Below are 288,358 nucleotides of genomic sequence, written 5' to 3'. Positions count from 1 at the left end.
TTGCAACAATAGTAGTTGAAGAAATCAAAAATTTAAAAGGAGGTGGTAGAAGGACATAAAGGTAATTGAAGTGGGAGAGTAAGGGATAGAAATATTATAATACCAGACTATATATGTGTGTGTGTGTATAAGTGTGTATATATATATATATATATATATATATATATACACTTATCATAAAGAAAATCCCAACATTGAATAAATGTGGGTTGAGTACTACCACTATGTTGTCAGTAATATCTTGCCATGTCTTCAGGCTGCTGATTTTGAGGAATACTGTGTACCTGATCCACTGCCACTTAAACTCAGTGGGAACTTGGGTGTTTAATATGGATTCTTCTGATACCATGCAAAAAAAGTATACTCTGACTTGCTCAGCATGTGATGGTGATACTGTCTCTCAGAGATGCAGTGAGGGAGACTGGAGAATGGGTCATCTTGATATCACATCTGGCACTTGAGATTGAAAAATTGAAAATAAATTTCCACACAATTAAGCCTTTTAGAGGAGGACTTTTGCAGACACCAGGCAACACTGACTACAATCAGGTGAACACAGTTCAAATGTTGCCTTCCTTTCCTGTAAGCCAGAGAAGCAATCCCAGGAACTGTGTAAGGATTCTCATGTTTGTTCTGTGTCATGTGGGAGTCTGACTTTAGCACAGGGTTTGACCTGATTATGAAGTCCTCAGGGCAGTAGGTTGTGCTCTGGGCATATGCAAATCAACAATGGGTAGGTTCACTCATTGGCTGGATCAAGTCCATGACTATAAATGCCTCTGTTTCAATTACATGTCAGATCCAAGAGGTAATACAGGTTTATTTGTAGGACATTCATTCTGCTTTGGAAAACAAAGAACACCATTTCTATGAGTTGACTCTTATTTTGATTTCTCTCATATTTCATGTTATTTTCCCTCCTTGATAAGGTGTGAGACATGGTACATTCTAGAGTATACATAACTGTTTACAGATCCTTCCATAGGTAAATGATACTGGTGATACTGATAAACTGTAAATGTTATTGATGCCATGCAGCTTGTTGTGTTTTATTCTTACTTGTAATTTCTGAGACTGAATTATAATTAAAACATTTCACCCTTCCGTTTTCCTCCTTCCAAATTCTCTCATATAATCCTTTCCTATCTTGAAGAGAAAATGGGAAGTACCCTACAACATATGGGCTCAGGAGATCGCTTCCTATGTATAACCCCAGCAGCACAGACATTAAGGGCAACATTGAATAAATGGGACCTCCTGAAACTGAGAAGCTTCTGTAAAGCAAAGGACACTGTCATTAAGACAAAAAGGCAGCCTACTGACTGGGAGAAGATCTTCACCAACCCCGCAACAGACAAAGGTCTGATCTCCAAAATATATAAAGAACTCAAGAAACTAGACTTTAAAAGGATAATTAACCCAATTAAAAAATGGGGCACTGAACTGAACAGAGAATTCTCAACAGAAGAAGTTCAAATGGCCAAAAGATACTTAAGGTCATGCTCAACCTCCTTAGCGATCAGAGAAATGCAAATCAAAACAACTTTGAGATATCATCTTACACCTGTCAGAATGGCTAAAATCAAAAACACCAAGGATAGCCTTTGCTGGAGAGGTTGTGGAGAAAGGGGTACCCTCATCCATTGCTGGTGGGACTGCAAACTTGTGCAACCACTTTGGAAATCAGTGTGGCGGTTTCTCAGAAAAATTGGGATCAACCTACCCCTGGACCCAGCAATAGCACTCTTGGGAATATACCCAAGAGATGCCCTAGCATATGACAAAAGCATTTGTCCAACTATGTTCATAGCAGCATTATTTGTAATAGCCAGAACCTGGAAGCAACCTAGATGCCCTTCAATGGAAGAGTGGATGAAGAAAGTGTGGAATATATACACATTAGAGTACTACTCTGCGGTAAAAAACAATGACTTCTCGAATTTTGCATGCAAATGGATGGAAATAGAAAATATGATCCTGAGTGAGGTAACCCAGACCCAAAAAGAAGAACATGGGATGTACTCACTCATAATTGGTTTCTAGCCATGGATAGGGGCCACTGAGTCTATAATTTGTGATCCTAAAGAAGCTAAACAAGAGGGTAAACCCAAGGAAAAACATATAGATATCCTCCCAGCTATGGGAAATAGACATGATTGATGGGCAAAAAATTGGAATCTTGGGGGTGGGGTGGGATGGGGATGAGGGGTGATGGGGAGAGAAAAGTGTGAAGGAGAAGATGAGGGGAACTGGGGGAATCGGGGTGATTGGGGATAAAGGAAGGTTGGATAGGGGAGCAGGGAAACTCATTCCTTAGGTAAGGGAGCCACCTAAGGGTTGGCAAGAGACTTGAACTTGGAAAGGCTACCAGATGCCCAGGGCAATGTCCCCAGTTAGTTCATTGGGGCACCTGAGGATAGAGAACCTGAAATGAACCTATCCTATAATCATACTGATGAATATCTTGCATATCGCCATAGAACCTTCATCTAGCGATGGATGGAGATAGAGCCAGAGACCCACACTGGAGCACCGGACTGAGCTCCCAAGGTTATAAAGAGGAGCAGAAGGAGAGAGAACATGAACAAGGAGGTCAGGACCATGAGGGGTGCACCCAACCACTGAGACAGTGGGGCCGATCTATTGGGAGCTCACCAAGTCCAGCTGGACTGCTACTGAAAAAACATGGGATAAAACCGGACTCTCTGAATGTGGCGGACAATGAGAGCTGACGAGAGGCCAAGGAGAATGGCACAGGAACTTTCATCTGGCGATAGATCGAGAGAGAGACAGAGACCCAATTTGGATCAACCGTCTGAGCTCTTAAGGTCCAAATGAGGAGCAGAAGGAGGGAGAACATGAGCAAGGAAATCAGGACCACGAGGCGTGCACCCACCCACTGTGACAGTGGAACTGATCTATTGGGAGGTCTCCAAGGCCAGCTGGACTGGGACTGAATAAGCATGGGTTGAAACTGGACTCTCTGAACATGGCGAACAATGAAGGCTGATGAGAAGCCAAGGACAATGGCACTAGGTTTCCATCCTAATACATGAACTGGCTTTGTGGGAGCTTAGCCTGTTTGGATGCTCACCTTCCTGGGCCTGGATGGAAGTGGGAGGACCTTGGTCTTCCTGTAGGGCAGGGAATTTGGACTGCTCTTCAGTATCGAGAGGGAGGGGGAATGGACTGGGGGGAGGAGAAGAGGAGTGGGGATGGGGGAGGGGAGTGGGGGGAGGGGGCAATATGTGGGAGGAGGGGGAGGGAAATGGGAAACGAGGAGCAGTTGGAAATTTTAATTAAAAAGAATAAAAAAAAACAAAAAAAAACAAAAAACAAACAAAAAAAAATAATCCTTTCCTATCTTTTAAATTCATGGTTATTTTTTACATTGACTGTTATTTTATACAAGTATATATTTTATACACATATATCTTCCGAAATATAAATTGTCAAGAACATATAATGTTACCTGTATGTATGTTCTTAGCATTGGCTATTTGACTATGAACAACCAATCATATGTGATTGCCATGAGGAGGAGCACCTCTCCTGCACACAGCTTTACTCAGGTGTTTGTAGATTTTCTGTAGAATTGAAACTTCATGGACTTTCACCAATCCACTTTATCATTATTTTTGAATACTATTTCTTTAGCTCACATATTGCCTGTAATGTTGATGAGACTTTACAGATATCATAAAGAAACAGAATCTCAAAGCAAATTCCTTGATCTAATGACCCTCGCATTTTTTTAAAAAATATTCTCTTAGCCTGGGAGTATGGAACTTTTTTGTAGATTTATTTATGTAATTTTACATGACAATTCACCATGGATTTCAGCAGGAATCATTCTTGCTAACATTGATTTACAGAATAGGAAGAGAGTAACACTCAACAATAGGACTTGTAAAGAACTTCAGGATCTCATGTAATTAAACTGAAGATGGAAGTTATAAAATAACCCCACGCTAGCTCAGAATTGAATATAATTCAATTCTCCAGGAGAGAGAGTGAGTGTAAGCTTTATGATGACATTTATAGTATAAGAGGCCATGATCAGGTGGTCTGTTATCTTAAAAATTACTGGCTGACAGAGTTCTTAGTGGTCTAAATAATCATTTCAGGTAAACAATCTTGTTTTATTTTATTTTCCACAGCTCAGTTAGCCAAGAACTACTTCCATCAAGACCAGTCATGGTCATGGGTGTTTTTTTTTTTCTTCCCATCTATGCATATGGGCTCTCTTTTTAGATTTGGCTAGGATTAATCTATTTTTACTTTTCCAATGAGGTTTCAGATTATTGTATTTGAATTCAATCTTTTCTTAACACAAGATACTGTCTTTAAGAAATATGAGTTTTCTTCCAGAAAAAAATATTCATATTTTTTGAATGAGAAACTGTTCATAAACTTGAATTAGATATGACACTGTAACTTTTCCAGATTCTAAGAAAACATGCTTCTAAGTTTAGATACAGGACAGAGGGATTCAAGCTGTGTGGTAAGAGAATCAAGTAAAAAAGTGAAGTTAGAAACTGTACTTGGGGATTCCTAACCACAAAGGCATCCAGAGTGTTTATGCCGATTTGAACTAATAATTTGATGGGCTTAATGTGAATTTCCACGTGGGGTTGAATGGAAAAGCAAACATTCTGTAGGAGCTAGCTACCAGGGAGATTAATGTAGTGGTATGAGAGGCAGGGCTGCGTCCCCGGCATCCGGCCGCCCTTATGGCTAGCTTATGCCCCGAAATAATTACACGGAAACTGTATTTTTTTAAACACTGTTTGGCCCATTAGTTTTAACCTCTTATTGGCTAGTTCTTACATATTGATCTAACCCATTTTTAATATTTTGTGTAGCACCATGAGCTGGCTTACCAGGAAAGATCTTAACTTGCGTCTGTCTGGAGTGGGAGAATCATGGCGACTGCCTAATTCAGCTTCTTTTTCCCAGCATTTTGTTTTGTTTACTCCACCCACCTAAGGGTTGACCTATCAAATGGGCCAAGGCAGTTTCTTTATTAATTAACCAGTGAAAGCAGCAGATTAGATATAAGACCCACCTCCATCATGAGCTGGCTTACCAGGAAAGATCTTAACCTGTGTCTGTCTGGAGTGGGAGAATCATGACGACTGCCTGACTCGGCTTCTTTCTCCCAGTATTTTGTTCTATCTACTCCCGCCTATCCTAATTTTTGTCCTATTAGGGCCAAGCAGTTTTCTTTATTAACCAATGAAAGCAACAGATAAGATACAAGACCCACCTCCATCATTTCCCCTTTTTCTGTTTAAACAAAAAAGAAGGCTTTTATTTTAACATAGTACAATTGCATATAGTTATAAAGTAAGAATTATAGTTATAATATTTATATTTATTTTATCTTTTATCATAATTGAGAAAAACTATAATTATCTATTTATTTTTTAATTTTATCAAAGACTCTAGAAGGATATAATATGCCTAAGTAAACAAGAAGTCCAAAATTTTAGAAATGACAGAGACATCTTGTTTTCTGGACAGTCATCCAAAGTTTTTCTGAACCGTTGGGGCATCCATCTTTGGCCTACAGGCCCATAGTATCCAGTAAACTTTTCCATGAAGCAGGAAATTTTAAAGACAGTTTAGTCATTATCTGCTGTGTCCTGTAGAATGTCTCACAGACTCTTTTATGAGTCAGGAACCCCGAAAGACCATCTCACCTTTAGGCAAGTTTAGCAGTTTTTCTCTGTGGGTTCTTTGTGTACAGTTTATGTAACAGTCCAGGCAAGAGCAGTTTCTTGTCCAAATGGCTATCAAATTCCATATGGAGCCTCTTTGATGTCCATCTTCCTCTTGAAGTAGATTGGTGCTGCCAGGAGCAGACGTGTCTCATTGTCATGAAAAATCCTAAATTATTAAAACATTAAATGTCATATTTTGTAGTCTTTGAAAGATATAAAGAATGTCTATCTAATTGAAATGTATCTCTATATGTTTAGAAAATCTAATTAACATGACTACAAGCTTTATTATTATTATTGATGATTATCCATTAGTAACCTATATTTTTTAATTATATATTACAATTTTAAAGTGAAATACATAATCATAATACCTTAATCAAGATTAGAAATATGTATATACATATAACAAAACTGACCTTAAAGAAGCCGAGTTAGGCAGTCGCCATGATTTTTCCATTTTAGACAGACACAGGCTAAGAACTTTTCTGGTAAGCCAGCTCATGGTGCTGTATAAAATATTAAAAATGGGTTAGATTAATATGTAAGAACTAGCCAATAAGAGACTAAAACTCATGGGCCAAGCAGTGTGATGGAGGTGGTTCTTGTATTTTATCTGTTGCTTTCATTGGTTAACTAATAAAGAAAACTGCCTTAGCCCATTTATAGGCCAGCCCTTAGGTGGGTGGAGTAAACAGACAGGATGCTGGGAGAAAGAAGCCGAGTAAGGAGTCGCCATGATTCTCCCACTCCAGACAGACACAGGTTAAGATCTTTCCTGGTAAGCCAGCTCGTGGTACTACACAGAATATTAGAAATGGGTTAGATCAATATGTAGGAGCTAGCCAATAAGAGGCTGTAGCTAATGGGCCAGGCAGTGATTAAAAGAATACAGTTTCCGTGTAATTATTTCGGGGCATAAGCTAGCCATGCGGGCGGCCGGGTGCCGGGGACGCAGCTCCGCCGCACATATTACAACAGCAGTGTTTAAAAAAATACAGTTTTCATATAATTATTTCAGGCATAAGCTAGCCATGCGGACAACCGGGCGGCGGGACACAGCCCGCCGCTCCTATTTCAACAGATTAAGAATGATGCTCACTCAGGAAATAAAAATTATGGTAGATATGGAATATGTGTCAGAGAGAATATGTAGGTAGATATGTTCAGAAACTGATTGACTTGAAAAATCAATGACAAGGGTGACTCTGAAATACGTGGTCAATTTTTACACTAATATATAAAAAATTTGTAAAAGAGAAAAATTATACCCTGCTCTCTTGTTTCCATTAACACAAATATCTTTCATGTACTAAAAATATATAATATTATATGTTAAAACTGAGCAATAATATTCACAAACAGGGTTTATCAAAATGGTAATTTATTTCTGAGTTGACAGCAACTTCCATGAAAAATAGAGGTGATATGCAAATACAATGGATGAAAGAAAGTGTATTTAACCAATGGTGCTGGCATAACTGGATGTCAACCTGTAGAAGAATGAAAATAGATCCATGTCTATCATCATGCACAAAACTCAAGTCCAAATGGATCAAAGACCTCAATATAAATCTGACCACACTGAACCTGATAGAAGAGAATGTGGGAAGTAGACTGCAACACATGAGCACAGGAGATCACTTCCTATGTATAACCCCAGTAGCACAAACAACAAGAGCAACAGTGAATAATGGGACCTCCTAAAACTGAGAAACTTCTGTAAAGCAAAGGACATTATCATTAGACAAAAAGACATCCTACTGAATGGGAGAAGATGTTCACCAAACCTGCATCAGACAAAGGTCTGATCTCCAAAATATATAAAGAACTCAAGAAACTGGACATAAAAGTTCTAATAAACCCAATTAAAAAACAAGGTACTGAACTGAAAAGAGAATTCTCATCAGATGAAGTTCAAATGGCCAAAAGACACTTAAGGTCCGGTTCAACCTCCTTAGCAATCAGGGAAATGCAAATCAAAACAATTTTGAGATACCATCGTACACCTGTCAGAATGGCTAAAATCAAAAACACCAATGATAGCCTATTCTGGAGAGGATGTGGAGTAACGGGAACACTCATCCTTTGCTGGTGGGAATGCAAACTTGTATTTTCTTTCAGACTCATAAACTGGCATGGTTTTGTTTTTCCTATGCTCTTTGTTTTTCAACTTTGTAAATTATTTGGGATGCTAACCAGCAATCTACATTCAGGTTATGAGGTTATTCAATCTTGCAGCTTTATCAGCTCTGTATTGGATCACAATGAGTGCCAATAGAAAAGGAAACAAGAGACTCTGAAGTTTGGCAGCCTGAGGATTGACTCTTCAGTCTGATCAATGGTAGAGGTAGAGGAGTCCTGTAAATGTAATGAGTGGAAGAACACCAACCCCTCTCCCACTCCACGAATTATCAGTCTGATGGAATCCTGCCAGAGCTGTAACCATGACCCTGACCTAAGCCAGCGACCACTGCTGGAGCAGGCCTGAGACAGTGACCTCCACAGGATCATGCACAAGGGAGTGACTGCTGAAGGAGCAAGCCTAAGCCAGAGACCTCTGTGGAACGAAGCATGAGTCAGGGACCCTAGAGGGACCAGGCCCAAGCCAGAGACCCCTGTAGGATAGGGCCCAACCCAGGATCCTACTCAGAAGCAGACCCAAGACAAGGACATCTGTGGCAACAGGCTTGAGCCAGTGACCTCTGCCAGAGCAAGCTTGAGCCAGTGACTTCTACTGGAGCAGACCTGAGGCAATCACCTTTACAGAAGCAGGTGCAAAAGAGTCCCTTCTGAGGTAGGATGCCTGACCTCTGTGGTACTGAGCATGATTCAGCAACCTCTGAGTGAGTAGGCCTGAGCCAGCCACCTCTGCCAGAGCAGGCCCAAGGCAGCAACCACAGCAAGAGCAGCCCCAAGCAAGCAACCTCTGTCAAAGCAGGTCTGAATGACACCCAGAATTTAAGAGCAACTTCCTGGATTGCTGAGAGACCTTGGCGAACACCAGGTGACTTCTGGGAATTTTGGAACCATGGCCTTGACTGCAGCATCAGAAGCAACCATCTGAGTCTCTTTTGGTACAATAGTTTTGTTCCTGGGCATTAACAATAATTAGGTACCAAACTGTAGTTGCAATCACAGAATTTTAAGAATGTTGGTGTTTGAGGACATATTTATATTATTCATGTGCAACCTTTGCAATATACTGAGCAAGCTTCAGATCAGTAAAAAGAAACTTCCTAGAATCTAAGAGCAGATTTAAAATGAACGATTGTATTAACTAAGTAAGAATCAATTGGAAAGTTAAAATAGATTGCCAATAGAAAAATAACGTTATAATTCTCTTTTCTTCTAATAGAGGAATGCCTCACTGTGACCTTTGTTTTAACAATAAATCAACAATTTTATTCAGAATTAAAGTGAATTGCAAGACAGATACAATGCAATATAACAGAAATCCCTGCATGTAATTTCCTCAATAGATAATTCTAGGAGCATCTGTTCATCATCCACAAGGAGGACATATTGGTTGCTGAGGGGTACAATATGTATGATTTTCTGTTTTTGATTCGATTTTTTGAATGCACATATCCTTTTCTAGTGATGTATCTGTTTGTTTTTATATGCATGATAGACAATGCATATACATAAGATAAGAAACAAAAAAATCCATAAAGTGTTATTTTAAAAACACTGTTTGCTGCACAAAGTCAGTTTTAGGCTGAATTATTTGATGACCCATACTTAGTTATATATCTTTGTGTGGATTTGACCATGCTAGAGTCTGTCGTGAAATCATAGATTGGAATGACCTTATTGTGTTTTGGAGACTGGTATGTATGCAGCTTGGTGGCATTGTTGTAATGTTCCCAGTTAGGTCTCTCTGACTCTGCCTTGCGTGTTCAGACAGAAAGATAGGCTCTTAGCTACTGCTCCAAGGCCATGTCAGTATGCCTGTTGCAGTCTTCCTTCTTCCAACAATGTTGGTTATGGACCAAACTTCTGGGAAATTAAGCCCACAAATTAAATGCTTGATGTAGAATGTCCTTTTATATTTTTTCATTTTATTGGATAATACATAAAGATGTTTTGGCCAATGGCTTAGCAGAGTAAAACCAGGCAAAAACTGTGAACAGATATATATAGAGAAAGTCAGCAGAGTCAAAGAGATGCCATGTAGCTGCTGAAGGAGACATACCAGAACATTGCCCGGTAAGCCACAGCCTTATGGCAACACACAGATGAATAGAAATGGATTAATTGAAGATATAAGGGCTAGGTAGGAATATGCCTAAGTAATGAACAGTGTTGTAATTTATATTGTTTCTGTTTGATTATTTGGGTCTGGGCTTCTGGGAAATGAAAGAACAGTCTCCATTTACAAAGTGGCACGAATGTGGGGTAACTACATTCATATATAACCTGAGAGAGCTTGGGAAGGAATTCTAGAGACAAAAAAACAGAGTTAAATATGGCTTCATGGTAGTAGCATTTTTTTTCGGGTGGCCTATGTTTGCTAGAGGTAAGCAGAGGCATGGCTCCTTTAAGAGGCCTCCTGACTAAGCATTAGCATTCCTGATTTGTGATGCCAGGACAGACTCTGCCTCTTTTGAGAGTTCCTGCTACAGAGAACTTAAATAGGGTTTGTGAGCAGAGTGATACAAATTGCTTAATGGCCAAATAGACCCACTGTATCCCTGGAGTAAGGGTGGTAAGCACAGCTCACAGAGGTGGTGAACATACAACCACCATTTTGGATGATGTGGAGAAAACAGGGAGGGCTGCTGAGTTGGACCTTGATATGCCAGCTTAGCATTTTTTTAAAGGTGCAGCCAGAGACAAGCTTCCTGCATGTAGGTTGCGCCAAGACTCCCATTCCATCTATTGGACTCTGTAAACTACAAGTTCCACTCTGCCCCCAAATCTTCTAATTCCTCCATAAGCACAGGCTACAACTGTACAGAGCAGAACAAGAGGTAAGTGATTACCCACCAAGCACTATAGGCCCTCGGTTCTGGGGCAAAATCACAGGCTCTTCCCCCATCTGCCTCAACTTCTCTAGCCAGCAAGCAAGCAAGTTTCCTACAGACAGGCTGCTCCAACATCCCCACCCCGTTTGTAAATTTCAAGTCTCACTCCACCCTCAAATGCTCCTGTACACTACGACCTCAGAGAAACTCTGAAGCACAGGATGTGACTGCACAGAGGAAACCAAGAGGTAAGTGATCAGCTACTCAGCTAGACACCCCACTCTCTATGCCCTTGTTTCCAGGGCAAAGTCCTGGGAATGTCCTCCACCTGCCTCAGATTCTCTAGCCAGACAGCAGGTAAGCTTCCTGCAAGTAGGCAGCTCCAACAACCCATCCCATGGATCAAACCTTGTAAGTTACAATTCACACCCTGCCCCCAAGCCCATCTATTCTCTGTGACCTCAGAGGATCTCTGAAGCTCAGGCTATGATTGCACAGAGCAGACCAAGAGAATGGACCAAGACAGCAGGCCAAGTGTGATCTTAGTAGCTCCCTGAGGCACAGAAAATGACAGTACAGAGCAGACAAAGAACAGCTTACTAAGATACAGAGAGCAACTGTAAGGATTAGACTAAGAAGCAAAGACACTGCTAGCACCAATTGGAGGAAGAGATGGGTAGGCACCAATGCAAGAATTTTTTCAATAACCTAAACAGCAATATGATAACACCAGAACCCATGGTCAAATAACAGACTTGATCATCCTAGCCAAGAAGCAGAAGAAAACAATATTAAATGTGACTTTAGAATAATGATAGAAATCTTTAAAAAGAAAATTAAAAATTCACTTAAGAAATGGAGGAAGAAGCAAACAAAAAGTGGAAATAAATCCATAAATCTCTTAAAGAAACACATTATAACCAAGAAAAAACAGTCAAACCGGTGAAACAAACAGGACAAACAATTCAAGACTTGAAAACTGAAATAGAGGAAATAAAACAGTAACTGAAGATCTGGGTAAATGAATGGAAACTACAAATGCAAGCATAACCAACAAAATAAAAGAGATGGAAGAGAGAACCTCAGGTGTTGAAGATACTATAGAGGAAATAGATTCATTCATCAAAGAAAATGTAAGTTCATTCAAATTCTTAGCACAAAATATCCAGGAAATCTGCGACCACATGAAAACACCAAGCCTAAGACTAATAGGGATAGAAGAAGGAGAAGAACTCCAGCTCAAAGGAACAAAAAATATATCCAACAATATCATAAAAGAAAACTTTCCTGTTGTAAAGAAGGATATCACTATAAAGGTACAAGAAGCTTACTGAAGACCAAATAGACTGGATTAAAAAAAAAAAGTCCCCTTGTCATATAATAATCAAAACACAAAACATACATAATAAAGAAAGAATATTAAGAGCTGCAAAAAATGTCTATGTAACATATAAGGATTGACCTATCAGAATTATACCCAACTTCTCAATGAAAAGCATGGAAGTCAGAAATTCTGGACAGATGTGCTCCATACACTAAGAGCCCATGGATATCCGTACAGAAACTCTACCCAGCAAAGCTTTCAATCAACATCATAGGGAAAACAAGATATTCCATGACAAAACCAGATTTCAAAAATACCTGTCCACAAATCCAGCTCTACAGAAAGTACTAGTAAGAAAATTCCAACCCAAGGAAGCTAACTGCATCCACAAAAACATAACCAACTGATAATTTCTCACCAACAAACCCCAAAGATGGGAACACAAAAACACTACCACTGAAAAATGGCAGGAATTAAAAATCACAGGTCATTCTCTTAGTATCAATGGATTCAATTCACCTATAAAAAGACAGAGGCTAACAGAATGAATACAAAAACAGGATCTAATCTGCTGGATAAATGAAACACACCTCAACTTCACAGGCAGACATTACCTCAGAGTAAGGAGCCGAAAAAAGATTTTCCAACCAAATGGACCTAAGAAACAAGCAGATGTAGTCATCCTAATATCTAACAAAATAGACTTGAAACTAAAATTATTCAGAGGAGATGAAGAACATTTTATCCTCATCATAGAAAAAAATCCATCAAGATGAAGTCTCAATTTTAAACATCTGTGCCCCAATACAAGAGCACCCACATATGTAAAACTAGCATTACTAAAGTGTAAATCAAACATCAAGCCACACTCACTAATACTAGGAGACTTTAACACCAAACTCTCCCCAATGGACAGGTCAACCAGACAGAAGCTTAAGAGAGAAATAAGAAAGCTAACAGACATCATGATTCAAATAGACTTAACAAATATTTATAGAACAATTTACCCAAACACAAAATAATATACCTTCTTCTCAGCACCTCTTGGAATCTTTTCTAAAATTGACCACATACTCAGAAACAAAGCAAACCTAAGAAAGAAAGAAAGAAAGAAAGAAAGAAAGAAAGAAAGAAAGAAAGAAAGAAAGAAAGAAAGAAAGAAAGAAAGAAAGAAAGAGGGAGGGAGGGAGGGAGGGAGGGAGGGAGGGAGGGAGGGAGGAAGGAAGGAAGGAAGGAAGGAAGGAAGGAAGGAAGGAAGGAAGGAAGGAAGGAAGGAAGGAAGGAAGGAAGGGGAAAAGGAAGAAAGGAAGAAATTAACAACTTCCAAGAATTCGAAAAACATGAAGGCGCAGCATACCCAAACCTATGATACACTATGAAATCAGTGCTAAGAGGAAAGATCTTATCACTAAGTGACAATATAAAGAAAGTGGAGAAATCTCACACTAGTGTTTTATCAGCACATGTGATAGCTCTAGAACAAAAAAAAGCAGAATCACCCAGGAGTAGATGATAAAATAATTAAATTGAGGGCTGAAATCAATATAATAGAAACAAACAAATTAATAAAAAGAATCAGTGAAAGAAAGAGCTAGTTTTATGAGAAAATCCACAAGATTGACAAACCCTTAGGGAATGAGCTCCAAAGAGCCAGTTCATGCACTAGGGATAAAATACAGGTTCCATTGCTAGTGATTCCAAAAACTGTCCATACCACACAGCTGTCATTCACAATCAGAGAACCTAGTTCAGTCTTATGCTGGCTCCCTAGCTGTCAGCCCAGGGTCAGTAATTTCCCATTAGTCCAAGTCAGCTATTTCTGTGTGTATCCCAACCATGGTCTTGACCCCTTTGCTCATAGTCTTGCTTCTCCCTCTCTCTGACTGGACTCCAGGAGTTTGGCTCAGTGCTTAACTGTGGATCTCTGCATCTGCTTCCAATGGTTACTGGATGAAGTTTCTATGATGGAAAGTAAGGTAGTTATCAATCTGTTTACAGGAGAAGATCAATTTAGGTACTCTCCCCATTATTGCTTAGATTCTTACCTGGATTAATGCATGGCATTTCGTGAGAGTTTCCCTAGTTCCCACAGAGGCTCCCTCTATCCAGTTATCTCTTTCCTTGCTTCCTCTCTCTGTCCTTTACCCAACTCGATCTTCCTGATCTCTCCTATTCTCCTCTCTTTATTACTTCTCCCCACCCTATTCTCTTACCACCCTCCTCACCCCCCATGCTGCCATTTTACTAAGGAAATCTTGTCTAGTTCCCCTTCCTGGGGAAATCCATGTATGTATCTCTTAGAGCTCTCTTTGTTTTCTGTCTTCTCTGGGGTTGTGGACTGTAGGCTAGTTTGCATTGCTTTATATCTAATATCCACTTATGAGTGAGTACTTACTGTGTTTATCTTTCTGTGTCTGGGTTTCTTCACTCAGGATGGGTTTTTAGAGTTCCATCCATTTGCATGCAAAAACCAACATGTCATTTTTGCCACTGAAAAGTACTTCATTGTGTAAATGTATCACATTTTATCTTTTCTTCAGTTGAGGGGCTTATTGGTTTCTTCCAGATTCTGGCTATTACAAATAATGCTGCTAAGAACATAATCAAGCAAATGTTCTTATGTTATCATACAAGAGTACTTGTAGTTACAGACCGCCAGTTATACAAAAGGCAGTATTTTTCATGGACCATGCCTAAATGAATTTAACCTCCATCTGAAGTATAAATTTTGTTAGGTTGACTTTGTTAGGAGTAGTACCATACGAGTGATTGTTTTGGTACTTAGTGAAATCATGATGAAGGTAAGAACACCCCTCATCTGCCATATGGTGTCAAGGGTGGGAAAGTAATGTCTTCCCTCCTTAGCCCCTGTACCTGAGGAGGGAGGGAGAGCTGACTCTCAAGTCGTAAGAACTGTAGAGCTAGTCCAGCCCCTCACCCACTACAGCACTTGGGAGAACAGTCCCTTCACCTTGCCTGGCAGCACAATAGAGCAACCCTGTTGCAGGAATTGAGGATGATCCAGTCCCCAAATTCTGAGTGTAGGAGAGCTGTCCCCACTACTAATCTGTCATGTAAAGGCATGGGTAGGGGAGGGATACCCTCCTTATCCTTCATCCCTCACCAACAATGACAGACAAGAGAGTAGACCCTCCCCAATTAGAAGCTTCAATATTCAGGAGACCAATCCCTGCTGCTTGACTGGGCAGCATAATAGAAATGACCCAGCTGGTGGAAATGAGGGTGAGCTGGCCCTGGTGATGTTTATGTGGGACAATTGGCCCCACCACACTCATCTGCCTTATGGTGGTAAGAGCAACGTAAAGATACCCTCCTCTACTTGTACCTACCACATGTGTTGGGCCAAGGATCAGACCCTCCCCCTTACCAGCTATAGCAATTGGGAAAGTGGCTCCTTCACCTTGTCTGGGCAGCATAGTGGAGCTGATCATATTGACATGGGTGCAGGTGAACCAGCCCCAAAATCTTGACCTTGGACAATGTATTTCCTCCCCTCATCTGCCATATGGTGATGTGAGCAGGGGAGAGATGCTTTCCCCCTACCTGTTTCCCCCTGCAGCAGGTGGTACATCTGACCCTGAGGTGCTAAGTGTAAGAAAGTTATGCCAGCCCCTCAGCAGCTGGAACACATTGAAGAGCAGACACCAGAAGAAGCAAATGGGCCAGGCTGGTCTTTCACTTCTGCTTCCCTTGATGGTTTCTATAATGACATCAATCATTGTGGGAGGTGTATTATCACCCTGATGACAGTAGTAAGTTGCAGCATCTTCAGATTGCAGGCTCCCTATCTTAAAAGAATACTGTGAGCCAGATCTACTTCCACTGAACCTTGGTGAGACCCCATCTGCCAAGCTGCTTGTACCATAGATCAGGAGCTTAGGACACTCCCCTGGTTTCTGCTGATACCATGCTAAATGCCCAAAAATGTCCTGACTTGCCAAGCATGTGATGGTGACACTTTCTCCCAAAGATGCAGACAAGGTGGATGGAGACTGGGTCATCTGAATGTCACATCTGGCACCTGAGTTTGAAAAATTGGAAAATAATTGTACATATTTAATACTGTTAGATGAGGACTTTCCTTGAGACCAATCAACAGTGACCACACTCAACTGAATAATTTTACCATGTTGTCTCCTTACCTGTAAGCCAGAACAACAGCAACCCCAGAAGCTGAGTGGGGATTGTCATGTCTGTGCTGTTACCTGTGTGGAGCTGACTCCAGCACTGGATGTGACCTGACTATGAAGAAGATATCAAGGCAGTGAGTTGTAGTTTGGGCATATGCAAATCATCAATCACCAGATACCACAATAGGAGTGGCAAGAGAGTAATTCATTACTGGTTTGTGGTTGTCCTCCAACATCTCAGATCAGAGAGACCATATAGTTTTATTTGTAGGGAATGTGCTGCTCTTTGGAAACCAAAGAATAGCACCAGTCTATGAGTTGCACCTTATTTTGATTTCTGTCAAGTTTCATGTAAAAATCCCTTGTTATGTTTCCCTCCATGGCAGTAGTTGTCAGGTATGGTACAGTTATAGACAGTACATAAATGCTTACCATGTATTTTCATGGGTAGGTTATTGTAGATGTTATTGAGGTCATGTACATTCTTTTGTTTTTTCATGTTTCCGAGGTTGAATTTTAATTATAAAATTTCTTGTTTGTCATTCCTCCTCCCAAATTCTCCCAAATACAGGTACCCGCTCCTTCTCAAATTCATGGCTTCTTTTGTCATTCATTGTTTTTGTATGTAGTTGTGTATTTCTTTACACATACCTATTCCTAAATATTACCTATTGTGTTCATATAATGTTGCTTGTATGTATGCTTTCAGCGCTGATCATTTGACACTTGACAAGCAATTATGTGCTCTTCCCTACTCTCAGGTTTACCAGTCATCTCTAGTTCTTTTATAGAATTGAAGCCTCATGGGCTTTTCTCTATCCACTTTGCTGTGATTTTTAGTATCCTTCTTGTTTAGTTTAAAATTGAGTGAAGCTTTGTAGTTATAGATTCTGTTGTTACCAGAAAAAATAAATTTAAGAGCAAACTTCCTGATCCTCTAACTCTGTCAGTCTTTCTGCCTCATTCCTAAAAGTTCCCTGAGCCTCTTGTAGATGTATCCTTTGCTGGAAGCTCCCCAACTCGCCATGCAGCTTCTTGTTCAAATACTCCCCAGAAAAACAATATAATAATACTGAAAGGCCTAACTTGGAAGGAAGGGCAAGACCTTATATAACTAGCATATCTTTTCAGACAAACAATCTTTTTTTATTATTTTTTATTTATTTATTTTTTTTGGTTTCTTTTTTCAGACAAACAATCTTGCTTTGCTCTATTTGTCACAATTTGGCTACTCAGGAACTACTACCTCCTGTGTCAGAAAAGGCCATAGGATTTTTCCTCCTTCCATTTGTGTATATGACAACACTTCCTAAATTATCCTAGGTTTATATCCATGTTCAATTTTCTTGTGAGTCTTCATATAAAGGTACCAGACTTTAATCTCTTCTTACCATATTATTGTCTTTAAGGAATATGTTTTTCTCTCAGAAGTAGTCACTCATTGTCCTTAATGTACAACAGTTTCTGAACTTATATATGTTCCAGACATCATCTCTCTTCCAGATACTAAGAGGACATGCCTCGCAGCTTGATTTTAAGGCAGAGGGATACATACTGTGTGGTGGGAGAAGCGTGTAAACAAGGGAAGTTAGAAACTACATATAGGGTGCTATAGCCATAGTGCTGTCCAAGTTTAGTGTGGGATTCCATGGGGTATTGAATGGGAAGACTATTACATGTGCAGAGAGCCATTCTATAAGAGAAAGATATTGCTCAGGGTTAGAAGGACACCCATTCAGGGCCTGAAAATGATGATGAACACAGGAGAAGTGTCAGAAACTAGAGGGAGGTGGGTGCAATCAGAAAATGATTGACCTGAAAATCAATGACAACAGTGACTCTGAGGCAAATGGTCATAGTGCTTGCATTCAAGAAGTCTGCAATAGAGATACAAAGTATGAACCCACCTTTATTTTTTTATTTAATATTTTAAGATTATTTAACATTTTTTAAAATTATTTTTATTCTTTTTTAATTAAAATTTCCACCTGTCCCCGTTCCCCATTTCCCTCCCCCTCCTCCCAAATATTGCCCCTCCCCCCACTCCCCTTTCCCTATCCCCACTCCTCTTCTCCTCCCCCCACTCCATTCCCCCTTCCTCTCGATACTGAAGAGCAGTACAAATTCCCTGCCCTGCGGGAAGACCAAGGTCCTCCCACTTCTATCTAGGTCCAGGAAGGTGAGCATCCAAACAGGCTAAGCTCCCACAAAGCCAGTTCATGTATTAGGATCGAAACCTAGTGCCATTGTCCTTGGCTTCTCATCAGCCTTCATTGTCCGCCATGTTCAGAGAGTCCAGTTTCAACCCATGCTTATTCAGTTCCAGTCCAGCTGGCCTTGGTGGGCTCCCAATAAATCAGTTCCACTGTCACAGTGGGTGGGTGCACCCCTCGTGGTCCTGACTTCCTTGCTCATGTTCTCCCTCCTTCTGCTCCTCCTTTGGACCTTAAGAGCTCAGACCGTTGCTCCAAATTGAGTCTCTGTCTCTATCTCGATCCATCGCCAGATGAAGGTTCTAAGGTGATATGTAAGATATTCATCAGTATAGGATAGGATCATTTCAGGTTCCCTCTCCTCAGTTGCCCAAGGTACCAGCTGGGGACATCTCCCTGGACACCTGCAAGCCCCTCTAGAGTCAAGTCTCTTGCCAACCCTAAGATGGCTCCCTTAGTTAGGATATATACTTCGCTGCTCCCGTATCCATCCTTCCTATATCCTAACCATCCCAATCCCTCAAGCTCCTCCCATCCTCCCCTTCTCACGTTTCTCATCCCATTTCCCCTTAGCCCCAAGCCACCTCACCCGCTAGTTCCCAGTTTTTGCCTGGCAATCTTGTCTACTTCCCCTTTCCAGGCAGATGACTATACGATTTTCTTTGGGTTCACTTTCTTATTTAGCTTCTCTAGAATCACAAATTATATGCTCAATGTCCTTTATTTATGGCTAGAAACCGATTATGAGTGAGTACATCCCAAGTTCCTCTCTTTGGGTCTGGGATACCTCACTCAGGATAGTATTTTCTATTTCCATCCATTTGCATGCAAAATTCGAGAAGTCATTGTTTTTTACCGCTGAGTAGTACTCTAATATGTATATATTCCACACTTTCTTCATCCATTCCTCCATTGAAGGGCATCTAGGTTGTTTCCAGGTTCTGGCTATTAAAAACAATGCTGCTATGAACATAGTTGAACAGATACTTTTGTCATATGATGGGGCATCTCTTGGGTATATTCCCAAGAGTGGTATTACTGGATCTTGGGGCAGGTTGATCCCAAATTTCCTGAGAAATCGCCACACTGATTTCCAAAGTATGAACCCACCTTTAATTTTATCCATTAATATGAGTATATCTCATGTAATAACACCAAAATATATGTATGTTTTGATTAAGCAATAAAATTGTGTTAATGATAATAGTCAATAAAAATAACATTTTATTCCACAATTTCATAGAAGTGTGGCACAGAACACTTACACACAGTAGTTATATGGAGTGTAATTGTTTTCTAAAGACAGGCAGAAATGAATTCATTGTTACCCAGGTCCCATGGTCAGGAATGCTCCTGATGGAGGACAGTGTCTGTGTGAACAGCATTTGCCGCACACTTGAGGGAGTCTACATAGAAACCCAACATTTGTTTATTTGGGGGAATAAATGCTTCAAAGGCAACACATCTGTTTTACAGTTGGATTGACAGTGTCTAGGAACTTTTCAGCTAGTTACTTCTATGTTTACCTCCTTCATGAAGTTGCATTCTCAGAACAATCTACATTAATTATTAGAAACAAGACATGATACATGGTGATAAATGGATATAAGTGGGTCAGTTCCTGTCTGCCCTACAGCAATCCTTTTTCACACTCCTCTGGAAAACAATTTTCCAGCACACTACATTGTCTTAGAGCAAATAACAATAGAGTTTATCTAAAATCTAATTCTTGAACTTCTAGCTAAACCTCCATGGCATCCATAATATATTTTTGTTAGATGTGTGTGACATTTTGGGATTACTCATAGGAAAGGCACATTATCATTAAAAGGGCTTCACTAAGTCTAATGTTGTGGGGTAGATCTCTGGAGTTTGGTCTGTTTATTGATTACTGAAGGGCAGTGGAAAACCACACAATAAGGTGTTGTTTGTCTGGAGAAAGTAAAAACCCTTGGATCCTTTACACAACAGTGATAAGAGCCTTTGGGACTCACATCAGCTCACAGTCAGTTTCTTCATGGCACTGTATATAGGAGAGTTGTGGTCTACATTTTCATTTTTAAAAAGCTGTGGAGAGTTTCCCAAAGAGGAAAAAAAGAAAAACACACAGGGAGAAAGAATTTATTTGCATAGATTCATAGCATTAGCAATATTGGAGACAGAAAAAAATGTACAAAAAATGATTTCTCAATAGCAGATGAAGTGACATACCTTGCTAAACTTTTCACTTCCAACTATAATCCTTCAAGATCAGGCTGGAGATATTGGATGCCAGATTTAATATGTCTTATGTTTTCTCTCATAATAATTTATTAGAATCTTCCTATGCACTTTATACTCTCAACTTTGAAAGGCCTTTAGGATGTTTGCAAGCACCCTCTATTAGGATTACAAGGATATACAAACCAACACTACATCAGCTCTGAACAGGACTGCAATGGGTGAATAGAAAAGGAAGCAGCAGTGATCCTGATACTGGTAACCAAGAAATTCATTATTCAGGGGCAGAGTCATACCAGCTTTACTCTATCTGCCACAAAAGGAGTTGTCAGGATCTCCATTCTTCACGAAATAACTGTGAATGTGATATGTGCCCTGACCACTCTCACAGAAATATGCAAGGACTAGAAGAAAACCCTGAACGCCAAGTGATATGGAAACTAAAAACTACTCTTGTCCCTAGTGAGTGGCTGTCTAAAGACTTGAAATGTTGAATTGGTAGACATGTACTATTGCCTCCCCCTGCTGGAGAGATTGTTAAAATGGAGACTGGGTTGCTTCTTTGTCCAATTGGGGTGTGATAGAGGGAACAATAATTGATGCCAAATTATAATGTATTCAGCAAACTTAATGAACCACACATCGAACTGTTTTTTCCTGTGAACCAGCAGCAGCGTTAAGAATATTGTACAACATATCACACATAACTTATTATTTTTCTTTTTTATTATTATTTTTATTAGATGTTTTTTAAAAAAAAGCAAATCCAAATTCCTACTCCCTCTCCTCCTCCCATTCCTTCCACACACCCTGCTACCCCACCCCCTCCAATTCTAAGAGAGGGCAAGGCACCCTGCCCTGTAGAAGATCCAAGGCACTCCCCACTATAACCAGAATGAGCAAGGTATACATCCAAAGAGAATAAGATCCCCAAAGCCAGTACATGCATCAGAGATAAATCCCAGTGCCACTGCCAGCATCCCCTTAGTCTGCCCCAGCCACACAACTGTCAACCACATTCAGAGGTATTATCTTGGTACTATGCTTGTTCCTTCCCAGTTCTGCTGAAGTTGGTGAGCTCCCATTAGTTCAGGCAAACTGTTTCAGTGGATGTACCCTTCATGGTCTTGACATCTTAGCTAATATTCTCATTCCTTACACTTTTCAACTGAATCTTGGGAGCTCAGTCGAGTGCTTCCATGTGGGACTCAGCCTCTGTTTCCTTGTGTTGCTAGACAAAGATTCTATGGTGATATTCCAGATAATCATCAATCTGAATACAAGGCAATTCCAGTTTGGGCACCCTCTCCACTATTGTGTAGGGTCTTAGCTGGGGCCATACCTGTGGACTCCTGGGAAACTCTACAGAGCCACCCTTCCTACCATCCCCACAATGGCTCCCGAAATCAAGATATTTCTTTCTCCACTATCATATCTGTCCTCCCATATCAACCATCCCATACCCCCAAGATCTCCAACAACCTTCCACTTCTGACCTCCTCCTCCCCTCCCTCTACAACCCCCCCACTTTCATGCTCCCAATCCTGTCAGGCGACCCTGTCTTTCTCCAACCCTCATGTGGTTCCATATATGGTTTTTTTTTGGGGGGGGGGGTTCACCTTCTTAATTAGCTTCTCTAGGATTATGAACTATAGTCTCAATGTCCTTTGTTTATAGTTAGTATCCACTTATGAGTGAGTACATACCATATTCATCTTTTGGGGTCTAGGTTACTTCACTCAGCATAGTGTGTTCTAATTCCATTCATTTGCATGCAAAATTTAAGATGTCATTGCTTTTTGTTTTTTGTTTTTAACCACTGAGTAGTACCCTAATAGGTAAATGTGCCACACTTTCTTCATCCATTCTTCAGTTGAGGGGCATATAGGTTGTATCCAGGTTCTGACTATTGAAAATAATGCTTCAGTGAACATAGTTGAACAAATGTGTTTATAGTATGATTGGGTATCTCTTGGGTATATTCCCAAGAGTGGTATTGCTGGATCTTGAGGTAGGTTGACTCCCAATTTTCTGAGAAACCACCATACTGATTTCCAAAGTGGTTGTACCAGTTTGCATTCCTACAGGCAGTGGATGAGTGTTCCCCTTACTCCAAATCCTCTCCAACATAAACTATCATTAGTGTTTTGATCTTAGCCATTCTGACAGGTGTAAGATTGATATCTCAGAGTTGTTTTGATTTGTATCTTCCTGATAACTAAGGAAGTTAAACATTTCCTTAAGTATCTTTTGGCCATTTGAAATTCTTCTGTTGGAAATTCTCTGTTTAGTTCAGTACTCCATTTTTAATTGGGTAATTTAGAATTTTACTGTCTAATTTCTTGTATTTTTTATATATTTTGAACATCAGTCCTTTGTCTTATGTGCAGGTGGTGAAGATCTTCTCCCATTCAGTAGGCTGCTTTTTTGTCTTATTGACTGTGTCCTTTGCTTTACAGAAGCTTCTCAGTTTCAGGAGGTCCCATTTATTCATTGTTGCTCTTATTGTCTGCTACTGAGGTTATATGTAGGAAGTAGTCTCCCATGCCTATGCATTGAAGACTACTTCCCACCTTCTCATCTATCAGCTTCACTCTAGTTGGATTTATATTGAGTTTTTTAATCCATTTGGACTTGAGTTTTGTCCATGGAGATAGATATGGATCTATTTTCATTCTTCTACATGTTGACATCCCGTTATGCCAGCATCATTTGTTGAAAATGCTTTCTTTTTTCCATTGTATAATTTTAGCTTCTTTGTCAAAATATCAGGTGGTCATAGGTGTGTGGATTAATATCTGGGTCTTCAATTTAATTCCAGGTCAACATCTCTGTTTTTATGTCAATAGCAAGCTGATTTTATTACTGTAGCTCAGTAATAGAGCTTGATGTCAGGGATGGTAATGCCTCTGGAAGTTCCTTTATTGTACATGATTGTTTTGGCTATACTGTGGTTTTTGTTTTTTTTCATATGAACTTGATTGCTGTTCTTTCAATGTCTGTGAAAAAAAATGTGTTGCGGTTTTGATGGGAATTGTGATTAATCTATAGATTGCTTTTGGTAGAATTACCATTTTTAATATGTTGATCCTTCCCATTTGAGACTATGGGAGGTCTTTAATTTTCTGGTATCTTTTTCAATTTCTTTCTTCAAAGACTTACAGTTCTTGTGAAATAGGTCTTTCACTTCCATGGTTAGTGTTACTTCCAGATATTTTGTGTTATTGGTGGCAATTGTGAAATGTGATGTTTCTCTGATTTCCTTCTCAGCTTCTTTATCCTTTGTGTATAGGAGGGCTACTGACTTTTTAAGGTGATCTTCCATCCTGCTACATCACTGAAGGTATTTATCTGCTTTAGGAATTCTCTGGTAGAGTTTTTGTAGTCACTTATGTATACTGTCATATCATCTGCAAATAACGAAAGCTTGACTTCTTCCTATCCAGTTTGAATCCCCTTAATCTCCTTTTGTTGTCTTATTGCTATTGCTAAAATTTCAAGAACTATGTTGAAGAGATATGGAGAGAGTGGACAGCCTTGTCTTTTTCCTGATTTTAGTGGAATCACTTTGAGTTTCTCTTTATTTAATTTGATGATAGCTGTCAGCTTGCTGTATATTGCTTTTATTATATTTAGATATGATGTTAGTATCCCTGATATCTCAAATCCCTTTATCATGAAAGGGTGTTGGATTTTCTCAAATGCTTTTTCAGTATCTAATGAAATTATCATATAGTTTTTTTCCTTTCAGTTTATTTATTTATGTGATGGATTAAACTGATAGATTTTTATATGTTGAACCAGCCCTGCATCTCTGTGATGAAACCTACTTGATCATGATGGATGAATTGTATGATGTGTTCTTGGATTCTGTTTGCCAGTATTTTATTGAGAATTTTTGCATCCATGTTCATGAGTGACATCTGTCTGTAATTCGCTTTCTTGGTTGAGCTACACCTGCCTGTTTCTTATGTCCATTTGTTTGGAAAATTACTTCCCAACCTTTTACTCTGAGGTAGTGTCTGTCTTTGAGGTTGATGTGTGTTTCTTGTAAACAGCAGAATAATGGATCCTGTCTTCATATGCATTCTCTTAACCTGTGTCTTTTTATAGGTGAATTAAGACCATTGATATTAAGCGATATTAATTACCAGTGGTTGTTAACTCTGGTTATTTTTCAGTAGTAGTGTTTTTTGTGTTTCCCTTCATTGGGTTATGCTGGTTGGGGGTTATCAGAAGTCTTTGGTTTTTGTGAGTGTAGTTATCTTCCTTGGGTTTGGGTTTTTCTTCTAGTACTTTCTGTAAAAGTGGGTTTGTGAATACATATTGTTTAAATCTGTTTTTGTCATCAAATATCTTGTTTCTCCATCAATAGTGAATGAAAGCTTTGCTGGATATAGTAGTCTGGGCCTGCATCTATGGTCTCTTAGTGTCTGTAGCACATCTATCCAGGATGTTCTGGTTTTCATGGCTTCCATTGAGAAGTCAGGTGTAATTCTGATAGCTTTACCTTTATACGTTACTTGACCTTTTTCCTTTGCAGCTCTTAATATTTTTTTCTTTATTTTGAAACTTTTGTGTTTTGATTATTATATAATGAGGAGATGTTATATTCTTCTAGTGTAGTTGGTGTTCTGTTAGATTCTTGTACCTTCAAAGTGATATCCTTCTTTAGGTTTAGAAAGTTTTCTTATATAATTTTGCTGAATATATTTTCTGTGTCTTTGAGTTAGAATTCTTCTCCTTCTTCTACTCTTATTATTCTTAGGTTTGGTCTTTTCATAGTATCCCAGATTTCCTGAATTTTTTGTGTTAAGAATTTGTTGGAGGGCGGGACTACGCACGTGGCGGAGACAGACCGGCGGGCCTATGCACGCGGCGGAGACAGATCGGCGCGCAGACGCGGCGGAGACTGGCGGATGTGGGATACTCCAAGCATGAAACAGTGAGGCCCACACTGAGCAGATTGTCCCACTACAATTAAAACAAGTAGGTTTCTTGGGGCCTAACCTGCAGATTGGGAGGCCTTTTATTGGCGAGATCCACTGGCCTGTCCCTGAAGACACTCCTGGGTGGGGAGAGTGTACTTAGCCCACGGCGGGCCACTGGAAGTGGAGCGGGGGCATTCCCAGACATCCTTGACCCCTCGGTTAGTCTGAGGGCTGGTCCCCTCTGCTGGCGCTGCACCTCCTCTGCTGCTACCTCTCTCTTCCTGGCCCATCCCAGCTTGCGCCCAGGGGGCCCCCTTCACTCTCCATCCCTTGCGCAGGGCTGTGGGATCACCCAGTTTGGCCTGTTTGGGCTCTGGGTCGGGAGCTCAGGACAGAGGGCAGCGGGAGTTTCTCTGTTTTGGTGGCTGGCCCACAGAGTGGTGGGTCTTTTGTTGGCGGGATCCCTGGCGAACTGGGAGCCTGGCCCTGTTCCTGGAGACCCTTCTGAGTGGTGAGAAGGATCTTGGCCAATGGTGGGAGACAGGAAACGGAGCGAGGGCATCTTGTAAGGGAGGCCCCTGGCCCAGCAGGGAAACCTGATCCTGCTTTAAAAGACCCATTAGATAGCATCGATAAGAGGAGATGGGCAGGCGCCAAGGCAGGAATTCACCTAACAATCTGAAAAACAACATGAAAACACCAGAACCCAATGATCTTACATCAGAAGGACTTGAACACCCTAACACAGAAGAAGTGGAAAAAATTGGCTTTATGAAAGCAATAGAGTCCCTTAAACAACATGTAAAAAACGCCCTTATTGAAATGGATGAGAAGTATAACAAAAAGTTTGAAGAAATGAGTAAATATGTGAATGATACCCTGGGAAACCAAGAAAAAACGATCAAACAAGTAATGGAAACAGTTCAAGAATTGAAAACTGAAATGGAAGCAAGGAAGAAAACACAAACTGAGGACCAGCTGGATATGGAAAATCTAGGTCAACGAGCAGAGACTACAGAATCAAGCATAATCAATAGAATACAAGAGATAGAAGAAAGAATCTGAGATTCTGAGGACACCATAGAGAAAATAAATGCACTGAGCAAAGAAAACAGCAAAGTCAACAAATTCTCATCACAAAACATTCAGGAATTATGGGACACAATAAAAAGACCAAACCTAAAAATAATAGGGATACAAGAAGGAGAAGAGTCACAACTCAAAGGCACAGAAAATATTTTTAACAAAATTATGGAAGAAAACTTTCCCAACCTAAAGAATGAAATTCCTTTGAATATTCAAGAAGCATACAGAACACCAAACAGACTGGACCAAAGAAAAACATCCCCTCGCCATATAATAATCAAAACACAAAATATACAGATTAAAGAAAGAATATTAAGAACTGCAAAGGAAAAAGGGCACGTAACTTATAAAGGTAAACCAATCAGACTTACACCTGACTTCTCTATGGAAACCGTGAAAGCCAGAAGGTCTTGGATAGAGGTACTGCAGAAACTAAGAGACCACGGATGCAAACCCAAACTACTATACCCAGCCAAGCTATCGTTCACTATCAATGGAGAAAACAAGACATTCCAGGATAAGAACAAATTTAAACAATACGTAGCCACAAATCCAGCCCTGCAGAAAGTAATAGAAGGAAAATCACAACCCAAGGAATCCAACATGGCTAACACTGCCTACAATGACTCAGGCATCTAGCGACCCCTCATTAGCACAACTCAAAGAAGGGAGTCACACAAACTCTACTACCAAAAACAATAAGAATAACTGGAGCAAACAACCACTGGTCATTAAGATCACTTAATATTAATGGTCTCAATTCACCTATAAAAAGGCACAGGCTAAGAGATTGGATGCGAAAACAGGATCCAACATTTTGCTGTTTGCAAGAAACACATCTCAACCACAAAGACAGGCATCTACTTAGAGTAAAGGGTTGGGAAAAGGTTTTTCAAGCAAATGGTCCTAAAAAAAAACAAAGCAGGTGTGGCCATACTAATTTCTAACAAAACGGACTTCAAACTAAAATCAATCAGAAGAGATCGAGATGGACACTTTATACTCATAACAGGAACAATTCATCACGATGAAGTCTCAATCCTGAATATCTACGCTCCTAATATAAAAGCACCCACATATGTAAAAGAAATATTACTAGAACTTAAGGCAGACATTAAACCACACACACTAGTAGTAGGAGACTTCAACACACCTCTCTCACCAATGGACAGGTCAATCAGACAGAAACCTAATAGAGAATTAAGAGAATTGTTGGAGGCAATGAAACAAATGGACTTAACAGACATCTATAGAACACTCCACCCAAATAGGAAAGAATATACCTTCTTCTCTGCAGCTCATGGAACCTTCTCGAAAATTGACCACATACTTGGAAACAAAGGAAACCTCCACAGATACAGAAAAAAATCAGTGTCCACCTGTGTCTTATCAGATCACCACGGATTAAAGTTAGAAGGCAACAACAATGCTACCCCCAGAAAGCCAACAAACTCATGGAAACTGAACAGTCACCTACTGAACCACACCTGGGTCAAGGAAGAAATTAAGAAAGAAATTAAAGTCTTCCTGGAATTTAATGAAAATAAAGAGACAACATACTCAAACCTATGGGACACGATGAAAGCAGTGCTAAGAGGAAAGTTCATAGCACTAAGTGCCAACTTAAAGAAAACGGAGAAAGCATACATTGGGGACTTAACAGCACACCTGAAAGCTCTAGAAAAAAAAAGAAGCAGACGTGCCCAGGAGGAGTAAAAGACTGGAAATAATCAAACTGAGGGCAGAAATCAACAAAATAGAAACACAGAAAACAGTCCAAAGAATCAATGAAACAAAAAATCAACAAGATCGACAAACCCTTATCCAAACTAATTAAACGACAGAGAGAGAACACGCAAATAAATAAGATTAGAAATGAAAAGGGGGACATAACCACAGACACAGAGGAAATTCAGAGAATCATTAGATCTTACTACAAAAGCCTGTATGCCACAAAACTGGAAAATGCAAACGAAATGGACATTTTTTTAGATAAGTACCATATACCAAAGCTAAACCAAGAACAGGTGAATGATCTAAATAGACCGGTTAGTCGCAAAGAATTAGAAACGGTTATCAAAAATCTGCCTTCCAAAAAAAGCCCAGGACCAGATGGTTTCAATGCATAATTCTACCAGACCTTCCAAGAAGAGCTAATACCTACACTTCTTAATGTATTTCACAATATAGAAACAGAGGAGTCATTACCAAATTCCTTTTATGAAGCTACAATTACCCTGATACCAAAACCACACAAAGACCCAACCAAGAAAGAGAATTACAGGCCTATCTCACTCATGAACAATGATGCAAAAATCCTCAATAAAATACTGGCAAACCGAATCCAAGAACACATCAGAAAAATTATCCATTATAATCAAGTAGGCTTCATCCCAGAGATGCAGGGCTGGTTCAACATACGCAAATCTATCAATGTAATCCACCATATAAATAAACTGAAAGAAAACAACCATATGATCATTTCATTAGATGCTGAAAAAGCATTTGACAAAACTCAACACCCCTTTATGATGAAGGTCTTGGAGAGATTAGGGATAAAAGGATCATACCTAAATATAATAAAAGCTATCTACAGCAAGCCGACAGCCAACATTAAATTAAACGGAGAAAAACTCAAAACCATCCCACTAAAATCAGGAACACGACAAGGATGTCCACTCTCGCTATACCTATTCAATATAGTGTTTGAAGTTCTAGCAATAGCAATAAGACACCATAAGGGGATCAAGGGGATTCGTATTGGAAAGGAAGAAGTTAAGCTTTCGTTATTTGCAGATGATATGATAGTATACATAAGCGACCCAAAAAACTCTACCAAAGAACTCCTACAGCTGATAAACACCTTTGGGAATGTGGCAGGATAGAAGATCAACTTCAAAAAATCAGTTGCCTTCCTATACACAAAGGATAAGGAAGTAGAGAGGGAAATCAGAGAAGCATCACCTTTCACGATAACCACAAATAGCATAAAATATCTTGGGGTAACTCTAACCAAGGAAGTGAAAGATCTATTTTACAAGAACTTTAAGTCTTTGAAGAAAGAAATCGATGAGGACACCAGAAAATGGAAGGATCTCCCTTGCTCTTGGATTGGGAGGATCAACATAGTAAAAATGGCAATTCTACCAAAAGCAATCTATAGATTCAACGCAATCCCCATCAAAATCCCATCAAAATTCTTCACAGATCTGGAAAAGACAATAATCAACTTTATATGGAAAAACAAAAAACCCAGGATAGCCAAAACAATCTTATACAATAAAGGATTGTCGGGAGGCATTACCATCCCTGACTTCAAACTCTATTACAGAGCTACAGTATTGAAAACAGCTTGGTATTGGCATAGAAACAGAGAAGTCGACCAATGGAATCGAATAGAAGACCCTAGCTTTAACCTATAAACCTATGAACACCTGATTTTTAATAAAGGAGCTAAAAGAGAGCATCTTTAACAAATGGTGCTGGCAAAACTGGATGTCAGCCTGTAGATGAATGAAAATAGATCCATATCTATCACCATGCTCAAAACTCAAGTCTAAATGGATTAAAGACCTCAATATCAGTCTGAACACACTGAACCTGATAGAAGAGAAAGTAGGAAGTACTCTACAACACCTGGGCACAGGAGAACACTTCCTACATACAACCCCAGCAGCACAGACATTAAAGGCATCATTGAATAAATGGGATCTCCTGAAACTGAGAAGCTTCTGTAAAGCAAAGGACACTGTCACTAAGACAAAAAGGCAACCCACTGACTGGGAGAAGATCTTCACCAACCCCGCAACTGACAAAGGTCTGATCTCCAAAATATATAGAGAACTCAAGAAAGTAGACCGTAAAGGGCTAATCAACCCAATTAAAAAATGGGGCACTGAGCTGAACAGAGAATTCTCAACAGAAGAAGTGCGAATGTCCAAAAGACATTTAAGGACATGCTCAACTTCCTTGGCGATCAGGGAAATGCAAATCAAGACAACTTTAAGATACCATCTTACACCTGTCAGAATGGCTAAAATAAAAAACACCAATGATAGCCTTTGCTGGAGAGGTTGTGGAGAAAGGGGTACACTCATCCATTGCTGGTGGGAATGCAAACTTGTGCAACCACTTTGCAAAACAGTATGGCAGTTTCTCAGGAATTTCGGGATCCACCTACCCCTGGACCCAGCAATACCACTCTTGGGAATATACCCAAGAAATGCCCTATCATACAACAAAAGTATATGCTCAACTATGTTCATAGCAGCATTGTTTGTAATAGCCAGAACCTGGAAACAACCTAGATGCCCTTCAATGGAAGAATGGATGAAGAAAGTATGGAATATATACATATTAGAGTATTACTCAGCAGTAAAAAACAATGACTTCCTGAATTTTGCAGGCAAATTGACGGAAATAGAAAACACTATACTGAGTGAGGTGAGCCAGACCCAAAAAGAGGAACATGGGATGTACTCACTCATATTTGGTTTCTAGCCATGAATAGGGGACGTTGAGCCTATTATGCGTGATCCTAGAGAAGCTAATTAAGAAGGTAAACCCTAAGAAAAACATTTAGGCGATGAAAGGAGACAGAGACAAAGACCCACATTGGAGCACCGGACTGAAATCTCAAGGTCCAAATCAAGAGCAGGAGACAGAGCACGAGCAAGGAACTCAGGACCACGAGGGGTGCACCCACACATTGAGACAATGGGGATGTTCTATCAGGAACTCACCAAGGCCAGCTGGACTGGGTCTGAAAAAGCATGGGATAAAACCGGACTTGCTGAACATAATGGACAATGAGGACTACTGAGAACTCAAGAACAATGGCAATTGGTTTTTGATCCTACTGCGCATACTGGCTTTGTGGGAGCCTAAGCAGTTTGGATGCTCACTTTACTAGACCTGGATGGAGGTGGGTGGTCCTTGGACTTCCCACAGGGCAGGGAACCCGGATTATTCTTAGGGATGATGAGGGAGGGGAACTTGATGGGGGAGGGGGAGGGAAATGGGAGGTGGTGGCATGGAGAAGGCAGAAATCTTTAATAAATTAATTAATTAATTAAAAAAAAGAATTTGTTGGATTTAATGTTTTCTTTTTTTTTTCTTGCTGATTTTTTTTATTAATTAATTAATTTAATTATTAAAGATTTCTGCCTCTTCCCCGCCACCACCTCCCATTCCCTCCCCCTCCCCCAATCAAGTCTTCCTTCCTCCTCAGCCCAAAGAGCAAGCAGGTTTCTCTGCCCTGTGGGAGGTCCAAGGACCACCCACCTCCATCCAGGTCTATTAAGGTGAGCATCCAAACTACCTGGGCTCCCACAAAGCCATTACATGCAATAGGATCAAGAACCCATTGCCATTGTTCTTCAGTTCTCAGTAGTCCTCATTGTCCATTATGTTCAGCGAGACTGGTTTTGTCCCATGCTTTTTCAGTCCCCGGCCAGCTGGCCTTGGTGAGTTCCCGATAGATCATCCCCATTGCCTCAGTGTGTGGGTGCACCCCTCGCCGTCCTGAGTTCCTTTTGAGACTATAATTCGTGACTCTAGAGAAGCTAAATAAGAAGGTGAACCCAAAGAAAAACATATAAGCATCCCCCTGAATATTAACCTTCATCAGGCGATGAAAGAAGACAGAGACAGAGACCAACATTGGAGCACTGGACTGAAGTCTCACGATCCAAAGGAGGAGCAGAAGGAGAGTGAGCACGAGCAAGGAACTCAGGACGGCGAGGGGTGCACCCACACACTGGATTTAATGTTTTCTTTGACCAATGAGTTTACTTTCTCTATAGTATCTTCAGTGCATGAGATTCTTTCTTCTATCTCGTGTACTCTGTTGGTTATACTTGTTTCTGTAGTTCTTGTTTGTTTACCCAGATTTTCTATATCCATATTTCCTCAGTTTGTGTTTTCTTTATTCCTTCTATTTCATTCTTCAAGTCTTAAACTGTTTCTTTCACCTGTTTGTTTTTTTTTTTCTTGGTTTTCCTGGGCTTCTTTAAGGGATTTATCAATTTCTTCCAATTCTTTGTTTGTCTTCTTTTACATTTCCTAAAGGGAGTTTTTCACTTCCTCTTTAAAGGTATCCATCATTTTCATAAAGTTATGTTTAAAGTTGTTTTTTTCTATTTCTTCTGGTTTAGGAAGATCAAGTCTTTCTGATCTGTGACCACTGGGTTCTTGTGTTACCATGTTGCTCTTTAGTTTGTTGGAGGAATTTTTTTATTGGTGCCTATCCATTCCTTCCTCCAAATGAAGATGGCAGGGTCTTTGTGTTTTGGTCGAATCCTTGCTGTGGCTGTCTGAGTATTTGGGAGTGTTTCTTGATCTGCTCTGTACTGTCAATTTCTGTTTCTGAAAGCCTCTGAAGTCTCTATACAGCTGTTCTCTTGGTCTTCTCTCCTGCTTTGCTTTCTTGGTGCTCTCTCTTAATCACCTCAGTGTTGTAACATGCTCTTGGTCCCCTCAATATTATAGCCAGCTCTCAGCACTTAGTGTGGTTAGTAGCTTGGGGGCTCCAGGGGATAGGTTTGGGTGGAGCCAACCTGCAGGAAGCTCTCTACTGACTGGCTAGAAAAGTCAAGGGAGTTAGGGAAGGGGCCTGGTGTTTTGTCCTGCTGAGGAGGTCCTAGAGAGTGGGGTGTTCCACCATGTGGCTGTTCACTCACTTCTTAGGTCCCCTCAGTATTGGTGCAAGCTGTGTTTCAAAGTTCCACTGATATTGCAGGTGAATAGGCATGTTTGGGGGCAGGGTGTAGTTAGTAATTTGGATAGGGACTGGATAGGTTGGGGGAAAGCCTAGTAGCAGGAAACTCCCAGCTGGATGACTAGAAAAGCCTAGAGTGTTGGAGAAGGGACCTGTGCTTTTGTTCTGCTGAGGAGGTCCTAGAGAGTGGGACATCCCACCCTGTGGATATTCACTCACCTCTTAGTTCCCCCACAGTATTGGAGTGCATAACTTATATAAGAACATAAGAAAATAAGCCAGGCGGTGGTGTCGCACGCCTTTAATCCCAGCACTCGGGAGGCAGAGGCAGGCGGATCTCTGTGAGTTCGAGGCCAGTCTGGTCTACAAGAGCTAGTTCCAGGATAGGAACCAAAAGCTACAGAGAAACCCTGTCTCGAAAAATCAAAAAAAAAAAAAAAAAAAAAAAAGAAAGAAAATATTGGTCTGGTATGTAGCTTAATTGATACAATGAAAACATAACCCTGGATCATATCACCAGTACTGCATGCACTGGGCCTGATTGTATGTACACTCCTATAGTCTGTTCCTTAGAAATAGGAATCAGAGATGCCAGCTGTTCAATGTCATCTTTAGCTAAATGTTTCAGTACAGCTTGGGCTTTATGAACCTGGGACTTTTTAAGGACAATATTTAATTTTGAAGCCGATTAGGAAATGTTGATGCCAAATGTATTAAACATAGTTGCAAAAGTTAATGTAGTGAAGAATTTATTACTTTCTACGTGCACATACAATCTACAAATGAGTCACATCAGAGAGAACCATGTAGATTGGAAATAATACTAGCCAAGAATATAGTTTATATAGAATTTTTTAGATCACCTTAACCATAGATATGGTTAGAACTTGTATTTGATCATATTGTGGCATGGCCATTCAATATAAAGTCAGGATCTAATTCTAAAATGAACTATAGACAAGAAAATATGTTACATTCGAGGATAATGGTAAATGATCAGTGGTCACCTGGCTGCTTGGGAGTTGTTACTTCTGAAGCAATTCAGGGTTAAACAAAAGCACTGGCATCTAAACCACAAGGCAGGAAAGGGTGACCATTTAAAATATGAAGGAAAGATTTTATTGCAAATATAATGCTTTGGAATAATTTTTATTTAAGTCATTTGAACCATTGTATATAGAAACATGGTGATATTTGTATGTGAATATAGGTATGCATGTGTATACCTCTAGGCTCTAAAATTTTAACAGTAGATTATACAATGTCTCAATCTACACTTTACTTAGTGGAATGAAGACAATTTCTTATATTTGACAACTTTTTCACATTAGTGGTTGTTTGTTTGGTACAACTATTTCCACAGTGCTGCACATTCTACAAAAATACAGCAAGATGCTCTCATCAATATTCCCCATCCAAAGAAAAAGCAATAGAGACGTCTTCTTTTAATGTTTACTTCTTACTCCCAGAGACATATTCTCTAATAAAATGCTTCTCTGGGCCAGAGCTGTTTTTCCTGCTAAATTGGAAACAGTTGTGAAAATATACATCCTGCTGGATGGTAGTAGTGCATGCCTTTAATCCCAGTGCTCAAGAGGCAAAGGCAGGTAGATCTCTGCGAGTTCATGGTCAGCCTGGTCTATAAGAGCAAGTTCCAGGACAGGCTCCAAAACTACTAAGAAATCTCATCTTGAAAAACCAAAAATAACAACAACAAAAAAAAAACCAAATAAAGAAAAGATAATATAAATCCTAAAGCCCTGCATTTATTTTCAAAATCCCGATGACATTCCCACAGAATCAGATATTTCAGTTCAGGAAATATAAATCACAGTTTTCAAACACTCCCCTGCACAGAAATTCCAAAAAGAAGATGGAAACGTTGGTTATTTTACCCTACTATTTCCATTTACACAATTTCTGTTTGTCTTTGCAAGAAGTGGCTGCTTAAGGCCCTTGACTGAAATTCAGTCCTGCTTCCATGGAAGATATATTGGGAGATTCTGTCATATATCCTTCAAACTTTTGACTGTATTTCATCTTCTAAGAGAACATTTACTCTGTCCTGACAAGGTTAAAGTGTTTTTCTGTGCTTTGTAGAATAATGGGACACAGCTCTTCTGCTGTGTTATAAGTGTTATAAGTTATAAATGGCAGCATCTTCAGCCTAAATGCTGTTGATTGTGAGAGATAAGACATTCCAGACCCACTACCACTGAAGTGGAGTTGAACTCCAGAAGCCAGGTTTATGTACCATGAACCAGGAGCTTAGGAGAGACTCCTGGTTTCTACTGATACCAGTAAAAGATACCAAGGATGCCACTTGAACTGGACCTAAAGGTGACAATGACTCTTTCTCCCTGAGAAACATCCAAGAAATTGGGAGACTGGGTGAGAACAGTTTCTCCATTTGATACTATGGTTGGAAAGATGAAAAGAGATATGTTAGTAGGAAATGGGACTCCAGAATATTTTCGTGTTACATACTTTGCAAAGAAGTAATAAATGATGACAAAGAGGTATAGGAGGAGAACAAGGAAAGGAAGGAAGGATAGTTGCTACTTTAAAAGTAAAACTTCTGTATGGAAACATTCTGAGTGTCAGCTTTGGGCCTCTCCTCTTTCTAACCTAAGACACTGAATAACAGCAATTTATAATTTTGCACCAGCAAACAAATTATGATGTCTGACTGCAAATATTTCTTTTCAAAGTTATTCTCTTAAAAGAAAGTCTGAACTGTGGTTGCTCAAGAGTAAATAAACAAAATCGGAGAGTACGCTTAGATACCCTTGGCTCATAAATAAATGTGTCTGTTCACTAACTTGTAGTCTTTAAGTTGATATTTAAAAAAAAGTAAAATCTCTGAGTGTTGTTTTAATTTTTCTCTACAGTATTTCTTGCTACTTGCCCAGAGTATTCTCCATATAGACTTTTATAACCAGTCTTAATTTGACCTACATGGATGACTGGTTCTGCTCTTCAGTATGTAGGGTTTATTTTTTTCCTTTCTAAAGTTCAGCTAAGTATGACTCTTTGTACTATACATTGAACATTCTCAGTCCCCAAATTTTTCTCCTCATTAAGAGGGAGCTCCTCAGTTAAGCTTTTCTCATTCATCCCAGTCTAATCAACTGGCTCAAAACCCATAATTCTCTGAGAAATCCAGTGTGCTGGTGTGTATTCTACTACTCAGGTATTTTCAAGGGTATTTCCACAGAAGTCTTATCCTATAAAATCCTCATTTCTGAAAAAGAAGGAAACATGAATATTGATTTTGTAGCATGTATCATAAACCCACCATTTGCCTCACAGTGGTTTTAAGAGGAGCTTAGACATTTGATCCTCCTGAGCCAAGACTGTTGTTATAAACAGGAGTGAACATCAGGGAGACCTTCTTCCTCTCTGGAAACAGTGAATTTTCAGAATTGCCAGATTCCAGAGGCTGTGTCAGTGGGGTCAGAGCAGTCTTAGAGAAGTGGTTGGAACCATTGTGGATGCCTAATTCGATCAAGAGCCCAGCAACCTCTTTCTCTTATTCATAGTGTTAAAGTGGTTTCAGCACTAAGTATATTATAAACAAACATGTGTTAATATTGCCCTCTGCTGGAATAATAGGTAATAGACCTAGTTGGAGCCAAGAGGAAAACTGCACTACAAATTCTACAGCACTAGGAAAAAGAAAAAAAAAACTTACAAAAACTCAAAGCCTAGAGAGTTCTTCACTCTGCCTAATAAGAGAAAAAAGTAATAATGTCAGATACACATGTGTAAAAACAGAACACACACTCCACTTCTTGCTATCAAGACATAAGGAAACATCAATAAGAAGCCATTAAATACAGATGCAAAAGTACATAGTGTGATAATTCCTACAGATATACTCTGTCCCTATTCATAGATATTATATCTGATACTAAGAATACATCAATTAAGATCATATAGATCAGATATATTATAAGTTGAAAGTTCATTTGACAAACATATCTCACCAAACAATCAGTCTGTGTTAAAAACTGCTTAATGGTTTCATAGACCCACTGTGACCCTGGATCTGGGGCAAAGAAAATGGCTCTCAGTGGCAGTGAACATGTTTCTGCCACTTTGGACTGTGCAAGAAGGCTGGACCATGGAGTTGGTCCTAACCATGCCTGCTTAGAATTAAAAAAAAAAATAAAGTTCTCCTGATCAGAAAATAATTCCAGATTCACAATAAAGACAGATTCAGATAAAACAGATCCCTAAATGGATCACAGTGCTAGATAAATATATGTAGGCTTGGGAGGGAGAAGAAAAATAATATAGACAGTTAAAAGGGAAGCAAATGGCTGTTAAAATAAAGTTTATAAAGAGACATAGTACAGACACTCATAGATTAAAGGAGTAAAGAAAAATAACTTTTGTAAAGAGGGAATATATACAGAGAGTTTGGAATATGTATGTTATTGCATTTTTACTGAATTTTTTTTTTTACTATGAGAGATATTTGATTCTGGGGACTGCTAATCTAAGTCAACATTTTTTAAGTGTATCTTGACTTCAAAATTTGGGTCTAAGAATATGTTGCTTTGAAAAAGAGGTGCTGCTTTTCTTTCCACAGAGGATGAGAACCTGTGTATTCCTTCCAGGCTAATGTGATTTTATGGAACAAGACCCCCTGTAAGGTCTTCTTAAACCCCTAAAATTACTTCACCCAACAAAAAGCAAAATGAAGTTTGCAGAGAACTATGCCAAAATTCCCAATTATTGTTTATAAATGTTTCTTTACATTTAACATGGTATATGATATAAAGGTGAATACTTTGCATTTGTATTGATCTTGGATTATTGATATAAATTTAAGGTCAAATTTGCTATATGTATAGTACTGCTCTTGATTAAAGTACTGTGTTTACACAGTTCATATAAAAATATAATGTATAATTAAGAAATATAGGTTAATAGATAGTCATTTATAATATTCAAGCTTGTAGTCATATTAGTTAGGTTTTCTAGATATATAAAGATGTATTTCAGATAGATAGAGAATCTTCAAACCTTTCAAAGACCTATTAAATATGACATTTTAAACATATTAACAGCTTAGAACTTTTCATGACAAAGAGTCTCATCTGCTTCTGACAGCACCAATCTACTTCAAGAGGATGATGAACATCAAAGAGGCTCTTTATGGAGTTTGTTAGCCATTTGGGCAAGAAAATGTCCTTGCCTAGACCTCATTATGGTATGCTATATGAACTGGATAGTCAGGGCACACAGAAAAATGACTCCTGTACTTGCCTAAATGTGTGATGGTCCTTTGGGTCCCTGCTTTGTGAAAGAGTCTGCCAGACATTCTGCAGGGCACAGAAGATAGTTATTGACAAACTGCCAATATACGCAAAACAGTCTTTCAAATTTCCTAGTTCATAGAAATGTCTGCTGGATACTTTGGGACAGTAGGCCAAAGATTCTATGCCAAAATGTTACAGAACTTTTGGTGACTGTCCAGGCAGTGAAATGTCTCTGTCAATTTTAGAGTTTTAGAAGTTGCTAATAGGCTAACAGTGCTGTAATTAATATAGTTTCTGAGTGATTATTTGGATCTGGGCAGCTGGGAAATGAACAAGCAATATATGCCAACAAGAATGGCTTCCAAAAAGCCAGTATAAGCAGTAGGGATAAATACTGGTCCTATTGCCAGTGGCCCTAGAGTTTGCCCCAGCTTTTCAACTGTCATGCACATTCAGAGGGCTTAGTTTGATCCTAGGTTGGATCTTTCCCTATTTAACCAGAGTTGGTGAACTGCCATTAACTCAGGTAATCTGTTTCAGTCTGTATCCACATCAAAGTTTTGTCTCTTTGCTCATGTTCTCACTCATCCCACTATTCACTCGGACTTTGATAGCTTAGTTCAGTACTCTGTGTGGATCTCTACCTGTTTTCTATGGTGACATTTAAGATAGTCTGACTACAGGCCAAGGCCAGTTTAGGCACTCTCCCCACTATTGCTTAGGGTCTTAAGTGGGATCATCTTTGCAGATTCTTTGGAATTTCTCTAGGTCCAGGTTTCTTGCTAACCCCATTATGGCTCCCTCAATCAAGGTATTTCTTTTCTTGCTCTCTATCCCTGTTATTCACCTATTTCAATCACCCTATTCCCTCAACTTTTCTTCCCTCCCCCATTTCTCCCCACCTTTATTTCTACCATCTTTCTCCCTCAACCCCTAAGAACCATGAGACTGCAACTACACAGAATGGACCAAGAGAATAACTCTGAATTACAGACTACAACTGCACAGAACAGACCAAAAGAGAAGATCAATGGAGCAGAATAAGAGAGTGGATTAAGAGAGCAGGCCAAGAGAGACCTGAGTGGCTCCGAGAGACAAAGACAGTGACAGTATAGAACAGACTAAGAACATTTACCGGGGGTGGGGGGAGAAGAGTGAGGAAAGGGGGAGGGAAATGGGAGGCGAGGAGGAGGCGGAAATTTTTCAATAAAAAAATAAAAATAAATAAAAATATTTTAAAAAATGCAATATACACAGAGAGTCTAGATTAAATATACTACAGTTTTCTTGAACAACAACAAAAAAAAAAAAAAACAGTTACCAAAGCTGTGGTCAGCAACTACAAGTATTGGATGAAGAGCAAAAGACAACTCCTGCACCAGTAGAAAGAAAAAATGGTTAGGCAACAATCCAAGAATTTATTCAGCAACCTAAAAAGCAGCATGTTGTTTTAGAACAAAGTGGTCATACAACAGAAAGACCTGATCATCCTAATTCAGATGAAGCAGAAGATAATATTTTTTAATGTAACTTTATGAGGATAATGGAGACCTTTAAAGAAGAAATGAAAGATTCCCTGAAAGAAATGGAAGAAAATATTAAAAATGGGAAAAAAATTAATAAATCACTTTAAAAAAGCAAAAATACCCTATCAAACAGGTGAAGCAGACAGTTAAAACAATTCAAGACGTAAAAACTGAAATAGAGGCAATAAAGAAAACACAAACTGAGAGAATTCTAGAAAGGGAAAATCTGAGTAAGTGAATAGAAACTACAGATGCAGGCATAAGCAACAGAATACAAAGAATGAAAGAGAGAATCTCAGGTGTTAAAGATATTATAGAGGAAATAGGTCAAAGAATATGATTAATCCAAAATACTCTTAATACAAAACATTCAGGAAATCTGGGATGCCATGAAAGAAACAAACATAAGAATAATAGAGATAGAAGAAGAAAAAGAACTCCAGCTCAAAAGCACAAAAAATATATTCACCAAAATCATAGAAAAAACTTTTCCAACCTAAAGAAGGATATCCCTATGAAGGTACAAGAAGCTAACATGCATCTTGTTTTAAACTTATCTATGCCCAATTATACATTGTCAGCATATGTTAGATAGGGAATTCTCCATAAGGACATATTTATTATTGTGTACAAACTTCAAGTGATGTAGTGTGGATTCATATATTGTCCTGTCTTAAAGCATGCTTTCAAGAATGAGGTTGATTAGAAATAAAATTCTATGACGGAGATCCTGAGGAAATAAATATATTCCTATTCCTTACATCAGTTATAATATTCACCTGAGTGTTCTAGGCTGTTAAAGTATTCTAAAGTACATTATTAACAGGGAGGTTTATGTGCGCCAATTTGTGTATACATAGCCCAAGACATGTGTAGTCCTAGGATTTGAACATATTCCCAATGCTTACCTGCTTTGTGATCATAACCATCAGGTTATATATCACCTTGAGAATGTTTACCTAAGAAGAACTTAGCTGTTAGGTTTTTTTCATGTAGTAAAATGCTTGTTTCTTATCAACATGATACCAAATAATAAGACAATGCAGTGTTTTCTAAGAACAGAGAATAACTATCATTTCAGGAAGTAAAAATCCTCTATTGTAAAATTTATAATATATAGATTGGAAAATCTATGTGTTAAAGGGATTATTTGATTTTACATCCCAGGAACAATGATTTCTCCTTAATTATAAATAATAATATATATTTTATGAAAATCATCCGAATAGAACTATGGTAAACATTACATATTGCCTTTAGAGTTTCACCTCAAAGAAAATGTATCCTGTAATGAAAAATTGTAAGTTTTACAAGATATCAATAAGAAAAATAGTGAGAATTTATACTAAACATACACATAAAACATAAGATCTGTTATATTACTTTTAGTCCTTGATATAAGATTTTCTTTGAAATCGTCATAATGAGAAGTTCTAAAACTCATGGATGCCAATTAACAAAGTAAATAGAAATTAAAAGTGGATTTAAAGTCCCCTTAGTCTGTACACTTCCAAAGAGGATGACTATAATTCCGTTTAACATGCTTCTGTGTTATTTTAGCTGAGTGAAATAAGTCAGTGTGCATTCACCTGAAACCTAGTCTGCAATAAAGCAATAAAAGAGGACATGTAACAATAAAATTGTACAGATGTTCTGGGCCCAAGAAAATCGTCATTGATTTTCATCCATATACTTCAACACCAATCTGATCATTAGTGGTTTAGCATCAAAGAGACTCTGGAATCATAGCCTTCCTAATTTACTTCTTTTTTTTTTTTTTTTTTTTTTTTTTTTTTCCAAAAATACAATATATTTTAATAAACTACAGCAGAAGAAAGTGTTCCTAGAGGTTTATAGACTACAAGTTATTATTAAAACAGTTCTTAAATAATATATTGTTTAAATATATATTTGCTAGAAAATCATATACACATGATGCTTTCATAAGGAATTCATAGTGGAATATTTTGGTAATCAATCAAATGATTCATAGCATTAAATTAAAAGAATGAATTGATTCCAGCAACATATAGTAAAAAACATGAATATAGATATCACCAATAAAAACATAAAATCTAGAAAAAGTAACCTTCAGTAACTACCACAATACAAAAGCCAGAGAGATAAGTCAAAACAGCTGATATGGCCTATAATTTTCAGTAATCTTACTAACACACTTAGGTCAAGCCAAAGTCACTGTTTTGAAGTAGCTGAGGTACATTTTTTAATGACATCCTTCAGGGCTTCTTTGACTTGTTTGTTTCTTAAGGTATATATGAAAGGATTTAGTACTGGTGCAAGTGAAATAGTGAGTAACATCAGCCTCCTTGTTCATCTTCAGAAGATTTCCGGTTCATGGTAAGCTAATTCCATGTATGGGAAATATGTGGGATCTGGATAAAATGAGGAATTCAAATTGAATCCATTAATTCTTACACATATGCTTTGTTTCTTGGTATCCTAGTCAGGCTCAACATTAATGGATTCAATTTGAATTCCTCATTTTATCCAGATCCCACATATTTCCCATACATGGAATTAGCTTACCATGAACCGGAAATCTTCTGAAGATGAACAAGGAGGCTGATGTTTAGACTTTCATATTGTTATCTCACATTAAGTGTGGAGAATACATTCAAGAATATGCATTGACCATCAGCCACACACCTATAGCATAGAATTGTGTAGAACTGGCTTAACCCAGAGCCCTCCACCTAATAGCTCCAGGCTATTCCAACTCATGCTCAGGAACATGTTAGCAGAATATGTAGATTAGAGCAGACCACATGCATTTACCCTCCTTTCTTCTTTGTAAGAAGAGTTCCTAGATAGTCTAGGTAGATTCAGATTCAGTGTTGGTACACAATCAAAGTAATGATATATAGGTAACTGTAAGAGAAGCTCAAGAAAAAAGGCAAAAGGCCTTTTATATCCACTGCCTTCAATTTCATGGATTGTTCTTTGACATAATTTAATGGCTTCTGTGACAAACATTTGCATTCAACTTATAAGACAGTGGGGCCAATAATCAGATCAGTGTATACAGCAGCTATTTGTTGCCAAGTCTGAGAGCTTGGTTTCAATCCTTGGAACTGACATGGTAGAATAGAATAAATTTTCCACAAGTTGTTTTCCAGCTATCACATATGTAATATGACACATCCTTCTCCTGAAAATCAATAGAGAAATTGTGATAAAATTTTTAATAAAAAGAAACAATGATTTTGCCTGTCTTGATGGAAAAATGATTTTGGCAATATTGGAGGTAGAATTTTAACTGACATTTACTTTCATGAATTGATACTATTTCACAATGACAGAAATGTTTTGCTGCAGAGGCAGAGAAGGATTTACAAAGGTGAAGAGATATCATGGGTGAGTCTATTAAAATCTAAAAATGTTCTTTAAAGCCTGGGTGAATCTGAAAAAAAATACTAAAAAGAGATAAAAGTATATAGGATTTGCTAGACACTCCAACTTCCAGCTTCTTTAGAGTTTTTTGTTATGACTTGTATCATCATGTAAAGAAGCTCATCACACTGCTGACAGAAATAAGCTGCAAGAACTTCAGTGTCCAGGCTACTGTTGCTGACACTGATACCTATCTCATATCCACTGCCACTTTACTTCCGTGGGACCTCAACTTCCAAGTTGGAGGCAATATAGTTCAGGCATTTTGATCCGCTGCTTTCTGCTGGGACCAGTTTAAATAACCACTAATGCCTCTAGAAGCTTGACTGTTGATGGTGACTCTGTCTCCCAGTGATGCAGACAGAGGTGATGGGGTTTGAGTAAGCTCTATGGCTCCTTAGTTGCATAAATGTGGGAATATACCACCAATATGTTCTGTAAATCATGCTAAGGGAGAACTTACCTGAAGAATTAGACAGCAGTGGAAACTCTGTGCTGGTGTAGGAGGTTCTTCTGTTCATGTGTTGCTTTCATTGGTTAATGAATATAGAAACTGCTTTGGGACTGATAGGGCAGAACTTAGGTAGGGGGAGAAGACAGAATTGAATGCTGGGAAGAAGGGCAGAGTGAGAGGTGCCATGAATATTCTGCCTGAGACAGATGCTGGTTAGAAACTTGCCGGTAAGCCACAGTCTCATGGCAATACACAGAATAATTGAAGTGGGTTAAATTAAGATGTAAAAATTAGCCAATAAGAAACTAAAGCTAATAGGCCAAACAGTGATTATTTCAGGTGTAAGCTAACCGGGAGACTGCGATAAAAAAAGGACCCTCTAATGTTACCACACTGCCATCCTTCTTTATCTGGGAGAAAAACAGGAACCTCAGAAGTAGCCATCCGAGATGAGCAGGAGCCATAATGCCTTACTTTTGTTTCTCTGTGACACTGGCACCTGCTATGGTTTTGAGAAGCTTACTAAGAAGTTTTCAGATCAATGGGTGCTACTCTGGCACTTGGCTGTCCCCAAGGATTTGGCTAAACTGGACAAAACTGCCAGGCTGTTATATGACAAGAAGTCAGCAAAGGCCTAGATCCCCAAGTGTCCTATGCCAAATGAAGAATGTGTAAGTTTTCCTATAAGGAATCTGTTGGGTCAAATAGACAGTAGTATTACTACCCTGTGAAAATGGGCTATTGTAATGTGATTAGATGCAGATATACTGAATTTTTTCTATGCTACAGTTTCATGTATGATTTGAATTGTTCACAAAGTATAATGCCAGAAGCAAAAAAATCTTACAGAGACGTGGGCAATCTTTGGAGCCACTAGAAGTGGGACCAGGAAATCCTGGTGCTTGAACTGGCATATTGAAGCACATTTTCCTTGGAGGAATAACTTTCTCAGCCCAGATATTGCAAGAAGGTTCTTGGTCCTGCATCAAAGCGATGTGTCAGACCTTGTTGATTTGCAATGGGAATCCTTTCCCTTTCTGAAAAGTTGGATGAGTGGTGAGGTGGGGGTAAGTCCCAGGTGGGAAGCAGGGAGGGAGAAGGAATGGGGATAGCTATGTAAAATGAGAAAATATTATATAAAAATAAATAAATAAGTAGGTCTCACAGAATCCTTGTGTTCTTTTATTTTGCTGTATGGACTGTTGATGACAAAATGTTTTTCTTTTACTCAATTTCCAAGACATACTGGTAGTCAGAAGCATGATATTAACCAAAATAACTAAAAGACAACAGCTATAATTTACACAAAGTAAGAGGCTCTGCCATCACTAAATCTTCATCACTGTGATCTTCAGCTAAGCAATATGCTTTATTCTAACTATGCCTTCACCATTTTCTTTCTTTCATCATGAGCAGTCAGAGTAAGGATTTCCCCATATTGCTCTGTAGGGAAACTGGGCCTCCATCTTTCTCTGCTTAAAAGTGAGTGCATCTCTGCCTAGTATACCTAGATGACACAGATTACTGCTGCTGTTCTCCATGTAGAGGTAATACAAGCCATTGTCTACAGATGTGGATGCCCTCTAACATCTGCTCATTCGTATATTTGAATCTACTATTTCCTATAAACACACATATTTTATCATGCTCTTATTGCTTATGTATACTAGAAAACATGGTTCTCAATGGGTCTGGTTAGGACAGTAAGCTGTAATGAGTGCACATAAAAAAACATGAAATATCTCTGTATATCTCTGTTTGCCTTTGTATATTAGTTACTTTAAAACTGCTTGAGGCATGTCACAGACAGATAACAATATAAAGCATCTATGTGTATGGATTTGAAGATGTTTGCAAAAGAGGTGTAGATGATGACAAATAGTGATTGAGTTGAATACATATTGATCAAATAAAAAGATGAAGGAATGGAAATAATAGCATTGATATTTTATATTAGGAAAGCAGGATAAAGAAGATAGCTAAACCTGGTGGTGGTGGTGATGCACACCTTTATTCCCAGAAGTTGGCAGGGACAGACAGGTGGATCTGTGTGAGTTTGCGACCAGTGTGGTCTACAAGAGCTATTTCCAGGACAGGCTCCAAAGCTACAGAGAAACCCTGTCTAGAAAAACCAAAAATAAATAAATAAATGAATTAAAAGAGATATCTAAATAAGTATGACTTTTTAAAATAGCATTAGAAATATTTAACATTCAACCCTCTTCTTTTTTGCTAGAAATACAAATATATGCCTCTGTGTAGATTGTTGTTGATCGAATCACATAGATAAACAACTTTCCTTAGTATAGAAGGAGTGACTTATTTAGTCACCCAAAACCACAAAAATTCTAAATTCCATAAATTGAAAAGGAAAAACTCATGGATTGGCATCAATTTTTGCATCTAGAATTTTCAGCTAAGAAATTCTTTTTTTTTTTTATTGAAAAAAAATTTTCTGCCTCCTCCCCGCCTCCCATTTCCCTCCCCCTCCTCCCGCCCCTCTCCCCCTCCCCCCACTCCTCTTCTCCTCCCTCTCCAGTCCCAGGAGCAGTCAGGGTTCCCTGCCCTGTGGAAAGTCCAAGGTCCTCCCCCCTCCATCCAGGTCTAGGAAGCCTCCTAAGGGAAGGTATAAATTGATCAAATTAAAGACTTTTAAAATCAGTATCTTTGAATTAGAGTAATAGTTTAAGTAGTAATAGAATCTTAGTGAGGTATTAAAGACTGTAAAGTAAATCTTCCTTACTATAAAGGAAAACAGAAACTGTACAGCAGAAAATACGGCAGACATTGTCTTAATCAACTATCAAAGTGAACATCTCAATAGGAATTGATCATCCAAAATTGTGAGCCTTCTATTGAGGATAAATGCACTAGTATTTCAGAATGTGACTGTGTGTGTGTGTGTGTATGTTTTTTAAAAACATAATTCAGTTTGGGTCATTTTGGTGATCTGTAACATAATATAAGTGGTTCCCTTAAAAGAAGAGAAAATTAGTGACCAGATTCATAGCAGGAAAAATGATTGAAGATAAAGGAAGGTGTTATTTAAGACAAGGTGAGGGCCACAGAGGACAATAATGCAGTTATATATTGATCTCTTATTTGGACTTCACCAATATTGAGGACAGTAATGCCTGGTGGTACTTTTATGTCTTCCTGGAGACATTCTCTGAAGAAATACACAGAAATGTCTATTCGTCCCATATAGAACAGCAACTGAGAAAAGAAGTAGTACTATCCATATCTGGATGAACAAATGAGTTTATAGGAACGTTTTAAAGGTTCCTATCTTGGAAATTGGTTACAGGAGGATGGGTGACTCATTAAAAAGACACAACTCACTTTGTCTCATGATTCTCAACACCTGCATTACCAGAATCTTCATTCTAGTCAATGTTCTATTTAATGTACCATTGGCATGTGTCAATTGCAGGGAATTATGCAGTTTTGTAAGGTAGAAATGGCTGGTATTTCTGGTGAAAGTTAAGGATTCACCATTTTCTTTCGTCTAGGTGAAATTTTAATAGGCTCAATATTTTGGAGTGTCCTGTGTGGTTAATCAAAGATGCTCTAATTGGAAAATGGAGGTGGCCACCTGTACCTCAAGGGCCTCAAGGCTGCTCCAAGGATACTGAGACCTGCAGAGGATTTGAAGGGAAATGCGACAGCCTGTAGAGAATGGTGTATCTCCAAAAAAAATTAAAGAAAAGGCAGATTACAGTGGATGATTCTTTTAAAAATGGTTTTCATGATTTGGAAAAAAATACCATGGTGGAATAAAGGAGAAGTATAGAACTCACAATGGAAGTTATAGAAGTCCAGCTTCTGCAACAAAGGATCATGTCTGCAGAGAACCTGAGAGTTGACTCAAGACACCACAAGACCAAGTTCTCAGCACAAAGAAGATTTATATACCCCACAGGGACGAAGGGCAAAGAATAATAACAATAAAAACAGAACATAGAGGTCGAGAGAGAAAGGGAGAGAACATGCAGAGGGAGGTGTAGGTGTCCCAGAGGGATAAAGGACTGCCTCTGGTTAGAGCAGAGATAGACATGGCCCATAGATAAATAGCAATGGTGGTTTATAAAAGTAAAGGGCGAAACCCTGTGTTAGGATAACATGTTTTGTTTTAATTAGGCATGTTTTTTTATGTGAGTCAAAGCAGAATTTAGATTCCAGGACTTCAATACTTTAATAACTGATGTTGGTAGCCTCAGGAGAAAGAAGTGACTAAATAAGGGAAGTGACCTTGGTGGCAATCTTTAGGAAAACAAATATTTTCTGTTTTTGGTCTTTTTGTGAGGCAGAGGAAATGGGGGGGGGGCAAAAGCAAAGCCTGAGAAATCCATGTTTGCCATGCTTGAGCTAGTTAGATTTACTTGTATCCTTGCTGAAATGGGCAGATTCTTGAGATGCCAGGAGGCTTGCGCCCAAATCAGACTCTACCCTCAGCATGTAACCCCACTGTTGCTGCTCCTAACACTGCTCAACCTGCTATGGTGAGGAAAGAAAGCCAGAAGAACTACCTAAGAGCTGCAAACAGAGTGCCAGCATGGTGGCTGATGGTACTATGTAGTACACAGAAGTATGGGGCTCTCTCAGGTATTGCTCAGAAACAGGAATTGCCTAAGCATATGATTCCCTGACTCTGAGCAGCAACCGAACCCGATGAGGAACATTCATGTTCTATACTAAATCTTCGCGAAAGACCTTGGTGTTCCATGCTGCTCCTGGATACCATGTTAATGTCGTTGGTTAGCACTGCATCCAGAAACCATTTGGATGTCCATAGTCTGTGCTGCTTCCAATTGCTATGTGCAAGGAAGCTTCCTGCACAGTGTTATTGATTATTGCAGACTTATAACTGATAATAAAAGATATTTAAGGCTTCTGTGACAGCCAGTAATACTCCCCCCAAAGAAACATTTCTATCTTAACAAATAATTATTTTTCTTAATTACAAATATTTAATAATCTTTTCTATTTCCATTAAAGTGTATTGTGCAACAGTATTATTGATTCCCATCATGTTGCAAATTGAATCTCAGCATTTTCTGATTACAAATAACAGAGTATTATGTCAAATTGATTCTAGTCTGTGCCAAACATAAATGGCACCTATGTTTATCCAGTTTTCCCCCTAGTTATGATAATTTCATATTTATTAATTATGTAGCATATTTACCATTGAAATTGTAAAATTAATTTAGTATGTTATACACATGTCCCTGTTATATGAACATAATTCAACAATTTTTAAGTCACTAGGTTGGGGGCAGTGGAGATAACTCAGGGAATAAAGTACTTACCACATAAATGTGAAAATGGGAGTTTGGATTTCTACCACTCATATGAATGTTTTGTGGCTCAGGAACCTGTAGTTCCAGCATCAGAATAGGTAAGAAATAAGCACACCAGCACAAACTGGCTAAAAACAGGCTATATCAACTAGTTCTGACTTTCATTGAGAGTCTCTCTCCTTCATGAATAAATTAAAAAATGATGGACAGTTCTTAACATCAAACTTGGGCCTACATATGCACTAGCACACATAGACCAATCATGTAGGTTAACACCATACACACATTTTTTTCTTCTCCTACACACATACAAAACTGAAAAAATAACAGAAACAGTTAACTGTTTAATATGTGATTTATTTGGTACAAATCAAAGGCAAATTCTTTAGCCATATTTTGTGTGGGCCAGTCATCTTTGCCTCTACTCAAATAACTACATCTTAATGAAAATTTCCTCTTAAATTTATATCGCATGTTAGTTGCACCATATTGAAGACTATGATAGTTTGAATGTAACTGGAATACATGGTGTCATAGGGATAGATACCCTTAAGGAGTGTGGCTTTGTAGGAGTGGGTATGACCTGTTGGTCAAAGATGTCACTCACTATGGAGACTAGTTTTGATGATTTCTTTGCTCAGGATACTGACCAGTGTCTTAGCTGACTTCCCATTGCCTACAAGATGCATCACTGTGAGCTCCAGGCACCATTCTCCCTGAAATGATGATCATAGACTGAACTCTGAAGCTATAGACAAGTCACCACAATTAAATGTTTTCCTCTATAAGAATAGCAGTGGTCATGGTGTCTCTTCCTAGCAATAAAATCTCTAACTAATGCAGGTACTAAAATTCTAAAACATCAACCTAATTGGTCAAACCCCACCTGAACTGAAACAGTAGATAAGAATAGTTTTCCAGCTGGGCGGTGGTGGCGCACGCCTTAATCCCAGCACTTGGGAGGCAGAGACAGGTGGGTCTTTGTGAGTTCGATTCCAGCCTGGTCTACAAGAGCTAGTTCCAGGACAGGCTCTGTAGCTACAGAGAAACCCTGTCTCGAAAAACCAAAAAAAAAAAAAAAAAAAAAAAAAAAAGAATAGTTTGCCAATGTAAATATTAACTATTAACTTTCACTATGCTTTTACTTTTTTTTTTTTTTTTGGTTTTTCGAGACAGGGTTTCTCTGTGGCTTTGGAGCCTGTCCTGGAACTAGCTCTGTAGACCAGGCTGGTCTCGAACTCACAGAGATCCGCCTGCCTCTGCCTCCCGAGTGCTGGGATTAAAGGCGTGCGCCACCATCGCCCGGCCTGCTTTTACTTTTAAAACTTTCAATAATTCTTTTTTTTTTTTTTTTTTTTTTTTTTTTTTTTTTTGGTTTTCCGAGACAGGGTTTCTCTGTGGCTTTGGAGCCTGTCCTGGAACTAGCTCTGTAGACCAGGCTGGTCTCGAACTCACAGAGATCCGCCTGCCTCTGCCTCCCAAGTGCTGGGATTAAAGGCGTGCACCACCATCGCCCGGCTTCTCAATAATTCTTTGACAGTCTCATAACCTCATACAACAAATTCTAATTATTCTCTTCTCCACTCTTCTCCCATCTCTAGGAACCCCTCCCCCATGACAACTAGTGCTCTGGATCCCAAGGAAGGACATGGATGAGGAAGGAGATGGAGCAGGATGGTAAGCTTGAGGATTCTCCTGCTATCAGTAAAAGTTTTGTCTGCTTGCAGAATATGCACCATGGTCCTTCAGAATGAGCATGTGGTGTTTAGATTTTTTAGACTGTAGAAGAGCAAAACCGACAAAGGACCTGTGCTCTGGGAAGACTCACTGATAAAGAGGAAGGGTGTGAATCTCACCTCAGTATGCAAGCTGCTGAAGTCAACATATCATTGAATTTTAGGAAGTTTTTCGTGCCTTGCTTCCTTTGGATTAACCTTTGAAATTAGGTAATTTGTATCATGAATTAAAATCATAAACATAAAAAGTTATTCAACCTGAAAAGAAGAAAAACAAATGATAAAATAGCTTGTAATATTTGAAAATAAATTTAAAAACTTGGGTTTTTTATTTCAGGATCAACTGGGGTTATTGTGATTACTCAGATTCCACTTTACCTGTAAATCTCCCTTTAAGAACCATCTTCTACAGGTAAAGTGAGAACCTTCTACACAGTAATGGAGATACTTACCTCTATTGGATTCAGAGAAGTTAGGTCAGTTTCCAAAGCTATTATGCGATGTGATTCCAACCAGGTCCCTGGATTCCCAGACAGGTTCAGGGTAAGGAAAAAATTTCAAACTGAAAATCAGAAGAGTAAAAGGCAAGGAAAATAAAATCTATTACTACACATGAAGCATAAAATATCTTCCCAAAGTGTTATACTTCAGAACACAAACATCCCTGGTAGGAGTAAGCAGCTTTCCCTGTATATCTCTTCTCAGGGTTGTTGAACAAACCCCAATCTAAGCATGTCAGTAGAAGACATTACAAAACTCATAGCATTCAACCTTTTAAGATGTCTCCCCTACACATATTGAGCTACATTCAGGGAAATCTTCCTTTGAACTACAGTAATCTTGACATGGCCAATGAGCTAGAGAAAACTAGGCTGCATGTAAATTCTAAGGAAAGAAATTGTAGAAAATCCATGTGAGCCAAAGCTCATCCTAATCCCCACTGCCTTGGCAATATTTGGTTGATTTGTTTCTATGGGTATAAATCTTGGGTTGAATCAAGGTAATGCATAAAGAGTAAATGTTGGTAACTAGCAGTTTTTTGTTTTGTTTTCAATACAAATTGAAACTAACACTAATTAATAAACTAAAATTATTATTGTCCTGTTTTGTTAAGTTTTTTTTCCTTCAAACCTAATATTTTGCTCTACTAACACAGACTTCTAGAAAAGCTGCTCTCTGGGAGAATTTCACTAAAAACAATTTGCACAAAAATAAATCTTGGTTTTTGATCATCTGTTGGGTCTCTGTGACTATCATGGTCAATCGACTAACGATCAACAGGAAGCAAAAAGGCAGTTGGGGTCACCATGACTAAGAGATGATGTTGGTTCAAACTTCATGAGTCTTGGGGCTGGAAAGATGGCTCAGTGGTTAAGAGCATTGCCTGCTTTTCCAAAGGTCCTGAGTTCAATTCCCGGCAACCACATGTTGGCTCACAACCATCTGTAATAAGGTGCCCTCTTCTGGCCTGCAGACATACATACACACAGACAGAATATTGTATACATAATAAATAAATAAATATTTAAAAAAAAAACTTCATGAGTCTTACTCTATGCAGTTGATTTTAGGCATACTTAAGATCAGTACAATTTGGTAAAAATGAAGACAGAAGTCTCATTTATTCACAAAAGCTACATGTGACTCATTTTGATGTCATATGATCAAATAGAAATTGCTGGCATTATCTTTAACCTCATAGTTAGAACAAATGATTTTTATTTCAATGCCTTGTGCACTAAAGCACAAAATAAGACAAATAAATATACTACATCTAAGCTACTTGTAAAATACATGTTATACCTTCCATAAATATTGGTTCTATAGTTTGACTGGGAAAACCAAGCTCACATTAAGGTTTTATGGAAGGGTCAGGTGTCATTTTAGAAACTTAGACTCTGAAAAGATCATCAGGCTCCCAACCTGGGCAGAAAAAAGGCTGTGCGTCCCTTCTTTTTAAGGCTTCAGAGTGTATTTAACATTCTTTTTTCCCCTAGTATATTGCTATTTGAACAAGGACCTCCACATCTCCTATAATCATCAAACATGCTATTTATAAGTTACTATCAGATAAAAGATCTTTTGATGAAACCTTTGATTTCTGTGATATTTTTGTGAAAAGAGGAATGAGCACTTGAAATGCCAAGTGTTTGCTTTTAAAAATAAAAACAATATCTGGGGAATGTAGAACACGCATTTTGCCTTCCATCATTGTATGAATTCATAGTATCCTGAGAATGTCCTTCAATAATGATAAGGATTTGAATACTGTGGCCAGATGGTACCATTGGATACATTAAGGCAATGTAGTAGACATTAGTTACAAAATCACCTGTTTTAAAAAATGAGGTTAAAGATAATGTCAACAATTTCTATTTGATCAAATAACATCAAAAATAAGCCACATGTAGTTTTTGTGAAGAAATGAGATTTCTGTCTCTATTTGTAGGCTTCCACTACCGTTTTTAGTGGAAGGTCACTGGCTTGGGCTTGCTCTCTTGGCCACCAGTCCCTCATACCTGGTCCTGTGGAGGTCATTTCCTTAGGCCTGCTCTGGTGGAAGATGCTCTCATTGGACTGGATTACCCTGACATTGGCCAGTTGTAGAAACTGTTTCCTGTGGAGTAGAATCTTTCAGAGATTGCCAAAGTTGGTTCAGATAAGACATAACCTAGAATTTATTCACATTCCCAGACACTCTACTCTGCATTGTCAACTTCTTGTGAAATGTGACTGAGCTTTATAACATTCTTACAGGAACAAATGGAAACTGACAAAGAACAAGAGTTAGAAAATTTCAACTATCCCCCCAAAAAAATCTAGAATGGGGAAGTCATGACACTTACATTTCTACAGAATGCACAAACATTATTGAGTGCACACACACACATGAAAACAGACACATGCAAACACACACACACACACACACACATTTAATTTACACCCTTCTCCACGCAGTAAAAAATCATTTAAATAGGGACTATTTCTCCTGCTTGAGCCATTGCTTATATTTCTCTGTCTAGGACTGAAGTCTTTTGGACTTTCCCTTGTACACATTAGCATGTTTATTGTTGTCCTTGCTCAGTTTATGTTCAGACAGTCATGATTATGAGACAGTACAGGTTTGGCTTACATTATTAAGACACACAATCTCACAGCAAGCCCCTTGATCCACTGACTTAATTTTAGCACTTGGAAAGCTGAGTATAAAGAATAGCTTAAGGTCTAAGCCATCCTGTATTCAAGAATGAAGAAAAGACTAGGCCTGCTGATTTAAATTTAATCCAGAATTTGGCAGGCATAAGCAGGCAGGTCTTGGTGAGTTTGAGGCCAGCCTGTTACCCAAAGTGTAATCTCATCAATTAGGGCATACTGAAGCCTTCAAGACTAGCTTACAAACTGATATGTTGTGAAGTTAATGCTGCTGAGTAGTGGGGCTTTATGGACAGGGAAAAAACACATTCCCTCTTAATGGTTATTTTATTTTCTCATCTTGGTTTCTATCATGCTCTAATATTCATGCTATTCTTTTCTCATTGCTCCATCTTCTCATGTTTTTTTTCAGTTTATATATCCCCACCAAATATATAAGGCAATGAAAGGTTTTTAATTATGCAAGAACACCTGCAGCCTTCATTTGGGGCTGCAGAGTCAAATTATCTTCTGTATTCTCCTCTAGTCAGAACTTAGTTTCACAATTTGAGGTCAAGAATGGGTCTAAGAATTTAATCACTGCCAGCTAGCAATAATTGTGTTGTCTTTGTATTTACAAACAACACGGGCAGCTCAGCTATTGTGTCCTAGTTATAGTAAGGCATCTTGTCCAATCTTAAAGCTCTTCTGAAGTTTGTTTCATGTCACAGTGTACAAGAAACTTTTAACTGCAATTCTCAGCATAAAGACTAAAGGAATTTGAGCCTGTCTGGACTAAACCGTTTTCCTAAACCATAAATATAAGATGTGATTAAAACAACTTCTTAGTGGAACTTAATAGATCCTGACTGTGTCAAAAGTTATAAAGCATCTTCCTGATAATTCACACATAAATATGCCCAGTAGATTAAGATGTATCCATGAGATAAACACATGCAATACAGGTAATATGGAATTCCCCATAGCTGCTTTTGCAAATGCGAAAATACAGATAGAAACAAGCAATTTTGGACTCAGTGGCCTCACAACTATGCTTAATGAGGGTCACCCATCAGAGCATTATTCATCTAGTAGGTTGATACCTGAATAATAATTTCCACATGTTACACATCTGATACATCTAATGGCTACCAGCAAGAGCTACATAAATCCTGCATTTTAAAAACTTCCTTGCAGAGAGCATGGGAGAGAAAAGACACTGGAACAAGTTGGTTACCAGTTAGTGAACTGCTGGATAGAGTTTCCATTCCTTGCTATCCCTTTATTCAGTTAGCAAACCTGAATTCATTTAGTAGTGCATCAGAGCACACTTGCATGAGACTGGGTATGTGATGCCAAACTGGATCAAAATATTTGCATCTGGTGCCCTGTTTAGGCCACTGCTTGCTCTGTCCTTCCTGTTACATTCATGTTACAGGCTCAGATTGTACTTCTGAAATTAGGGAAAGAAAATCAAAGTTTTTACTTGAGCCTATGCTAAGAGAACATTTTAAAATATTATCATTAATAAAAATAAAGGTAAAGCTATATTAAACTCCATAAATATATTCCAATATTTTCTGCTGATTTATTTAAAACCTATTGTTTAACAAGAACAACAAAACCAGGAAACACTGCCAGTTGAGTAAAGATTTGAAAGTGAAAACTTACCATAATATAAAATAAGAGGATCAACAAGAGGAGAATCCAGCCTGGTACTGAACCTACTCAGGACTAGTGAAGTCATAGTCCTAGAAGAGGATCCTCTATAATCATTTTAATAAATCAGCTTAATCCATAACTACATTATAAATATTTGCCATTATACCCAAAAGTAAGTGTAGTCCTCACCTCTAATCTCTTTGCAACCCATGATGACCATTACAGAACACAATAACCAATTAAAATGTAGTAATGTAATCTAGTGCCAATGGATGCATCTAGTGCTAATTCACTGAAAACACAGGAATCACTAAGGAAGAATTAGTGGAAAAATTATAAGGGTCCAGGAATAGGAAGTTCGCAGTGAGATTGTATTTCCTAGGATCATCAGAAGTAATGCAGAGACGGCACTTTTGTTTCCGGGACTTGAAACTCAAATAATAACACAGGAACTATATTAATTACTACACTGTTTGGCCAATAGCTTAAGTATATTTCTAGCTAATTCATATCTTAAATTAAACCATTTCTATTCATCTGTGTACTGCCATGAGACTGTAGCCAACTGGTAAGGTTATTTATAGTGGTTGGCACCTTTCTACTTTGGCAGCCACATGGCATCTCTTTGACTCCCCATATTTTCTCTCTATATCTCCATATGGATTTCCCACTTGGCTTTACTCTATCTACTAAGCCATTGGCCAAACAGCTTCTTTAATAACCAATAGTAATGAAACATATTCATAGCATACAGAGGGGAATCCCACATCATATACCCATAATGTCTCACCAACATGACTACCTAATCATTTGATGAGCAAGGATGGCAATAAACTTATGCTGAAGCCAAGTAAGCTTCAGTCCTACACAGAGAATACAGAGAACTCCAGGCAACTAAGAACACTTGCAGGAGCATATTCTTTCCTTCTTGTGGATTCTGAGCATCAAATTATGTCATTGGACTTAGCAAGAAGTACTTACCTGCTAAGACACCTTACTGGCCCACACATATTTCAGGTGGCAAGTCCAAAAGTCTGTGATAGTAACAATCTTCTGAAAAGGATCTAAGGAAGATTCAAGGTAAAATTTTGATATGGTTGAATCAATTAAATCATTTATATTTTATAACTGTTTAGTTTCAAATGCCGGGATGTATTTTTAATCTGTAGAGCTCAAGGGACTGTTTTCTTGTGTTTGAGCTAGAGAACAAAGAGAATCAGCCTTAGACAAAAAAATTAATTGTGGCATTAATCTATTGAAGCTCCTTTAAGAGATATTTCTTCAAAAAAGAGTACTTGAAAAACACTTACTGCCTTTAAAGAAATCCACAGAAAATCCTAATTAGCTTCAAACACATATATATTTATTTAATATATATTTAATATTTTAAATTTTGGAAGCTATATCTTATCCTTAACTCATTTTAGCCTTTTAAACAATAAAGATTGATCATATTTTTAATGATTTGTATAATTTTCTACTTTCTGAAAACAAAAAAGCACAAGAAACTGTTTTACCTCTGTACTAGTGACTGAACCCAAAACCTGTGCCTTCCCATAGAGCTCTATCTGCTGCGGCCAGCGCAGCCTGGATAGCCAAGACTGGCAGGATGGGGGGGGGGGGTGCTGGGATTGAGACACGGAGGCTTCTTTTCAGGTGGAAGAACAGCAACCTTTATTTTGCCCAGCAACCTTTTATACCTCTACTCCTTCTGTGGAGACCTACCAGCCAGAAAGAACACAAACATCCTTGTCAATTACAGACCACAAGGAAGTTCCCCTGCCCGGTCGGGGGAGTGAGGGCAGCTAGATCACAACATCTACCCATAGTAAAATGTTCTTAATATACCTACAGCAGATAGAATAATCAAAATGTAAACAGATCCTGTGACACTCCTGTAGTTACACCTGCTGAGGAGCCCAAGGGAGGACAGTTTAAATCTAGGAACTGCGCATCAGCATCTATAATAAAGAAATCATTGACTCAATGAGAATACACTTAATACACTGTAAATTTTGAGTATTTCCTACATGTATATAATGTATTTTGATCAGCCTTGGCTGAAACTCCCTCATGTGTCCCCACCACTTTTGCTCAAAGATAATGTGTGTTTTTTTCAAAATAATCCCACAGAGTCCAGAAATGTGTGTATATCTATATATCTGTATATATAAATTCAATGCATTTTATTGACTGGGTGTATGTATTTCATGTATCAGTGAGTGCATATAAAACAAATGCATATAGAGATCAGAGGATAAGTTGTAGGAATCAATTTTCTCGTACCACATGGATCCCAGGCATGTGCTTTCACCACCCTGACCCATGTCACTGTCCACAGAAATATATTCCTTTTGTTTTGGTATGTGTAACTTTTCATGACATGATTTCTCTGCATAGTTCTTGTCCTGTAACTTGGTCTGTAGACCAGGCTTACCTTGAATTCAGATACCTGGTTGGCTTTTGTCTCCCACATGCTGGAATTGGAAGCATGTATGACCCCCAACTGAGAAATATATTTCATAAAGGTAAAGAATATTTGAAAATAACGATGCATTTAGTAATTATTGGCATTGTTCCTATATTAAAGAAATGCTTTCTTTTTCTAATATAAGTAACTGATTGCTATCTATTTGATTCTGTAACAAGTGTGGAGACCTTGTTTAATATCAAAGTTATTGTAATTTGTGGAATAAGAAGATGACTCTCAAATTTTTTTCAGACAAATGCTCCGAGGATATTACTATAGTCTCTGATCATTTTTCTTCTATTTAGTATTAAGTGTATTTTGTTAAAGTAGAATCACAAAAGCCAGTTGTAAGACTTCTCTGGTAGGAATAGAATAAATATATATAGCACTCTAGAATAGCAATCCATTCCAAAAGTGCGAGTATAAAAGAGAAAAATGGAGAGGTTATATCTCATGATATTTAAACTTGGGATTACATTAGATGATATCTAAAAGCCTTCCCTGCAACAAAATTTACGATTATAATGTATGTTAAGAGAGACAAGAGCAAAAAAACTGAAATAATAGCAAATGGGATTGTGTTATTTTGTACATCTACAGTTCTCAAATATATGACCAACAGGTAAATTAATAAACCTATACAAAATACATAGAACCTAAAAGACATTTTATTCATGTGTTGGCCTTGGGTAATTTTCTCATAAAAATTTAATTACATACTTGCTTCAAATAATTTGATGATACCTAGCTTGCATTAAGGATTATATATATATTAAATATGCATATATAAGTATGTTGTTATATATATATGTAATGACTACAACAATAAATGATCAATCACTATGCATTCTCCATGATATACTGTAAGATACTGTGAATTATAACTTAATATGTATGTTTGGATTAGTATCTACCTTTTTCCTGACTCCCCTTCAAGCAGTAAGCACTGCTTTCCTCTTCAGTTTGTGCTTTCCTGGAAATGCCAGGGTTTATCAGAATTTTGTTTATTAAAGCAGGAGTGAATTATGAAATGTTTTTTCTTGTTGTTGTTTGCTTGTTTCTTCTAGACAGGGTTTCTCTGTGTAGTTTTGGAACCTATCTTGGCACTAACTCTGTAGATCAGGCTGGCCTTGAACTCACAGAGATCTATCCACCGCTGTCTCCTCAGTGCTGGGATTAAGGGAGTGTGCCTCCCTTAATGTTTTTTGAACTACTATGTGAATACTGAGAATTGAACGCCTGTCCTCTGGAAAAGCAATAAGTGTTCATTTTTTATTGATTTTTATTGAGCTCTACATTTTTCTCTGCTCCCTTCCCTGCCTCTCCCCTCCCATTCAACCCTCTCACAAGGTCCCCAGACTCCCAATTTACTCAGGAGATCTTGTCTTTTTCTACTTCCCATGCAAATTAGATCTATGTATGTCTCTCTTAGTCTCCTTATTGTTGTCTAAATTTTCTGGGATTGTGACTTGTAGGCTGGTTTTCTTTGCTTTATCTTTAAATACCATTCTTAAGCACTGAGTCATCTCTCCAGTCCCATTATTTAGTCCTTTAAGTACAATTCTAAATGGTGGATTTAGAACTGAGGACAGAGTTTACTTTCTCCTTCCTTGGTGATTGGAGCTTTGATGATGGTATTTATCTTTTAAGCATGAATTTACTTAATTATTGCATTTTAATTAGTTAAAGACTAATAGTTTACAAGATTAAATTAACATATAATTAACTTTTCACTGAGTAACAAGTACCTATCAACTTTATCAAAAAGAACCATATCTTGACAAGTATCTAATGACTCCGATGTCTTATAAATTTGTCATCAGAAAAAACATCAAACCCTATGCTTCACTGTTTCCAATCTTTGTTAGCTTTATACAATAGTTTCTGCAAGTGTGTGAAATGTGGCACTGAGATATTTGCTAAAAGTTGTTCAGATGTATATTTAGAATAGAATCAAAAATTAGGAAGTAGCCGGGCGTGGTGGCGCACGCCTTTAATCCCAGCACTTGGGAGGCAGAGGCAGGCGGATCTCTGTGAGTTCGAGACCAGCCTGGTCTACAAGAGCTAGTTCCAGGACAGGCTCCAAAACCACAGAGAAACCCTGTCTCGAAAAACCAAAAAAAAAAAAAAAAAATTAGGAAGTAAAAGTATAGAAATTTTATTGACTTGAAATCCTAGTGTATTAGTCAAGGTTAACTACAGTCACAGAACTTATGAAATGAATCTATCCACTTTTCTATTATCTGTGGATCTGTCTGTTTGACTGTCTATCTATCTGTGTGTGTGTGTGTACACACACATATATATACATATATATGAAAATTTATTGCAATGACTTACAAGATACAGTAAAGTGACTAGCTCTGAATGGAAAGTACAAGAATCTAGAAGTTCCTCAGTACCATGAGTTCTGGGTGTCTCATCTGGTTTTTGTATATGTTATCATCCCAAAGAACTAAGTTTCAATGTCGTTGAAGGAATGGGTGTGCTGACAGGGTGAAGGAAAGCAGACAAAAAAAACCTGCCACACCATTTTTCTTCTTTCACTGTCCTTCCAGAAGACAAGTGACCAAGATTAGAGGTGTACCTTCCAGCCTCAAGGTCTGGATTAAAGGTCTGTGTCATTCAGCCTCAGGGTCTGAATCAATGGCCTGTTATCTCCTTGCCTTGAGGCACAATTGTGCCTTCAATTTCTGAATTACAGTTAACCAAGAATAGCTTTTATGATCCATACCTTGTCAACTTGGCATTCAATGATACTGACTCATATCATGGATAATTACCAAATTAAAAACAGTAAAAAACAAAAACCCGGTCATAATTTTGCCTAAACATAACTATCCCACAAACAAACCCAAATGCATTATGTATTTAAAATAGTGTCAAAGTCCCTTCAGGGACATCTTTGTAGCATTTCAAACTTGCATCTGTTAACCACTGGTATTCTTTTAATTGATGTTACAACATATGATAAGGAGATTCAAAGAACATACAAACATCTGTACAAATACATTATTAATAAAACAGAAACACTCATGTTAATCATAATCCAGCTTTGGATGAATGGAACTGAGATACAATTAATTTTGAATCTCATGACCATGATGTTGCATGAATAGGAGAGTTGATATGCAGAGGTGTGAGAAAAAAATGTCAAATGTTATAATTATAACAAACAAGGTTGCTTTAAAAGGGATTGGAGACAAGACATTCCAAGAAACAATATTTTTTTTTCTAAGAATAACAAATCAGGTGCTGGAGAGATGGCTCAGCGGTTAAGAGCACTAACTGCTCTTCCAGAGGTCCTGAGTTCAATTCCAAACAACCACGTGGTGGCTTACAACCACCTATAATGAGATCTGGTGCCCTCTTCTGACCTACAGGTAGGATACTGAGGAAATTTTACTATCTGATTCAAATGTAAATACTTTAGAAAGAATGTTTGAAGGAAGAAAAATTTGCCTTGTTGGGGATTACAAATTACTCATGAAAAAAATTCAAAGGGGAGATTCTATTAACTATTTAGGTTATAAAATAGGTTTATAAAAAATTAGAACACAAAAAGTTTAAATTAGAACAGATCGATTGCAGATCCTTAATGCCTTCCAAAGATTGCTAAGAGACATTGCCCATATATGGCACACTACTGAAATAGGACTTGATTAGTTTAAACAGAACCTTAGATGGTGACAAGGACTTAGTGTCAGGAAATTCTATGCTGATACTGAGAGAAAATTAGCTATGATTGAAGAGAAATTGCAGAAGGCATATGTGCATCATGTGTATCTGAATCTTAAGGGCATTCTGGTCATATTAACCTCCAAACATCCCCATGAAGGAATTTTAATGCAAAAGGTAGATAATATTCCTGGGAATTGGAAAAAAAAAGGTAGATATCTTAGAATGGACCATTTACCACATAAACTGTGTAGAAACTTAAAAATGTATGTGGAAAATGTCTCTAAGTTCATTCTAAAAGAAAATTGGGACCATGTCAATTAGCAGGGGTAGAGCCAGCAGAAATTATGTACTTTTAACAGCTACTTTGAGTTTGGAAAAGGCTGATTAAGTAATGACACATTTGCTAGAATTTACGACCATCATGGGTATACCTGTACAACTGACTGAGCATGCTCCAGCACAGAACTCAAAGAAATTGAAACAGTTTTTTGCTTATTATAATATAAAGTATAATACAGGAATATAACACAGTCCTACAGGGCAGACACTTAGATAAAGATCAAATCATACTGTACAGGCTAAGTTAAACAGGGAGGGATGATAATGATCCCCAGAAATAGATTGCATAATGTTTTATTAATTTGAATTCTCTGAATGCTAATCATAAAGAAACAACAGCTCCAGAGAGACATTGGATAATAGAAAAAAACTGGGAATTAAATCAGCTGATACACTTTTAAAATGTACTGACTTCAGAATGGAAACCAAGACATATGTTACATTGGGGAAAGAGGTTTTGGTTTTGTTTCCACAGGAGAAGAAAATCTATGGGTACCATGAAAACTGATAAAGATTTGACTTGAACAAGAGATATTTTTTAATTAGAAGAGATGATGGTTCATCAAACAGCATGCCTGTTTAATCTAAACAAACCTATAAAAATAACAAATGCTTTTCATTTGATCAGATATAAATTTGCAAAAGAGAATCTCACCCAAATTAGGGTTGGAGTAGGGTTTTAATTAAGTCTATTCAGGAGAATAAACCTATCAAGCTAAGGAATCTGAAAACCACTGTACAAATTACACAACCAAAGAAAAAGATCAAACAATCAAGAAAAGCTGTCTCAAAGAGTATATTTATTGCCTATTGGTCTTTCACATTGCCAAAAGGATAAAATTTCATAAAACTTCCCATATATTTGTTTACGCTTTTCTCAACAGAGATACAATGCAAATGCTCTTTTGTAGTTCCAGGCCAGTTAAAGATTAAAGCTGGTTTTATAGTCAGAGCCTGGCTCTCTCTTTCTCTAAATCCAAGCATGCTTATTAAAGTAAAACCCAGAATCTCTGAATCATGTCTGATGAGCCACCTGATATGGGAGAGTAAAAAAATAAGTATTTAATCCTTTTGCATTATATTAACTCTTTTACAGCTATCTTATGGTATAAAATTTGTGATATATATATATACTTATACATATATAAGTGTATGTATAGTAAACATTTTGTCATATGATATTAATGATCATATAGAGTACTAATACTAAAAAACCATTTCATTTACCTCCTGTACATGATTTCAGATATGATTCTCTATCAGTTCTTCAGTGAACCATGATCACATCTAACAGCGACTTCTGAAGTCTACAAAAGGAGGATTTAGCCACACAATGATGATTCCTCCAGGACTATAATAGAATACTAAGATGAAAATAACACATAAATATCCGATTTGGACTACAATATCCTCAGAAAAATTTTGAGGTCACTGGAAGAGATAATCCAGCCTAACAGACAACTTTAGTCAGAACTTGATAAAAGCCCTGAAATTTCCCATTACCCAGAGTCTGGACAACAAAATTGAACAACTATTTCTAACAGGACTTAACAATTAACAAAAGTTTTTATTTTCAGGATCTCCTAAAGAATCATTCAGCCCCAGAGAGCAGAAAGTAAATTTAAGATCACAAGTACCACATTCCCAAGAGTTTTTGTTATCTCATTGGTTCATGGATATTCGTCATTGTTTAGGGTGATTAGTTACAAGTTGCTATTGGTAATGGTCAGAAAAAAGCTAAACAAAGGAAATATGATTCAAGGTTCTTGATTTGGAAAGAGAAAAGGTGGATATAGATATGATAGGATTAAAAGAGTAGATTATTGGAACTACTCTGAAAAGGAAAAAGGGAAGATAAAGATATGATAAGATTAAAAGGTAGATTGTTGAATCTACTTTCAAAAAGCAACTAGTACTTTTGAATATTTTGCATTGGATTATATTTTTGTATACTGTAAAAAATTTGTATATTTATACAAATTTGAAAAGAATTTTATTAGAACATACTGTACATACATTTCTACTCTATTCAAGGCATTTTACCTAACTCTCTCATTTAATAATGTAATAAAAATTTTTATTTCTTGAAAGTTATAATTGCCAACTGCTTATTATAATAAAAAATGCAGGTTAGTAATTAGACAGCTATTACATTTGAACTTGTAGTAATATTAGGCATGTATTCAAGGTCAAACAGATACATTTTAAATAGACATGTCATCTTGAAACACTTCAAATATCTGCTGAATATGGCATTTAAGATGTTTTAATAACATAGTTTCTTTTCTTATGTAACAATGAGACATGTCGGCTTCTGGCAGCACTATTCTATTGTAGAGAAGACAATGGGCATCAAAGAAAATCCACATGGAATTTAATTTCTTTGTGTCAAAAGTGCCCTCACCTCCACTGCTGACAGTATGCTGTCCTAATTGGACAAGTAAGACACACACACACACACACACACACAAATCGGAAATTATTAAAACAATGTAGTAAAGGAGCAGTGGGCTGCATTCCTGCTGCCCAGTTCCTGGCTACTTTACACCCACAATAATTACATGGAAACTGTATTCATTTAAACACTGCCTGACCCATTGTCTCCAACCCCTTATTGGCTAACTCTCACATATTGATTCAACCCATTTCTAATAATCTGTATGTCACCACGAGCTCATGGCTTACCACGACCTGGCAGCTTCATGGCAGCGTCTCTCTGCCTCTGCCTTCTTTCTCCCAGCATTCTGTTCTGTCTACTCCGCCAATCTAAGCTGCTGCCCTATCAAAAGGCCAAGGCAGTCTCTTTATTTAACCAATAAAAGCAACACATAGAAAGAAGACCCTCCTACACCAAGACAAGGCAGGACAAAGCTTCATAGAAAAGTCTCTCGAATATGCTAGACATGTAGGCTGAAGATGGATGCCCCACTATTACAGAGTGAAAGACCTCCCAATACTAGAAGGACCCCCGTGCCCACGTACTATGTTAAACTCTGCTGAAATTTAGCTGCCCCCCTCCACCCGCTCAGCCAATGCTAAAACTGGATATCTATGGGTTGCAGACTCACTGACTAGGCTAAGGAGAGGGAATACTCCACCCCCCCAAGACATTCTATCTAAATTGTCAACTTACTGCAGAGTGCTCTATCTAGCTTTGTGATTTTTCAGGACTGAGGAGAGGGAATACTTCACCCCTGCCCCAGACATTCTATCTAAACTGTCAACTGGCTGCAGGGTGTTTTATCTGTTGTTATGGTTTTTCAGGGAAATTCGAGAATAGACATGGGGCCATTCCCAGGAGGAGCTAAGCCCACCAATTTGAGAGCCAATGAAATGCTTGTGCTATACTACCCTCTTATTATTTTTCCCTATAAATATGGCTGTTTGAATTTGCTCGGGGTGCTCAGCTGGCGTGAGCTGCTGATGCAGCCACAGGCGCCTGTGTGATTAATAAAGACACAAGACACCTCTTGCTGATTGCATCTGTTGGCCTGGATTATTGAGTTTGGGGGACTCACCACCCTTGAAAATGAGGGTCTTTCAAGAGGAACATTGGGTGACTGTCTAGATATTCAGCTGTTTCCCTCATTTCTCACAATTTTTGGAATTTACTTACTTGCACGTCCAGTTTTCCCAGTTAATAGTTCCTTCTTGGGTCTCTTTTGGAGTCAAAGACACATACCTGCAAAACACCATAGAACTAAAAAACAATAAATAAATTAGAAAAAGGAAAGAATGAATTCTTAACAGTGTGTCACAGTCCTCAGAGAGACAGCTGCCAGAGCTAGTTAATATGAACTCCTTCTGGTCTTACACAAAAGCAGCTGTGGCCTTCTGCCAAGCCAGCCTCCTCAGTGGCAAAACCTGCTTTGTTTTCAATTTAATATAGATAGATCATCTTAAAGGCTCATATGGGAGCACAGTGCAAAGTGCTATTAGGTGACAATTCCTAGACATTTTTTTGTATTTGTTTCCTCTTTTGTATCTATGAGAACTATAGCATTGGTATAGTTATCTTTTTGATCAAGCATCAAGATTTACATGTTACATAGGCTCCAAAGCAGTCTACATTTCAGTGTCATTTACATGATTTTTATTGAAGACCTTGTGGTACAAGATGAAGATGCCAAAGGCATTTCTTTTTATAATTTTTGTAATATTTTGATAACTGAACATGCTTAGGAATAAAAAAACTCCATATGAATATGTCCAGACTCTCTAAGTACAATACCCATGTTTCTATTGTTTAGGAAAAGGGTTGTTTTGGAAATCTCTGTCATATATATATATTCCTGCATGACTCTGAGGTAAGACTGTCCCTAAATGTCCCTGATTTTACATAGTGATTGTAAGTAAGTGTGAGGCTAACAGCTCTGGACCTCAAAGATATTCTGACTCACAGGGAAGCCAGGCTATACCTGGAGCTGCAATAGGGCAGCTGTGGAGGGGTAGAGCCACATGGGACAGTTTGGCCCGGAAGAGGAAAGTGTCTTGATTTATTGAGAAGCCAGGGTACCTGTAGCTGGGAAGCAGTGGGGACTCCTATTCTCCCTTCAGGAAATAGCAATTCCCCTCCTCTCCTGGAGTGGCCCTACAGTTGAGCTCTTCTCTGTTTCCCTAAGGGAAAGTAATAGAGGTATCCCCTTCTTGGGCAACCCAAGAAGGCACTCCTTCTGCTAACACTGTACTAAAGGGGAAGCCCTGCAGAAATGGAGTAATCTCCTCTGGCTCCAGGAAAAAGCTATCACTTCTTCTGCTCAGACTTGCTAATGCCCCCTAAGGGAGAATCTTAGAAATGTTTTTCAGCTTAGTCCCCTAAGGGATGTTGCAGCCAGATTCTTGTATTCTATGTGGAATGAAGATCTTCACCCAACTCTCTTTGGAGAAGGAGATTTATTGGAGAATGTGGAGGCCAGGAGAGTGGTAGCCTCTGCTGGTGAGGTGAATGACAGCCTGCAACTGAACAGGCAGAAGGATTTACATAGGTTCCTTAGGCATGGAGTTTACCCAGGGAGAAGTTTATCTGCTCAGGGATTGATTAGTTTTCCATTCTCAGGGATTGGTTAGTTTAGTTGGTCAAGGTCAGGGATGACTCTGATTCAGGACAAAAGTGTTTTTCTGTCACTGATCCTTTGTAGAGTTGTGGCTCTAATCTTAGCGCCGGGGAATATTTCTTTCACCAGCTCTGATTCTAGGGACAATGGATGTTTTTTTGGCCCTGGTGTGAGAGTCAGTGTGTGTTTCTTGGGTCTTGGGTTAAGGGATAAAATTTTTCTTTCCCTGGCTCAGGTCTCAGATCCAAGATAAATTTCTTTCACTGGATCTGGGTCAGGGTGCTTAGGGATTGATGTTTTTTGTTTGTTTGTTTTGCTTTGTTTTGGGTGGCTTTTTTAGCCTATAGTGGTCATGATCAAAAGTGAATTTGATAATTGAACATGCTTAGGAATAAAAAAACTCCACATGAATATGTCCAGACTCTCTAAGTAAAATACCCATGTTTCTATTCTTTAGGAAAAGGGTTGTTTTGGAAATCTCTGTCATGCTTTCCTTTCCTGCTGCAGATAAGAAATTTTTATGATTTCTTCTGTGTTGATACTTGTGATGGCTGTTTGTGATAGTCAAACTCGCTACCTCCATAATTATCTAAACCCAAAGAGTTAGGTACACCTGTAAGGGATATTTCTTAAAGGTTTTGAAATTAAAAACCCATCTTTAATCTAGATCATTTTGGGTGATGAGATCTACTTTTAGCTTCTTGGTTGCAGTGCACACATTTAACCCCAAGACTCAGGAGGTAGGTAGAGGCGGTCAGGTTTTACGAGTTTAGGTTCAGCCTGCTCTACAGAACACATTCCAGGGCTACATAGAGCAACCCTGTCTTGGAAACAGGCAAAAATAAATCAAACAAAGATTAAGATCCAGTTTTAATCTGGATTAAACCTTCTTGTTTTAGATGACATATATAAAAGATATTGAAGGAAGAAGCTCTCCATTTTGGCCTGCTTGTGTTATCTTTGGCTACGAAGTTCATTCCTTCCCTTCTTTGAAATTTTGGTATATATGGAAGACCAGCTGAGACAACTTGCCTAATGGACTGAACAACTACTGGACTCTTTAAGTTTCCATTTGTAGGCAGCTATTGTTGGACTACTTGGACCACAGTTTGCAAATAATTCTAATAAAGCCACTTTCTACATACATAGAGACTCATTCAATCAGTCATGTTCATGTAGACAAGCAGTGAATAAAGCAGTTGGCTTTTTTGATTGTTTGTTTTTTTAACCTGATCACTGAGGAAGATTTTCTGGCTAACAGTAGTGCTCATAAATACATTCTTCCCAGCCTAATTATTCTCTAACTGTTCAAGTTTCCATGAAGACTACACTTTTTACTAATGTTCATTTGCTCTGAATTTCAGGAATAAAACTCATAAAGAATGGAATCCAGTCTTCTGAGGGGAGAAAGACCTATAATCTTTTTTTTAGAAACATCAAAAATGATAAACATGAATGCCTAAAATATACTTAAGGTCCTAAACAAAAATGTTAACATAAAAGGGCCATGCCAATCTCTCCCAACACTTCTTGTAAAATCAGTGTCTAAATAGCTCATATCCTTTTCGATTTGGTGTTCTGCCTATCAACTAAGCATTCATACAGTAGGAAGCTTCTTTCCAAATGCTTAGCATTATAATGTGATTTCACATCTTTCCTCAAATTAAACTTTTCTCCACATATTCTACACGGAGAGAGATGAACGTCCATATGCTGCTCCAGTTGCTCATTATTTGGGAATATCTGAAAGCAGACCTGGTATTTAGTCTCACCAGCAGATAAATGGGAAATCATATGCCATACATGGTCAGGTTTACAGAAGTTTCCTTGATCACAAATGGAACAGACATACCTGGTAAAGATATCGGTGGAAATGAGAAGAAAGCACGAGACGCAAATGAACCCATGTAGAAGTTTATTCAGAGGGGTTGTACTCAACGGGACTGAGAAAACGGTGTGGAAGGAAAAAGAGAGTAAAAATGGTGCGTCCAGATTTTAAAGGCTTCCTAGCACATGCGTACGAGGAGAAAGATGTGGCTACATCAGAGGCTGATGACGGGCCATGCTACGCCTTGCACCTACGTACAGGAGCTTTTGCGTCAGACGCTGATGACACAGTTGGCAGGCAACCCACGCATGCGCACACAGGGGGTACATGCGCCTGCTTTAGAACCCGGAAGTATAGCCTTACCGGTAGCTAAAAGAATTACACCTGGCCATGCCTTTGTGCATGTTATTTTATAGATACAACTGCCACTCTTTTAGAAGCTTGCCATGTATCTGACACACAAACTGCTTTTCCTTTGTATGAACAATATAGTGTTCTCTCAAATGACAGCATTGAAAATCCTTTTCCACATAGATTTCAAAAATATTTTCATCTGTGATCTCTTTCGTTTTCTTCCATGATGGCACTCTTAAATATATCCTGGTCTAGGCAGCTAGACATATGCTTGACTACAAAATTTTCAGTTTCAAAACACTGGCCATAATTGGGACACCAAAACGGACAAGCAGAATATTCAAATAACACTTTTTCTGGATACTGTTTATTTGGCAACGATTGTGCCTAAAATTGTCGAGCCTTTCAAACATGTCTCTTATCTCAGACTGCTCATCATGGTTCTCGTCCATGTCCATCTTCTCATCGGCATTTCCTAGCTGATTTATTGTCAGTTCCTGAGGTTCTCCACATCTCTGAGCATGTTCCTGAAGCTGTTTGTGAGAGACCCTCACCCCTTATTTTCAAAGGGAAGAGAATTTCCTAGCAAAATGTTTTAAAATTAGAAACACAGACTAGCAGCACTTTCCTTCCCCCTTCCCGCCTGGGAGATTCCAAGCACAAGGTCATTTAGCCCAGCCAGCCAGCCACCTGGTGATAAAGAAAAACAAAGAGAGAGCCAACTTAGATGGATGGGAGGGAGCAGAAGACCTTGCACCCATGCCAAAAGCCACTTCCAAAAGCCTTTTTTGTAGATTGCACTTTTTAAAAACTAACCCCACAAAGGCATTTTTAACTTTTCTCTCTCTCTCTACCTTGTTGTTTCGGGTAGTCAACCAGTAATTGCCTGTACCTGCTTGTACTTGCAATAAAAGAGTTAAACCTTGCAATTTGTAGTCCTGTCCTCTGGGGGTGGGGGGCATACTCAAGGCACAACAGTTTGCCTTTGACAAGTATTTGTCCACATTTACCACATGCACAGGTATTTTCGATGCATTTGGCTAATGAGATGACAGGTCCTCTGCAGTTATTGGGAATCCACACAACTCACAACAGGTATTGTCAGCATCCTCTTGTCCTGGAATGCTATTAGTGGTGGTGGTTTGGGGAGGGGGGTCTCATACTCATACCTTCTTTTTTTTTTTTTTTTTTTTTTTTGGTTTTTCGAGACAGGGTTTCTCTGTGGTTTTGGAGCCTGTCCTGGAACTAGCTCTTGTAGACCAGGCTGGTCTCGAACTCACAGAGATACGCCTGCCTCTGCCTCCCGAGTGCTGGGATTAAAGGCGTGCGCCACCACCGCCCGGCGGGTCTCATACCTTCTAAACCACTTCTCTCATCCACACTTATAGGCTTTAGGGTTTTCCTACCACTGTTTTTAATGCCAACATCTTCCTCAACATAGTGTCGATAAAACACCTCTTCAGTTTTATCTTCTAACTCATCATTGTCTGTGGATTCATTGCAGTCTTTGTCAGCAACTTTAGTGAGGTTTAAGTCTTTCATCTCATCTGTAGGAATATCTTCCGGCTCCACCTTGATAACAATTCTGTTCATCTCGGTAGCTCTACTTTTGTCTTCACCAGCCACCATTCCAGACTCCACTGTGCCTTTTCTGCTTCGAGTGGTTGAAGCTGAATCACCAGGCGTCTGGCTGGCATCTTCTCTGTATTTGTTTGTGCAGAAAATGTTTTGGAAGAATCCTTTCTGCTCACCTTCCTAGACCTGGATGGAGGCGGGGAGGACCTTGGACTCCCCACAGAGCAGGGAACCCTGATTGCTCTTAGGACTGGAGAGGAAGAGGGAGGGGGAGGGGAGAGGGAAATGGGAGGAGGTGGCAATTTTTAATTAAAAAAAATAAAATAAAGAATCCTTTCACCAATTTCTGCTTTGGTGTTACTATCTTTGCCATCTCTAATATCTACTATACGGTGGTAAACTCTCGCCGTGCTTTGATATGAATGTGGTAGTGCAGCCCAACACATGCTCCTCTAGTAACTTTTTTTTTTTTCTTCCGAGACAGGGTTTCTCTGTAGCTTTTGGTTCCTGTTCTGGGACTAGCTCTTGTAGACCAGGCTGGCCTCAAACTCACAGAGATTTGCCTGCCTCTGCCTCCCGAGTGCTGGGATTAAAGGTGTGCACCATTACCGCCTGGCTATCTAGTAACTTCACAGCTGAAGCTAATTCCACAACTATCACAGGTAAAACTCTGCCCAAAGTGTCATAACACACATTCTTTTGGGGTAGATAATTTGGACACAGAACTTTTTTTTACACACATCAAATATTGGCTCAGAAAATTAGCTAACTGTAAAGATTCTTAGTCGGACTCTTTATTATGTGGTGTATTCACCATCGAACTGGGTTCTGCACACCACCTGCTGGCTGCAGTGCCATTCCTAGCCGTGGTGTCTTCATACATCCTCACTCCAAAGATCATCTTGCTGTTCTGTTTTCTTGAAGCAAAAGACGAACACTTTGAACTAGAATAGTCTGCATCCAGTATATCTTCTAAGCAGTCAGGCACGTTGTACAGCTGTAGGTAGTTCATTGCCACTTTGAACTGCTCAAAACTGGAAGAAGCAATCATAATCTTTCCTAAATACAGGAACTGCAAAATGAGATCAAAACCCTCAGCGCTTATTTTCATGTTGCTGAGATTCAGCTGTGCATTATTATAATGATGGTTCATGAAGAACATTCTGAAATAAGAGCTAAAGACAGCTCAGACCGCTTTGTGTGCCTGGAAGTAAATGATGTCCATAGAAAACCCCACTCTCTCTGGTTGCTGAGCTGCTGAAGGACATAGCTGCTGTGGATGGGCTTCCCCATCTTCTAGTAATCATCCAGCTCCTGAAGCATCCAGGAGGCGCCACTGATGGCGAAAAGCACGTTCTTTTCCGGACTCGGGGGTGAAAGAAAAAAAAAAACCTTATTCACACAAAAGTTGCCAAACCCCGAGACCTACCATTTTTGACCGGAACAAAAAGTCCGTGTGCTAATGAGAGTGGGTGGGAAAGAGTAAAGCTGGAATCCGCGCGACTAGGCGCCTCCTCCCTCAGGGAACACCTTCAAGTCTCCAGCATCAGGCCCTGGGAGGCTGCCTTTCCACCGACCGCCAAGCAGCTGCTGGAAGTTAGCAAAGCACTCTCTGGGCCGGGCCATCAAGTACGGCCTCCCGCCTCCACCTCCCCTCCCCCAGCCCAATATAAAATAAAGGGAAAAATAAGTAATTTGGGAAGTCGTCTGGAGAGGGAATTCGTCCCAGACCTGGGAATGACACGTGCACTGGACTGATCGCCCGCATCTAGCAGGCGGCCGGCTCAGCAGTCCCTGCAACAAAATTCTCGCCGGGCACCCTCCGCGCTCCGGCTTCCCCGCGACCCGGCCATGGTCAAAGTTGCGCAACTCGCCACCACGACTGGCAGCTGCTCAGCTGGCTCGGTGGGACAAGCGGCTGCGGGGGTTTCCGGGAGTTTCGGGCGGCGGGGCCCCGGGGTGAGCGGCCGGGCAGGCGGAGGCGAGGGGTCGCAGGCTGCTGCACTGAGACATTCCGGCTGTGTCAGGGACGGGGCTGCAACAAATGACTTCCACTGCTGCACAGCCGCGCCTGACTCAGGGCACTGAGCCTCCCCGCTTACGAGGCGACTCCAGGTCTGCCCACCAGTTCGCCTCAGCGAAACCAGCCTTCCCCGCCCTCTCCCCGCCCACCCACTCGGCCCCTGGAGCCTAGGGCTCCCGCTGTGGCCTGTTTGTGACAACCTTCTGTGTGGGGGCCGAGGAGGCTGGCACAGCCCTCAGCGGAGCTGAGGCCCAGGCGGCGGCTGCAGCAGCACTCTCGCCCCTCTCCCCTGGGTCGCCTAGGCCCTCCTCCTGTTTGCACAGCTGGACGCCACTGGGATCCTCCCGACTCCCCAGAGCTGGATGCTGCTCGCCCCAAGCCCAGATATCAGACCCCTGCCCCGCAGGGCTCCGCAGTTGGACCCGCCCCCGGGCTCCACCCTCTACGCACTGGGGACACTGACACCCTCATCTGGTCCCCTTGAGCTCATTTGCTCCGGGTCGCCGGTTCCCGGCGCCTCCTTGCTCTGGCCTTTGGCCTGTGACCTGAGTTACTTCCCCCACTGTGCCCCGCCAGGCCCTACTACTGCCTTGGCTCCCGCCACGCGCAAGACCTGCCCTGCGAGATCTGGTTTCTACTTTTCTTTCCTGATTTTCTGAGGTACATGTGACAACCAGGAAGAAAAAGTACCTTTACTTTATTTTACCTCAGCATGAAACCACAGAACAAATATTCCTTTTTGTGTCCTTAAATCTCTTCTGGACATCCTTCCACACACGCGACAAGGAATTACGCTATTCACAAAGTTTAGAGGGCTGTGCAAGATGGTTAGCCACCTATCGTCCAGGAGGAAAGAAGAAGGAGAAGTGCCTATAGGAAGATAGTAGGATCTGCTATTGGATCCAATGGCAAATGCTATTGAAATACATATCTCTGCTAATCTAGAAAAGGTCTTTGCCTGGTTTGTAAAGCAGTGTCAGATAACATTACGCTGAGTCTTTAAAAACAGGCTAACCCAATGGGAGGTGCACTTGTCACTCAGCCAAGTATCACTAGCCAATCAGAACCTCCAGGTGACCTGCCAATCAGAAGTGGTGGAGGGCGCTTCCGGTTTCCGGGTTCCAGCTTGGCAGTGAAGTGGAAGTGGTGCCAGTCTTGTGTGCCGTTCGACTAAAACTCCTCCAGGAAACTGCGTGGAGCGCTTGGGAAAGCAAGGAAACCGCGGCATGGTGAGTGAGGGGCTGCTGTCCCTGGATTGGGAGGAGCAGATGGTGAGGTGCGGGAACCAGTGAGGTGGTTCCTCTCCAGTTCTGCTTGAGAAACTGCAGCCGGAGTCCCCATCCTTTCAAGTTCAGTGCGGTGCCTGCAACTCCCTGAATAGGACAGGCCCCTGAATTACTTTGCACTGTGATCTGAAACTGCTCTAAGCAGATTCAGAATCTTCTCAAAGGGAAGGAATATTAATTCTAGAACTGTTTTTGGGAGCAGAGAGCTATGTGGAGAAACCTCTTTCTAGGCAACATCATCATGCTTTTTAGTGCGTTCATGGAAAGCAGGTTGCCAAACTCATGGAGGTCTAGTTTCTCTAGTATCTTCTAGAAGTTCAGCACTGTGCATTTCACCTTTATGTGTGAGATCCATTCACTGTTAATTTTGTGGAGGTTGTAAAAGCATCCATATGTTGGGTAGCCTTCCACTTCCACGCCTTGATGTAGAAGAGTGGATTTACCAATGCTTAGAAAATATTAAGTCTCAAAAAGTAGAATTTAACTGAGGGAGGACTACCTCTAAAACCCTCAAAATATAAGTGTATGCTGATCAGGCATGTTAATGATTAGGATGCTAGGATGCACATTTGTTTAACAGGATTTTTCAGACTTTTGGCTCCTTTACAATGCAGCCTTCCCTTGTTTACAACCAGGCAGTAGGTCCATCTGCATACCAAAGAACAGGCCTATAACAAGCTGCTCATGGGGTCGTAACAGGGTCACAACCAACCTTAAGGCCTGGAGTACCATTGAAGTTTCTTTTTCTTTTAGAGAAAAGCATAGTTCTGCCTGATGGGCAATATGACACAAGGTGACATCTATTTGAAAAATAAAACACTGCTGTGTTAAGGACTGGCCTGATCAACTAAGGCTTTTATTTAGGCCCTAGAGCAGAGAGGAGGGACATTTTTGGGAGAGACAGTAACAGCCTGGAGCCTAGGCTTTGAGAGCTTTCCTAGGGTCTGATGTATTGACAGTTGAACATAGCTCCTTTGGTAATTGCTTGGGGTTAGGGCCTTTGTGGAAGGGTTGCCTTAGATCCTGAGAAGCCCTCAGAGCTATGGTTGTCAATCCCAAGGCCCTTTTAGTTTTAGTAATGATCACATAAGACCCCATGTTTCCCTTGTGTAGAATTATTTGATTAGCCTCCCATTGAATTTGTACTACTGTATGAGGGTTTCGGCTGACTTCATTGAAGTCTTTCATTTCCTTCCATTACTCCCCCGCCCCCCAAGTTAGATACAATATTCTATTCTTAAGAAACTAACTTGGCATCGAACTTAGCATGTGCAAGAAATCCCCACCCTAGCTTTTATCTTTTCGTTCCTTTTTTTTTTTTTTTTTTTTTTTGGAGGGGGAGGTTCAAGACAGAGCTTCTCTGTAGCTTCGGAACATGTTCTGGATAGCTATTGTAGACCATGATGGCTTCGAACTCCCAGAGATCTGCCTGGCTTGCCTCTAGAGTGCTGGGATTAAAGGCCTGTGCCACCACTGCTCAGCTGCTTTTATCTTCTCTACCTTCTACTTGTCCTATCTCCCTCATCCCCTGTGACCTTCACCACAGGATCCTGTCACAGTTTCATGCCACTGGTGTACTTAAGAAAGTGTTCTGGGAATATCTTTGCTGTCTAACCTTCCTGTCTGCCTGAGTGGCTCGACCTACAAATTGCCTATCTCTTTTGAATTGTTCAAAGCCTACATGGAACATGAACCCAAAAGACATGTAAGGATGACAGCATATGTGGAATGTAAAATCTGTCTAAGTTGGCTCCTCTGTGAGTTTCAGACAGACATGGATGTGTACCACCATCAGAGAGGTTTTTCTTTGTTAATCCCCTTTGTGGAAAGTGGTTTCTCAAAGGGAAGGCATATTAATTCTATAAGTGTTGTATTCCATCCTGTTGGAAAACTGTTTGAGACAAGCTCTCTTAGGTTGACTTGGGTGACCTTGATTCCAGTCTGTTGCACTCAAGAGAATGGCCATGTTGTCCTCTATATCTCAGTTTTAAAATAATCTGTTAGAGTCATTTAGTCAGCTCTCCAGTGCAGTCACAGGAAAAGGACCCACATATGGAACATTGCTTCTGTCTTCTGACCAAAATAGGAGGAAAAATTTATTCTGTACATTTCAGGAGAAACAGGGTAGGCAACCAGCTCCTGGAGTCACCATTATGATAAAGGACTTGACTGTGCTCAGGGGAGTGTTTCTGTAATTTCCCAGCATGTTTTAATTCATGTCATATGAATGAACACAGATCAGTGTGGGTGTACAGTTTGGTAAGGTTATCTTGAGCCAATGAATACTGAAGGTGTAATTAAGCAGAGATCCTATGTAGATATGTTCAGTCCTGCTTGACACAGTTATGTGAGCTCAGAGGTTTGAGGAACAGTCTATTGATTTTAACTCTATGTGTCAGCTTACAGATCTCAGCAGACAACTTGTACATATGAGGAAAATCAGTCTATCTCTTATTAATGACATTCCCTCTTCTAGGGAAAGTCCTACTGTTTTTCAAAGTCAGTATACCTAAGCTTTTTAATCTTAAAAATAAAATTTTCTTATCATTTTTAAAATCACTTATTGGTATCAAGTTTTAAATATTTTCTTTAAGTCCATTACTGCCCTCATCTCTATTTTCTCCAATGTTTCTAGATCATTGATATCTTCAATCCTTTTCTCTTAATTGATGTTGATTATTCATTTCTATGTAAAGCAATGTCTTCTATAGCTTAGGTTTGCCTCATGTAATTAAGAATTGCTTTAAACACCTTACTTGCTTTTTCTGCACAGTCTGGGAAGACAGTTCTACAAACTCCTTCCAGACTAGGCCTTCACTAGGCATTGAGCAGGAAAATCAGACCAATTCATAGGTGACTTTCAGTCTCTCTGTGTTTTGGAGGGGACTTATATATGAAGATGGACATGTGCTCTAATTGAATCATTGAAATATTTGAAGCTGGTCCAGTAAGAGTGTAGAAATGGGGAGGAAGGAAGGAGGATGAGAGCTTTCCTGCTTCAACAGTAGTTGAGATTAGCAATGTGAGATTAGGTAGTCAATTTGAGATGCTTCATAAATGTCCTGATTTGCTATTTCTTATGGTTTACAGACAAGGGCAATCAAAAATCTGTCTAAAGCACTGACATGATCATGGAACCAATTGCTATAATTATAGTAGTTCAACCAAAAGTTGTGAGCCTGCCTAAGAAGGCTGTTATTTTTTTTTGTTGTTGTTTGTTTGTTTAAGATGTGTATCTTTATAGAAAAGGTCTGAGAACTCTTTGATATGCTCTAATGAATATTAAGTTCTTTGAAAAGCTTTTCTGGGCCTTTGAGTTCAGATTCTCCTCCTTCAATTTCTATTATTCTTAGGTTTTTGACTTTTCATAGTGTTCCAGATATACTGGATGTTTGTTTCAGGAAATTTTTAGATTTACCATTTTTTAATCAATATATCCATTTCTTCTATCATACCTTCAAATTCTCTGCTTTCATGTCTTGTATTCTTTGTTGCAGCTTGCTTTGTATGTTCTGTTTAATTATCTAGATTTTTATTTCAAGAATTCCTTCAGTTTGTGTTTTTCAAATTGCTTCTGATTCTATCTTCAAATCTTGTCTGATTCTATCTTCAAATCTTGAACAGATTCATTCATTTTCATCAACTGTTTGTATGTTTGTTTAATTCTTTTCTACTTTAAAACTTTGCTTTTTATTTTAAGGAATTGTTAACTTTCTCCACTTTTTTAAAAGGAATTCATTCACTTCTTTAAAATCTTCTGTCATCTTTATAAAGGTGGTCTCAAGGATATTTAGAATTTGTGAGTGACCTACTGATCTTGCTTTTTTTTTTTATTTTATTCATGTGCTGCTGTAAATGTATTTGAGTGAAATACTGTGGTTCTACATGCCAGTTTCTCAGTTCGTTTTTTTTTTTTGGGGGGGGGGGTGTTTTGTTCCTCTTTCTTTTTTTTTTTTTCAGTTTTCTACTCTGTGTGTTCCATGGTTAACAGGCGTTCTCACCAAAAGTTGGGGCTGGAAATTTGGTAGTAGGTGTGGCCTTCATTCCAGTAGGTAGTACCTGTCCATATTTAAAGGTAAAAATAAGAAAGAGGGGAGGGAGCTTGGAGATAGTGTTGAGGTGACACTGAGAGTGATGAGGTCTGTGAGCAGGTGGCCTACATGGGCTTCTGCCAGATGATGTCTCCTTTCTTTGAGCAATGGGTTTTACCCAATTTTTAGGCTACAAAACAGATGAGGAGGGATGTGGGACTGAGGATAGCATTGGGAGGGCTTTTGAAAGAATGGTGGAGGTCCACAGGCAAATAGCCTATGTACATTTCTGTTGGTTGCCATTATCTCTTGTACAGTAAGGATTCTTTGCCAGTGTTAGCCTACCTGCTCTTTTGGCTTATATGGCCTGCACTTGAGCAGAGATATCCATCGGATTTGGGGTGGGGTCATGGCTTTGGTGGTAACAGCTGTAGGGTTGGTGGGGAATTGTGTCTGTGAGAATGTAGGGAGTGTGGAAATTCCATGGACTGGAGGGGTTCCTCCCTGTTCTTCTGGTGTGACATTCACATGAGGAGGGGATGTCAGCCTGATTTGGGGACTGGAACACAGCAATATTCTTTTTTTTTCTGAATGGGAATATACCCTGTGACATTATAAGTTGAAAATACTTAATTTGTTTCCTTATTTTACAAGATGTGACAATCAAGGGATTGTTTTTAGTGTCAGAAGATACTTTGGACATATGAGCTGTTTGGGTTGTTATATTGAATATGAGTATCATTAAACTCAGATTAAATGCATTTTCACTTTTTTGTTTCTCTTTGTATTTATTCTTTTCTCATACAATACATTCGGACTAATGCCTCCCCTTCCTCCATTCCTTCTTGTCTCCCCCTTTACCAAATTCCATTCCCCTAGAGCCACTGCTACAATGCATGTTTGTCTTTGTGATTCTGGGTTTCCTCACTTGGGAAAATAAGGAACTCAAAAAATTAGACAACAACAAATCAAATTATAAGTGGGTATACCTCTAAATAGAATTTTTAGTAGAGGAATCTGCAGCAGCAGCGAAACACTTGAAGAAATGTTCAACATCCTTAGCAATCAAGGAAATGCATATCAAAACTACTTTGTGGTTTTATCTTATACCTGTAAGAATAGTTAGGATCCATAACACAAGAAAAAGCTAATGCTGGCAAGAACATGGAGTAAGGGGATTCATTGGTCTTGCGAGTGTATATTTATACAGCCTCTGTGCAAATCAACATGCTGTTCTCAGAAAATTGGCAGTCAGTCTTCCTCAAGACTCAGCTATATCACTTTTGGATATATACCCAAATGATCCTTCCAGAAGTACACTTACTCAAGTATGTTCATACTGGCTTTATTCATAAAAGCCAGAAAGTGTTATGTCTGTGAGAGATTGTGTTGATTAATGATTAATTGTGGAAGGCTTGACAATATCACTAAGAAAGATTACCTGGACTAGAAAAGGAAGAAGAGCATTAGATAGTGACTAGGCAAAAAAGAAAGCCAAAAACAATCTTTACCCATGTTTTCTGATTTAATTTTTAGCTCAAGTTTCTACCCTAAGCCTCCCAAAATGAAGGAATGTTATCAGCCAAATAAATCCATTCATTGCCTGAGCTGCTTTGGGTTAGAGGACTTAGTTAATCCAGCATAAACAGTATGAATAAAAAAAAAAGGACATATATTGTGATTTTGTTGCTAGACACAGCGTGAGAATGTTGTCTTTTGAAAGAATGTGGAAGATAAGACGTTAGATGGCAAAAATCGTAGAAAGTTGTACACAAAACTTAACTGGCTCTTCCTGTAGGACCAGGAAAATGGAAATGTTAAGAATAATGGCAGAAAATAGAGATTGAGATAATAGGGTTTCAGTTCAAAAGAAACTCGATAAAAATTAAGCTGACACCTGTGGTCCAAGTGTGTAACCCAATTGGGATAGTGTCTATCCTAATTAAGTCACTTTGCAGTATCATCCATCATGTGCAGGAAACAAGGAAGAATCAAAATTTAAAGGTTTCTTAGTGCAGGATTGTGGCAGTGAGGAGAATGTGAAAATCCATTACATGAAACTGTGAGGATAAAGGCTGGTGTTGTTAGTTATCTTTTTTAAAACCTTACTCATTTGGGAGCATGCCACCTAGCTCTCAAATAAATGACTCACATGAAGGCTAATTCTCTTTATATATATATAAATTCATGGCCTTAGTTTCACTATTTCTAGCCAGCTTTTGGAAAAATATCCTTTTTCCTCTGAGCTTTTATCTTCCTCTATTTTGTATACCTTACTTTACTAATTCTTCTGTGGCTTGCTGTTTAGCTGGGACATTGGCCCCTGGTGTCGTCTTCTTTTCTTGCTTCTTCTATTTTTCCTCTCAGACTTATCTCATTAAGGATAAGACTCCATCCTAAACCTTCAGTTTATGGAAGGAGTAAGCAAAGTGGTTTCTAGTCCCAGGAGGTAACTCCATAAGACACCTTCTGTACCCGTGGTCCAATTTATTTTATTTCATTTGTTCCTCCCATCAATTCTCTGTGTCTGGAAGCTTCTCCTAATCTTTCCTTCCAAGCTCTTGGCCATCCAGCTCTTTTTTAGGCCAATTGTACAAAATATCAGAAATTTGCAAAAATGCAACATAATGAATTCAGCACATATTTGGATTACTGAAACAAATGTTCTACAGCATAAACAAATGTAACACATCTTAAAAATATATTTATTGCACAACATTTTACTTTTCTTGTCTAAAGAAAAATGAAATGTTTAACCCTTAATGTAGTCAGACTATATAGACAAAAACAGCTTCCATGTAAGAATTCCATTTTCAGTATTTGTAGTATGAGGACATTTGTTTGTTCCAGGCTACTCAGCCCTAAAATAATCACGCAGAAACTATATTATTTGCAATATTGTTTGACCAATAACTTAAGTGTAGTTATGGATAACTCATATATTAAACTAACCCATATGCATTAATCTGTTTATCTCCACATTGCTGTGGCTTATCAGGTAAAGTTCTGTCCCCAGTGTCTATCTCCTGTTGGGATGCATGGGGTCTCATGACTCCATCTTCTTTTTTCCACCATTCAGTTTAGTTTTTGCTGCCTAGCTCTATTCTGCCCTGCTATATGTTCACAGAGCACTTTTTAAAAAAATTAGTCAATGGTAATCACAACATACAGAGGGGAATCCCACATCTGCTCCCTTTTTCTGTCTAAATGAAAAGGAAGATTTTAATAGTAACATAGTAAAATTACATATATAACAAAACAGGTATCAAGCAAGAATTACAGTTACAATATCTTCCTAATTTTTCATCATAATAAGTAAAACTATAACAATATCTATTCTCCAACTCCATCAAAAAACCCAGAAGGATATATTATTATTTATGTAAACAGCAAGTGTATCATAAGCAACTTCCCAAAACTCTAGAATTATCAGAGTCATCTTGCTGTCTGGACAGTCACCCAAAGTTCTCCTATAGTGCTGGAGCATCCATATTCAGCCTACAGGTTTATAGTATCCAGCAAACTTTTCCATGAAACAGAAAATTTCAAAGACAGTTCTACATATATTGGTACTTTTTCAGTCACTTTTTTTCTGAGTCCTACAGAATGTTTGGCAGAGGGTTTCACTATATTTCCCAGGAGGGCATTTATTCATGGCATTAATACTGTCCTAGCCTTCTGAGTTGTTGGATTGCAGGGACATCACCTTCTTCCAGCTGTTGTGTTTATTTTGAAACGTATAATGAATATGAGTATTTTACCTGTATGCATGAATATGTGCCATGTGGTTACATGGTCCTTACAATGATCAAAAGGTGGACACAGAAACCTTGAATTTGAAATAATGGGCAGTTATGATCCCTCATGTAAGCTCTGGAAAACGAGCCCACCTATATTCAAGAATAGTGTGAGCTCTTTAATAACTAGGGCATCTCTCTTACTCTGTGTTGGTTATTTGTGATCAACATTTGTATTGCTAATGTTTTAATTGTTCATTTGTAAATTTTTACAAATGCAGTACCTTTTAGTAAAATTTTATTCACATTACAGTTTAAGTCAGAGCACTTCAGGTTTCTGAACATGAATACAGAACTACAGTGAATGTGTAACTTTTTTAGGAACTTCGGCAAAAACCTCTGAGTTCTTTCAATTGTTTCTGATTGTTTGACTCATTTTTTTCTGTTCTTCTTTTCTACTTTTTTAAAATTTATTTATTTATTAAAAATGTCCACCTCCTCCCATTTCCCTCCTACTCACCCCACCCCTCCTCCCCCTCCCTCTCCAGTCCTAAGAGAAGTCTGGGTGACCTGCCCTGTGGGAAGTTCTAGGCCCTGCCCCCTCCATCCAGGTCTAGGAAGGTGTGCATCCTAACAGACTAGGCTCCCAAAAAGCCAGTACAAGCAGTAGAGTCAAAACCCAGTGCCATTATCAGTGGCTTCTCGGTCAGCCCTCATTGTCAGCCACATTCAGAGAGTCAGGTTTGATCACATGCTCGTTCAGTCCCAGTCCAGCTGGCCTTGGTAAGCTCCCATTAGATCAGTCCCAGCATCTTTGTGGGTGGAAGCACCCCTCATGGTCCTGACTTCCTTGCTCATGTTCTCCCTCCTTCTGCTCTTCATCTGGACCTTGGGAGCTCAGTCCAGTGTTCCAATGTGGGTCTCTGTCTCTATCTCTATCCATCGCCGGATGAAGGTTCATATTCATCTTTTTAGGTCTGGGTTATCTCACTCAGTAAAATCTTTTCTATTTTCACCCATTTGCATGCAAAATCCAAGATGTCATTTTTTTTCTACCTCTGAGTAGAAAGCTAAAGTGTATATGTGCCACACCGTCTTTATCCATTCTTCTATTAAGGGGCACCTAGGTTGTTTCCAGGTTCTGGCTATTACAAATAGTGCTGCTATGAACATAGTTGAACAAAGGCTTTTGTAGTATGGTTGGACATCTCTTGGGTATATTCCCCATAGTGGAATTGCTGGATCCTGAGGTAGGTTGACTCCCAGTTTCCTGAGAAACCACCACACTGATTTCCAAAGTGGTTGCACAAGTTTGCATTCCCACCAGCAATGGATGAGTGTTCCCCTCACTCCACATCCTCTCCAGCATAGGCTATCATTGGTGTTTTTGATTTTAGCCATTCTGACAGGTGTAAAATGTTTCTCAAAGTTGTTTTGATTTACATTTCCCTGGTCGCTAAGGAGGTGGAGCATGACCTTAAGTGTCTTTTGGCCATTTGAACTTCTTCTGTTGAGAATTCTCTCTTCAGTTCAGTACCCCATTTTTTAATTGGGTTAATTAGAGTTTTAATGTCTAGTTTCTTGAGTTCTTTATATATTTGGAGATCAGACCTTTGTCTGATGCGGGGTTGGTGAAGATATTCTCCCATTCAGTAGGTTGCCTTTTTGTCTTAATGACTGTGTCCTTTGCTTTACAGAAGCTTCTCCTTTTCAGGAGGTCCCATTTATTCATTGTTACTCTTATTGTCTGTGCTACTGGGGTTCTACATAGGAAGTGGTCTCCTGTGCTCATGTGTTGCAGACTACTTCCCACTTTCTCTTCTATCAGGTTCAGTGTGGTCAGATTTATATTGAGGTCTTTAATCCATTTGGACTTGAGTTTTGTGCGTGGTGATACATATGGATCTATTTTCATTCTTCTACAAGTTGACATCCAGTTATGCCAGCACCATTTGTTAAAGATGCTTTCTTTCTTCCTTTGTATAATTTTAGCTCCTTTGTCGAAAATCAGGTGTTCATAGGTTTGGGGATTAATATCCAGGTCTTCGACTTGATTCCATTGGTCAATGTCTCTGTTTTTATGCCAATACTAAGCTGTTCACATTACTGTAGCTCTGTAATAGAGTTTGAAGTCAGGGATGATAATGCCTCCTGAAGTACTTTTATTGTATAGGATTGTTTTGGCTATCCTGGGTTTTTTGTTTTTCCCTATAAAGTTGATTATTGTTCTCTACAAGGTCTGTGAAGAATTTTGTTGGGATTTTGATGGGGATTGCATTGAATCTATAGATTGCTTTTGGTGGAATTGCCATTTTTACTATGTTGATCCTCCCAATCCAAGAGCAAGGGAGATCCTTCTATTTTCTGGTATCCTCTTAAATCTCTTTCTTCAAAGACATAAAGTTCTTGTCAAATAGATCTTTCACTTCCTTGGTTAGTGTTTCCTCAAGATACTTTATGCTATTTGTGGCTAATGAGAAAGGTGATATTTCTCTGATTTCCCTCTCTGCTTCTTTGTTCTTTGTGTATAGGAGGGCTGCTGATTTTTTGGAGTTGATCTTGTATCCTGCCACATTACTAAGGTGTTTATAAGCTGTAGGATTTTTTTGGTAGAATTTTTGGGGTCACTTATGTACACTATCATATCATCTGAAAGTAATGAAAGTTTGACATCTTCCTTTCCAATTTGAATCCCCTTGATCTTCTTATGTTGTCTTATTGCTATTGCTAGAACTTCAAGCACTATATTGAAGAGGTATGGAGAGAGTGGACAGCCTTGTCATGTTCCTGATTTTAGTGGAATGTCTTTGAGTTTCTCTCCAATTAATTTGATGTTAGCTGTTGACTTGTTGTATATTGCTTTTATTATATTTAGGTATGAACCTTGTATCCCTAATCTCTCCAAGACCTTTATCATAAAGGGATGTTGAATTTTGTCAAATGCTTTTTCAGCATCTATTGAAATGATCTTATGCTTTTCTCTGTCAGTTAATTTATATGATGGATTACATTGATAGATTTTCATTTGTTGAACCAGCCCTGCATCTCTGGGATGAAGCCTACTTGATCATAATGTATAGTTTTTCTAATGTGTTCTTGGATTTAGTTTGCCAGTATTTTATTGAGAATTTTTGTGTCGATGTTCATGAGTGAGATTGGCATGTAATGCTCTTTCTTGGTTGAGTCTTTGTGTGGTTTTGGTATCCGGGTAACTGTAGTTTCATAAAAGGAGTTTGGCAATGACTCTTCTGTTTTTGTTTTGTGAAACACATTAAGGAGAAACACATTGAGGAGTATAGATGTTAAGTCTTCTTGGAAGTTCTGGTAGAATTCTGCATTGAAACCATCTGGTCCTGGGCTTGTTTTGGTAGGGAGGTTTTTGATGACAGCTTCTAATTCCTCCTGACTCACAGGTCTATTTAAATTGTTCAGCTCGTCTTGATTTAATTTTTGTATATGGTACTTATTTTAAAAATGTCCATTTCATTCACATTTTCCAATTTTGTGGCATACAGACATTTCTAATAAGATCTAATGATTCTACGAATTTCCTCTGTGTCTGTGGTTATAACCCCCTTTTCATTTCTGATCTTGTTAATTTGCGTGTTCTCTCTCTGACATTTGATTAGTTTGGATAGGGGTTTGTCCATCTTGTTGATTTTCTCCAAGAACCAACTTTTTGTTTCATTGATTCTTTGGATTGTTTTCTGTGTTTCTACTTTGTTGATTTCAGCCCCCAGTTTGATTATTTCCAGTCTTCTACTCCTTCTGGATGAGTCTGCTTCTTTTTTTTCTAGAGCTTTCAGGTGGGCTGTTAAGTCTCTAATGTGAGCTTTCTCCGTTTTCTTTATGTGGGCACTTAGTGCTATGAACTTTTCTTTTAGCATTGTTTTCATAGTGTCCCATAGGTTTGAGTATGGTGAGTCTTCATTTTCATTGAATTCAAAGAAGACTTTAATTTCTTTCTTTATTTCTTCCTTGACCCAGGGGTGGTTCAGTAGTTGACTTTTCAGTTTCCTTGAATTTGTAGCTTTCTGGGGGTAGAATTGTTGTTGAATTCTAACTTTAATCCATGGTGATCTGATAGTACACAGGTGGTTACTACAATTTCTTTGTATCTGTGGATGGTTGCTTTGTTAATGATTATATGATCAATTTTTGAGAAGGTTCTATGAGATGCTGAGAAGAAGCTATATTCTTTTCTGTTTGGGTGGAATGTTCTATAGATGTCTGTTAAGTCCTTTGGGTTCATTACATATCTTTTTTTTTTTTTTATTTTTTTTTTTTTATTCTTTTTTAATTAAAATTTCCACCTGCTCCCCGTTTCCCATTTCCCTCCCCTCCTCCCAAATATTGCCCCCTCCCCCCACTTCCCTCCCCCTATCCCCACTCCTCTTCTCCTCCCCCCACTCCATTCCCCCTCCCTCTTGATACTGAAGAGCAGTCCAAATTCTCTGCCCTGCGGGAAGACGAAGGTCTTCTGTCTACTTCCAGGAAGGTGAGCATCTAAACAGGCTAAGCTCCCACAAAGCTGGTTCATGTATTAGGATCGAAACCTAGTGCCATTGTCCTTGGCTTCTCATCTGCCTTCATTGTCCGCCATGCTCAGAGAGTCCGGAATCAACCCATGCTTATTCAGTCCCAGACCAGCTGGCCTTGGTGGGCTCCCAATAAATCAGTTCCACTGTCACAGTGGGTGGGTGCATCCCTCGTGGTCCTGATTTTTTGCTCATGTTCTCCCTCCTCCTGCTCCTCATTTGGACCTTAAGAGCTCAGACCGTTGCTCCAAATTGAGACTCTGTCTCTACCTCGATCCATCGCCAGATGAAGGTTCTAAGGAGATATGCAAGATATTCATCAGTATAGGATAGGGTCATTTCAGGTTCCCTCTCCTTAGTTGCCCAAGGTACCATCTGGGGACATATTCCTGGACACCTGCGAACCCCTCAAGAGTCAAGTCTCTTGCCAACCCTAAGATGGCTCCCTTAGATAGGGTATATACTTCGCTGCTCCCGTATCAATCCTTCCTATATCCCAACCATCCCAATCCCCCGAGCTCCTCCCATCCTCCCCTTCTCATGTTTCTCATCCCATTTCCCCTTTGCCCCATGCCACCTCACCCGCAAGTTCCCAGTTTTTGCCCTGCAATCTTGTCTACTTCCCCCTCTCCATGCGGATGACTATATGATTTTCTTTGGGTTCACTTTCTTATTTAACTTCTATAGGATCACAAATTATATGCTTAATGTCTTTTATTTATGGCTAGAAACCGATTATGAGTGAGTACATCCCATGTTCCTCTTTTTGGGTCTGGGATACCTCACTCAGGATAGTGTTTTCTATTTCCATCCATTTGCACGCAAAATTCGAGAAGTCATTGTTTTTTACTGCTGAGTAGTACTCTAATATGTATATATTCCACACTTTCTTCATCCATTCCTCCATTGAAGGGCATCTAGGTTGTTTCCAGGTTTTGGCTATTACAAACAATGCTGCTATGAACATAGTTGAACAGATACTTTTATCATTTGATGGGGCATCTCTTGGGTATATTCCCAATAGTGGTATTACTGGATCTTGGGGTAGGTTGATCCCAAATTTCCTGAGAAATCGCCACACTGATTTCCAGAGTGGTTGCACAAGTTTGCATTCCCACCAGCAATGAATGAGTGTGCCTCTTTCTCCACAACCTCGCCAGCAAAGGCTATCATTGGTGTTTTTGATTTTAGCCATTCTGACAGGTGTAAGATGGTATCTCAAAGTTGTTTCAATTTGCATTTCCCTTATCGCTAAGGAGGTTGAGCATGACCTTAAGTGTCTTTTGGCCATTTGAATTTCTTCTGTTGAGAATTCTCTGTTCAGATCAGTGCCCCATTTTTTTATTGGGTTCATTAGCATTTTAAAGTTTAGTTTCTTGAGTTCTTTATATATTTTGGTGATCAGACCTTTGTCTGTTGCAGGGTTGGTGAAGATCTTCTCCCAGTCAGTGGGTTGCCTTTTTGTCTTAGTGACAGTGTCCTTTGCTTTACAGAAGCTACTCAGTTTCAGGAGGTCCCATTTATTCAATGTTGTCCTTAATGTCTGTGCTGCTGGGGATAAACGTAGGAAGTGATCTCCTGTACCCATATGTTGTAGAGTACTTCCAACTTTTTCTTCTATCAGGTTCAGTGTGTTCAGACTAATATTGAGGTCTTTAATCCATTTGGACTTGAGTTTTGTGCATGGTGATAGATATGGATCTATTTTCATTCTTCTACACGTTGACAACCAGTTCTGCCAGCACCATTTGTTGAAGATGCTCTCTTTTTTCCATTGAATACTTTTAGCTCCTTTATCAAAAATTAGGTGTTCATAAGTTTGTGGGTTAAAATCAGGGTCTTCTACTCGGTTCCATTGATCGACTTCTCTGTTTTTATGCCAATACCAAGCTGTTTTCAATACTGAGGCTCTGTAATAGAGTTTGAGGTCAGGGATGGTAATGCCTCCAGACGATCCTTTATTATATAAGATTGTTTTGGCTATCCTGGGTTTTTTGTTTCTCCATATAAAGTTGATTATTGTCCTCTCAAGATCTGTGAAGAATTTTGATGGGATTTTCATGGGGATTGCATTGAATCTATAAATTGCCCTTGGTAGAATTGCCATTTTTACTATGTTGATCCTCCCTATCCAAGAGCAAGGGAGATCCTTCCATTTTCTGGTATCCTCCTCAATTTCTTTCTTCATTGACTTAAAGTTCTTGTCAAATAGATCCTTTACTTCCTTGGTTAGGGTTACCCCAAGATACTTTATGCTATTTGTGGCTATCGTGAATGGTGATGCTTCTCTGATTTCCATCTCTGCTTCCTTATCCTTTGTGTATAGGAGGGCAACTGATTTTTTGGAATTGATCTTGTATCCTGAAACGCTACTAAAGGTGTTTATCAGCTGAAGGAATTCTTTGCTGGAGTTTTTGGGGTCGCTTATGTACACTATCATATCGTCTGCAAATAATGAAAGTTTAACTTCTTCCTTTCCGATTTGAATCCCTTTGATCCCCTTATGTTGTCTTATTGCTATTGCTAGAATTTCAAGCACTATATTAAAGAGGTATGGAGAGAGTGGACAACCTTGTCGTGTTCCTGATTTTAGTGGAATAGCTTTGAGTTTCTCTCCATTTAATTTGATGTTAGCTGACGGCTTGCTATAAATAGCTTTTATTATAGTTAGGAACGACCCTTGTATTCCTAATCTCTCTAAGACCTTTATCATAAAGGGATGTTGAATTTTGTCAAATGCTTTTTCAGCATCTAATGAAATGATCATATGGTTTTTTACTTTCAGTTTATTTATATGATGGATTACATTGATAGATTTTCGTATGTTGAACCAGCCCTGCATCTCTGGGATGAAGCCTACTTGATCATAATGGATAATTTTTCTAATGTGTTCTTGGATTCGGTTTGCCAGTATTTTATTGAGTATCTTTGCGTCGATGTTCATGAGTGAGATTGGCCTGTAGTTTTCTTTCTTGGTTGTATCTTTGTGTGGTTTTGGTATCAAAGAAACTGCAGCTTCATAAAAGGAATTTGGCAATGACTTCTCTGTTTCTATATTGTGAAATACCTTAAGGAGTATAGGTATTAGGTTTTCTTGGAAGTTCTGGTAGAATTCTGCATTGAAGCCGTCTGGACCTGGGCTTTTTTTGGTGGGGAGGTTTTTTATAACAACTTCTAATTCTTCGCGACTAACAGGTCTATTTAGATTGTTCACCTGGTCCTGGTTTAACTTTGGTATATGGTACTTATCTAAAAAAGTGTCCATTTCTATAACATTTTCCAATTTTGTGGCATACAGGTTTTTGTAGTAAGATCTAATGATTCTCTGAATTTCCTCTGAGTCTGTGGTTATGTCTCCCTTTTCATTTCTAATTTTGTTAATTTGCGTATTCTCTCTCCGCCGTTTGATTAGTTTGGATAGGGGTTTATCAATCTTATTGATTTTCTCCATGAACCAGCTTTTTGTTTCATTGATTCTTTGGATTGTTTTCTGTGTTTCTATTTTGTTGATTTCAGCCCTCAATTTGATTATTTCCAGTCTTCTACTTCTCCTAGGTGAGTCTGCTTCTTTTTTTTCTAAAGCTTTCAGGTGGGCTATTAAGTCTCCAATGTGTGCTTTCTCCGTTTTCTTTAGGTGGGCACTTAATGCTATGAACTTTCCTCTTAGCACTGCTTTCATAGTGTCCCATAGGTTTGAGTATGTTGAGTCTTCGTTTTCATTGAATTCAAGAAAGACTTTAATTTCTTTCTTTATTTCTTCCTTGATCCAGGTGTGGTTCAGTAGTTGACTGTCCAGTTTCCATGAGTTCATAGGCTTTCTGGGGATAGCATTGTTGTTGAATTCTAACTTTAATCCATGGTGATCTGATAAGACACAGGTGGTTACCGATATTTTTTTGTAACTGTGTAAGTTTGCTTTGTTACCGAGTATGTGGTCTATTTTCGAGAAGGTTCCATGAGCTGCAGAGAAGAAGGTATATTCTTTCCTATTTGGGCGGAATGTTCTATAGATGTCTGTTAAGTCCATATGATTCATTACCTCCCTTAATCCTCTTATTTCTCTGTTAGGTTTCTGTCTGATTGACCTGTCCATTGGTGAGAGAGGAGTGTTGAAATCTCCTACTATTAGTGTGTGTGGTTTGATGACTGCCTTGAGTTTTAGTAACGTTTCTTTTACATAAGTGGGTGCTTTTATATTAGGGGCATATATATTCAGGATTGAGATTTCATCCTGGTGAATTGTTCCTGTTATGAGTAAAAAATGTCCATCTCCATCTCTTTTGATTGATTTTAGTTTGAAGTCAACTTTCTTAGAAATTAGTATGGCCACACCTGCTTGTTTCTTAGGTCCATTTGCTTGATAAACCTTTTCCCAGCCCTTTACTCTGAGTAGATGTCTGTCTTTGTGGTTGAGGTGTGTTTCTTGTAAGCAGCAGAATGTTGGATCTTGTTTTCGTATCCAATCTCTTAGCCTGTGCCTCTTTATAGGTGAGTTGAGTCCATTGATGTTAAGTGATATTAATGACCAGTGGTTGTTAACTCCGGTCATTTTTCCTTTCTTTCTTTCTTTCCTTTGGTAGTAGAGTTTGTGTGTTTCCCTTCTTCAAGTTGTGCTGGTGAAGGGTCATTAGATGTCTGAGTTATTGTGGGCATTGTTGGATTCCTTGGTTTGTGATTTTCCTTCAATTACTTTCTGAAGGGCTGGATTTGTAGCTACGTATTGTTTAAATTTGTTTTTATCCTGGAAAACTTTGTTTTCTCCATTTATAGTGAACGAAAGCTTGGCTGGGTATAGTAGTCTGGGCTTGCATCCATGGTCTCGTAGTTTCTGCAGTATATCTATCCAGGACCTTCTGGCTTTCATGGTTTCCATAGAGAAATCAGGTGTAAGTCTGATAGGTTTACCTTTATAGGTAACTTGACCTTTTTCCTTTGCGGCTCTTAATATTCTTTCTTTATTCTGTATGTTTAGTGTTTTGATTATTATATGACGAGGAGATGTTTTTTTTTGATCCAGTCGATTTGGTGTTCTGTATGCTTCTTGGACCTTCAAAGGAATATCTTTCTTAAGGTTGGGAAAGTTTTCTTCTATAATTTTATTAAATATATTTTCTGGACCATTGAGTTGTACTTCTTCTCCTTCTTCTATCCCTATTATTCTTAGGTTTGGTCTTTTTATTGTGTCCCAGATTTCCTGAATGTTTTGTGATGAGAATTTGTTGGTTATGCTGTTTTCTTTGATGAGAGTGTTTATTTTCTCTATGGTATCTTCAGTGTCTGAGATTCTTTCTTCTATCTCTTGTAATCTGTTGGTGGTACTTGTCTCTGTAGTTCCTGTTCGTTTATTCAAATTTTCCATCTCCATCCTTCCCTCGGTTTGTGTTTTCTTTATTACTTCCACTTCATTCTTCAAGTCTTGAACCGTTTCCCTTACCTGTTTGATTACTTTTTCTTGTTTCTCTTGGTTTTCTTGGGTATCTTTGAGATATTTATTCATTTCCTCTACCTTTTTGTTTGTAATCTCTAATTGGTTGTGGCAGTTTTTCACCTCCTGTTTAAGGTCCTCTATTATTTTCATAAAATTCACTTTTGAGTCGAATTCTTCTAATTCTTCTGAATTAGGGTGTAGACTTCTCATTTCGGGATTCCTGGATCCTGGTGATGTCACGTTGCCTTTCAAGTTGTTGGGGGAATTCTTGCATTGGCGCCTGCCCATCTTTTCCTTCAAATGGAGGCAGGAGAGGCCTGATGTCTTGGACCAGTCTTTGCTGTGACTAACTCTCTAGGTGTATCTCCTCAGTGTAGGGGCAGGAACCGTTCCCTTCCAGATGAACTCCTCAACACCAAAACATGGATGCGTGGTATTCCAATGACCCGCGTAAAGAAGGCCGGATGCAAGGGGTCGGGCGGGGTCCAGTAGAACACAGGCGACACTGCAGTACAAGCTGGAGGTGCCTGTGCTCCCTTTCGGGGGTTGCTGAGGCCTGCCCGCTAGGCAGGCACTCACTGCTCTGGTTGGGTAGCCTTAGTGTAGGGGCGTTTGTGCTCTCTACCGGGACAGTCCGCCCCAGGATAGCACACACTCACCCGTCCCGATGAAACTTCTCGGCACCTACACAGGAACTCCTGGATGCCCCAATGAGCCAGGGACTAAGGGAAGTAGGGCGCAGGCAGAGCAGGTCCAGCAGATCACAGCAGAGACTGCAGCCCCAGCAGCGGGGGCCCGCTTTCCCTGGCGGGGACCTTGAGGCCTGCCCTCTAGTCAGGGACTCACTGCTCTGGGTTGGTAGCCTTAGTGAAATGGCAGGAAACTGCTCCACAGCTAAGGACCTTGCAGACAAGGCAGGCTTGGGGGTGGGGGTGGGGGCGGGTGTGTAGGAGAGAAAGCCCTACAGCAGGTACTGGGGGAGGGGCGTTTGTGCTCTCTACCGGGACAGTCTGCCCCAGGATAGCACACACTCACCCGTCCCGATGAAACTTCTCGGCACCTACACAGGAACTCCTGGATGCCCCAATGAGCCAGGGACTAAGGGAAGTAGGGCGCAGGCAGAGCAGGTCCAGCAGATCACAGCAGAGACTGCAGACCCAGCAGTGGGGGCCCGCTTTCCCTGGCGGGGACCTTGAGGCCTGCCCTCTAGTCAGGGACTCACTGCTCTGGGTTGGTAGCCTTAGTGAAATGGCAGGAAACTGTTACACAGCTAAGGACCTTGCAGACAAGGCAGGCTTGGGGGTGGGGGTGGGGGTGGGGGCGGGTGTGTAGGAGAGAAAGCCCTACAGCAGGTGCTGGGGGAGGGGCGTTTGTGCTCTCTACCGGGACAGTCCACCCCAGGATAGCACACACTCACCCGTCCCGATGAAACTTCTCGGCACCTACACAGGAACTCCTGGATGCCCCAATGAGCCAGGGACTAAGGGAATTAGGGCGCAGGCAGAGCAGGTCCAGCAGATCACAGCAGAGACTGCAGCCCCAGCAGCGGGGGCCCGCTTTCCCTGGCGGGGACCTTGAGGCCTGCCCTCTAGTCAGGGACTCACTGCTCTGGGTTGGTAGCCTTAGTGAAATGGCAGGAAACTGCTCCACAGCTAAGGACCTTGCAGACAAGGCAGGCTTGGGGGTGGGGGTGGGGGCGGGTGTGTAGGAGAGAAAGCCCTACAGCAGGTACTGGGGGAGGGGCGTTTGTGCTCTCTACCGGGACAGTCTGCCCCAGGATAGCACACACTCACCCGTCCCGATGAAACTTCTCGGCACCTACACAGGAACTCCTGGATGCCCCAATGAGCCAGGGACTAAGGGAATTAGGGCGCAGGCAGAGCAGGTCCAGCAGATCACAGCAGAGACTGCAGACCCAGCAGTGGGGGCCCGCTTTCCCTGGCGGGGACCTTGAGGCCTGCCCTCTAGTCAGGGACTCACTGCTCTGGGTTGGTAGCCTTAGTGAAAATCTCATTACATATCTTATTTCTCTGTTAAGTTTTTGTCTGTTTGACCTGTTCATTTGTGAGAGAGGAGTGTTGAAATCTCCTACTATTAGAGTGTGGGGTTTGATGCATGTTTTGAGTTCTAATAATGTTTCTTTTACATACGTGGGTGCTTTTATATTAGGGGCATAGATATTCAGGATTGAGACTTCCTCCTGATGAATAGTTCCTGTTATGAGTATAAAATGTCCTTCTCCAGCTCTTCTGATTGCTTCTAGTTTGAAATCAATTTTGTTAGATATTATTATAGCCACACCCGCTTGTTTCTTTGGTCCATTTAACTGGAAAACCTTTTCCCAACCCTTTACTCTGAGTAGATGTTTGTCTTTGAGGCTGAGGTGTGTTTCTTGTAAACAGCAGAGTGTTAGATCCTGTTTTCGTATCCATTCTCTTAACCTGTGCCTTTTTATAGGTGAGCTGAAACCATTGATATTAAGTGATATTAATGACCAGTGGTTGCTAACTCCAGTTATTTTTTCTGGTTGTAGTGTTTGTGTGTATCCCTTCTTTGAGTTGTGCTGCTGGAGGGTTGTCAGATGCTTTTGTTATTATCAGCTTCCTTGGTTTGTGGTTTTCCTTCTAGTATTTTCTGTAAGGCTGGGTTTGTGGCTACGTATTGTTCAAATCTGTTTTTGTCCCGGAATATCTTTTCTCCATCTATGGTGAATGCAAGCTTTGCTGGGTGTAGTGGTCTGGGCTTACATCCATGATCTCTTATTGTCTGCAGCACACCTATCCAAGACATGCTGTCTTTCATGGTTTCCATTAAGAAGTCAGGTGTAATTCTGATAGGTTTCCCTTTATATGTTACTTGACCTCTTTCCCTTGTAGCTCTTAATATTCTTTCTTTATTCTGTATGTTTTCTGTTTTGGTTATTATATGGCTAGGGGATTTTTTTTTTTTGATCCATTCTGTTTTGTGTTCTGTATGCTTCTTGTACCTTCATAGGAATATCCTTCTTTAGGTAGGGAAAGTTTTCTTCTCTTATTTTGTTGAATATATTTTCTGGGCCTTTGAGCTATAATTCTTCTCCTTCTTCTAACCCTATTATTCTTATGTTTGTTCTTTTCATGGTGTCCCAGGTTTCCTGGATGTTTTGTGTTAAGAACTTCTTAGATTTATTATTTTCTTTAATCAAAGAGTTTATTTCCTCTATAGTATCTTCAGCGTCTGAGATTCTTTCTTCTATCTCTTGTATTCTGTTGCTTATACTTTTCTCTGTAGTTCATGTTCCTTTACCCAGATTTTCCATATTCAGCCTTCCCTTGGTTTGTGGTTTTTTTTTTCATTACCTCCATTTCATTTTTCAAGTCTTGATTTGTTTCCATTACCTGTCCGTTTGCTTTTTCTTGGTTTTCTTGGGTATCTTTGAGAAATTTATTCATTTCTTTTCCCATTTTGTTTGTCTTCTCCGTTTCTTTAAAACAGTTTTTCACATCCTGTTTAAGGTCTTCTATTATTTTCATAATGTTACGTTTAAAGTCAATTTCTTCTACTTCTTCTGGAATAGGGTGTTCAAGTTTTCTTGTTACGTGATCCCTGAGTTCTGGTATTGTCATGTTGCCTTTCAGGTTGTCGGAGGAATTCTTGCATGGCGCCTGCCCATCTCTTCCTTCAAATGCAGCCAGGAGAGTCTTGGCAGCTTGGTCCAATTTTTGCTGTGACTGACTCTCTGTGTGGATCTCCTCAGTGCAGGAGCAGGAACTGTTCCAGGGATAAGGACTTTACAGACAATAGGGCAGGCTCAGGGGAGGCAGGGTCATGTGGAACAAAGAAGCCCCTACAGCAAGAGCTGGAGGAGCCCTGTGCTCCATTCCGGGATTGTCCGCTCTGGGATGGCACACCCTCACCCGTCTGGATGGATCTCCTCAGTACAAGAACAGGGACTCTTGGAATTCCAAGGAACCCGCAGACAAAAGGGCAGACTTGAGAGAGGGGCATGGTCATGTGGAACAAGAAGCCCCTGAAGCAGGAGCTCGAGGTGCCCTGCACTCCCTTCTGGGGATCTTCCGACCAGGCAGGCACACACTCGTCTGGGTGGATCTCCTCAGCACAGTAACAGGAACTCCTAGTAGTCCAAGGACCCTGCAGACAACTCAGAGTCAGATATACATGCCTCTGCCTTCTGAGTGCTAAGATTAAAGGCATGAGCCAATGCACACAGCTTGCCCATCTTATCTTTTTGTTTTTTAAGTTGGAATTAATTTTTCATACAGTTTCTCTCATGTACTCTGTGCTGTTGATCTGTTTGTCTATGTTTTATAATAAACATTTTTGCAAGGTGATACTCCATTCAAAGGGTATAGAAATGATAAAGGTGAACCTTTTATTCAGTTTCCTTTTAAAGTTACTTGGTGATTAAATTTTGTCCTTGTTATGGAATTATTGTAGATAGTGTTAGAACCTTATGACTGTAGTGTCAGTGAAATATGTATGTACAATATTGTCAGTATTATGCTTTCTTTTGTATACATGTATGGGATATTTAAGAATGCAATTACCTATGGTGATGTGCATGTTGACTTCACTCGGGAAGAATGGACTTTGCTGGAACCTTCCCAGAAGAATCTCTACAAAGATGTGATGCTAGAGACCTACAGGAACCTCCTTATTATTGGTAAGCCAGAATTTTCCCTCAGAATTTAAAATAAGGGGACAACTATTATTTAATTATTGATGGTCTTCTCTAAAATGTTGTACAATTTTCAATAGTAATTTTCTGGAATTATATTTTAGGATACAGTTGGGAAGACCATACTATTGAACAACATTGTCATCTTTCTACATGGCATGAAAGGTAACTTACATGTGAAAACTGATACAAATGTGCCTCTGAAGAAATTGTATTTTGTCCTGGAACTTTTTATCAAAAGCAATAGTGTAAATAGGAACACTTTAAAGTATATCACTGATTATTAAATTCTCACAAGTCTATAAACTGCAATTTCAGGTAGGTGAATTACATGTACATGGCATTCTTTAAGAAAGAAGTCAAGGAAACAATGTCTTAGCTGATATCACCATTTTAATGGTAGCAGTAAGAGAGCTATGCAGTCAAACTGTCTATGCATTTATTTAATTTCACTCATATTACAAAAGTTATACATAGTGCAGAGGTGATAAGTATATATTCAGGTCTTGCTAATATACAAATAATTTATAACTAATATACTTGTTGGGACTGTGCTAAATTTAGTGAGGGGGCAATTAGAATCAAGGATCAAGGGTCACTTATGGAGAAACCTTAATCTCTATGAGTACAGAAAGTCATACTGTGTAAATTCAATATGGAAGTCTTTTATTTATTATTCTTTTACTTAGTATATCATATGTCACTCCAAAATCAAGTCATCTGAGCATACATGTATGTAATGACAAAACACAATTCTCTCTCAGAACAATTAGAAGATACATAGCAATTCCCATGTTTAGTATACTTGTTGAGTTTGATTCAAGTATACAAGTAATTTTTTTCCAGTTTCGTCATTAATACATCAGCAAATGCACATTACAGAAAAGCTACATGAGTACTAAGACTTTGTAAATACTTTTGTTCATCCTAGGTCACTTAGCAAATGTCATATCACTCACAAAATAGGAAACTTTATGAATGCAGTAAGCATGGTAAAACTCTGAGTTTTTCCAGTTCTCCTCCTATATTTGCATAATCATGTATATAAAAAAGGTTCTGTAAATATGAACCATGTAAAAGGGATCTTACCATCAGAGATGTCCTCAAAAACGCAAAACAACATCTAATAAAGGGGAACAAAATGAGTGTAGACACAGTAATAAAACCATAAGATCTAGTTGTTCTTTACAATTGGACCAAATTGTAAAATTAATTCATACAGATATAAACATTCAACAGTGTATTGAATGTAATAATGCTTTTACATGTCTATTATACTTGCAGGAAGGAAACAAGTAAAACTGGAGAAAAACCGTCTTTATCTACTCAGTGTCTTAAAGCCCTTCCATATGACAATCATCTTCAAAGGCATGAAAGAACAAATTCTAGAGAGAAACCCTATGAATGTAATCAGTGTGGTAAAGCCTTTGTACGTCACAGTCATCTTCAAATGCATAAAAGAACACATACTGGAGACAAAGTATATGGATGTAATGTATGTGATAAAGCCTTTTCATGTATCAGTGATCTTCAAAGGCATATAATAAGACATACTGGAGAGAAACGCTATGAATGTAATCTGTGTGGTAAAGCCTTTGCATATCACAGTCATCTTCAAAGGCATAAAAGATCCCATACTGGAGAGAAACCCTATGAATGTAATCAGTGTGGTAAAGCCTTTCCATTCCAATGTAATCTCCGAATACACGAAAGAATGCATACTGGAGAAAAACCCTATGAATGTAATCAGTGTGGTAAAGCCTTTATATATGACAGTGTTTTTAAAAGGCATAAAAGAACCCATACCGGAGAGAAACCCTATGAATGTACTCAGTGTGGTAAAGCCTTTGCATGTATCAGTGATCTTCAACAGCATAAAATAAGACATACTGGAGAGAAACCCTATGAATGTAATCAGTGTGGTAAAGCCTTTGTATGTATGGTTGATCTTCAAAGGCATATAAGAACACATACTGGAGAGAAACCCTATGAATGTAATCAGTGTGGTAAAGCCTTTGCATATCACAGTTATCTTCACATGCATAAAAGAACACATACTGGAGAGAAACCTTATGAATGTAATCAGTGTGGTAAAGCCTTTGCGTATCACAGTTATCTTCACATGCATAAAAGAACACATACTGGAGAGAAACCTTATGAATGTAGTCAGTGTGGTAAAGCCTTTGCATGGCACAGTGGGCTCAAAATACATGAAAGAACGCATACTGGAGAGAAACCTTATGAATGTAGTCAGTGTGGTAAAGCTTTTGCATGTCACCGTGCGATCAAAATACATCTAAGGACACATACTGGAGAAAAGCCATATGAATGTAATCAGTGTGGTAAAGTCTTTGCACGTCACAGTAATCTTTACATTCATAAAAGAACACATACTGGCGAGAAATCCTATAAATGAAATCAGTGTGGTAAAGTCTTTGCTCAAAGTTATCTTCACATTCATAAAAGAACATATCCTGGAGAGAAACCCTATGAATGTAGTCAGTGTGGTAAAATTTTTGTTTGTCAAAATAGTCTCTGAACACATGAAAGAAACCATACTGGAGTGAAACCCTATGAATATAGTCAATGTGGTAAAGCCTTTTGCCCATGACAGTACTCTTCAACAGCATAAAAGGACACACACTGGAGAGAAATACTATGAATTTTATAAGTGTGGTAAAGGCTTAGCATATCACAGTCATCTTCAAGACATTAAAGAATAAAAACCCTACGAATGTATATGTTAAAACTTTTGCTCATTGTGGAAGCCTGAAAATGTGAGCCTTTTTCCAAGTTGAACAAAGGTCAGAGAGCTGGGACTTTCCTCTAGTTTCTTCATGATTATTGTGCTTTTACCTCAAACAAATGCTCCACCTAGATATAGTTCCAGGAGTTTGCTCTCTCAAGGTTATTTTCAACAGGTGTCTCTAATTGTCAGACCTTCTACTCCAGGAATAGGAAAGTAGATCCATTCCTGCCTCAAACAAAAGTCTAAAGATTCAAATTAGTTCCAGTTCCCACTATGTAGATAACTTTGGTTTCCATGGAGGGAGTGGTTTGCCTACAGAATGTTTTGGTCTGAGGTGTAAGTGTGACTTGTTTTGTTCTAGAAACAATTTTTAACTATGGATGTAGACTGCAAATTTCAATTGTATGTTCATTTCCCTGTATCATGTTAATGCAGTCTTTTGTCTTACTCCTAACTTTGGGGTCAAGATTATTTTAAGCATTTGGAAATTAAATGCATGTGGATTTTCAGGACTCACTGGTATTCCCTCCCAATACTATTCTATGTGTTTCTCCATTTTATTCTTTTCATTTGCATTTTCATATTCTCTAATATATATCTAGTACCCATGCCATTACCCTGAAGAGAGGGTTTTGTTGTTGTTATTGTTGTTGAGGATGGTCCCAGATAGCTCATCACAGTCAACTTCAAAAGATAAATGAAAATACACTGGAAAGAAAGTATATAAATTCAATTAGTATGATAAAGCTTTTGCATGTATCACTAGTCTTCAGTGTCATGAGATAAAATACTACAGATAAACCCTGTAAATGTAGTCAGTATGCTAAAGTTTTACACTTTATAAAGGAGTGAAACTTTTTGTATGTAATTAATCCGTTAAAGCACTGCATATTACAATAGTCTTTGACTATCTGAAAAAGATACTGAGGTCTTCTTATTATAAATTACCTGTTAAAATTTTTATCCAGCACACATATAATCAGTTACAAAAGAGTATTAATTCTGTAGAAAAAGTCTGACAGTGTCAAAAAGGATTCAAATATTATGATATCCTTTTTTATATTGTATGTACCCGCATACTCATGGAACAAATGAACATATGAAGCCCTATGTGTAGAGTAAAAGGGCGAGACAAAGAAACACACCCTGAAACTGAATCCAGAACCAGTGAAAAACACAAAATTTGACTACCCTAAGCCTGGGCCCAATGAGACACACCCTGACACCTAAACCAGAGCCAGTGAAGGAAACACCCTGACCCTGAAATCAAACCCAAAATGTGAACAGGGGCCATTGGAAAAAATACACGTTGACCCTGAAACCAGATCCAAAGTAACACTCTGCCCTTGACCAGTAACTGATCACAAATCAACTAATCCCTGAGTTTGAAGCCAACCAATTCCAGAGCCCCAAATCCAGTAAGTCTCAACTTTTAAAACTCAGGGATTGAAATCTGATGACTTCCCACCCTGAAAACTTTCTACCTAAAAAATCTCTGTTCGTATATAAGCCCTGTGCCCAATCAATTGGCAAAATCTCTTTTCTACTTTGGCAGAGGCAGCCAGTCTTTTAGATTAACCACCTTTAAATAAATCTTTTGAATGAGTATTGGGTTAAGACCTTTCCCTTGAGCAATGATAAACTCCCTAGTTGTTCGGAGTAGAGAATCAGTGGACAGCTCTGCTGGTAAACTCCCTTAAAGGAATGAAACAGTACCATTTTGCAGCAGTTTCCCCCTTAAGTGAAGAAGTAGCCAGGTGGTAGTGGCATATGCCTTTAATCCCAGCACTCAGGAAACAGGCAGGCAGATCTCTGTGAGTTAAAGGGCCAGCCTGGTCTACAAAAGCTTGTTCCAGGACAGGCTCCAAAAATTACAGAGAAACACTGTCTCAAAAAACCAACGGGAAAAACAAAAGAACTAAAACCAAACAAACAAAACAAGTGAAGCATAGAAATAACAATTTGGTTTGGAACTGAGATGAAATAGGCATCTTTACTAGGAAACTCTCTAGTGGAACAAAACAGAGAAGCAATGGACAATTCTGCTGGGAACCTCCCGTAGAGGAGTAGATCAGAGCAGCAATGAATATCTCTGCTGGGAAACTCTCTTAGCAGATTGAAACCAGGCCCAGCTGTAAAGACTCTCTTTTGGTGAGAAGAGGAATTGCTACATCCTGTGGAGGGAGCATTCCCCACTGGAACAAATTCAGATATAGCCTGACACTGAGGAAACTTTCCCCTCACATCTGTAGGTCTCTAGGATACGTTCTCTTCACAGCTATAGGCATAGCCTGACTTCTGATAGTACAGTAGGTATCTTTTTCTTCAGCATCCTATGTAACCAGGATACCTTCCCTCCACAACTTCATTTATATCTGGAATTTCATCATTCCGGGTGTCTTTCTCTTCACAGCTGCATGTACCCAGGATTTCTTCATTCCAACATTCAGTGTACTTTTCTCTTTAGAGCTGTAGCTATCCTTCCTTCTATAGCTTCATGTATAGCCTGACAGTCAGCACACCTTTCTACTCAAAGCTGTATGTATCCAGCATACTTCCCTTCACAGCTGTAGGTATGTCTTGACTTCTGATAGTAAAGATACCATTTTCTTCAGAAACCTAGGTATTCAGGATAACTTCCATCAATAGCTTTAGTTTCAGCCTGACTTACCACAGTGGTCAGTATCCTGAATATCTTCTCTTTATAGCTTTAGATATTGACTGACTTCGAACAGTCAGTACCTTTCAGTATACAGGATGTCTTCCCTCTATATCTTTAGATATAACCTGATTTTTCAATAGTCAAAGTACCTTTCCTCTCACAGCTGTAGATGCCTTCTGTTCACAACTGTAGATATAACCTGACTCCCGACAGTCAAGGAATCATTCCCCCAGAGCTCTAACACTTAAAGTATGAGTTTAAACAATCATGTAACCCTTTTAGATTTTATACTTCTCTTCAATTCCATGAAATAACTAATTCAGGTAAAAAAAATGTATGTATTTGTTAGTTCCTTTTCTGTTTTTGTGATATAATGTTTAGGCCCATTTATAAAAGAGTTTCATTTGGCCCTTGGTTTCAGAGGGATACAGGATCACCATGAAAGAGACATGGAAAAAGTTGACAGACATGACTGCTAAAGCAGGAATCTAATATTCACATTGTTAGTCTGAAGCATTGAGCAGAGGGCATGAACTGGAAATGGTGTATTGATATAAATTTTCAAATCTTTTTCTTAGTGACATATTTTCTTCAGAGCAGCACCATTTCCTGAAACTTCACAAATATTACTAGCAACTTAGAATTCATTACTCTGACTTCAAGTGTACATGCATGCTTGTTGCGGGAGCTCCTTCTGCTCCTTCAGCCAATAGCCGCTGAGATTCTAGCCCATTGGGGCGTGGTCTCTCTCCCTTTAAAAAAGTGGCCACTTCTCTCCGCTCTCTCTCTGGCTTCTGGCAACTAGGCTCCTTTCCTGATTGTGCAGAGGCTGTTGTCTGGGACGGTGATCTGTAAGTTTTTTTCCCCTTTAAATAAATAACCATTCTATTAATCATAATTCCAAACTGGTGTGGGATTGTTTGTGACTTACGCCTTCACATGCTTTCTGTTATACAAACCAATTCTTAGTGAAGCAATACTCTATAAGTAACCTGTTAGGTGCCTCAATGCCTGTGCCACAGGAATGAATGTTTACAAGAGAAGAACTTTCATGAGTGAAAATCTATTGTCGAAAGAGTTGCTGTAATTGTAATTATATGTTGTGTGTGTGTAACAGTTTCTGTAATTGTAAGCATGTGCTATGTGTGTGTGTTTAGATACATGAATGTTCATGCCGGCTTCTGAGAACATTAGAACCTAGGATCTTTTGTAGCAGGAATTACAGATAGGTGTCAAAAATTGGATCTTGGTCCTGGAAATAAACATTTCTTTGTTTTTGATTTTTTTTTTTTTTTTTTTTTGGATTTTTCGAGACAGGGTTTCTCTGTGGTTTTTGGAGCCTGTCCTGGAACTAGCTCTTGTAGACCAGGCTGACCTCGAACTCAAAGAGATCCGCCTGCCTCTGCCTCCCGAGTGCTGGGATTAAAGGCATGTGCCACCACCGCCCAGTTTGTTTTTGTTTTTTGAAACAGGGTTTCTCTTTAGCTTTGGAGCCTCTCCTGGAACTAGCTCTTTTAGACCAGGCTGGCTTTGAATTCACAGAGATCTATCTTCTCTGCCTCCTGAGTGCTACTGGTATTAGAGGTGTGTGTCACCACCACCTGGTGGAATGTACACTTCTTAACTTCTCCATCATGTTTCTAACTTTGTAAATATTTCAAAGTCTTTTTCTATCTACTTGACATCAGGAAATAGGGACAAAGTCATAAAAGAGACAAACCCTATTTAAATAAACCATTTGGTAAAGACTTTAGACATCACAGGTATCTTTATCTTTGAGAAAAAAAATGTTTCATTTATATTTAATCATAGCCTTGAAGGAATTAAATTACTTACCTTGTTCACTTAAGTCTGATGGTAGAGATATTATGGTTTCTATTTGAAAACATACTATAGTGTGCTACATGTGTGGCAAACCCATTTAATGAAGTTTATTTTGTGGTCCTCTGTTCCTTCTGAGACATTTGTTTATTTTTATATCGTGCTTATACTTAGTGATTCAAGTATCTCAGACAGTAGATTGATGTTCTACGGATATATACATATATATGTGTATGTATCCATGTGTATGTCTGTATAGTGTGTGAGAGAGTGTTTATATATTTTTATACACACACACAAATTTAATGCTTTATTCTTTTCCCTCTCCCCATTAGTTAACTACTTGGTATTTCATTTTGAAGTACTGCCTTCTAAGGGAATTATCCAGAGATGCCAGATTATGCCTGGTGTAGGAGTTCCTTCTGTTTGTGTGTTGCTTTCATTGGTTAATGAATAAAGAAACTGCCTTGGCCTAGTTGATAGGGTAGAACTTAGGTAGGTGGAGAAAATAGAACTGAATGCTGGGAGGAAGAAGGGCAGAGAAAAGCCATGGATCCTCTGCCTCAGACAGACACTGATTAGAATCTTGCCGGTAAGCCACAGGCATGTGGTGATACACAGATTAATGGAAATGGGTTAAACTAATATGTAAGAGTTAACAAACAAGAAGTTAGAGCTAATGGCAAAGCAGTGTTTTAATACAGTATCTGTGTGGTTATTTCAGGTGTAAGCTAGTCAGGCCTTTGGGACAAACAAGCTGCCTGCCTCTCGATGCAACAAACACCAGATAAAATAGGATTCATTTTGCAGCAAGCATTCATGGTATGCATGTAATGTGGTTATGGGTTTGTAGGACCATGACAGATACGTGGATATAAAAAGACAACTTTGTGGTTTCTACTTTTGGTCTTTTTATTTTGGTGATCAGGACTGGAGAAATGGCTCAACAATTAAGAGAATTGTCTGTTCTTCCAAAGGCCTTGATTTCAATTCCCAGCAACCACATGGTAGCTCACAAACATCTGTAGTTATAGCTGGGGCCCTCTTGAGGAAGAGACATGGTCAGTTATCTTCATCAACTAAGACCATGAAACCCAATATGGACAAGTTCAACAGGACTTCCATATAAAGGCTGCCCATGCATTCTTCATCATATTTGACAAGACATATTTTTGTTGTTTTTGAAAATACACCATGTTATCAATTTTGTTTGCAAAAGGATAAAAGATCCTATTCTATAAAATCTGTTTAGGAGTCTAAAGTAAATGTGTGAAACTGATTTAAAATAATGTACAAAGGCAGTGTGCCCTATGAGTGGAATCGTGGATCACACTGACAATGATTTACAAGGCACTAATTGTTCTGGATACTTGGGTGGTCTTGATGTTTGCTGAAGAATTCCTATAAAACTCATCTCCAAACAAGCCAACAAAGTTAAGCCTGCAGCTCGACTTCAAAGGACTATTAGCAGAATGCCTGCAAAGGCCCCACCAGGTGATGAAGAAGGATTTGATTATAATGAAGAACAATGGTATGACTTTAAAAACGGTGAACTCTTTGGAAATCAGTGAAAATTTCTTGGACACCTTTTTGGGATTTTAAGATAAACATCTTAGGTGAAACGGATGGCATACCAGTTCATTTCTGTGACAAATATGGATTGCCTATTAAAGTCTATGGAAGAATAATTCCATGCAAGCATATCTTTTGCTATGACTGTGCTATTTTACATGGAAAAATGAGATAAAATGTGCCCAGGCTGTGGTGATCCTGTGCAGTGGATTGAGCAGTGTACACGAGGCTCTCTCTTCATGTGTAGCATTGTTCAAGGATGCAAGAGAATGTATCTGTCTCAGAGAAACTTACAAACTCATATCAACCATCACCATAGGAGAGCTGGAAAGCCTGTTACCCATGCTTTACTTCAGAATGTTTATCTTCCTATTGACCCATCACCAACTGGAATCCATGATCGTTTCATAATGCCACCAGGCAAGCATCATATGAGCCATATTCTTTCAAAGCAGCACAGAACTTATGAAATGAATCTATCCACTTTTCTATTATCTATGGATCTGTCTATGTTTGTGTATAAATACATACATATACACACACACACATATATATACTACATATATATGAAAATTTATTACAATGATTTACAATATACAGTAAAATGACTAGCTCTGAATGGAAAGTACAAGAATCTAGAAGTTCCTTAGTACCATGAGTTCTGGGTGTCTCATCTGGTTTTTGCATATGTTATCATCCCAAAGAACTAAGCTTCAATGTCGTTGAAGGAATGGGTGTGCTGACAGGGTGAGGGAAAGCAGAAAAAAAAAAAAAACCTGCCACACCACCTTTCTTCTTTCACTGTCCTTCCAGAAGACAAGTGACCCAGATTAGAGGTACCTTCCAGCCTCAAGGTCTGGATTAAAGGTCTGTGTCATTCAGCCTCAGGGTCTGAATCAATGGCATGTTATCTCCTTTCCTTGAGGCACAATTGTGCCTTCAATTTCTGAATTACAGTTTATTCGAGATATATTCAAGTTGACAGCCAAGAATAGCTTTTATGATCCACACCTTGTGAACTTGGCATTCAATGATACTGACTCATGTCATGGTTAATTACCAAATTAAAAACAGTAAAAAACAATAACCCGGTCATAATTTTGCCTAAACATAACTATCCCACAAACAAACCCAAATGCATTATGTATTTAAAATAGTGTCAAAGTCCCTTCAGGGACATTTTTGTAGCATTTCAAACGTGCATCTGTTAACCATTGATATTGTTTTAATTTATGTTACAACATATGGGAAGGAGATTCCAAGAACATGCAAATATCTGTACAAATACATTATTAATAAAATACAATAGAAACATATCAGTCATAATCCCCATTTCTGAAACTGTTTACATGGCCTTAGATGGTATTCAGAACTATCTATACTACCCATTTTGTAATTCTTCCACCATCTCCAAGCATTTCAGTAGGTCTTGGGGGCCTTTTCCTGGAGAAGTGACACATAATTTCATTACTGATTAGTCTGTGCCCTTCCTGGATTGGATTGTTGTAGTTTCTCAGATGCCCTAAATTATCTCTGGCACCCCAGACATAACCCTTTTTTACTTCCATTGTGGAGAGGCAGTCCAATTTCTCCATGGTAATCTTGATATATCACCCATTCTAATGACATTACTCCTTTCTTAGTCTGTTGGTTTAAGGACATTTGAAGTTCAAATGAGCAGAGGGAAATCTCAGTTTACCATTCATTGTAATGTGTGCTATGGCTCCTGAAAGGAACATTCCTCCCTCTGGATCCAAAACTTTTAGGCCAGCAGTCCTTAATATTGTGGAAACAGGAAACACAAATATTCCTAGTGGGCTACTAGGGGTGATAGTGAGTTGAAATACTCTCGTTCAACCCCTTGATTCCTGTACTCATGAATCCTGACTTCAGGAGACATTGTACAATATAAATATTGCAGATTCAGAGCATATGCTGCCTTCCTTGCCCCAGCCCTCAATATGCTGCCACATAATTGGTGCTGTAACTGTGTCTTCAAAAGACCAAAGGCCATTCCATATGTCTAATGTACCAGCTTCTTCAGCATGCTGGACAACATGGTAAGACCAGGGGATTCTGTGATTGTAAGCTCACTGCCTCACTTCTCTGTCAAGTAAGTTCACTGTTCAGAAGCAATACTGTGTGGAATACCATGGCAGTGGACAAGACATTTGGTGAATTTATTGATGATGGTTTTGGCAAAAGCATTTCCTGTTGGAAAGGTTAATCTTTAACCAGAATAAGTACCAACTCTTAGGGAAAAAGAATTGTCCTTTTTATGGAGTAAGTATTCGAAAGTAATCACAGGGAATGGTGCCATATCAAGGGCTCATTATTTGTCTCTACTCTTGGCCTATCTGGTATTCAGTAGCAGCTGTAGTCATGTAAGCCATGGTGAGTGAAATTCAATGTTGTTGGGCCCATTTCTAACATGAATCTCTGTCACTATGGTGACTTTGTTCTTGATCCCACTGGACAATTACATGAATGTCTAAAAAAAGAGTCTGACTGCTTACAGGAAGAGTCATCCTATCTAGTTGTTTATTGAACTCCTTCAAAGCTGAAGTCACCTTTGGGGGAGCATTTACATTGGATGCAAGTATCTTCACACCCGTTGTCCATTTGATGAGATCTATCCACAAATTTCTTCCCCAGATGTCTTTTCTCACCAATTTTCCAATCATGCTATTTCTAACTAACTGAACATCCTGTTAGTACATTGTGTACAGCCAATCAATCAATGACTAGTTGCACAGTAGGCCATTTCTGCATCCAAGCAAACTGTATGATGGTGTATACTGCCTGAAGTTCTGAGCATTGTAAAGATTTTCCTTCACCAGAGTCTTTCAGAATTTTCACAGAAAGGGCTTCTTATGCTACAGCTGTCCACTTCTGAGTATTGGCTAAATAATGTACAGAGCCAAGTACTAGTCTTCTCTTCTTAAGTCGACCAATCATAAGGAACATCCAATGAGGCTATTAGTGCATGCTTGACAACAGAAGGCAGTGTAACAGGAGGGAATACCAGACATTTGGACACTTCTACATTTAGCTTGTTTATGCCTTCAGGACCTACTTGATCCTTGTCTTTTATATATTGTAGTAATGTGGAGCAGCGGGCCGCTTCCAGCCACCCAGCTCCCAGATAGTTTACACCCGAAATAATTAGATGGAAACTCTATTCATTTAAACACTGCCTGGTCCATTAGCTCTTATTGGCTAACTCTCACATCTTGATTCAACCCATTTCTAATAATCTTTATGTCACCACGAGGTCATGGCATACTGGGAAAGATTCAGCATGTCTGACCTGGCAGCTTCATGGCAGGCTGCTCTCTGCCTACCTTCTTTCTTCCAGCATTCTGTTCTGTCTTTTCCACCTATCTAAGCTGCTGCCCTATCAAAAGGCCTAGGCAGTCTCTTTATTTAACCAATGAAAGCAACACGTAGAAAGAACCTCCTATACCAATATATCACTTCCTTTGGATAGGAGATCGCTGCTGTGCATGTCCTAATTTATAACTTGGTGGGTCCAATAACACCCAGTTAATGATGGGCAGTTATGGTCACATGGTGATGTGATGGCCCATTGTCAAATGCTCAGTTTCTCCAAGTGCATGGGATTAATGTTATAAAGTCTCATGATTGCCTGTATATATTTTTGAAAATGATTCTATGGGCATCAGTGGCAGACAACTGAAATTACTTTGAGTTACTGTATTATCCCTATTCTCCAATGCTCCTTTTCTTGTATAGTATTCTTTTCCAGTAAGTATGTGTGTGCGCATGTGCACGCATGTGTGTAGACAACATAGCACATCATAGTGATCTTCCTGCTTCTTTTGTACTGATATTTCATTTGTATTTTAGTAAATAAAGCTTGCTTGAAGATCTGAATGCAAAACATTCATAGTAGTTAGCCATACAGGGCATCGAGGTGTGGCACACAACTTTAATCCCACCAGCCACAGTAGTTAGCCATCAATGCTGGACAATGATTGTGTACATCTTTAATCCCAACACTAGAGAAGAATATAAACAGAATAAGAAAGAACATGCTTTCTCTTTCAGTCTGAAGATTTCACAGAGGTAAATACTTCTAGTGGCTTGGCTGCTTTGTTTTTCTGATCATTAGTTTGAGCCCCAGTATCTGGTTCTGGCTTTTTATTATTGGTGCAATAATTGACACCCACTGTTTGGGGGCACGAATTCATGAAAAAGACAATTGCCTCTGGCATTTTAGCCACCTGGCCAGGCCATGTAGGTAAGGAAATCTCCTAAAGTCAAATTCTTGGAGAAGGAGATAATGCTATTATAGAAAAGCCAAATGTATATAATGATCAAACCCTGTATTTAAGTAATGCAGCAGCTTTGAATTCTTGGGACAGAATTGGAGAAATAGTAAGAAAAATTGAATCATAAATGACAGATTAATAGGGCCCAAAGAAGCACTTATGGATTTCATACAAAGACTGACACAGTGATAAATAAAATGGTAAGAAATTCAAAAGCCAGGCAAAGAAAAGAATTGAATCTCTGACTGTTGGAAAATGCCAATTCTCTATGAAAAAAATATAATTATGCTTTTAAAGGCAAGGTTAGCAGCTTTGGAGGAATGGAGTTGAGATACAATTAATATTGAATCTCATGACCATGATGTTGTATGAATCGGAGAATTGATATGCAGAGGTGTGAGGAAAAATATCAAATGTTATAACTGTGACAAACAAGGTTACCTTAAAAGGGATTGGAGACGGCATTCCAAGAAACAATAGGTTTTTCTAAGAATAACCCATTCAGAATGTTCCTCCCTTTTGGATAATGCAGAAGATGTGGTAAAGGCAGGCATTGGACTCAAGAATGTAGGTCAATGAGCAACCTTCAGTGTAATCCTTTGTCTTCAGGAAACTCTTTGAGGGGCCTCTCACAAGCCCCTATGCCAAATGTGATTCAGTTGTTTCTGCCATTGTAAAGGAAAATCTTTCCCAGACCTAATTAAAGAACCTAATGATGATTGTAAGAAACCACCCTGCTCTGGATAATAGAACAGATATAGAAAAGAGAACACAAAGTTCAGGAGAAATCAGAAAGTAAGAATTTTGACAAACTTTTATAAATAAATAAAGATCAAAATTAAGATGACAAATGACCTCACCACTGAAGACCTGGTAGACATAGTTGCAGAGACAACAAAATTTTGAAAAATTTCTGTCATCAAATTAACCTCTTCAGGATGTAAATGTTCAGTTTTTAGGGATAGAAACTTTCATATAAAGCAAAATATGAAAGATTGAATGTATAAGATCAGAAAGACAGACGAGAATTAAAACCATTTGTGGCTACCATAGCAATGAATTGTCAAAACATAATTTGTTACAGCAATGGAGTACTCAGATTAACATTCCCCTAATTTTAGAAACAAATAATAAATTAACAACATAATTGTTTATGCAAAAATTATTACAAGATATTGTAAAGAACAGTCACCAACAATTCAGGAGGTACAAGAACGGGACACAACAGCTGCTGATATTTCAAAAGCACCAACAGCTGTACCTTTTAAAGAGTTGACAGAAAAACCTCTCTGGGTTAAACAATTGCATTTAACATTAGAGAAAATGCAGGCATTAGAATAACTGGTACAGAAGCAACTAGATGTTCAGCATATTGAAGAATCAATCCTTAGAATTCTATATTTGTTATAAAAAGAAATCTGGAAAATGAAGAATGTTAATGGATCTAAGATCTGTTAAAAAGGTGATTCAGCCATTTCCAGTATGTAATTATTTTGACTTCCCTGTTACCTAAAGAAAAGCCTCTTATAATTATTGAATTAAAAAATTGTTTCTTCAGTATAACTTAATAAGAAAAAGACATAGAAAAATTTACCTTCACAGTGCCAACTTATAGCAATTCTTAGTGTGCTCAGAGGTATCATTTCAATATTATTGCATAGGGAATGTTCAATATTTTATAATTCAACCATTGAAAATGATTTCCTGAATTTATAGTTTACCATTTATTACAAGGATAATATTTTACTATCTGATTTAAATGTAAATACGTTAGAAAGAATGTTTGAAGGAAGAAAATTTTGCCTTGTTGGGGATTACAAATTGCTCATAAAAATTTTCAAAGAGGAGATTCTATTAATTGTTTAGGTTATAAAATAGGTTTATGAAAAATTAGAACACAAAAAGTTTAAATTAGAACAGATCAATTGCAGATCCTTAATGCCTTCCAAAGATTGCTAAGAGACATTTCCCACATATGGCACACTACTGAAATAGGACTTGATTAAACAGAACCTTAGATAGTGACTTGGACTTAAATAGTGCCAGTGAATTCTATGCTGATACTGAGAGAAAATTAGTTATGATTGAAGAGAAATTGCAGAAGGCATATGTGTATCATGTGTATCTGAATCTTAAGGGCATTCTGGTCATATTAACCTCCAAACATCCCCATGAAGGAATTTTAATGCAAAAGGTAGATAATATCTTAGAATGGATCATTTACCACATAAACTGTGTAAAAACTTAAAAATATATGTGGAAATGTCTCTAAGTTCATTCTAAAAGAAAAATTGGGACCTTGTCAATTATCAGGGGTAGACCTAGCAGAAATTATAGTACTTTTAACAGCTACTTTGAGTTGGAAAAGGCTGATTAAGTAATGACACATTTGCTAGAATTTACAACCATCATGGGTATACCTGTAGAACTGACTGAGCATGCTCCAGCATAGAACTCAAAGAAATTGAAACAATTTTTTGCTTATTATAATATAAAGTATAATACAGGAATATAACACAGTCCTACAGGGCAGACACTTAGATAAAGATCAAATCATACTGTACAGGCTAAGTTAAACAGGGAGGGATGATAATGATCCCCAGAAATAGATTGCATAATATTTTATTAATTTGAATTCTCTGAATGCTAATCATAAAGAAACAACAGCTCCAGAGAGACATTGGATAATAGAAAAATCAGCTGATACACTTTTAAAATGTACTGACTTCAGAAAGGAAACCAAGACATATGTTACATTGGGGAAAGAGGTTTTGGTTTTGTTTCCACAGGAGAAGAAAATCTGTGGGTACCATGTAAATTGATAAAGATTTGAACAAGAGATATTTTTTTTTTTTTTTTGTTTTGGTTTTTCGAGACAGGGTTTCTCTGTGGTTTTGGAGCCTGTCCTGGAACTAGCTCTTGTAGACCAGGCTGGTCTCGAACTCACAGAGATCCGCCTGTCTCTGCCTCCCGAGTGCTGGGATTAAAGGCGTGCGCCACCACCGCCCGGCAAGAGATATTTTTTAATTAGAAGAGATGATGGTTCATCAAACAGCATGCCTGTTTAATCTAAACAAACCTATAAAAATAACAAAGGCTTTTCATTTGATCAGATATAAATTTGCAAAAGAGAATCTCACCCAAATTAGGGTTGGAGTAGGGTTTTAATTCAGTCTATTCAGGAGAATAAACCTATCAAGTTAAGGAATCTGAAAACCACTGTACAAATTACACAACCAAAGAAAAAACAATCAAGAAAAGCTGTCTCAAGATAAAGAGTATAATTATTGCCTATTGGTCTTTCACATTGCCAAAACGATAAAATTTCATAAAGCTTCCCATATATTTGTTTATGCTTTTCTTAACAGAGATACAATGCAGACGATGTTTTGTAGTTCCAGGCCAGTTAAAGATTAAAGCTGGTTTTATAGTTAGAGCCTGGCTCTCTATTTCTCTAAATCCAAGCATGCTTATTAAAGTAAAATCCAGAATCATTGTCTCATGTCAGAAGAGCCACCTGATATGGGACAGTAGAAAAATAAGTATTTAAATACTATTTTTTGCTACTAATCTCATAATCCTTTGGCATTATATTAACTCTTTTATAGCTATTTTATGGTATAAGATTTATGATATATATATACATATATAGATAGATTTATGTGTATATATATTCTAAACATTTTGTCATATTAATGATAATATAGAATACTAATACTAAAATACTATTTCATCTACCCTCTTGTACGAGATTTCAGATTTAATTCTTTATTAGTTTTCTGCAGTGAACCATAAGCACACCTAACAGCGACTTCTGAAGTCTACAAAAGGAGGATTTAGCCACAAAATGATGATTCCTCCAGGACTATGATAGAATGGCTAAGATGAAAATACCACATAAATATCTGCTTTGGGCTACAATATCCTCAGAAGAATTCTGAGGTCACTAGCAGAGATAATCCAGCCTAACAAACAACTTTAATTAGAACTTGATAAAAGCCCTGAAATTTCCCATTACCCAGAGTCTGGACAACAAAATTGAACAACTATTTCTCATAAGACCTGGCAATTAACCAAAAATTTTCTTTTTCTTTTCTTTTTTTTTTTTTTTTTTTTTTTTTTTTGAGACAGGGTTTCTCTGTAGCTTTGGAGCCTGTCCTGTAACTCCCTTTGTAGACCAGGCTGGCCTCGAACTCACAGAGATCCGCCTGCCTCTGCCTCCTAAGTGCTGGGATTAAAGGCGTGCGCCACCACCGCCCGGCCAAAAATTTTCTTTTTAGGATCTCCAAAAGAATCATTCAGCCCTAGAGAGCAAAAAGTAAATATAAGATCACAATTACCACATTTCCAAGAGTTTTTGTTATCTCATTGGTTCATGGATATTCGTCATTGTTTAGGGTGATTAGTTGCAAGTTGCTATTGGTAATGGTCAGAAAAAAGCTAAACAAAGGAAATATGATTTAAGGTTCTTGATTTGGAAAGAGAAAAGGTGGATATAGATATGATAGGATTAAAAGAGTAGATTATTGGAACTACTCGGAAAAGGAAAAAAGGAAGATAAAGATATAATAAGTTTAAAAGGTAGATTGTAGAATCTACTTTCAAAAAGCTACTACTAGTTTTGAATGTTTTGCATTGGATCATATTTTTGTATACTGTAAAAAAAATTGTATATTTATACAAATTTGAAATGAATTTTATTAGAACATACTGTACAGACATTTCTACTCTTCTTCAAGGCATTTTACCTAATTAACTCATTTAACAATGTAATAAAAATTTTTATTTCTTGAAAGTTATAATTGCCAACTGCTTATTATAATAAAAATGCAGATTAATAATTAGACAGCTATTACACTTGAATTTGTAGTCACATTAGGCATGTTTTCAAGGTCAGATACACTTTAAATAAACATGTCATCTTGAAACACTTCAAATATCTGCAGAATGTGGCATTTAAGATGTTTTAATAACATAGTTTCTTTTCTTATGTAACAATGAGACATGTCTGCTCCTGGCAGCACTAATCTACTGCAGAGAAAACAATGGGCATCAAAGAAAATCCACATGAAATTTACTTTCTTTGTGTCAAAAGTGCCCTCAACTCCACTGCTGACAGTATGTTGTCCTAATTGGACAAGTAAGACACACACACACAAATGACTTGCAATAATTTTTGAGACATGGTGGGACAAATCTTCAAAATATCCCGCCTCACAGAAAAGTCTCTCGAAAATGCTAGACATGTAGGCCAAAGATGGATGCCCCAGCATTACAGAGGAACATTGGATGACTGTCTAGGTGTCAGGAGCCGTGTCCCCCCAAAATTTACAGGAAGCACCACCGTGAGGAGTTTTTGCAGAGGGCTTCACTTTCCAATTGTATTGAGAATAGTCTTATTGACCAAGCCTATCTCACACCCAAATTAACTGTTAATTGAGAGCTATCTGTTAGCAGAACCTGCCTCACATTCCAAACTATCTAGACAACTAGGTGTGTCACCTTGTGACTTCCTGACCAAGGAATCTTGACCTGACCCATCGTAACCTCTTGGACAATGACGGGCGTGGACCACGTGGCAAGACCCCGTGCCCCAGCCCCCCAAGCTCCCCATTCAGGGGCTATATAAGCTGTAACCATGACTCTAATAAACGGAGGCTTCGACAAATCTGCCTAGCCTCCTTCCTGCTTATCAGCCTATGTCTTTCAGGTGGTGCCTCTCCGTGACCCTGGAATAACTGACCAGCCAGGCGGGTTACAAACCCTAGACAAAGTAACCCGTCGAGGCGGCTACATCTAGGTATCTAGCTGTTTCCCTCATTTCTCACAATATTTGGAATTTACTTGCTTGCACATCAAGTTTTCCCAGTCAATATTTCCTTCTTGGGTCTCTTTCGGAGTCAAAGACACATACCTGCAAAACACCTGTTGTGCCCAGATTATGACCCCCCAGAGAGAGACGACCAGAGAGGCCCAGACTGTAGTAAGCAAGGTTTAATCAGCATAATACAAACATGTTTGGAACTCATCTCCATCCGTGTTACAGCGAGGTGTACAGAGGAGTTGTATCTCCTCTGTGGGGTAAGCTTTTAAAGGTACAACTACAAAGAGAATCTTTGAAGATGCCTTGGCACGAGTACAAGGACTTTTGCTCCCTCCCATTCTGTTAAGTCAGCTTTTTCCTTGTTTTTAGAGCAAGGCCACTGTTCTTCAGTTAGGTCATCTTTATCAACCTATACCAGGTGGCTGGCTGGGCTGAGTTAAGTGACCTTGTGCTCAGAATCTGCTGGGTTGTTGAGAAGGCCACTATCTTCCTGGGAAAACATTCTGCTAGGAAATTTCTCGACCCTTTGAGAATAAGGGGTGAGGGTCCCACAAACCATAGAAAAAACAATAAATGGGAAAAAGGAAAGAATGAATTCTTAACAGTGTGTCACAGTCCTCAGGGAGACAGCTGCCAGAGTTAGTTAATATGAACTCCTTCTGGTCTTGCATGAAAGCAGCCGTGGCCTTCTGCCAAGCCAGCCTCCTCAGTGGCAAAACCTCCTTTGTTTTGAATTTAATATAGATAGATCATCTTAAAGGTTCATATGGGAGTACAGTGCACAGTGGTATTAGGTGACAATTCCTAGACATTTTTTTTTTGTATTTGTTTCCTCTTTTGTATCTATGAGAACTATAGCATTGGTATAGTTATCTTTTCGATCAAGCATCAAGATTGACATGTTACATAGGCTGCAAAGCAGTCTACTTTTCAGTGTCATTTACTTGATTTTATCGAAGACCTTGTGGTACAAGATGAACATGCCAAAGGCATTTCTTTTTTATAATTTTTGTAATTTATATATATATTCCTGCATGACTCTGAGGTAAGACTGTCCCTAAATGTCCCTGATTTTACATTGTAAGTGTGAGACTAAGAGCTCTGGACCTCAAAGATATCCTGACTCATAGGGAAGCCAGGCTATACCAAGAGCTGCAATAGGGCAGTTGTTGAGGGGTAGAGCCACAATAGGACAATTTGGCCCTAAAGAGGAAAGTGTCTTGACTTATTGGGAAGTCAGCCTACCTGTAGCTGGGAAGCAGTGGGGACTCCTGTTCTCACTGCAGGATATAGCAATTCCCCTCCCCTCCTGAAGTGCCCCTAAAGCTAAGCTCTTCTCTGTTCCCCTAAGGGAAAATAATAGGAGAGCTATCTCCTTCTTGGGCAATCCAAGAAGATACTTCTGCTAACACTGTGCTAAAGGGGAAGCCCTACAGAAATGAAACAATTTCCTTTATCTCCAAAAAAAGTTGTCACATCTTCTGCTCAGCCTTGCTAATGCCCCCTAAGGGAGAATCTTAGAAATGTTTTTCAGCTTAGTCCTCTAAGGGATGTCCCAGCCAGGTTCTTGTATTCTATGTGGAATGAAGATCTTCACCCAAGACTCTTTGGAGGAGATTTATTTGAGAATGTGGAGGCCAGGAGAGTGGTAGCCTCCTGGTGAGGTGAATGACAGCCTGCAACTGAACAGGCAGAAGGGCTTATATAGGCTTCTTAGGCAAGGAGTTTACCCAGGGAGAAGTTTATCTTCTCGGGGATTGATTAGTTTTCCCTTCTCAGGGATTGGTTAGTTTAGTTGGTTAGGGTCAAGAATGACTCTGATTTCAGGACCAAACTGTTTTCCTGTCACTGGTCCTTTTTAGACTTTTGGCTCTAATCTTAGGGCCAGGGAATATTTCTTTCACCAGCTCTGATTCTAGGGACAATGGATGTTTCTTTGGTCCTGGTGTGAGAGTCAGTGTGTGTTTCTTAGGTTTTGGGTTCAGGGATAAAATGTTTCTTTCCCTGGCTCAGGTCTCAGATCCAGGATGCATTTGTTTCACTGGCTCTGGGTTCAGTGTCAGTGTTCAGCGACTGATGTTTTCTTTGGCTGGCTTTTATAGCCTGTAGTGGTTATGTTCACAAGTGGATTTCATAATTGAACATGCTTAGGAATACACAGGTTTAGCTCTAATCTTAGGGCCATCTCCTAGTAATTAGAGCTGCTCCTGATGCATCCAAAGTTGTACAATGTCTTGTCAAGCCCTCCCACCACATGGACCGATGTTCCGGTGGGGAGGCTGCATGGGGTGGTGGCTGAGCTCCAGTCACAGGATTGCACACTCCAGCCGCAAGGGCTCCAGACTGCCACCCAACTTGCTAACCGTCTCTGGTAGAACTTCTTCTTCTAAAAGCCCACCACTGGAGGCGAAAAGCACGTTCTTTTCCTGACTCGGGGGTGAAAGAAAAGAAGAATCTCATCCACAGGAAAGTCCCCAAATCGCCAAGACCTACCGCTTTTGACTGGAACAAAAAGTCCATATGCTAATGGAGGGGGTGGAAAAGAGCAAATCAGGAATCCGCGGGAACCAGGCGCCTCCACCCTCAGAGAGCACCCAAGTCTCCAGCCTCAGGTTCCGGGTCGCTCCCCTCCCACCGACCGCGCAGCAGCAGCTGGAAGTTAGCGAAGCACTCTCTGGGTCCGTCAATCAAGCGCGGCCTCCCGCCTCCACCTCCCCTCCACGACCACAAAATAAAATAAAGGGGAAAAAAAGTAATTTGGGAAGTCGTCTGGACAGGGAATTCGTCCCAGATTCGGGGAGGCCGCATGCACAGAAATGACCGCCAGCACCGCATAGGCCGCCGGCTCAGCAGCCCCTGCCACGAGGTCCTCGCCGCGCGCCCTCCGCTCTCCAGCTGCCCCGCGACCCGGCCCTGGTCAAAGTTGCAGGAATCGCCACAAGGACTGACAGCTGCTCAGCGGGCTCGGCGGGACGCACGGCTGCCGGGGTTTCCGGGAGTTTCTGGGGGCCCGGCCCGGGCTAGCGGGTGGGAAGGCGGAGGCGAGGGGTCGCCGGCTGTGTCAAGGACTGCGCTGCAACACACGACTTCCGCTGCTGCGCAGCCGCGCCTGAGGCAGGGCACTGAGCCGCAGGGTTTACAGGGCGACTTCCGGTCTGCCCGCCAGTTTGCCTCAGCATCAGCCAGCCTTCCCCTCTCTCTCCCCGCCCACCCCCTCCGCTGCAGGCCGCTAGGGCCTCCCGCGGTCACGTGTTGGTGGCAAGTTTAGGGCTGGATGGTGCTCGCACTGTGCCCAGATATCAGACCCCTGCCCGGCTGGGCCCCGCAGTTAGACCCGCCCCACTCTCCACCCTGGGCGCTCTAAGGACGCTGAAACCCTCGTCGGGTCAGCTTGAAGCTCTGGGTCGCCAGTTCCAGGCGCGCTCCACCCCTCCTCACATCCAGCCTTGGGCCTGCAGCCTGAGTCATTTACCCCGCCATGCCCAACCCGGACCACCTCTTACCAAGGCTCCCGCCGCGCTCACCACCTGCCCTGCGCCCTCACCAAGTCCTGGTTCCTACTTTTCTTTCCTGATTTTCTGAGGTACATGTGACACCCAGGAAAAAAGCACCTTTAGCTCATTTTTACCTCAGCATTGAACCACAGAACAAATACTCCCCTTTGTGTCCTTAAATCTCTTCTGGACATCCTTCCACGCCTGTGACAAGGAATTACTCTATCCACAAAAAATAGTGGACTGTGAAACAACCACGTAGTGTCCAGGTGGAAGAAGGAGAAGTGCCTATAGGAAGACAGTCGGGTCTGAAACCAGATCCAAGGGCAAGTGCTATTGAAAAGCACACCTCCACTGATCTAGAAAAGGTCTTTTTCTGGTTTGGAAAGCAGGGTCAGCAAATACTGTGCTGTGTCTTTAAGAAGAGGCTCACCCTATGGGAGGTGCACTTGTCACTCAGGCATCACTACCCAATCAGGCACTCCAGGTAATTTGCCAGTCAGAAATATTGGAGGACGCTTCCGGGTTCCAGCTTGGCTGTGAAGTGGAAGTGGAGCCAGTCCTGTGTGCCATTCAACTAAAACTCCTCCAGGAAACTGCGTGGAGCGCTTGGGAAAGCAAGGAAACCGCGGCATGGTGAGTGAGGGGCTGCTGTCCCTGGACTGGGAGGAGCAGACGGTGAGGTGCTGGAACTGGTGTGGTGGTTCCTCTCCAGTTATGCATGGGAAATGCAGATTCTGCATGCTTTCCAGCTCAATGTAGTGCATGCGACTCCCTGAATAGGGCAGGCCTCTGAATAATTTGGCTCTGTGGGCTGAATCTGCTCAGAGCATTGGGAGCAGGGAGCTGTGTGGAGAAACCTATTTCTAGGCAACACGGAAAGCAGGTTGCCAAACTCATGGAGGTCTGATTTCTCTAGTATCTTCTAGATGTTCAGAGCGCATTTCACCTTTATGTGTGAGATCCACTTACTGTTAATATTGTGGAGGTTGTGAAATCAACCATATATTGGGTATCCCTCCACTTCCATGCCGTGATGTAGAAGAGTAGAATTGCTAATATAAAGGATTTATCAATGCTTAGAAAATATTAAGTCTCAAAAAGTAGAATTTAAGGGAGACAGGGCTGTCTCTGTTTACTTGTCGGGCCTCATGAGGCAGGGTCTTGAGTATTTCCCATTGTATTTTCCCGAGCCTAACTTGAGTTGGCCTGAGGCCTAGTGTAACTTTCTGAGTCTAGCTAGATATTGAAGACCTGTCTCTGACTACCCGGACCAAGACCTGCCTCTACCCAGCTACCACTAACGTGGCAAAGTACTATTGGCCCTTGTTCCTTACTCCACCTGGGCCCATCCCAGGCTTCTCTGCCCTCATCACAACTCTATATAAGTCCCTGTTTGATACCACTAAAGGAGTTTCTGCTTTGACAGACACCCTACTCAGTGGGTGTGTTTTTCCCTGGTGTCCAGAGCAGAGGGTGGCTGAGTTGTGACACTCATCATCCCTTTCAGCCCCACAGAGAGTCTGGCAAGTCAGGCTCTGCCCCTGCTTGTTCTGCCTGAGAATCAAGCAGACTGGTGCCCCTTGTAAGGAAGCTCTATCCTGTCAGGAGCTGTTGCTGCCAGAGAACAGGGCATGTGCTGACCAGGCCTGTTAGAGATTAGGATACTAAATGCACAGTTGTTCAACAGGATTTTTCAGACATTTGCCTCCAAACCTTTACAGAGAAGTCTTCCCTGGTTTACAACCTGGCACTAGGTCCATCTGCATACAAAAAAAAAAAAAAAAAAAGAAAGAAAGAGAAAAAGAAAACAGTCCTATAACTAGGGGGTAACAGGGTTACAACCAACTTTAAGGCCTGGTGTGCCATAGAAGTTTCGTTTTCTTTTAGAGAAAAGCATAGTTCTGCCTAATGGATGATACCAGGTGACAGCTTTTTGAAAAATGAAACACTGTTGTGTTAAGGACTGGCCTGATCAACTAAAGCTTTTGTTTAGGCTCTCCAGCAGGGAGAAGGGACCTTCTTGGGAGAGAGAATACCAGCCTAGGGCCTAGGCTTTGTAAGCTTCCCTAGAGTCTGATGTATTGACATTTGAACAGAACTACTTTGGTAATTGCCTGGGGTCAAGGCCCTTTTGGAAGGGTTGCTGTAGATCTGAGAACTCCTCAGAGCTATGGTTGTCAATCCCAAGGCCTTTTTGGTTTTAGTAATGGTCACATAAGACCCCATGTTCCCCTTGTGTAGCATTGTTTGATTAGCCTCCCCTTGAATTTGTACTAAGTGTGAGGGTTTCTGCTGACTTCATTGAAGTTTTTCTTTTCCTTCCATTTCCCCCCAGAAGAAGATACAAGCTTCTGGTCTTAAGAAACTTACTTGGCATGAAACTTGGCATTGCTAGAAATCCCCACCCTAGCTTTTATCTTTTCTTTTCTTTTTCTTTTTCCTTTTTTTTTTTTTTTTGTTTTGTTTTGTTTTTTGTTTTTTGAGACAGGGTTTCTCTGTAGCTTCGAAACATGTCTTGGAACTAACTCTTTTAGACCATGCTGGCTTTGAAGTCCCAGAGATCTGCCTGCCTTGCCTCTAGAATGCTGGGTAGGTCTGTGCCACCAGTGCTAGGCTGCTTGTCACTTCTCTACCTTCTACTTGTCCTATCTTCCTCATCCCCTGGGACCTTCACCACAGGACCCTGCCAGTGTTTCATGCCGCAAGTGTACTTAAGAAAGTGTTCTGGGAATATCTTTGCTGTCTAATCCTCCCGTCTGCCTGGGTGACTAGACCTACAAATTCCCTATCTCTTTTGAATTGTTTAAGCTTCAGGTAGAGATGGATAAGTACCATCAATAAAGAGATTTTTCTTTGTTAATTATTTTTGTGTGAAGTGATTTCTCACATAAAGGCATATTATTTCTAGAACTGTTGTTTTCCATCCTGTTGGAAAAACTGTGTTTGAGATAGGCTCTCTAAGGTTGACTTGGGTGGCCTTGATTCCAGTCTGTTGCACTCAAGAAATTGGCCTTGTTGTCCTCTATATTATACCTTCAATATTATTAAATTGCATGGACAGTCATCTCAGTCTATCTCGGTTTTAAAATAATCTGTTTGAGTCATTTAGTCAACTATGCAGTGTATTCACAGGAAAAGGATCCACATATGGAACATTGCTTCTGTCTTCTGACCAAAATAGGGGGAAGAATTTATTCTGTACTTTGCAGGGGAAATAGGGTAGGCAACCAGCTCCTGGAATCAGCATTATGATAAAGGACTTAATTGTGCTAAGGGGAGTGTTTCTGTAATTTCTCAGCGTGTTTTAATTCATGTCATGTGAGTGAACACAGATCAGTGTGGGTGTACAGTTTGGAAAGGTTATCTTGAGCCAATGAATACTGAAGGTATAATTAAGCAGAGATCCTATGCAGATATGTTCAGCCCTGCTTGACAAAGGGGCAAACTGTTGTGATCCTTCCTAAAAGGCTGTTATTTTTCTTGTTTAAGATGTGCACCTTAGAGAAAAGGTGCGAGAACTCTTTGATATGCTCTAATTCCTAGTCTGGACCACATGGCTATAGAGTCTGTTTCAACATTTCAAAATTAATTTTGAAATTATATTTCCGTTATCTTCACATTCTCTTCTTGCTTCCAAGCCTACCATGACGCCTCATTGTTTTCTAATTCATGACTTCTTTTTCTTTAACAACAATTGACTGTGACCTGTGTTTGTCAGCAGGATTTTCCATGTATGAGGCAATGGGTTCTCTGAACTAGAGATTGAGTATGTAATGTGATGGTCACACAAAGAATCATGTGATTTGTATGAGGAACAGGATGTTTTCAGGAGAGTAGAAGATAAGGTCCTGTCTATTGCACTGGAAGGTCAGAGCTAGAAGGACTGTGTTGCCTGAGTCATTTGATCTTGGCTAACCCAGTAGGGGAGCTGCTAGCATTCTGAGGCACACCTGGGAGGCAATAACCAATGAGGAACTTTGGAGAGTCTGAGAAATGAGGATTACTGGTGATGCGTAATTTTTGGGTTCTTTCTGGGATTCCTCTCTGCTTTTGCTGTAGCAAATTGTAAGGAAGACAACAAGCTGTGCCTTGGTGAGTTTGGCATGTTCAGAGCAGGTCTGCTGTGCTGTCATTTCTGCTGGGAATTGGATGGACCAAGAGCCAGACTGATTATGTGTGGCCATGTGGTGACTTGGATAATGGCCCTTGTCCTCTGAGCCTCCCTGTGTATGGATTTCTTGGGAAGTGGGAGACTCTGCAGCCCTGGAATGGGAGGATATGATGCTTGTAGTAACTCTGTCCAGTGTGCACACATGAGCACTGCTTTTTGTGTGCAGAGGGGAGACAGATTGGAAAACTGAAGGTCTTGTTTTTAGAAGTTCTGAATATGGCATTCCACTCTCAGGTTTTTCTCGTAAATGTTACAAGTAGTTTAGAAACTGTTAGAAAGATGGTGATGGGATCATCTTTCAGCAATACATGACTAGACTACTGTTAAGTTTCTCGTCCACCAGCCACAGTGATGTGATTAAGTGAAGTTTAGTTCCAGAGGACAAAAGGAGTTTCTGATCTGCAGAGATATCTCATGTGTGCATGGTGTAGGTGTATGATAGGTCAGAATTCAAATCAAAACTGCATTTTTCTTATACCACAAGGAGGTATACAGGGCTGCAGAACCTTAGCAAGGAATCACCTTCATTTGCAGAGAGATCTCTAGAGCATGGGGTTTCAGTCTTTGGAAGAAATGTTAGTAGCTAGAGGGACAAAAACAATTTAAAGGTCACTTTGGGCTAATTTTATGAAAGTTGTGATGTATTTATTTAATTACTATGCTAATAGGATTATAGATAGATTGGTAACATTAGCCATAATCGCACTTTTTCTTGCTAAGTTTCCTTTGGTCTTCTGATTAAAAGTTGACAATATTTTCATATCTTTGTTCTTGGACTTTTCTCTACACCCCCCTTTATTCTTTCATAAATATTGTATATATTTTTAATTGTTGTATCTTTAGTATAAAGATAAGTAAGCATTGAAGTCATATTATATCAATCTCTGTCTACTTTCTCATAATTCCATTGAACATTCTGAGTGTTTCCACTGTGAATGTAGCTTTGTAATCAGCTTACCTCTTATAAACTGATGGGCATTGTCATTTCATTGAATTCATTTTATGGTGCAAATTTATCATACAAAACACCTTAATCTTACTGCATCATGTTTCCAAGGATCATTTATTCACTTCTTTACTTATTTAGGCTCTTGTTCCTGTTGTTAATTTGTAAAAGACTTTTGGTTTGTCATACAGAAGGTGTTATTGGTCTTGATATGTGACCCAGCACAGTTTCTTTTTGAGGATGACCTGAGTTTCATTATCTACACTCAAATGGGAGGCTTTTTAACTTTTTACTATTCCACATTCAGGGGATCTGAAATCTTTTTTGGTATGTCATATATGTGTATGTATATATATATATATATTTATTTATTTATATATGTACACGTACACACACACACACACATATAGTGAATGTCTATTGCTCCTGGAGCAGAGTGTGTCTTCCCGTTCCTGAAACACTGATGTATCCCCTCAGGTAGTGAAGCATTAAGGCTAATTTGTGTTTCTGTGTATGATTGCTTAGTAGTCAAGGAATCATAGAAGTTTCATAGGACAATTGATGTTAGACATTCATTTTGTGTACCCTATATATCTTGCAAACTTCATTGTATCTTGACAACTAAAGAGTATTTATCCTGGAAATTGCCGTTACCTTATGTTTCTGATAAAGCTAAAAAAATCTGATAGCTCTTCATAAAACAGTCATAGCATCCTCTTGCTGTGGTGACTGCAGCCCAAGCCTGAGTTCATTCTTCAGGGTCCTATCAGTTGATTGGTAAGTAAGCACAGGTGCTTAGAAGACTTCATGAAAAATTTAGTTAGCAGTCATTTGTGTGATATATGGTCCCCCCCATCCTTCTTATTTTCTCGATATCCCAAGTAAGTGAGTAAGGCAGTATTATCTGATTTCTTAGACCAAATATTTCTTCTGTTGCATGGTTATTACTGATGATAAAGTCCCATCAACAGTAAAAAGGAAACAAGGAGAAAGAAATGAAAAGTGTAGTTGGATATTTCTCTCCCACCCACCAATTTCTCAATAACCACTCAGAGGCTTATATTAGTTATAAATATTTGGCCAGTGGCTCAGATTATTACTTGCTAGCTCTGCCCCATGGTTCCTGGTTGGTTACCTTACATCTTGCTTCTCTGGTAGCTCTTAGTGTCTCCATTATTCTGACATCTTTCTCTCTGTATATCTGTTAGTTTTTCCACCTAGCTATATTTTGCCTTGCCATATATCAAAATATAGTAGGGCTGCAGGCTGCATCTAGTCTCCTGGCTAGCTTAACCCCCAGAAATAACCACATAGAAATTGTATTAATTAAATTACTGCCTGGCCCATTTTATCTAGCTTCTTCTTGGCCTTGATTTAATCCATTTCCATTAATATGTATCACCACTTGACTGTGGCTTACCAGCATGAATCTAACCAGCATCCATCTTGGACAGGACAATCATGGCATCTGCCACACTATTCTTCTTCCCAGCATCCTGTTCGGTCTACTCCACCTATCTAAATTCTGCCCTATCAAAAGGATAAGGCAGTTTCTTTATTCAACTAATGAAAGCAATACCAATACAGAAGGACCTCCTACAGCACCAAAAGAGCTTTAATCATTAACCATACAAAGCAACACATATTCACAGAATACAGAATACCCCACATCAGAAAGTTTTCATTTTGTTGAGAAAAACAGCACTAGGTAGTTTCAGATGACAGTACAATGCCAAAAAGGATTCAGGGATTATCAAGGATTTTAGCTCCATTGAAGGGAAGACCCTGGTTCTACATTTGAAGCCTTGGAAGGTGCTCTATCCAGCTAAGTCCTAATTTTATGGAAGAGTACACAAAGTAATTTCTTGTCAGCAGCAACATCATACAGAAACAGCACCAAATTTGGTCTAGGCTTGGTAGCGTCTATTATATTTTGGCGGGATAACATATGTTATACTGATTCTGAACACAGGAAAGCTATAAAATGTAAAGGTCATGGATTCTTCTTCTGTGGTCAGTACATCACTGTCATACCCATCTATGTTTGGCAGGGTCATAGCCCCAGTGAAGAGATTGTTAGAGTTCATTGCAAGAAGCAGTAGATATGACGCTGGGTTGCATTTGAGACCACAGGATATTGAGATACCCAAGCAATGAGACATCTGCCATAGAGAGTTGCATATGTGGAATAGAACTTGCAAAAGAGTACAGTACATGAGAAGTTGCAGGATATTGTGAGATATGTTGATCAAACTTTGATTATAAAGCTTTCTTGGGGTAAGAAAACAGAAATAGCTAGTAGCTGACCAAAAAATATCATAGTGGTCCAATACTGTGAAAAGAAAAGAAACATATAGTGGCAAGGTTGGGCTGTTAGAGGATATTGACCTTTTGTGGATGGAGAATGGAGGAGATATGAGTCACCAGTGACTGATCCACTTCATCTCTAATCATTCAGGTTCTTACCACTGATATCTAAATCCCTATATTTTCTTGATAAAGATTCATTAGTTAACACTTCATCTGGCACTCTAAAAGACATGCTTAATAAACATCAAGGGGTAATTAAGATCCCCAGAGATTGATTACACTGCAGCTTATTAACTTGAAATATTTCAAATGCTAATGAAAAGGAAATGATATCTGGGGGGAAAGTTAAAAGTTACACCCTTTCATTTTGATTTAGACAAAAGGGGAAATCTTGTGAAATATTGTTTGAAGATGTGTTACATTCAATTATACTGTGAAATATTTGTTTAGTGATGCAAGAATGTATTACATTCTTTTATGTTGAATTTATTTAACTCTGTGAAGCTGTGTTACTTTGCCTGCCTAAAACACCTGATTGGTCCAATAAAGATCTGAATGGTCAGTAGATAAACAGGAGAAGGATATGTGAGGATTTCCGGCAGAGATAATAAAGAGAAGGTCAAAAAGAGAAGAATTGAGGAGGGAAGAAGAGGATAGAAGGACATTAGGGACCAGCCATACAGCTGCAAGGCCAGCCTTGATGTAAGAAGTAAAGAAAAGTGTTTTTAATAGAGAAAGATGAAAGATCAGAGGTGAATGTAGATGAAATAATTTAAGAAAATCTGTATAGAAAGAAACCAAGCTCAGCCTGGGTATTCATAGGTAAGAATAAGTCTCTATTTGTTTCAGTTGGGAGTTGGGTGGTGAGCCTCAAAAGAGAAAAAAAGAAAAAACCAACTTTAGAATGGAGCATCCTTTGGACGTATGCCACAAAATAGTATAGCAGCTCCTTGGGGGTATATCTATTCCCAGGTTTCTGAGGAATTGCCATTTTGATTTCCATAGTAGCTGTAAAGGTTTGTAAACGTTATATGCCATACAAGAACCAGAGTGATGTAATTTAAGTTTTGCTCCATATTGTGACAGTCTAAAATTTAAGAATTTTTCAGTGACTTGAAATTTTTAGGCCTGCTCATATCCAAATACCCAAGTTCGAAGGCCCATAATTTTCTGCTACTCCAGATCCAGGGAATTTGACATCCTCTTCCCCTGTATGTCACCTCTATACACATGGAAGGCATTCTCTCTCATACAAAAAAGATATACAAACTGTGTGGATGGAATTGTTTTCAAAAGTTCTTGTGACTCATAAAGCAATAAAAGCAAAACACATTGCTTTAAGTGTATAATATAAATCATGAACTGTTTCCTTAAAACTCTGCTATGTTGCTTTATGTTTGAAAAAGTTTTTATTTCCTCTCTCTGCTGCAGACTTACAGGCAATCATCTGTCACAGGAAACAAAGTAATGGCTAAGTGATCTTAACAAATATTTTATTTATTATAAGTGAATGACATTCTTTTAGTAATTAAAACTATTTTGTACAAATTTAAAGAATCAGAAATCTTCCAGTGAGTCTCTCCAGTTTTGGTGGAAAAGCTCTCCTTGTCCAATCCATTTTCTGTTATTGGCAAAAGTCACAGCTGCAGTGCACAAAATGAGGCCTGACTATTGCTTTCTTCTGGTTACATTTTCATTAAAATCTTGTTCTTATGTAAGTGACCGTATGTTTGTAGGTCTGTCTTTGTGTATTGTTTTACCAGTGGTTTTATCTATGTTGCTGATTTTATTAAGTATCATTTAACTTTAATGTTGTTTCTCTAGAAAATGATGTATCTTCACCATTTTTTTATTCAGAAAGTTTACTATTATGATGTTACGAGTTCTTTGAGCATTTGTTGGCTTGGGAAGTTTCTTTGGAAAGACAGTTGTTTTCTCTTCTTGATCTAGGAGGCTCACTTCTCCTTATTGCTTTGTATACCTGTATTTTGCTGTTGTTGCCATCTTCATGTTTGTTTTTTTGTTGCTTAAATGATTGATATTGTTAACATGCTGGCTTTTTTTTTTTAAAAAAAACTTCTCATATTTTATTGTCTGTCTTAATTAGCTTCAGCTGTCAATATGATGTAATCTAGAGTAATTTGAGGGAGCATCACTTGAGGCTTTGCCCAGATCAGAACTGCTAGTTCCTATTTTGTAAAAACATGTGTTGATTTGGGATCCTCTTCCACTGATGTTCTAATATCCTAAGCAAGTGGACCTGAGATGGACAAGAGAGCTAGCTGAATCTGAGACAGTAATTAAGCAAGAGAGAAAGCCAGAAAACAATATAATGTTTCTTTGTAGTTTTTGTCTTAAATTTCTAGCTTGAGTTTTTACCCTAAGCTACCAGTTGTGGGATGTTATCTGGTAATATCAGTCAAATATGCTTTTGGATAGAGAATTTAATCACACCAAGAAACAAGCAAGTTAGGTCAAAATGTAGCTCACCATAGTCCATTAGTTCACTTAGTCCATTCATTGGGCTGTGTTATCCTGTATCCAGTTAGTTAGGAAAGTTTTTGACTATGAAGTTTGTTTAAACTATTTTATTGGTCTTAGAGCTAAGATTCTTCTTTAATTCCTATTTTTCTTACATTTTGACATTTTATAGTGTTTCAGATTTCCTGGCTGTTATGTTTTAGGAAATTTTTAGATTTAATATTTTCCCTGATTAATAAATCCATTTCTTCTATCATACATTCAAAGCCTGAAATTCTCTGTTCCATGTCTGATATTATTATGGTGAAGCTTGCCATTGTAGATTTTCATTTCCAGAATTCCTTCAGTTTCCATCTTTAAATTTTTTTCTGTTTTCTAAATTTAGGTCTTATGCACATTCATTCATTTCCATCAACTGCTTGGTTTTGGGTTTTTTGGTTTTGTTTTATTTTTATTTTGCTTTCTTTAAGGAAATCAATAATTTTTGAAAATATTTCATTATTTTTACCCTGCTTTCTTTAAGGGATTCATTCACTTCCTTTTTAAGGACATCTGTCCTCTTCATAAAACTGGTCATGATCTGGTAGTGACATACTGGAGTCTAGCTATCTGGGTTTGAAGTGGTTGTGGTTCTAAGTGCTGATTTCTTAGTTTGTCTCTGTTAAGTGGGTGTTTTGTTCCTTAGTTTCTCTTGCTTTCTGATTTCTCTGTTCTGTGTGGCCTATAGTTGATCATGTGTTCTCAACCAAAATTGGTGCTTGGAAATTTTGTAGAAGGTGTGACATTTGTTTCAGGTGGGAGCAACAGTCAAAGTTTGTGGATATAAAAAAGGAAGAGGGGAAGGAGCTTGGAGATAGCATTGAGGGGACACTGGGAGAGTGGGAGAGGCCAGTGGGTAGGTTGCCTAAATGGACTTCTGGCAGATGGTGTGCTTTTTATTTGAGTGAATGGTCTCCACCCAATTTGGAGGCTACAACACAGAGGGCCGGGCGATGGTGGCGCACGCCTTTAATCCCAGCACTCGGGAGGCAGAGGCAGGCGGATCTCTGTGAGTTCGAGACCAGCCTGGTCTACAAGAGCTAGTTCCAGGACAGGCTCCAAAACCACAGAGAAACCCTGTCTCGAAAAACCCAAAAAAAAAAAAAAAAAAAAAAAAAAAACCACAGAGATGAGCCAGGAAGTAGGGTTGGGGATAGTGTTGGGGTGTTATTGAATGAATAGAGAAGGTACACAGGCAAGCAGTCTATAAGGATTTTTCATGGCTGTCATGTCCTCTCATCCAGCAGGGAGTCAGGTTGCCTACCTGTTCTTGCTGATGTGGCCTTCACTTGAACAGAGGAAAGTCTTTCAATTCGGGGGTGGAGACATGGCTTTTGGGATAGCAGCTGTAGGGTTGATGGAGGATTTGGGGTCTGTGAGAACACAGGGAATGTGAAAGTTTCATGGGCTAGTAGACTGCCTCCCTGTTCTTGTGGCTTCTGTAACATGCATATGAGCAGGGGATGTTTGCCTGGGTTGGGAACTGGAACACAGTCATATTCCTCTCTTTCTGTATGAGAATATATACTATGCCATGATTTGTTGGAAGTCACTAATTTGTTTCTTGATTTTACAAGGTGTGAGAGTCAAGAGATTGCCTTGAGTGTCAGAAGGTACATTGGACATTTGCATTCTTTGCTTTGATATAGATTATGAATCTTGCATCTTCCTTTGTACTTTTTTTGTATTTATTCTTCTCTCATTCAGTACATCCTGACTGCAGTGTCCCCTTCTTGCACTGCTTCCTGTTTCTTCACACCAGATCTCCATTCCCCTAGATCCACTGCTACAGTTTTCCTTCAGAAAAAGTACATCTTCCAGGGATATCAGCCAAACACATCATACCAAGGAGTAATAAGACCAGGCACAAACTCCTCTATCAAAGCTGTACAAGGCAATACAATACGAGGGAAAAGGTACCAAGAGCAGGCAATAGAGTCACAGACAATAGGACCCCTACAATTAGGACAACCATAAACACCATAAACTATAAAACCATAGCAGCATGTGTGCAGAAGACCTGGCACATTGACTTGAAGGCTCCATGATTGCCACTTACATTTTTCTGAGCCCTTACAAGCCTTGCTTACTTGATTCAGTGGGCCCTGTTTTTCTTCAACCCCTCTGGATCCTACAATCCTAACCCCTCTTTCTATAGAATTTCTATAGCTCAAGCTAATGTTTGGGTAGGGATCTCTGCAGGTTCTTTCATGAGCTCCTGAAAGAAGACTCTCTGATAAATATTGGGTTAAGTGCCAATCTATGATTATAGCTGAAAATAGGTTGAACCATTCATTGATTTTTTTTTTCTTCTTTAGTTGTATTTGGTTCTACCATAGTTCTCTGAGTCATTCAAATTCTGGTTCCTGGCCATTCAGGCAGCATCAGACATTCACTTATTCTCACAATTTGGGCTTCAAGTTAGACCAGTTATTGTTTAGCCACTATAGCAGTTTTGAGCCACCATTTCCCCTGTATATTTTGCAGTCAGGATATATGTGTATCAAATGTTTTAGGGCTAGCTTGGCATCCCAGTCCTACTGGGAGCTTTATATAGTTACAGAAGATGGCTGGTTTAGCCTCTGTAATCTTGATCACTACCAGCCCTATCGAGGGTTATAGGTTCTATGACGTTTTCACTGCACTAATTTCATATCCCCTGCTGAAAGCTCTCCTATTCCCATCATCTCTCTTTTTCATCTCCTCCTCCATACCTTCTTCACTCACCTGACTCTTCCTGTTCTCATCCTCACTGGCTTCCAGTGCACCCATGGAATCTATTGTAGTTTCTCTTCCCAGGGAGTTCCCTGCATTTCCCCTAGATCTGTTCTTGTTGCTTAGCCTCTGTGTATCTATACCTTGTACTCAGATTAACTGTAATTACCATGATTGTACTTTACTTAACTGCTAATTTACACTGTATATAACATGTTTGTCTCTGTGCTTCTGGGGTTTTTCACTTATGTTAATAAATAACACTCAAGGAATAAGACAATGACAAACCTTATAATCCCATTATAATTGTGTACACCTCTAAATACAATTCGCAGTAAACGTTTCTAAAGTGGATGAGAAACTAGAAGAAATTTTCACCATCCTTAGCCATCATGGAAATACATATTAAATCTACTGTGAGATTTCATCTTAATCCTTTCAGAATGGTTAAGTACATAACAACAATGAAACTAATGCTGGCAAGGACATGGAACAAGGGGATTCATTGCTTTTGCAAGTACACAGTTGTACAGCCATTGTGGAAAGCAATATTCAGTCTTCAGAAAATTGAGAATCAGTCTATCTCCAGACCAACTTATACCACTCTTGTATATAATACCAAAAGATCCTTCCAGAAGGATTCCTTCTCAAGTATGTTCATAGTGACTTTATGCATAATGGCCAGAAAATGTATCTCTGAGAGATTATGTTGATTGACGATTTGTGTGGTACGATTCCTCCATTGAGGGTGGCATTATCCCTAAGAAAGTGGGCCTGAACTAGAAATGGAAGCTGTCTCCACATGAGACAGTGACTAGGCAAGAGATTGAGCCAGGAAACAAACATTGCCCATGACTTTTGCCTCTAATTGTTAGCTTGATTTGCTATCTTAAGTTTCCCAAAATGATGGAATGTGATCTGACACAATCAGCCTGAGCTTCTTCTGGTTATCAGATTTAATCACAGCAGCAAAAACACAAGGTATACCAAAAAAATGAAACAACAAAAGGGATTTGTTTTTCCTATGCAGAACCTGAAATGTTTTCTTTTGTAAGAATGTCAAATATATCATGACTTTAGGTTGCAAAAACCATAGAAAGTTGTACATAGAACTTAATTGGCTGTTCATGTATGACCAGGAAGATGGGAATGTTAAGAGTAATAGCAGAAAAAGGAGATTGAGATCATAGGATTTCAGTCTAAATAGGCACCTGGTGTAGGAGGATCTTCTTTCTATGTGTTGCTTTCATTGTTTGAATAAATAAAACTGCCTTGGCCTTTTCATAGGGCAGTCTTTAGATGGGCGTAGTAGACAGAACAGAATTCTGGGAGGAAGAAGGCAGTGTAGTAGATGCCATGGCTCTCCTCTCTGAGATGGACAATGATTAGACTCATGCCAGTAAGCCATAGAAAGAACCTGCCGAGAGGCCTGCTGAATTTGCCTAAAGGTGAGATGATTCTTTGGGGTTCGTGATTCATGAAAGAGTCTGTGAGACATTCTTCAGAGTACAAAAGAAAGTGACTGAACTGTCTTTGAACTTTCCTGCTTCATGGAAATGTCTACTGGATACTATGGGCCTGTAGGCTGAAGATGGATGCCCCAAAGGTACAAGAGAACTTTGGGTGAATGTCCAGGCAGCAAGATGTCTCTGTCATTTCTAGAGTTTTAGAAGTTGCTTACTTCTTGTTTACTTAAGTAATATTATATCCTTCTGGAGTCTTTAATGGAGTTGAAGAATCGATAGATAGTTATAGTTTTCCTTAGTTATGATTAAAGATAAAATAGATCTAAATATTGTAACTAATTCTTGCTTAATAACTGTTTTGTTATATGTAATGTTACTATGTTAAAGTAAAAGCCTTTCTTTGTTTAAACAGAAAAAGTGGAAATGGTCTAGGAGGGTATTCTATCTATCTGTTGCTTTCATTGGTTGAATAAAGAAAACTGCCTTGGCCTTTTGATAGGGCAGCCCTTAGATAGGCATGGTAGGCAGAATAGAATTCTGGGAGGAAGAAGGCAGTGTGGCAGATGCTATGGCTCTCCTCTTCGAGATGGATGCTGGTTAGACCCATGCCGGTAAGCCACAGTCAAGTGGCAATACACATTAATGGAAATGGGTTAATTATGATTCGAGAGTTAGCCAATATGAGGCTAGAAATAATGGGCCAGGCAGTGTTTAAATGAATATAATTTGTCTGTTGTTATTTTGGGATATAAGCTAGCCAGGCGGCCGGGAGCCAGGCGGCGGGAAGTGGCCCACCGCTCCTTTTATAACAGGCACCATAGAAAATTATACTTGAGATCATTTGCATGATATATTGAGCCCACAATCTTTCTTATTTTGCCTATGCCCTGGAAATTTAGTACAACAGAATTAAAAATAATAGGCTAATTTCTTAAATGGAATACTGAATCTGTTGAATGGCTGTTACTGATGCCTCATTCAGGTCAACAGTAAAAAGAAAGTAACAACTGGGGCAAAAATAAATGAAAATGAAAAGATAGTTTCATATCACAATAAATTGCTGAAACAGGTGGTTATTTTCAAGGAGTTTATCACCACTATAGAAAAGACTCTTGCTATGGAATGGAAACTTTGCAAGGTGCCTTAAAGGTAAGACTCCATCTATCTAAACTTTCAGTTTATGAAAGGAGTAAGCAAAGTGTTTCCTATTCCCAGGAAGCAGCTTCATGCAAACCTGCTGAACCTGTGATCCAACCATGTTAGTTTTTATGCCAATTACCAAGTCAAACTTATGAATATCTATGAGGTTGAGGCTAGCCTGGTCTACAAGAGCTAGTTTCCAGGAAATGCTCCAAAGTTACTGATGAACGTTGCCTTGAAAATCAAAACAAAACAACAAAATAGATGTTGAACTTTCCAGTATCTCCCATCATGTATTGGTCCTGCAAACAAGAAAGAATAGAAATTTAATGTAATGAGTTCTTAGTCTGTAATTGCAGTTCAACATTGTTGCAGGCATCTTTGTTTGGAATAATCAGAAACCCAGTGAGGAGACTGAGAGTTCATTCCATGAAACTGTGAGGATGAAGCCTGGTTGTTATAATTTTTTCTCTCTCTTCCTTTATGTTTGTGGAAGCATGTCATGGAGCTTCCAAATAAATGACACAGGAGAAGTTTTAGTCCTTCTTATAAGTTCCCAGCCTTATTGTGGCTTGTTTCTAGCCAGTTTTTCTTAAATTATTCTATTGACATTTTGTTTTGGGGCCTTTATCTTTCTCTACTTTGAATACCTTTCTTTACTTCTTGCTCTGTGCCTTGTTATGTAGTTAGGTAGCTGTACCCTGGTGTCCTCTTCTTTTTTTCACCTTGTTCCTTTTGTCCTCCCATATTTTTCCTTTCATTTGTTTTCTTTGCCTTCTAGATCCTTTTATCCTTCCTGCCAAACTACTTACTGTTCTGTTTTTTATTAGACCAATCGGGTATTTTAGACAGGCAAAGTATTACAGCTTTGCAGTGTTAAACAAATACAACATAAAGGAACGCAACACATCTTTGCATCATTGAAACATATGTTTTACATCAGAAAAAATAAAACAAATCTTGAATTAATATGTCACAACCTTTTCCCTTTTTGTCTAAATCAAAATGAAATATTAAAACTATGTACAATAAAAGCAGTTACCAAGTAAGAATTACATTTACAATATTCAGTCCACTTGTCTTTATCAGTTTCAGAGAAAACACTCCATGATCCATCCCATTTTAGTGACTCCAAAGTTTGACACTTAGCTTACTTGTTATCATAGCTACCATAAACTGAAACTCTAATTATTTAGTCTTTAACTCCATCCTAGAACTGAGATGGAATTAATATTCCCTATCAGAGACACTGAGCTACCTGAACATTCAAAGGTTTTTTTTTAGATTTTTTTTAATTTTTCCATTCAAAAATTTACACTTACTCCCCTCCTTCCATTACCCTCTAGTTCCCCACTCACCCTCCTCCCTCCCCCTTCCTGCAAGAGAGAGGGCAGGGAACCCTGCCCTGTGGGAAGTCCAAGGCCCTCCCCACTTCATCCAGGCCTAGGAAGCTGTGCATCCGAATAGACTAGCATCCCAAAAAGTCAGTACATGCAGTAAAAACAATACCAGTGCCTTTATCAATGGCTTCTCAGTCAGCCCCCATTGTTAGCCACACTCAGAGAGTCCAGTTTGATCACATGCTCATTCAGAGTCGGTCCAGCTGGTTTTGGTGAACTCCCATTAGAACAGGCACACTGACTCAGTGAATGGACCAACCTCTCGTGGTCCTGACTTCCTTGCTCACCTTCTCCCTCCTGCCCTTCAGCTGGACCTTGGGAGCTCAGTTTTTGATCTGATGAGGGTCTTTGCCTCTATCTCCATCCATCGCTGGACGAAGATTCTATCATGATATTCAAGATAATAATCAGTGTGATAGTGGGGCAAGGGCAGTTCAGGCACCTTCTCTTCTACTGCCCAAGGATCTAACTGGTGACAACCTTGTGGACACCTGGCATCCCCTCTAGAGCCAAGTCTCTTGCCAACCCTAAAATGGCTTCCTTAATGTAGATATCTTCTTCCCTGCCCCTATATCCGCCCTTTCTCCATCTCCACCCTCCCAGTCCCCCAAGCTCTCCCCAATCTTTCCCTTCTCCCTTCCTTCTCCCCCTCCTCTCTTCCCTCAACCCCTCTTTCACCCCTACACCCACCTGCATGCTCCCAACTTTTGCCTGGAAATCTTGTTTGCTTCTAATTTCCAGAAGGATCTACATAGGTTTTTCTTTGGGTACACCTTGTTATTTGGCTTCTCTAGGCTTGTGAACTATAGGCTTAATGTCCTTTGTTTATGGCTACAGTCCACGTATGAGTGAGTACATACCATATTCATCTTTTTGGGTCTGGGTTATCTCACTCAATAAAGTGTTTTTTATTTCTATCCATTTGCATGCAAAATTCAAGATGTCATTGTTTTTTACTGCTGAGTAGTATTCTAATGTGTATTTATTCCACACTTTCTTTATCCATTCTTCCATTGAGGGGCATCTAGGTTGTTTCCAGATTCTGGCTATTACAAATAATGCTGCTATGAACATAGTTGAACAAATGCTTTTGTAGTATGATTGGGCATCTCTTGGGTATATTCCCAAGAGTGGTATTGCTGGATCCTGAGGTAGGCTGATTCCCAATTTCCTGAGAAACGCCACACTGATTTCCAAAGTGGTTGCACAAGTTTGCATTCCCAGCAGAAATGGATGAGTGGTCCCCTCACACCACATCCTATCCAGCATAAGCTATCTTTGGTGTTTTCAATTTTAGCCATTCTCACCGGAGTAAGATGGTATCTCAAAGTTGTTTTGATTTGCATTTCCCTGATCCCTAAGGAGGTTGAATATGACCTTAAGTGTCTTTTGGCCATTTGAAATTTTTCTGTTGAGAATTTTCTGTTCAGTTCAGTGCCCCGGTTTTTAATTGGGTTTATTAGAGTTTTAATGTCTAGTTTCTTGAATTCTTTGTGTATTTTGGAGATCAAACCTTTGTCTGATGCAGGGTTGGTGAAGATCTTCTCCCAATCAGTAGGTTGCCTTTTTGTCTTAATGACAGTGTCCTTTGCTTTACGGAAGCTTCTCATTTTCATGAGGTCCCATTTATTCAATGTTGCTCTTATTGTCTGTGCTATTGGGGTTATATGTAGGAAGTAATCTCCTGTGCCCATGTGTTGCAGTCTACTTCCCACTTTCTCTTCTATCAGGTTCAGTGTGGTCAGATTTATATTGAGGTCTCTAATTCATTTGGACTTGAGTTTTGTGCATGGTAGTATTTTCATTCTTCTACAGGTTAACATCTAGTTATGCCAGCACCATTTATTGAGCTTTCTTTCTTCCATTGTATAATTTTAGCTCCTTTGTCAAAAATCGGGTGTTCACTATGTTGAAGAGATATGGTGAGAGTGAACAGCCTTGATTGTTCCTGATTTTAGTGGAATGGCTTTGAGTTTCTCTCCATTTAATTTGATATTAGCTGTTGGTTTGCTGTATATTCCTTCTATTATATTTAGGTATGATCCTTGTATCCCTAACCTCTCTAAGACCTTTATCATAACGGGGTGTTGAATTTTGTCAAATGCTTTTGCAGCATCTAAGGAAATGATCATATGGTTTTTTTCTTTCAGATTATTTATATGATTGATTACATTGATAGATTTTCATATGTTGAACCAGCCCTGCATCTCTGGGATAAATTCTACTTGATCATAATGGATAATTTTTTGTATGTGTTCTTGGATTCGGTTTGCCAGTATTTTATTGAGAATTTTTGCATCGATGTTTGTAGCAATATCTGCGGCAGGGCTGTGTCCCCAGCACCTGGCTGCCCGCATGGCTTTACCCAAAATAATTACACGGAAACTGTATTCTTTTAAACACTGCCTGGCCCATTAGCTCCAGCCTCTTATTGGCTAGCTCTTACATATTGATCTAACCCATTTCTAATATTCTGTATAGTACCACGAGCTGGCTTACCAGGAACGATCTTAACCTGCATCTGTCTGGAGTGGGAGAATCATGGCGACTCACTGACTCGGCTTCTTTCTCCCAGCATCCTGTTCTGTTTACTCCACCCACCTAAGGGTTGGCCTATCAAATGGGCCTGGGCAGTTTCTTTATTAATTAACCAATGAAAGCAACAGATAAATACAATACCCACCTCCATCAGATGTTCATGAGCGAGATTGGTCTGTAATTCTCTTTCTTGGTTGAGTCTTTGTGTGGTTTTGGTATCAGTGTAACTGTAGCTTCATAAAAAGAGTTTGGCACTGACTCTTCTGTTTCTATTATGTGAAACACATTAAGGAGTATAGGTATCGGCTCTTCTTAGACGTTCTCAATAAATTTTGTATTAAAACCTGGTCCTGGGCTTTTTTGGGTTGGGAGGGTTTTTTGTTGTTGTTGTTGTTGTTTTTAATGACAGCTTCTATTTCTTCACGACTTATAGATCTATTTAAATTGTTCACCTGGTCTTGATTTAATTTTGGTAAGTGGTATTTATCTAAAAACAAGTCCATTTCCTTTACAGTTTCAAACTTTGTGGCAAATAGGCTTTTGTAGTAAGAGCTAATGATTTTCTGAATTTCCTCAGTGTCTGTTGTTATATCTCCTTTTCATTTCTGATCTTGTTAATTTGCATGTTCTCCCTCTGCCTTTTGAGTAGTTTGGATAGGGGTTTGTCAATCCTGTTGACTTTCTCAAAGAACCAGCTCTTTGTTTGATTCTTTGGATTTTTTTTTCATGTTTCTATTTTGTTGATTTCAGCCCTCAGTTTGATTATTTCCAGTCATCTACTCCTCCTGGGTGAGTCTGCTTCTTTTTTTTTTCTAGAGCTTTCAGCTGTGCTGTCAAGTCTCTAATGTGAGCTTTCTCTGTTTTTTTTAACATGGGCACTAAGAGCTATGAACTCTCCTCTTATCCTTCCTGCCAACCTTTTGGCTGTTCTGTTTTTTATTAGGCCAATCGGGTATTTTAGACTGGCAAAATAACACAACTTTACAGAGTTAAAAAAATGCAACATAAAAGTATGTAGCACATCTTTGTATCATTGAAACATATATTCCACATCAGAAAAAATAGAACGAATCTTAAAATAATATTTCAACCTCTCTCCTTTTTTGTCTAAATCAAAATGAAATATTTTCACTTTAATTTACTAAAACTGTACAATAAAAGCAGTTACCAAGTAAGAATTACATTTACAATGTTCAGTCCATTTGTATTTATCAATTTCAGAGAAAACACTCCATGATCCATCTCATTTTAGTGACACAAAATTTGCTACTTAGCTTACTTGCTATCATAACTATGGGAAACTGAAACTCTAATTATTTAGTCTTTAACTCCATCCTAGACCTGAAATGGAATCAATATTCCCTAACAGAGACACTGAGCTACCTGAACATTCAACCAAAGTTCTTTTCCAACATTAAACCATCCATTTTCGAAATACGGGAATACTTTTCTCTGAAGTGGGGAATTTGAAGGACTTTCCTTGTAGTGGCCAAGCTCATCAATTACTTTTCTCTGAATCCTGCAGAATGTCTGGCCATCTCTTCTGTGAAGCAGAAATCCCAGAGCATTGTTCCGCCTTGTTTTGAAAATGTTCAGCAATCACTTTCCTGTTGGTCCTGCATATAAAATCTGCACAGAACACTGTTGAGCAGCCCAAAGTAGTAGCAGGTTTTTTTTTTTTTTCACCCAGTGATTAGGCTTGCCAGAATGAAAGCAACTCTAGTGGAATTTCTTCAATACCCATCATTTTTAAGCAAGAAAATAACATATTCTGTACATCTTTTAAGTGTTTGGAAACCTTTTGTCTATCTAAATATATCTTTGTAGGACTCTGTAAATATTCCTAACATTATATTTCATTGTTATAAGTGTTTAACTGTAGAAGGAGCTGTGGACTGACCTGCTTTTTGTCCTGCTTGGCTCCCGCACAGCTAGCTTTATACCCGAAATAACAACACACAAATTGTATTCATTTAAACACTGCCTGGCCCGCTAGTTCTAGCCTCTTCTTGGCTAACTCTCATATCTTGATTAACCCATTTCTATTAATGTATGTAGCACCACAAGGTGGTGGCTTACCAGGAAAGATTCAGCATGTCTGATCTGGCGGCTGGATCCACGGGCGTCTGGCCCAGAGAGGAGAGGCATGGCATCTGGCTAACTTCCCTTCTTCCCAGCATTCTGTTCTGTTTACTCCACTCACCTATGTTCTCACCTATCATGCCAAGCAGTTTCTTTATTAATTAACCAATGAAAGCAACAGATAGACAAATGACCTTCCCACATCATTTAACTACTAATCTGAGTTTCCAGATTATCCTAAATAGTTTATAATAATAGCTTTCAAAAACTAGAACTTTATCTTATACTTTTAAATGTGTTTTATAGATACCATACCTTAAATAATAATAAAAATATATATGCACTATAACAAAAATAACTTAAATACTTATCAAAATACAAGTATCTATAGCTTACCAAATATCCAAAAGCCTACCATATTTCATCTGTTGGAAATGTGGGTGTCATGTTCTCTGGATTACTTCTTGCTAAATACGGGTGAAGACATCTTTAGGGTTCCCTGAGAAAATTTGAGATAATGTCTAAGTAGTTGGGAGAGCATCTATAATCTTTATTGATAGTCATCACTTGTCAATATTCAGGAGGTCTTCCCTGATTAAACCTGATCAATGTCATTCCTTAAAAAATCCACAGAATTTAGTCTGCTGTGGAAATAAAGGCAAAACCTCTTCTCAAAAATATTTTTATATCCATTTAACAGATACATTTGACTCATATTTTAAAATTAAAATAATGTGACAACAAAACACCAAATAATCTAACAAAAATCGGGTACACTCCTAAAGAGAAAACTCTGAGCAGATGAATCTCAAAGGGCTGCAGGACACATAAGCAAGTGCTCAGGATGCTTAACTATCAGAGAAATGCAAAGCAAAATAGCTCTGAGATTCGATCTTACACCTGTCAGAATGGTGAAGAACAAAAACTCTGATGAAAGCTTGTGCTGGAAAGGATATGGGATGAGAAAAACACTCCTCCATTGGTGGTCTTGTAAACTTGTACAATTGGTCTGGAAATCAGTATGGTGGTTTCTCAGATAATTAGGAAACAATTTACCCCAAGACCCAGCAATATCGCTGTTGAGTATATACCCAAATGACATTCAAGTATATGACAAGAACATGTGCTCAACTCTGTTCATAGCAGCATTATTTGTAATAGCCAGAACCTGAAAAAAACCTATGGTGTGGGAAGAGCTTTTGTATATGTGCTACTTTTATTGGTTAATGAATGAAGAAGTTGTTTTGGCCAATAGCTTAACAGAATAGAGCTAGACGGGGAAAACTAAACTAAATGCTGTGAGAAAAAAAGTGGAGTCAGAACGACACTATGGAGCCACCAGAGGAGGAAGATGTAAGCCACCACCTGAAAGCATGCTGATAGACCATGAGCCTTATGGTAAAATATAAAATAATAAAAATTGGTTAATTTAAGCAATAAGAGTGAGCTAAAAATACACTTAAGATATTGGTCAAACTATTTCAAATAATATTGTTTCTGGGTGTTTATTTTGGTGCTGAGCATCTGGGAACCAACTAAATGCTTCCACCAACAAACCTAGATGCCCCTTAACCGAAGAATAGATGAAGAAAATGTGGTATTTTTATACAATGGAGTACTACACAAAGGTAAATTGTAATGGCATCTTGAAATTTGCAGGCAAATGGATGGATTTAGAAAAAACATATTGAGTGTGGTAACCCAGACCCAGAAAGACAAATATAATATGTACTCACTCAAAAGTGGCTCTTAGTCATAAAGCAAAGAAAATCCAGCCTAGAATCTACAACCCCAGATAAACTAGACAACAGAAGTCCCTAAGAAAGATGTACATGTACATTGGATGGTGGAAAAGACAAGATCTTCTGAGTAAATCAGGAGTGTGAGGGTCACAGGAGAGAGTTAGGAGTGAGGAGTAGAAAGGAGGGGAGTGGAGAAAAATGTAAAGCTCAATAAAAGCAATAGTAACAAAATGATAACCCAAAGTACCTAAATTGGTTCAATTTTGCTGTGCTGTTTATAATACCATGTCTTCCAGCTATCTGGTGCCCATCGGCCATCAAAAAGGTCAGAGTCAACACAATACAATACAGGATCTTGACTCCTTGTGTATTTCCCATCATTACATGACTTTTTAAATTTCTATTAGTGTTATTATCTTTTTAAAGACAATACTATTTTTTAAATCTATTTCTATAAATGTCTATACCTATTGTCTTTGCTTTTTAAAGCCTATGCAAATTGTAAAATACATTGGAAATATTTTACAGTTTTTTTTCAATCTGAACCTGTTTAACTGAATATCATTTTGCCTTTTTAAAAAAGATTTATTTATTTATTATGTGTACAACATTCTGCCTCGATGTATGACCGCAAGCCAGAGGAGGGCACCAGATCTCAGTACAGATGGTTGTGAGCCACCATGTGGTTGCTGGGAATTGAACTCAGGACCTCTGGAAGAGCAGCCAATGTTCTTAACCTCTGAGCCACCTCTCCAGCCCCCTCATTTTGCCTTTTTGAAAACATAAGCCTTTAAACTACTGTGCAGCATTGAGCCCCACTGGTAACTTTGGCTGCAGTGTCTTCCTGCTTCTCTGTTCATGAAAACCAACCACTAAGCTTGCAGCCATGTAGAAAGGTGCTTCAGGAGCTACATTCTGCCTTTATATTTCTGGAAATCTGATTCTTGTGCTGCTTGCAGACTTTTTATGGTTAAAATTTTCATGTGCCCGCTGCTCAAGGGCTTCTTTTGTAAGGCAGAAACTTTTGCCATGAATTTTGAGCCCTAAATTGCACCAAATTATACACAATTGATTTGCTCTTTGGGGACCCTGACACCCACTTCCAAATAAATCACAGAGCTTTATTATTACTTATTAATCTCTGGCCTTAACTTGGCTTGTTTCTAGACATTTTTCTTACCATGAATTATTCCATCAATCTTTTGCTTCTATTTTTTTGTTTTTCTATTTTATATACCTTTCTTTAATTCTTACTCTCTAGCTTGTTGTGTAGCTGGGTAACTGGCCCCTGGCATCCTATCTTTTTCTTGTTCCTCCCCCCTTTCTTCCTCCCAGATTTCTCCTCACTTTTATTCTCTCTGTCTTCCAGACCTTCATATCTTTTCCTAATAAGCTACAGGCCGATCATCTTTTTGTTAGCAAAATCAAGTGCTTAAGACAAGCAAAGCATCAGAGCTTCACAGAGTTAAAAAATACAACATAAAAGAGTACAACAGATCTTTGCATCATTGAAAAAAATTTTCCAGAACTTATGTAAATAAAGCACATCTTAAAATAATATTTTGCAATATCCTGGGTTGCATTTTGAGACCACAAGATGTTGAGATACCTAAGCAATGAGGCATCTTCCATGGAGAGCAAGCTGTCTCTAGAAAGTGGAGGTAATCAAAGAGAGTGATGTATTAAAAGTTACAGGGATAAGATTATCTCAGTTCTTTGAAACAGAAGTTGCATGCATCTGAGATAGAGCATCAGGATTGGACGTTTGTCCTACTGTGCTTCTTCTACTAATGATTTCACAAGAAATCAGCAGAAAGTTACCAAGGAATGATACATATTCAAATGCTTCTTCCTATTTGGGGAGGTGTTCATTTTAATCAATTACAATATGACCTAGGTCATTAAAGGCTCATGGTCATCCATAAAGAATATGCTTTATTCCCTTCAATGATCCCCATATTCTGCAAAAACCCCTAAAATATTTAACTGTCCAAAGTCTTTTGTGACACTGAAGGCAATCTCTTGACAGTGACATCTTGTAAAATCAGAAAATGTGTTACATCTTTGTAACATATGATATCAAATACCATTCACATTCCAAAAGAGAAAAATGGAGACATACTGAGGGAAGATTGGACCAAGGCAAAACTGAGGTAGGTTGACTCCCAGTTTCCTGAGGAACTGCCACACTGATTTCTAAAGTGGTTGCACAAGTTTGCATTCCCAGCAGAAATGGATGAGTGTTCCCCTTACACCACATCCTATCCAGCATAGGCTATCATTGGTGTTTTTGATTTTAGCTATTCTGACAAGTGTAAGATGGTATGTCAGAGTTGTTTTGATTTGCAGTTCACTGATTGCTAAAAAAGTTGAGCATGACCTTAAGTGTCTTTTGACCATTTGAACTTCTGTTGAGAATTCTCTGTTCAGTTTAGTACCCCATTTTTAAATTGGGTTAATTAGAGTTTTAATGTCTAGTTTCTTGAATTCTTTATATATTTTGGAGATCAGACCTTTGTCTGATGCAGGGTTGGTGAAGATCTTCTCCCAATCAGTAGGTTGCCTTTTTGTCTTAATGACAGTGTCCTTTGCATTACAGAAGCTTCTCAGTTTCAGGAGGTTCCATTTATTCATTGTTGCTCTTATTGTCTGTGCTACTGGGGTTCTACATGGGAAGTGGTCTCCTGTGCCCGTGTGTTGCAGTCTACTTCCCACTTTCTCTTCTATCAGGTTCAGTGTGGTCAGATTAATGTTGATATTAACACACAAACCTATGAACACCTATTTTCGACAAAGGAGCTAAAATTATAAAATGCAAATTTCTTGATTGTGTATGAGAATTTTCCTGTATGCATATATACATATATACATCGTGTGGGTACCTGGTTCTCACAGAGGTCAAAACATGATCCCAGAAACCCATTGCTTGTTCTAATATATAGTTGTGATTCCCTTTTCAGTACAGACAATTGAACCCACCTATATGCAAGCCAGCAAGTTCTCCTTTTGTACCCTCTTTCCTGCCCTGTGTTGATTACTTGGTATCAACATTTATATATAACTTTTTAACTTAAATACACAGTTCCTTCAGTTAAGCTTTTTATATGTTACAGTTTAAATTAGCATACTTCAGGTTTCTGGAAGATGAATACAGAGCGGGAGTTAATGCATAACGCTTTATAGGAATTTCACCAAACACTTATGTATTTTTCTGTGAATTTTTATATGTTTGTTTTTTGTTTTATTTTTTCTGGTTTTGCATAGATAATAGGTTCTTAATATTTAATTCTGACTGTCCTGGACATGATTAATAAACTTGTACAGCATTTAAATCAGAGGTGTCTCCCTTCTGAGTGCTGGAATTAAAGGCATGAGTCTTTACCCTTCTTGTTTTTCATTTTTGTATTCAGTAATTAATTGTTCATTCAATTTTTCCTATGTGTCCTCTGTACTTTTGATCTGTTTACTTATCTTTCTGTGTTTGTTTATAGGCATTTCTCTTGCAGGTGATATTCCATTTAAGGGGTATAGAAATGATAGAGGTGAACATTATCCTATTTAGTTTCCTTCAAAAGTTACTTGGTGAATGAATTAAAATGTCTATAGTATGGAATAATTGGGGATCAGCCACAGAATTATATGAGTATACTGTCAAAGAATTATACATTTACAATGTTGTCATCATCATACTTTCTATTGTACATATATATTGGAAATTTTAGAATGCAGTGACCTATGATGATGTGCATATTGATTTTAACTTGGGAAGAGTGGACTTTGCTGAATCCTTCCCAGAAGAATCTCTACAAAGATGTTATGCTGGAGACCTACAGGAATCTCACTATTATAGGTAAGACTCTTATGTTTCAAAATAAGGGGACAACAATTCATTGTTTATTGATGTTCTTATCTAATTTTGATTAAGAAAGGAGAACCATTGATTGAATAAATCAGGCATGATTCTAGGTTCAGGGAAGAGAGTAACTAAAATTTTACATCATTTTAAATATTACATATATTTTCCGATATTATATTTTAGGATACACTTGGGAAGACCATAATATTGAAAATCATTCTCAATGTTCTAGAAGATATGAAAGGTAACTTTCATGGGCAAGCTGATACAAATGTTCCTCTGAAGAAATTGTAATGTATATTGGAAGTTTTAAACAAAAACAACGTAATAAATAATGATACTTTAAGGGCATTAATGATTATTACATTGTCACAAAACCATGTACCTCAATGTCAGCTGTGTGAATTGGATTTGAACACCATGCTTTTAAGAATGAAGGTGTGGAAACACTGTCTTAACAGTTATCACCATTTGAGTTATAGCATTATGAGAGCTATGCTATACAATTGTCAATCAATTTTTTCATACCACTCATATTACAAAAATTATAAATATCGAAGTGGTGATAAGTATGTCTCCAAGAGTTTCTAATATGCAAATAGTGCATATTGAAGCTTATGTGTCTCATTTACTTGATGTGATTGTGTTAAGTTTATTGAGGGTGCAATTAGAGTCAAGAATGAAAGGGCAGTTGTGGCCAAGCCTTAATCCCTATAGCAAAAGTCTATGATTACAGAGAGTCAACCTCTGGTAATTCAATTGCGATCTTTTTATTTATTTTTCCTTTACTAGGTATATCATATGTCACTCTGGATACAAGGCTTATGAGCATAGGGATATGGAAAGACATAACATACTTCTCTATCAGAATAATTAGAAGATATGTAGCAGTCCCCATGTTAAGTATACTTGTTGAATATCGTTCAAGTATTTAAGTAATCTGTTTTCTTGTTTCAATATTAATACATCAAAAATGCACATTGCAGAAAATCCCCATGAGTACTAGAAATAAGTAATACTCCTGTTTGTCCTAGCTCACTTAGCAAATGTAGTATCTCTCACAGTATAGGAAAATGTATGAATGCAATAAGGATATTAAAGATCTGAGCTTTTCAAATTTTCTTTAAATATGTGAAAATTTTTGTATAGAAAAATGATTCTGTAAATGTGACTCCTGTAATAAAGGATCTTACCATCAAAGGTACCTTCGATGTTTCCAAACATCCTTAGTAAATTGATACAGCATGAGTATAAACACAGTGATAAAACCTTAAGATCTAATTCCTTTTAAAAATTGGAACAAATTTTAAAAAAAATTGGAACAAATTTAAAAATTATTTGTTATAGTTATAAGATTCAACAGTGTATTGAATTTAGTAAGACTTTTAAATGTGCCATTATCCTTGCAGGCATGAAGGAAGTCATACTGGAGGGAAAACTGCCATATACCTTCAAAGTATTAAAGCCATTGCATGTGACAGTGATCTTCAAAGGCATAACAGAACTAATCCTAGGGAGAAACCATATGAGTGTAAGCAATGTGTGAAGCCCATTGCATGTCCCAAAAGACATCAAAATCATAAAAGAACATATATTGGAGAGAAACCCTTTGAATGCAATCAGTGTGGTAAAGCCTTTGCATATCACAGTGATTTTCAAAGGCATATAAGAATACATACTGGAGAGAAACCCTATGAATGTAATCAGTGTAGTAAAGCCTTTGCATGTCACAGTTGTCTTCAAAGGCATAAAAGAACACATACTGGAGAGAAACCTTATGAATGTACTCAGTGTGGTAAAGCCTTTGCATATCACAGTGATCTTCAAAGGCATAAAAGAACACATTCTGGTGAGAAACCATTTGAATGCAGTCAGTGTGGTAAAGCCTTTGCACGTCACAGTCATCTGGAAATACATGAAAGAACACATACTGGGGAAAAACCCTATGAATGTAATCAGTGTGGTAAAGGCTTTGCAAGTCAAGGTAATCTTCATATTCATAAAAGAACACATACTAGAGAGAAACCATATAAATGTAATCAGTGTGATAAAGCCTTTACATATCGCAGTGTTCTTCAAAGGCATAAAGCTGACTGCTCTTTGGACTGGAGAAGGAGGGGTAGGGAAGTGGGGGGTGGGGAGTGGTTGGAGGGTGAGGGAAAAGGGAGGCGGGGAGGAGGCAGAAATTTTTAATTAAAAAAGGCACAAAAGAACACATACTGGAAAGAAACCCTATGAATGTAATCAGTGTGGTAAAGTTTTATTATGTATCAGTACACTTCAAACGCATATAAGAACACATACTGGAAAGAACCCCTATAAATGTAATCAATGTGGTAAAGCCTTTGCAAGTCAGGGTTATTTTCACATTCGTAAAAGAGCACACACTGGAGAGAAACCCTATGAATGTACTCAGTGTGCTAAATCCTTTGTATGTCACAAAAATCTCCAAATACATGAAAGAACCCACACTGGACAGAAACCCTATATATGTAATCAGTGTGGAAAACCTTTGCATGTAATAGTCATCTTCGATTGCATAAACAAACACATACAGGAGAGAAACCTTATGAATATGATCAGTGTGGTAAAGCCTTTGCATGTCATGGTGATCTTCAAAGGCATAAAAGAACACATACTGGAAAGAAACCCTTTGAATGTAATCAATGTGGTAAAGCCTTTACATGTCAGAGTCACCTTCAAATACATAAAAGAACACATACTGGAGAGAAACCCTATGAATGCAATCAATGTCCTAAAGCCTTTTTATATCACAGTGGTCTTCAGCAGCATAAAGGAACACATACTGGACAGAAACCCTATGAATGTAATCAGTGTGGTAAAGCCTTTACATGCCAAAGTAATCTTGTAATGCATAAAAGAATACATACTGGAGAGAAACCATATAAATGTGATCAATGTGATAAATCCTTTGGATATCGCAATGTTCTTCAAAGGCATAAAATAATATATGCTGCAGAGAAACCCTATGCATATAATCAGATCGAAAGCCTTTGAATGGCATGGTCATCCTCTGATGCATAAAAGAGCACATGCTTGAGAGAAACCCTGTGAATGTACTCAGTGTGGTAAAGTCTTTTAACATCACAACCATCTCCTTATACATATGAGAACTCAGACTGGAGAGAAAATCTGACTAATCAATGTGGCAATGCTTTGCATGTAGTAGTTATTTTCAAGTGTATGTAATCAATAATGTAAAGCCTTTGTGTGTCACAGTCATCTTGAAATGCATAAAAGAACACATACCTTAAAGAAACTTATGAATGTAATCAGTGTGATAAATTCTTTGCATATCTCAATGGTCTTTGAAGGTATAAAAGAACATATGCTGGAGAGAAATTCTATGAATGCATTTAGTGTGTTACAAAATTTAATGTCACAATAGTTTTCAAATATATTAAAGAATCTGTATTGGTGAGAAAACCTATGAATGTACTCATTGTGGTCAAAATTTTACATGTCAAAACGTCTACAAAAGAACAAACGAATACATACTGGAGAACAGATACTCAGGATTAGTATGCATTCACATACTGAGAACTTATTAATTTTCTATTCATACTCTGTCTTGATGTAATTTATTATCAGGTCACAGTACAAACTGGAGAACACATACTCTGGATTAATATCTGTTCATTTCACTCGCTGAGAATTTAATAGTCTAGTAATACCCTGTTGTGATGTTATTCTATATCAAATTACAGCAGACATGAAGGCTCCCTCTCAACTGCCTGTGAAGGCCCAAAATTAGAGCCTGTTTTTATCCTGACAGATATTCAGGATATCCACATATACTTTTCCTCCTTTTTTTGATAATATGAGGTTACCTGTAGAGTGGTTGCCTTTGGGATTCTTGGTCTAGAGTGGCCTTAGTTCCCAAACAACATAATGCTAATGACTTGATGCCTCAAAGTATTAAAATAATTGACTGTTCAAGTTGTCTTTTGAATCATGTTAAAGAAGTCTTTTCTTATATTCTTGCTTTTGTTTTCCAGTGTAGTAGTATATGGATAATTAATCATGGGCAATTTCAAAAGTCAGAGGAATGCTCTCCCTGTATTTTTTATGGTTGCTGTTTCATTATTTTTTTTCTTCATATTCTTTACTAATATATCTAAATCCCCTTGCCCATACCCTGGTAAGAGTTGTTTTTTGTTGATATATGGTGCCCAACATGGAGCCGTCACCGACATATGGTGCTAGAATATGGGGCTAACTGGTGAACCCCAATATGAACAGAACTGTGGCTAGGTGTACAAGGGAGTGTGTGAGGGAACCCATAAGAATACTTTGTACCAGATCCACTGCCACTGCTCTTTGATGGGACTTTATCTACCAAGTTGTGCATGGGAGGTTTCTCTTGCTTCTGCTGATACTAAGCTAATAAACAATCACTTTCCTCACTCATCTGTCAAGTTTGGGTAATGTTTTCTCCCAGAAATGTAAAGTGGAAAAATAGAGTCTGGGTTGTCTTCACATCACATGTGACAGGCACCTGGCATTAAAAATGGAAAACAAATATCCACAAATGATTAACATTCCTAAACTACTCATTATTTTACAAGTTCAATAGTGCTGACCAGAGCTAGCAAATACTCACAGATAGTATGTCTTTAACTATTTTCTTCTATCAATTATTATTTTAATTGTTATACCAATATATAGTTGATCTATTTTGAGTTACTTTTTTTTTTTTTTTGGTTTTTCGAGACAGGGTTTCTCTGTGGTTTTGGAGCCTGTCCTGGGACTAGCTCTTGTAGACCAGGCTGGTCTCGAACTCACAGAGATCCTCCTGCCTCTGCCTCCCAAGTGCTGGGATTAAAGGCGTGCTCCACCACCGCCCGGCTTGAGTTACTTTTTATATCAAGTGGGATATCAAAATTAATTGCCTTATTGTTGGTTAGATATCTAGTTTTGATAGCAACATTTATAGATGAGTCTGCATTTTCTCTGACATTTTTGACAACTTTGTATAAAAGGATTGAGCTGTAGCTTTTTGTGGAATTTCTATGTCCTCTGTTGGGGCCAGTTATTTGTTTCCTGGCTCCTCAGACTCATTTCCTAGCCATCTCACCTTTAGGTAAGTTCAGTCATCATTTGCCCAGGTATGCAGCTAAGTCAACACAGACCCTGGGGGCAGGGGAGAGAGAATGGGAAGGACAAGAGACACAAGAGAAATAGACAAGATAGAATTCTGATCAAGGGAATAATCAAGGTAAATATAGGGTAGGGAATGGGAAAGTTCTTTGTGTGTATATGTGTAACAAGGCAACTTACTAGGCAACCTAACCATGGTCTAATGGTCAGGTGAAAAGTCTCTAACTGCAACATGCAGAAAAGTCTGAATGTTCAGAACACAGTAATAATTGAGAAATAACTCCTTGCAGAATTAGTATTTGACAAATCAGAACATCAGGAGAAGCCAAGCACAACAGGGTGGGCAAAACTGATTCAGGGAGCAGTAAGTCTCCCTGATTTTTAAAAGCTGAAACTCACTTTGGAGCTATTCCTGTCTTTGGTCAGAGGAGCTCCTGTAGTCCCATCCTTACTTATCATAGGAAGACAGAATAGCTTTTGGTTCTGTTCCTGTCTTAGGTGACATGTTTAACATAGCTATACAGATGGGTATTCTGTTACCCATCTCTGGCTATAGAGCCCTGCATACCAAGTTTAAAGTCAATTGTCTGGGTACCTCAAGTACATGAGCTTACCTGCTAAACATTCTCATATTTTTCAATGTCACCCATGTCCAGTTTATGATCATGGACCTGTATAGTTTTCATTTTAGTTGCCTCATTCACCTATTGTTTCATAAATGCAATTAACTTAAAAGATCGTAGTGAAAGAAAAATAATAAGCCAAGCAAGGCTGCTAATGGGAAGGAGGCAGGGGGCAAGTTGCTAATGCCTCCATGACATTCACAAGGAGGGCAAAATAAAGCTTGTATTAGGTCTTGGGTATTTGCCGGTGGCCCAACTACTCCTTCAGCCGAAGCCATCAGAGGCAGCAATATTTCTTGTAGTATGGTCCATCTCTTCATTTTCTTTTTCTGAAATTTAAAATTATTTGTTCCCAGGGAAACACTTCATTCCTAAATTTTGTTAGATCATTATTTTCATTATTTTGTATTTTATCAGTTTGTTTAACTAGGCATTCAGAAAGCCATTTAGCAGATTTTATGTTTTTGGAATAAATGCATACTGACCCTCGTTCCCAGATAAGGACCCAGTCTGACTCATGCCAGGAATTATCAATGGGATCTTCCACAGTACCATGGCAAATTGCTTTTGAGTTTCTGTGTGTCAAAAGGAGTTGGCAGCTTATCGTCGATCAGTGTCCAATTCGAAAAAAATTGAGGATAAATAGGGCATGAGATAGGATGTCTCTGGGTGACACACTTGTTGGGTACCATTCTCCCTTCTTTATTTTATCAGTGGTAATTTGAGCGTGAGGTGTGCTCTTTCAACTATGCCTTGTCCCTGGGGGTAATAAGGAATCCCCATAAAATGGGAGATATTAGGGTTATTTACAAAACGCAGAAAAGGCAGCACTAGTATATGCAGGATCATAATCTGTTTCTATTTGTTGAGTAGAGTTGACTTGTCTTCATAACAAAGAGTTGTGTACGAGTGGCCATGTCAGCACATTGATTACCCTCAACAAGGGGTTTTGGGAAACATGAATGGGAAAATTCTTTTTCTGATTCAAATCTGTAATTCCTAAAAAAAAAGCTTTCCATCCTGAGAAGTATCTTTTATTTGTCCCCCAGTTTCTAGTAGTGGCACAGAGTGAGCAAGGTAAATGCTATTTATGTAAATGTTTATAGACTGATTTGAAAAGGCTGAGAAGACTGCAATAACAGCTTGTAATTCTATAATTTGTGCCAAAGAACCTGCAGTCTGGAACTGGGTGGTTTGATTATTCCAAACATAGGCAGCAATTCCAATGGAAGAGTCATCAGTAAAAACCAAGAAGGAATTTGGTATAGGGTCTAGGAATGTGACTTTAGGAAAAATAAATTAGTGTCTATTGGTAAAATATATGAATTTATCAGGAAAATAATGGTTATCTAAAATGCTGCTGTAAGAGGCTAAAGCTAAGGGCCAAAATATCCATTGTTTGCATAAGCCAATCAATCTGTTCTTTAGTATACAGCTGTTTAATGACATCAGGTTTTTTCAAAGAAATGTTTTCCCTGTTTTCTTCCTATAACAATGAGGTCAGATACAGCTTGATAATAGGGACCAAGGACACACTTAGAAGTAGCAGGCAAGTGACCCCACATTAATGGTGCAGTTTGCCAAAAAAACTGCAGTTGGGGAAAGGACAATCTTGCATATAATATATATTAATGGTTGATTATAATCCTTGAAGTTAATTGATTGAGACTGAATGGCTTGTTTTATAATTCTTATGGCTTTTCTCTCTTCTGGCATGAGCTCACAAGGTGAGACAGGACAAGCATTCCCATGTAAAATATCATAGAGAGGTTTTAAATCATATTTGCAAAGTTTAAGATACAGCATAAGCAAATTGATATCACCAAGGGGTTTTTGAAAATCATTTAAGGTTTTAAGTTTATGTAGAATGTGTGGCAGGTCGCTTCCCACCACCTGGCTCGCTTTAACCAAAATACACAGAAACTGTATTCTTTTAAACACTACTTGGCCCATTAGTTTCAGCCTCTTATTGGCTGATTCTCATATCTTGATTAACCCATTTCTTATAATCTGTGTAGCACCACGGGGTGGTGGCTTACCAGGAAACATCTTAACCTGCGTCTGTCTTGGAGAGGAGAGTCATGGCGACTGCCTGACTTGGCTTCTTTCTCCCAGCATTCTGTTCAGTCTACTCCGCCTACCTAATTTTTTGTCCTATTAAAGGGCCAAGCAGTTTCTTTATTAATTAACCAATGAAACAACAGGTAGATAGAAGACCCATCTACATCAAGTTTATCTAATCTTAATTTAAGTTTTTGAGAGGAAATTTTAGACCCTCTTATCTGAAAACCTAAATAAGTATATGGATCTTTAAGTTGTACTTTATCAGTTGCTATTTCTAATCCTCTGTTTTGTAAAGCTAGTTTAAGCTCATCATAGCATTTTAGAACTTCTCTACAGCTATTCATATGTCATCCATGTAATGAATTGTATACATTTGAAGCCAACACTCTTGTACAGATTGCATAGCTGAAGCTACAAAAGATTGACTGACACAGAATGGGATGATTTGCCATGACTTGGGGAGAATACACCATTGATATCATTGCATGAGTGCTTGAAAATTAAGAGAAGGCAGACTGAAGGCAAAATGTTTTTGATCCTCAAGGTGTAATGGAATAGTGAAAAAACAATCCTTTAAATCTACAATCATTTTAAAATACCCTAATGGTATAGTGACAAGTGAGGGAAGGCCTGGTTGCAAGGCCCACATTAATACCATAGTTTTATTGACTGCTCTAAGATCTTGTAGAAGGCGCCATTTTCCTGACTTCTTTTCAATAACAAACACTGGTGTGTTCCAGGGGGAATTGCTAGGAATAATATGGCCAGCTTGTAGCTGCTCCTATACCAGACATTGAGTGGCAGGCAGGTTTTTTTTTTTTTTTTTAAGAGAGGGGCCATTGATTGACCCATACTGGATCATTAGTCATATATGTGATTTTGTCAGTATGGGTAATAGGAGCATCAATGGCCCCTATGAAAATGTCCTAGTCCCACTCTGGGAGTTCTGAGCATGGCCTCAAGAAGTTGCAGCATTATAGAACTGTTTTATTCAAGTCCCTTGCCTGGGGCATATCCATTTTAAGACATTTTCATGGTGACAATCTCATTAGGACTGCACACAATGATCCCTAATTGAGAAAGTAAGCCACAGCCCCAAAGGTTGATAGGCAGTCCTGAAACTATGTAAGATTGAATGTTGCCTTGGCTGCCTTCTTGGTCTCTCCATTTTAAGATTTTTGAACTTTTGAAGATGTTGGCTCTGACCTATACCCTTTAAATGAGTTATGGTAGCATCTAGACACTATGTATCAGGTCATTTTTCCTTTTTGATGATTGTGACATCCACACCTGTGTCTATCAATCCTGAAAACTTCTTTTCATCTAACCATAAACTCATATGAGGTTTTTGTGCAAATATTACTTCTGACCAATAGACATATGAAGACCAGAAACCTTTATTGTTTCTAGAATTACTCACAACTTTATTTGAAGTGGGTAGTAAGGGAAGAAGTAGTATTGAGCAAATCTCTGTCTGGAAGGGTCTGTGATAATATTTTTTGGGGGATGACATCATAACTTTAATTTCTCCCAGATAATCATTATCAATAACTCCTGGGAATACTTGAAGGGCCTTGATGGTAGAGATGGTGTGACCTATAAAACCAACAGTATCTTTTGGTAAAGTGCCAAAAATGCCTATGGAGAGGACTTGAACTCCCATCTCAGGCGTTAATACTGTATGGGTGGTGGAACTAAGCTCCAGTCCTGTGCTCCTGTGCTCTGAAGAGGTTTGGAATGGATTGTTGTTTGCTGAAACAAAACTGATTGTCCCAAAGGCTTGTTTGGGTTTGGGAGTCCTGGGGTTGTATTCTGTTCCTGTTTCCCTGGTTCAGAGGTTGACCCTGGACATCCCTCTTATACTTACATTTACTAGCCCAATGTTTTCCTCTTTTACATCAGGTTCACAGACCTGGAATAGATGTTCTTGTGGCACCAATTTTATTATTTTTGCAATCCCTGGCAAAATGTCCAAATTCTTCACAATTAAAACATTTACTCTTATTTTGTTGTGACAATAACTGATTTACAGTAAATCCCTGCATCACAGCAGCCATTGTAAGACCTTGCTGACAGGCAGCTCCTATGTCTGAGCAAAGGCTTATATATCCTGTCAGGTCCATTTTCTTTTATATGGATGGATAACCAACTGACATGCCACATTAGTCCTACAGCATATTGACTTTGAGCATCAGTAGTAGCATAATTACCTTCGCCAATTAACATATCCAAGGTCCATCCATTTCCAGCCTGTGTTAATACAGGCTGGCAATTTCTTTGCTTGCCTCAACAAACTAGACATCCAAAGGAGATAGTGTAATGGATTATTAAAAATACTGCCAGATCCCCTACAGTGACAGGCAGCAGAAATGCCGCAGGTCCCCAAGGGGTGGTAGAGGGCCACTGTGGTGGCAGCAGCAGGCCATGAGAGCAGCCAGTGCCTGGCAGGGAGGGCTGCAGGTCCCTGAGCTGTGGCTGGTCCAGGGCAGGGAGACAAACTGCAGTGGGCAACACGGACATGCATAGGCATGCCATGCAGAGGGAGGTTGGATATTTATTCAGTGAGTTATGGAGGGGAAGGTAGAATGGAAGAAGATGAGAGAGAATGAGAGGATAGAAAAGAGAGATGGAAGCTGCCTCTCTGAGAGGGAGACAAAAAAGAGAACTCAGGCTGAGGGTGAAAATCAGCCTGCCATAGAAGATGGGGCAGGGAGTAGGTGTGATTTGTCTTTTTAAAAAAGACAGAACGATCATTACATTACATCTCTTTTTTTTTATAATAAGAAGGTGCGAGGTTAGGTACCACAGGTTAAAGGAATTGGATTGACAGATTCTCAAAACTTCTTCCAGCTTATTTGTGTGTGTTGTCTTTGGGAAGAACCTGAGATGGCTGGATGCTGGCCACATCCTAGCATAGCTGGTTCTTTGCTCCTGTCCAGTGTTTGCGGTATGGAAATATCTGGTGTCCCTTACACCTGTTTAAGGTATTGTCAGAACAGAGGACAAAGTTAAATTAAGGAAAACAAATTTAGGACCAGGGACTTGATGGGGATGTATCTGACATGTTTATGTTGGATTCCTCGGCTAAGCTCCCTGGAACTCACAAGAATTCCTTGGCTTTGTGAAAACAGAAGTTTTAGACATACACATTGTATAAACAGTAGCATATTTATTTCAGAATGCTAGTCATCTCCACTGAGGGTTGCTCTATCTGGAGTTTGCCAGTCTCCAGGCATAAGCCACAAACTCAACAATCGCTGTGGTGTAAGGAGCTATAGTTCCATGTTGTAAAACAGCTAATTTTAATTCCTTAATCAGTTTAAAATCAAAATTTACACACTGTTCCCTGAGCATACAGTTTCTGTTTCGAGGAAAGCTTCTAGATCATCCATTTCTAGTGATTTATTTCAGGAGAGAGGGTGGGTGTAGCCCCTCACATGGGTGTCTGATGGTTAAGCCAACTGTCCCATGGACTTCATTATTGGTTTTTCCTATTTTTAATTCCTTCAATTGGTTAATTAAATCCTGTTGTTCCTGTTCCAATTTTATCTATTCTCTTAAGAATTTTATTTTATCACAAAGTTCCTTTTGGGGGTCCACTACTGAACAAGCCAGTGGAGGTGCTGTTGGGACTGAGCTATATGCCAGAGAGTGATAGGCAAGTGATGACCCATCTGAATTATGAAATCTGGGTGCTTCATCCTCTAAATCATATGAGTCCACCTCACTCAGATCATTTTGTTTGTGAAGGAATTCTTTTAAAGCTGGATATAGTTACTTAACCTTATATCTAACTCTTGGAGGTTTTTTGTGCTTTTGTCTTTGATGTGGGGAGAGAATCTTTATTTGATTCCTTAATTTCCTGTAGGGAAGGCTTTTAGGAGCCTCTAAGTTTGAATTTTTTTTGTCAGATATTTCAACATCACTATCAAAGGACATAAAGTTCTCACCTTCTTTTGCCTTATCCTTTTGATACCTTGTGTGTCATTCTTTTGATAAAGTTTCCTTTTGTCTATCTTGTCTAACTTATGTTTTAATAATATTTCTTCTCCTGTCTCAGAAGCATTTGCAACTACAGAATCTTGATACCTCTGAGACAAAAGTTCATCAATTAAATTCCAAAAAGAAAAGGAAATTACAGGAATTTTTTTCTGGTTCAAATGTTTGATAATGTTCTTTGAGAGCTTCTCTGACTCTCTTCATTTTTCCTCATCTATAGTCTCATCAGTCAGAAACTAGGGACAAACATCTTTAATATAGTCAAATAATTCACATGACTGTTTAATTTTAACTTATTCCCCTTGTCTAATTTCATGCTAAGTAATTGCTTGTCCCATAATCGCTGTTCTACTTACCAAGCTTAAGAAGACACAGCAGGCTCCTGTATTTCTCTTCCTCTTAACTGTACTTCACTTTATGCCTGCATCTCTGAACAGCATTATTCACTAAATTCCCCACACTCAAGCCCCATATTAGGTGCCACTTTGCCGGGCCTGTGGGTATGGCAACGGAGGTCCTGGGGAGTGAGCTAGAATGGAAAAGGACCAGAGGCACAGGAGATGGAGACAAAACAGAATTCTGATCAAATCTCATTTATTCAAGGGAATAATCAAGGTAAATATTAGGTAGGGAAGATGAGAAAGTTCATCGTGTGTATATGGGTAACAAGGCAACTTACTAGGACACCTAACCATGGTCTAATAGTGAGGTAGAAGTGCTGTTTGTGGATGTTTAAGTACTATGACTTAAATAGAGGTAATATACAACTGTATGTTTTTTATTTTATTTTTTAATTATTTTATTTTATTACTTAAAAAATACCAATCCAAATTCCCACTTCCTGCCCTCCTCCCAATCCCTACAAACACCCTCCCCACCACCATCTTCGATCTTAATAGAGGGCAAGGTATCCTTCCCTGTGGAAAGTCCAAAGCCTTTCCTAATATATCCAGGTTGAGCAAGGTATGCATCCAAAGAGAATAGGATTCCAAAAAGACAGTACATACAGTAGAGACAAATCCTGGTACAATTTTCATTGGCCCCTCAGTCTGCCCCAACTGTCAAACACATTCAGAGGGAGCAGTTTGATCCCATGCTTGTTCACTGCCAGTCCAGTTGGAGTTGGAGAGCTCTCATTAGCTCAGGCAAATTGTATCAGTGGGTGAACCCGACATGGTCTTGTCTTCCTTGCTCATACTACTCTTCAACTGGACCTTGGAAGCTCAGTCCAGTGTTTCCATGTGGGTCTCTGCCTCTGTTTCCATCTGTTGTTGGACGAAGGTTCTATGGTGATATTTAAGATAATCATCCGTTTAACTACAGCGCAAGGCCGGTGAGGCACCCTCTGCTCTATTGCTTAGGATCTTAGCTGGGGTCATCCTTGTAAAACCTGGGAATTTTTCTAGAGCCAGGTTTCTTGGAGCTCTCATTCAAGATATCTCTTTTCTTGCTCTCATATCTGTCTTTCCTCCATCTCAACTATCCCATTCCCTCAAGTTCTCTCCAACCCTCTCCCTTCCCCCTCCACTTCTCCTCCCTTTCCTTCTACCTCCCACCCCAATGCTCCCAATTTTGTCAGGCGAGCCTGTCGGTTTCCAATTTTTAGGTCGGTCTATATATGTTTTTCTTTGGGTTCACCTTATTACTTAGCATCTCTAGAATCATGAAGTCTAGGTTCAATGTCCTTTGTTTATGGCTAGAGTCTGCTTATGAGTGAGTACATACCATAATCATTTTTGGGGGTCTGGGTTACCTCACTCAGGATAGTGTTTTCTAATTCCATCCATTTGCATGCAAAATTCAAGATGTCATTGCTTTTTTACCGCTGAGTAGTACTCTAATATGTATATATTCCACACTTTCTTTATCCATTCTTCCATTGGGGGCATTTAGGTTATTTCCAGGTTCTGGCTATTACAAATAATGCTGCTATGAACATAGTTGAACAAATACTGTTGTAGTATGATTGAAAATCTTTTGGGCCGGGCAGTGGTGGCACACGCCTTTAATCCCAGCACTTGGGAGGCAGTGGCAGGCGGATCTCTGTGAGTTCGAGGCCAGCCTGGTCTAGAAAAGCTAGTTCCAGGACAGGAACCAAAAGCTATGGAGAAATCCTGTCTCGAAAATCAAAAAAAAAGAAAAAAAAAAAGAAAGAAAGAAAGAAAATCTTTTGGGTTTGGGTATAATCCCAAGAGTGGTATTGCTGGATCCTGAGGTAGGTTGACTCCCATTTTTTTGAGAAACTGCTACACTGATTTCCAAAGTGGTTAAACAAGTTTGCCTTCCCATCAGCAATGAATGAGTATTCCCCTTAATTCATATCTTTTCACTCTTGTTTTTTATTTTAGCCATTCTTACAGGTGTAAGAAAGTATCTCAAATTTGTTTTGATTTGAATTTTCCTGATAGCTAAGGATGTTGAACATGTCCTTACATATCTTTTCACCATTTGAAATACTTCTGTTGAGAAGTCTGTTTAGTTCACTACACCATTTTTAATTGGGTTATTTAGAATTTAATGTCTAATTTCTTGTTGTGAAGATCTCCCATTCAGTAGGCTGCCATTTTGTCTTATTGACTATGTCTTTTGCTTTACAGAAGTTTCTCAGTTTCAGGAGGTCCCATTTATTCATTGTTGCTCTTATTGTCTGTGCCACCGGTGTTATACTTATGAGGTGGTCTCATGTGCCCATGCATTGAAGGCTACTTCCCACTTTGTCTTCTATAAGGTTTAGTGGGGTCAGATTTATATCGACGTCTTTAATACATTTGGACTTCAGTTTTGTGAATGGTGATAGATACGGATATATTTTCATTTTTCTACAGGTTGACTACCAGTTATGACAGCACAATTTGTTGATGATGCTTTCTGTTTTCCATTGTATAATTTTAGTTTTTTGGTCAAAAATCAGGTATTCAAAAGTGTTTAGATTAAATCCAAGTCTTCGATTTGATTCCATTGGTCAACATCTCTGTTTTTATGCCAATATCAAGCTGTTTTCATTACTGTAGCTCTGTGATAGGGCTTGATATCAGGGATGGTAATGCCTCCGGAAGTTCCTTTATTGTATAGGATTATTTTGGCTATCCTGAGTTTTTGTTTTTCAATATAAAGTTAATTATTGTTCTCAAGATCTGTGAAAAATTCTGTTGGAATTTTCATGGGGATTGCATTGAATCTATAGATTGCTTTTGGTAGAATTGCCATTTTTACTATGTTGATCCTTCCTATCCAAGAGCATGGGAGATTTTTCCATTTTCTGATGTATTCTTCATTTTCTTTTTTTAAAGACTTAAAGTTCTTGTCAAACAGGATTTTCAATTCTTTGCTTAGTTTTATTCCAAGATACTTTATATTTGTAGCTATTGTGAAAGGTGATGTTTCTCTAATTTCCTTCTCAGCTTCTTTATCCTTTGTGTATAGGAGGGCTACTGATTTTTTGAGTTGATCTTCTATGCTGCAACATCACTGGAGGTATTTATCAGCTGTAGGAATTCTCTAATAGAGTTTTTTGGGGTCACTTATGTACATTATCATGTCAACTGCAATTAAAAAAGTTTGACTTCTTCCTTTCCAATTTGGATCCCCTTGATCTCCTTATGTTGCTTTAAGGTTATTAATTGAATACCAAGCACTATGTTGAAGAGATATGGAAAGAGTAGACAGTCTTGCTTGTTTCTGATTTTAGTGGAATTGCTTTGTTTCTCTCCATTTAATTTGATGTTAGCTGTCGGCTTGCTTTTATTATATTTGCATATGATCCTTATGACACTAATCTCTCCAATACCTTAATCATGATGGGGTTTTGAATTTTGTCAAATGCTTTTTCAGCATCTAATGAAATGATCATGTGGTTTTTTCATGTTATTTATATGATGAGTTACATTGATAGATTTTTGTATGTTGAACCATTCCTTCATCTCTGGGATGAAGCCTGCTTGATTATGTGTAGTGGGAGCTGCGGGCTGCGTTCCTGCCGCCCCAGCTCCCAGCCGCCTGGCTAGCTTATGCCCCTAAATAACAACACACAAACTGTATTCTTTTAAACACTGCCTGGCCCATTTCTATTAATGTGTGTAGCACCTTGAGGTGCGCTTACCAGGAAGATTCTAGCCTACATCCATCCTGGGTCGGAGCTTCATCGTGTCTGCCCTGGAGAACAGTGACCTGGCATCTGAGGCACTGCATGATTTCTGAGCTCACTTCCTCTTCCTCCCAGCATTCTGTTCTGTTTATTCCGCCTATCTATTTTCTGCCCTATCAGATGGGCCAAGGCAGTTTTTTTATTAGCCAATGACCTTCCTCCATCATTTCCTCTTTTTCTGTTTAAACAAAAAGGAAAGGCTTTAACTTTAACATAGCAAAATTGCATATAACAAAATAGTTATCAAGCAAGAATTACCGTTACAATATTTACATCTACTTTATCGCTTATCATAACTAAGGAAGACTATAACTATCTATCTATTCTTCAACTCCACCAAAAAGTCCAGAAGGATATAATACTACCTAAGTAAACAAGAAATAAGCAACTTCTAAAACTCTAGAAATGACAGAGACATCTCGCTGCCTGGACAGTCACCCAAAGTTCCTCTGTACCATTGGGGCATATATCTTCGGCCTACAGGCCCATAGTTTCCAGCAGACATTTCCATGAAGCAGGAAATTTCAAAGGCAGTTCAGTCACAATCTACTGTGTCCTACAGAATGTCTTGCAGACTCTTTCATGAATCAGGAACCCCGAAACACCATCTCACCTTTAGGCAAGTTCAGCAGTCCTCTCTCTGTGGGTTCTTTGTGTCCAGTTTATGCAACAGTCCAGGCAAGAGCAGTTTCTTCCCCAAATGGCTATCAAATTCCGTAAGGAGCCTCTTTGATGCCCATCTTCCTCTTGAAGTAGATTGGTGCTGCCAGGAGCAAACGTGTCTCATTGTCATGAAAAGCCCTAAGTTATTAAAACATTAAATGCCATGTTCCGTAGTCTTTGAAAGATATGAAGAATGCCTATCTAAAATACATCTATGTACATCTAGAAAATCTTAACTAACATGACTACAAACTTGACTATTATTGATTATCCATTAACAACCTATATACATTACGTTTTTACATGAACTACACAATCATAATACCTTAATCAAGAGCAGAAATACATATACATATAACAAAATTGACCTTAAAATATATAGCAATGCAAATTATTCATACCTATATCATCTCCCCCTTTAAATGTAAAAGAACGGTTATAAACAATATTTCGGAATATGGGTGCAGTTATTTCTCTCCAAACTGCTTCCTGCTGTATAGGGGTGCTGTTAATTAGGTCTTTTATGCTGTAACCTGTCTGTTAGGTTCATCTCCATCAGCAGTTGAGCAAAATAATTTTTTGAAGGTGTTCACTGCAACCTTTCAGGAGGGCGTGGTCTATCATACCATATTGGGATAGAAGCAATCCAAAGAGTCTCATCCTCTGTGAAAACAAAAGAAACTCCTTTCCAAAGCATCATGTCCTTAGATTCAAATTTTAAAGTCAAGGTATTTTCAAAATATCTATCTTGGATTAGTTCAGCAGCATTTATAAACAAATATCTTTTAGCAGCTCTTGCTCCTTCCTCAGCATTCAAACAATTCAAAGAAAACATAATAGCATAAAGTATCAAGATTCTCTGTGTATTTTCCATCTTTGTGCAGCTTTGTTTTAACCTCTATTTAATTTATTTTTACTTTTAACTTTTTGCTTTTTGAGACAGGTTCTCTGTATATCTTTGACCTGGAATAACTCTGTAGACCAGGCTGTCCTTGAACTCTCAGAGATCCGCCTGTCTCTGCCTCCCAGGCATTGGGATTAAAGGCGTGTGATACCACACCTTGATGTCACAGAGGTCAATCTCCCTCTGCCTCCCAAGTGAAGTGTTGGGATTAAAGGTGTGTACTGTCACACCCAACTACTCTCTTTCTTCCTTTTTTTACTTTTAAGAACTTTGGAACTTTTAGCCTGAATATATTTTTAAAGACACTGTAAATCACTTAAAGGTTTTTTTGTTGTTGTTTTGAATCTCTTTACTGTATCTCTCTCTCTCTTTTTCTGACGACGTGAGCCTTTAAATTACTGAGCAATATGGGCAGGATTAAAGCCGTGGCTTTGCTGGCTAGATCCAACCCATTCCTTAGCTTTCCAGCCTCATGGAATTCTGTGGCGTTTCAAGGTCCCTGCCAGCAAGTAAGCTGCAGCATTATGTTCACAGACAACACTCAAGTCCTCTCTCTGTAGTCGGCCCTCTTGCCTCAAACAGTCAGAGTTTGCCCTGGCAGGACAGCCCAGAAAGCTGGCATTTTTAAACGGCACAGTTTTTTCCTGCTACGGCTGAAAACCAAAAAGCATGCGTTCAGCTTTTCATCAACACCGTTTAAGTGTTTTGTGGCAGGACCTCTTAAAAGAGCTGCAGGGTTTTGCAGCTCAGGAAGCCTCTCTTAGATGAGAGCAGTTGCTTGTCTCTGGCAAGCAGAGCAGACCCGAGAAATTGCTGCTACCAAGAAGCTGTGCTGTACTCTATTCTTTCCCAAGCTTTCTCAGGCTTTCTGTGGATATAGTTGTCCACACGTTGGGCAGCCATTCTGTAGTGGGAGCTACGGGCTGCGTTCCTGCTGCCCCAGCTCCTGGCTGCCTGGCTAGCTTATGCCCCTAAATAACAACACACAAACTGTATTCTTTTAAACACTGCCTGGCCCATTTCTATTAATGTGTGTAGCACCTTGAGGTGCGCTTACAAGGAAGATTCTAGCCTACGTCCATCCTGAGTCGGAGCTTCATCACATCTGCCCTGGAGAGCAGTGACCTGGCATCTGAGGCACTGCATGATTTCTGAGCTCACTTCCTCTTCCTCCCAGCATTCTGTTCTGTTTTCTCCGCCTATCTATTTTCTGCCCTATCAGATGGGCCAAGACTTTTTCTTTATTAGCCAGTGACCTTCCTCCATCAATTATGGATGTGTGTGTGATTTTTCTTATGTCTTCTTGAATTGTGTTTGCCAAATATTTTATTGAGTACTTCTGCATTGATGTTCATGAGGCAGATTGATCTGTACTTGTCTTTCTTGTTTGCATGGCTTTGTTTTGGATATCAGTGTAAATGTCACCTCATAAGAGGAGTTTGGCAATGGGCAATATATCTTCTGTTTTTATTTTGTAGAACAATTTGAGGAGTATTGGTATTGGCTCCTCTTTGAAGTTCTGGTAGAATTCTGTACTGAAACCATCTGATCCTGGACTTTTTCTTGTTGTGAAGCTTTTGATGACTACTACTATTTCCATAGGTTTTATAAGTCTATTAAATCATTTATCTGTTTTTGATTTAATTTTGATGTGAGGAACTTTTCCAGAAAATTGCTCATTTCTTTACAATTGTCCAATATTGTGGTGTACAGGTTCTTGAAGTATGACATGATGATTCACTGGGTTTCCTATTTGTATGTTGTTATTTCCCCTATTTTCATATCCAGTTTTGTTAACTTACATATTCTCTCTGCCTTTTGGTTTATGTCGATAAGGGTTTGTTTGTCATGTTGATTTTCACAAAGAACCACTCTTTTTTCATTGATTCTCTGTATTGCTTTCTTTGTTTCTGTTGTATTGATTTCAGCCCTCAATTTGATTATTTCTTGGTGTCTACTACTGTAGTGGGAGCTGCGGGCTGCATTCCTGCTACCCAACTCCCAGCTGCCTGGCTAGCTTATGCCCCGAAATAATTACATGGAAACTGTATTCTTTTAAACACTGCTTGGCCCACTTGCTCTAGCCTCTAACTGGCTAATTCTCATATTTTGATTAACCCATGGATGAATGAATAAAAATGTATATTTACACACTGGAATATTACTCAGTCATTAAAAATAATGAGACCATGATACTTGCTGGTAAATGGATAAAACTAGAAAAAAAAATGATTCTGAGTGAGGCAATCCAGACTCAGAAATACAATCATAGTATGCATTTGATTGTATGTGGATTTTAGCTGTTAAGTCATTGGTAAGCAAGCTACAATCTATATAACCACAGAGGTTAGGTAAAGAGTAAAAGAATAGAGAAAATGCATAGATTTCCTTAGGAAGGTCATGTAGAATAGATGATGCTGGATGGATGGACGGATGGATGGATGGATGGATGGATGGATGGATGGATGGAGGAGTTAGAATGGGAGAGTTGAATGGGAATAGGGAAAAAAGAGTGGGGAAAGAAAGGGAATGTGGAGGGAGACAACTAAAACTAAGGAACCTGTGAGGTTTTGTATGGAAACATAATGCAATAAAAACATACATATACATCTGAAGGTGAACTAAATTAAGTCACCAAATAACAGGGGAGACAGAACCACAATTTTGAACATCTCTAATCACCAAAATGAAGATTCTAGTACAAGGAATAGGTTATATCTAATTGAGTTGTTAGACAAATGGGCCCCATGGAAACCACCAAACAACCCAGGCTATCACCAAGGCCATTTATTGATTGTGTGGCTTACCAGGAAAGGTTCAGCATGTCTGACCTGGCAGCTGGCTGCATTGCGTCTGCCCTGGGGAGCAGCAGCATGGTGTCTGAGCTCACTTCCTCTTCCTCCCAGCATTTTGTTCTGTTTACTCCACCCACCTATGTTCTAACCTATCAGGCCAAGCAGTTTCTTTATTAATTAACCAATGACCTTCCTCCATCATACTACACCAGGGTGAATTTTCTTTTTTAGTTCTAGAGTTTGCAGGTGTGATGTTAAGTCTTTAGTGTAAGATTTCTCGAAGTTATTTATGTAGGCATTTAGTTCTATGAACTTTCCTCTTAGCGCTCCTTTCAAAGTGTCTTATAAGTATGGGTATGTTGCATATCCAATTTCATTGAATTCTTAAATGTATTTAATTTCTTTCTTTATTTCTTTTTTGGTTCAGGGTTCATTTATTTGAGCATTGTTCAATTTTCTTGAGTGTGTTGACTTTCTGCAATCATTGTTTTTGTTGAATTCTAACTTTATGCCATGCTAATTCGTTAAAATACAGGGGATTTTTCCAGTTTTTTGTACTTGTAGAGGTTTTATTTGATACTTATTATGTGGTCAATTTTTGAGAAGGTTCCATGAGGTGTTTAAAAGAAGGTATATTCTTTTGTGTTTGGGTAGAATGTTCCATAATGTCTGTAAAATCCACTTGAGTCATAACTTCTGTTACTTCCTTAATTTCTTTGTTAAGTTTCTGCCTGGAAGTCCTGTACAGTAGGGAGATTTGGGTACTAAAGTGTGTGATTTGAGCTTTAGTAATGTTTATTTTACAAGTGTGGGTGCACATATATTTAGGGCATAGATGTTGAGAAGTGAGACTTCATCTTGATGGATTGTTCCTATGAAAATATGAAATGTCCTTTTACATCGTTTGAATAGATTTTGTTTGAAGTCTATTTTTCTTAGAAATTAGGATAGCTATACTCACATCTCTCTTAGGTCAATTTGGTTGGAAAATCTTTTCCCAACCCTTTACTCTGGGGTAATATTGGTTTTTGATGTTAAGGTGTGTTTCTCATATGCAGCATTCTGTAAGCCTGTATCTTTTAATAGGTGAATTGATATTGTACATATTAAGATATCTTAATGACCAGTGATTGTTAGTAACTGATATATATATTTTTTTAATTTTGTGGTTGGTGGTGGTAGTATAAGTATGTATCCCTTCTTTGGAATTTGCTATTGTGTGGTTATCCATTGCCTGTGTTATTGTTGGTTCAGTTAGGTTGGAGTTTTCCTATTAGTACTTTCTGTAGGGCTGTATTATTGGATAGGTATTGTTTAAATCTGATGTCATCAGGGAATGTTTGTTTTCTCCATCTATTCTGATTGAAAGATTTATTGGGTATTGTAGTCTGGACTGGCATCTACAGTCTCTTAATGTTAGCAGAATGCCTATCCAGGACCTTATTGCTTTCTGAGTTTTCATTGAGAAGTCTGTTTACTGTTTTGATTAGTATGTAGTGAGGGGCCTTTCTCTTTCTTCTTTTCTTTTTTTTTTCTTTTCTTGTTTTTTGTTTTGTTATTTTTTTTCCACTCTATTTGGGGTTCTGTAAACTTCTTGTACCTTCATAGGCATATCCTACTTATGTTGGGAAAGGTTTACTTCTAAGATTTTGGTGAATATATTTTCTGTACCTTTAAGCTTGACTTCTTCTAATCCTGTCATTCTTCCATTTGGTCTTTTTGTGGTGACCAAGGTTTCCTGGATATTTTTTTGTAAGTGTTTACTATCTTTAACCTTTTCTTTGACCAGTAAATCTACTTCTTCTATCATATCTTCAACACCTATTCTCTCTTTGATCTCTTGTATTTTGTACGTTATGAATTCTTATGTATTTCCTGATCATTTACCCAGGTTTTCCCTTTCCCAAATTCCCTCAGTTTGTGTTTTCTTTATTGTCTCTCTTTAGTTTTTTTGTTTGTTTTTGTTTGTTTGTTTTTCGAGACAGAGTTTCTCTGTGGCTTTGGAGCCTGAACTGGAACTAGCTCTGTAGACCAGGCTGGTCTCGAACTCACAGAGATCCGCCAGCCTTTGCCTCCCGAGTGCTGGGATTAAAGGCGTGCGCCACCATCGCCCGGCTCTCTTTTAGTTTTTAAGACTTGAACTGGTTGAAACCTGTGTGAAACATTTGTTGTTGTTGGTTTTTTGTTTGTTTGTTTGTTTGTTTTTTGAGAGGGGTTTCTCTGTGGCTTTGGAGCCTATCCTGGAACTTGCTCTGTAGACCAGGCTGGTCTTGAACTCACAGAGATCCGCCTGCCTCTGCCTCCCGAGTGCTGGGATTAAAGACGCCCGCCACCATCACCCGGCTGTTGTAGGTTTTGTTGTTGTCTATTCACCTGTTTAAAATTTTGTTGTTTTGGATTTCTTCTCTTTTTTTCTTGTAATTTTTTCCATTTATTTAAGGGAATTTTTTTACTTACAATTTATGGGTTTCTATCATCTTCATATAGTTATATTTAAGGTCGCTTATTTCTGATTTATCTCACTAGGATATTCAGTTCTTGCTGGTGTAGAGCCATTCATTTGTGGTGGTGATATATTGCTCTTTATTTTGTTGAATGTGTTCTTACACTAGTGTCTACCCATCTCCTTCTTCAGTGGGTAAAGTTGGAATCTATGACTTAGGTTGTCACTCTTGTTTCAGGTTCATTCTTGTCTCTGCCTCTGATAGATGCAGGTAAAATTTAAAAGCTCCTCGGTGCGTAGGCAGGGCCAAGGGTCCGGTGGTTGCAGATGCCATGGGGTTGTTGGGTATGAGTGGATGCTGCTTATAGCTATCCTGGGCTCCTATGCATGGGAATAGAGTACTACATGTACCTCTTTGGGTCTATGGTCTAGAGAGTAGGGCCTCCAGCTTGTGAGGAATATATTCATGTCCTCAGGTGGGGGAAGGGCTGAGGCTCAGTTGGTTGCAGATGCCATGGGGGATTTGGGGGCTATAGGGAGGCTGCTTCCATGTCCCTGGGGCTCTAGTGTATGGAGGAGTGTCTTAGAGAATCATTTTATCCTGGAGAACATGTTGTAGAAAATTCCATAAAAATTGACAATGATAAAAATGAGATATTAGCATACTATTATTATAATTCTATATTGACTGCTATTTCCTGAATAGTATAAACTCCCCAAGGAAAAAGGAATCCTTCTTGGGCCAAAGATGTGCAAAAACAACACACAATTCTCAGGCCCATGCAGTTTTAATTTTTTTATGTTAAGGTTACTTATAGATGGTCCTGCAAAGAAAGTGCAAGTGTTCAGCAGTGGCAGGGTGTGTGAGAAGGGCAGATGACTGTATAGGTCAACTATAGACATACTTGTCAGGTCAAATGGTTAGAAATCTGGCATTTATTATAAAAACTCACGGATTAGTGAAACTGTAGTGTTTATAGTGCAATGGCAGTGCTCTGAGAAGATAAAGTTTCATAAAAATAAACTGTATATAATGTATACATTTCAAAGAAAGCTTGGATTTCTATCCAATCTACTGAAGTTTTAAAACTGTTTGAATGCCCTTACCTTGAACTTGATTCATTTACAAGATTAAAACTGAAGCTTGACAGAAAAACTAAAATTTAAGCTGTTTCTCTTGTTTTAACCATTCTTTGTATTTCTTTGTGTTGGGTTGAAGTCTTTTTGCTATTCCCTTGTCCACATTAGGATGCCTATTGTTGTCCTTATTCAGCTCTTGTTTAGGCAGTCATGGTCTTGAGACATTAGAGGTGTAGCTTACTTTATTAAGACATACAATGTCATAGCAAACCCCTTGACCCTCTGGGTTAATTTTAGCACTTAGAAAGATGACCAAGAAGGATAGATTGAGTTCTAGGTCAACCTGGGGTCAAGACTGAAGAATAGGTTGGGCATACTGATGCACATTTAATGCCAGATTTTGGCAGGCAGAAGCAGGCATATCTTGGTGAGTTTGAGGCCAGCCAGTTGTATAAATTAAGGTCCCATCAAGAAGGGTTTCTTGTAGCCTTCAAGACTATCTTACAAGCTGCTTCAGTGTTGTATACTTAATGCTACAGATTAGCACACTTTAGAAAAATTTTCTATTTAAGGACTTTGTAGGAAGTAGGGGAAAACTCTCACATACTCTCTTAGTAGTGACTTTATTTTCTCATGTTGTTTACATTGTGCTCTTCTTTCTCATAGTTCCATCCTCTCATGTCTTTTCTTCAGTTTACATATCGCAATCAATTATTTCTGACATTGTAAGAGTTTTAATAATTCAAAAACACCTGCAACCCTAATTTGGGGCTTCTAAGTCAAATTATCTTCTATTGTCTTGACTAGTCAGAATTGATCTTCACAGCTTGAGGTCAGGAATGGAGGTAAGGAATTAATCCATGCTAGCTAGCAATAATTTGGCTGGTTTTTTGTATTTACACACTTATCCAGGCAGTTCAGCTGTTGTGTCCTTGTGATAGCAAGGTATTGGATCTAATCTAAAACTCTTTTGAAACTTTGTTTTGCTTAATAATATACAAGAAACAAGTAACTACAATTCTCAGCATAAATATTAATGGAATTTGAGCCAGTCTTGACTCAACTGTTTTCCTAAACCATAAATCTAAGCTGTGATTAAAACAGCTTCTTGATGGAACTCTATGGGACCTGACTGTGTTAAAAATTAGATAGCACCTTCCTGACTATCCCTCCAAAAATTTGTCCAGTAGAACAAAACGTATTTATGAGATAAACAATTAGAGTACAGGTAACAGCTATTCCACATAGCTGTTTTCTCACATGTAAAAATATAAATGGAAGCAAACAATACTCAGTGTCTATGGCTTCACAGCCATGCTTAATGACATTACTCCATCAGTGATTTTCAGATGCACTTTCACATGAAAAAACAGTCTAATGGAAAAAGTTAGGATGGCATTGGCATCTTTGCTAGAATGAAATGGATATTTTCAAATATAGGGATTAAAAAACTGAGGCATATACTCTGAACAAAATGCTTGATTAGATCTTGGACTGCATACAAATAAGATAATCTGAAATAACAGGATCAACCAGAGGGAAATAAAGCCTGGTACTGAAAGCCTCGCCAACTACCCAGGATTAGTGAAATCATGGATCTTGAATGAGAATCTATAATCATTTTACAAACCACCATAATCCCTAACTACATTATAAATAATTGACCTTATACACAAAAGTAAGTGTAGTCTTCACTTCTAATTTCTTTGCAATGTATGATGATGACTACAAAATATGACGACCAGTTTCAATGTAGTTATGTTGTCCAGTCACAATGAATGCATCTATAAAACAACTACTGTACTGAATGCAAAAGAATCACTAAGGAAGAAGTGGTGGAAAATTTATAAGGACCAAGAACCACAGAGTGTGTAGTGAGATTGTGTTTCCTAGGAATATCGGAAGCTGTACTCACAATGCCTCAATAGCATGACTACCTAAACATAAACTGAACAAGAATGACTATGAACTTCTGCTGAAACACATAGACAAATGTGGAGTTAGTGCCTCATATGGATATTTCAGGTGTCAAGTCCAAAGGTCTGTGATAGTAACAAAGGCTAACAGAGGCTAATTGAGCTGCAAGACTAGAGATTGGCGTGGTGTATTTAATTAAATCATTTATTTCCTTTATAACTGTTTAGTTTCAGATTCTTGATGTAATTTTTTCTGTAGAGCCTAAGAATGCTCAAGGGACTCTGCTTTCTTGTGATCCAGCTAGAGAACAAAGAGTATCAACCTTTCTAAAATTTTTAATAGGATGAGATGCAAAGTTACATATGACATTATTGCTCTTAAATTCTTTTAAGAGACATTTCTTCTAAAAAATGGTACATGAATAGCAGTTACTGCCTTTAAAAGTCCACAGAAATTTCCAATTAGCTTCAACTTGTATATGAACTCTTTAGACATCATTAAAGACTTGAAAGTTTGGGTTTATTCTTATCTAGTTTTATTTTGTATATTTTTATTGTGTTTTGAATTTATTAGATTTTAAAAAAATACCAATCCAAGTTTCCACTCCCTCCTCTCCCCCACACACCCTCCCACTCCACCCCCATCTGATCCACAGAGATTGTAAAACACATTGCCTTGTGGAAGTACAAGGTCCAAGGCTGAGCAAGTTATACATCCAAAGGGAATAGGATCCCAAAAAGCCAGTACATGCAATAGGGATAAATCCTTGTGCCACTACCAGTGGCCCCTCAGTCTTCCCCAGCCATGCAACTGTCAAGCACATTCAGAGGAAATAGTTTGGTCCTATGCTTGTTCCTTCCCAGTCAGGCTGCAGTTGGTGAGCTCCCATTACCTCAGACAAACTGTTTCAGTGAGTGAACCCATCATGGTTTGACCTCCATGCTCATATTCTCATTCCTCCCACTCGTCAACTGGACTTTGGGAGGTCAATCCAGAGCTCCTCCTTTTCAAGTATTAAAGGTTGACCAAATTTTTAAACAATCATGCATTTTCCTACTTTCTAAAAGCAAGAAATCAATATCATCCTCCTCTATATTAATAACTGAACCCAAGACATATACCCTCCCATATAGCTCTCCTCACAATCAAATTTGGTAATAAAATACCTAATGCAGGTAGAAAAATGACATACCTGTAGTTACATTTGTGGAGGAGGCCAAGGGAGGACAGATTAAACCCATTGTTGTAATAGGACTAGCGGGCCACTTCCCACCACCCGGCTCCCAGCTGCCTGGCTAGCTTATGCCCCAAAATAACGCCACACAAATTGTATTCATTTAAACACTGCTTGGCCCACTAGCTCTAGCCTCTTACGGGCTAATTCTCATATTTTGACTAACCCATTTTTAGTAATCTGTGTAGCACCAGTCTTACTAGGAAAGATTCAGCATGTCTGACCTGGCGGCTTGCTTCATCACGTCTGCCTCAGAAAGCAGAGCTATCGAGTCTGAGCTCACTTCCTCTTCCTCCCAGCATTCTGTTCTGTTTACTCCACCCACCTAAAAGCTGGCCTACCAAATGGGCCAAGGCAGTTTCTTTATTAACCAATGACCTTCCTCCATCATCTCCCCTTTTTCTGTTTAAACAAAAAGAAGAAGGCTTTAATTTTAACATAGCAAAATTACATATAACAAAACAGTTATAAAGCAAGAATTACAGTTACAATATTTACATCTACTTTATCTTTTATCATAACAAAGGAAAACAACTATAACTATCTATCTATTCTTCAACTCCATCAAAGATTCCAGAAGGATATAATATTACGTAAGTAAATGAGTAGTAAGCAACTTAAAAAGCTCTAGAAATCACAGAGACATCTCGCTGCCTGGACAGTCACCCAAAGTTCCTCTGCACCGTTGGGGCATCCATCTTCGGCCTACAGGCCCATAGTTTCCAGAAGACTTTTTCCATGAAGCAGAAATTTCAAAAGCAGTTCAGTCACTATCTGCTGTGTCCTGCAGAATGTCTCGCAGACTCTTTCATGAATCAGGAACCCCGAAAGATCATCTCACCTTTAGGCAAGTTCAGCAGTCCTCTTTCTGCGGGTTCTTTGTGTCCAGTTTATGCAACAGTCCAGGCAAGAGCAGTTTCTTGCCCAAATGGCTATGAAACTCCATAAGGTACCTCTTCGATGCCCATCTTCTTCTTGAAGTAGATTGGTGCTGCCAGGAGCAGACATGTCTCATTGTCATGAAAAACCTAAGTTATTAAAACATTTAAAATGTCATATTCTGTAGTCTTTGAAAGATATGAAGAATGCCTATCTAAAATATATCTATGTACATCTAGAAAATCTTAACTAACATGACTACAAACTGGACTGTTCTGATTATCTATTAACAACCTATATACATTACATTTTTAAATGAACTACACAATCACAATACCTTAATCAAGATCAGAAATATATACATATATATATACATATAACAAAATTGACCTTAAATTTATATCAATAAAGTCAAATCCATACCAATACAAATTATTCATATCTCTATCATATCCCCCTTTAAATGTAAAAGAACATTTATAAACAATATTTGGGAATATGGACGCAGTTATTTCTCTCCACACTGCTTCCTGCTGAATGGGGGCATTGTAATTTAGGCCTTTTATGGTATAACCTGTGTGCCAGGTTCATCTCAGTCAGCAGTTGAATGAAGTAATTTTTTGAAAGTGTTCACAGCAACCTTTCAGGAGGGCGTGGTTTATCATACCATATTGGGATAGAAGCAATCCACAGGGTTTCATCCTCTGTGAAAACAAAAGAAGAAACTCCTTTCCAAAGTATCATATCCTTAGATCCAAATTCTGAAGTAAAGGTATTTTCAAAATATCCATGTTGGATTAGTTCAGCAACATTTATAAACAAGTATCTTTTAGAAGCTGATGTTTGTTCCTCAGCATTCAAACAATTCAAAGAGAGCATAATAGCATACAGTATGAAAATTCTCATTGTATTTTCCATCTTTGTGTGACTTTATTTTAAACTCTATTTCGTTTATTTTTACTTTTATTTTTTGAGACGCCTTCTCTGTATATCTTTGTCCTGGAATAACTCTGTAGACCAGGCTGTCCTTGAACTCAGAGATCAGTCTGTCTCTGCCTCCCAGGCATTGGGATTAAAGGTGTATCCTGCCACACCTTGAAGTCACAGAGGTCAATCTCCCTCTGCCTCCAAAGTGTTGGAATTAAAGGTGTGTACTACCACACCCAACTACTCTCTTCCTTCCTTTTTTTTTTGTTTTTTACTTTAAGAACTTTAACTTTTAGCCTGCATATATTTTTAACACACTGTAAATCATTTAAAGGTTTTCTTTGTTTTTGAATCTCTCTTTACTGTATCTCTCTCTTTTTCTGACCACATGAGCCTTTAAATTACTGAGCAATATGGGTAGGATTAAAGCCGTGGCTTTGCCAGCTAGATCCAGCCCATTCCTTAGCTTTCCAGCCTCATGGCGGAGGTACTGGCTGTAGCCATGTTTATCACCACAACTCTGTGGTGTTTCAAGGTCCTTTGAGAGTTATTGTATTGTCCCGTCCCTACTCTCCAAAGCTCCTTTTCTTGTACGTTATTCAGTTTTCTATGTGTGTGTGTGTGCATGTATGTTTTTGTGTGTGTTTGTGTGTGCGTGTATAGACTATTTAGCAAGGCTTTAGTACTCCCAATGACCTTTCTGCTTCTGCTTTAGTGATATATCATATATATTTTAATGAATATATCTTGCCTGAAAATCAGAATATAAAACAGCCATGGCAGTGGTGGCACAAAACATTAATTCCAACAGCGACCCTAGTTAGCAAGAGGCCAGGTGGTGATGGTGTATGCCACCTATTGACACAAAAAAGTTGAAATATAGTGATATTTCATTTGTATTTTATTTACTATAGCTTGCCTGAAGATCAGAACACAAAACAGCCACACTATTCAGCCATACAGACTAGGCAGTTGTAGCACTCTCCTTTAATCACAGCACCCACACTTATTAGTCATAGAGCCTGGTTGGTGGTGGTGCACACCTTTCTCCCAGTGTTAGAGAGGAACATGAAGCAGGATGAGAGAGGAACTCACTCTCTTTCAGTCTGAATATTTCACAGAGGTAAAACTCTCTAGTAGCTTGGCTGTTTTGTTTTTCTGATGATCAGGTCGAACCCCAATATCTGTGTCTGGGTGCTTATTATTCATGCTACACTCTGTGTCCAGATAACTGCTACTAAAAGAATGCACTAGCTGGGCTAGAGAGATGACTCAGTGGTTAAGAGCATTGCCTGCTCTTCCAAAGGTCCTGAGTTCATTTCTGGGCAACCACATGGTGGCTCACAACCATCTGTAATGACGTCTGGTTCCCTCTTCTGGCCTACAGACATACACACAGACAGAATATTGTATAATATATATATATGAGAGAGAGAGAGAGAGAGAGAGAGAGAGAGAGAGAGAGAGAGAGAATGCACTATCACCCAGAGTTTGAATATCAAGTTTTATCTTGCAAGTCTCTTCTTCATATGGTGACCAGGGAGGCCCAGAGAGGGTGTATGAATCCTGTTTACCAGAGTTACAGATTGTAATGTGAGTCTATATAAACTTAGAATGGAAGATGGATGCTCTGAAAGAATCTTCAGAGCACATAACTCCTAAAGTATTTGCCACCCTAAGTTTTATATACTTGATTTTCTTTCATGTATAAGCCAACCTAATCAGGGTCAGACATCTGATGCTGGTTAAAGAGTAGAATTCTTCTCCCTTTGAGATAATTAGGCTCAGGCAGGGATAAACTCCCCAATTCTTTATCCAATTCACCCTGCTCAGACCATTATCCATATATTTACGTATTCAACAAAATGGATACAGCAAGTTATATTTGTGTATTTCAATATATGTATTCACCCATACTTAACATGGAAGAAGTTGGAAAGGGAGAAATAAATGGACTGAAGAGATAAAAGGGGAACATCATGTAATATTTTTAATTAACAATTTATAGAAATACATTTCAAATAAAAGAGGGATAGATAGATGGCTCAGCAATTAAGAAGTGCCCATAAGTCTATATCCCCTCAAAGGCTGCTGCAGCCACTCAAGGAACTGTGCCTTCCCTGCCGAAAACTTGTTACTCTCAGAACCCACTGCAGCTGCCTGCCCACATCACTCTCTGCCTGCCACAGGCGACCTGTAGCATTTTTGCCACTGTAGTGTGGAGCTGCGGGCCTGCTTTTTGTCCTGCCCGGCACCTGCACGGCTAGCTTTACACCAGAAATAACAACACACAAACTGTATTCTTTTAAACACTGCTTGGCCCATTAGCTCTAGCCCTTACTGGCTAATTCTCATATTCTGATCAACCCATCTCTAATAATCTGTGTAGCATCAGTCTTACCGGAAAAGATTCAGCATGTCTGACCTGGCGGCTTGCTTCATCGTGTCTGCCTCTGAGAGGAGCTGCCCTGCATCTGCCCGGGAGAGGGGAGCATGGCATCTGAGCTCACTTCCTCCTCCTCCCAGCATTCTGTTCTGTTTACTCCACCCACCTATGTTCTAACCTATGAGGGCCAAGCAGTTTCTTTATTTTTTTAACCAATGACCTTCCTCCATCATGCCACTGCAACCACCAGCGATCTGCAGCATTTTTACTTAATCCATTACACCTATTATACACTCACCTGTTATTATGTGTTCCAGGGCTACACAGATAAACCCCGTTTCAAAAAAACGGGGAAAAAAAGAATAAGATCCACCTGCAATCTGAACTGCATCTTCTGTAGCAGCCGGCATATATTAAAGATATTGAAGAAGGAAGATCTCTCTCTTTGCCTGCTTGCATTATCTCTGGCTACAAGATCATTCCCTTACTATTATTAGAGCCTATTTCTTTGGAATTTTGCCCTATACTGAAGACCAGCTGAGACATCCAGTATCATAGACTAAGCAACTACTGAACTCTTCACATTTCCATTGGTAGGTAGCCATTGTTGGACTACCTTGACCACAGCTTGTAAGATATTCTAATAAATTCACATTCTACATACATGGAGAGATCATTATTTCTGTCCTCTTCATGTGGAGAACCTTGAAATTCAGTTGATTTTTTTGTTTGTTTATTTTTTTGAATAAGATTTGCTAACAGTAGTGATCATAAACACATTCTTCCCATCTCCATTATTTGCTAAGTATTCAGGTTTCTGTGAAGATTACTGTTTTTATTAATATTCATTTACCAAGTGTTTGCTCTGAATTTCAGAAATAAAACTCTTAGCATTGGAACCATCATTCAGCCTTCTGATTGGAGAAAGACCTATGATCTTGTTTGAGATCTGGTTCCTGCTTTTCTTTCCTGGTTGTCTGAAGTCCCTGTGGAAACCCAGAAAAGAGTAACTTCAGCTTGTCTTAACTCAGCATGAAACCACAGAACAAACATCCCCTTTTGTGTCCTTAAATCTTCCTTTTAATGTTGAGATTCTGGGCATCCTTCTACCTCTGTGACAGGAAATCATTCCACCCAAAATGTAGAGTGGGCTGTGCAATATTGTTAGCCACACAGTGTCCAGAAGGCAAAAGGAGAAGTGCCTACAGGAAGATAGTAGGACCTGCTACTGGATCCAAATTAAAGTGCTATCGAAATGCAATCCTCTGCTGACCTAGAAAAAGTCTTTGTCTGGCTTGGAAGGTGGGGCCACGAACAATTGTGCTGTGTCTTTCTCTCTTTTTTTTTTTTTTTTTTTTTTTTTTTTTTGGTTTTTCGAGACAGGGTTTCTCTGTGGTTTTGGAGCCTGTCCTGGAACTAGCTCTTGTAGACCAGGCTGGTCTCGAAGTCACAGAGATCCGCCTGCCTCTGCCTCCCGAGTGCTGGGATTAAAGGCGTGCGCCACCACCGCCCGGCTTTGTACTGTGTCTTTAAGCACAGTCTAAACCTATGGGAGGTGCTCTTGTCAATCAGGCCTTGCTAGCCAATCAGGGACTCTGGTGACTCCCCAGTCATAAGTGACGTAGAGACTTTCCCAGTGCCATTTTCAGGCTTGGCTTTGAAGACGAGCTGTTAACAGTGTTTGTGCTGTGCTGCAGATACTGCTACAGGGATTGGAGTGGAGAGCTTGGGCAAGCCCGGAAACCACTACATGGTGAGTGAGCAGTTGCAGTCCCCAGATGGGGAGGAGCAGATGGTGAGGTTCAGCAGGCAGTGTGGTGGGTCCTCCCCAGATGTGGGTGGGAACCTGCATCCAGATTCCCTATCCTGTGAGGTCCCCTGCAGTCATTGCATGTCCCTTAAATAGGACAGGCCTCTGAAAAACTTTGCTCCGTGGCCTGAAACTACTCAGAACCTTGAGAGCAGGGAGCTCTGTGTAGAAACATCTTTTTAGGCAACATCAACCTGATTTTGGCGCAGGCTGCCAACCTCGAAGAGGCTTCGTTTCTCCAGTATCTTCTAGATGTTCAGCACTGTGCATTTTTCCTTTATATGAAAGATCCATTTACTATTAATTTTGTGGAGGTTTTAAAGGGCATCTCATGTGTTTGGTAGCACTCCGCTTCTGTGCCGTGATGTAGAAGAGCTGAATTGGTAATATAAAGGATTACTAATGCTTAAGAAATAGTAAGTTTCACAAAGTAGAATTTAGCTGAGGGATGATTGCCTTTTATTTTATTTTATTTTTTTGGTTTTTCGAGAAAGGGTTTCTCTGTAGCTTTGGAACCTGTCCTGGCACTCGCTCTGTAGACCAGGCTGGCCTTGAACTCACAGAGATCCGCCTGCCCCTGCCTCCCGAGTACTGGGATTAAAGGTGGGATGATTGCCTTTAAATACCCAAAAGATTTGTGTATGGTTATCAGGCCTGTTAGAGATTAGGATACTAGAATACACGTTGTTTTTAATGAAAATCTTCAGAAGATTTTAGAAAATTTTTAGAAGATCTTTAGACTTGTGGAGAATAAAACAGATGCTTAGGGCCTAGTTAGGTCTTAAGTTGGGCTGCTAAGCCACCTAGGAAACTACTAAAACAATTAGACACCGCAGCCCAACCAACTAAATAAGAATGTTTTCAGGCTGGGCGGTGGTGGCGCACACCTTTAATTCCAGCACTTGGGAGGCAGAGGCAGGCGGATCTCTGTGACTTCGAGACCAGCCTGGTCTACAAGAGCTAGTTCCAGGACAGGCTCCAAAATCACAGAGAAACCCTGTCTCGAAAAAAACTAAAAAAAAAAAAAAAGAAGAAGAAGAAGAATAGAATGTTTTCAGGAGTGGGAGCAGTCTCGGTTTTTCAAAAGTGAACCCTGTGTGATCTGAACAGCAAACAAAGTTGAGACCTCTCTGGAGTCTTTTTCAGAAACCCTACCTCCAGGAAACCACTGTAAAGATTCAATTGGACATAGGAAAATGTGGTTCCCTTCAAAAGAACAATAAATGACAGAAAGTTTTTGGTTTCACAAAGCACAGGAGGAATACTGGGGTAGTCTCCACAATCAGATGCTAGCCTATGGCTTTCACCAAGTAGAATTTAGCTGAGGGGCGATTGCCTTTAAAACACCCAAAAGATTGCTGTATGGTAATCAGACCTGTTATAAATTAGGATGCTAGAATACACTTTTGTTTACCAGAATTTAGCAGACTTTTAACTTCAAACCATTAACAGAAACCTCTCCTAGATTACAACCAGGCATAGCCTCATCTGCACATCAAAGAACAGGCCTTTAACAAGCTACTCAAGGGAGCATTACAGGATCACTGCCAACCTTAAGACCTGGTGTGCCATAAAGTTCCAGTTTTCTTCTTGAAAAAGCATAGTTCTGCCAGATGGACAGAAAACACCAGGTGACATCTATTTAAAAATTAAACACTGTTCGACCTGATCAACCAAGGCTTTTATAGGAATAAAAATTCCTTCCAGACTGGGTCTTGACAAGTCAATAAGAAGAAAAATTAGACCAGTTCCTGCTCTTAATGACCAGTCACAGTGGTGTGATTCACTGAAGTTTTATTCCAGGGAACAAAAAGAATCAGATCTGCAGAGATTTCTCAGGTGTGCGTGGTGCTGGACAGGTAGATAGGTCAGAATCCAAATCTTGTGCCTTAATCCATGTGGCAGGATCAGATTTTCAATTATTCTTCTAGGTTGTTTTGGAACTGGGCGTCAGTGGGGCTGTATTAACTTCTTCCACAAGGTGTAATACAGGGCTGCAGAGTCAGAGCAAGAGATTTATCACCTCCATTTGCAGAGAACTCTAGAACGTGGGCTTCTATCTTTTTAAGAAATATTAGTAGCTGGAGGGACAAAAACAATAGTTTAAGGGTCAGTTTGAGTTAATTTTGTAAAAGTTATGAAGTTTGTGTTTCTTTAATTTCTACATGTTGCACCCGGGGCCTAAACCCTCCAAACCACCAAGAGACCACATCTGATGTAAAAGCAAAGAATCATTTTAATTAAAGTTAATTCCGGTCCTCTGTCTTTGCAACACATCTGGTGAAGTAAGAGGGAGCCCAAAGCTGCAGTGGGGCAGAGCATATATTGGGGTTAGAGGAAGGGGTTCATCTGGGTGTCTGCTAGTTGCATAGTAACAGTCTCAGGATTGGCATACCTCCAGGTCCCAAGAATTTGTCCTGAGAATTGGTCAGCTGCATTTCCTGAAAGTTGCTATACCTGGAGGTCATGGGGGCATGGGATATCAGTTGCAACATTCCACCATTATCAGTAAAGCACATCCAATGCCCACCAGCTAACTTCTGATTGGTTCTTTACCACAATGGAGATGCCTGGCAGGAAGTGTCATTTTGACATCCATAGTAGCTGTATAAGTTTGCAAATGTATTTCCCATAGGGAAACCAGAGGTATGTAGTTGAAGTTTTGCTCAGCTCTTGCCAGTCTAAGTTTTAAGTGTTTTTCAGTGACTTGAAATTCTTAGGCCTTATTATATTGCAATATTTAAGTTGGAAAGCTCATAATCACCTGTAACTCCATTTCCAGAGGATGCGACACCTGTTTTCTTGTAGGTCATCTGTAAACACATGGAAGACATTTTCTCAAACGTATCAATGTGGGAATATATTTATTTTAGAAAGTTCTTGTGACTCATAAAGCAATTAGAGCATAACAAGTTGCTTTAGGTGTATGTACTATTTTTTTTTAAACTGTTATTTTTTATTTGATTGGAAAAGTTCTCATTTCCTTACTCTGCAGACATACAGGTAATCATCATATCATCTGTCTTAGGAAGCACAGTGTTGTCTATGTGATCTGAACAGGTATAATGTTCTTTATTATAAGGCAATGATATTCTTTTAGTAATCAAAACTATTTTCTCTAGAGTTAAAGCATCAGAAAGCTTTAAGCAAATCTCCTCAGTTTTCATGTAACATGTCTACTCATCCAACCCATTTTCTATTATTGTCAAAGCACAGAACTGGAGTCCACAGGATGAGTGCTGGCGTGATTTCTTGTGGTTTAATTTTGTTTAGAAACTTGTTGCTCTTGTTTAAGGTGTACCATGCTATAAATTTGTAGGTCTGTCTTTGTGTCTTGTTTTGCCAGTGGTGCCTTATATGTTTTTGATTTCATTACTTTTATGTAAGTGTATGTTGTTTCTCTGGAAAATGATGTATCTTCACCATTTTTATTCAGAAAATTTTCTCTATTATGTTATTAGATCCATGACGTTTTTGTTGGTTTGAAAACTTTCTGTGGAAAGACAGGTTTTGTTTTTCTCTTCTTGATCATAGTGGCTTGCTTTTTCCCATTTTCTTTTTTTACATACATGTTTTTCTGTTGTTTCTATCTTAATGTTTGGGCTTTTGCTGCTTTAGTGATGAATACGGTTAATAAATTGATTTTTCTACTTTTAACATCTTCTCATATATTATTGTCTTCATCATAATTAGCTTCAACTGTAAACATGATTTAGCCTAGCATCACCTGAGGGAACATCGGTTGAGGCTTTGCCCAGATCAGAACTGGTAATTACTATTTGTTGAAAAATTGTGTTGAGGAATGATTAGTGTGGGTTGGCTCATCCACTGATGTTTCAATCTCCTAACTAAGTGATTAAGTGGGCCTGAGATGGATAAGAGATCTAGCCGTGCATGTGGTAGCAAAAGAGAAAGCTAGTATACAATGTTACCCTGTGGTTTGGCCTTTAGCTCTTAGCTTGAGTTTTTGTCCTAAGTTCCCACAATTGTGGGATGTGTTCTGGTAATACCTGCCAAATAAACTTGTTCATTACCTGAGATGCTTTTTGTTGGAGAATTTTATCATAGCTAGAAATAAGCAAGCCAGATCAAAATGTGGTAAGCCAAAAGTGATTTTGTAGCTGGTTGAATGTGAAAGTTGTCTTTTGGAGGCATATGGAAGGGTTTAGGTCTTTAGATAGCAAAAGCCAAAGAAAGCTGCACATTGTTTATAATTGGCTTTTCTTGTAGTACTAGGAATATGTGATTGTTGAAAGTAATGCAGACAGTGGAGTTTGAGGTCACAGGATTTCAGTGAAAAACATAATCCATGAAAATTTTGCTGGGGTCATTTGTATAATATTTTGTCCCCAAATCATTTCTACTTTTTTCATTCCCTGGGAAATTGAGTAAGGCAAAATTAAAAAGTAATTGACTGATGTCATGGACAAAGTATTGATTCTGTTGGGTGTTTATTGCTAATGACTCATTCATGTCGACAGAGGAAAAGAAATAAGTGGTACAAAAAGAAGTGAAAAACCAGTTTCATGGAGAAAAAGAGACTAGGTAGTTTCAAATGGCAGTTTCAGATGTGGTGAAGCATATGCAGGAAATAAGCAACTCCATACAGAATCTGCTGTAACTCTGGTCCAAGTGTGGTGGTCTCCATCAAAACTTAGAAGCCAAATTTGGGGAGATAACCCATGTTGTACCCATTACAACCCATGACTAGATTGTCTAAGACCGTTGAGAATGAAGCCCACCTGTCTGAGACATAGCTACCAGATTTGGTTGCCCTGCTGAGTTTTATTCTTGCCTTGGCCTAATATTCCCTCTCTCTATGCACGTTTCCTTCTTTTTAAGAAATTATTCTTCTCATACAATATGTTCGAAATGGAGTTTGCCCTCTCTCAAATCCTCTCTATCTCTTCACCCGATTCACTCCTCCACCATTTTCCTCCAGAAAAGAGGAGATATCCCAGGATACCAGTAAAGCCTTCATGACAAGTTACAATAAGACTTAGCACATTCCTTCTTATCAGGAATAGATGAGGCAATGTGGTAGAAGGAAAAGTGTTCCAAGAGCAGGCAAAAGACACAGGGAGAACTCCTAGGCCCACTCTTAGGAGTCATTCAAGAACACCAATACACGCAATGATAACATATAAGCAACCAGATATGGTGCAGACTCCTGCAGGTTCTATGATGCTTTTTTCAGGTTCTGTGAGCCCCTGTGAGCCCTACTCAGTTGATTATGTGGGCTGTGTTCTCCTGTGCAATTCTTTTAGTTTGGTAAGGTTTTGAATATTAAGATTTTTAAAAATCTTTTCTGGGCCTTTCCGTTCAGATTCATCTCCTTCAATATTTCTATTATTCTTAGGTTTTTTTTCCCTATTCATAGTGGTCCAGATATACTGGATGTTTGTTTCAGGAAATTTTTGGATTTATCATTTTATCAATATATCTATTTCTTCTGTTATACCTTCAAAGTCTGAAATTCTCTGTTCCTTGTCTTGTATTCTATTGGTAAAACTTTCCTTTGTAAGTCCTGTACAATTTCCTAGATTTTTATTTTGAGAATTTCTTTAGTTTGCATTTTTAAAATTGCTTCTATTTCTATCTTCAGATCTTAAACAGATTTATTCATTTCCATCAACTGTTTATTTTTATGTTTGATTAATTCTTTTTTTATTTTATGGAATTATTAATTTTCTCCACTTTTTAAAAGGAATTCATTCACTTCTTAAAGGACATTTGTTATCTTTATAAAGGTGGCCTCAACTCAATGGTGCTTCAACTGTGTTGCAATATTTAGGGCTTTGTAGTTTGATAGCTGGAATTTGTGAGTAACCTATTGATATTGCTGTTTTTTATTTTATTCATATGCTACTGTACATGGATTTGAGTTTGAAGTGATGTTGGTCTACATGCCAATTTCTCAGTTTGTTGTTTTGAATACGTGTTTTGTTCCTTTGTTTTTCTTTCCCTTCTAGTTTTCTACTATGTGTGGTCCATGGTTAACAGGAGTTCTCACACAAAAATTGGAGGCTCGAAATTTGGTAGTAGATGTGGTCTTCATTCCAGTAGGTAGTATCTGTCCATATTTAAAGCTAAAAATAAGAAAGAGGGGAGGGAGCTTGGAGATAGTGTTGAGGTGACACTGAGAGTGATGAGTTCTGTGAGTAGGTGGCCTACATGGGCTTCTGGCAGATGATGTGTCCTTTCTTTGAGCAATGGGTTTTACCCAATTTTTAGGCTAGAAAACATATGAGGAGGGATGTGGGACTGAGGATAGCATTGGGAGGGTAATTGAAAGAATGGTGGAGGTTGACATGTAAATAGCCTATGTACATTTCTGATGGCTGCCATTATCTCTTGTACAGTAAGGAGTCTTTGCCAATGTTTGCCTACTTGCTCTTTTGGCATATATTTTGCACTTGAGCAGAGATATCCATCAGATTTTGGGTGTGGCCATGGTTTTGGTGGTAACAACTGTAGGATTGGTGGGGGGGGGGATTGTGTCTGTGAGAATGTAGGGAGATATAAATTCCATGGACTGGAGGTGTGCCTCCCTGTTCTTCTAATGTGACATTCACTTGAGCAGGGGCTGTCAGCCGGATTTGGGAACTGGAACACAGCAATATTCTTTTTTTTTTTCTGAATGGGAATATACCCTGTGCCATTATAAGTTGAAAATACTTAATTTGTTTCTTAATTTTATAAGATGTGACAATCAAGCGGTTGTTTTGACATATGAGCTGATTGGGCTGTTACAGAATATGAGGATCATTGAACTCAGAATAAATGCACTTTAACTTTTTCATTTTTCTTTGTATTTATTCTTTTCTCATACAATACATCCTGGCTAAAGCCTCTCCTTTCTCTACTCCTTCAAGTCTTCCCCTCTTTACCAAATTCTATTCCCCTAGATCCACTGCTACATTACATGTTTGTCTATATGCTTTTGGGTTTCCTCACTCGGGAAGATAACGAACTCAAAAAACTAGACAACAACAGACCAAATAATCAAATTACCATGGGTTATACTTCTGAACAGAACTCTCAGTAGAGGAATGTACGGCAGCAGAGAAACATTTGAAGAAATTTTCAACATCCTTAGCCATGAGGGAAATGCATATCAAAACTACTTTGTGGTTTCATCTTATACCTGTCAGAATGGTAAGGATTCATAACACAAGTAAAAGCTAATGCTGGCAAGGATATGGAGCTAGGGGACTCATTGCTGTTGCAAGTACACAGTTCTACAGCCTCTGTGAAAAATCAATGTTATTCTCAGAAAATTGGCAGTCAGCCTGCCTCAAGACTCATCACTTTTGGATATATACCCAAATGATTCTTCCACAAGTGTGTTCATACTGGCTTTATTCATAATAGCCAGAAAGTGCTATGTCTATGAGAGATTGTGTTGATTGATGATTAATTGTGGAAGGCTCCTCCATATGACAATGTCACTAAGAAAGATAACCTGGACTAGAAAAGGGATATGAGCATTAGACCGTGAAGAGGCAAGAGAGAAAGCCAGCGAACAATATGTTTTGAATTAATTTATTATATTATTATTTAAAAAATTGCCAGTCCAAATTCCTACTCTCTCCCCTCCTCCAACTCTCCTCTCTCTCCCCCCACAGATCCTCTCACCCCTGCCCCCAATCCTAAGAGAGGGTCATGCACCCTACACTGTTGAAAGTCCAAGGCCCTCCCTACCAACTACATCTAGGTTGGGCAAGGTTTGCATCCAAAGGGAATAGGATCCCAAGAAGCCGGTACATGCAGTAGAAACAAGTCCCAGTGGCCCCTCAGTCTGCCCCAACTGTCGACCCCCTTCAAAGGGGCTTGGTGTTCCCATGCTCATGCACTCCCAGTCTAATTGGAGTTGGTGAGCTATCATTTGCTCAAGCAAACTGTCTCAGTGGATGAACCCCTCATGGTCTTACTTCTTGCTCATACTCTCATGCCTTCTACTTTTCAACTGGATCTTGGGAGCTCAGTCCGGTGTTCCTGTGTGGGTCATTGTCTCTGTTCCCATCTGTTGTTAGACAAAGGTTCTATGGTGATATTTCAGATAATCATGAGTCTGACTATAGGGTAAGGCCAATTCAGATACCCTCTGCTCTTTTACTTAGGGTCTTAGCTGGAGTCATCCTGGTGGGGTCTTGGGTGTTTTCCTAGAACCGGGATTCTTGCTAACTCCATCATGGCTTCCTCAATCAAGATATCTCTTTCCTTCCTCGCATATCTGTCCTTCTTCCTCTCGGCCATCCCATTCCTTCAAGTTCTCCTCAACCCCTCCTTCTCTTCTTTTTTCAACCCCCATGCCTCCTGCTCTCAAACTTTTGTCTGATTCAAATTTCCAGGTGGATCTATATATGTTTATATTTGGGTTCACCTTATTACTTAGATTCTTTAAGATCATAAACTATAGTCTCAATGCCCTTTGCTTAAGGCTGGAATCCACTAATGAATGAATACATACCGTATCCATTATTTTGGGTCTGGGTTACCTCACTCAGGATAGTGTTTTCTAATTCCATCCATTTGCATGCAAAATTCAAGATGTCATTGTTTTTTACAGATGACTAGTAATCTAATGTGTAGATGTGCCACACTTTGTTTATTCATTCTTCAGTGAGGGGCATCTAGGTTGTTTCCAGGTTCTGGCTGTTACAAATAATGCTGCTATGAATATAATTGAACAAATGCTTTTGTATTATGATTGAGCATCTTTTGCGTATATTCCTTTTTTCTTTTTCTTTCTTTTTTTTTTTTGAGGTAGGTTGATTCCCAGTTTTCTGAAAAATGCCACACTGATTTCCAAATTGGTTGGAAAGTTTGCATTCCCACCAGCAATGGATGAGTGTTCCCCTTGATCAGCATCCTCTTCAGCATAGTGTTTTTGATCTTAGCCATTCTGATAGGAATAAGATGGTATCTCAGAGTTCTTTTGATTTCATTTCCCTAATAGCTAAGAAAGTTGAACATGTCCTTAAGAATCTTATGGCCATTTGAAATTCTTCTCTTGAGAATTTTCGGTTTAGTTCAATACACCACTTTTTAATTGGGCTATTTAGAATTTTAATGTTTAATTTCTTGAGTTCTTTATATATTTTGGAGACCACTCCTTTGTCTGATATGGGGTTGGTGAAGATTTCTTTCCCATTCAGTAGGCAGCCTTTTTGTCTTATTGATTGTGCCCTTTGCTTTACAAAGAATCCAGGAGGATATAATATTACCTAAGTAAACAGGGAGTGCATCATAAACAACTTCAAAAGTCTAGAATTGTCAGAAACATCTCACTTCTGGACAGTCACCCAAAGTTCTTCTGTAGTTTTGGGGCATCCATATTCAGCCTACAGGCCCATAGCTTCCATCATACTTTTCAGTGGAACAGGAAATTTAAAGACAGTTCTACCTATATTGGCACTTTGTCAGTCACTTTCTTCTGAGTCCTAGAGAATGTTTTGCAGACTGTTTTATGAAGCAGGAACCATAAAGGGCAGTCTCAGCCTTAGGCAAGTTTAGCAGTCATTTCTCTCTGGGTACTGCGAGTCCAGGCAAGCAGTTCAGGAAAAGAAGTTTCCTGCCCAAATGGCTAGCAAACTCCATAAAGAGCCTCTTTGACACCCATCTTCTTCTTGAAGTCATTGGTCCTGTACCAACCAAGATGATGTTTTGCACTGTCATAAAAAGTATTAAACTCTTAAAACATACATTTTAAATGCCATATTCTAAAGGTCTTTGAAAGGTTTGAGGATTATGTATCTCACTAAAATATATCTGTATATCTAGAAAACCTAACTAACGTGACTACAAGCTTGACTATTATAGATGATTCTCTATTAACATATATTTCTTAATTATAGATTAAAATTTTTAATCTGAACAAACAATATCTTAATCAAGTGCAGATATATATATATATAATAAATATGAACCTTAAATTTGTATCAACAAACCAAGATCCATACTAATGCAAATATCTATAGAATATCCCTCTCTAAATGTAAACAATCATTTATAAGAAACATTTGGGAGTATGGGTGTAGTTCTCTCCAAACTGCTTCTTGCTTTTCATTGAGTGAAGTAATTTTTCTGGGTGTTCACAGTGACCTTTTGGGGGATCTTGGTCCTTCAAACCATACTAGCCTGGAATGAAGGCACAGGTTCTCATCCTTTGTGGAAACAAAAGAAGAATCTCTTTTCCAAAGCAACAAATCCTTAGACCCAAATTTGGAAGTCAATATTCTTTTATGTTGGTTTACTTTAGCAGCCCATACAATGAAGTATCTCTCATTATGTAACTCTTTAATAATCAAAAAATTCAAAAATCACAATAATGCATAATTCAGACTCTGTGTATATTCCATCTTCACATGGCTTATTTTTATTACTCTATTAACTTTTTCTACAAGTTTAATATTTATTTTATTATATTTCATCCTTTAATCTATGATTGTCTGTACTTTTATCTTACATTTACTGTATTTTTACTCTTTTTCTCTCTCGCAAGCATACATACATTTTTTTTAAACTTAATGTGTCTCTTTTAGAAGTCTTTTTTTTGTCTAAATCTGTCCTGTTGTGTATCTGTAATTCTTTTCTGTCCAGAAGGACTTCTTAAAATGCCAAACCGAGGTCTGACTAGTACTAAGACTGCTTTACCTTTTGGCTCCACCCAGTCCACCATGGTGGAACAGAGGTCTGTTTATTGTGAACCATTCTCACAGCCCCATTTTCAGGCACACAGCAGGTCTGTGTTGCCATTAAACAAGTTGTAGTACTCTGCTCACAAACTGCATTTAAATGTTTCATAACTAGCCCTTGTCAGAGTTTTATTGGAAGCATGGGTCAGAAAGCCAGCCTTTCCAAACCCTGGGTTTTTTTCCTGCTACCACTAAATCAGAATAACCTCTCTAATGGAGCCATGGCATTAAGCCATGTTTTACTCTGGTTTTTTGTTTGTTTGTTTGTATTTTTGAAAGGGCTAGAATTACTTCTCAAACTCTCTCAGGTTTTAAGTGGATTTTAGTTGGCCACATATGTGCCAGTTTTTAGCATGAGTCCACCTGTTTGTTTCCAGCTGTAAATATCCGCCAGAAAGTATATTATTTGCAGTGCTGTTTGGTGGTATGGGAAAATTGTCTGTATTCTGTCAATCATGTTTTAAATAAATGCTGATTGGCCAGTAGCCAGGCAGGACGTATAGGTGGGACAACCAGACAGGAAGTAGAGGCAGGGCAATGAGAACAGGAGTATTCTGGGAAGAAGGAAGCTCTTCCTGCAGTCTTGCCCAGATCACAGAAGAAGCAAGATGTGACCTACCCTGCCGAAAATGATATCAAGCCATGTTGCTAATCTAGATAAGAATAATGGGTTAATATATGTTACAAGAGCTAATAAAAAGATTGAGCTAATGAGCCAATCAGTTTTATAACTTATGTAGACCTTCTGTGTGATTTTCTTTGGGGCCAAATGCCTGTGGGACTTGGTGGGAGGACAGAAACCCCAACAAGCAGGCCCTCATGCTAGAGTTTGGCCAATAGCTTTAGCATATTTTTGGCTAACTCTTATATCCTATACTAACCCATCTCCATTAATCTGTATATCACCGTGTAGCTTTGGCTTACCAGGTAAAATTCCATCCCCAGCGTCTGTCTCTGGCAGGCCTACATGGAGTCTTATGACTCCACCTTCTTTCTCCCAGTATTCAGTTTAGTTTTCCCTGCTTAGCTCTGTTCTTTCCTGCTATAGCCCTATAAAGCAGTTTCTTTATTAACCAGTGGTAATCGCAGCATACAGAGGGGAATCCCACATCAAGTAATCTTTCCATTTGTAGGTAATATATTCAGAGAAAGTAATGCATTATCTATCCTATCTTAGTGAATTCAAAGTTTTACTCCTAACATATTTTCTATCCTAAGGAAAACTGCAACTATAACTAAGTAGTCTTCAATTTCATCAAAGACTCAGAAAGATATGATATTATCTAAAATCAGGGACATTTGGCTTGCAGAACAATCATCCACAGTTCCTCTGAAATGTTGGGGCAACCAAATTCATTCAATAGGCCCAGAATATCTGGTAAATTTTTCAGTGAAGCATGAAATTCAAAGTAATATCCTGCCTTGTACTCACAAAGTTCATCAGTTGCTTTCTTATATGTCTTGGAGAAAATATGGCATATCCTTCTGTGAAGCCGGAATTATCCTGTCTTGTTTTGGCAAAGTTAGACAGTCTATTTCTGTGTGTCCTGCATTTCCTGTCTGTATAGCACATTATGAGCAGTCAAGGGCAAGAGCAGTTTCTTGCCTAGTAGCTAGTCTTGTCACAATGAAAGCAAACTCCAATGGAGTTTTTCAATGTCTGGCATCTCTGAAGTAATAAAATGATATAGTTCATTGTTGTAGGGAGCTGCGGGCCTCTTCCCACAGCCCGGCTCATGGCTGCCTGGCTAGCTTATGCCCCAAAATAATGACACACAAACGGTATTCTTTTAAACACTGCTTGGCCCATTAGCTCTAGCCCTTACTGGTTAATTCTCATATCCCGATCAACCCATCTCTAATAATCTGTGTAGCATCAGTCTTACCAGGAAAGATTCGGCATGTCTGACCTGGCAGCTTGCTTCATCGCTTCTGGCTCTGAGAGGAGCTACCCTGCATCTGAGCTCACTTCCTCTTCCTCCCATCATTCTATTCTTTTTACTCCACCCACCTAAAGGCTGGCCAATCAAATGGGCCAAGGCAGTTTCTTTATTAGCCAATGACCTTCCTCCATCAGTTCATAGATCTTTGAAGTGCTTGAAAACCATTTGTCTATTCAATGTACGTATATATGAACTTGAAAACATACTTGATGTTCAAAATTGATTATTATAACTGACTATATACTAACCTGTGGTTTTTTCAATTATTTTGTGACACAGTGTCTGTATGTAGTTCTGGATCTGTTCCTGCCACTCCTGCCACTCATTCTGTAGACCCAGTCTTGAACTCCCATTGATGTACCTGCTTATGCTTTTGAAGTGCTGGGATTAGAGATGTGCATGACCTCCTTTCAGCTAACCTGTGGGTTTTTTTTATTATCCTAAATAGTTTATTATAATAACCTTAAAAAACTAGAATTTTATCTTAAATTTTTAAATGAGTGGCATGGGGACAATACCTTAAACCAAAGTAGAAACATAAATACACTGTGACAAAGTAACTTTAAATTTCTATCAATCTGCTATATTCCCACAAATGATAACAAACATCCGTAGTCCACCATATAACCAAAAGCCTCCATAAAAATCTCTTGGAATTGGAGGTGGAGGATTCTCTTGATTCTTTCCTGCCAAATGTAGGAAAAGACACCTTTAGAGGTCCTGGAGAAAAATTTGAGATAATGGAAAAGTCTTGGGTAAACCAGCTATAATATTGGTTGTTAGATTTCACAGGTCAAGTTTTTGGAGGTCATCCCTGATCAAACCTGATCAATATTATTCCTGAAGAATTCCACAATCTTTTGCCTCCTACAGAAACCAAAGTAAAACCTCTTCTCCAAATCATTTTTAATTTCCATTTTACATATACATTTGACTTATTTTTCAAATTAAGATAGCCTAAAGTATCTAGGTTGATTTAGGTTGGCAGCCCTGTTTACATTTCCAAGTTTTTCAGAAACTGTCTCTTGCTTGTCATACATCAAAAAATTGAAAATCAGCATAATAGTATAGAAGATCCAGAATCCCTGTTTATTTCCTATATTACCTGCCTCCCTGTTTTATATTACTTTTACTATCTCTTTAAAGACATTATTATTTTTTGAACTATTTCTTTCTATACCTCTTATATAAATTTTCTTGTCTTTTTTAAGCCTATGTATATTGTAAAACACACTGGAAACTTTTCATAGGTTTCTCAGTCTGAACCTCTTCTACTGTATTGTATGACCACATGAGCCTTTTATCTCCTATGTGGCATGGACCTCTGCCATGAGTTTTGCTGCTGGCTGTTCCCACTACTCTGGGCATGAAAGCCAAGCTCACAGTCTGGTTGGAGATGTACTTTGGGAAGTACTTTCTACCGTTGTAGCTTTAGGAAGCCAATGGTCATGCTTCTGCAGACCTTTTATTTACTTAGATTTTTTTTTTTTATGTACCTGCTGCTTAAGCATTTGCTTTAAGGCAGAAACTCTTAGAGGACACATGAAATATGAGTCCCATGTTGTATAAAAAATTATATTTAGGATTTGGTTTTTTGTTTTTTGTTTTTTTTTTTTTTTGCTGTTTTTGGGGGCTTACAACTCGGCTCCCCAATAAATAACACTGATTTTTTTTTTATTATTACTTAGAAATATCTTGCCACAAATTGACTCCTCATTAAATAACAAAGATTTTTATTATTATTATTTAGACATATCTGGCCTTAGTTTAACTAGTTTCTTGGCAGTTTTTCTTAAATTGTCATATCAACCTTTTGCCTCTGGAGTTCTATCTTCTTCTATTCTGTATACCTTTCTTTATTACTTACTCCCTGACTTTCTGTGTAGCTGGCTGTCTGGCCCTTGGTATACTCTTATTTCCTTGCTTTTCCTTCGATTTCTCTTTCTACATTTTTCTTTCCATTTATTCTTTCTGCCTGGCATCCCCTCCTATTCTTTACTGTCTATCTATTTGTCATTCAGCTCTTTTTTGACCAACCAAGTGATTTAGGCATCAAGGTATCATGTTTTCACAAAGTTGAACAAACACAGCATAAAAATGCAAAATATCCTTGCAGCATTAATTCAAATGTTCCACAGCATAAACAAATATAACACATCCTAAAAGAATATTCCACAACATGTTGAATTGCATTTTGATAATACAAAATGGTGAGATACCTAAGCTATGAGACACATTCCATGGAAAGATAGCTGCATATAGGGAATAGAAGTAACCAAAGATAAAGATGTAGGAGAAGTTGCAGGTTAGGACCATCTAAGTCTTATAAAACTAAAGCCCCACAAATCTGAGACAGAGCTACAGGACATGATGTATGACCTGCTGTGCTTCAGTCTTTCTTGGTCCAATCTTCCCTCACTATGTGTCCATTTCTCTTTGGGATGTGAATGGTATCTTGTTCCATTGTTTGTTGGAAAGATGTCATTGTCAAAAGATTGTCTGCAGTGTAAGAGGAAACTTTGGACCTTTAAATACTGTAGGTGCTGGTGTGGACTATGCGGATTATTGAAGTGACAAAAGCATTTTCATCACTGATGACCATGAGCCTATAATGGTCTGGGTCAGAATGTAGTTGATGAGTGAAAAACAGATAGGAAGTTGTATTTGGTCAAGTGTGTCTCCTTGGTGATTTTCTTTTGATTGGTTGTGAAACCATTAGTAGGGGGAACCTTTCTGGATAAAATTCATTATTGGGGATGTGATATGAGTCACTATTGCTTCAATACATCCCCTGTTCTTTGTATCTACTATGCTGTGGTGAAACTAATCATCCAGGTTCCTTCTTGTGCTATCTTGCCTTCTCCACAATTATAGACTGAAACACTAAATCATGAAAGGTTTAGTAGAAGTAGTTGCTATTCAGTGCTAATGCAGTTTGGTAGTTTGCTTTTTAAAATTGTTTTCTTTGTATGTTTTTGAAGTAAAGGTTTGTCTATGTAGACCTAGCTGTACTAAAAGTAGTCCTGTACACCAGGTTGGCCTCAAACTCAGATATCACTTGACTCTGTCTCCCAAGTTCTGGGATTTAAGGTGGACCAACATTCCTGGCTTTTTTGTTTTGATATTATTGGATAATTTTGTCACCCATATCTTGAATTTTTAAAGTTTGGCAGAGGGATTCAGTATATTTCCAAGCAGGGCATTTATTCATGGCATTAATACTCTCTGAGCCTTCTGAGTCATTGGATTGCAGGTACATCACCTTTTTCCAGCTCTTGTGTTAATTTTGAAACTTTTATTGAATATGAGTAACTGTATGCATGAACATGTACCATGTGGTTACATGGTTCTTACAGTGATAAAAAAGCTGGTCGCAGAAACCCTAAATTTGAAACAATGGTTAGGTGTGATCCCCCATTTAAGCTCTAGCAAATGAGCCCACCTATAAACAAGACCAGTGAGGACTCTTTAATATTAGGGCATCTCTCCTGCCCTGTGTTATTTGTGATCAACATTTGTATTGTTAAGGTTTTAGTCTGTTCCTTTGTAAACTTTTAAACTTGCACTGCCTTTTAGTAAAATTTTATTCATGTTACAGTTCTAATTGGGACACATCAGGTTTCTGGAAGATGAATACAGAACTGGAATGAATGCATAACTCTTTGTAGAAACTTCAATGAAAACCCAATGTTCTTTCTATTGTTTCTGATTGTTTGACTGATTTTTCCATGGGAAATGGTCTTACTATGTACTTCTGACTATCCTGGAAGAGATTGCATACACTAGGCTTACATTCAACTCAGAGGCACATATATACACTCCTGTGCTTTCTGATTAAAGGCATGAGCGAATGCACCCAGCTTGCCCATCTTATTTTTTGTTTTTTTAAGTAGGAATTAATTGTTCATAAAATTTCTCTCTTGTACTCTGTATTGTTGATCTGTTTATTTGTCTATGTTTTTATAATAAACATTTCTCTTACAAGGTGACACCCCATTCAAAGGATAGAGAAATGACAGAGGTGAACCTCTTAATCAGTTTCCCTTTAAAGTGACTTGGTGATTAAATTTTGTCTATGCTATGGACTATCTGATGGGATTACCAGAAACTTTTGACTGTAGTGTCAAAGAAGTATTTATGTAATATAGTCAGTGTCATGCTTTCTTTTATACACATGTATGGGATATTTAAGAATGCAGTTACCTATGGTGATGTGCATGTTGACTTCACTTGGGAAGAATGGGCATTGCTGGAACCTTCCCAGAAGAATCTCTACAAAGATGTGATGCTAGAGACCTACAGGAACCTCACTATTATAGGTAAGCTGAACTTTTCCATTATAATTTAAAATAAGGGGACAACCATTCATTAATTATTGATGCTCTCTTGTAATTTGATTGAGAAAGAAGAATGGAGTGAATAAATCAAGCAGTGTTTGAGGTTCGTTAAAGGTAGTAATTGAAATTTTGCACAATTTTTAATAATAAAACATGCATTTTCTGGTATTATATTTTAGGATACAATTGGGAAGACCATACTATTGAACAACATTGGCAACATTCTACATGGTATGAAAGGTAACTTTCATGAGAAAGTTGATACAAATGTGCATCTTAAGAAATTTTATTGTGTCCTGGAAGTTTTTATCAAAAGCAATAGTGTAATTAAGAACAGCTTAAAGTGTATCACTGATTATTAAATTCTCACAAAACTATAAAGTGCAATTTCAGGTAGGTGAATTGCATTCACAAGGCATTCTTTATGAAAGAAGTCAAGGAAACGATGCCTCAGCTGATAATCTCTATACCACATGTCTATGAGTACAGAAAGTCATACTGTGTGAATTCAATATTGAAGTCTTTTATTTATTATTATTCTTTTACTTAGTATATCATATGTCACTATACAATCAAGTCATCTGAGCATACGTATATGGAAAGGCAAAACATACTTCTATCTCAGAATAATTAGAAGAATCATAGCAGTCTCCATGTGAATTATACTTGTTGAGTTTGATTCAAGTATACAAGTAATTGGTTTTCCAGTTTCATCATTAATGCATCAGCAAATACACATTGCAGAAAAGCTACATCAGTACTAAGACTTTGTAAATACTTTTGTTTATTGTAGGTCACTTAGCAAATGTCATATCACTCACAGAATAGGAAACTTCATGAATGCAATAAGCATGGTAAAACTCTGAGTTTTTCCAGTTTTCCTCATATGTTTGCATTATCATGTATATAAAAAAGTTTCTGTAAATATGAACCATGTAAAAAAGTATCTTACAATCAGAAGTATCCTCAAAGATGCAAAACAACCCTTAATAAAGGGGAACAACCTGAATGTATTCACAGTAATAAACCCATAAGATCTAATTCTTCTTTATGATTAGACCAAATTGTAAAATTAATTCATATAGATATAAACATTTAACAGTGTATTGAATATAATAGTGCTTATACATATCCCATTATACTTACAGGCAGAAAAAAAGTCAAACTGGAGAGAAACCTTCTTTATCTACTCAGTGTCTTAAAGCCCTTGGATATGACAGTCATCTTCAAAGGCATGAAAGAACAAATCCTAAAGTGAAACCGTATGAATGTAATCAGTATGATAAAGACTTTGTACATCACAGTCGTCTTCAAATGCCTAATAGAACACATACTGGACAGAAAGCATATGGATGTAATGAATGTGATAAAGCCTTTACATGTATCAGTCATCTTCAAAGGCATATAATAAGACAAACTGGAGAAAAACCTTACGAATGTAATCAATGTGGTAAAGCTTTTGTATGTCATAGTCATCTTCAAAGGCATAAAAGAACCCATACTGGAGAGAAACCCTATGAATGTCATGAGTGTGGTAAAGCCTTTTTATGTATCAGTGAACTTCAAAGACATGTAATGAGACACACTGGAGAGAAACCCTATGAATGTAATCAGTGTAGTAAAGCCTTTGTATGTATCAGTGATCTTCAAAGACATATAAGAACACATGCTGGAGAGAAACCCTATGAATGTAATCAGTGTGGGAAAGCCTTTGCAAGGCAGGGTTATCTTCATATTCATAAAAGAACACATACTGGAGAGAAACCCTATGAATGTAATCAGTGTGGGAAAGCTTTGGTAAGTCAGAAAAATCTCCGAACACATGAAAGAATGCATACTGGAGAAAAACCTTACGAATGTAATCAATGTGGTAAAGCTTTTGTATGTCACAGTCATCTTCAAAGGCATAAAATAACCCATACTGGAGAGAAACCCTATGAATGTCATGATTGTGGTAAAGGCTTTGCATGTATCAGTGATCTTCAAAGGCATATAAGAACACATACTGGAGAGAAACCCTATGAATGTAATCAGTGTGGGAAAGCCTTTATAAGTCAAAAAAGTCTCCGAACACATGAAAGAATGCATACTGGAGAAAAACCTTACAGATGTAATCAATGTGGTAAAGCTTTTGTATGTCACAGTCATCTTCAAAGGCATAAAAGAACCCACACTGGAGAGAAACCCTATGAATGTCATGAGTGTGGTAAAGCCTTTGCATGTATCAGTGATCTTCAAAGGCATATAAGAACACATACTGGAGAGAAACCCTATAAATGTCATGAGTGTGGTAAAGCCTTTACAAGGCAGAGTTATCTTTACATTCATATAAGAATACATACTGGAGAGAAACCCTATGAATGTAATCAGTGTGGGAAAGCCTTTGCATCTCACAGTTATATTCAAAAGCATAAAAGATCCCATACGGGAGAGAAACCCTATGAATGTAATCAGCATCGTAAAGCCATTTGCCCATCACAGCACTCTTCCAAAGCATAAAAGGACACATAACTCGAGAGGACTATGCTTGTAATCATTATGGTAAAGGATTTGGTCATCATAATACTGTTCAACAGCGTAAAAGGACACACACTGGAGAGAAATCCTATGAATTTTATCAGTCAACTTCAAGGCATAAAAGAACAGATACTGGAGAGAAACCCTATGAATATATGTGTTAAAACTTCTGCTCATTGTGGAGGCCTAAAATTGTGAGCATGTAATCAACCCAATTATAAAACGGGGCACTGAGCTGAATTCTCAACAGAAGAATGGCCAAAAGACACTTAAGGTCATGCTGAACTTCCTTAGTGATCAGGGAAATGCAAATCAAGACAACTTTAAGATACCATCTTACACCTGTCAGAATGGCTAAAATAAAAAACACCAATGATAGCCTTTGCTGGAGAGGTTGTGGAGAAAGGGGTACACTCATCCATTGCTGGTAGGAATACAAACTTGTGCAACCACTTTGGAAAGCAATGTGGTGGTTTCTCAGGAAATTCGGGATCAACCTATCCCTGGACCCAGCAATAGCACTCTTGGGAATATACCCAAGAGATGACCTATCATACAACAAAAGTATATGCTCAACTATGTTCATAGCAGCATTGTTTGTAATAGCCAGAACCTGGAAACAACCTAGATGCCCTTCAATGGAAGAATGGATGAAGAAAGTATGGAATATATACATATTAGAGTACTACTCAGCAGTAAAAAACAATGACTTCCTGAATTTTGCAGGCAAATGGACGGAAATAGAAAACACTATCCTGAGTGAGGTAAGCCAGACCCAAAAAAAGGAACATGGGATGTACTCACTCATATTTGGTTTCTAGCCATAAATAAAGGACATTGAGACTATAATTCGTGATCCTAGAGAAGCTAAATAAGAAGGTGATCCCAAAGAAAAACATATAAGCATCCTCCTGAATATTAACCTTCATCAGGCGATGAAAGGAGACAGAGACAGAGACCCACATTGGAGCACTGGACTGAAATCTCAAGGTCCAAATCAGGAGCAGGAGAGAAAGCAAGAGCAAGGAACTCAGGACCGTGAGGGGTGCACCCACACACTGAGACAATGGGAATGTTCTATCGGGAACTCACCAAGGACAGCTGGCCTGGGTCTGAAAAAGCATGGGATAAAACCGGACTCGCTGAACATAGCAGACAATGAGGACTACTGAGAACTCAAGAACAATGGCAATGGGTGTTTGATCCTACTGCATGTACTGGCTTTGTGGGAGCCTAGGCAGTTTGGATGCTCACCTTACTAGACCTGGATGGAGGTGGGAGGTCCTTGGACTTCCCACAGGGCAGGGAACCCTGATTGCTCTTTGGGCTGATGAGGGAGGGGGACTTGATTGGGGAAGGGGGAGGGAAATGGGAGGCGGTGGCGGGGAGGAGGCAGAAATCTTTAATAAATAAATATATAAAAAATTGTGAGCCTGTTAACAATTGATTAAAGGTCAGAGAATTGGGACTTTCCTCTAGTTCCTTCAAGGTTATTGTGACTTTACCTCAAACAAATGCCCCACCAACATATAGGTCCAAGAGTTCCGTTCTCTCAAGGATATTTTCAACAGGTGTTTCTAATTGTCAGAACTTGTACTCCAGGAATAGAGAAGTAGATCTCTTCCTACCTCAAACAAATTCTAAGGATTCAACTAAGTTCCAGTTTTCTTTATGAAGAAACTTGGGATTCTACTGAGGGAGTGGTTTGCCTACGGAATGTTTTGGTCTAAGGTGTAAGCATGTTTGTTCTATCAACATAATTTTTAACTGTGCATGTAGCTCATAAATTTCAATTAATACTAGTTCATTTCCTTGTACTATGTTATTGCAGTCTTTTGTCTTACTCCTACATTTTTGGGGTCAAGGATATTTTAAGCAGTTGGAAATTAAATGCAGGCAAATTTTCAGTACTCACTGGAATTCCCTTCTAATACTACCTTATGTGTTTCTCCATTTTATTCTTTTCATTTGTGTCTTCATATTCATATTATCTACTATAGTTCTATTACTGACACCTTTACCCTTAAGAGAGTTGGTTTTTTTCTCGAGGCTGGTCCCAGACAGCTAATCACAGTCACCTTCAAGAGATAAATGAAAATACACTGGAAAGAAAGTATATGAATGCAATCATTATGGTATAGCCTTTGCATGTATCACTAGTCTTTAATATCATGAGGTAAAATCATATTACAGATAAGCCCTGTAAATGTAGTCAGTGTGCTAAAGTTTTGCACTTTATAAAGGAGTGAAACTTTTTGTGTGCAGTTAATCTGTTTTTATATTCATTTTCATATTACAATAGTCTTTGCCTACCTGAAAAAGATACTGAGGTCTTACTATAAAATACCTGTTTAAATCTTTATCCAACACAAATATAATCAGTTACAGAAGAGTATTAATTCTGTAGAAAAAGCCTGACAGTGTCAAAAAAGTTTTCAAATATTATGATATCAATTTTTATATTGTAAGTACTCACATACTCATGGAACAAATGAATATATGAAGACCTATGTGTAGGGTAAAAGGGCCAAACAAAAGAAAAAAAAACACACCCTAAACCTGAAAGCAGAGCCAGTGAAAGACAAATTTTCACCACCCTAAACTTGGAGCCAATGAGAAACACCCTGACTCTTAAACCAGAGCCACATAAACACTTTCAGCCCCTGTATCCAGAGCCAGTGAAAGAAACACCCTGACCCTAAAATCAGACCCAAAATGTGGAAAGGGGCCATTAAAAGAAACACACTTTGTCTCTGAAACTAGATCCAAATAAACACTCTACCCTTGTTCAATTGATCACAAAATCAACTAATCCCTGAGCTCAAAACCAACCAATTCCAGAGCCCAAAATCCAGTAAGTGTCTGCAACTTTTAACACTCAGGGAAAATCTTCTACCTGGAAAATCTCTGCCCATTTATAAGCCCTGTTTCTAATCAATTGGCAGCTTCTCTTTTCTACCCTGGCAGAGGTAGCCAGTCTTCTGAATTAATCCCTTTTAAATAAATCTTTTGAATGAGTTTTGGATTAAGACCTTTCCCCTGAGCAATGATAAACTCCCTAGTTGTTTGGAGTAGAGAAGCAGTGGACAACTCTGCTGGTAAACTCCCTTAAAGGAATGAATCAGTACCATTTTGTGGGAGACTGCTACATTTTTGCAGCAGTTCGCCCCTTGCTTAAGATAAGAAGTGGCCAGATGGTAGTGGCACATTCCTTTAATCCCAGCACTCAGGAGGCAGAGGCAGGCAGATCTCTGAGTTAAAGGCCAGCCTGGTCTACAAAAGTTTGTTCCAGGACAGGCTCCAAAAATTACAGAGAAACCCTGTCTCAAAAAACCAAAGGGGAGGGGAAGAACTAAAACCAAATAAAACAAGTGAAGCAAAGAAATAACAATTTGGTTTGGGACTGAGATGAAATAGACAACTTTGCTAGGAAACTCTGGTGGAACAAAACAGAGAAGCAATGGACAATTCTGCTGGGAACCTCCCTTAGGGGAGTTCAGCAGAGCAGCAATGAATATCTCTGCTGGGAAACTCTCTTAGCAGACTGAAGTCAGGCCCAGCTGTAAAGGCTCTCTTTGTGAGAAGAGAGATTGCTGCATCCTGTGGAGAGAACAAATTCAGATATAGCATGACACTCAGGATACTTTTTCCTATATATCTGTAGGTCTCCAGGATACGTTCTCGTCACAGTTGTAGGCATAGCCTGACTTCTGATAGTACAGTAGGTACCTTTTTCTTCAGGACCCTATGTAACCAGGATATCTCCCCTCTACAACTTCATTTATAGCTGGAATTCCATCATTCAGGGTATCTTTCTCTTCACAGATGAATATACCCAGAATTTCTTCACTTCACAGGTGTAGGTATAGCCTGCATTCCAACATTCAGTGTACCTTTCTCTTTAGAGAGGTAACAACCCAGGATACCTTCCTTCCATAGCTTCAGGTGTAGCCTGACTTCCTGACAGTCAGCATACTTTTCTACTCAAAGCTGTAGGTATCCAGCATACTTTCCCTTCACAGCTGTAGGTATGGCATGCCTACTGATAGTAAGGATACCATTTTCTTCACAAACTTAGGTATTAAGGATAACTTCCCTCCATAGCTTCGGTTAGAGCCTGACTTCCCAAAAATCAGGATACCTTTCTACTCACAGCTGTAGGTATCCTGGATATCTTCTCTTCACAGATTTAGATATAGACTGACTTCAAAAGTCAAGGGACCTTTCGGTATCCAGGATGCCACCCCTCTAAATCTTCAGGTATAAACTGATTTTTCAACAGTCAGAGTAACTTTCTTCTCACAGCTTTAAATACCTTCCATTCACAACTGTAGATATAACCTGACTCTACATTATTCCCTCCAGAGCTGTAACACTTGAAGTATTAGTTTAAACAATCAGATAACCTGTAGCCGCCTCGACGGGTTACTCTGTCTAGGGTTTGTAACCCGCCTGGCTGGTCAGTTATTCCAGGGTCACGGAGAGGCACCACCTGAAAGACATAGGTTGATAAGAGGAAGAAGGCTAGGCATATTTGTCAAAGCCTCCTTTTATTAGAGTCATGGTTACAGCTTATATAGCCCCTGGATGAGGAGCTTGGGGGGCTGGGGCACAGGGTCTTGCCACGTGGTCCACGCCTGTCACGTAGTCCAAGAGGTTACGATCAGTCAGGTCACGATTCCTTGGTCAGGAAGTCACAAGTTGACCCACCTAGTTGTCTAGATAGTCTGGAATGTGAGGCAGGTTCCGTTAACAGATAGCTCTCTATTAACAGTTAATTTGGGTGTGAGATAGGCTTTGTCAATAAAACTATTCTCAGTACAATTGGGAAGTGGAGCTCTCTGCAAAACTCCTCACGGCGGTGCTTCCTATAATAATTTGGGGGGACACGGCTCCTGACATATCCCCCTTCCTTTTATAAAAGCAGGCATCTATCAAGTGGAGGGCACCAGGTCAGAGTCTAACCCTGGTGTCAGATCTAAATGAGAAGGGACTGGGACAAGGAGGGACCCTCCTCTCGAGTGGTGGAGCAATTTACCTCTCCTGGGAACAGAGGGGTGCCTTATAAGTAGCATTAGTTCCTTGGAGGTCCTCAAATAAAAGGTATCTAGCAAGACCTAAAGTAAGCAGGTCTTTGACCACAGGGCACCCTGTCTTAGGCCATGTGGAGGGCGATCCTCGTGCCTGGCACCATGCCATGTTGAGCCGGTGTTTACAACCTCTGTATGGTGTGCTGTTCAGGCGAGGGTCCACACTAACTCCCATCATTGGGCCCCTGTATCTATCATTAATGAAAAGACTGTGAGGAGCTCCTCAAATAAAAGATATAATGATATAATTTTGGCACCAATAGCTCCATCTTCCAGACAAGAAGAAAGGGCGTTTTCCAAACCCAGTATTCACTGTTTAGTCCGGCCTAAGGTATATCCTCATTCCTAAATGCCTACTCCACAATAAGATTATGAGTGCTGCCTGCCAAAAATTAGGGCAGTGTAAAAGGGATCAAAATCTAAAATTTTTAACATATGCATTAAACTTAAAACACTTTACAGCATGTGTCAAACCTTTTCCAACATCTATAAGCAGTTACAAATATCATTAGGTCAATTCCAGTAAGAATACATACATTGACAGACATTGTTGTTATCAAATATCACCAGTTCCAGTCTCTGAGCAACAGTCAAAACCCCAATCTTCCCCCTTCTTAAGTAAAGAGGGGTTAGTATTTTAATTAAAATGAGTTTTTTTGTGTCCCAAAGTTTAAAACAGTCAAATGTTTAGTCTACACCTCAGCTCCAAAGCAAACAGAATGCAGACTGCAGAAGCAGCTCAACATTTGTGCTTCAGGGCAGGTGGGCTTCCTGGGTGAGGTGAGCCGGAGTCAGCTGTCTGAAGCGCATCCTGGCAATTATCTTAGCCGTCTCCCTGGACTCTCTTGGAGGCAGAGTGGCAGGTTCCGTTAACAGCTCTCTATTAACAGTTAATTTGGGTGTGAGATAGGCTTTGTCAATAAAACTATTCTCAGTACAATTGGGAAGTAAAGCTCTCTGCAAAACTCCTCACAGCGGTGCTTCCTATAATAATTTGGGGGGACACGGCTCCTGACAATAACCCTTTTGGATTTTGGCTTTTATACATCTCTTCAATTAAATGAAATAACTAATTGAGGTATAAAATTGTGTGAATTTGTTAGTTTCTTTTCTGTTTTTGTGATAAAATGTCTATGTCAATTTATAAAAGAGTTTCATTTGGCCTTTGGTTTCAGAGGGATACGAGAGGCATGGAAAAAGGAGTCAGACATGTCTGCTAAAGCAGAAAGCTAATAATTCACATTGTTAGTCTGCAGCATTGATATATTTTTTTTTCATTGAATCCTTTGATAGCCATATACAGAGTCTTTCGATCAAGTGATAGCAGGCAGAGGAAGCACTGGGATATCTTAATCATCAGCATTATAATGACATTTGGGACCTGGAGAGATGGCACAGTAGTATTGATTCTTTTGGGTACCCAAGTTTGATTTCTATCACTCACACAAGTTTGGTCAGAATTTTGTGTATTTCCAGGTTGCGGAGATCTGTTGAATTCTTCTGGCCTCTTAGTAAACAAGATATGGAAATGGTGAAAAGACAGATATATATGTGATTCCCTAGTTTAAAAGGGTTCTGTAATGGTAAAAGTTTAAATGCTGCAGATCTTTGGTGGCTGCAGAGGCAGAAACACTGCAGGTTCCCCCAGCAGCATTTGTGGGCCATGTGGCAGCAGGCAGCAAACAGCTAGTCCCGAGGGCAGCCAGTCCCAGGCAGCAATGGTGCAGTTCCATGAGTAGCTGCAAGAGGCCACAAGTGGAAACAGACAGATCCAAACGTCATGAGACCAGGCCACAGGTCTCCGGAGGCAGCTGGTCCTGGGCAGGAAGCTAAGCTGCAAGTGAGAGACAGATGGATAGGCATGCCATGCAAAGTGAGGTTGGATATTTGTGGGTTATGGAAGGTAAGTTGGAGAAGGAAAAGAGGAGAGACAGAGACAGAGAGAGAGAGAGAGAGAGAGAGAGAGAGAGAGAGAGAGAGGAGAGAGAGAGAGAAACTGGGGAAGGCGAGAAGTGGGGAGAATCAGAAACTGCCTCTTAGAGGGGGAGAGGGAAAAGGAAGAGACTCGGGTTGCAGGAAGGAAGATCTGCCTACCTCAGCAGACAGGGGAGAGAGTGGACATGGGCAGATCATTACAGCTTCCCTTCATGTGCCTGTTATGTTAAAAAAAATGAAATTTAAGGCCGGGCGGTGGTGGCGCACGCCTTTAATCCCAGCACTTGGAAGGCAGAGGCAGGCGGATCTCTGTGAGTTCGAGACCAGCCTGGTCTACAAGAGTTAGTTCCAGGACAGGCTCCAAAACCACAGAGAAACCCTGTCTCGAAAAACCAAAAAAAAAAAAAAAAATGAAATTTAAGTGTACAAATTATGTCAGTGAGTATACCAAGTGAATGCCGATTACTAGTGGTGACCAGAAGATGGTATCTGATACCTTGTGACTGGAGGTATAGACAGTCTTGAGCTGTCTCGTGGTTGCTGAGCCTTCTGTCTAGCCTCATGAATATGCAGTTGATAGTAATAATGTATGAATGGCTGATGTGAATTCATCATTTTTGTTCTGTTTTTCAAAAATAAGGTTTCTTTATAGCTTTGGAGCCTGTTCTGGAACCCACTCTCTAGATCAGACTGGCCTCAAACTAAAAAAGAGATTGGCCTCTCTGCCTCTCAAGTGCTGAGAATAAAGGCATGCACTTCCCCCTTCCACACACACACACTAAATTTATCTTTACCTCAAACCTGATAATCCAGAAGAAATATAAGACTGATAGCATCAGAAACAAACCTAGACTTGGTTCTTAAAGAATATTGCAGGCCCAAACCTCTACAACATGAGGGAAAGGTACAAACAATAATCAGCACAGAAAGTCACAATAAATGCCTTTAAAAGATGGTTGAATATTTACTGAAAACCACAAGAGTGAATTTGTCTCCAGTGGTGTAAAAAGGCAGCAATTGGAGCTCACAAGATCACATGTTAGGTCTAGCCCTCCTTGAGTTTATACCTCCTATAAGGAGAGAAAAGGAACTTGTAGGCATTAAGTCTGACTTGTCTAAATGGGATCATATTATGTTTCCCTAACGTGTGTAACACCCTCAGTTAGGATCCGTGAGTGGTGGTGACTCTAGATGACAGCCAGGTTGTGTAGGCATCCTGAGACATGAACTGAAGTCTCTAAGGCCAAGGCAATCAGGCATTTACAACGAGCTATTGGGTTTGTAAGAATTGCTAGAGATGGAGCAATTTTGTCTGTGAAAGCCCAAGGCTCAAATGCAGGGGTGCAGTACTTGTGATCAGCCTGAGGACAAATTGGCAAAACCTGTACTCTGTATATATTCAGGTATGTGGGTCATCCCTCTTAGGTCTTCCATCCTTTACTTTTTGGTCAACTCATATAGCTGTCAATGATAGTACCCTGCACTCTTCATTTTGCAATCTCCACTTGGACCTTAAAGCTTCTAAGTTTTCAGACCATCAATCCCTGGTACCAGCCTGCCTGGAAGGAATAAGAATATTCTAAGAGACATTTTTATCTCTCCCTTTGGCTAACCAACAACTAGGGAAGCAGTAACAACCATGAAATTCTAATTTCACTGGGAAATTCATTGTAATAGACAACTAACTACTCCAGATGAGATTGTCCATACTAAGGGAATGTTGTTTTCTTCATCTGACCAACTTGCTGAAGAGACTGGAGCTGAGGTTGGAGGAGGGTTTTAGAGATGGTAAAACTTTCATTAAAGGGCTTAGTTATATTGCTTAGCTGTGCATATCTCTTGCCTTATGTATAACTTGTTTGGACCCCAAGGATGGATGAATTGCCTTTTATCTTCATTACTGTTCTGAATTATTCACACTGAAAAAAAAATGTCATGTTTACAATTTTTATTAATAATTTGATTTGTTTTCTATTGTTTTCTTCTTATTTTAAAGAATAGTCTCAGTATGAATATCTGTATGGCCTAGAAATCAGTATATTTACTAGTCTCTTCTAGGACATCATAAAGATTTGCACAGCTTGTCTCCAGGGTATCTGAATTATTGGTGGGCACGTCACAAAAAACTAACTTGGTTTGTTTTTGTTTTTGTTTATTCAAGAGAAGGTTTATTCGTGTAGTCTTGACTGTTCTGGATCTGTCTCTAAACTAGGTCGACCTTGAGTTTACAGAAATCCACCTTCCTCTACCTCCCACATATTAGGATTAAAGGCATGTACCAACACCATCTAGTGTAGCTTGATTCTTTTAATATGGATAATAAGAGTGAATGGGTGGCCTCCCTGGTCAGGGTACACAGGACACAGGCTCTGGTATGAAGTCCAGTATCAGAAGAAGGCTTCCATCAAATGCAGACCTTCTGCCTTATAGTCTACTGTCTTGCAACTATGAGAAATGTTGTTTTCCTTTATCTTTGAGTCTATTATAATTCATCAAGGGACTAGGGAAGAGTATTGTCCTTATTGTTCACATAATGAAATCCAGGCTCACGGAGATAAGAGGTTTCATATATACTTAAGTGTAACTGCTCATCTAACACATCCTTTATTCTAATGACTTATTAAATGAAGACACTTAAACCAGGCGTGGTGGCATAGGACTGTAAGATGGCACATAATGAATGCAAGAATTTCAGCTTTTCAAAGTCATCCAAGGTGAGAATGACCAAATGACTATGGTGGACGACCAATGTAACATAGGGAGGCCGTGAATGCCTTAAGACAGTGTCCGTTTTCTTCACAGTAGCTCCAGAACATGATATTAGCAAGTGTTAACTGTGGTATTTACCACTCTAACTTTTAAATTCTTGATAATGTTTTCTGTACAAGGTAGGCAAGATCACTCAAGGGTCAGACCCATTAGCCCAATAGCGATTAAAATCTCCTGCAAGTTGGTAAATTAGCTTCAGACAGGGATGAGCTCTTTATTTATATATCCAAAACCGCATGTAGAGTCCTGAAACCATAACACAAATCCAACAAAAATGGACCCAGCAGAATTTATTCATGGATTTGCACATTGATTTACATATACTTATCAAGGAAGAAATTGGAAGGGGAGAATTTGTGAATAGATGGAGAGAGGACAAGGATGGGTAAAAGTGATATGTTTTAATTAAAATAAAAACAACTAAAATTGTGGCTTGAAAGATAGCTTAGCAATTAAGAGCACTAGTTCTATTTGTAGAGAACTCAGATCACATTGCAATAAACCTTAGTTGCTAAACATCTGTTATTCCATATCCAAGAGTTCTGGTTCCCTCATGTGCCTGTGTGGGTACTACACAGAGACACAGGTAGGCAAACACCAATATACACAAGAGAAAGGTTAAGAAATGAAATTGTGTATAGTATTGTCATGGTCTTTAGACATCATAGATGTATCTGTGTTCTTTTTCTGAACCAGCTTGTTTGGAGGCAAAGAAGCCTTATTCTACAGTTAGAGTAGGTCAGAATATCTCTTCATTTAAGAACACAGCATTGATAGATGATTTTTTCCATAAATTATTTTGTATTTGTGTTCTGTGCTTTGTATGTTTGAGGATTGTGGCACTGATACATCATTTAAATGTATCTTTTAGATCATACATTATGATCTATTATCTTTTAAATAATGGGTTATGGTATATTTATATTTAGATGATATTGCATGATCTAAAAGATACTTTTTGTCCTTAAGTTTCCATTTGTCTAAGTTATTAAACTTGCTTGCTCTTGTCCCTATTTCAATTTTTAACATATAACCTCATTTCTGAGCCAAAAAGAGACTTAAGGATGACAACAAATGTGGAATGCAAAATCTGTGTCAGACTGGCTCTTTTAAAACATTCACCACCACTGGATACATGCTATTATTAATGAGATTTTGGTTTATTAAACTTGTGTGTTTGGAATGATATATCCCTGGGAAGGGATATTAATTCTAGAACAGTTGTATCTCCAACCTTGTAAAAAAATAGTTTCTGAGACAAACTTTTTTATCTTTGTAGACCGCCTCGATGGGTTACTCTGTCTAGGGTTTGTAACCCGCCTGGCTGGTCAGTTATTCCAGGGTCACGGAGAGGCACCACCTGAAAGACATAGGCTGATAAGGGGAAGGAGGCTAGGCAGATTTGTCGAAGCCTCCATTTATTAGAGTCATGGTTACAGCTTATATAGCCCCTGGATGAGGAGCTTGGGGGCCTGGGGCACGTGACCTTGCCACGTGGTCCATGCCGGTCACGTAGTCCAAGAGGTTACGATCGGTCAGGTCACGATTCCTTGGTCAGGAAGTCACAAGGTAACACACCTAGTACTCTAGATAGTCTGGAATGTGAGGCAGGTTCCGCTAACAGCTCTCTATTAACAGTTAATTGGGGTGTGAGATAGGCTTGGTCAATAAGACTATTCTCAATACAATTGAGAAGTGGAGCTCTCTGCAAAACTCCTCACGGCGGTGCTTCCTATAATAATTTGGGGGGGAAACGGCTCCTGACAATCTTGGATCTGATAGCCTTGATCCCAATCCATTGTTTCACAAGACAGTGACCTTTTTATATTTTTGATTAAACTGATTATATTTTTAGAGTAAAAAAGTAAACTACCAGTGAGCTTTAAAAATAAAGTTCTGGCTCATGTAGTCAACTGTTATTTCAGTAAAAGAAAAAGGATTTTTGTGTGGAGCAGGCTTCTTTCTTCAGACCAGAACAGGAAGAAGAGCTTGTTTTTATGAAATAGGACCTGATTGTGACAGAATCAGTGAATTTGTAATGCCCCAACATGTATCAATCCACATGATGTAAGTGAAAGCAGCCAGAGTTTAGGTGTGCAATTTGGGAATTTTAACTTGAGCCATGAATATTGAATTTCTGATAAGAGTACTTTTTTATCCATATATGTTTAATCCTGCATGTCATGGTTATATTCATTAGTTATAACTGTGTGTGTGTCGGATTACAGATCTCAGAAGCTAGCAGTGCACATAGGGTCATGGTGAAATCATATTTTATTATTGCCATTCCCTCTACCAGGGAATGATTTTCTCTTTTACAAAGTCAGTATGGCTTTGTGTTTTTTCAATTATATTTATCTTTTTTAAACAATTATGTTATACTTTTTAAATTTGATTTTCTTTAAGTGCTTCACTGCTTTAATCTCTTTTTTCTATTCTCCTTGTTTTCAGGTCATTAAGATTATTTTTCCATTTCCCTCAAGTGCTGTTGATTATTTATTTATGTTTAGAGCAATGTCTCATGTTGCTTAGGCTAGCGTCCCACTAAGATGCTGAGAATTGCTTTGAATGCCTAATCTGCTTCTGCTGCCCAGTGATAAAAAGAAAGTCATGCATTTGCTTCAAGGTTGGGCTCTACCTGGTCAGTGAGAAAGGGAAAATAGGTCAGTAAATAAATGTGTTTCACCTTCTCTGGATTTCTTTTGCAAAATTACAAGTGAGGAAGAACCTGTGTAAGAATTGAGCTTACTGGCCAACTTTAAACAGGTGTAGTCCCAGCACAGAAAGTGATGGAAAAGAAGGAGCATGAAAGTTTTCCTACTTTGACTGTAGCTCACATTAGAAATAAGTAGTGAGGCCGGGCGGTGGTGGCGCACGCCTTTAATCCCAGCACTTGGGAGGCAGAGGTAGGTGGATCTCTGGGAGTTCGAGACCAGCCTGGTCTACAGAGCTAGTTCCAGGACAGGCTCCAAAACCACAGAGAAACCCTGTCTCGGAAAACCAAAAAAAAAAAAAAAAGAAATAAGTAGTGAGGTGCTGTAGGAATTCCTACCACCAGTAGCTTTTAAGTTACCCACCCACTTGGACATGGCCTCTTTTACTGTTTGTGCCAATGCAAAATGCATGTCCAGCCACTTTTCCCACTGTGAGATTTGGTTGCTGTTCTTCGTTCCAGCAGAGGATTGTGATTTGTGAGTCTACCCCTTAATAAATAACCCTCTATTATTCTCAGTTCTGAGCTAGTGTGAATTTCTTTTAAGCGCCCTTCTTCATCTGGAGCCCAACGTGAATTCAGATTCCATTTGGATGGTCTAAAGGCCTAACTGGTCCTGAACTAATTAATTTTAGATGATTATTAAATGTGACTGAACATGTTTTTGTATCCACAGAACAGGGTGTCATGAATCTGGATAAAGAACTGAACTTATAATAAAACCAATTGCAGTAGTTACACTAGTTTGACCAGTACAGAACTAAATAATATAATGTGGCCCAATCAAAAATAGTTATTTTAGAGGTTAAGATGAACATCCTGAGGGAATTTGTGTGACTAGTACTTGGTGTGCCCTTTACAAATTCCTAGTCTCTAAAGCCCATGGCCCTATAACATGTTTCAACTCTTAAAAATATTTTTGGGGTATTATAATTACATCATTTCCCTCATGTCTTTATTGATTCTAAGCCCATCCACACACACTATTGTTTTCTAATTTGTGATCTCTTTTTTTCTTTAACAAAAGTTACTATTTGAATGTGACCTATGTTTGATTTTACCATATCTGATCTACGAAGGAAAGGCTTGATTGCACTTGTCAGTGTTTCATGGATTATACACATAAGGGACTCTATATCTTGTAAGAAGAACTAGAAGTGCTCTGAGAGACTGGAATAGTTTCTGTTAAATAAAATTTCCCAGATTAGAAAACTGTCTGCCCCTAGGGTGGAAAGGCAGAACTGTGAAAGTCTATAGTGCCTTAGTCATTTGATCTCTGCTCATATCATAGTGGAGCTGCTACTGTTTGGGGTCCAGTTAGGTAATGCTAGATACTGAGGGACCCTGGGCAAATCTAGCAATCAGGAACACCAGTGGGTTTTTTTCTACAGTTCTCTATTATGACATGATAAGTCATGCCATAGTGAGTAGGGGCACATTGCCTTCCATGCAAGAGGAGCAGGTTTCCTGAGCTGTCAAATGTGCTTGAGTTGAATGGCCCATGAGACAGACTGGTTCTGTTGGCCAATGTGTTGACCTGGGAAGTGGTCCTTCTCTCCTAAACATTCCTGAATACACTCCCTAGAGACAGGGAGGCTCTTCAGGCACAACAATGGGATATGTGATCTTTTTAACATCACTGTATTGTGTACACACAAAGGCATTCTTTTAATGTACAATGGGAAGATAGAACAAAAAGGTGAAGGGCAGGTTTAAAGAAATTCTTAAGGTTGCATTCCACATTCAGATAAGATTTACAAATAATTTATAAAACTGTTTGAAAGGAGGTATTGGGAGTTATTTTTCAGAAATATTTGATTTGAATGCTTTTATCTTTCCTCTACCATCAGGCACAATGATAAGATTTAGGGAAATTCAATTCTATTAAGCAAAAGGAATTTCTGTACCTGCAGAAGTTCCTTGGGTGTTCCTGGTGTAGGGCAGGTGGATAGGACAGATTCCACATCTTGTGCCATAATCCATATGTCTGGAAACAATTATTATTCAACATTATTTTGTATGTGGGCATCAGTCAAATTGGATTTCCCAGAAACCACAAGGGGGAATGATGGGAGGCATAGCCTCAGTCAATCTTTTTGACCACTTTAATTTCCAGAGAGAGTTCTAGAACAGGGGACCATGCTGCTTTGAAGCAAGATCAATAGAACCTGGAGGGACAGACATACAGCAGTCCAGGTGTCATTATGAGTTATTTTTAGAGGACTTATGAAGTCTGTCTTTATTTAGTTTCTTTACATGTACAATCATAGTTAACATTGGTTGATTTTTGACAAAGAAGCTAAAATTATACAATGGAAAAAAGAAAGCATCTTCAAAAAATGGTGATTAAATAACTGGATGTCAACATGTAGGAGAATGAAAATGATCCATATGTATTCATATACACAAAACTCAAGTCCAGAAGATTAAAGATCTCAATATTACTCCAACCACACTGAACCTGATAGAAGACAATGCGGGAAGTAGCCTTCAATGCATGGACATATTTCTAAATATAACCCCAATAGCATAGATCATGAGAGAAACAATAAATAAATAAGACCTCCTGAAACTGAAAAGCTTCTATAAAGCAAGGGACACAGTCACTAAGACTAAAAGGCAACATACTGAATGGGAAAATATCTTTTCTAATCCCATATTAGACAAAGGAGTGACCTCCATAATACATAAAAAAACTCAAGAAATTAGACATCAAAATTCTAAATAACCCAGTTAAAAAATGGGCACAGAACTAAACAGAATTCTCAACAGATAAATCTCAAATGGCCAAAAGACACTTAAGGAAATGTTCAACATACTAAGCCACTATGGGAAGTGCAAATCTTGCAGTCTGCAGTCATGTTGTTTGTCTGAGCCTTGGTAGAAGTTAAGAATTCTATAGTGGCTTGACTGCTTTTCTTTTCTGATCTTGAGCTTGAGCCCCAATATTTGTCTTGGTTTTCATTACAAGGCACTGAAGACATTCCATATGGAGCTTGTTTTCTTCTTGGCAAAACTCACCTATTGGGCAAAGAACTGCCTTGGTTCAACTGTTGACAGTAAGCATACTACTATCCAATCTGAACAAGCAGGACTCATGGAAAAACAGCTGCTGAACTTTTCCAAAACAGGGTAGGACCGTCTTTTGAATTTTTCTTCTTCTGAAATTGGTCTATCAGATATTCTAGACCCATAGCCAAAGTTGGATGCCCCAACATTACAGACAGATTTTGTGTGACTGTCCAGGTAGCCAGCTACTTCTATCAGTTCTTACATTTTTTTGGAGGTCACTTACTTGCACTTCCTGCTTACTCAGGTAATGTTGTTTTCCTTCTCAGGTCTTTGATGGGGTTGGAGATTAGATAATTGTAGTTATAACCCTCTAATATCTTAGCTAGGGCATATTAGATTATTTTATTAGCCTTATATAGTTCCTGATTTTATTAGAATCACTTACAAGATTTAAGACTTTCTAGGATAGGGCAGCTATTGGAATGATTTCTGTAATTTGCCTGTAACCTATGGCCTGAACATTTAGCATGTTTCTTGCATGATGTTGTTTCTGTTGGTTGTAGTTTCATTTTTGTTTATGATTTTACTTTCTTCTTCTTCACAATACTTGATAGTTGCTCTTATTGTAAATAGTTTTATGTTAGGATTAAAGCCTTCTTATTTAGGAAAAAAGGGGGTGAGGAATTATGGCAAGGTTTTGATCCATTTAGCTAATGTCTTTTGGGGCAGCAAGCTCTGTGTTGTGGTCTTGTCTGCCTACAAAACAGCTTTAAATCTAAGGCTTGTGCACTCTCTCTTACTCTTATGGTCTCTTGGTTTGTCAGAGTGGACCATGTGGCAGAGAGGTGTTTTGTGGTTGGTACTCTTCACCCCTGGACAGAACAGCTGGATGAAGACAATTGGATCAGCAGCAGCATCTGATTGGTTCTGTATCAGTGAATGTTTTTTCATATCCTATACCTAAAAAAATTGAGACCCTTAAAAAAAGAAATGCAAACAAAAACAACTTTGAGATACCATCTTATGCCTATCAGAATAGGTAGGATCAAAACCACCAAAGATAGCTTATGCTGGAGAAGATGTGGAGTAAGGGGAAGACTCATCCATTGCTAGTGGGAATGCAAACTTGTACAACCATTTTGGAAATCCATATGGTGGTTTCTCAGATAATTGGGGATCAGCCTACTTCAGGATCCAGCAATACCACTTCTGGGCATATACCCAAAAGATGCTCAGTCATACTACAAAGTCATTTGTTTAACAATGCTCATAGCAGCATTATTTGTAATAGCCAGAATCTTGAGAAAACCTAGATGCCACTCAACTGAAAAATGGTTAAAGAAAATGTGGCACATTTACATATTAGAGTACTACTCAGTGGTTAAAAATAATGATGGGGCATGAATCTGGGACCTACAATGGAGTAGGAAGGAACCAGATATCCCTGTGGGATCAGGCATGAGTTTGGCACCTCATAGAGAGTAGGCCTGAGCCAGGACTTCTGTGGTCCAGGCATTGGTGTGGGACATCAAAGGGAATAGGCAGGAACCAGAAAAATCTGCAGGTCCAAGCGTGAGGGAATAAACCTGAGCCAGGTCCTCTGTGGGTCTGGGCACACCCAAGCCTTGAACTCTGAGGGAGTAGACCAGAGCCAGAATCCTTTAAAGGACCAACCCCAAGTCAGAGACATGTGCAGGAATGGATCTAGACCAGGGATATTTACAGAAACAGGTCTGAGCCAACAACCTACCTAGAGCAGGCCTGAGAAAACAAACTCCATGGGAGTTTAGCAAAGCCCAGGAGCACTGAGTGACCTCCAGGAACAGGCATGACCAAAAGGGTAACTAGAACTGTAGCACTGACTATACTACAAGAAACAACCATCTGGGCCTTGGATTCGCTAGCACCTAGTACATTAATCACAGGCACAGGCTAACAGATTGGATGCAAAAACAGAATTTATCCTTCTTCTGCATATAAGAAATACACCTTAACCTCAAAGACAGACATCATCTCAGCGTAAAAGTCTGGGAAAAAATATTCCAATCAAATGGACCTAATAAACAAGTGGGTGTTGCTATCCTAATATCTAACAAACTAGACTTCAAACTAAAATCAATTAAAAGAGACAAAGAAGGACATTTCATACTAGTCACAGGAAAAATCCATCAAGTGGATTTCTCGATACTGAACATCTATGCCCCCAAAACAAGGGCACCCTCATATGTAAAAGAAACACTTCTAAATCTTAAATAACACATTAAACTCCACAAAATAATAGTGGGAGACTTCAACCCTCTACTCTCACCACTGGACAGGTCAGTCAGACAAAATAATAACAAAGAAACAAGGAAACTAACAGATGTTATGACTCAAATAGACAACAGACATCTATAAAAGATTCCATCCAAAAAGAGAAGAATATACCTTCTTCTCAGCACCTCATGGAACCTTCTCAAAATTTGACCATATATTTGGTAACAAAACCAACTTCAACAATTACCAAAAAATTGGAATAACCCCATGTATCTTATCAGATCACCATGGTTTAAAACTAGAATTCAAAAGCAACACTAATTTCAAAAAAACCCACAAACACATGAAAATCAAACAATACTCACCTGAATCATCAATGGGTCAAAGAAGAAATAAAGAAAGAAATTAAAGGCTTCCTGAAATTCAATGAAAATGACCACACAACATACCCAGATTTATGGGACACAATGAAAGTAGTGTTAAGAGGATAGTTCATAGTACTAAATGGCTACATAAGAAGCTAGAAAAATCCCACACTAGTGAATTAACAGAACATTTGAAAACTTTAGAACAAAAAAAGCAAACTCACCCAAGAAAACTAGATGGCAGGAAATAATCAAATTGAGAGCAGAAATCAACAAAATAGAAACAAAGAAAACAATCCAAAGAATCAATGAGACAAAGAGTTGGTTCTTCGAGAAAATCAACAAAATAGACAAACCTTTATCCAAACTAACCAAAAGGCAGAGAGAGAATATCCAAATTAACAAATTCAGAATTGAAAAGGTAGACATAACAACAGACACAGAGGAAATACAGAGAATCATCAGGTCATATTTCGAAAACCTGTACTCCACAAAATTGGAAAACTTAAAGGAAATGGACAATGTTCTGAATAAATACCACTTACCAAAATTAAATCAAGACCAGATAAGCAAACTAAACAGACCTATAATGACTAAAGAAATAGAAACAGTCATCAAAAGTCTCCCAACCAAAGAAAGTCCAGAACCAGATAGTTTCATCTCAGAATTCTATAAGACTTTCAAAGAAGAACTAATGTCAATGCTCCCCAAATTATTATACACAATAGAAAGAGAAGAAACAATGCCAAACTCTTTTTATGAGGCTACAATTACCCTGATACCCAAACCACAGAAAGACATTACTAAGAAGGAGAATTACAGAGCAATCTCACTCGTGCACATTGATGCAAAAATAATAAAATACTGGTAAATCAATCTCAAGAACACATCAGAACCATCATCCACCATGATGAAGTCAGCTTCATCCCCAAATGTGGGGATGGTTCAACATACAAAAATCTGTCAAGGTAATCTACCATATAAACAAACTGAAAAATAAAAGCCACATGATCATCTCATTAATGCCGAAAAAGCTTTTGACAAAATACAACATCCCTTCATGATAAAGGTCTTGGAGAGAGCAGGGATACAAGGAACATACCTAAACATAATAAAGGCAATATACAGCAAGCCAACAGCCAATATCAAACTAAATGGAGAGAAACTTTCAGCGATTCCACTGAAATCAGGAACAAAACAAGGTTTTCCACTCTTTCCATATCTATTCAATATAGTTCTTGAGGTTCTAGCTAGAGTAATAAGTCACCAAAAGGAGATCAAAGGAATACAAATAGGAAAAGAAGATGTCAAACTCTAACTGTTTGCTGATGATATGATAGTTTACAAAAACGACCCCAAAAATTCTACCAACAAACTTCTACAACTCATAAACACTTACAGTAATGTAGCAGGATACAAGATTCACTCAAAAAAATCAGTAGCCCTCCTGTACTCAGATGATAAAAGGTCTGAGAAAGAAATCACAGAAATGTTACCCTTTAATAGCCACAAATAGCATAAAATATCTCAGAGTAACTTTAACCAAATAAGTGGAAGACTTGTATAACAAGAACTTTAAATCTTTGAAGAAAGAAATTGAAGAAGACACTAAAAAATGGAAAGATCTCCCATGGTCTTAGGTTGGTAGAATTAACATAGTAAAAATGACAATCTTACCAAAAGCAATCTACAGAGTCAATGCAATGCCCATCAAAATCTCAGCAAAATTCTTCACAAAACTTGAAAGAACGGTACTAGACTTCATATTAAAAAAGCAAAAAATCCAGAATAGCCAAAACAATTTTGTACAATAAGAGAACTTTTGGATGCATCACAAATCCCTTACCTCAACCTATACTAGAGAGCTACAGTACTGAAAACAGCCTGATATTATCATAAGGACATGGAGAACCAGTGGAACTGAATAGAGGACCCAGATATAAATCCACACACCTTTGAACACCTGATTTTTGACAAAGAAGCAAAAAATATCAAATGGAAAAAGAAAGCATATTTTTAAAATGGTGATGGCATAACTGGATATCAATATGTAGAAGGATGAAAATAGACCCATATCTATCACCATGCACAAAACTCAAGTCCAAATGGATAAAAGACCCTAACATAAAGACAGCCACACTGAACCTTATAGAAGAGAAAGTGGGAAGTACACTTGAATGCATTGTCACAGTAGACAACTTGCTAAATATAATCCTAGCAACACAGGCAATTAATAAATGGGACCTCCTGAAACTGAAAAGCTTATATAAAGCAAAGGACATGGCCAACAAGACAAAACAACAGCCTACAGAATGGGAAAAGATCTTCACTAACCCTACATCAGACAGAGGTCTGATCTCCATAATATACAAAGAATTCAAGAAATTGTTCATCAAAAGAACAAATAATCCAGTTAAAAAAGTGGAGTACAGAACTAAACAGAGAACTCTCAACAGAGGAATCTAAAATGGCCGAAAGACTCTTGAGGAAATGGTCAACATCCTTAGTCATCAGAAAAATGCAAATCAAAACAACTCTGAGATTCCATCTTACACCTGTAAGAATGGTCAATATCATAAACACTGATGACAACTTATGCTGGAGAGGTTGTAGGGAAAAGGGAACACTTCTGCATTGCTGGTGGGAATGAAAGATGCTGCAGCCCCTTTGGATGTCTGTGTGGTGATTTCTCAGAAAATTGGGAAACAAACTTCCTCAAGACCCAGCAATACCACTTTTGGGTATATATCCAAGGACATATGCTCAACTATGTTCACCGCAGCTTTGTTTGTTATAGCCAGTACCTGGAAACAACCTAAATAACCCTCGACCAAAGAATGGATAAGGAAAATGTGGTACATTTACACAATAGAGTACTACACTGCAAAAAAAAATAATGGCATCTTGAATTTTGCAGGCAAATGGATGGAGCTAGAAAACATCAATTTTCGTGAGGTATCCCAGAACCAGAAAGAGAATTATCACATGTACTCAGTCCTAAGTGGTTTTTAAACATAAAGTAAAGAAAACCAGCCCATAAATCACAATCCCTGAGAACCTAGACAACAATGAGAACCCTAAGAGAGACATACATAGATCTAATCTACATGGGTAGTAGAAAAAGACAAGGTCTCTTCAGTAAATTTGGAGTATGGGGACATTGGGACAGTGTTGAAGGGGAGGAGAGAGGCAGGGAGGGGAGCAGAGAAAAATGTAGAGCTCAACAAAAATCAATAAAAAAAAAGAAAAAATGACATCTTGAATTTTACATGCACATGGATACAACAAAAAAACACTATCCTGAGATAACCCAATCTCAAAATGACAAATGTGGTATGTACCCACTCATATGTGGATACTAGCTATAGACAAAGAATATTGAGCCTATAGTACATGAGTTTAAAGAAACTAAGTAATAAGTTAAACCCTAAGAAAAACATATATAGATCTACCGAGAAAGTCAAAATAGACAAGATTGCCTGATAAGTTGGGAGCATGGGTGTGGGTGAAGAAGGTAAGATGGAAAGGAAAGAAGAAGGGAGAAAGGGAGAGGTGAAGGGATCTTGAGGAAATGGAATATTTGAGATGGAAGAAGGACAGAGATGAGAGCAAGGAAAGAGATTTCTTGTTTGAGGGAGGCATTCTGGGGTTAGCAAGAAACCTGGCAGTAGAGAAATTCCCAGAAATCCACGAGTATGACCCTAGCTAAGACCCTAAGCAATAGAGGAGAGGGGGCCCAAACTGGCTTTGCCCTATAGGCAGACTGAAGAATATCTTAAATATCACCATAAAACCTTCATCCAGCAACAGTCGGAAACAGAGGCAGAGACCCACATCAGTGCACTGGACTGACCTCCCAAAGTCCAGTTGAACAGTGAGAGGAATGAGAGTATGAGCAAATAGGTCAGGACAATGATGGGTACACCCACTGAAACAGTCTGCCTGTGATAATGGGAGGTCACCAACACCACATGGACTTGGAAGAAACACGCATAGGACCAAACTAGTCACTCTGAATGTAGTTGACAGTTGCTTGGCTATGGCAGATTGTGGGGACCACTGGCAGTGACACCAGGATTTATCCCTACTGCTTGTACTGGCTTTTTGGGAACTTATTCTCTTTGGATGGATACCTTACTCAGCCTAGATATAGTAGAGTGGGCCTTGGACCTTCCGCAAAGTAATGTGCCTTACCGTCTTTGAGGAGGGGATGTGGGTATGTTGGGGGTTATGTGAAAGTAATGGGAGGAGGGGAGGGATTGGGAACTTGGATTCATATGTATAATGATAAAATATAGTTATTTTTCTTTTTAAAAAAACAATGGGAGAATTCTTTTATGAAATCAGAAATAAAGAAGGTATAGAAAGATTCCCCAAGATTTATAACTTTAAAGATAAAGGAACATAATTAAAATTGAATATAGGCTAAAGTAAAATTTCTGATCAAGCTTAAACATGAATTTTCTGTCTCAGGTGCTAATTATTTGAAAAATATGCTCAGATATCCTCAGATAATAATATGACATGAGCTAAACAGTAACAGAGCATGGTGCATATTGAGAATTATAGTTAGGCAGATAAGTTGATCTTCATGAACTCCAGTCCAGGCTTCTCTTTAACCCAACATGGGGTAGACTCCTGATCAAATAATAGTTGCTACAAAATTGGTATCTAGTTTTCCATCCATTTTCATGGGAGATTTTTTTTTCTATTCTCCTGGTGATGTCATAGGAGTTTGATTATGTCAGAAATGTCACCAACACCTGGTTTTCAGGCCACATACTTAGATGCTGTTATTCCAAGTGTTTTATGGGCATGGGTCATCTAATTGGACTGGAATGCGTTAGTGAGCTTTATGTTGAGCAGTTTCTAGAAAAACAGGAAGCAGATAAGGTTTCTAGAAGCTCTCTGAGAACATTGTAAACCATTATCCTAAAATACCTTTATGATGGGAGAAATATGCCTTAAACTACTCTGCATAGCATGTCTTCCTTAGATGATCAAATTAAGCTGGTCTTCAAACAAACATGTGGGTAATACTCTAGGTCACTGGACTGTACCACAAGGAAGGAAAAGAAAAATGGAAATTTCCTTCATTATCAGTGTAATGTTTACAAATATATAGATATTTTCCTGGATCAACCAGGTTTGTACTACTAAAAGGACAACAGGATTTTATAAGCCATGGACAGCCTAGTCTCTATCTTCCTATTTGCATACTTCATCCTCAGAAATCACAGATGGCTCACAGTTGTTTTAAAGAGAAGTACTTATGAGACGAGCAGCAATTAGCCAGAGACTGAGATTAGACAGCACAATGGATCGTCATGTGTTGACATTCAGCTTTCTGCTAATTAGTGCCACAGGTAAGGAGGAGCACATTTAAGATCAGAATCCACAATCTGGGGAAATTTGAATTTTGAATAAAATTTTTCATTTTCTTTCTTCTGAATATTAGGTTGTATGAAGTTATTTTTATATTTCTATGTCTACTAACATCTCTTTTTTGTTTTCTCCTGATAACAGTGTCCAAGGGAGAAATTGTGCTCACTCAGTCTCTAGCATCCATGGCTGCATCTCAAGAGGAGAAGGTCACCATGACCTGCAGGGCCAGCTCAAGTATAGCCCCCAGTCACTTGCACTGGTATCAGCAGAAATCTGGAAGCTCCCCTACACTCCTAGTTTATGGCACATCCAAACTGGCTTCTGGAGTCCCAGCTGGCTTCTGTGGCAGTGGGTCTGGGACCTATTACTCTCTCGCAATCAGCAACTTTGAAGCTGAAGATGTGGCCACTTATTTCTCTCAACAGAGGCATAGTAGCCCACCCACACAGTGATAGAGTCTTGAACAAAAACTCTATGCCTACCTGGAGCACAGATACTTCCTCCTAGAGATGAAATAGGGCCTTATGTTTTATTGCAGTAATCCATAAAATAAATGGTAATTTACAGATTACTTACTAGGCCATTTGCAGCTTTTGGTAAATTAGTGTCTCCATAATACCCTGCTGTACTTCACTGTTGCTCTTGTTTGGCCACCATTTGTTTATTCTCTCTTTTGGTTCTATTTTTGTTTCAATGATTTGTTGATGGGAAATGTAGCAGGCATTTCTCTTCAGCTGTTTTACATGAGATCTCATAGCAGTCTTCACACTTGGCTTATTCTAATTACACTGATTGCAGGATCTTTTCTGGCAGGTTGTTCTCCTTCAAGATAGTCAGTTCCTAAAAGTAAACTGCCTTTGTTATCCTTCTAAAAATAGTATCTATCCTCTTCTGACTTCTAATTTTCATTAGCAGACCTTCTGTCCCACTTATGGTATCCTGTTGATTTATGCTTGAAATGATTATTTCTCCAAAAATTGATTTATGACTTACACTTCAGGCAAAAATAGGAATAAAAAAAAATTGGTTCCCTGTTTTTGCTTCGAATGAAGATGCCAATGAATTCTCAGGGCTTTTCCTCCTGTTACCCATATGTCTCAAAGATCTGTCTTTGAGGAAGATTGGTATTTAAAATACAAGTACTTCATTTGAAATCATTGTATGTAAATATTTGTGTGATAAATAAATTCTGTATTTATAGTAACTTATTCATATTTATTGAATTTCTAACTTAACACAATGTGGTAGTAAAGTTTCTAATCATGACAATTATATATTTTGACAACAGAATTGCCATCAACTGCAAAGCTAGTTCCCATGGAAAACTGGGTTCTCTAATTAATCTCTGTTGATTGCAAGACACCCCCGTTTGTCCTGAAGTATGACATCTCGATCCAGTCTTTAGTAAAGGAATAGTGAGACTTCTACACAAATCACAGAGTAATCTCATCTTGTGTCAGGTCACCACTAACTTGTTCTCGATGATATAGGGATAGAAGACAAAGCCATTCTTCCAAGAATAATTGAAGTTTAGAAGGTAATCAGCACCCCTGATGAACTGGAACTGAGTTCAAATGAATGAATGATTTCCATAAGATTGTTATGCCTCCTTGCAGTTGCACCTGTTTCTTTGACACTAGTAATGACATAAACTGAGGTTTATTTTCATCTGGTTGTATACCTGAAATCATAAAAAAAATAAGAGCTTACTGGGAAGCACTGTGCTGAGTTTGTGAATGTGAAACAAAACAACTCTTCATATTTTTATAAGAATTGACTTCTCAGAAACCGTTTTTGTCATTAAGAGAGACTAGTAACCTCATTTTCTGGGGAGTTTATTTCCTCACAATTTAGAGGCCAATGCATATTCTGTACCTTCACAGGAATTCTGGGAACAAGTTTTCAGAGTTCAGTGACAGCTTTCCAGGAAGATTTTACCGTCATATTATGTTGCATGGAGAACATCAGTACCCTGTGTGGCTTGGACACATCAGTGTTATATTTCTAAACATCTTTCTAAACACCAAGCCATCTGAATCATCCATAGTCATGAACTGGAGGATAGCCTGTTATTGTGAAAAACTGGTTTTACTGTTCACATGAAGAAATATATCTCAATGATACTAAAATTAACTTTACACATTAATATCTCACATTACTATTTCAGAGGTTAAAGAGAAAACAATGTAAAGTTCTTATTTTCTCTTCTGTAAATTATTCATGTTATGTGTAAAAATACAATCATCGGGCAGTTAGGACTTTTGAGGAACCACTTTGCTGAGGCTTGAGTACCCAGCAATTATAAGACTAAACAACTTCATTTTTTCATGAAAAGTATGAAATATAAAAAGAAAGAGAAAACATTCTGATGTATTTGTATTTAATCATGTATTATAAGGTAAGTATTTCTTCCAGGAAGATGTATACATCTATATATCCCATACCATACAGAGTAAAGAACAAAAAAAAAAATCTCCATTTCTCAATCAAGTGTTTGAAGGAGGGAATTTAAGGAAAACAACATCCCCTCTTCTCAGCAGATGAGGACCTCACAGTAGTAGAGGGAGAAGACTGAGTATAAAGAGACACAGGTGTCTCAGAAAGCATGCACTGAAATATCAGGTGCAAACGGGGACTCCATCACTGCCTTTTTTATAGACTATTTATTTTTATTTTTAAATCTTCCCCTTCATGTGTATGTGAACCATCTGTGTGCCTGGTGTCCAGAGATTCAAGAAGAAATTTTTAGATCACTTGAACTGCCATTACTGATTGTTGAAACTACCATGTGGGTAATAGGAACTGAATCTGGGAACTCTGCAAGAACAGCAGCTACTCTTAATCTCTCAGTCATTTCTTAAGATGTGATATTCTTCTACTTTAAACAAAGAGAATTTATAGGTTAAAATTAAGGAAGAGAAATAGCATTCTAGTGTGGAGAAGTCATAGAAGAAGCAGAAGGAAAAGGCTGAGGTGATAGACATCGGGTTGGCAAGGAAAACAGGACTGACAAGGTTTTTAGATCTGGAGATATACTAGTTTACCTCTGATAAGAAGCAATTACAAGGAAAATTGAAAAATCTTGGTATATGACACATAAAATCAGGCTTCAGGTTTTTGATAGAATCTATCTATTCAATCAAAGACAGAACAATCCCATTTTCATGATACAGAACAAAAGGGCTCACTCTTTGGCCATAAATAAAATATAGAAGGTGGATACGGTCGAATTGCTTAAAGACTTTAAAATAGACTTTTGACTCTAATCTTAGGGTCAAGGAATATTTCATTCACTGGCTTTGATTCTAGGGACAAAGTATGTTTCTTTGGTCCTGGTGTTGAAAGACCCCCAGTGTGGGGAGACTCTCACTCAAGTCTCGGGATACCACAACCCCCCCAGTAACTCACCAGAGATTGCCCTTGCTGCAAGGTTTAATAGATGAGATGAGATAGGAACCAGTGCACTGGGCCGAGACTCATAACTCAAGCAGGGGAAGAGTTCGACCCTGAGTGACCCGGAGAAGGGGTTTTTAAGGGAAGAAACCACAGCCCAAAGATCCAAAAGGGGCAGGAAGGGTGTCACAGAAAATTCTGAAAATACCAGTGATGATCACAAGGGGGCAGCTCCCTGCCTTCAAGATCACTCTCAAGGTCATAATCAGCTAGTTCCTGAAACACAGTATTCCAAAAATACCAATGATAATCACAAAGGGGAAACTCCCTGTTTCTCAAGATTATTCTCAAGATTACAATCTAACTTTATCTTCAGCTAGTTCCTGAAACACAGTCACTGAACCAGCTAATCCTAGATTTCTGATTTCCTCCCTGCTTAGATTTTTGGCTCTATTTTTTCCTGCTAGGGGGGGTCTGGATTTATCCAGGTTTTTCAGTGTGAGAGTCAGCATGTGTTTCTTAGGTTTTGGGTTCAGGGATAAAATGTTTCTTTCCCTGGCTCAGGTCTCAGATCCAGGATGCATTTGTTTCACTGGTTCTGGGTTCAGGGTCAGCGTGCTCAGCGATTGATGTTTTCTTTATAGGCTTTAATAGCCTATAGTGGCTATGTTCAGTAGTGTATTTCATAATTGAACGTGCTTAGGAATACACAGAACTCCACACGAATATCTCCAAACTCCCCAAGTAAAATACCCATGGTTCTATTGTTTAGGAAAAACATTGGTTTGGCTCTAATTTTAGGGCCATCTTCTAGTAATCGGACCTGCTCCTGATGCATCCAGAGTTGGAAAAGGTCTTGTCAAGCCCTCCCATCACGTGAACGGGACTTTCAGGTGAAGAGGCAGCCTGGAGTGGTGCCTGAGCTCAGACCCAGACACACACACTCCAGCTGCAAGGACTCCTGATTGCCACCCAACTTGCTAACCGCCTCTCCCAGAACTTCTACTTCCAAATGCCCACCACTGGAGGCGAAAAGCACGTTCTTTTCTGGACTAGGGGGTGAAAGAAAAAAAAAAAAAACCTCACCCACATAAAAGTCCCAAGACCTACCACTTTCGACAGGAACAAAAAGCCCCGATGCTAATGAGAGGGGGTGAAAAGGTGGAAAGCCGGAATCCGCCGGAACCAGGCGCCTCCACCCTCAGAGAGCACCCAAGTCTCCGGCCTCAGGTTCAGGGTCGCTCCCCTCCCACCGACCGCGCAGCAGCAGCTGGAAGTTAGCGAAGCACTCTCTGGGCCCGTCAATCAAGCGCGGCCTCCCGCCTCCACCTCCCCTCCCCTCCCTCAAAAAGAATAAAGGGAAAAATAAGTAATTTGGGAAATCGTCTGGACAGGGAATTCGTCCCAGATCCGGGGAGGCCGCACGCACGGGACTGACCGCCAGCACCGAATAGGCCGCCGACTCAGCAGCCCCGGCCAAGAGGTCCTCGCCGCGCGCCCTCTGCGCTCCAGCTCCCCCGCGACCCGGCCCTGGTCAAAGTTGCACAAATCGCCCTGAGGACTGGCAGCTGCTCAGCGGGCGCGGCGAGACAAGCGGCTGAGGGGGTTTCCGGGAGTTCCGGGCTGGGCGGGCGGGGCGGGGGTCGCGTGCTTCTGCACGGAGACACTCCGGCTGTGTCAGGGACAGCGCTGCTACACAGGACTTCCGCTGCTGCGCAGCCGCGCCTGACGCAGGGCACAGAGCCGCCCGGCCTACATGGCGACTCCCGGTCAGCCCATCAGTCCGCCTCAGCGTCCTCCAGCCTTCCCTTCCCTCTGGCCCGCCCACTCCGCCGCTGGCGGCTATGGGCTCCCGCGGTCGCCTGTTGTGGACGAGCTTTGGGCTGGATGGTGCTCGCACTGTGATCAGATATCAGACCCCTGCCCGGCTGGGCTCTGCAGATGGACCCGCCCCACGCTCCACTTTGGGGACCCTGACATCCTCATCTGGTCAGCTTGAAGAGTTTGTTCCGGGTTGCCCATTCCCGGCGCCGCTTCATTCCTCCTCACGCCGGCCTTGGGCCTGTAGCCTGAGTCACCTACCCCGCCTTGCCCCACCAGGACCACCTCCTGCCATGGCTCCCGCCGCGCTCACCACCTGCCCTGCGCCCTCACCAAGTCCTGGTTCCTACTTTTCTTTCCTGATTTTCTGAGGTACATGTGACACCCAGGAAAAAGAGCACCTTTAGTTCATTTTTACCTCAGCATTGAACCACAGAACAAATATTCCCTCTTGTGTCCTTAAATCTCTTCTGGACATCCTTCCACGCCTGTGACAAGGAATTATTCTATCCGCAAAGAATAGTGGGCTGTGAAACAGCCACGTAGTGTCCAGGTGGAAGAAGGAGAAGTGCCTATAGGAAGACAGTCGGGTCTGGAACCAGATCCAAGGGCAAGTGCTATTGAAAAGCACACCTCCACTGATCTAGAAAAGGGTTTTATCTGGTTTGGAAAGCAGGGTCTGCAAATACTGTGCTGTGTCTTTAAGAAGAGGCTCACCCTATGGGAGGTGCACTTGTCACTCAGGCATTACTAGCCAATCAGACTCTCCAGGTAACATGCCAGTCAGAAGTGGAGGACTCTTCCTGGTTCCAGCTTGGCAGTGAAGTGGAAGTGAAGTCAGTCTTGTGTGCTAAAACTCCTCCAGGAAACTGCGTGGAGCGCTTGCGAAAGCAAGGAAACAGCGGCATGGTGAGTGAAGGGCTGCTGTCCCTGGACTGGGAGGAACAGATGGTGAGGTGCGGGAATCAGTGAGGTGGTTCCTCTCCAGTTATGCATGGAAAACTGCAGCCAGATTCCCCATCCTTTCAAGTTCAATATGGTGCCTGCAACTTCCTGAATAGGGCAGGCCTCTGAATAACTTTGCACTGTGGGCTGAATCTGCTCAGAGCATTGGGAGCAGGGAGCTGTGTGAAGAAACCTCTTTCTAGGCAACATCAGAATGCTTTTAGTGCGTTCATGGAAAGCAGGTTGCCAAACTCATGGAGGTCTAGTTTCTCTAGTATCTTCTCTATAGTTGTTCAGCACTGCGCATTTCACCTTTATGTGTGAGGTCCACTTACTGTTAATATCGTGGAGGTTGTAAAATCCATATGTGGGATAACCCTCCACTTCCGCGCCATGATGTAGAAGAGTAGAATTGGTAATATAAAGGATTTACCAATACTTAGAAAATATTAAGTCTCAAAAAGTAGAATTTAAGGGAGGTAGGACTGTCTCTGTATACTTGTCTGGCCTCATGAAGCAGGGTCTTGAGTATTTCCCAGTGTATTTTCCTGAGCCTAACTTGAGTTGGCCTGAGGCCTAGTGTAACTTTCTGAGTCTAGCTAGATATTGAAGACCTGTCCTTGACTACCCGGACCAAGACCTGCCTCTACCCAGCTACCACTAACATGGCAAAGTATTATTGGCCCTTGTTCCTTACTCCACCTTGACCCATCCCAGGCTTCTCTGCCCTCATCACAACTCTATATAAGTCCCTGTTTGATACCACTAAAGGAGTTTCTGCTTTGACAGACACTCTACTCAGTGGGTGTGTTTTTCCCTGGTGTCCAGGGCAGAGGGTGGCAGAGTTGTGACACTCATCATCCCTTTCAGTCCCACAGAGAGTCTGGCAAGTCAGGCTCTGCCCCTGCTTGTTCTGCCTGAGAATCAGGCAGACTGGTGCCCCTTGTAAGGAAGCTCTATCCTGTCAGGAGCTGTTGCTGCCAGAGAACAGGGCATGTGCTGACCAGGCCTGTTAGAGATTAGGCTACTAAATGCACATTTGTTCAACAGGATTTTTCAGACATTTGCCTCCAAACCTTTACAGAGAAGTCTTCCCTGGTTTACAACCTGGCACTAGGTCCATCTGCATACAAAAAAACCAGTCCTATAACAAGCTACTCAAAGGGGAATAACAGGGTCACAACAAACTTTAAATCCTGGTGTGCCACTGAAGTTTCATTTTCTTTTAGAGAAAAGCATAGTTCTGTCTGATGGGTAATATGATACCAGGTGACAGCTTTTTGAAAAATAAAACACCATTGTGTTAAGGACTGGCCTGATCAACTAAAGCTTTTGTTTAGGCTCTCCAGCAGGGAGAAGGGACCTTCTTGGGAGAGAGAATAACAGCCTGAGGCCTAGGCTGTGGAAGATTCCCTGGGGTCTAATGTATTGACATTTGAACCTAGCTACTTTGGTAATCACCTGGGGTCAGGGCCTTTGTTGAAGGGTTGCTATAGATCCTGAGAACCCCTTAGAGCTATGGTTGTCAATCCCTAGGCCTTTTTGGTTTTAGTAATGATCACCTAATACACCATATTCCCTTTGTGTAGCATTGTTTGATTAGCCTCCCCTTGAATATGTACTAAGTGTGAGGGTTTCTGCTGACTTCATTGAAGTCTTTCTTTTCTTTCCATCCTCCCCCCCCCCCAGAAGTTGGATACAAGATTTTATTCTTAAGAAACTTACTTGGCATGGAACTTAGCATCTGCAAGAAATCCCCACCCTAGCTTTTATCTTTTCTTTTTTCATTTATTTATTTATTTATTTATTTTTTCATGACAGGGCTTCTCTAGCTTAGGAAAATGTTCTGGAACTAGCTCTTGTAGACCATGCTGACTTCGAACTTGCAGAGATCTGCCTGTCTTGCCTCCAGAATTCTGGTATTAAAGGCCTTTGCCACCACTGCTCAGCTGCTTTTCGCTTCTCTACCTTCTACTTGTCCTATCTTCCTCATCTCCTGGGACCTTCACCACAGGACCCTGCCACTGTTTCATGCCACTGGTGTACTTAAGAAATTGTTCTGGGAATGTCTTTGCTGTCTAACACTCCCATCTGCCTGGGTGACTAGAACTACAAATTGCCTATCTCTTTTGATTGTTTAAGCTTCAGGCAGAGATGGATGTGTACCATCAATAAAGAGATTTTTCTTTGTTAATTATTTTTGTGTGAAGTGATTTCTCACATAAAGGCATATTAATTGTAGAACTGTTGTTTTCCATCCTGTTGGAAAAACTGTGTTTGAGACAAGGTCTCAAACATCAATAGTAAAAAGGAAACAATGAGAAAGAAATGAAAAGTGCAGTTGAATGTTTCTCTGTCACATACCAATTTCTGAATAACCACTCAGAGGCTTTTATTAATTATAAATATTTGGCCAATGGCTCAGATTATTACTTACTAGCTCTGCTCCATGGTTCCTGGTTGGTTACCTTACATCTTGCTTCTCTGGTATCTCTTAGTGTCTCCATTATTCTGAGCTCTTTCTCTCCGTATATCTGTTAGTTTTTCTACCTAGCTGTATTTTGCCTTGCCATACACCAAAATGTAGTAGAAGCGTGGGCCACATCCAGTCACCCAGCTAGCTTAACCCCCGAAATAACCACGCAGAAATTGTATTAATTAAATTACTGCCTGGCCCATTATATCGAGCCTCTTGGCCAACTCTCACATCTTGATTTGACTCATTTCCATTAATGTGTCTCGTCACTTGACTGTGGCTTACTGGCATGAGTCTAACCAGCATCTGTCTTGGGCATGAGAATCATGGTGTTTGCCACACTGCCCTTCCCAACATTCTGTTTGGTCTACTCCACCTATCTAAATTCTGCCTTATGAAACAACCAAGGCAGTTTCTTTATTCAACCAATGAAAGCAATACAAATACAGAAGGACCTCCTACACTACCAAAAGAGCTTTTTTTATTCATTATCCATACAAAGCAACGCATATTCACAGAATACAGAAGAATACCCCACATCAGAAAGTTTTCATTTTGTTGATAAAAACATCACTAGGTAGTTTCAGATGACAGTACAGTGCTAAAAAGGATTCAGGGATTATCAATGGTTTTAGCTCCATTAAAGGGAAGACCCTTGTTCTACATTTGAAGCCTTGGAAGGTATCACATCTAGCTAAGTCCTAATTTTATGGAAGAATACACAAAGTAATTTCTTGTCCCAGCAGCAACATACAGAAACAGTACTAAATTTGGTCTAGGCTTGGTAGCATCCATTATATTTTGGCAGGTAACATATCTTATACTGATTCTGGAAACAGGTTAAGATGTAAAATGTAAAGGTCATGGATTCTTCTTCTGTTGTCAGTACATCACTTTTGTACCCATCTCTGTTTGGCAGAGTAATAGCCCCAGTGAAGAGATTGTTAGAGTTCATTGCAAGAAGCAGTAGAGATGAAGCTGGGTTGCATTTGAAACCACAGGATATTGAGATACCCAACCAATGAAACATCTACCATGGAGAGCTGCATATGTGGAGTAGAACTTGCAAAAGAGTACAATACATGAGAAGTTATAGGATGTTGTGGGATATGTTGATCAAACTTTGATTATAAAGGTTTCCTGGAGTCAAAAAGCAGAAATAGTTATTAGCTGACCAAAAAATATCATAGAAGTTTACAATACTGTAGAAAGATAAGAGACATAAAGTAGCAAGGTGGGGCTGTTAGAGGATGTTGACCTTTTGTGGATGGAGGAATGGAAGAGATATGAGTCACCAGTGACTGATCCACTGCATCTCTAATCATTTAGGTTCTTACCACTGATATCTAAATCCCTGTATTTTCTTGATAAAGATTCATTAGTTAACACTTCATCTGGCAATCTAAAAGACATGCTTAATAAATATCAAGGGGTATTTAAGATCCCAGAGATTGATTACACTGCAGCTTATTAATTTGAAATATTTAAATGACAGCTGTGGGGAAAGTTAAAATTTATACTCTTTCATTTGGATTCAGTAAAAGGGGAAATCTTGTGAAATATTGTTTGAAGATGTGTTACATTCAATTGTACTGTGGAATATTTGTTTAGTGATGCAAGAATGTATTGCATTGTTTTATGTTGCATTTATTTAACTCTGTGAAGCTGAGTTACTTTGCCTGCCTAAAACACCTGATTGATCTAATAAAGATCTGAATGGTCAGTAGATAAGCCGGAGAGGGATATGTGAGGAATTTCGGCAGAGATAATAAATAGAAGGTAAAAGAGATAAGAATTGAGGAAGAAAAAAGAGGATAGGAGGACATTACAGACCAGCCACACAGCTGCAAGGCCAGCCTTGATGTAAGAAGTAAAGAAAAGTGTTTTTAATAGAGAAAGATGAAAGACCAGATGTGAAATGTAGATGAGATAATTTTAAAAAAGCTGTAGAGAAAGAACCAAGATCAGCCTGGGTATTCATAGGTAAGAATAAGTCTCTGTTTTAGTTGGGAGCTGGATGGTGAGACTCAAAAGATAAAAGAAGAAAAAAACCAACTTCAGAATGGAGCATCCTTTGGGTGTATGCCACAAAATAGTATGGCAGCTCCCTGGGGGTATATGTATTCCCAGTTTTCTGAGGAACTGCCATTTTGATTTCCATAGTAGCTGTAATAGTTTGTAAAAGTTATATACCATAGAAGAACCAGAGTGATGTAATTAAGTTTTGCTCAGTTCATGCCAATCTAAAATTTAAGAGATTTTCAGTGACTTGAAACTTTTAGGCCTGCTCATATCCAAATACCCAAGGTCAAAGGCCCATAATTTCCTGCTACTCCAGATCCAGGGAATTTGACATCCTCTTCCCCTGTATGTCACCTCTATACACATGGAAGGCATTCTCTCTCACACAAAAAAGATATACAAACTGTGTGGATGGAATTGTTTTCAAAAATTCTTGTGACTCATAAAGCAATAAAAGCAAACACATTGCTTTAAGTGTATAATATAAATCATGAACTGTTTCCTTAAAACTCTGCTATGTTGCTTTATGTTTGAAAAAGTTTTTATTTCCTCTCTCTGCTGCACACTTATAGACAATCATCTTGTCACAGGAAACAAAATGATGCCTAAGTTATCTTAACAAATAGTTTATTATAAGTGAATTACATTCTTTTAGTAATCAAAACTGTTTTGTACAAATTTAAAGAATCAGAAATCTTCCTGTGAGTCTCTCCAGTTTTGGTGGAAAAGCTCTCCTTGTCCAATCCCTTTTCTGTTATTGGCAAAAGTCACAGCTGCAGTGCACAGAATGAGGCCTGACTATTGCTTTCTTCTGGTTACATTTTCATTAAAATCTTGTTCTTGTGTAAGTGACCATATGTTTGTAGGTCTGTCTTTGTGTATTGTTTTACCAGTGGTTTTATCTATGTTGCTGATTTTATTAAGTATCATTTAAGTTTATTGTTCTTTCTCTAGAAAATGATGTATTTTCACCATTTTTTATTCAGAAAGTTTACTATTATGATGTTATGAGTTCTTTGAGCATTTGTTGGCTTGGGAAGTTTTTGTGGAAAGGCAGTTGTAGTTTTCTTGGTCTTGGAGGCTCACTTCTCCTCATTGCTTGTTATACCTGTATTTTGCTGTTGTTGCCATCTTGTGTTTGTGTTTTTGTTGCTTAAATGATTGATATTGTTAACATGCTGGCTTTAAAAAAAGCTACTCATATTTTATTGTCTGTCTTAATTAGCTGTTAACATGATGTAGCCTAGAGTAATTTGAGGGAGCATCACTTGAGGCTTTGCCCAGATCAGAACTGCTAGTTCCTATTTTGTAAAAACATGTGTTGATTTGGGATCCTCTTCCACTGATGCTTGAATACCCTAAGCAAGTGGGCCTGAGATGAACAAGAGAGCTAGCTGAATCTGAGACAGTAATTAAGCAAGAGAGAAAGCCAGAAAACAATATAACGTTCCCTTGTGGTTTTTGCCTTAAATTTCTAGCTTGAGTTTTTACGGTCCCAGTTGTGGGATATGATCTGGTAATATCAAATAAATCTGCTCAATAGCTGAGATGCTTTTGGATAGAGAATTTAATCACACCAAGAAACAAGTAAGTTAGGTGAAAACGTAGCTCACCATAGCCCATTAGTTCACTTAGTCCATTCATTGGGCTGTGTTGTCCTGTATCCAGTAAGTTAGGAAAGTTTTTGACTATGAAGTTTTTTGAAACTATTTTATTTGTCTTAGAGCTGAGATTCTTCTTTAATTCCTATTTTTCTTACATTTTGACATTTCATAGTGTTTCAGATTTCCTGGCTGTTATGTTTTAGGAAATTTTTAGATTTAATATTTTCCCTGATTAATAAATCCATTTCTTCTATCATACATTCAAAGCCTGAAATTCTCTGTTCCATGTCTGATATTATTTTGGTGAAGCTTGCCACTCTAGGTTCTTTATTATAACCTAGATTTTCATTTCCTGAATTCCTTCAGTTTCCATTTTTAAAATTGTTTCTGTTTTTAATTTTAGGTATTCAACACATTCATTCATTTCTATCAATTGCTTGTTTTTTTGGTTTTGTTTTGCTTTCTTTAAGGAAATTAATAATTTTTGAAAATATTTCATTATTTTTACGCTGCTTTCTTTAAGGGATTCATTCACTTCCTTTTTAAGGACATCTGTCTTCTTCATAAAACTGGTCATAATCTGGTAGTGACATATTGATCTGGTTGATCCTCATTTTGTGTTCTTATGCTGGTGTCCAGGTATCTGAGTTTGAGGTGATTGTTGTTCTATGTGCTGATTTTTTTAGTTTGTCTTTGTTAAATGGGTGTTTTGTTCCTTAGTTTCTCTTGCTTTCTGATTTCTCTGTTCTGTGTGGCCTATAGTTGATCATGGGTTCTCAACCAAAGTTGGTGATTGAAAATTTTGTAGTAGGTGTGACATTTGTTTCAGGTGGGAACAACTGTCAAAGTTTGGGGATATAAGGATATAAAAAAGGAAGAGGGGAAGGAGTTTGGGGATAGTATAGAGGGGACACTGGGAAAGTGGGAGAGGCCAGTGGGTAGGTGACCTAAATGGACTTTTGGCAGATGGTGTGTTTTTTATTTGAGTGAATGGTCTCCACCCAATTTGGAGGCTATGACATAGAGATGAGCCAGCAAGTAGGATTGGGGATAGTGTTGGGGCACGCGGGGGTGGGGGGGGAGCTATTGAATGAATGGAGGAGTTATACAGGCAAGAAATCTACAAGGATTTTTCATGGCTGTCATGTCCTCTCACCGGGCAGGGAGTCAGGTTGCCTACCTGTTCTTGCTGATGTGGCATTCACTTGAACATAGGAAAGTCTTTCAATTTGGGGGTGGAGACATGGCTTTTGGGATAGTAACTGTAGGGTTGGTGGAGGATTTTTGGTCTGTGAGAACATAGGGAATGTAAAAGTTTCATGGGCTGGTGGACTGCCTCCCTATTCTTGTGGCTTCTGTAACATGCATATGAGCAGGGGATGTTTGCCTGAGTTGGGAGCTGGAACACAGTCATATTTCTCTCTTTCTGAATGGGAATATATACTGTGCCATTATATGTTGGAAATTACTAATTTGTTTCTTGATTTTTACAGGGTGTGACAGTTTAAGAGATTGCCTTGAGTGTCAGAAGGGACATTGGACATTTGCACTGTTTAGGTTGTTATAGATTGTGAGAATTATTAAACTTAGACTAAATGCATTTTCATTTTTTTCTTTGTTCTTTGTATTCTTATCTCATACAAAACATCCTGACTGCAGTGTCCTCTTCTTGCACTGCTCTGTCCCCCAACACCAGATCTACATTCGCCAATATCCACTGCTACCATTTTCCTTCAGAAAAGAGCAGGTCTTCCAGGGATATCAGCCAAACACATCATTCCAAGGTGCAGTAACACCAGGTACAAGCTCTTATATCAAGGCTGTACAAGGCAATACAATAGGAGGAAAAATGTACCAAGAGGAGGCAATAGAGTCACAGACAATATGACGCTTACAATTAGGACAACCACAAACACCATAAACTAGAAAACCATAGCAGCATGTGTGCAGAGGACATGACACGTTGACTTGAAGGCTCCATGATTGCCACTTACATTTCTCTGAGCCCTTACAAGTCTTCCTTAGTTGATTCTGTGGGCCATGTTTTTCCTAAACCCCTCTGAATCCTACAATCCTAACCCCTCTTTCTATAGAATTTCTATAGCTCAAGCTAATGTTTGGGTAGGGATCTCTGCAGGTTTTTCCATGAGCTGATGAAAGAAGACTCTCTGATAATATTGGGTTAAGTGCCAATCTATGATTATAACTGAAAATAGGTTGAACCATTCATTGTTTGTTTGTTTTTTTTTTCTTTTTTAGTTGTATTTGATTCTACCATAATTTTTTGAGTCATTCAAATTCTGGTTCCTGGCCATTCAGGCAGCGTTAGACATTCACTTATTCTCACAATTTGGGCTTCAAGTTAGACCAGTTATTGTCTAACCACTATAGCAGTTTTGAGCCACCATTTCCCCTGCATATTTTGCAGTCAGGAAATATGTGTGTCAAATGTTTTATGGCTGGCTTGGTGTCCCAGACCTACTGTGAGCTTTATATAGTTACAGAAGATGGCTAGTTTAGCCTCTGTAATCTTGATCACTACCAGCCCTAACGAGGGTTATAGGTTCTATGACGAATTTCATATCCCTGCTGAAAGCTCTCCTATTCCCATCATCTCTCTTTTTCATCTCCTTCTCCATACCTTCTTCACTCACCTGACTTTTACTGTTCCCATCCCCACTGGCTTCTAGTGCACCCACAAAATCTATTATAGATTATCTTCCCAGGGAGTTCCCTGCATTTCCCCTAGATCTGTTCTTGTTGCATAGCCTCTGTGTATCTATATCTTGTACTTGGATTAACTGTGATTACCATGATTGGACTTTGCTTAACTGCTAATTTACATTTCTGAGTATTGTTGGTCTATATGCTTCTGGGTTTCCTCACTCATCTTAATAAAGAACACTCAAGGAATAAGACAATGACAAACCTTATAATCCAATTATAATTGTGTCCACCTCCAAACAGAATTCTCAGTAGACGTTTCTAAAATGGATGAGAAACACTAGAAGAAATTTTCACCACCCTTAGTCATCATGGAATTACATGTTAAAACTACTGTGAGATTTCATCTTAATCCTGTCAGAATGGTTAAGTACATAACAACAATGAAACTAATGCTGTCAAGGACATTGGAACAAGGGGATTTATTGCTTTTGCAAGTACACAGTTGTACAGCCATGTGGAAAGCAATATTCAGTCTTCAGAAAACTGAGAATCAGTCTATCTCCAGACCCACTTATACCACTCTTGTATATAATACCAAAAGATGCTTTCGGAAGGATTCCTTCTCAAGTATGTTCACAGTGATTTTTTTCACAATAGCCAGAAAATGTGTCTCTAAGAGATTGTGTTGATTGATAATTCATGCGGGCAGGTTTTTCCATTGTGAGGGGCATTTTCCCTAAGAAAGTGGGCCTGAACTAGAAATGAAAGCTATCTCCACATGAGATGGTTACTAGGCAAGAGATAGAGCCAGGAAACAATCATTGCCCATGAGTTTTGCCTTTAATTGTTAGTGTCTTAAGTTCCCAAAATGATGGAGTGTGATCTGACACAATCAATCAAATAAACCTATTCATTGCCTGAGCTGCTTCTGGTTATCAGATTTAATCACAGCAGCAAAAACACAAGTTATACCAAAATTAAAGAAACAACAAAAGGGATTTGTTTTCCCTATGCAGAACCTGGAATGTTTCTTTTTATAGAATATCAAAGATATCATGACTTTAGGTGGCAAAAACCGTAGAAAGTTGTACTTAGAACTTAATTGGCTGTTCTTGTAGGACCAGGAAAATGGGAATGTTAAGAGTAATAGCAGAAAGGGGGGATTGATATCATAGGATTTCAATCTAAATAGGCACCATAGAAAGTTATACTTGAGGTCATTTATATTATATATTGAGCCCACAGTCTTTCATATTCTGCCTATGCCCTGGAAATTTAGTACAGCAGAATTAAAAATAATAGGCTAATTCCTTAAATGGAATACTGAATCTGTTGAATGGCTATTACTGATGCCTCATTCAGTTCAACAGTATAAGGAAAGGAACAACTGGGGCAAAAATAAATGAAAATGAAAAGATAGTTTCATATCACAATAAATTGCTGAAACAGGTGGTTATTTTTAAGGAGTTTATCACCACTATAGAAAAGGCTCTTGCTATGGAATGGAAACTTTGCAAGGTGCCTTAAGGGTAAGACTCCATCTATCTAAACCTTCAGTTTATGAAAGGAGTAAGCAGAGTGTTTCCTATTCCCAGGAAGCAGCTTCATGCAAACCTGCTGCACTTGTGATTCAAGTGTGTTAGTTTTTATGCCAATTACCAAGTCAAACTTAAGAATTTCTTTGAGATTGAGGCCAGCCTGGTCTACAAGAGCTTGTTTCCAGGAAAGGCCCCAAAGTTACCAATAAACCTTGCCTCGAAAATCAAAACAAAACAACAAAATAGATGTTGTACTTTTCGGTATCTCCCATCATGTATTGGTCCTGCAAACAAGAAAGAATAAAAATTTAATGAGTTCTTAGACTGTAATTACAGTTCAGCATTGTTGCAGGCATCTTTCTTTGGAATAATCAGAAACCCAGTGAGGAGACTGAGAGTTCATTCCATGAAACTGTGAGGATGAAGCCTGGTGTTGTAATGTTTGTGGAAGCATGCCTTGGAGCTTCCAAATAAATGACACACAAGAAATTTTATTCCTTCTTATAAGTTCCCAGCCTTATTGTGGCTTGCTTCTAGGCAGTTTTTCTTAAATTATCCTATTGACATTTTGTTTTGGGGCCTTTATCTTTCTCGACTCTTAATACCTTTCTTTACTTCTTGCTTTATGGCTTGTTGTTTACTTAGGTAGCTGTCCCCTGGTGTCCTCTTCTTTTTTTGATTCTTGTTCTTTTTTTCCTCTTATATTTCTCCTTTCATTTGTTTTCTTTGCTTTCCAGACCTCTTATCCTTCCTGCCAACCTATTTGCTGTTCTGTTTTTTATTAGGCCAATCAGGTATTTTAGACTGGCAAAATATCACAGCTTTACAGAGTTAAAGAAATGCAACCTAAAAGTATGCAGCACATCTTTGTAACATTGTAACATATGTTCCACATCAAAAAATAAAAAACAAATCTTAAAATAATATTTCACAACCTTTCTCCCCTTTTTGTCTAAATAAACATGAAATATTTTAACTTTATCTTACTAAAACTATGTACAACAAAAGCAGTTACCAAGTAAGAATTACATTTACAATATTCAGTCCATTTGTATTTATCAATTTCAGAGAAAACACTCCATGATACATCCCATTTTAATGACTTCAAAGTTTGATACTTAGCTTACTTGTTATCATAGCTACAGTAAAGTGAAACTCTAATTATTTAGTCTTTAACTCCATCCTAGACCTTAGATGGAATTAATATTCCCAAACAGAGATACTGAGCTATCTGAACATTCAGCCAAAGTTATTTTGCAACATTAAACCATCCATTTTCAAAATACAGGAAGACTTTTCTCTGAAGTGGGAAATTTGAAGGACTATCCTTGTAATAGCAAAGCTCATCAGTCACTTTCCTCTAAGTCCTGCAGAATGTCTGGCCGTCTCTTCTGTGAAGCAGAAGTCCCAAAGCATTGTTCTGCCTTGTTTTGAAAATGTTCAGCAATCACTTTCCTGTTGGACCTGCATGTAAAATCTGCACAGCATACTGTTGAGCAGCCCAAAGTAGTAGCAGTTTTTTTTCAACCCGTTATTAGGCTTGCCAGAATGAAAGCAACTCCAGTGGAGATTCTTCAGTATCCATCATCTTTTAAGCAAGTAAGTACCATATTCTGTACATCTTTTAAGTGTTCAGAAACCATTTGTCTATTTAAATATATCTTGGTTGGACTCTGAAAAAATTCCTAACATTAATATATTTGATTGTTATAAGTGTTTAACTACTAACCTTAGTTTCCTGATTATCCTAAATAGTTTTAATAATAGCTTTCAAAAACTAGAACTTTATCTTATACTTTTAAATGTGTTTCATAGATACCATACCTTAAATAAGAATAAAAATATATATGCACAGTAACAAAAATAACTTAAATACTTATCAAAATAATGTGTTCCCCTAAATGATAACAAGCATGTATAGCCAGCCCACCAAATAACCAAAAGCCTACCTTATTTTATCTGTTGGAAATGTGGGTGTCATGTTCTGTAGATTACTTCTTGCTAAATATGGGTGAAGACATCTTTAGGGTTCCCTGAGAAAATTAGAGATAATGTCCAAGTACTTGGAAAAGCATCTATAATCTTTATTCATAGTCATCACTTCTCAAGATTTAGGAGGTCTACCCTGATTAAACCTGATCAATGTCATTCCTTAAAAAATTCATAGAATTTAGTCTGCTATGGAAACAAAGGCAAAACCTTTTCTCAAAAAAATTTTTTATTTCCATTTAACAGATTTGACTCATATTTTAAAATTAAGATAACTTGACAACAAAAGACCAAATAATCTAAAAATCGGGTACAGTCCTAAACAGAAAACTCTGAGCAGATGAATCTCAAAGGGCTGAGGGACACATAAGAAAATGCTCAGCATGTATAGCTATCAGAGAAATGCAAATTAAAACAGCTCTGAGATTCGATCTTATACCTGCCAGAATGGCCAAGAACAAAAACACTGTTGAAATCTTATGCTGAAAAGGATATGGGATAAGGACAACACTTCTCCATTGGTGGTCTTGTAAACTTGTACAATTGCTTTGGAAATCAGTATAGTGATTTCTCAGATAATTAGGAAACAATTTCAGTAATAAAATTTGGTTAATTTAAGTGATAATGGTGAGCTAAAAAATACACTTAAGATATTGGTCAAACAGTATTGCAAATAATATGGTTTCTGAGTGTTTATTTTGGTGCTGAGCAGCTGGAAACCAACTAACTAAATGCTTCCAGCATCAAACCTAAAGGCCCCTCAACTGAAGAATAGATGAAGAAAATGTGGTAGATTTATACAATGGAGTACTACACAAAGGTAAATTGTAATGCATCTTGAAATTTGCAGGCAAATGGATGGATTTAGAAAAAACATATTGAGTGAGGTAACCCAGACCAAGAAAGACAAATATAATATGGACTCACTCAAAAGTGGCTCTTAGTCATAAAGCAAAGAAAATCCAGCCTAGAATCTACAACCCCAGATAAACTAGACAATTGAAGTCCCTAAGAAAAACATACATGAATCTACATTGGATGGTTAAAAAGACAAATCTTCTGAGTAAATCAGGAGTGTGAGGGTCACAGGAGAGAGTAGAAGGAGAGAGGAGTAGAAAGAAGGGGAGTAAAGAAAAATGTAAAGCTCACTAAAAGCAATAGTAACAAAAAGATAACCCAAAATACCTAAATTGTTTCAATTTTGTAGTGCTGTTTATAATACCATGTCTTCCACCAGCTATCTGGTGCCCATCAGCCATCAAAAAGGTCAGAATCAACACAATACAATACAGGATCTTGACTCCTTGTGTATTTCTTATCTTTACATGACTTTTTACATTTCTATTAGTGTTATTATCTTTTTAAAGACTTTACTACTTTTAAATATATTTCTATAAATGCCTATACCTATTGTCTTTGCTTTATAAAGCCTATGCAAATTGTAAAATACACTGGAAATATTTTACAGGTTTTTTTTTCAATCTGAACCTCTTTAACTGAATATCATTTAGCTTTTTTTGACAACATAAGTCTTTAAACTACTGTGCAGCATTGACCTCCATTGGTAACATTGGCTGCAGGCTCCTCCTGCTTCTCTGTTTATGAAAAACAACCATTAAGCTTGCAGCCATATAGAAATTGTGTTTCAAGAACTACATTCTACCTTCAGATTGCTGGGAATATGATTCTTGTGCTGCTTGCAGACTTTTTTTATGGTTAGAATTTTCATATACCTACTGCTCAAGGGTTTCTTCTGTAAGGCAGAAACTCTTAAGCCATGAATTTAGAGCCCCACATTGGGCACCAAAATGTACGCAGTTGATTTAGCTCTTTGGGAAACCCTGACACCCACTTCCAAATAAATCACAGAGCTTTATTATTACTTATTTATCTCTGGCCTTAACTTGGCTTGTTTCTAGACATTTTTAACATAAATTATTCCATCAATCTTTTGCCTCTAGCTTTTTATGTTTTTCTATTCTATATACCTTTCTTGACCTCTTACTCTCTAGCTTGTTGTGTAGCTGGGTGGCTATCCGCTGGTGTCCTATCTTTTTCTTGTTTCTCCCTCCTACTTCCTCCCAGATTTTTCCTCACTTTTATTCTCTCTGCCTTCCAGACCCGCGTATCTTTTCCTAATAAGATATTGGCTGTTCATCTCTTTGTTAGCAAAATCAGATGCTTAGACAAGCAAAGCATCAGAGCTTCACAGAGTTAAAAATTGGAACATAAAAGAATACAACAGATCTTTGCATCATTGAAAGAATTTTTCCAGAACTTAGGTAAATAAAACTTACCTTAAAGTAATATTTTGCAGTAGCCTGGATTGCATTTTGAGACCTCAAGATGTTGAGATACCTAAGCAATGAGGCATCTGCCATGGAGAGAAAGCTATCTATAGCGATTGAGGGTAATCAAAGAGAGTGATTTATGAAAAGTTACAGGGATAAGATTGTCTCAGTCCTTTGAAACAGAAGTTGCATGCATCTGAGATAGAGCATCAGGATTTGGTGTTTGTGCTGCTGTACATACTTCGGTATGTCTCCATTTTTCTCTTTTGGAATGTGGTAATGGTATTTGATGTCATTATATGTTTCAAAGATGTAACACATTTTCTGATTTTACAAGATGTCACTCTCAAGAGATTGTCTTCAGTGTCACAGAAGACTTTGGACATTTAAACATTGTATGCCCCATTTGCAGAGTATGGGGATCATTGAGGTGACTAAAGTATATTCTTCATGGATGACCATGGTCACATAGTAATTGATTAAATTAAACACCTCCCCAAATAGGAAGATGCATGTGAATATGTACCATTTGTTGGTGACTTTCTGCTGATTGCTTTTGAAATCATTAGTAGAAGGAGACTTTCTGGATGGAATTCCTCATTGGAGATGTGATCTGAGTCTCTCAACCTATTTTCTGTTCTTTGTGTACCTTTTTATATTTGATACTAATCAGTAAGCTTCCTTCTTGTGCTGTCATGCCTTCACCACTATTATAGTAGTGTTACGTAAGATTCAGTATAAATTATTGCTATTCTGTTATAAGGTAGTTTAGTAGCCTGCTGTTTGAATCTTCTTGTTTTAGGTTTTTAAAGAAAGTACTTGTCCATGTAACCCTAACTTTCTTGAAAGTAGTTCTGTACACCAGGCTGGCCTCAATCTCAGAGTTCCTCTGACTCCTCTATCCCAAATGTTGTGATTAAATGTGGGCCAACATTCCATACTTTTGTTTTTATATTATTGATTGATCATTTTATCTCTGTCAAACATATGACGTTGTATTGAGATTCCCCCATATCTTGAATATAGAAAGTTTTAAGAGGGTATCATTTTGTTTTCCTGAATGGCATGTATTTATGATATTAATAATGCCTGAGCTGTCTGAGACATTGGATGCCTGTAATGTTTGTTTTGAAATTTTTTACTGTATATGAGAATTTTCCTGTATGTATATATATGAACCATAGAGGTACCTGGTTCTCACAGTGATCAAAACATGATCCCAGAAACTCAGAGCTTGAACTAATAAATAATTGTGGTTCCCTTTTCAGTACAGACAATCGAGAACACCTATATGCAAGCAAGCGAGTTCCCCTTATTTTGAGCCCTCTTTCTTGCCCTGTGTTGATTACTTGTTATCATTTATATTGCTAATGTTTTCATGTCTTAATTTGTAACTTTTTAAATATACAGTTCCTTTAGTAAAGTTTTAATGATTTTACAGTTTAAATTAGCACACTTCAGGTTTCTGGAAGAGGAATACAGAGCTGGAGTTAATGCACAACTCTTTGGAATTTCACCAAACACCTATGTATTTTTTCTATGATTTTTTGTTTGTTTGGTTTTGGCTGATTTTTGCGTAGATAATAGGTTCTTAATATGTAATTCTGACTGTCCTGGACATGATTTAATAAACTTACAGCATTTAAATGAGAGGCCTCTGCCTTCTGAGTGCTGGAATTAAAGGCATGAGCCAAAGTATCAAGCTTGCCCATCTTGTTCTTTGTTTTTGTAGGTGGTAATTAATTGTTCATTCAGTTTTTCCTATGTGTCCTCTGTACTTCTGATCTGTTTACTTGTTTTTTTTTTGTTTTTGTTTTTTGTTTTGTTTTTTGTTTTTCGAGATAGGGTTTCTCTGTGGCTTTGGAGCCTGTCCTGGAACTAGCTCTGTAGACCAGGCTGGTCTCGAACTCACAGAGATCCAACTGCCTTTGCCTCCCAAGTGCTGGGATTAAAGGCGTGTGCCACCACCGCCCGGCCCTGATCTGTTTACTTGTCTCTCTATGTTTGTTCATAGAAATTTCTCTTGCAGGTGATATTCCATTCAAGGGGTATAGAAATGATAGAGGTGAACATCATCCTATTTAGTTTCCTTCAAAAGTTACTTGGTGACTGAATTAAAATGTCTATGGTATGGAATAATTGGGGGTAAGCCGCAGAATTATTTGAGTATACTGTCAAAGAATTATACATTTACAATGTTGTCATTGTCATGCTTTCTATTGTACATGTATATTGGAAAATTTAGGATGCAGTGACATATGATGATGTGCATATTGATTTTACTTGGGAAGAGTGGACTTTGCTGAATCCTTCCCAGAAGAATCTCTACAAAGATGTTATGCTGGAGACCTACAGGAACCTCACTATTATAGGTAAGACTGAATTTCCTCTTATGTTTCAAAATAAGGGAACAACAGTTCATTGGTTATTGATGTTCTTCTCTAATTGTATTAAGAAAGGAGAGCAATTGGTTGAATAAATCAGGCATGGTTCTAAGGTTCAGGGAAGAGAGTAACTAAAATTTTACATCATTTTCAATATTACATTTATTTTCTGATATTATATTTTAGGATACACTTGGGAGGACCGTAATATTGAAAATCATTCTCAATGGTCTAGAAGATATGAAAGGTAATTTTCATGGGCAAGCTGATACAAATGTTCCTCTGGAAAAAATTGTAGTTTGTATTGGAAGTTTTAAACAAACACAACATAATAAATAATGACACTTTAAGTGCATCCATGATTATTACATTGTCACAAAACCATGTACCTCCGTGTCAGCTGTGTGAATTGCATTTGAACACCATGCTTTTAAGAAAGAAGCTAAGTGTTCTAACAGATATCACCATTTGAGACATAGCATTATGAGAGCTATGCTATAGAATTGTCAATCAATTTTTTCATACCACTCATATTACAAAAATTAAAAACACCGAAGTGGTGATAAGTATGTCTCCAAGACTTTCTAATATGCAAATAGTCCATATTGAAGGTTATGTGTCTCATATACTTGATGTGATTATTCTAAGATTATTGAGGGTGCAATTAGAGTCAAGAGTGAAGGGGAACTTGTGGCCAAACCTTAATCGCTATATTAAAAGTCAATGATTACAGAGGGTCAAACTCTGTTAATTCAATTGGAATCTTTTTATTTAATTTTCCTTTACTAGGTATGTCATATGTCACTCTGGATATAACACTTATGGGCATAGAGATATAGAAAGACATAACATACTTCTCTCTCAGAGTAATTAGAAGATATGTAGCAGTCCCCATGTTAAGCATGCTTGTAGAAAATCGTTCAAGTATTTAAGTAATTTGTTTTCTTGTTTCAATATTAATACATCAAAAATGCACATTGCAGAAAATCCCCAAGAATACTAGAAATAAGTAATACTCCTGTTTGTCCTAGCTCACTTAGCAAATGTAGTAACTTTCACAGTATAGGAAAATGTATGAATACAATAAGGATACTAAAGATCTGAGCTTTTCAAATTATCGTCAAATATGTAAAAATTTTTGTATAGAAAAATGATTCTGTAAATGTGACTCCTATAATAAAGGATCTTACCATCAAAGGTACCTTAGATGTTTCAAAACATCGTTAGTAAATGGAAACAACATGAGTATAAACACAGTGATAAAACCTTAAGATCTAATTCCTTTTAAAAATTGGAACAAATTTAAAAATTATTTGTTACAGTTATAAAGATTCAACAGTGTATTGAGTGGGGTAACACTTTTAAATGTGCTATTATCCTTGCAGGCATGAAGGAAGTCAAACTGGAGGGAAAACTGACATATACCGTCAAAGTATTAAAGCCATTGCATGTGACAGTGATCTTCAAAGGCATAAAAGAACTAATCCTAGCAAGAAAACATATGAGTGTAAGCAATATGTGAAGCCCTTTGCATGTCCCAAAAGACATCAAAATCATAAAAGAACTTATACTGGAGAGAAATCCTTTGAATGTAATCACTGTGATAAAACCTTTGCATATCATAGTCATCTTCAAAGACATAAAAGAATACATACTGGAGAGAAACCCTATAAATGTAATCAATGTGGTAAAGCCTTTGCATGTCACAGTCATCTTCAAATGCATAAAAGAACACATACTGGAGAGAAACCTTATGAATGTACTCAGTGTGGTAAAGCCTTTGCATATCGCAGTGGTTTTCAGAGACATAAAAGAATACATACTGGAGAAAAACCCTATGAATGTAATCAGTGTGGCAAAGCCTTTGTATGTCACAGTGGTCTTCAAATGCATAAAAGAACACATACTGGAGAGAAACCTTATGAATGTACTCAGTGTGGTAAAGCCTTTGCATATCACAGTGATCTTCAGAGGCATAAAAGAACACATTCTGGTGAGAAACCCTTTGAATGTAATCACTGTAGTAAAGTCTTTGCACGTCACAGTTATCTTGAAATACATGAAAGAACACATACTGGAGAGAAACCCTATGAATGTAATCAGTGTGGGAAAGCCTTTGCAAGTCAAAGTTGTCTTTACATTCATAAAAGAACACATACTGGAGAGAAACCATATAAATGTAATCAGTGTGATAAAGCCTTTACATATCCCAGTCTTCTTCAAAGGCATAAAAGAACACATTCTCAAAAGAAACCCTATGAATGTAATCAGTGTGGTAAAGTTTTTTCATGTATCAGTACACTTCAAACCCATTTAAGAACACATACTGGAGAGAAACCCTATGAATGTAATCAGTGTGGTAAAGCCTTTTCAAGTCAGGGTTATTTTCACATCCATAAAAGAGCACATACTGGAGAAAAACCCTATGAATGTACTCAGTGTGGTAAATCCTTTCTATGTCACAAAAATCTCCAAATACACGAAAGAACCCACACTGGAGAGAAACCCTATGTATGTAATCAGTGTGGTAAAGCCTTTGCATGTAATAGTCATCTTCGATTGCATAAACAAACACATACAGGAGAGAAACCCTATGAATGTGATCAATGTGGTAAAGCCTTTGCATGCCATGGTGATCTTCAAAGGCATAAAAGAACACATAAAGAAGAAAAACCTTTTGAATGTAATCAGTGTGGTAAAGCCTTTACACGCCACAGTCATCTTCAAATACATAAAAGAACACATACAGGAGAGAAACCCTATGAATGTAATCAATGTGGTAAAGCATTTGCACATCACAGTGCTATTAAAAGGCATAAAAGAACACATACTGGAGAAAAACCCTTTGAATGTAATCAGTGTGGTAAAGCCTTTGTACGTCACATCCATCTTCAAAAACATAAAAGAATGCATAATGAAGAGAAAACCTATGAATGCAATCAATGTCCTAAAGCCTTTGGATATCACAGTGGTCTTCAGCAGCATAAAGGAACACGTACTGGAGAGAAACCCTATGAATGTAATCAGTGTGGTAAAGCCTTTACACGCCAAAGTAATCTTGAAATGCATAAAAGAATACATACTGGAGAGAAACCCTATAAATGTGATCAGTGTGATAAAACCTTTAGATATCGCAATGTTCTTCAAAGACATAAAATAACACATGCTGGAGAAAACCCCTATGAATGTAATCAGATCAGAAAGCCTTTGGATGTCATGGTCACCTCCTGATGCATAAAAGAGCACATACTTGGCCGAAACCCTATGAACGTACTCAATGTGGTAAAGTCTTTTAATGTCAACAACCATCTCCTTCTACATATGAGAACCCACACTGGAGAGAAAATCTGACTAATCAGTGTGGTAAAACTTTGCGTGTAGTGGTTATTTTCAAATGTATGTAATCAATAATATAAAGCCTTTGTCACAGTCATCTTGAGATGCATAAAAAAACACGTACCTTAAAGAAATCCATGAATGTAATCAGTGTGGTAAATTCTTTACATATCTCAATGATCTTTGAAGGCATGAAAGAACATATGCTGGAGAGAAATTCTATGAATGTATTTAGTGTGTTACAGAATTTAATGTCACAATAGTTTCTGAATACATTAAAGTATCTATTGGCGAGAAAACCTATGAATGTACTGATTGTGGTCAAATTTTTGCATGTCAACAAATCTAAAAAAGAATGAACGAACACATACTGCAGAACAGATACTCTGAGGATTATTATGTATTCACATACTGAGAACTTATTAATATTCTATTCATACTCTGTCTTGATGTAATTTATTATCAGGTCACTGTACAAACTAGAGAACACATACTCTGGGTTACTCTCTGTTCATTTCACTCAGTGAGAATTTAATAGTCTAGTCATACTCTGTTCTGACATAATTCTATATCAAATCGCAGCAGTGACATGAATGCTCCCTCTCAGCTGCTTGTGAAGGGCCAAAATTAGAGCCTGATTTTTATCCTGACAGGTATTCAGGATATCTAAATGTTCTTTTCCTCCTTTTTGGGAATATGAGGTTTCCTACAGAGTGGTTGCCTTTGGAATTCTTGGTCTAGAGTGGCTTTAGTTCCTACACAACATAATACTAATGACTTGATACCTCAAAGAATTAAAATAATTGTTCAAGTTATCTTTTGAATCATGTTAAAGAACTCTTTCTTTACATTCTCGCTTTTGTTTTTGGGGTATAGTACTATATGGAAAATTAATCATGGACAATTTCAATAGTCAGGGGAATGCTCTCCCAATATTTTTATGGTTGCTGTTTTATTATTTTTGTCTTCATATTCTTTACTAATATATCTACATCCCCATGCCCATACCCTGGTAAGAGGTGTTTTTTTCTTGAGGCCAGTTCCGGATATATGGTGCCCAACATGGGGTGGTCACCAGCATATGGTGCCAGAATGTGGGGCTAACTAGTGAACCTCAAAATGAACAGAACTGTAGCCAGGTGTACAAGGGAGTGTTTGAGGGAACCCACAAGAATACTTTGTACTAGATCTACTGCCACTGCTCTTTGAAGGGACTTTATCTACCAAGTGGTGCATGGGAGCTTTCTTTTGCTTCTGCTGACACCAAGCTAATAAACAGTTTCCTCACTCATCTTTCAAGTTTAGGTAATGTTTTCTCCCAAAAATGCAAAGAGGAAAGATGGAGTCTGAGTTGTCTTTACATCACATGTGACAGATACCTGGCATTAAAAATAGAAAGCAAATACCCACAAATGATTAACATCCATAAACTACTCATTATTTTACAAGCTCAGTAGCGCTAACCAGAGCTAAGCAAATACAGGTAGTATAATAGCCTTAACTATTTTCTTCTATCAATTATTTTAATTGTTACACCAATATATAGTAGATCTATTTTGAGTTAATTTTTATATCAAGTGGGATATCAAAATTAATTGCCTTATTGTTGGTTAGATATCTAGTTTTGATAGCAACATTTATAGATGAGTCTGCATTTTCTCTGACATTTTTGACAACTTTGTATAAAAGGATTGAGCTGTAGCTTTTTGCAGAATTTCTATGTCCTATGTTGGGGCAGGTTATTTGTTTCCTGGCTGCTCAGACTCATTTCCTAGCAATCTCACCTTTAGGTAAGTTCAGTCATCATTTGCCCAGGTATGCAGCTAAGTCAGCAGAGACACTGCGGGTGAGGGAGAGAGAATGGGAAGGGACAAGAGACACAAGAGAAGGAGACAAGATAGAATTCTGATGAAGGGAATAATCAAGGTAAATGTATGGTAGGGGAAATGAGAAAGTTCTTTGTGTGTATATGCATAACTAGGCAACTTACTAGGCAACCTTACCATGGTCCAATGGTCAGGTGGAAAGTCTCTAACTGCAACATGCAGAAAAGTCTGAATGTTCAGAACACAGTAATAATGGAGCAACAACTCCCTGCAGAATTAGTATTTGACAAATCTGAACAGCAGGAGAAGCCAAACACAACAGAGTGGGCAAAACTGATTCAGGGAGCAGTAAGTCTTCCACAGGTCCCACTTTTGATTTTTATTAATTTTTAAATGCTGGAAGTCACTTTGGAGCTGCTCCTGTCTTTGGTCAGGAAAGCTCCTGTAGTCCCATCCTTGTCATAGGAAGACAGAAAAGCTTTTGGTTCTGTTCCTGTCTTAGGTGACATGTTTAACACAGGTATACATTCTCCTGTTACCCATCTCTGGCTATAGAGCCCTGCATACCAAGTTTAAAGACATTTGTTTATGTACCTCGTGTACATGAGCTTACCAGCTAAACATTGTCATATTCTTCAATGTCACCCATGTCCAGTTTATGATTATGGACCTATATAGTTTGCATTTTAGTTGCCTCATTCACCTATTGTTTTATAAATGCAATTAACATAAGAGAAAAGATCCATTGGAAAGGAAAATTAATAAGCCAAGCATCAACAGTCCCTATGAAAAATGTCCTAACACCAATCCAGGAGTTCTAGGCATGACCTCAAGAGGTTGCAGCATTCCAGAAGTTCCTTGCCAGGGAGACATCCATTTTAAAAGATTTTCACAGTGACAACCTCAATTGGACTGAACATAATGATCTCTAATTGAGAAAGTAAGACATGGCCCCAAAGGTTGATAGGCAGTCTTGCAATTACATAAGGTTGAGTGGTGCCTTGATTGCCTTCTTGGTCTCTCCATTTTAAGATTTTTGAAATCATTTTGAAGATTTTGGCTCTGACCTATACAATTTAAATGAGTTATGGTAGCATCTAGAGATCATGTATCAAATCAATCATCCTTTTTGATGATTGTGACATCTGCCCCTGTGTCTACCAATCTTGAAAGTTTCTTTTCATTTAACCATAAGGTCATAAGAGGTTTTTGTGCAGATATTACTTTTGACCAATAGTCATCTGAAGACCCAAAACATTTATTGTTTCTAGAATTACAACTCTATTTGAAGTGGGTAGTAAGGGAAGAAGTAGTTATTGAATAAATCTCCATCTGGAAGGAATTGTAACAATAATTTTTGGGGGATGGCACCATAACTTTAATTTCTCCCAGATAATCATTATCAATAACTCCTGGGAAAACTTGAAGGCCATTGATGGTAGAGATGATATGACCTACTATAAAATCAAAAGTATCTTTAGCTAAAGGGCCAAAAATACCATGGAGAGGACTTGAACTCCCATCTTAGGCATTAGTACTGTATGGGTGATGGAACTAAGGTCCAGTTCTGTGCTCCCTGTTGTGGTTCTGAAGAGGTCTGAAATGGATTGTTGTTTGTTGGATAAAAGTTGACTGTCCCAGAGATTTGTTTGGGTTTGGGGTCCTGGGGCTGGCTCCTATTTCCATTTCACTGGTTCAGAGGTTGACCCTCGGCATCCCTCTTGGACTTACATTTACTAGCCCAATGTTTTCCTCTTTTACATCAGGGACACAGTTCTGGAATAGATGTTCTTGGGCCAGCAGTTGTATTATTTTTGCAATCTCTGGCAAAATGTCCAAATTCTCCAAATTTAAACATTTACTTTTATTTTGTTGTGACAAGAATTGATTTACAACAAATCCCTGTATCACAGCAGTCATTGCAAGACATTGCAGATAGGCAGCTCCTATATCTGAGCAAAGGCTTATATATCCTGTCAGGTCCATTTTCTTTTTATATGGATGGATAGCCAACTGATATGCAGCATTAGCATTTTCAAAGGCCAATTGTTTAACAAAATCTGTGCCTGCATCAACATTGTCCAAAATTGTTCCTGCTGCAGCGATTAGCCTATGGACAAAATCAGCAAAAGGCTCATCTGGTAGAGTTCATGTTTCTCTTAACTGGCAGCTTTCTCCAGGGTCATGTAGCTGTGATTTGAATCTGGGCAAAAAGTCCCACAGCATAGTTACTTTGAGCATCAGTAGTAGCATAATTATCTTTCCCAATTAGCATATCCAAGGTCCATCCATTTCCAGCCTGTACATTACATCTGGTAATCTTTGCTTGCCTCAACAAACTCAGACTTCCAAAGGAGATAGTCAACTCCAGTGAGGGTTGCTCTAGCTAGAGTTTGCCAGTCTCAGGCATAAGCCAATTTTCAGCCACAAACTCAACAATTGTTGTGGTGTAAGGAGCTGCAGCTCCATATTGTAAAACAGCTAATTTTAATCTTTAATCAGTTTAAAATCAAAATTTACACACTGTTCCCTGAACATCCACAGTTCGTGTGTCCAGGAAGGCTTCTAGATCATCTATTTCTAGTGATTTGTTTATTTTAGGAGAGAGCCTGGGTGTAGCCCCTCACATGGGTGTCTGATGGTTAAGCCAACTGTCTCATGGGACTTCATTATTAGTTTTTCCTGTATTCAATCCCTTCAATTGGTTAATTAAATCCTGATTTTCCTGTTCTAATTTTATCTATTCTCTTAAGAATCTTATTTTATCGTGAAGTTTTTTTGGGGGGTCTACTACTGAACAAGCCAATGGAGGTGCTGTTGGGACTGAGCTATATGTCAGAGGGTGACATGCAAGTGATGGCCAGCCTGAAAATTGTGATATCTGGATGCTTCCTCTAAATCATCCTAGTCCTCCTCACTCAGATCATCCTGTAAACGAAGGAATTCTTTTTTTTTTTTTTTTTTTTTTTTTGGTTTTTTCGAGACAGGGGAAGGAATTCTTTTAAAGATGGATATAGTTTCTTAATTTTAGATCTAACTCCTGGAGGTTTTTTTTTGTTTGTTTTTTTTGTTTTGTTTTTTTTTTTGCTTTTGACTTCGATGTGGGGAGATCTTTATTTGATTCTTTAGTTTCCTGCAGGGAAGGCTTAACTTTAGGATCCTCTAAGTTTGCATTCTTTTTGTCAGATGTTTTAACATCACTATCAAAGGACATAAAGTTCTCACCTTCTTTTTCCTTATTCTTCTTGACACCTTGTGGGTCATTCTTTTGATTAAGTTCCTTTTTGTGCATCTTGTCTAACTTATTTTTAATAATATTTCTTCACCTGTTTCAATAGCACTTGCAACTACAGAATCTTGATATCTCTGAGACAAAAGTTCATCAATTAAATTCCAGAAGGAAAAGGCAGTTACAGGAATTTTTCTGGTCCATATGCTTGATAATGTTTGAGAGCCTCTCTGACTCTCTTTCATTTTTTTCTCATCTGTAGTTTCATCAGTTGAACACCAGGGACAAACATCTTTAATATAGTCAAATAATTCACATGACTGTTTAATTTTAACCTTTATACCTTGTGCCTTAAAAACAAGTCTTAATCCATTAATAAGCATTTCATGCTTGGTAACTACTTGTCCCATAATTGCTGTTCTACTTATCAAAGTTAAGAAGACACAGCAGGCTCCTGTGTTACTCTTCCTCTTAACTAACTGTGCTTCACTTTATGCCAGCCTCTCTGAACAGTGTTCTTCACTGAATCCCCTGCACTTGAGCCCCATGTTGGTAGCCCCTTTGCCCCTGCCCATTGGTGAGTCAATGGAGACCCTGGGGGCAGTGCAAGAATGGGAAGAGACATGAGAGATGGAGACAAGACAAGATTCTGATCAAGTCTTGTTTATTCAAGGGCACAACCAAGGTAAATATAGGGTAGGGGGAATGAGAAAGTTCTTCATGTGTATATGAGTAACTAGGCAACCTAACCACTGTCTAATGGTCAGGTGGAAAGTCTCTAACTGCAACATACAGAAAAGTCAGAATGTTCAGAACACAGGAATAATTGAGCAATAACTCCTTGCAGAGTTAGTATTTGACAGATTAGAACAGCAGGAGAAACCAAGCGTAATAGGGTAGACAAAACAATCCAGAGAGAAGTAACTCTCCAAAAATTATTTTTCTGTGGGTCCTGCATGTCCAGAATATAGTATTCATATGCATACTATGAAGCAGTCCAGACAAAGGAGGTTTCTTGCCCAAAAAGCTAGAAAATTCTTAAGGACCTCTTTGATGTCCATCATCCTTTTGAGGTAAAATGATGCTGCCAGGAGCAGATGTGTCTCATTGTCATGACAATGCTAAGTTCTTAAACATTTTAAATGCCATATTTTGAAGGTCTCTGAAAGATTTGAAGAAAACCTATCTAACTGAAATATATCCCTATATATCTAGAAAACATAACTAACATGACTACAAACTTGACTATCATAGATGAGTATATGCTGACCTTTATTTCTTAATTATGTTTTACATTTTTAAATGAGCTGCACAAATGCAATACCTTAATGAAGAGCAGAAATAGACATATAACAAAATCAACCTAAAATATGTATGAGTACACCAAGTTTCATACCATTACAAAATATTGATCTCTATAACGTATACCCTTTTAAATATAACCATACATTTATAAACAATATCTGGGAATTTGGGCATAGTTCTCTCCAAACTATTTCCTGCTTTTTTTGTGTGAAGTGATTTTGGGGGTATTCACAGCAACCTTTCAGGGGGTCTTGGTACTTTAAGCCATTTTAGCTGGTAAGAAATCCACAGATTTCTACCTCTTGTGGAAATAAAAGCAGAACATCTTTTCCAAAACAACAGATACTTAGACCCAAATTTTAAAGTCGATACCTTTAAAATATATATCTTCATTTAGTTTATCAGCCTGTACAATGAAATGTATCTCTGTACTTAGCTCAATCACAGTCAACAAATTCAAAGAACACAATAATATTCTTAACCTATACTCTCTGTTTACGTGGCTTATTTTTCTTACAGTATTCATTTTTGTACAAATTGACTCTGAGTGTTTTGTTTTATTTTTTAAAAAATATTTACTCCTTTTTATAACTATCTATACTCTTTTTTGTCTCTCTTCCAAGCCTACATACATTATTCAACACTGTTTCCCTTTTAGAGATATTTTTAAAATCTGAGTCTGTCTTTATTACATATCTGTAATACTTTTCTGACCAGGACCACTTCTTAAAATGCAAAGCATCTTGGCTAGGAATAAGTCTGCTTTTCCTTTTGGCTTTGCCAAGTTCAACATGGCGTACTTCCATTCACTGCCCCTATTACTCCCGAAAGCTCACCACCTCAACTCTGGTAACCAGTTGACCTATGCTGCCACTAAGCAACTTTCAGCATACTGCTCACAAACCCCACTGAAGTACTTAACCTCCTGAAAGAGCCAGAGATTGTGCTAACAGCACAGAAGAGAAAGCCTCGATTTAATAAAATATGTGCTGCTGTTAGCAAACAGACTCATTTAAAATATGCTGGATACAAAAGCCATGCTTATATCTATTCTTTTAGAATTTCTTTCCAAGCTTTCTTGGAATTTATTTGGATGTATTATTCAGCTTCTCATTGGCTTGCCAGTTTGTTGAGGGAGGCTTCTTGTTCATTTTCCAGCCACCCAGACTCATTTTCCTCCTGCCCTAACTCAAAATAATCACACAAAACAATATTATTTGCAATACTGTTTGGCCAATGCCTTAAGCATATTGCTAGCTGTAGTAGGAGCTGTGGGCCTCTTCCCACAGCCCGGCTCATGGCTGCGTGGCTAGCTTATGCCCCAAAATAATGACACACAAACGGTATTCTTTTAAACACTGCCTGGCCCATTTCTATTCATGTGTGTAGCACCCCAAGGAGCGCTTACCAGGAAGATTCTAGCCTACGTCCATCCTGGGTCGAAGCTTCATCGCATCTGCTCTGGAGAGGGGAGCATGGCATGGCATCTGCTCCAGAGAGCAGAGCTGTCAAGTCTAAGCTCACTTCCCCTTCCTCCCAGCATTCTATTCTGTTTACTCCATCCACCTATGTTTTAACCTATGAGGGCCAAGCAGTTTCTTTATTACTTAACCAATGAAATCAACAGATTGATATGACACTCCCACATCACTTCCCCTTTTTCTGTTTAAACAAAAAAAGGAAGGCTTTAACTTTAACATAGCAAAATTACATATGACAAAACAGTTATATCTATTTTATCTTTTATCATAACAATGGAAAACTATAACTATAACTATCTATCTATTCTTCAACTCCATCAAAGACTCCAGAAGAATACAATATTACCTAAGCAAACAAAAAGTGAGCAATTTTCAAAACTCTAGAAATGACAGAGACATCTTGCTGCCTGGACAGTCACCCAAAGTTTCTCTGTACCATTGGGGCATCCATCTTCGGCCTACAGGCCCATAGTATCCAGAGACTTTTCCATGAAGCAGGAACTTTCAAAGGTAGTTCAGTCACTATCTGCTGTGTCCTGCAGAATGTCTCGCAGACTCTTTCATAAATCAGGAACCCCAAAAGACCATCTCACCTTTAGGCAAGTTCAGCAGTCCTCTCTCTGCGGGTTCTTTGTGTCCAGTTTATGCAATAGTCCAGGCAAGAGCAGTTTCTTGCCCAAATGGCTATCAAACTCCATAAGGTGCCTCTTCGATGCCCATCTTCTTTCTTCTTGAAGTAGATTGGTGCTGCCAGGAGCAGACGTGTCTCATTGTCATGAAAAACCTTAAGTTATTAAAACACTTAAAATGCCATATTTTATAATCTTTGAAAGATATGAAGAATGCCTATATAAAATATATCTATGTACATATAGAAAATCTAACTAACATGACTACAAACTTGACTATTATAGATAACTATTCATTAACAACTTATATACATAACATTTTTACATGAGCTACACAATCACAATACCTTAATCAATATCAGAAATACATATACATATAACAAAATTGACCTTAAATTTATATCAACAAAGCAAAATTTATATCAATGTAAATTATTTGAATCTATATCATTTCCCCCTTTAAATGTAAAAGAACATTTATAAACAATATATGGGAACATGGGTGCAGTTTTTTCTCTCCAAACTGCTTCCTGCTGAATGGGGGCGCTGTTATTCAGATCTTTCGTGGAGTAACCTGTGTGCCAGGGTCATCTCAGTTGGCAGTTGAGTGAAGTAATTTTCTGAAGGTGTTCACAGCAACCTTTCAGGAGGACGTGGTCTATCATACCATATTGGAATAGAAAAAATCGACAGGGTCTCATCCTCTGTGAAAACAAAAGAAGAAACTCCTTTCCAAAGCATCATGTCCTTAGATTCAAATTTTAAAGTCAAGGTATTTTGAAAATATCTATCTTTGATTAGTTCAGCAGCATTTATAAACAAATATCTTTTAGCAACTGTTGCTCCTTCCTCAGCATTCAAACAATTCAAAGAGAGCATAATAGCATATGTTTGCATTCTCAAAAGCTAGAGATTCAAGAAGTAGTCGTCTAGCTTCTGGGTCTGTTACCCCTATGTCCAGAGCCTTAATTAATCTTTGCAAAAAGTCAATAAAGGGTTCTCTCTGTCCCTGCCTAATTCTGGTATATGATTCAACCCTTTTTGCTGGATCTTGTAGCCTATTCCAAGCATTTAAAGCTGCTTGGTGACATAAACACAGTACTTCATCATCATAAAGAGCTTGGACCTGTGGATCAGCATATTCTCCTACACCAAGAATTTGATCTTGGGAAACCTCCACACCTTTTGCTCTTCCTTGCTGTTCCATATGTTTGGATTCTTCTCTGAAATATATTCCAAACATCAAGGAAGGTCCATTATCTAAAACTGCAGACACTAACTGATGGAAATCGTGGGGGGTAGCTCTAGCATTAGAAGCCCAAGTCCTTATCATTTCCTTAACATATGCAGAGTGCAAGCCAAAGGTAACAATAGCTTGCTTAATTTCTTTTAGATCATTCATTGCTATTGGCATCCATCTAGCTTCTCTGACTCCCTTTGAGCCTTTAGAAGTTGACGCTTTGTCAGAATGAATTACAGGGTATGTCGCTAAAACCCTGGGTAAGCCAGATCTAATAGCTGGTGGTGGCATTGTATCCTGTCCTTGTGCTTTCTTACTCTGTTCACCAGCTTCAATAATTTCTTCAATCATTTCAAGTCTTTTTATCATTGTCTCTCTTAAATCCTGAATCTCCTGAGCTACATGTGTTTCTAGTGATTTCACTGAGGTATCAATTTTTTGGTCCCCATTCTGCACCTGTGATTTCAAAGCTTTTGAATCCTGAATCTCCTGACCTGTATTAGTTTCTGGTAAAGATTGTATGGCTCTTAGGACCATATTTTTCCTAAATAATAGAATATTCAAAAGAATACTGAAACCTAGTAACCAGTAAATTAAGTTATCTCCATAGTCATATAAACCTTGCATGAAAAAACCCATTGTTTTGGTGGCCAAAACAGTAAAATTCATGTTGGATACGAAAACTACCATATTACCTATTATCCAGCAGGTGGCGCTGTTGCCAAGTCGCGACGAAAAACGGGGTCCTGTTTCAGTGTCCGCCTAGTATTTGTTAAAAACTGGGAAATGCAAGTTGCTCAACAAAGTAAATGTAATTAAATCAATTCCGTACACGGAACCATAAACCCAGAATCCAGGGGTAGAGAAGAGTAACCCGGAAGCCGTGTATGCCTCCACGTGACAGAGTCGTCCCAAGGGGTTGCAGCTTTCGGCAACCGGTAACCACGTGCTCTGGTTTGCTCCGCTTAAGAGCTGCACTTGCAAGGGAGATTTGAAAACGACTCAGAAAAGAGCAAACCACGTGGGCAGAGACTATGCGGGCCTGTGGAATTTAAATCCACGTAGGGAGGCAAACGATAGGCTGCGTGGGGACTTGAAGTCAATCTGAGGTGTCTAAAGGGAAAATATAAAGAACTGCAGCAAGAAAAGCCACTGCGTGATGATAAACAATCCCACACCAGTTTGGAATTGTGATTAATAGGGTGGTATTTATTTAAAAGGGAATAAACTTACAGATCACCGTCCCAGACAACAGCCCTCTGCGCACGCAATTAGGAAGAAGTCTAGTCGCCGGAACCGGAGCAGGAGATGAAGGCGCAAGTCCTAGTATCAAGATTCTCTGTGTATTTTCCATCTTTGTGCAGCTTTATTTTAACTCTATTTTGTTTATTTTTACTTTTGTTTTATATTCTCTGTATATATTTGTCCTGGAATAACTCTGTAGACCAGACTGTCCTTGAACTCTCAGAGATCCATCTGTCTCTGCCTCCCAGGCATTGGGATTAAAGGCGTGTGCTACCACACCTTGAAGTCACAGAGGTCAATCTCCCTCTGTCTCCTAAGTGTTGGGATTAAAGGTGTGTCCTACCAAACCCAACTACTTTCTTCCTTCCTTTCTTTTAGCCTGCATATATTTTTTACACACTGTAAATCATTTAGAAATTTTCTTTTGTTTTGTTTTTGAGTCTCTCTTTACTGCATATCTCTCTTTTTTTTTTTTGACCACATGAGCCTTCAAATTACTGAGCAATATGGGTAGGATTAAAGGCGTGGCTTTGCCGGTTAGATCCAGACAATTCCTTAGCTTTCCAGCCTCATGGTAGAGGTACCGGCTGTAACCATGTTTATCATCACAACTCTGTGGCGTTTCAAGGTCCTTGCCAGCAAACAAGCTACAACACTCAAATTCTCTCTTTGTAGCTGACCTCCTGCCACAGAGTCAGAGTTTGCCCTGGCAGGACAGACCAGAATGCCAGCACTTTAAAACAGCACAACTTTTTTCCTGCTACGGCTGAAAACAAACAAGCATGCAGTCAGTTTCTATCAATACCATTTCAGTGTTTCGTGGCAGGACCTCTTAATGAGCTGCAGGATTTTGCAGCTAAAGCTGAGTCAGGAAGCCTCTCTTAGATGAGAGCACTTGCTTGCCTCTAGCAAGCAGAGTAGAACAGAGAAATTGCTGCTACCAAGAAAACATGCTTTATTCTACTATTTCCCAAGCTTCCTCAGGCTTTCTGTGGATATAGTCGTCCACACGTTGGGAGCCATCTGTAGTAGGAGCTGTGGGCCTCTTCCCACAGCCCAGCTCATGGCTGCCTGGCTAGCTTATGCCCCAAAATAATGACACACAAACGGTATTCTTTTAAACACTGCCTGGCCCATTTCTATTCATGTGTGTAGCACCCCAAGGAGCGCTTACCAGGAAGATTCTAGCCTACGTCCATCCTGGGTCGGAGCTTCATCGCATCTGCTCTGGAGAGGGGAGCATGGCATGGCATCTGCTCCAGAGAGCAGAGCTGTCAAGTCTGAGCTCACTTCCCCTTTCTCCCAGCATTCTATTCTGTTTACTCCATCCACCTATATTTTAACCTATGAGGGCCAAGCAGTTTCTTTATTACTTAACCAATGAAATCAACAGATTGATATGACACTCCCACATCAGCTAGCTAGCTCTTATATCCTAAACTAACCCATCTCCATTAATCTATGCAGCACAGCAAAGTTTTGGCCTACCGGCAAAATTTTGGAAGACTCCAGTGGAGGAGGCATCAGTCCCCAGCAGCTTTTCACCGACTTCACTTTCTATCTCCCGGCATTCAAGTTTAGTTTTCCCCACCAAGCTCTATTCTGCCATACCACAGGCCAAAGCAGCTTCTTTATTTCTTAACCAATAAAAGCAACACATACACAGAAGGACTTCCTATACCAGTTCTCTATTCCATTTCCTTGATCTACTTGTGTTTTGTGGCCTTACTATCTTGATTTGTTTTTATCCTACTGTACTCCAAGTTGAGGTCTGATGTAAAAACTGGAGTATTACTTATTTTGTTCAGTCCTGCTCTGACTGTCTGAGAGCATTTACTTCCTAAATGATATGATTTATTTTTTTTTATTTTCTCTTCTATTTTCAGGATGAGTGGTATTGAAATTTTGGTGGTAATTGCAGGTAATCTATAGATTGATTTTGATAAAATAGTCATATTTAGTATATAATTCTTTTCAATACTTTAATGTAAGAAGTACTTATATCCCCTAATATTTTAAGTTATTTATTCAGCATTATATAATATTCCTTTAGAATTTATGGTGGTTTGAATAAAAATATTTTCTATAGGCTCAGATATTTGAATCCTTGTTGGTCAGTTGGAAGTGCTATTTGGGGAGGCTTAAGTGCTGTGACTTAAGTGGAGGTAGTATACTACTGGGTTGGGTTTGTTTTCACATTGTGTTTCCAGTTTCCTGCTTCTGGCATCATGACTCCACTCTGTCATCATGCATTCTAACCATGTACCACCATAAGCTTCAATAAATTCATTTTTACTTGCCTTCTTCATGATGTTTTATCATAGATATAGAAAAGTAAAACATACAACTCATTCATTATTGTGCTACTTATATTCCCACATAAATTGCTTTTTCTTTAATTTTTTAATTTTAAAATGTTATTTTATTTGTTTTAGTGTTTTCCTGCATATTCATATGTATAACATATGTGTACCTTGGGCCTGAAGAGGTGAGTAGTTGTTAGATACATTGAAACTGAAGTTATAGATAATTGTGAAACACCGTGTGAGTAGCTGGGAAATGAACTTGGGTCATTTGCAAAAGCAACAAGTACTCTTAACTGCTAAGCTTCCCCTCCAGCTAATTATGGCAAGTACTGAAAGAAATGTTAATGAATTTGTTTCTTGGAATTCTTTCCAAATATATTTAGAAAAAGACTGCAAATTCTTTTTCAAGTTTGTGTTTTAAAATGTTGCTGAAATGTTTTGTTAGACTTCTGAGCTTTCAGTTTGTTTATTAACGATATTTTCTGTATAAGAATATATCATCATCAGTGTGTTAGTGGGGCAAGGCCAATTCAGACACCCTCTACTCTACTGAGAATCTTCGTCTGGCAACGGATAGAGATAGAGACAAAATCCCTCATCAAAGCAACAGACTGAGCTCCCAAGGTCCAATTTAAGAACAGAAGGAGGGAGAAGATGATCAAGGAAGTCTGGACTGCAAGGGGTTGGTCCACCCACTGAGACAGTGTGCCTGAGCTAATGGGAGCTCACCATATCCAGCTGGACTGGGACTGAATGAGCATGATACCAAACCAGACTCTCTAAATGTGGCTGAAATGGGCTGTTGATTGAGAAGCCATTGATAAAGAACCTTCATCCGGAGATGGATGGAGATACAGACAGAGACCCACATTGGAGCTCTGGACTGCACTCCTGAGGCCCAGATGAAGAACAGAAGGAACATGAGCAAGGAAGTCAGGACCACAAGGGGTGCGCCCACGCACGGAGACGGTGGGACTGACATAATGGGAGCTCACCAAGGCCAGCTGGACTGAGACTGAACAAGCATGCGATCAAATCGGACTCTCTGAATGTGGCTGACAAGGAGGGTTGACTTAGAAGCCAATGATAATGACACCAGATTTTGATTCTACTGCATGTACTGACTTTTTGGGAGCCTAGTCTGTTTGGATGCATACCTTCCTAGACCTCGATGGAGGGGGGGCCTTGGACTTTCCACAGGGCAGGGCACCCTGACTTCTCTTAGGACTGGAGAGGGAGGCGGAGGGGGAAGGGGGAGTGGAAGGGAAATGTGAGTATGGGAGGAGGTGGAAATTTTTAATAAATAAATAATAAAAAAGAAGAATACATCATCCGCAAAACTCTTTGGCACATCCATTTACTCTTAGTTATATTAGTTTATCTCTGTTGTCTTATTGAACAAGTTTTTGTCTAGACAACATGAAAGTTAGGAAACAATCTTTAATTATCTTAGGATTCTTGTTTAAAGTCTAGCTTGAAAATAATAATAAAAAGACATGAAATGAATACAGTGAAACAGTCTTTTATGTTTATTTACTTTGGGTCAATCATATACAGTTTATTTATAATCTTTCTGGGTACATCAAAAACATAATGTGGGGTTATCAGTATGGCCAGGCTGTAGAGAAGAGGGAACTCCGAGATGTACAAAGGTCTCACATTTGGCAAAGACTAAGTCATATGGCCATGCCTTGGTCCTTCAAGTCCCTGGGAAGACCTATTAAGAAGGAGGGGTTTGAGAAGATTATACTCATCAAGGACAATACTTGGTCCCTGTGATTATTTTTTGTTTTTCTTTTTCTGTGCTCTCATGGAACCCTAGCACAGTATGCTACATAAATTTGGGAGGCTTTTTAATTTTCCTACTTTTCCTATTCCAATTTTCTATTTATGCGTTTTGTACCCCCAAAACAGTTAAATTGTTCATCACCTCATTTTTCCAATTTTACCTTTGCCTAAACAAACCAACACAATACCATCACCAGTTGACATGGTAGTGTGGATGGGGGAAATCCCCTACATGAAGAGCTATAGTCAATTAATGACTGTTAATAAGGAGAAAATCAGTCTTCTCCAGGAAGGGATCATATAGTATCTATTTCCAAGTGGTCACGTCTAAACACATGAATATGAAAAATTTCTGATTGATTCAGTAGGAACTATATGTGAATGTCTCTATCATCTTTCTCTTTGTGTCTCTCCCTCACTCCTTCCTCTTTCTCTTTCTGTGTATGTGTTGGGGATTAGGTTGCAATAATAATATTTGAAGAACTCAAGAATTTAAATGGATGTGGTAGAGGGACGTAGACATAATTGAAGTGGGAGAGTGAAGGATAGAAATGGTGTTATACTGGACAATATCTATATAGATACACTTATCCTAAGAAAATCAGAACAGTGAACAAACATGGGTGGAATACTACCACCATATTGATAGTAATAACTTGCTGTGTCTTCAGGCTGCAGGCTGCTGATTTTGAGAGAATACTGTGTGCCTGATCCACTGCCACTGAACCTTGATGGGACCCCATCTACCAAGCTCTTTGCATAATAGATAAGGAACTAAGGAGTTTTCTCTGATTTTTTCGGATACCATGCCAAACAACAACAACAAAAATCCCCAATACTCTGATTTGCTCAGCATGTGATGATGACACTGTCTCTCAGAGATGCAGAGAGGGAAACTGGAGAATGGGTCATCTTGATGTCACATCTGGCACTTGAGAGTTGAAAATTGAAAACAAATTTTCACACAATTAAGTTTTTAGAAAAGGACTTTCAGCTAAGCAGTGGTGGTGCACACCTTTAATCCCAGCATGCAAGAGGCAGAGGTGGGCAGCAGATATCTGTGAATTTGAGGCCAGCCTGGTCTACAAGAGCTATTTCCAGGATAGGCTACAGATCTAATGAGAAACCCTGTCTCGAAAAACCAAAAAAAAAAAAAAAATAGGACACCTTCCCAGATACCAGGCAACAGCACTGACCACAATCAAATGAACACAGTTCAAATGCTGCCTTCCTTGCCAGAGCAGCAATCTCAAAACCCGTGTAAGGATCCTAATGCCTGTGCTGGGTCCTGTGTGAGTCTGACTTTAGCACAGTCTTTGGCCTGATTATGAATTTCTCAGGCCAATAGACTGTGCTCTGGACATATGTAAATCAACAATGGGTGGGTCCAGTCTGTGACTCTATAAAAGCCTCTGTTTCAGTTATATGTCATATCCAAGAGGTAGTACAGATTTATTTGTAAGGCATGCACTTCTTTGTAAAGCAAACAACAGCAACATCTCTATGAGTTTCTATGAGAAATCACTTATTGTGATTTCTGTCACATTTTGTGTATAATTCCCTTGCTATTTTCCCTCCTTGATAAGGACTGTGAAACAAGGTACATTCTAGAGTATACCTAAATTTTTACTGATCCTTTCATAGGTAGATGTTACTGAAGATACTGATAACTGTAAATGTTACTGATGCTGTGCAGCCAGTTCTGTTTTATTCTTACTTTTAATATCTGAGACTGAATTTTAATTAAAACATTTCACTCTTCCCTTTTCCTCCCTCTTTCTTCTCTCATATAACCCTTCCCCCTTTTCAAATTAATGGTCAACTTTTACATTAATTGTTATATTATGTAAGTATATATTTGTATGATGGAGGTGGGTCTTGTATCTATCTGTTGCTTTCATTGGTTAACTAATAAAGAAACTGCTTAGGCCCATTTGATAGGCCAACCCTTAGGTGGGTGGAGTAAACAGAAAAGAATGCTGGGAAAAAGAAGCCAAGTCAGGCAGTCGCTATGATTCTCCCGCCGGACACAGACACAGGTTAAGATCCTCCCTGGTAAGCCACCAGCTTGTGGTGCTACACAGAATATTAGAAATGGGTTAGATCAATATGTAAGAGCTAGCCAACAAGAGGCTGGAACTAATGGGCCAGGCAGTGTTTAAAAGTATACAGTTTCCATGTAATTATTTCGGGTAAAGCTAGCCAGGTGGCGGGAAGTGGCCTGCTGCTCCTATTACAACAGAGTGGCCCCCGCAGCCCCGCTGCTCTTATCCCAACAGAATGGCGCCCAGATGTGGATGACTGGACTCCCCATAAAGCCTGAGAAAGCCTGGGAAAGAATAGAGTAAAGCATGTTTTCTTGGTAGCAGCAATTTCTTGGGTCTGCTCTGCTTGCTAGAGGCAAGCATGCACTCTCATCTAAGAGAGGCTTCCTGACTCATCTTTAGCTGCAAAACCTTGCAGCTCATTAAGAGGTCCTGCCACAAAACACTTAAATGGTATTGATAAAAGCTGGCTGAATGCTTGTTCATTTTCAGCCATAGCAGGAAAAAAGTTGTGCTGTTTTATTTAAAATGCTGGCTTTCTGGTCTGTCCTGCCAGGGCAAATTCTGACTCTTTCAGGCAGTCAGTCTGAATGAGTGTGATCTGTGATCAGAATGCTGCAACTTGCTTGCTGGCAGGGACTTTGAAACACCACACAGTTGTGGCGATAAAAATTGCTCCAACAGTACCTCCGCCATGAGGCTGGAAAGCTAACGAATGGGCTGGATCCAGCTGGGAAAGCCACGACTTTAATCCTACCCATATTGCTCAGTAATTTAAAGGCTCGTGTGGTCAGAAAAAGAGAGAGAGATACAGTAAAGAGAGATTCAAAGACAAAGAAAACCTTTAAATGATTTACAGTGTCTTTAAAAATATATGCAGGCTAAAAGTTAACGTTCTTAAAAGTAAAAAAAAAAAAGGAGAAAAGAAAGTAGTTGGGTGTGGTAGTACACACCTTTAATCCCAACACTTGGGAGGCAGAGGGAGTTGAACTCTGACTTCAAGGTGTGGTAGCACACGCCTTTAATCCCAATGCCTGGGAGGCAGAGACAGAGGGATCTCTGAGAGTTCAAGGACAGCCTGGTCTACAGAGTTATTCCAGGTCAAAGATATACAGAGAACCTGTCCCAAAAAGCAAAAAGTTAAAAGTAAAAATAAACAAATTAGAGGTTAAAATAAAGACACACAAAGATGGAAAATATACAGAGAATCTTGATACTGTATGCTATTATGCTTTCTTTGAATTGTTTGAATGCTGAGGAAGGAGCAACAGATGCTAAAAGATATTTGTTTATAAATGCTGCTGAACTAATCCAAGATAGATATTTTGAAAATACCTTGACTTTAAAATTTGAATCTAAGGACATGATGCTTTGGAAAGGAGTTTCTTTTGTTGTCACAGAGGATGAGACTCTTTGGATTGCTTCTATCCCAATATGGTATGATAGACCACACCCTCCTGAAAGGTTGCTGTGAACACCTTCAGAAAATTACTTCACTCAACTGCCGACTGAGATGACCCTGGCACATAGGTTACACCATGAAAGACCTGATTAACAGTGCCCCCGTTCAGCATGAAGCAGTTTGGAGAGAAATAACTGCACCCATATTCTCAAATATTGTTTATAAATGTTCTTGTACATTTAAAGGGGGATATGATATAGGTATGAATAATTTGCATTAGTATAGATTTTGCTTTATTGATAGAGATTTAAGGTCAATTTTGTTATATGTATATGTATTTCTGATCTTGATTAAGGTATTGTGATTGTGTAGTTCACTTAAAAATGTAATGTATATAGGTTGTTAATGGATAATTATCAATAATAGTCAAGCTTGTAGTCATGTTAGTTAGATTTTCTAGATGTACATAGATATATTTTAGATAGACATTCTTCATATCTTTCACAGATTATAAAATATGGCATTTTAAGTGTTTTAATAACTTAGGGTTTTTCTGACAATGAGACACGTCTGCTCCTGGCAGCACCAATCTACTTCAAGAAGAAGATGGGCATCGAAGAGGCACCTTATGGAGTTTGATAGCCATTTGGGCAAGAAACTGCTCTGTTGTAATAAGAGCAGCGGGGCTGCGTCCCCGGCACCCAGCCGCCCACATGGCTAGCTTATGCCCCGAAATAATTACACGGAAACTGTATTTTTTTAATCACTGCCTGGCCCATTAGTTCCAGTCTCTTATTGGCTAGCTCTTTTATATTGATCTAACCCATTTCTAATATTCTGTGTAGCACCATGAGCTGGCTTACCAGGAAAGATCTTAACCTGCGTCTGTCTGGAGTGGGAGAATCATGGCGACTCCTCACTCGGCTTCTTTCTCCCAACATTCTGTTCTGTTTACTCCACCCACCTAAGGGTTGGCCTATCAAATGGGCCTAAGCAGTTTCTTTATTAGTTAACCAATGAAAGCAATAGATAGATAAAGACCCACCTCCATCATTTCCCCTTTTTCTGTTTAAACAAAAAAGAAAGACTTTCACTTTAACATAGTAAGAGTACATATAGCAAAACAGTTATCAAGCAAGAATTACAGTTACAATATTTATATCTATTTTATCTTTTATCATAACTAAGGAAAACTATAACTATAACTAACCATTTTTCAACTCCATCAAAGACTCCAGAAGGATATAATATTACCTAAGCAAACAAGAGATCCAAAACTCTAGAAATGACAGAGACATCTCGCTGCCTGGATAGTCATCCAAAGTTCCTCTGTACCGTTGGGGCATCTATCTTTGGCCTACAGGCCCATAGAATCCAGCAGACATTGTCATCAAGCAGGAAATTTTAAAGACAGTTCAGTCATTTTTTGCTGTGTCCTGCAGAATGTCTCGCAGACTCTTTCATGAGTCAGGAACCCCGAAAGACCATCTCACCTTTAGGCAAGTTCAGTAGTCCTCTCTCTGTAGGTTCTTTGTGTCCAGTTTATGCAACAGTCCAGGCAAGAACAGTTTCTTGCCCAAATGGCTATCAAACTCCATAAGGAGCCTCTTCGATGCCCATCATCCTCTTGAAGTAGATTGGTGCTGCCAGGAGCAGACGTGTCTCATTATCATGAAAAGCCCTAAGTTAATAAAACATTAAATGCCATATTTTGCAGTCTTTGAAAGATATGTAGAATGCCTATCTAGCTGAAATATATCTATGTACATCTAGAAAATCTAACTAACATGACTAAAAGCTTGACAATTATCGATGATTATCCATTAACAAACTATATACATTACATTTTTAAATGAACCCTACAATCACAATACCTTAATCAAGATCAGAAATACATATACATATAACTAAATTGACCTTAAAATCTATACCAATGCAAATTATTCATATCTATATCATATCCTCCTTTAAATGTAAAAGAATATTCATAAACAATATTTGGGAATATGGGCGCAGTTTTTTTCTCTCCAAACTGCTTTCTGCTGAATGGGGGCGCTGTTTTTAGATCTTTCATGGTGTAACCTGTGTGTCAGGGTCATCTCAGTCGGCAGTTGAGTGAAGTAATTTTTTGAAGGTGTTCACAGCAACCTTTCAGGAGGGCGTGGTTTATCATACCATATCGGGATAGATGCAATCCATAGAGTCTCATCCTCTGTGAAAACAAAAGAAGACCCTCTCCAAAGCATCATATCCTTAGACCCATATTCTGAAATCATAATACCCTTATATCCATTTTGGTTTAGCTTGGCAGCCCATATAATGAAATGTCTCTCTGCATTTAGCTACTTTACAGTCAAAAATTTTAAAGAAAACACAATAATACAAAGAATCCAGACTCTCTGTGAATTTTTCATTTTTACGTGGCTTATTTTTTTTTATTTCTTTTAATCTATAACTATCTGTACTCTGTCTCTTTAAAGACTTTACCCTTTTTTAAGACATTAACTTTATTTTTTATATATATTTTTCTCTCTCTCTCAAGCCTACGTCCATTTATCCAACAGTGTCTGAATCAGTTCTATTGTGAATCTGTAATTTTTTTATTATCCAGGAGCACTTTGTTTTGCGCTTTTAAATCTCTAAGCGCTTAACAATCTAAGCTGTGTCATTCCTATGTCAAAAACAGGTACTGCCTGCTTGCCCCGCCCAGTCCAACATGGCGGAGCCGCTCGTGCCTCTGATCCTTGCACATTGCACCAGTAGCATGGTGGAGTTGCTTGTGCCTCTGAGCCGCAGCATAAAATGACTTCCTTTTAGGCACACAGTGAGTCTAGTTGCCATCAAACAAATCGTAGCACTTTACTCCAAATGCTCCATTCAAAAGCTCTGTCTCCCGCAGGAGCCAGACAGAGATTGCAATGGCGGCACAGCCCAGAAAGCCAGCATTTTAAAACAGCCAGTTTTTTCCTGTTGCTGAGTCAGGAAAATTTCTTTGCCGCACACAACCCACAAACAGCAAAAATCTGTCTTAAATTCTCTCTGTGTCCTTTTTAAGCCCTCTCAGGTTTTACGTGGAGTTCATTACCACGCTGGGCGCCACTCTGTTGTAATAAGAGCAGCGGGGCTGCGTCCCAGGCACCCAGCCGCCCACATGGCTAGCTTATGCCCCGAAATAATTACACGGAAACTGTATTTTTTTAATCACTGCCTGGCCCATTAGTTCCAGTCTCTTATTGGCTAGCTCTTTTATATTGATCTAACCCATTTCTAATATTCTGTGTAGCACCATGAGCTGGCTTACCAGGAAAGATCTTAACCTGCGTCTGTCTGGAGTGGGAGAATCATGGCGACTCCTCACTCGGCTTCTTTCTCCCAACATTCTGTTCTGTTTACTCCACCCACCTAAGGGTTGGCCTATCAAATGGGCCTAAGCAGTTTCTTTATTAGTTAACCAATAAAAGCAATAGATAGATAAAGACCCACCTCCATCACTGCTCTTGCCTGGACTATTGCATAAACTGGACACAAAGAAGCCGCAGAGAGAGGACTACTGAACTTACCTAAAGGTGAGATGATCTTTCGGGGTTCCTGATTCATGAAAGAGTCTGCAAGACATTCTGCAGGATACAGCAGAGAGTGACTGAACTGCCTTTGAAATTTCCTTCTTCATGGAAATGTATCTGGATACCATGGGCCTTTAGGCCGAAGATGGATGCCCCAATGGTACAGAGGAACTTTGGGTGACTGTCCAGGCAGCAAGACGTCTTTGTGATTTCTAGAGTTTTGTAAGTTGCTTACTTCTCATTTACTTAGGTAATATTATATCCTTCTGGAGTCTTTGATGGATATGAAGAATAGATAGATAGTTATAGTTGTTTTCCTTTGCTATGATAAAAGATAAAATAGATGTAAATATTGTAACTGTAATTCTTGCTTTATAACTGTTTTGTTATATGTAATTTTGCTATGTTAAGGTTAAAGCCTTTTTTTTTAAACAGAAAAAGGGAAATGATGTGGGATTTCAGTGGTCAATAAAGAAACTGCCTTGGCCCATCTGATAGAACAGAATTTAGATAAGTGGAGTAAACAGAAAAGAATGCTGGGAGGAAGAGGAAGCGAGCTCAGATGCAGGGCAGCTCCTCTCAGAGCCAGATGCAATGCAGCCAGCCGCCAGGTCAGACATGCTGAATCTTTCCCAGTGAGCGCACCTAGTGGTGCTACACAGATTATTAGAAATGGGATAAATTATTACATGAGAATTAGCCTAGAAGAGGCTAGATATAATGGGCCAGGCAGTGTTTAAAAGAATACAGTTTGTGTGTTGTTATTTCGGGGCATAAGGTAGTCAGACGGCCAGGAGCCGGGTGGCAGGAATGCAGCCTGCAGCTCCTACAACATTTGTGTGACATATATCTTCCTAAATATAAATGTTCAAGAATATATAAAGTTACCTGTTTTTTATGTTTTTAGCACTGATCACTTGACCATGGACAACGAATCATATGTGTTTTCCATGAAGAGGAGCACCAGCTCTGTACACAGCTTTACCCATGTGTTTGTAGATCTTCTGTAGAAACCTCATGGACTTTCTCCCCATCGACTTTATCATGTTTGTTGTTATTCTACTTCTTTAGCTCACATATTGGCTGTAATGTTGATGAGACTTTACAAAAATAGCTTCTGATATCAGAAAGAAACACAATATCACAGCAAATTCCCTGATCTTATGGCTCTTACATTTTTTTTCAAAATATTTCCTTAGCCTGGGAGTATGGGACATTTTGTAGTTGTAGTCATATAACTGAGCATGACAGTTCATCACGTATTTCAGCAGGAATCATTCTTGTTAGCAATGATTTCCAGAAAAGGAACTGAGTAACACTCAACTATAGGACTTGTAAAAACTTCAGAACCTCATGTAACTAAACTGAAGATGGAAGTTATAAAATAATCCCACGCTAGCTCAGAATTCAGTATAATATTGTGTTTTATTTAGGGGTAGACTCACAGATCACAGTCCTCTGCATGAATCAGTGACCAAATCCAGAAGACAGAAGACAGCATGTGCTTTAAGATGGCATTTATAGTATAATAGGCCATGACTAAGTGGGCTGTTATCTTAAAGGTTACTGGCTCAAAGAGTTCTTAGTATTCTAAGCAATCATTTCAGATAAACAATCTTATTTTATTTTATTTTTCACAGTTCAGTTAGTCAAGAATTACTTCCATCAAGGTCAGACATGGTCATGTTTTTTTTTCCTTCCATCTATGCATATGAGTTTTCTTTCTAGATTTGACTAGGATTAATCTATTTTCACTATTCCAATGAGGTTTTAGTTTATTGTACCTGAATTCAATCTTTTCCTAACACAAGTTACTGTATTTTTTTATTTATTAAAAATTTCCACATGCTCCCATACTCCCATTTCCCTCCCCCTTCTCAACTCCCCTTCCCCCTCCCCCTCTAGTACTAAGAGAAGTCAGGGTGCCCTGCCCTGTGGGAAGTCCAAGGCCCTTCCCCCTCCATCCATGTGTAGGAAGGTGAGCATCCAAACAGACAAGGCTCCCAAAAAGCCAGTACATGCAGTAGAAACAAGTCCCAGTGTCATTATCATTGGCTTCTTAATCAGCCCTCATTGTCAACCACATTCAGAGAGTCGGATTTGATCACATGCTTGTTCAGTCCCGGTCCAGCTGGCCTTGGTGAGCTTTCATTAGATCAGTTCCACCATCTCCATGGGTGGACGCACCCCTCGTGGTCCTGACTTCCTTGCTCATGTTGTCTTTCCTTCTGCTCTTCATCTGGACCTTGGGAGTTCAGTCCAGTGCTCCAATGTGGGTCTCTGTCTCTATCTCTATCCATCGCCAGATGAAGGTTCTAAGGTGACTTGCAAGATATTCATCAATGTCGCTTTGGGAGAAGGCCACTTCAGGCACCCTCTCCTCTGCTGCCCAAGGACCTAGCTGGGACGATTCCCTTAGACATCTGGGAACTCCTCCAGAGCCAAGTCTCTTGCCAGACCTAAAATGGCTCCCTTAATTAAGATATCTTCTCCCCTGCTCCCAAACTTCCTTCATCTCAACCATCCCATGCCCCCAAGCTCTCCCCAATCCTCCCCGCCTCCCTTCTCTCTCCCCATCTCCCCTTCCCCACACTCCACCCCTACTCCTGGGCTCCCAACTTTTGCCCACCAATCTTGTCTAATTTCAATATCTAGGAGGATAAATATTTGTTTTTCTTTGGGTTCACCTTCTTATTTAGTTTCTCTAGGATCATGAATTATAGGCTCAATATCCTTTGTTTAAGGCTAGAATCCACATATGAGTGAGTACATATCATATTCATCTTTTGGGGTCTGGGTTATCTCACTCAGTAGAGCATTTTCTATTTCCATCCATTTGCATGCAAAATGCAAGATGTCATTGTTTTTTACCACTGAGTAGAACTCTAAAATGTATATGTGCCACACCTTTTTTATCCATTCTTCTATTGAAGGGCACCTAGGTTGTTTCCAGGTTCTGGCTATTACAAATAGTGCTGCTATGAACATAGTTGAGCAAATGCTTTTGTAATATGATTGGGCTTCTCTTGGGTATATTCCCCAGAGTGAAATTGCTGGATCCTGAGGTATGTTGACTCCCAGTTTCCTGAGAAACTGATTTCCAAAGTGGTTGCACAAGTTTGCATTCCCACTAACAATGGATGATTGTTCCTGTTGCTCCACATCCTCTCCAGCATAGGCTATCATTGGTGTTTTTGATTTTAGCCATTCTTGCAGGTGTAAGATGGTAACTCAAAGTTGTTTTGATTTGCATTTCCCTGACCACTAAAGGGGTTGTGAATGTGTCTTAAGTGTCTCTTGGCCATTTGAAGTTCTGTTGAGAATTCTCTGTTCAGTTCAGTACCCCATTTTTAAATTGGGTTCATTAGAGTTTTATCTATCTATCTATCTATCTATCTATCTATCTATCTATCTATCTATTTTTCAATTAAAAATTTTATATTTCTTCCCCTCCTCACATTCCCCTCCTGCTCCCTGATTCACTCTCCTTCCTCCTCCTCCCTTCTTAAGAGAGGGCAGGGAACCCTGCACTGTGGGAAGTCCAAGGCCCTACATCCAGGACTAGTAACTTTGCATCCAAATAGTCTAGGGTCCCAAAAAGCCAGTACATGCAGTAGAAACAAGTCCCAGTGCCTTTATCCATGGCTTCTCAGTTAGCCCCCATTGTCAGCCACATTCAGAGAGTCCAGTTTGATTACATGCTCATTCAGTCCCAGTTCAGCTGGATTTGGTGACCTCCCATTAAACAGGCACCACTGTCTCTGTGGGTGGACCAACCGCTCGCGGTCCAGAATTCCTTGCTCATTTTCTCCTTCTTTCTGCTCTTCAACTGGACCTTCAGAGCTCAGTCCATTGTTCTGATAAGGGTCTCTGTTTCTACCTCCATCCATAGCCGGATGAAGATTCTATGGTGATATTCGAGATAATCATCAGTGTGATAGTGGGGCAAGGCCAGTTCAGGCACAATCTGCTCTGCTGCCCAAGGACCTAGCTGGGGACATCCCCATGGACACCTGGTATTCCCTCAAGAACCAAGTCTCTTGTCAACCCTAAAATGGCTCCCTTAATGTAGATATCTTCTTCCCTGCTCCTATACCCACCCTTCCTCCATCTCCACCTTCCCACTCCCCCAAGCTCTCTCCAGTCTTTCCTTTCTTCTGATGAATTGTTCCTGTTATGAGTATAAAGTGTCCATCTCCATCTCTTCTGATTGATTTTAGTTTGAAATCAATTTTGTGAGATATTAGTGTAGCCACACCTGCCTGTTTCTTTGGTCCATATGATTGGAAAACCTTTTCCCAACCCTTTACTCTGAGGTAGTGTCTGTATTTGAAGTTGATGTGTATTTCTTGTAAACAGCAGAATGTTGGATCCTGTTTTTGTATCCATTTCTTAACCTGTGCTTTTTTATAGGTGAATTGAGTCCATTGATATTACGTGATATTAATGACCAGTGGTTGTTAACTCCAGTTATTTTTTCTGGTGGTAGTGTTTGTGTGTTTCCCTTCTTTGAGTTGTGCTGGTGGAGGGTTGTCAGATGCTTGTGTTATTATGAGTGTTGTTGACTTCCTTGGTTTGTGGTTCTCTTTCTAGTATTTTCTGTAAGGCTGGGTTTGAAGCAACCAACTTTGGTTAAGGCCTAACAAAACTGACATACCATTTTCAAAAGCAAGAAACTTGTAAAAACTATCTTACCCTGTCTTGGCAGGATATGACAGTCCTGTTTTTTTCATTCACAGATACTCTGTATCTCTGTCAGTGGTTGAGGTATTGGCATTTCTTTGCCCAAAGGCCAGTTCAGCCAAGAAGAAAGGCTCCAGGTGGAGTGTCTTTGGTGCTCAACATTCTCTCGGGAATAGAGCTGTGTAGACAGGAGCAATTGTGTCTCAATACCACAAAACTCTGAGTTAGATTAAAGGCCATTTTCTACAGCTCTTTGAAGAGGCTGAAGATTATCTATCTATACTGAGTATAATCTCTACGTATCTAAAGAACCTGATTAGTCTAATTATAAATGACAAACTTAGAATACTATTGATCTATATAATTCTCAATAACTATCTAACTTAAAAACTAAGACAATAAATGACTGTGAAACAAATGAGGACAATGACCTCCAAATATAAACAATGTACAAATATATATTGCCAATGACAGGAAAAGTTTTGCGGTGGGGGGGGGCTGCCTCAACCTAAGACAGGAAATGTGTTTTGACCAGAATGCTTTTCCATGACGGGTAAGGGGTATTACCTGACATTCAATGCCACCTAAGACAGGACTACTCATAAATTTTATATAAAAGGGGGACCTGTAGGGCGTGGGTCTGCCCCTGCTCCTGGGGTTCATCTTGAGGACAGTTTCTGGTCAGCCAACTAAAACATTCTGTTTGTTCCTGTGCTCCCTCTGCCCTGCCTGGTGACTAACTGTAGGGCATTGTTTACTCCATCTTGGGTGTGGCAATTTCCCACCTGCCTGGGGAGATCTCCTTGTGCAGCAGCTAGGTGTAGAAGGATTTCCCTAAGGTTAAATAAATGGCATTCGGGCATTAGTCTGATCTCCTTTCAAATGACCCAGGTCTCTTGTGTGTTCTTTCAATCTCCAGGCCCTTGCCCGAATGCTTACGGTACAGTGGCACGAGAACTGTACCAAAAAGGCAACACAGAATCAGGTGTTACAAGAGAGCTTGGGAAGGAATTCTAGACAAAAGAGCAGCAATAAATATGGCTTCTTGGTAGTAGCATTTTTTTTTTGGGGTGGCCTCTATTTGCTAGAATTAAGCAGAAGCATGGCTCCTTTAAGAGGCTTCCTAACTCAGCATTAGCAGCAAAAACTTTGTGATTTGTGTTGTCAGCCTTTTGAGAGTTCCTGCTACAGAGAATTTAATGGGGATTATGAGCAGTTTGTTACAAATTGCTTAATGGCCAAATAGACCTACTGTGTCCCTGGAGTTAGGGCAATGAGCATGGCTCACAGAGGAGGTGAACATACCTCCACCATGTTGAATGGGAAAATGAAGGGCTGCTAAGTTGGTCCTAGATATGCCAGCTTAGCATGTTTAAAAAAAGATGCCACCAGAGGCAAGCTTCCTGCATGTAGACAGCTCCAAGACTCCCACTCCATTTATTCGACTCAGTAAGCTACAAGTCCCACTCTGCCCCCAAATCTTCCTATCCCCCAATAAGCACAGGCTACAACTGCACAGAGCAGAACAAGAGGTGAGTGATCACTTACCCAGCTGGAAACCCCAAACTTCTAGGCCCTCAGTTGATGGAAGAGGGTTATATGTCTATTTGTTAATAAAGAAACTGCCTTGGCCCTTTTGATAGGACAGCCACTTAGATAGGCAGAGTAGACAGAACAGAATGCTGGGAGAAAGAAGCCGAGTCAGGCAGTCGCTATGATTCTCCCATCCGTCACAGATGCAGGTTAAGATCTTCCCTGGTAAGCCACACCTTGTGGGGCTACACACATTATTAGAAATGGGTTAAAGCAAGATGTGAGAATTAGCCAATAAGAGGCTGGAACTAATGGGCCAGGCAGTGTTTTAAAGAATACAGTTTCCATGTAATTATTTCAGGTAAAGCTAGCCGGGTAGTGAGAAGGAGCCCACTCCTATTACTACACTCAGTTTTGTGGCAAAACAACAGAGCCCTCCTACACCTCCCTCCACTTCTCTAGGCAACAATCAAGCAAGCTTCTTGCAGGTAAGTTGCTCCAATATCCCCACCCCATTGATGGGATCCTGTAAACTGCAAGTCCCACTCCACACCCAAATGCTCCTATACACTGTGACCGCAGAGAATCTTTGAAGCACAGGATGTGACTGCACAGAGTGGACCAAGAGGTAAGCAATCAGCCACTCAGCTGGACACCCCACTCTCTAGGCCCTCATTTTCAAAGGAATGTCATCCACCTGTCTGAGATTCTCTAGCTAACCAGCAGGTAAGCTTCCTGTAAGTAGACTGTTCAAACAACCACACTGATCAAACCTTTTAAGTTTTGATCAATTCCCACCCTGTACCCAAACACAACTATGCCCTGTGACCTCATATGATCTCTGAAGCTCAAGCTGTAACTGCACAGGGAAGACCAAGAGAGTGACCAAGACAGCAGGCCAAATGTGATCTCAGTAGCTTCCTGAGGCACAGACAGTGACAGTCCAGAGCAGACAAAGAATAGCTCTCTAAGACACAGACAGCAACTGCAGTAATTGGACTAAGAGACAAAGACACTGCTAGCACCAAATGGAGGAAGAGATGGGTAGGCATCAATGTATGAATTCATTCAACAACCCAAGAAGCAATATGGTAATCCATGGTCAAATAAAATAAAAATTCCCTTAAAGAAGTGGAGGAAAGACACATAAAAAATGGAAAGAAATCAACAAATCTTTTAAAGAAACATAAGAAAACCAAAAAAAAGCAGTCAAACAAGTGAAACAACAGTACAAACAATTCAAGAACTGAAAACTAAAATAGAGGAAATAAAGAAAACACAAACCAAGGGGATTCTGAAAGGGAAAATCTTGGTAAATGAATGGAAACTACAGATGCAAACATAACCAACAGAATAATAGAGATGGAAGAGAGAATCTCAGGTGTTGAAGATACTATAGTGGAAATAGATTCATCGGTCTAAGAAAATGTTAAATCCATTAAACTCTTAACATGAAACATCCAGAAAATCTGGGATACCCTGAAAAGACTAAATCTAAGAATAATGGGAATAGAAGAAGGAGAAGAACTCCAGCTCAAATTTACAGAAAATATATTCAACAAAATCATAGGAAAAAAACTTTGCTAACATAAAATGGAATATCCCTATGAAGGTAAAAGAAGCTTTATCAACACCAAATATGCTGTATAAAAAGTCCCCTTGCCATATAATAATCAAAACACAAAACATAAATAATAAAGAGAAAATATTAAGAGCTGAAAAAAAGGCTAAGTAAAAAATAAAGGCTAACCTATCAGAATTATACCTGACTTCTCAATAGAAAACATGAAATTAAGTAAGAAGTTCTGGACAGATGTGCTGCGTACACCAAGAGCCCATGGATATCAGCACATAAACTCTACCCAGCAAAGCTTTCAATCAACATCAATGGACAAACAAGATATTCCATGACAAAACCAGATTTCAAAAATACCTGTCCACAAATCCAGCACTACAGAAAGTATTAGTAGGAAAATTCTGACCCATGGAAGCTAGGTGCAGCTACAAAAATATAAACAACTGATAATCTCTCACCAATAAACCCCAAAGACTGGAACACAAACACTACCACCAAAAAATGACAGGAGTTAAAAATCACTGGTCATTAATATCTCTTAGTATAAATGGACTCAATTCACCTATAAAAAGACATAGGTTAACACAATGGATATTAAAGCAGGATCTATCCTGCTGTATAAATGAAACACACCTCAACTTCAAAAGCAAACCTTACCTCAGTGTAAAGGGCTGGAAAAGATTTTCCAATCAAATGGACCTAAGAAACAAGCAGGTGTAGTTATGCTAATATCTAACAAAATAAACTTGAAACTAAAATTATTCAGAGGAGATGAAAAAAATGTTTCATCCTCACCAGAGGAAATATACATCAAGATGAAGTCTCAATTCAATACATCTATGCGCCAATACAAGAGCACCCAAATATGTAAAAGGAACATTACTAAAGTGTAAATTACATATCAAACCCCACTCACTAATAGTAGGAGTCTACAACACCCCACTCTCCTCAATGCACAGGTCAACCAGACAGAAACTTGAGAAAGAAATAAGAGATCTAATAGATGCCATAATTCAAACGGTCTTAACAAACATTTATAGAACATTTCACCCAAACACAAAAGAATATACCTTCTTCTCAGCACCTCTTGTAATCTTCTCTAAAACTGACCACAGACTCAGTAACAAAGCAAACATAAATGGGTGCAAAAATTTAAATAAAGCCATGTATCTTATCACCATGGTTTACAATAGACTTCAACAGCAGCTCTAATTGCTGAAAACCTACAAACTCATGGAACTTGAACAGCGATCAATTGATTCACCCCTGGGACATGGAAGAGAAAGAAAGAAAGAAAGAAAGAAAGAAAGAAAGAAAGAAAGAAAGAAAGAAAGGAAGGAAGAAAGGACTTCCAATCATACAACAAAAATTAATACACAGCATACCCAAACCTATGGAACACTATGAAAGCAGTGCTAATAGGAAAGTTCATATCACTAAGTGCCTATATAAAGAAAGTGGAGAAATCTCACACTACTGTCTTAACAGCACATGTGCTAGCTCAATTTAAAAAAAAAAAAGAAGCAAAGACACCCAGGAATAAAAGATGAAATAATTGAATTCATGGCTGAAATCAATATAATAGATACAAAGAAAATAATAAAAAGAATCAATGAAAGAAAGAGCTAGTTCTATGAGAAAATCAACAAGATAGACAAACCCTTATCCAAAATAATCAAAAGGCAGAGAGAGAACATCTAAATTAACAAAATCAGAAATGAAAAGGAGGATATAACAACAGATATCTCAGGATACCTAGAGAATCATTAGATCATACTATAACAAGTTGTATTTCACAAAATTGGAAAATGTAAAAGAAACGGACAATTTTCTGGGTAGGTACAACATACCAACATTAAATCAAGACAAGGTGAACAATTTAATTAGACCTATAAACTGCAAGGAAATAAAGTCTGTCCTCAAAGCCTCCCAAACAAAAACAAAAAGCCTAAGGCCAGATGGTTTTAGTGAAGAATTCTACCAGAACTCTCAAGAAGAGCTAATACCTATACTCCTCAAATTGTTTCACATAATAGAAACAGAAAGAACATTGCCAAACACTGTTTATAGAACTACAGCTACACTGATACCAAAGCCACATAAAGACTTTAACAAGAAACAGAATTACAGTTCAATCTCCCACATGAACATTGATGCAAAATACTCCATAAATACTGGCAATATGAATCTAAAAACAAATTTAAAAATTCATCTACCATGATCAAGTAAGCCTCATTCAAGAGATGCAGGGATGGTCTACCATGGGAGAATGTATCAAAAATCAAACATTAACTGAAAGAAAAAAATGTATTATCATATCATTAGATGCTGAAAACGTTGTTAAAAAATTGAACACTTATTTTGAAAATCATTCTATAGATGTATGATCTATAGAATAGAATCTAGGTATAGAAAGAACCTAGAGATAACAAAAGCAATATACAGCAAGCCAACAGACATCATCAAATAAATAGAGAGAAACTTAAAGTGATTACTCTAAAACCAAAAGCAAGACAATTCTGTCCACTCTTTCCATATCTATTCAAAATAGACTTGAAGGTATAGCTAAAGCAGTAACATAACCAAAGGAGACCAAGGAGATATAAATTTGAAAGGAAGAACTTTTGCTATTTACAGATGATATGATAGGATATATAAGTGACCCCAAAACCTCTACTAGAGAAGTCCTACAACAAATAAAAACCATCAGGATACAATATCAATTCAAAAAATCAGAAGACCTCATATATATAAATGAAAAGGAAGCTGAGGAAAAATGAGAGAAACATCACCATTTACAATAGCCACAAATAACATAAAATATCTTTGGGTAACACTGACCAAAGAATTTAAAGACCTGTTTGACAAGAGTTTTGAGTCTTTGAAAAAACAAATTGAAGAAGATACCAGAAAATGGACAAATCTCCCATGCTCTTGGCTAGGTAGGATCAACATAATAAAAATGGCAATCCTACCGAAAGCAACCTGTAGATTCAATGCAATCCCCATCAAAATTCCAACACAATTATTCACAGACCTTGAAATAAGAGTAAACTTAGAACAGCAAAAAACAATCCAGCACAAGAAAAGTAATTTGGGAGGCATCACCATCACCAAACTCTATTATAGAGCTATAGTAATGAAAAGAGCTTAGTATTGGAATAAAAACAGATAGCTTGGTCAATAGAACTGAATCAAATACCCGGATATTAATCCAGACACCCATGAACACCTGATTTTGATGAAAAAGATAAAATTATACATTGGAAAAAAGAAAGCATCTTCAACAAATGGTGCTGGCATAACTGGATTTCAACTTGCAGAGGAATGAAAATAGATCCATATCTATCGCCATGCACAAAACTCAAGTCCAAATGGATTAAAGACCTCAACATAAATTCAACCACACTTAACCTGATAGAAGAGAATGTCTGAAGTAGTCTTCAAAGAATGGGCAGAGGAGATCACTTCCTAAATAAAACACCAGTCTTACAGACACTGGGTGTAACAATAAATAAGTGGGACTTCCTGAAAGTGAGAAACTTCTCTAAAACAAAGGACACAGTCAATAATATAAGAAGGTCTTTTACTGAATGGAAAAATATCTTCACAAACCCCACAACAGACAGAAGACTGATCTCCAAAATACATAAACAAATCAAGAAATTAAACATCAAAATACCAAATAACCCAATTTAAAAGGGGATACAGATATAAACAGAGAATATTAAACAGGAAACTCTCAAATGGCCAAAAGATATTTAAGGAAATGTTCAACATCCTTAGCCATCAGAAAAGTGATAATCAAAACAACTCTGATATACCTTGTTACATCAGTCAGAATTGCCAAGATCAAAACACCAATGATAGCTTGTGCTGGAGAGAATGAGAAGTAAATGAACACTCATCCATTTTTTGTGGTGTAGTGGGGAGCTGCGGGCTGTGTTCCTGCCGCCCCAGCTCCTGGTCGCCTGGCTAGCTCATGCCCCGAAATAACAACACACAAACTGTATTCTTTTAAACATTGCTTGGCCCATTAGCTCTAGCCCTTACTGGCTAATTCTCATATCCCGATCAACCCATCTCTAATAATCTGTGTAGCACCAGTCTTACCAGGAAAGATTCAGCATGTCTGACCTGGTGGCTTGCTTCACTGCGTCTGGCTCTGAGAGGAGCTGCCCTGCATCTGAGCTCACTTCCTCTTCCTCCCAGTATTCTGTTCTGTTTACTCCACCCACCTATGTTCTAACCTATGAGGGCCAAGCAGTTTCTTTATTATTTAACCAATGACCTTCCTCCATCATTGTGGAAATCCAAACTTGTGCCAACCATTCTGTAAATCAGTATGGTAGTTTCCTCGAATATGGGAAATCAACCTACATTAAGACACAGCAATACCACTCATGGACATACACCCAAAGGATGCTCAATCATACCTCTAGGACATCTGTCCAGCTATGTTCATAGCAGCATTATCTGCAATATTCAGAACTTGGGAACAACCTATATGTCCCTCAACTGAAGAATGAATATAGAAAATGTGGTACATTTGTACAATGGAGTACTACACTGTGGGAAAAAAAAACAAACACTGACATCTTGAAATTTGCATGCAAATGGATGGAACTAAAAAAAAAAACGATCCTGAATAAGGTAACCTAGAGCCAGAAAGATGAGGATGGTATGTACTCACTCATAAGTGAATATTAGCCATAAACAAAAGATAATGACCTATAGTCCACAACCCCAGAGAAGCTAAATAACAAGAATAACCCATGCTGAGCGGTGGTGGCATACGCCTTTAATCCCAGCACTCAAGATGCAGAGTCAGGCAGATCTCTGAGTTTGAGGCCAAGCTTGTCTACAAGAGCTAGTTTCAGGACAGGTTCCAAAGCTACAGAGATACCCTGTCTTGAAAAACATAAAAAAGAATAACCCTAAGAGAAATATATAGGTGCCCTGGAAGACGAAATAGACAAAATCTTCCGAGAAAATTGAGAGCATGGGGGTAGGGTGACAAGGGAGGGTAGAAGGAGAGGAGGAGGTAAAAAGAGAACTTGAGGGAACAGAATAGTAGAGATGGGGGAAAGACTGAGACAGAGAGCAAGGAAAGGTATATTTTTGTGAGGGAGCAATTATGGGGCTAGCAAGAAACCTGGCACTAGAGAAGTTCCCAGGAATCCATAAAGATGATTCCAGCTAATAACCTAAGCAATAGTTGTGAGAGTTCCTGAACTGGCCCTGCCCTGTAGTCAGGTTGATTCTTATCTTAAATATCATCCTAGAACCTTTATCCAACAACTGATGGAAAGAGAGGCAGATATTCACAGCAGAGCATTGGACTCCCAAAGTCCTGTCAAAGAGTGGGAGTAGTGAAAAAATGTGCAAACGAGACAAGACCATGATGGGGATACCCACTGAAACACCTTACCTGAGTAAATGGGTACCAACCAGCTCCAACTTTCCAGGGAAGGAGCTAGCATAAGACCAAATTAGTCTGTCTGAATGTTGGTAACAGTTGTATGGCTGGTGCAGACTGTGGTACCACTGGCAGTGGGACCAGAATTTATCCCTACTGCTTGTACTGGCTTTTTGCAACCCATTCCCTTCTAAGGGATACCTTGCTCAATTTAGATATAGTGGGGAGGGCTTCTGCCCTTCATCAAAGCAATGTGCTACACTTTGTTGACTCCCCATGGAAAGCCTTACCCTCACTAATGAGTGAAAGGGGCTGGGTTGGGGGAAAAGGTAGAGGGAATGGGAAAAGGGAAGGGAGTGAGTACTGAGATTGGTATGTAAAACGAGGAAATATAGTTTTTTAAAAAACACAAAATAAAAATGCTCCTGGTCAGAAAATGATTACAAATACACAATAAAGGCAGATTCAGACAAAAATAACTTTCTGAACTGGACACAGTGTGTTTTAAAAGATGTACATAGATGGGAGATAGATGAAAATGAGAATAGAAAAAACCAAACCAAGTAATACAAAAGACTACAGAGAGTCATAGATTTAGGTTGTAAAGAAAAATAAGTAACATAAAGATGGAATACACATAGAGAGTCTAGGTTATGTATGTTTTGTGTTTTCCTTTTTTTTTTTCCTGCGGAGATACATTTCATTCTGGGGTTAAGCTTAACAAACATAAGCTTAACAAACATAAAAATATTTTGACTTCCAAATTTGAGTTTAAGGATATGTTACTTTGGAAAAGAGGTTCTGCTTTTGTTTCCACAGAAGATGAAAACCTGTGAATTTGTTCCAACCTAATGTGATTTGATGGAGTAAGATCCACTGAAAGGTCTCCCTGAACAGTAAAAATACTTTGGCCAAGCAACAACAGGAAGCAGTTTGGAGAAAACAATACTAAAATTCCCAAAGTGGTTGTTTATAAATGTTTGTTTTCATTTAAAGAGGATTGATTATAAGTGATAAATGGTCATAGTTAATTTCTAAAAGACAAAGAAAATATAAGGAGTACATGGCATAGAGATGAATACCTTGCATTGCTATGGATCTTGGACTATTGATGTTATTAAATTGTTTATGTGTTTTTTACTTTTGTTTTATATATTATGTTTACATAGCTAATTTGAAAATATAAAGTATTAATTAAAAATTATAGATAAAGAGAAAGTCATCTATAATAATCAAGGTTTTAGTTAGGTTTTCTGGGTATATAGAGATACACTTCAGTTTGATGAATAATCTTCATCTTCAAAGATGTACATAAAATGGTATCTAAAAAGTTTTAAGAACTTAGACTTTTCTTGATACCCCTCTAGAATGTTAAATCAAAAAGGAATTTTATCATAAAAACATGAAATGTAACACTAATTTGTCCCTATTCTCATTTCCAGGTTGATGCCTTTAATAAATAGTAATTTCTTTCTAGGTACCATTAAGCTAATTATGCTAAAATCTCATTATCATTCCCTGGATCATATTCATTTCAAGGTTTTGAGATGATGTACTATGCAGGAACAAGGAATTTTCAAAGGGCATATGGGAGTCTTAAAACTAAATTTAAAATAAAATTAAAAAGTGTGGAATTATATCCTCATTCACCATATATGCATTATATTTTAAATTTAATTGTTTTTAAATGTAGATATCTGTGAGAAATCTGCCAAGGATAGATTTTGGACACCATATAATTTGCTGAAGTGTTATGGAAGAATTCTTGTGCTTGATTATGGAAGGATCCCAAATCTACTTCGATATGGGGAGAAGGCATGTTTGTGGTTTTCACAGAATGAAATGAAGCTCACAGATGCAGTATGTGGAGCTGAGATATTCTGATCCTAAAATTGCCAATGATAATTCAGAAAAGTCAGAGTGAGACATATTTGGCCTATGGTCCTGGTACACTGATCTTGCTGTTTGGGAAAAAAAGAAATTGTGGTCACAGTCAAGGATATATGATTTTTAAATTGATCTGCCACTGCAGAGTTCCTAATTGCTCAAAACAAATTTTTATGTTTGGCATGACAGAAATTCCTTTATTTTGCAAAGAATATTGCCTTGGTGGGATTTCTTGGAGTATTTCCAATACTAATAATGGTGTATGATAAGCAATTTACATATTATAATAAGTTATTGCTTCCTCAAGGTAATTGGGTAGATGATACTACACACCCCTCAGTGATTTTCTCCATGCACGAAGGAATTGCTTGAGTTTAATAGGACTTTGTAATGGAAATGATGTACCAACATTACCCAATTGAAGTACAACATCACAAGGACATCACAGTACATTCTTGACTGGTCAATATTTTCAGGCTCCACCTTGATAATAATTCTTTTTGTCTCGGTGGCTCTACTTTTGTCTTCACCAGCCGCCATTCCAGACTCCACTGTACCTTTTCTGCTTCCAGTAGTTGAAGCTGAATCATCAGGTGCCTGGTTGGCCGTCTTCTCTGTATTTGTTTGTGCAGAAAATGTTTTGGATGAATCCTTTTCACCAAGTTACACTTTGATGTTACTATCTTTGCCATCTCTAATATCTACTATTTCGTGGTAAGCTCTCGCAGTACTGTGGTATGAATGTCTGTTAGTGCAGGTCAGCACATGCTCATCTAGTAACTTTTCACAGCTGAAGTCAAATCCACAAATATCACATTATGATAAAACTCTGCCCATGTTCTTTTGGAGTAGATTATTTAGACATAGAACTTCATTTACACACATCAAATATTGGCTCAGAAAATTAGCTTAATGTGTGGCTCAGAAAAATGATATAACTGTAGAGATTCTTAGTTTGGCTCTCTATTATGTGGTGTATGTACCATCGAACTGGGATCTGCACACCACCTGCTGGCTTCAATGCCATTCCTAGCCATGGTGTCTTCATACATCCTCACTCCAAAGATCATCTTGCTGTTCTGTTTTTTTGAAGCAGAAGACTAGCCCTTTGAACTAGAACAATCTGCGTCCTGTAAGTCTTCCAAGCAGTCAGGAACATGGTACAGCTGAAAGTAGTTCATTGTCACTTTGAATTGCTCAAAACTGGAATGAGCAGTCATAATCTTTCTTAAACACATGAACGACAAAATGAGATCAAGACACTGAGAGCTTATTTTCATGTTGCTGCGATTCAGCTGTGCAGTACTGTTCTGATGGTTCATGAAGAACATTCTAAAACAGGAGCTACAGGCAGCCAAGACCGCTTTGTGTGCCTGGAAATAAATGTCATCGATAGCAATGCAGCAGTCGCAGAGAAAACCCCATTCTTTCTGGTTGTTGAGCTGCTGTGGCCGGGCTTCGCCATCTTCTAGTAATCAGACCTGCTCCTGACAGCGTCCAGAGTTGGAAAAATACCTTGTCAAGCCCTGCGATCACGTACGTGGACGGGAGACTCAAGTGGAGAGGCAGCTAGGGGCAGATGCTGAGTTCAGACCCATGCCTGCATGCTCCAGCCACAAGGGCTTCTGATTGCCACCCAATTGACTCACCGCCTCTCCCAGAACTTCTACTTGTAAAAGCCCACCACTGGAGGCGAAAAGCAGTTTCTTTTCAGGACTCGGGGGTGAAAGAACAAAAAATCTCGTCCACAGAAAAATCCCTAAACTCCAAAGAAGTACCACTTTTGAACCGTGCTGAGGAGAGGGGGTGGGAAAGAGCGAAGCAGAAATAGGCGTGGCCCAGCAGCCTCCTCCCACGACCACGCCCACGTCTGCGGCCTCAGGCTCCCGGAAGTTCCCTTCCGACCGACTGCTCAGCAACAGCAGGAAGTTACCTAGGCGTGCTCCTGGCCTGTCAATCAACCGCGGCATCCCGCCTCCACCTTCTCGACTCGTTTCCAAAATAAAGGGACAGATAAGTAATTTGGGAAATCGTCTGGAGAGGGGATTCGTCCTGGATACGGGGAGGCCACGGGCTGCACAGTCCACGCCAGGCCTTCGGCCGGGCCTGGGTTAAAGTTGCGCAAATCTCCCCGACGACTGGCATCTATCTACTCACCCGGGCCGTGGGGCGAGCGGCGGGCAAGCGGAGGCGAGGGGTTGGCCTGTGCGCAGACACCCCGGCTGTGCCAGGGACAGCGCTGCAACAAAGGACTTCTGCTGCTGCACAGCCGTTCCTGTCGCAAGGCACTTAGCCGGAGCGCTTACATGGCGACTCCGAGTCTGCCCACCAGTGCGCGGCGGCGTCCACCAGCCTTCCCCACCGTCTCGCCCGCCCAACCACTCCGTGCCTGGCGGCTAGAAGCTCCTGGGGTCGCCTGTTGATAGCAACAACTTTCTGACGCTGGCACTGCCTGCAACGGCGCGGGCGCCCAGGCGGCGACTGGAGCAGCACTCCCGCCCATCTACCCTGGGTCGCCTTGGCGCTCCTCAGCTGGACGCCACTGGGATCCTCCTGACTCCTC

The 288,358-nt window shown here is 38.9% G+C and overlaps 3 protein-coding genes, 2 pseudogenes and 1 gene segment (V, D, J or C); 5 read left to right on the top strand and 1 right to left on the bottom strand.

Moving 5' to 3' along the window:
* Positions 1 to 68,931: 68,931 nt before the first annotated feature.
* On the bottom strand, positions 68,932 to 72,427 carry LOC130877061 (zinc finger and BTB domain-containing protein 1-like; annotated as a pseudogene).
* Positions 72,428 to 74,280: 1,853 nt separating this feature from the next.
* On the top strand, positions 74,281 to 103,490 carry LOC130870695 (zinc finger protein 431-like). The gene is made up of 4 exons (XM_057763436.1): positions 74,281 to 74,386; positions 96,714 to 96,840; positions 96,960 to 97,020; positions 98,140 to 103,490. The coding sequence occupies exons 1-4, from the start codon at positions 74,384 to 74,386 to the stop codon at positions 99,269 to 99,271; spliced, it is 1,323 nt and encodes a 440-aa protein (XP_057619419.1). The 5' UTR covers positions 74,281 to 74,383; the 3' UTR covers positions 99,272 to 103,490.
* Positions 103,491 to 103,950: 460 nt separating this feature from the next.
* Positions 103,951 to 111,295, top strand: LOC130876977 (E3 ubiquitin-protein ligase Hakai-like; annotated as a pseudogene).
* An 8,489-nt stretch (positions 111,296 to 119,784) lies between these two features.
* LOC130870673 (zinc finger protein 431-like) lies at positions 119,785 to 199,983 on the top strand. 4 transcript variants are annotated; one of them, XM_057763416.1, is made up of 6 exons: positions 119,785 to 119,908; positions 146,028 to 146,155; positions 146,345 to 146,405; positions 195,986 to 196,112; positions 196,310 to 196,370; positions 197,279 to 199,983. In XM_057763416.1, exons 4-6 carry the CDS (start codon positions 196,079 to 196,081, stop codon positions 198,627 to 198,629), a joined length of 1,446 nt encoding a protein of 481 aa, XP_057619399.1. In that variant the 5' UTR covers positions 119,785 to 119,908; positions 146,028 to 146,155; positions 146,345 to 146,405; positions 195,986 to 196,078; the 3' UTR covers positions 198,630 to 199,983. The 4 variants fall into 4 exon arrangements, with proteins under 4 accessions (XP_057619399.1, XP_057619390.1, XP_057619407.1 ...); XM_057763399.1 differs by lacking the exons at positions 119,785 to 119,908; positions 146,028 to 146,155 and adding an exon at positions 147,571 to 147,692 and having other exon boundaries at positions 146,370 to 146,405; XM_057763407.1 differs by lacking the exons at positions 146,028 to 146,155; positions 146,345 to 146,405 and having other exon boundaries at positions 119,825 to 119,908.
* Positions 119,869 to 248,928, top strand: LOC130870613 (zinc finger protein 431-like). 6 transcript variants are annotated; one of them, XM_057763380.1, is made up of 5 exons: positions 119,869 to 119,908; positions 240,004 to 240,237; positions 245,164 to 245,290; positions 245,489 to 245,549; positions 246,688 to 248,901. In XM_057763380.1, exons 2-5 carry the CDS (start codon positions 240,187 to 240,189, stop codon positions 248,531 to 248,533), a joined length of 2,085 nt encoding a protein of 694 aa, XP_057619363.1. In that variant the 5' UTR covers positions 119,869 to 119,908; positions 240,004 to 240,186; the 3' UTR covers positions 248,534 to 248,901. The 6 variants fall into 6 exon arrangements, with proteins under 6 accessions (XP_057619363.1, XP_057619362.1, XP_057619364.1 ...); XM_057763381.1 differs by lacking the exon at positions 119,869 to 119,908 and adding an exon at positions 228,186 to 228,295 and having other exon boundaries at positions 246,688 to 248,928; XM_057763382.1 differs by lacking the exon at positions 119,869 to 119,908 and adding an exon at positions 228,207 to 228,295 and having other exon boundaries at positions 240,012 to 240,237; positions 246,688 to 248,928.
* On the top strand, positions 221,157 to 223,423 carry LOC130870703 (Ig kappa chain V-VI region NQ5-78.2.6-like). The segment is given in 2 exon segments: positions 221,157 to 222,153; positions 222,314 to 223,423. Coding segments are annotated over 2 exon segments (405 nt in total).
* Positions 248,929 to 288,358: the final 39,430 nt, after the last annotated feature.

This window comes from Chionomys nivalis, chromosome 1 (assembly GCF_950005125.1).
Source record: "Chionomys nivalis chromosome 1, mChiNiv1.1, whole genome shotgun sequence".
In the NCBI taxonomy this organism is placed as follows: Eukaryota; Metazoa; Chordata; class Mammalia; order Rodentia; family Cricetidae; genus Chionomys; species Chionomys nivalis.
The sequence above is the reverse complement of the archived record's forward strand: the minus strand, read 5'-3'. Positions and strand labels throughout refer to the sequence as shown.

Coding starts and splice junctions, on each gene's coding strand:
- LOC130870613 (XM_057763379.1), top strand. CDS start 228,107: ATGGGAGGTGCACTTGTCACTCAGGCATTACTAGCCAATCAGACTCTC. Junction 228,296..245,163: donor AGCAAGGAAACAGCGGCATG/GTGAGTGAAGGG, acceptor TGGAAAATTTAG/GATGCAGTGACATATGATGA. Junction 245,291..245,488: donor CAGGAACCTCACTATTATAG/GTAAGACTGAAT, acceptor ATTATATTTTAG/GATACACTTGGGAGGACCGT.
- LOC130870695 (XM_057763436.1), top strand. Junction 96,841..96,959: donor CAGGAACCTCCTTATTATTG/GTAAGCCAGAAT, acceptor ATTATATTTTAG/GATACAGTTGGGAAGACCAT. Junction 97,021..98,139: donor CTTTCTACATGGCATGAAAG/GTAACTTACATG, acceptor TTATACTTGCAG/GAAGGAAACAAGTAAAACTG.
- LOC130870673 (XM_057763399.1), top strand. Junction 147,693..195,985: donor TAGGGAGAAACCATATGAGT/GTAAGCAATGTG, acceptor GGGATATTTAAG/AATGCAGTTACCTATGGTGA. Junction 196,113..196,309: donor CAGGAACCTCACTATTATAG/GTAAGCTGAACT, acceptor ATTATATTTTAG/GATACAATTGGGAAGACCAT.